At 40.0% G+C, this 288,358-nt stretch overlaps 3 protein-coding genes across 11 annotated transcripts; 1 reads left to right on the top strand and 2 right to left on the bottom strand.

Moving 5' to 3' along the window:
* Window positions 1-67,999: 67,999 nt before the first annotated feature.
* TMEM200A (transmembrane protein 200A) lies at window positions 68,000-125,016 on the bottom strand. The gene is made up of 2 exons (XM_049801490.1): window positions 123,979-125,016; window positions 68,000-71,131 (listed from the first exon to the last, which is right to left on the bottom strand). Exon 2 carries the CDS (start codon window positions 71,113-71,115, stop codon window positions 69,640-69,642), a length of 1,476 nt encoding a protein of 491 aa, XP_049657447.1. The 5' UTR covers window positions 71,116-71,131; window positions 123,979-125,016; the 3' UTR covers window positions 68,000-69,639.
* Window positions 125,017-162,441: 37,425 nt separating this feature from the next.
* SAMD3 (sterile alpha motif domain containing 3) lies at window positions 162,442-237,934 on the top strand. The gene is made up of 11 exons (XM_049801486.1): window positions 162,442-162,535; window positions 163,291-163,480; window positions 167,523-167,633; window positions 177,897-178,082; window positions 178,388-178,472; window positions 186,113-186,277; window positions 196,019-196,222; window positions 196,612-196,783; window positions 198,491-198,573; window positions 198,826-199,071; window positions 237,854-237,934. The coding sequence occupies exons 1-11, from the start codon at window positions 162,457-162,459 to the stop codon at window positions 237,872-237,874; spliced, it is 1,542 nt and encodes a 513-aa protein (XP_049657443.1). The 5' UTR covers window positions 162,442-162,456; the 3' UTR covers window positions 237,875-237,934.
* L3MBTL3 (L3MBTL histone methyl-lysine binding protein 3) lies at window positions 201,090-287,551 on the bottom strand. Of its 9 annotated transcripts, none has more exons than XM_049801472.1 (23): window positions 287,134-287,234; window positions 277,414-277,525; window positions 264,539-264,650; window positions 260,962-261,121; window positions 259,818-259,956; window positions 258,441-258,525; window positions 255,820-255,911; window positions 251,997-252,101; window positions 250,261-250,396; window positions 243,884-243,975; window positions 243,185-243,336; window positions 234,332-234,408; window positions 232,888-232,973; window positions 230,445-230,555; window positions 228,717-228,831; window positions 225,359-225,461; window positions 217,768-217,806; window positions 217,255-217,401; window positions 215,562-215,726; window positions 211,545-211,636; window positions 206,480-206,643; window positions 205,366-205,428; window positions 201,090-202,984 (listed from the first exon to the last, which is right to left on the bottom strand). In XM_049801472.1, the coding sequence occupies exons 2-23, from the start codon at window positions 277,513-277,515 to the stop codon at window positions 202,841-202,843; spliced, it is 2,481 nt and encodes an 826-aa protein (XP_049657429.1). In that variant the 5' UTR covers window positions 277,516-277,525; window positions 287,134-287,234; the 3' UTR covers window positions 201,090-202,840. The 9 variants fall into 9 exon arrangements, with proteins under 9 accessions (XP_049657429.1, XP_049657427.1, XP_049657428.1 ...); XM_049801470.1 differs by lacking the exon at window positions 287,134-287,234 and adding an exon at window positions 286,079-286,209; XM_049801471.1 differs by lacking the exon at window positions 287,134-287,234 and adding an exon at window positions 286,095-286,209.
* Window positions 287,552-288,358: the final 807 nt, after the last annotated feature.

Genomic DNA, 288,358 nt, shown 5'->3' with positions numbered 1-288,358 from the left:
CCTGAGTCCCCTACCCCTGATACCAGCCCATAATTTGTCAGGTGTGCACCCTGGGGACACCCGCAGATTCCTGTGGGGTGGTTTCTCCATTGCCCCCCACGCAGGAGTGTGCAGAGCCCAGCAGAATCTCTGGTGGCTGCATGATGCTCTCCTCTCTGCATGTCTGCAACCAGCAGCTGGTTGGAGCAGATCGGACCAGCTTCTGCCAGGTGGAGGTGGTGTTCATTTACCCACAGACACAGAGCAGGCAGAAAAGTGTTAAACACACATCTGCTCTTCTGCATCCTGCCTACCTTTCTTAGAGCTTAGATGGATGTCCAGCTGTCTCAAGGACACACAGCTCAGTCCCAATTTGCTCTCCATTCCTGCTGAAGGCACTACATATATGCCAGCTGGTTTTATGTATATATATATATTTATGTATATACTTATCTCTTCCTAAACTGCTGCTGCTTACTCACCTTCTTTTTTTCTTTTTTCAATATTATATTATTTTTTCAGTATGGCATTTCTCTGAACTTAGATTTGACCTCAGCTTGCATACCTCACAGCAAGCAAGTAGGTGTTTTCTGATAACTAGCTCTCTTCTTGCTCCCTGAAGGACCCTCACTCCTGTTGTTCATCCCTCTGACCCAAACCTGGCAGTCTCAGAGCAGGAACCATCGGGTACAGTGAACAGCCTTGCAAAAGTCACTGACTTCCTCCAGCCTGAGCAGACTTCATAATGCAGAGCAACTGCAGGTCTCAGCTTCTTTCCATAGTTACATCATCTACCCAAATTCTTTTGCAGTGAAAGCGTTACCATTTTGCGTCAGTATACTCAAGCTTTGGCCTTTGTCAACTTCAATTAACATTTTGAAGATGCCTTTTGAGGTTGTCATGCTGACGTAGGAGGACTTCAGAGATGAGTCCTGCTGCAACAAGCAGCTTTGGGAACTGTGCTGGCTAACTGCCCTGGGAAACTGATGGAAGAGAAGCTCTTCTAGAGCAAAAAAGGAAGAAGGGGCAAATAATTTTATATGTCCTTCCTGCATGCACATTGACGTTCTGTTTGCCACTGAGAGTGGAAGCTTGTAAATATGTAATTAACTTGTCTTTTTATGAATTTAATTTTCAAGCTGCCACAGCAAACAGAAAACAAGTGATAATCTGGTATCTGTAGCAGATACTTCAAATCAGCTCTTCCTTTGCTTGAAACACACTGGAACAAAGCTTCCAGAAGCAACATCAAGATATGAAGTCCATGCACCACAATCAGTGAGCTGACAGACTGATACCAACCCCTCCTGTCCTAGAGGAATTAATTAAAAGCATCACTTAACTGGTCAAAAAAAGTGGGGGGCGGGGGGAATCAAAGGAGTATTGTAGTTTGTGAAGTGTTCCACACTGGCTTTAAGATTTTTTTATATCACTAAGCCCAGATCTATGTTTTATATCAAACGTTTCAAACCATTTCTATCTGGATTACCTGCAGATTCTGAAACAGTAGCCAGAGCATGATGGCCATGTGATTCCTGTATTTGGTAAAAGAAGCTCATCTTCTTCATGTGGTAGAGTCCACAGTGTGTAAAAATGTCTAGTCTACCAAATTCACTGTAGCCTATGGCCTCAGGTGGAACTGGAAAAAATGGGCAGCTCAGTTTTGGATTTGCAGAAGATACTGAGAAATTATGCTTCAAAATTGAAAGAAAAGTGATAATGAAACATGTACAGCTCCAGCCCCCTCTTACTAAACCAGCCTTATACTTTTTATGTAGCACAACATGATGTTATGACATGATCAGCTGGCTTTTTAGCACTTAACATACTGTGTTCAGAGCATGGAGATGGGGAACTCTTTTTCATACTTTACCCAGTGTGCCATGTGCTCTGTCAGTACTGAAAGCTGAGAAGGCCAGGAGCAGCAACAACTTCGACATCGGTGTATAGAAATCACTGAGCACTGACAAAAATAAAGACTTCAACTTTATCATATCTGAAAGTATCTCATGGCATTAAAAAGTTGGCTTAACCACAGGAGATATGAGTAGATAGATAGCTACACGTATAATTTGAATTTTAAAGCTTCAGTAACTTTCTGAAATAATGCCTTGTTGTCTTTGTACTACTCGATTCTTCTAATTTCAGAAGTTTCTTCTTGTTCTCTTTATTCAGGTATATAGTCTTTCAAGGCTTCAGCAGGAGGCAAATATTTTTGGTTGTGAGACAGAGCCAAAATTGTTTCTTTGTTCTTTCAGGATAGTGGTGGCAAGTAGCATCTTTCAAGATCAACTCAGTTAAAGGAAGCTTTGGGTGTGATTTTTAATGTAAAAAATGCTCCAGAAGAACCTATAGGTAGGCAGTAGTGTTTTTCCTCACACTTTCTTCATGAATTAGGAGAGAGTTAATAAAGCTTTAAAGAGGCATATCTAATGATCTTTAACAACAGGTGGTAGAACTCACTTACACAGTTTACACGATGCTAGCTGTAACTGAGGGTGCCTCAGGAGACCCAGCCACAGAACGGCTCACTTCTTTTAATAATACCAACCTCTGTTTCTATGGAAACAGCACATCATGTTTGCTGCTTGCAAGACATGTGTTTAGCCCCTTTTAAAATAAACTGTGTTCTCTTTACATTGTTTTTAAGACTGAAAGAAGCACTGTTTCCAACACACCAAATTATTAATCCCTCTCCTTCACCTCTATTAAAAAAAAAAACCAGACATTGGATGTATAGTCTGTAATTGCTAACTGTTGTGAGAAGTAATGCCCTTTTTGTAGGTTACTGTTTCTAATGGCAGGGCATTGGAAATTTTGGAATTGTGGCTAAAAATGAATGCTATCCTGTGGTAAGCATATGGCTTCATTAAGCAGGTACTCCCATGCATGCTTTTCCATGTGTCAGAATTTGGTGATTTGCACCACTTTGAAAGTGCTTGCTTTTCATATTGCGAGATACTTAAAGATGCTAAAAGGCCATCTGTCAAATACCTAATGTGTCACATATGCATGCATGTACTTACCTGTGCTTGTACTGGGCCATCGTTTTTTTTAGCCTGAGTCACTACTGGAGTTAATGGAGTTTTCCTGCCAAATTGCCAATACAAAACAGCACTGGGTAATTATATTGCAAATAAAATAAGAGGTTTAAAGCTGCAATTTGTCTGTGTCATTGATGAGTGCTTAGATAGTACTGAAACAATTTTATAATCTGATGAGTTTACCATGGAATCTGTTTTTATAGCTTCCCATATCTTGGGCAGTGAAAATAGACTGGTCTGTTTCAAGCTGTGATGGAATGAAGATTTACAGAGCTTGGACAGTCAAAAGGATGGCATTATAGGGTTGTCAGAGTAACAGGCCTTGGGAATCTGCACTGTTTACGTTTAAAGGGAGAAGTCAGCTGGAGGCAGACATCTGAGGCATGTTGGATTGATTTGCAGCTTAAAAGCAGATTGTGTTTGGGGAGAGAAGAATGGAATTCTGGCTTGCATCTGTCTTTCAGATAATATAAAAAAAAAGAGGTTTTCTTGAAAAAATGGTATTAACGCAGCCCCACTTCAGCAACAGCACTTTCAAACACCTAGTGAAACACAGCCCCACCTTCACAGTAGGTCATTAAGAAAGAAAGTTCATGTCATGACTGAAATCAAAGCAAACGAGTCTAATCCAGTTAAAAATGAAAAAAAAAAAAAAAAAGGTAGAGTTATTCAAGGTTTAAAGAAAGATACATCAAGGGTATTTCATACACCACTTCATATGGTATTCGAATACCAATTTTTGAAGTATGGAAGAGATTTGGTCCTACATTTCTCACTCAGCAAGCTACCCTCATTGACTGGGGCTTTCTTCAATGATCATGAGCCAAGTATAAAAGAATAATTTGCATATTGAACTTAAAAACCAGCATTGTGATGAATATAGGTCTGGATAAGAGAAAAAAAAGCTCAGATGCTGTAGAGCATTGCCAAGATCAAATGAAGAATTTGTGAAATTTATGGATTAACTCTATTGATTCACAGTACAAATATGGCTGATGATAGAAAACTAAATGTCTCTGTCTTTCTCTTGTGGCAAACAGGAGTTTTACGGTGTTAGGAACCTTTTGATATTCCTGTTTCTCTGGTACTTCTCAGAGTTACTCTCTGTACTTCATTACTGCAAAGGAATTCCTTGCCTGTTAGTTAAATAATACTGCTCCTTAGCCAATTTGTGAAGATCTGCAATTTCCTGTCTGCTCCTATTGTGCTAAATTGTACTTTGTCTCTTATTACTGTAGCATTTTCAATTCTCTATTGATCAATATGCTGCACTGTCATTTAAAGAAGAATTTTTTCGCTGGAGTTAAAAAGGTTTTGTACCAGACACACAGTAATTTTCTCTTGAGGTGAGTTGTCTTTCCCTCTGCCTTGTTCTACGCTACTTCTCTGGGTCTTCCCTTTACAAAGAAAATTTTTAATGTGAGCCTTTAAAGACACAGAGGATCTGTCTCTACTACAGCTGAAACTGTTGATTAAATGGGTAGAGATATCACAAACTTTTCTAGTCAATTCCTCATACCTACTTTAACCCTCAATTCCACATAATCCAAGCTATTTCTAGAAGCAACTTTTTAGTCTATAATACTAGGGTCTTTAGGCCTCTCCATTTTTAGTTTCTGTTTGAATAAAAGTATTTTCTAGAATCATCGGAGCATTTCTATGTAATTCTGTACTGGAGGATACAGACCATCAGTGTGCCTTTTGATTTGCCCTGCTCTCTTCCTACTGTTTTTTTAGCTTTTCTTGTCCCAGAGTGCCAGGAAGGATTGTGGGATTTGTACAGCACATCTTCTACGGACCCTCTAACTATCTATTAAACAGATAAATGCAACAGGCAGGGACAGTGCTTTTAAGTTCAATGAGCAGAGCCTAAAACATTAGAGCAACGCATACGTACAATTTATATGTTGCAAGCAAAACAAAGGGCGCTGCAGGAGGGAGGAACCGCGCACACAGCGCGAGGTCTGTCCTCCCACAGGAGAGCACCCCACGACTGCCCCGCACCTCGGGTGTCCCTGCTGTCCCTCGCTGCAGCAGCTCCTCTCCCGGAGGCACGTCCCCTTCCCCCTTGGCCATGCATCCCTCTGGCAGAAGGGGCATTGGCAGACTGTATACCTTCTCTTCTAGCAAAGTGATAGCAGTCTAAATGTTGTGTCCAAACCGGTTGCTTAGTGAGCTGATGGTTTCTCTGCTGGTACCCAGGCTGTCAGAGAGCGCCCTCCTTCCCACTCCTTCCTCACAACATCTGTTTAAAAAGTCAGGACTGGATGCAGAAGGAGAAAGTACAGGTAAAAAACTGCTTTTCTCTCATCTGCCAGAGTAAAATACTTGGCTTCTGCTGTTGAAAAATGTAAGCTTTTGAATGAACTTTTTTCAATAAACAGAAGAGGAAATATGGTTTTGCAAAAGTCATGGAGAATTATTCTAGGCTGTAATTATTAAATTATTTCCTCCAGTTTGTTGATCCTCAGCAGATTTTGAAAGGCTAGCATGCAAGTTATGATACACATTCAAAAATATCATCTGAAGTTACACAGTCATCGCTTTTAATGACAGGAGGTACTATGATTATGTCGATCTCCCGTTTAAAGTAAACCAGGAAGATGCATCCAGTAAATACAAATTCATGCTAAAACCCATCAGGTCTGTCTATTTGACTTCTTCAGTCTTTCTTACATGATTAATGTCAATATTATTTGTTCCCTCTCAAGTAACAATTACAACTGCAAGGATTTCTTTTCATATTTAAAATACTCTTTATTTCCTTAAATTTCTATGATTTGTATGACATGATATGACAATGTTTGGTTATACTCAGCATTGTATGTTTTGTGCTACCTTTGCACCAGTAATTTTAGTAATTGCTGTTTGCCCTATCCATAGGCTGTGGCACAGCTGAGAAGCTGTAATGAGAGTTTAGAAACTGGACCCCTCAGTGATCAACTGTGGTTCCAATACAGAGTTCAGCAAGGAAAAGGAACACTTTTCTACACCCATGTTCACCAAATAAGAAGATGAGGAAAAAAAGGTCTTTTATTACTTGCAGCATTAAAATATGATAAATGTTGTACACCAACATATAAAGGACAACTTCAATTATAACAACCATTATCGCCTTTAATTTTCATTGGAGATAAGAACAGAAGAAGGGAGAAAGAACTGATGAAGCATTTAAATACAGATTTCTTTCATTTTAATATTTTTCTCTTTTCTTTTTCATTTGAGCTATGTGAACTATTGCATGGGATGATTTGCAATGACATCACCAGCTATTGCACTTCTTTGCAAATTATTCTGAAAGAGGAAAGCCTTTTAGCAGTCCTGCCATTTTCACGTTTAGCTTTTAGGTTGCTTTTCTGGCCACAACATCACAACACCGAGCCAAATAACATTGCTAGAAACCCTAGTATGAGAAGCAGAGTAGCCATGGGGAGCAATGGAGAGAAAGGTTGCTCCTTCCAGCCTTCCCTTCTTCTCCTATTTGGTGACCATCAGATAAACAACATTCAAGCACAACAGCATGATCTGGTTAAAATTAACTGTTTCAAATACAGTCTGGTGATTTCAGCCACAAGATTTCTCCCATTTCTAGAATCTTTCAGATTATGATTATTTTTCACATTCTTGAAGACCCTTCAACATAGCTCTTGTAACATAGGTGGTCCATTCTGTCCTCATTTGGGTTTTTAGACTGCCCTATATAAAACTGTTTCACAATCCCAAGTAGGCTTCTGCTATCTCAGGCAACTTAGAAAAAAAGTCCTAGTCCCTGAACCTCATTTGAACCATCAGATGCAGCTCAGCAGCAACTCCCACAGCTAAATGCCAAGGTGATGCTGTGATCAAGCTGTGGACTTGATGAAAAGAAGACCCAACAAAAGCTGCTTCCTATGTCCAGCAAATGCACCCAAGCAACTAGATCTGCAATTCTGTTCTTCAGTTCTTTTTCACTAACCAAAGCATTCCAGTGCAAGTTTTGTGGCACTACTTAGTATTTAGCCTAGCTAGGGATGGGTAGTGACTGAGCAGGCATTAGGATTTAAAGAAGGAGAAAACGGAAAGTATAATACAGAAACATTTCAAAAAGGCAATGAATTAATGAATATAGAATCATGACAGTGGTCAGTGATAGTACAGAAACATTAAAATGTCAGATAAAATAAAACTGACTTGAATGCTTCCATTCTCCCAGCAGAACCATAATGATTATCTTTGTTCTTCCTTGGTTGGAAGAGCAGAGCTTGACCCATACCAAAAATCAAAAACATTCATGTTCTTATCCTTTTTTCTACAGTCCCATGCACAGACTCAGGTGAGATAAAAGCGGGGAGTGTGAAAATGCCAGTTGAAAGGCTTTTCTCTTGAAGTTTTTGTGCCAATCCATAGGACTTACAGTTTGGATAATATACTGTAGTCCCAGAGGCACACCAGTTAAACCTAAACCAGCTGGATAATGAGTTGAAGTATGACAAGTTTAACCTTATGGACATTTTCTTTCCTTTCTTTCTCTTTAAAAATCTACATTCCATTAGCAACTTACAAACTCTTTTCTGCATTTTATAAAATACAAATAAAGGTCCTATGTTAGTGCATTTTGCTCACTCATCTCTTAATTTTTTTCAAAATCAGTGTTCTCCGTAAGTCTGTACATTTTTGTCTGTGAAATAGTACTGAAGAAGTGAGAGGAAATTCAGTATTTCTTTGCTGACCACTATGAATCCCATGCAAACTGGGGCATACTTTTGTGCATGTGTTTATGTGTGTTTGTGTGGGCCGATGTGTGTGTATGTACTAAACCTTCTTATCACAGGCTCTCACACCTTGAGCTTCCATTATCTGCATTCCAGCTTCCAGGATAGGCAGAGTGGAAACCAACAATGATGCCACAACATCACTGACATTCTAAATGTGAATCAATTTCTGGATCTAAATCCACAGGCAAAAAAATTGTAGAAGATGTGGGTTTGCTATCTATTCAAACAGACACTCATCATATGTGTTCTCTGATTTGTCTAGTTTATCTCTTTCAAATCTCTGTTTTCATGTTGACGTGATTTTAGAATTTATTTTCTTTTTCTACTAACCTGTGCAAACACCTGTAAAAGTACAGCGTCTCTAGAATGACGCTTCTGGCTGAACAGCCTCTTAATGAGAAACTGAAACAGACCATTCAGGTTTTGTTTTAAGCTATGTCATCAATGTCAGCAACCAGATCTCTCTTGCATCCCTAATTATTATTCTTTACCAATGGTCATCAGCATAATTGCATCAATCTTCCTTTCTTGATTTATGTAAAAACTGTAAAGGAAAATGAGAAGGAATATTTATTGTCCCTACATATCACAGACTTGCCAGAGACTAGAGTTTGCCATAAGGGATTGAGACTATGTTTATTACATGATTGCTAGGATAAATGGCCAGGATCTCTGCTTTTAAGGATAGGATACTCATATGCTTTTACCAGAGACTGGTAAATTCCAGAGATAAGCAAGGACCTGGCTACGCACCTCTGGTGCAGACAATATTGGTCTGCAGAGTTGGCTCTGCTGCTCCTTTTGCCATCCCAAAAGAACAGCAGGAAACAATCCTTTTACAGGGAGGATTTCAACCTTGTAGCTTTCTCTAAATGCATAATTTCAAAACGTTAGATTTATTTCAGAGTACATTTCCTGTGGGAATACAGAGCTGGAACAGGCCTCCCGATTCATCGAGGCCAGTCCTCTGCTTCGTCTGCAGTCTCAGGCAATCACATCACACACTCTTTCAGTAACTGTTTATGTGCCATCTTAAAGCTAGATGCACTTAGATATTTAATGCATTAGGAGACTCTCCCAAAATGGTTCTTGGGCTAAAACCTTTTAATTTCTTAGTCCGACAAACTAAGTAAAAGCATTGCAACGGGATATATGCTTTCATGACCCAATAGGCTGTAGACTTTATGGGCTCCCTGACTTAAAATCAGTCTTGTTTCCACCTCAGGCTGGGTCATTCCCATTCCCCTTATTCACTCTGCCTTTGGCCTGGTGTCCTGGTTTTCATACTGGTCCTTTCCCCTGTCCCATAAGCTCTCTCTCTCTGTTGTTAAATATTATTTTTTGAGATGGCTTAAGTACTTTGTGTAAATATTTCCCCTTTTTTGATGTGACTGAAGTTCCAGATGATAGGTCACGGTTGAATCTTTGACTACAAACATTTGCTTTCAAACCACTGAACACTCCAAGCTCCTTCACCAACTTTGGATTTACCACCACTGGTTTTGCCTCCATTCCACCCTCATGATTGCTTCCAGGATTTGTGATTCGGGAGGAAGCATTAAAAGTGTTTGAGCTCATCGGGGCATAAGGCCTGAAAGCATTAAGTAGGAAGTGGAATAAAAATGCCTGAGATGAGTCCAGAGCACTCTATCAGCGACAAGAAAAATAGAGAGTGGACCAGAAGATTTGGCCAGATTTGATCTCTCTGCATCCTCATGACTCAGCTTTTATGCCAGGGAGGAGGTTTGTTCCAGGGAAGGGAATAAGGTGGGCTGGCAAGAGGTCACACAAGAGTCTGCTCAGGACAGGACACAGTTGCTTGCAAAAGCAGAAATACTCTGACTAAGGTGATGGCAGCTGGTGAGGAAGAAGCTGAAAAATAGTAAAACATATAAATTCAAAATACATCAATCTGTAATCTAACACAAATTCTGAAATGTGCACACCTTCAGTCCCACAGTGCCCACAGGGTCTGGCACAGACTGCAGAGGTCCAGCACATAGTTTTTCACCACCTCCTCTTGTAGCCTCTTTCTTTCTGTTAACAACAGCAGCTACTATGTTCAGCATAAACTTGGAGCTATGTGAGACAATTCTGTAACTAAAGAATTGATTGAAAATATTTTTAACCTTCAAATAAACTGTGAAAAGACTGAGCTGTATAGTAGATGAATGAATACCAGGGAGGCTTTGCCTTTCTGCATACTTAATAGCATAGCAATCTGTGGGGGTCATGTTTTCTATCAGCTGAAGGAAATTGTATACATCTAACACATACCATCTAGCTGAAGGCATACTTACAACAGATGATCCTTCACAAGGTGTCTACGTATTCTTTAAATGTTTAATTATTTTGGGTGCTTATGGCAATTATACATCTCAGGCTCAGTACTATGAGATGAAATACACTTTAGTGCATGATTCAGTTTCTTAGATCATATTGGTCTAATATTTAAACATGGAGAAATGAGTTGCTGATTACTTTTCAGTCATTACTTTTTGATTTCTTGGTATTGTAGATTTAATTAGATCCCATTTATTTAAATAATCAACATTACCTTGTGATTTAAAATATCCAGCTCGTTATGCTGGTTAGTGTTTAATACAGTGAACAAATCACTGCTTTTTCATGTTACATTTTCTGTGATGTTTTATGTCATGGCTAATATAAATGACATAATTTTCCCTCAGAACTTTTCCTTGTAATGAGCTGTAAAGCTTTATCACAAGTATAACACTAATGTAGCTTTTTGTATCTCCTTCATTTTATAATAGTAAAATAACGTGAAATCTCTTGACACCATTCGAAGTTATGACTTTTCCAGTATATGCATATGTGAACTACTTTGTGTATAGAAAAATCTCCTTCATGCACTGCATGAGATCTGCTTAAATCTGTGGGAAAAAAATTCTTTTGTCATACCAGTCAATGTTTTATTCTTCCAACATTCCTTTTTCTTCCTTTAACCACTGTAGGAATGGCACTATAAGTAGAAAACATATGCCACCAGCACCATAGTATCTATATTATTTCAGTCCTAAAGTCAGTTAAACTTTAGAAATCTTCAGTTAGGCTCCTAAATTATTCTAAATGACTGTCCTGTTGAGGACTAACAATACAGATCCAAGTTTGAGGAATTCTTATATTATTTAGCATTCTATTCAAATGCAGTTATAGTAGCTCAAATTGGGACAGATTGCTTTTAAATTTTTATCATCTGTTTCTCTAAATGATGAAGAAAGTAGTTAACTCTGTGTGTGCCTTATTATGTTGTGCCATGTTTAAATTTTTTTTGCAGCTGACCACAGTAGAATCATCACTGGCAGGTAAGTCAGTTAATTAGATGGTCAAAAAAGAATCTACCTGAGGCATCCTGCCCCCATTCCTCCACACACAGCTGGCTCTGTCCTGAGGAACACAAATCACTGAGGATTTCATCCAGTTTCAGACTCAGAGGTTTTCTCTGCATAAAGAGTAAGTTCCTGTGTACTTGAGGATTCTGTACTCCACAGTAAACCTAGAAGACTTAATGCATGTGGCTGCAGGGAACTTAAGTTAATTCCCAAAGCACAGTCTGTTGAGCATTCACACTCTTTTCCCATGATGGTGCTTCTTCATCTTGAATGGGTAACTCAGGATGCCATTAAGGAATTGGCACACCAACAGAGAGGAAGAGGAGGTTCAGTGATGAAAGTGTATCTCGAAGCGTGTTAATGGCAGAGAACAAAACTCCTGTTCTGTGAGTGTTTGTATGCATTCACATTGTAAGTGTTTCCAAGCAGCAAAATCTCTTTTAGCTTATCTGGAGGAAGACTTAGAAGTCTTCAGGCTAAAAGCCACCACTACCAACACACGCTGCTACCAAAACTGTCATTGAACATAGGCAGTTCTGTTACCGTATAATGCACAGATCTCTGTGGCCACTGGAAAGATCAGGTGCCTGCAGCTTGTTGTGCCCACAAAAGCCTCTGCTTGCTACATAGCATGTAGGCATGCATAAGTTTTCTTTGTGTTTTTAAGAGGAAGGATGATGACTTAGTACTGGTGAGTCCCAGCCTCATGAAGACTGGGGAAAGACCCTGGTTTTAAATCACTGGAACTGGAACTAGAACAAACCAGTAGCACCACCAGTTAGCCTGGGGTCTTATGGAGGGCCCACATTTTGCTCAGTGGCAGTATGGGTGGTATCTAAAAAAAGGAGAAGCAGTAGGGAACTGTCTGCTTGCAGCCCATGGGAATGATCAAGCTTGCCTGAACTGAGGGAGTGGAACAGCAATTTCATTAAATGATTGTGTTTGCAATGTGCTTGTACTATATATGTTGCCCATTGATTACAAATGCCAGTCACTTCACAAAATGACTGGAATTACAGCATTAAAATATTTGACCATTCCATGCTGGAATCACATGACACCAAAGCATTTTGAGCATTGCATGTAATGACTACCATGTTATTGCTGTAATTCTGTTTTGAAGCCTGGTGCTGTGACATCCTACTGCATGAACAGCCTGCTAGGTGGACTCTTCTGCAGGAAACAAGACTCCCCAGCAAGTGATCGGTGAGAAGTTCATCACAGGTGTTTTTATCATGAGGCAAGCTAACCTCACCAATAAGCGGTCTGTGTCTCAAGATACTTTCCGACAGGAAACACTGTATTGTAGTCATTCCACAACACACAGGTGAGCAGTACAAGTGGCTGCTCAGATAGTGACATCTTCCAGCTCCAAGTGCCCCCAGGTGCTGGGGTACGGCAATGGGACTGAATCCAGCAAAACATAATCTGAGCCTAAAAGCTTTTGCTGCCTGTGCACTGTCCCATCCATTTGAAACCTGGACATCCTCACAGCCAGGAGACTTTCCAGTGGGGATATAAAGGTCGTACTTGCAGCACTACTAGCATCTCATAATTCAAAGGACTGCACAATCCATGGAAAACGCTACCCATTGACACACGATAACTCAAGCTCAGGTTAGACATCTGTTTAGGGTTCATCTCACTGTGAACTTACTGCAGCCTATGGACATCAATGACCGCCTACACAGGGAAGCTGTCCTGCTCTTCACACTCATTTCTTTCTCTATCACCTGCTGTCTCTCAGAAGGCAGTCCTGTCTCTGTGCCTGCAACTGCTCTAGATCACCATGCTTACATTAATATTACCGTTCTTGGCAAGGTTACACCATTTCCTTTTGGCGAGTCTCTGAACAGATGCACCAGGAAGTTCCCCACCTCCAGTGACCAGAGAGGCTCGTAGCTCATCCCTGTCGGGATCCCAGCTGCCTGGCAAGGCCCTCACAAGGAGCCCTCCTCCAGGAGACATCCACCTTTGCCAACAAAACACCACGGGGAAATTCGAGGGAGATGACACACCCCAAATTTCTGATAGAGAACATATGACAAAGTACAAGCAATGCAATGAACCTAGAAGAATGTGGTCTTCCCCGTTGCAAGGGCTAAAGAGGCAGCAGAGACCTGCGCTGCACAGCGGGCATCACCACAGACAGAGGTGGGCTTACCCTGTGAGAAAACGGGATTCTCCAGGAAATGCACAGAGGATCATTTGGCTTGTCAATATCTTCTGATGAGGAGACTATAAAGAGAAAGAAGCTTATGTCAACGCAAGAAGCTGTTCCCAGATATTCTGGCAGTAGAAGTTTTGAAAAATGTAGTTGAAACAGCCTGAGAAACCATGAAACAAGCAGATGCAAATGTTTCAAAGCAAAACAGAAGTGTAAAAGTTGATACCTCAAACAGGAAAATAAACTTCACTCTATGAAGAAGCATTTATCGCTGTAGGTTTAGAAGTAAATATAAGACTCGATGATTTTGTCCGTCAATACAATGGAAAAGTAATTTTTACATATCCTTTTGAAGTAGAAATTGACAGGAAATAGTTTTGTTTTGTTTTTCAAAATAATGCCTAGCTGTTTTTTCCTACCCCTTTCACAGATTAACTGATATTTTGAATCTTTTTGTGTGTGTGTGACCAGTTGCTCAGTGTGACTGTAAAGCATAAACACAGAAAGAAAAACTGAGCCTAGTTTGATTCAGAGTGCAAAGTAAATCCCAAAACTGAAGCTGTGAATTTATTACTACATACATATTGGGGAGCAGGCAGAACCCCATAAGCATGAAATCACTTTCTATGCACAGTCATAAATCATAAAAGCACTATTTTTAACAGCAAGAAAAATGTCATGACTCATTTTGACTTTGTGCATTTGTACATCATCTTGTTTTCTTTGTGGTTTTGTTTTTTTTTTTAACTCCCCTACATATATTCTCTTCAGTGGGTTAGAGCATTGTCTCTACCTATTTTTATTCTCTAAATGCCACCAAAACATATGAAATATTTAGAGGAAGAAATAAAGCCTTGTGCTTTGCATACACTAAGATAGGTCTGTTAGCTGGTCAGCTAGTGACAGGTCTTGACAGGATTCCCAGTAAAAAATCAAGATGCAGGAACAGATCAGGTAGGGAAACTCTGGGGGTTTAGCCAGGTAGGGAAACTCTGGGGGTTTAGCATAGGGATGCATAGTTTTACTCGTGCTGTGTAGCCCCTGCCCCACATACACACCCCAGTGTGGTATGGGAAAGGCTGCTGAGGAAAAATGGTGATGAGGAGCAAGATGTTACATCTGCCAGATTAATTCATCCTGCCTGAAGCTGAATGTCTCAAGGAAGCAGCCGGAAAGAGGACTGATGGGCCACATGATTAATTTTCTCAAGGGCTGGATTTGAATCATAGTCTGTGGGCTGAGTGCTCCTCATCTTGGAGTGCTGGTTTGACTTCACCACAGGCCGCCGAAGGTTGGATCAGTTTCAGCTTATAGGAAACAGGCCAAAACGGGTATTTATGAAGTCAAAAGCATTGGTGTTTTTTGCATGAGTCATCTGCTGTGTATTCACACTTGGTGGAGATGGCAAGGAGGAATTGGGTTTAGGAGTGCTTCCTCACCTGTGCAGAAGGTAGCTTGAAGCCAAGCTGGACACATCCCTTGTGGTCTGTTTATGTCTGTATTTTCAGTGCCTTTGCTATACCTGCTCTGAAGTCATATGCTCCATGTCTGTCTCCAAATCCTTCTCTGCAATTGTTTATCACTCAACATATCTGGCCTCCAACTGTTAATTTAATAGAAGACTAACAAATTAACACTTTTGATAAAGATCATACTTTTTTGGTTGTTGACCAATCCAAACACAAATCACATTTTATATTAAAGTGACAGATGAAGGAAGTGAACATGCCAGGGGTGGGCACTGCAATGGGCAATTCTAGTTGTGTTTTCTTGCTGTCGACGTTACATTTTTCTAATTCCATTCCCCAGGATCTTTGTTAATGTACAGATCACGATATAGAATGATTTAGATTGGAAAGGATCTCTGCAGGTATATTGTATTGTGTCTTCCTTGAGAAAAAAAATATAGTGACATTTTCAAATGTCATGAGAATAATTAGTGTTTGTTTTCCCTTCCTTCATCAGAACAAACTGTTTCTTAGCAATTGTACTTGGGGTGAATACACCAGATCACATGCTTACTAGGACCATCCCATTCATTCCTGGGACTGCTAGGCCAAATGTGAGTATCAGTTGCATCATACTTAGCTGCATTTGTAATGAGAATCTAGCTTTTTACTCTTTGAAAATTGGCTAAAAAAAATGAAGTGGAATTATAATTGGTAGTGGTCTATACAGTTCCACAAACTAGCAATAGGTGGTCTTTCTAAAGTAGTTCTTTGCCTTCTTGCAAAATGCTGTGAAATCTGCCACAGAAATAGTGTAAATATTTTGATTCACAGTATTTATACTTCAGAACTTGAAATACTAGTTTTAGTTCAAGGCTTCATCAAAGCCACAACGTTCTTCTGAAGGTATTGCCTTCACAACTCCCTAGCCCTCAAAACGCACACACCACCAACAGTTGTAGAGGAGAGAGAAGGAGACTTGTCCTCAAAGAGATGTCCTGGTGACTGCCTGGTTAGTGTATTTGCCTGCTAATGTGTCAAGAGAAGGTTCGTGTGATGTCTGCTGAAAGCTGGGGGTGTGCACATGATCACGGGTTTGCAGAATGCATGAACTGTCAATAGGCTCATGATACAGGGCACAGAGTTGTGCAGCCCACAAATGATGATGATGATGATGACATGTGCAGGTCACCAATGGTGCGATGGGCCCTGACACTTATCTTTCTCATAAGCGAGATGTAGGAAAGACCCTATCTATTTGACTGCTTGCATAAAATCTTATCGGAGAAACTTTTCCTCTGATTTTTCTAAAAAGTCTGTGGAAGAACATACAGCATATATGACATCGGAAAATAAGGTTCAGTATGACATTGGAAAATACGGTTTCAGCACAATACCCAGCCACTTAGCATGCGGCTATTGCTCAAATGAGAAAAAAACAAGTGTCATGAGCCAGCTGGACACATCTTTCCCCCATCTGTTCCGTATTTATTTATTTTTTTCAACATTTGATTTACTGTTTAATGTTTATATTTCTCATATTTGGTACTCAGTGGAGAACTACAAAAAGCCATCAACGCCTCCTTCCCTCCCAGCCACTCTGGAATTCCCAGAGTCAAAAATGGCTGCAAAACCAAGCACAAGCTTTGTAACCAAGCAGATTGGTGTTTTATTTATGTGCTTATAACACTTTCCAGCTATCTTCAGGCACTCATCACATCAGTAGCATAATATTCTCCAGGATAAAATAATGTCTAATTTGGTTTGGAAGTTTTCTTCTTTCCTTTCAAAGAATAAATGAATTTCTAATACATGAACAAATCATAATCCTAAATCTAGTACAGGAGCAATCCTAAATCCTCAAACCCTTTCTTCACTTCCCACCTTCAAAAGACAAGAAACAAAATGTGTTTATTCTTGGAAAATTTAACAGATATTCTTGGGGGAAGAACTAGAGGGAAATGAATCCTAAAGCTGAGTGTGTCTCATAGGATGTGCCTTTCAGTTCTGATTTAAGTCAGTCATTGCATCTTTGGGAATTGTCAAGGCTGCTAACCTGCTTTGGAAAGCAATTTCACAGATACAGTCTCAATAAATTAGTTTAGTTTTGTTCTTACAAGACTGTTTCTTTATACTTTTTAATAATTGTATTGTAGCTCTGCTGCTGGAGGGACACAAGAAAAGAGAACTGGGAGAAGAAAAGAGTTGCCAAGTGACCATAACCTTAATAAGCATTTAATGATACAAGAGATCCCCTAACAACCATCACTCCTGGCAGCACGGAGAGTTAGAGCCAGGTCAGGTTGTTCTTGCTTAGAACAGCTAAATGCTAAGCAGTCCCAAACACCACAGACCTAGCAAGTCTAGGAAGGCTACGTGCAGGAACTGCAGTTTTGAAGGAGCTGCAGACCACGATACATGGTCTGTGACTGGTTTTATTGCAGCTCAGCAGCGATAATCATCACAAGCACTCTAGCTTTTTTGCTGGGGCAGGAATACGATCTGAAGTTACCAGTTTTACCAGCACTGCAAGGAAATCTGATTTTCCGTGGAAGGACAACCTTGAAGTGTTATCCTGCACATCTAAGCTTGGCAATGTCTGACATTTTTTCATTAATCCATTTCACATGCCATTGTTTGGAAGACCACAGCTACTCAGCTCTTATCTGTTGCCTGAATTTCTCATCTTGTATCCAATATATGGGTAAGCAACTGCATCAGTAAGAAACAACACACTTTTTATCTGCAGTCCTACTGTCATGCTCATGACACCAGTTATGGATTTGCAGTTTCACTTGGGTTTGTAAATACTTGTTGGGGAACTGCAACAGTCATCCAGACAGGACAAGAAAGGAGGATGGAGTTTGCACCAACGACGAGGGCAGAGCAAGAGGTGGCCAGCACAGCAAGTGCTCCTGCTATTGCCATATGCTGCCCGAGTAGCATGAATTGATAACTACCAGTAGCATCTACTTCCTTTTAGATATTTTGGTATTTTGTGATTTAAAACATTGTTAGTGAAATCATAGTGTTCAGTTCATTTTGCTATGATGATGGTGGGCTACAGAACACTCCAAGTTTCCTGCTTATCATATTGTACAAATCAGATTGTACTATACTGTATTCCTGCTGTTCACCTGATTTCCAAAATTTTGATTTATGATTATTTTCAGTACCTGGGCTAAGTCTATATACAGTCTATATACACCTCTATATACAGTGGTCACAGTACAATGAATTTTGGATTGAGCACCTCTCATTTAAAAACATCTTTTTTCCCCCTGTGTCTCCTAAAGGTTTGAATGGTGTCTATTTAATTAAGCCTCTTCTGTTTAGTCCAGGTTTTTGGATTTCAGTGAGATAGATTTTTTCCAGAAAAAGTGGACACAGAGTGGAATTGCTTTGGAAAACAGTCAGGATGACAGTATTTTTAGTAACAAATCCAGTGCTCCTGAGCTGCATGGGAGCAGCAGTATATTTACCGCCAGGAGAACAGGCAGCCTGGAGAGCTCCAGAGGGACTGGGCTGCAGAGGTGGATATTCCAGAATCAAGAGGCTGAAAATGCTCATGTCACTCAAGTTAGCTGGCCAGGAGAAACAATTCCTAACCAAATTTGCTGCAGGGCCTGATGATAAATAGGTTAAGGCTGGAGGAGCTGAGCAGGACAAAAATAGTAGTCGGGCACATGTATACTCCTGGAGATCTTGAGAATGATCTGAAAAGATTTAGATATTTTTGGCAAATGTTTAGGGCAGCGTCAGACCCACTCTCACTTATGCCAGCTGCCTGACAATGGCACATGGCAATATGCAGGAGATGCATCCATCTGATTTCATGACACCAAGTCACAAGATATAGTCAAGGATCTGTTTGGGAAAAGAAAAATTATTTTTTGAAGTAAACTTCTTAAGCTCCGTTACTGGTACTGTGCCAAGATTAACTTTATTTGTGTATGTATAGGGCCCAAGAGTTAATAACATATTTAATCAGCAGAAAGCACTTTTGCATTTAACTTAATTTGGAACAGTATCTGGTTTTTTAATGATTTTACACGTCATTGGATTGATTGTTATATTGCTGTAGAAGGACCACAGCACTTTATGTATGATTACTATTGTTAAAGACAAAGCAGATTTAAAAGACTTACCACCTGCCATGGCTACTAGAGGTATCTAAGAGAAACTAGAAATAGCTGCAAAAATGAAAATCATAGAATCACAGAGTAGTTTAGGTTGGAAGGGACCTTTAAAGGTCATCTAGGCCCACCCCCTGCAATGACCAGGGACATCTTCAACTAGATCAGGTTGCTCAGAGCTCTGTCCAACCTGACCTTGAATGTTTCCAGGGATGGGGCATCTACCACCTCTCCGGGCAACCTGTTCCAGTGTTTTACCACTCTCATTGTAAAAAATTTCTTCCTTATATCTAGTCTGAATCTACCCTATTTTAGTTTAAGTCACTTCCTCTATACAGACCCCAACTTTCCTGCCAGTCTTCATGACCCTTGTCATGAACCCAAACATAATTGATTGGATTTGATGCAATTTGGTGTTTTCTTGTCTCTGTATAATATCCAGCACCAGCGCCATGGGATCAAAGAGAAATAGCAAAGCCCTTGCAAGGACTGGCAAGAAAAAAAGTTCCTCCAAACAAAGACTGTAGCTATGCTTCCCTTCTCAAATCTCCGTCATAGACCAGACTAGGCAAGGCGAGTACCAGCTGATGTGTAGTACTGGTGAGTCAGCATGGCTTGCCCCAAGCGCCATGCCTGAGTTCTAATTGGGTTTAATGTACCTGATGACAGCTAAATCTCCTGCACCCACTTTAGCCAACTCATGTGGGAGGTATGAACATAAGTACAGGGAGAAAAATGATCAGATATTATTCCATACATTGTTCTTCATATTGTTATGGGGGAAAAAAGTTCTACTGTGTGTTTTCTTACAACATATTCATTAAAGTACACAGACACACCCCTGGAAGAATGGAAACAGTTGTTAGAGAGGGTAAAATGACAGAACCACTGTAATTAAAAATGCCTAATTTATTAACACCTTTAAAAATATCCTAACCTCATAATAACCTCATAATAACTCATGTATAGGAGCATCTTTTTGGAGGCAGGGCCTGTGTCTATGCTATGTGAGTACAGAAATAACTAAGAGTCAGGCTGCCTCTGTGGGCAAACAGCAGTGTAATAGGATGTGGGGAAAAACTGGGAGCTTGGAGACGCTGTTGTCGGAGGGAGCCAAGCCCCTGTCTTATCCAGAAGGTGAGGATGCCACATCCCTGAGAAGAGAATAGCAGGTTGTGTGGTGGCTAGGAACTCCAGGACTTATCTTTCATGGCTCTTCTGCTTCCTTTTCTGTCTGCCAAGAGCTATTAGCCACACATATGCACAAACAAACCAGAATAGTTAGACATGCTTTTAAAAAGCTTGCACTTAAATTGCTGCTTTAAAAAAGCCTATTTATACAGTCAACAAAGCCAACAATATCCCCTCACCAGTTAGTTACACTCACTATTTCTTGTAAAATACACTCTAAATACTCCCCTACTCTCCCCAGTCAGCTCTTCTACACCACGATGGAGGACCACAGGTTGCAGCCTCCTGCCCTTGCACTCTGCATTTGACTCTGTTGAGGTGGCATTAGACACGCCATGCTCCATCTTGTCACTGGGTTGATCCTTCTGCAGGAGCATTGGCATTCCTCTTTCATGCAGCAAAAAGCAATGCTCAGTACTGGGAGAAGGGGAAAAGAAAGTTTCAGATCCAATAGTCTCCCATGTAAATCCACTCGCACAGCCAATGCAGTACAGCTTGCTGTGGCTGGATCCTGCAGAGTGTTTTGTGCAGAAGAGCATCCCTGTGGGGTCTACTATGCTCCTGAAACATCTGCTGCACTTTGATGTTTAAAATCTCTTACTAGGAAGTAATTGAAAAATAAAGAATTCATAGACAGGAAAACACTGTACAATTTGCAGGACACAAGAGAATCACAGCAGGAATTGACTGAAGGTTTGATTAGGCTCATTAGTCTATAGATGTTGAAACTCACTAATTAATACTGAGTGGTGTTATTGATTATTTAATTAGCAGTCTCCAATGCACTGCAGCTGCTGAATATTGTATTGTAGTTATTTCCAACAAAAGACCATTGCCCTTCTTTCTCATCTCTTAGAAACAGAGTTAAGAAAAATTAGAGTTTAGTGCAAGGTTCCAGAATAGCAATTCCAGGGAATCAAGTCTTCTAATTATCTAAAGCACTACAGTGCAAACTTTCCCAATTGCCATGACAATGTGTCTAACACTGCCATGGAGAAGCCCAGGACAAGGTGTTGAGTGGGTGTTTTGTACTCCTTGCTTATTAAAAATTTGGTCCCTGCTCAGACTTTCATAGGGGCTCCCAATTAGTGCCAATTGTGGTGATGGTTTTGACCATGTGGATGCTTTTCCTCCAGGAAAAGGAGTGAGGTCCCACTGCAGCTCTGAAACAAGGGTTGCTCACTAGGAAAACAAATCTAGGAGTTCCAAGAATAGCATCTCTGAATGCAGTTTAAATTATATATTTGCACTGTATTAAAATCCTTCAGGTATCAAGCTTATAAAAAATGTATTATGAGGAAAACGATGATAAATAATACCAAAATATATTCTGTTCTTTAAGATAGCAGTAGCAATTACTTTTCAGAAACCAGAGGAGAGCAGTGATAGGGAGCAGTTAATATTAGTGACAGGCTGCAAATGTGAGATAATTTTACACAAAGCCACTGCTATCACAAGATATTACTTAAATTATTTGTCTATGTTCTAAAAATCATTTGGACCAGCTATATCTGACTCTTAGTACCTATCAGTAGCTGTTATTATTAAAATAAATCAATTCTCCAAAGATATTGTTGAAAGAACATTTTGCATTTCAAAGAGGCTTTGAGCAGTATTACTTGGGTTACTTCTGAAATTAAGGCATGTAAGTGATGAGCATTTCTATAGACACAGAATGACTTGAGGTCAATGCAATTTTGTCTCCATCAAAATTCATTATACATGTTGGGAAATGTAACAATGAGAGACGACTGGGAATCTTCAGAGGATGTATAAAGGTTCAGAAGCTTTTGGCTTGGCATCATTAGTAGATTCTTACTCATGCAAATTGAATAGAAGGAAAACCAAGAAACAGAATGGAAGAAAACTCCTGCATACTAATGCATGCTAATACATGTGAACATGCAGAAAGCAGAAGTGGCAGCAGCAGAGGCACAGCCCAGAGAAAACCTGAATGGCCCGTAAGCAGTCCCCAACGTGTGAGAGAGACCAGATCACAGCAGATAGAAGTAAGTTTACTGCTGCTACTGAATTTCAGTGGCTTTGTTGCTTCTCCCTTGAAGTTTCAGTCCCGTAAGCATGGAGTGGGAGGTGGTATTCCTGGCAGACAAGGAGGGCATTTTGTTTTCTTAGGGCATCAGTAGCACATTATTAACCAACACCTGGCCAGAGGTTCTGAGAAAGGCAGCAGGAAGGTTCAGCTATGCAAGTACAAATTTCTTTAAAGATCATTCTCAAAACAAACTTACGCATCCCTGGATCTTCCTTGCCCTCTTAATCCAGAAGCTTGATAGCAAAATTTTTATTGTAAAATACAAATTTCATCCTAGTTGGAACTACTGTGATGAGTATGAATAGTCATCACTTGGACGTTTGGGTCAAAGGCAAAAGGCCTCCCTCTTTCCCACTTTAGTTTATTTCTTGAAAACAGAATGTCCTGTTTGTTGAACTAGTAGGAACATCAGTTGCAGCAGGAGGAAAATGGGAGGGAGAAATGCTAAACCTTTTTGACCCCATGTTAACTTTTTGTAACAGGAATTGCTCTGGAAACAGGATAGCTTAATGAAATTGTGTCTTCTCATGTTCGCACCGCACACTCGCTCTGCATTTGAACTACATTTGGCTCAGGTGATCATTCAGATTGTCTATGCAACTAGTCAGTAACAGCTGAAAGAGAAAGATGAGCAGACATTTGTTCTGGAATAGCTGTGCTGTGGAAAGATGATTCAAAGCCGCCTGCAATAATTTTTTTAAAGTATTGAAGGATACTAGATATTTTCAGCTTTTGAAACATTTTCATTCAGTGTCTTTCTGTTGGTTTAATGGATTGTTTGATTTTTCCTTACAGGCTGTTCTGAAAAAAAGTTATATGATTGGCTTTGCTTTAGAAAATCTAAAATCTGCCAGAGAAAAAGAAAACTGACATTTCCATACATCCATTAGATGAACTGGTCAAATAATTGGATTTATGCACTGCTAGCATAGAAATGGGAAGTTCTGTTTTCATTCATTGTATACAAACTTCTGCTCTACCAGGATGGCCAGTTATTAGCACAGAATCAGCTTTACAGTTCAGTCTGGGCCCGAGCGGAACATAAATTTGGTCTTTTGGGCAGAGAAATGTATGTTCAGACCTTTTCATATATTGTGCTAACCTCTTTGGATCAAACTACCAAGCAGACTTTGGTCATCTTATTTTTCTTCCAGATACAGCCAGCACAGTGGGAAAATTCTGTCACACATTGCACTCCTGGACTTCTGCTTACACTGGATGTTCACAAAAAGACATGCTCAAGCTATTACTCCTAATCAGAGATTTCTTCCCGTCTCATCCCACAGTGACCGCATCTGGTTATTTATGCTCTTGTCCCCACCAGACCACTTCGCTGATCTTCAGGCCCGGAGATCTGTTTTCAGATAAGCATGAGCAGCCAGAGCTGCTATTTGTCCTCTGCTGTAGATTTTGATGGAATGGAGTGAAGATCAGGATGTTTGGAAAAAGCTGGGAACTCACATTCATGCTAAGTTTAGGCCTAGTATCCCTCTACTAATTGGTAGACAGAGAAGCTTCTGAGCTGCTTTGAATTGCCCTTCTGTAGACTCTGTTTACTTAGCATATCTGGGTTTGTAGGGAACTAAACTGGGTTTCACATGTGACTGAAGAAGAGTATGGGACTGAAATACATTGACATCTACTAGACACAAAGACACCATCTCTGACTGGGCTGCAAAACGTCATGGCTGGGAGGTTGTCCTGGGGAAGTAACTTTACACATTTGCTCTATTTTTTGACTCTTCCTGAGGCATTTCCCGTCAATTACTTCTGTGAGTACTCTGCATTTACTTATAGCTACAGTGGGCAACAGCCTCAACCCAGAAAAGCTGAAAATCTTCACCTGCCCCAGAAGATAAATGATACACTGCAGTTCTGCTCTCCCAAGACACCAGAAATTTCCACAATAATGGTAAACCTTGCCTACTGAGCTTTTGAAGATCTGACTTGCAGAAACCTCTCCCTCTCTGTTGACCAGTCTGACCACCAAGCTTATGGCTATGAATTCCACCAGCTGTCTAGTTGCTGATGTACTTTAGTGTTGTCAGCGTTAAGACTGAAGATACAGCTTTGTCCTCATCTCAGAAGGGCAGATACCTGAAAAAGGGAGGTTGTACATACCTTGCCCATCGAAGTGTTAAATAAGCAGTGTGCAAGAAAAGAGTCTAGAGCTCTAAAAGTGAAAAGGATTTGCACTCTGGAGCATGCAAGGACTTGTGACATGTTACTATGTTTAGGACAAAGGATGTGCTAAGCATGTGTTTCAGGTACTTAATACACAGTAACAATCTATTTCAAGGAAAAATAATGTGGTTATTTTCTACACTAAGAAGCCAGTCAGAGTGCACTGAAGATAAAGAAAAAATGTTCATGAACTTTGGGGGGCTTTGGATCAGGCTCTTTTACAGGACAGCAAACATCAGAAAAACAGGTCATGTTGTGTTTTAGCTATGCCCAGTGCCGAGGACTACTTCCTTTTTTAAAACACTTCTTGGTATAATAAAGTCATAGAGAGCATCCTGGTAATTAATTTGCCCCTTTTCTAAAACCAGTCAGTCTACTATATAATGTAAATGACACTTTCAGAGTCTGTAATGGCTTACATACTTGGTTATAAATCAGTCACTGCCGAGATGCCAGGAAGGTTATAAAGAACTCTGCAGTGTCTCAAAGCCTTGAGGTGTGTTGATGCGTAGAGCAAACAAGAGCACAGTTGCAGTATTCCTTCCTGAATCAAAGCAGTATTTCATTTTCACATCTTGACCTACCTTAACTTCTCCACTGAGAGAGGAAGAATGGGAAATGCATAATTAAAATCTTCTGCCTTTACTATCACTGAAAACTAAGGGGAAAAGCCATTGAACAAATCTCTTTGTATGCCATCTGTATTTTTGTCAAGTTCCCTCATATCTGCAAAGCAACAATGTTCAGAAAAGTCCTAAGGCAACATCTCAGAAACATTTTACCTGAAGTTGCAATGGCTAATTGTGTTATAACATAAGTCTGAAAAGATTCTTCCCACACCAAGCAACATTTCATACCAGGTTTATGTAACCTTTATAGTATGTTCCCTCCACATACAGTTCATTGTCTGTCTGGAGACTATAAAAGTAAGCTTTATAGGGAATTCTGGTAACCGTATTAAATCAAGGAAGGGGAAGGTATGTTTTGTTGTAATGAATCTCATTTTGCTGTTTTAGGCCTGCCATATGCTCAGTTCCAGGAAATATGGTACTCCTTCATTGCAGTTGTACAAAGAGGAATTTTTAGGTTATTTAATGTTGAAGACTTTACAGACTAAATTCAAATACATTTTTTCTCCATTTTGACATAAATGCACACCCACATGTGAGAAAGTATATCCCACAGCAAGACACATTTATAGAAAAGCCAGCTATACATATTGTGCTGCATCAACAATGATATCAGTGGAAACAAAAAAAAAATCAAGTTCACGTCTAGGTTTTGCCTATGTCCAATTATTGCCTGAGTTGGACAGAATGATACTTTGTAGCATTTGCTAAAAACATACTTTGCTTGATGTCAAAAAGAATTGCCTTACGCAACACAAATAAGTTTCAAGAAATGCTTGACAGTGTTATTTAGGAACCAAAAAAGATTGTAAGCCTCTTGCATCCATCCTCACCCCGAAAACACAAAGCAGTAGCTGTTTATGATAATAGTCCCTAAAATAGAAAATTAAATATTAACTCAGAATAAATTGTGCCTGAAATGAAACAGCTACACTTGGAGCAAGCAGCTTAGATCTCAGCCTTGCTCCATAAGGTTTCAGATTTTGCTAGGCAACTGTATATGCACCTTTTACATTTTAAAGGCATTGCATCCATTGTCTGTGGGAGAGAAAAATAAATGTTTCACATCACTTGGCTACCTGGGAGAGGCTTTATGCTGAGAAATTAGCTAGCTATGTGTGGTCAGTTTATAGTAGCAAGAGAAAATGTAGAAAGAATTAAGTTGGGCATTTTCAGCAAATAAAAAACTTTAGACAAAACAGATTGGACAACCCAGTGTAAATTGAGAAAGACAGTTAATTTAGTATATAGCATAACAGAGTCTGCAGCACTTCTAGCCCAGTATTAGTGAAACATTTCTACTAGTTATGAAAAATAACACTTTCTAATTACAATTAATGTAAGTAAAAGGTACCCATATCACTTTGCAGAAGCTAAATAGCCTGGGTAAAATTCTGAAGAATTCTGATCAGAGATTGTTCTTAGTGTGATTCTGCTTATGAAGTCTTGGTTTACTAACTTAACTACATGAAGAACACGTTTGACTGGGAATTCCATAGTTTCTTCCCTGAACATGACATTGACACTGAAAGGTTTCACCTGATTAAAAAAAAAGTATGCAAAGTAGGACACAATTATATTACAAGACCTTGCACTCATTAAGTATATCTTTTCATCAGGCAGGAAAGGGAACAAGTCACTAAAGCTATGTTGTCCCATGAGAGACAGGACATGGTTTAACACAAGTAATGCAATGGATCATTTGAATTGCAAAGAAATAAAGTTTTAATCTCTATATTACATGCATATTGATAGTGATAGGATTAGATCTTCTTTCCAAAGATGTTGTTGGTGTTTGTTTTGTTGTTAACAGTATTAATATTAATATTTGGTTTTGCAGGTTCTTATTCAGGACTAGGGCTTTGTTATGTCAGATGCTATGGAGACGCACACAGCGATGGTGGTCCCTCATTGAAAGACCTTTCAAATCAGAGTTCTTCAACCATTTATTTATAATCACATTATTTTTCTTATGAGTCAGCCTGTTCCTCAAGCCAGAAACAATTTGATTTTTAGGAGGTCAGAGTTGAACCACTGTCGGAAGGTCTGTCATTAATAGTCTTCCTCATATTAATGCTGGTGAATATCTATTTGAGACCAGATATACCACACCATAATGTCCATTAATGAGAGTCTTTACTTCATGCTGGGTTAATGCCATAAATTGCTTAGCACTGGCTTATACTTAACATTTTTACTAACTATATTTCTTAGTTGTTTCAGTAGGTGAGTTACCAACTGAACTTCACCATTAGTTTTCATCATTCTTTCCTTGATTTCACACTGTCTATAGGAATAGGCCACTTAAATGTTAGAATAATACTACTGCTACTACAATTTTGGTTAGTAAGTTTGTTTAAAAGCAAGACCAAAGCATAGATGTTGCTGGGAAAGCAAATGTTTGTATTCCCAGAATAAACAGAGAACCTAAGACTGAAAAGTTTTATGTTGCTTTGAACCAAAACCAAGTATATTTCTTTCCATTCTGTTCCAACAAGCATGAATATTCTCACTCGCCCACCATGGCAAGTGCAGGAGTGCAGAAGTTGGCACTTGTAGCTGGAATACCTGCAGGCCTGAAGACATTGCTCTCAAAACAGGAGTTTCTTTTCCCAGATAGCCATGAGATGATATAGCAGATTCAATCCTGACACCCACTTCTGACTAACTCCCAGCATAATTGCATAATTAGAAAGCTTAGATTAAAGCCTTTCACTTCTAAAATGAAATGTCTGCAGGACCAAGCCCTAATAATTAAGTAATGGGAGGAATCAGGAATAGAGTGTTGAAAATGCAAATGCTACAGAAAGTGGCCTGCAGATACCTAAGTTATTTTGGCGTGCTTATTTTAATAACCGCTACAGCTGGGAGGAGGCTGCAGGCACTCAGGTCTGCCATAAGAGTTTTCTGAGTTTCCTGGAACCAGTCAGGTGGGTAAACAGGAGGAGGAACCTACAGAAGAGGCTGAGCTAGAAATCACACAGGAAGGCTGTATGTATCTGTCACCCTCTCGGATGCCCTTCAGAAGGGACTCAACGGGAGGCAGCTGCCTTCAAAGACTTGCAAACCATTTAGGAACAGTTCTCACTGGATCCCTGCTTCTCTCTTTGTGTACTTTCACTATGCTCAGCTGGAAAAGAAAATGCCTTCAAATAATGGTCTGGAATTGGCTAAAGCTCTAGCAAACATACTGGTAAAATCACACTGTGGTAGTTACTGCTGGGCAAATGTTTAAAAACAGAAGCATAAATAAGGAAATGCGCTGTAGTCAAGCATTACAAAATCCACTTAGTAAGTCAGTTATGGTAAGGCAAACTGATGTCTAAGAAGACAGAAATGAAAGCTGAAATTTGACATACAAACTAATTAGTCAACATGGGAGTAATGCATTTCAAAGTTTCTTAAACTTTCATCATGAACTAAGGGCTTAGACACACTTTGTTCTATTGTATGATCAACACAAGCGCAAGCACTGTTTCAGAAATCATGGTAGGGTTTAGTTACTTCGAATTCTCATTGTCAAAATTTCAAAAGGAACTAATTCTGCACTAACGAGCAAGCAACCTGAAAGGTTTGTTGTTTGTAAATTAGGTTTGGTTTAATCTGGAAGAGTTCAAAGAAAGCACCTATGACTACTGAGGATGTAGTGTAAAAATGGCTGTTTAAGGATTTCAGTAATAAAAACATCTGCTTACCTTCAGATCCATATTTTGGGAAACGTTACAGCAGCAACTCCCCACAACCATAACACAAAATGTCAAGGGCAGAATCTGCCTCCTCAGGCCATGTTAAACAAAGAGCTAACACAAATCACTTTAAGTGTAGGTGTCCTTCTGCAGTTCTCAGGAGCCCTTGTGAAGGACTGAAGATGGTCCCATTGTGTTATATGCTTTGCAAATACATAAAAATGACCATCCTTGCCGCATGACAACCACAACAACAGGCTTCAAGTATGGACGAGTATGCAGAACATATGAGAAAATATTTACCACAGAAGATAGTGATTTCAGTACACCAACAATCAAACCATTGTCAAGATTGGTTTGGAGTCATCATGGCAAAGGAGACCATAGGGAGGCTTTCATGGTGGTCATGTGGATCTTTGCTTTGCAGGCAGGAGGGTCAACCATGACAGTAACATGGCAAGGGAAACTGGTCTTGCAGAGCAGTTTAAACATGTAGGGTAAGGTGGCAATATGTAGGTGTAACCATCACAGTACTGAATGAGAACTGCAGTGTCCCACTCTGTTCAAGAAGATTTTTATAATATTTATTGAAAGCAAGTTCAGCAAGACATGGAAGCCAAATGGAGAGGTGGGAGGACTAAGACAGCAGCACACAGGACAGCCAAGGAGCTGACACATGAAAGTGAGAAGGGAAGAAGGGGCTGGAGGGGGAAGCGGACTCACTGGTCAATTTTAGGTAGGTAGTAAAGGGCAGCTGAAAATTACTTGTGCAAGTGAAGAAGAGCCAAGCAAAGGAAAGCAGCCAAGAAATCTCCATCTCTGTGTATGTCAGAAAAAGAGAGAAGAGAGTTGTAGCAGGGTAAGTCACCAAGAGGATTAGACAAGGGGAAGGACAAGTACTCTGTCAACTTTCTATTTGAGGAAAGCTACAAGATCCCATGCAGGAAGAGAAGTGGAGACAGAAGAGGAGGCTATAAAAGAAGTGACACAAACATAGTAGGAAAACATTAGACTACTACTAAACAAAGGTGTCCGGGACTGGGGCTGCCCCCAGCTCCCCCCATCCTGCCCTGCTCCCCAGCTGGGGGTGGCCAGGCAGGGCATTGGCACCAAGGACCATGCCACCACTCCATGCCCAGCTGACCTGGTCTCTAGACCCCCTTATTTTTGCCAGTCTGTCCAGGTGTGAGAAGGACCTAGAGGCTTCCTCAATGTTGTTCTCCTTCAAACTTCTGTGAAGTTTGAACTGTCTCTGGTGAGAAACGCAGTGACTCTGAGTCTCTCACCCATTGCCTTACATAGCAGGTTCACCCCATTGACCCTTCTGATGCCCATGAGGCCAAAGAATCCTGAGGCCAAACAAGGAAGGAATTACCAACTCCATGATTCGGAGTTGGGTGTCTCAATTCCATCAGCTTCCAGCTTTAGTGATCTAAGTACCTCAAAATAGAGCTGCTTAAGGCCCCAGATATCCCCCGAAATGGTAGCCTAAATTAGTTCAAGTGCATCAAATAATATCCCATTCCCTGGACACATTGTATCTTAGTCATCAGCCAAAAGTCTTATGCTACTAGTTATGAAAAATACAACTGACTTATTGTTATCAAGTAATTTAAATTGAACTTCAAAGCTATATTTGAAGTTTTAAAACGTGCCCTTTTATCAGAAATCAGGATCAGAGTATATGTTGATTTTAAAAGAGTAGGAAAAGAGTAATAAAGTGTGTTCTGGAAGTATGTTACACAGTTTGGAAGCAGAACAGACTAACTTATGGGGCAGTGTATTACCTTTCTACTCCCAGGATCATTATCATTTCATTATCGTCAGCAGCACATTTGTCATAGGATGTACATTATTTCTCCCAGGAAAGAGTGAGAAAAATTCCAGCACCCTTCCTTTAGGAAAAATGTAGTGCCCTCTACTACTCCTTGAGTAATCACTCCTTAGTCAAAGCCCTGCAGATAAAGACAACAGTTACAATGGGGTGAGTTGAGATAAATTTACACTCTACCCATTGCAGTTCTGAGGTGGGAGTGTATGGATAATATGAACCTGGACCAAGATTACCAATGTGGTTTACACTGTTGGTAATCCCTCAGGTAAATGTATTTCAAGTAGCTTTTGTCCAGAAAATATTTTAAATACAAACTCAACCCAATTCTTACCAGGTATTTTTTCTTAAACAGTTCTTAAAAGATCCAATTCTTTATGTTTCTAAGTGTCTCCTGTGAAGTACTGAGCACTGTCAGTTTTCACAGTCATCAATCATTTCTTCCAGCACAGAAATTCAGGACACTTTCCTCTCTAAGGACCATTAAGGTCAATGACCAGCAGGAGATGGGTGAAGAGAGAGACAAATGCATGCAGAACTGCCACTGCTGATCTGGGGAACCAGGTACAGGGAATAGGAATCTAACTACTAAAGCAGTCTTTGTTAAGAAACCTGCTGTAGTACCCCTTTCTTATACCATCAGTGTCACAATTTTGTGAAAATATACTGATTTCATTTGACACTCCTAACCCTGTGACTGCTGTGTAAAAAATTTAACCACGCTGTCTGTTAGAGCCTCCAAGGTTTCCACAGTCAGCTGAGGGCTTCAGCGCTTCCATTTGTAGTGTATGAATAATGCATATAGCTTTAACATCTCAGAAATCTTATTAGCCCTCCTGCAACAGGACTTCTTATTATCAGCACCAAAGTTTCCATGAGGTTTTACGTGTGATAAAAGTAACAATGCAGTGTGAAACACATACCTCCCTGCTAAAATCTGTAATCACTCAAATTTGTGCAAGTGAACTCTGTATATATAGAGGGAAAAGAATATGCTTGCCAGCTTATGAGAATGTCTTTCTTAACAGCTCTGTAACTGCAAAAAATGGCCATCATCCTTCATCTTCTCCCTTCTAAGTGTACTTTCACTCGTGTATTCGTCAGTCCATATGAGGATTATTGCACATCTAGTGCTGGGATGTGTTGCTAGTATAAGGAGCAAAGCCAAAAGTTGGTTACCACTATGTGTCTCCAGAAGGAATGAGTGATCAAAACCCTGGCCTGAAGCTAGAGTGTACATACATAGAAATGGATCACTAAGATACCTGGTGTATTTTTATTTACTGTCCTAGAACAGCAGTCAAATGTGAGCAAAGTGGGAAGCCAGAGAGAGGAGTACTGGGTTCTGCTTTCTGCCGTGGCACTGATTCACAGTGATTCACCAGATATGCTTGGCACCATGCACAGCCATTTCTTCTGCAAAACAGGTCTTTAATGCTTCACACATATGTTTATTGGTCTGTTCCTGGGTAGGCATTATAATTTTTTTTACTGGACTGTGGTTTCATGAAGATTAGTTAAATTTACATTTTAAGTTCAGTACTTGCAACATATGGACAAAAGATACCCCAGGAGAATAAAATATTATTTACATTTCAGTCAGTAGAATCCACATATATAATCAACTAATTACTTCTAGTCCTAATCAGCTCTATCAGAGAATAAGCAATCTTTGCTGTAGACAATATCAGGACACAAAAGAATGGAAAATACTGTGAGAAAATATTTTTTATCATGAAAAGAAAATATGAACAGATTCTTTTTATATCCAAGTGATCTGTTGATAAAAGGTCATCCTGTAGAAACCATGGTTTGAGCACTGGCATCTGCCTCAGTACAGCTTATCTTCAATAAAGTCAGTGAGGCTTCTCATGAGTGGACCTATTTGTGGCATCTATTTATACCCCCTTGAAAGCATCTGGGGACTGCTCTTTGGAGCATTCAAAGAATCAGCTCATGGTATTCTTGGAACAGAGAAGATTCATTCAACCATCATTTTTTGAATCATTCTTACATGGAAAAAGTTTATCAGCCTTTAGAATACATTTTCATATTGACATATGGTTGTATTTGTTTAAGCAATTATTTTTTCAAAATAATACATAGAATCTGACAAATTGCTTCCTGTTACATATTTGTCATTGATGTGATTTCTAGGATGGCATTAGGAAACACAGAATATTGCACAAGGTCTCCATTTATTATTAATATGCTACGTATCCATTTGTTATATAATTTGAATTACTACCAATATAGTATCATCGCATTACCCAGCAAGGGAGCTGTCAGGAACATATGAACAGACTACTGATTTTTTTCTATGGCATTTATGATATTTAGCATAATTATTCACAAAAATACTACAGAAGACAAGCAAATAGATTCAAGTCAGTTGGGGCAGAGAGAAACTAGAGAAAACATTTATCTAGTAATACATTAAAGTACACATATATTAACACAAGCCTTTGAAGAACTGACACTTTATATAAGCACTGACTTTCCAAAAATTGATCTCAGCATGCGACCAATTGCAGAGGGTCATGATAGGAATTTTGTTGATATAAGGTTTGGAGAACTCCAGTTTTGATCTGGTTTTGTCTCTGCCGATTAATGTATAAAATTATTTGTGTTTCAACTCTTTGCATGCCAAGTATGACCAAAATTTTGCTATTTATTGCTTTGACAAAGTGTGTCCTGTCACCACCAGACTCTTAGCCAAGCCAATGTTTGCTGTTCAGTAACTATTGAGAAGACCATAATTTGTACCAAGCTTAGAAATGTTTATGCATGTGCTTAATTTTCTGCCATGAGTGGCCCACCTGAAGCCAATGAAGCCATTCTCAGCAGCAAAGTTAAACATGCACAAAAATGGTAACAGGGATCCAGTCTGTGATTAGATTCAGATAAGAACTGAAGGGAGTTTGGGATGAGTTTAGGACACAGGTGTCGAAAGGTATCATGCTTTCTAGTCAGAAATAGTTTTGGAACTACATTTCTGACTTTCAGCTCTAAAAAGTTTTTGCAACAACACTGAGTGCTGCCTTTGTGTTCTCTGTATCTCCTCAGGAAAAACATTTAGCAAGACTGTTACGAAGATAAATGACATGATTTTCAAGAACACAGAGGGGAAAGGGAAAGGAGTGTTTTTTCCATCATACAAAAGGGAAGGAGGATTTCTAAAGTATTCTCTGTGCTGGAGGATGAAATGGTAAAAGCTTGATTTTGCAAGAAGATAGGCTTCCCCTGATTTTGAGGGGCTGGGGGAAAGATGCTTAGGCCTTCATAAAGCTAGGATATTTGTTACTTGTCCCAGTGGAAGCTGAAAGAAGAGTAGGCTCTTGTGTAGAATTTTTTGTCCTCTGACTCTATGCCTACAACAAGCCACTGCAGTGCATGCATGCCTTGGTGTGGGATCCTATCCATTTATTACATAGCTAAGAAAATGTGAGGCACTTGAAGAATAAATTGCAAGCCTCAAGGCATGCTTAGAGATCTTAAATTAGCAAAACCAAATTTAAATATAGCTCCAGATATGGAGCACACAGCTAGCTCATCATGTTAGCTTGCACTGGAGCAAATCCACTGAAATAAATGAGGTAAGACCAGTACACATAAAAAGGCAATCAGAAGTGATCTACCACCCCTTTCTCCCATGCCCAGCTACAAGATTAGATCAATGGTTGTATTAATGAAAAACATTTATATAGAAGCAATCTGTTAAAATTCATAATAACATGTAGACATTCATCAAAATATTCCGGATAGATACCCTATTCTCTTGACAAAATCTGATCTTCATTCTTGCCATAAAACACTTTATTAGTTGGAAATTTTGGCAGGAGCAGGGGTACCTGAGATAACAACCAAGTTTAAGAACTTAGAAGATTTTTAGTACAGGAAGAAGCCAGTCTTATTGTCCTCCAGAGAATCCAGCGTTTTGGATAGAATTAAATTTAAAAATTGATGGGCAGAAGAAAGACACAAGTCAGGGACCTACAGCCTTTCCTAAGATAAGTGTTTACTTACTCATTGGTGAGCTTTCCAATTTAGTGAAGAATGATATCCTCCAGTTCTTCTTGATCACATGAAACTACAGAAAAATAGAGGTGGAAAGGATTTTCAGAGACAGTGGCATCTGTCTCCCTGTTCTGTAGTAGAAACAGGTATACCAACATCATTCATGACAAAAATTGAGTATCCTTTTCTTAAAACTGCCATCTGCTGAAAACCTTCAGTGTCCCTTGGATACAGGGGCAGGGAGGAGAGGAGAGTGGGAGATTCATGAAAAAGTGTCAAGAAGACCACAAAGCAGTGAGCAGCAGCTTTTTTTCACCTGAAAGTGAGTATTGGTTGTGACCACTGGCTGTGACCATTCATGAGAAGCAGAGAGCTTATAACTAGCAATAAAGACAGGCATGTAGCAATTATTCCTGGGGAGGAAGGAACATTTTCAATGCAAGGCGTCACATGGGAGCAAATGATCCAGAAGGAACTCACACTTCCAAAAAGCTGGAGGAGCACTGGTTTTGAATTTCTATTTTCTATTTGAATTGCTAGCCATTCTTTTCCTCTTAATTATAATACAAATCTTTCTTGTTTCAATTTAAACCTATTGCCTTTTATTCCACCCATGCCTCCAGTCCTTCCTAATACGCATTCTTACTGCCTCGTTAATTTTAATTGTCTTCATGTCTCTTTGACCATGGATATGCAGTATGGACTTGCACCCAGTTTTTCATATGGCTGTCCATTAGTTTCAGTGAGAATAAATTTTCTTGGATGGGTTGTATGCACATGTAATGAAACAGTTTCAAAACATACAAAACATCTACTACTTTTCTCCCATTCACAAAGCATATTATCTTGTCCTAGAAGGACATTACAGCAGTCAGATACGATCTGTTCTTGAAACATCTTTTTCCTTCATTATCTGCTAATTCTCACCTATGCTTTGCTTATTTATTCCAGAATTTCAAAAGATAAAAGTTTACTTCACCAAAGCCAAGACTCTGGCTCTCCTTTTTCCTCTTTTTTAAGGATTACTACACCTAGACTTTTCCAGACTTTCACAAGCTTACCCATCATTCACAGTTTTTCAGCTCACCACTCTCTGTCCTGAAATAGCTTTTCTCTGTTCTCAGGCTAGAGTAATTCATCTAAGAACTACTAAACAATTTGAAAATATCTTAAAGAAACTAACCTGAGCACCTAAACTTTTCATCCAAAATCTAGCCTGGTTTTGTACTCTTTTTACTCTCACGTTATTTATAGAAGTTGACTGTTTATGGTTAGTCTTTCAAAAAGATATTAACCACTTCAGACTTCTTTCCTTCATCCATTAATATCATTCATCCATTGTTGAATAGCTAGCAAATATTTTGTCTTCCTCTTAAGACTTAACATATTTTTTAAATTAAATATTTTTAGCTTTTCTCAGCCTTTCTTTTTGCATACCCTTTCATATCCTCCCATTTTGCCTTTGTACACTACAGTTATTTATCCTTTAAATGTATCTTTCAAATCTGATGTTGTTTCTGCTTTATCTACGTTTTCTCTTTCTTCCTGTGAGGCCATTGCAGAGTTATTGGTATAGTTAGCTTAGTCTTCTAGTACCTTTCCATTGCTCCTCTCACTGGAACAGTTAGCATTCACAGTTCTGGTGTTGCTACTTTCTGGAACAATCAATTTCCCAGAATCTGGTCTATCTAGCATCTTCACTCATAAAGAATACAAGCTGAAAGTCATCATAGATATTCTGATATTTTAATATTTCTCCATCCTTTTTTCACTTGACACATTTAAGACAACATCCAGAGGTGGAGGAAAACCAAGGTTATTATACTTCTGATTCTGGATGGGGAAATGTTCTCTAATTGTACTCATGAACAGGGAGAAATATATTCATTCATTTCAGTTTTCTAAAAACAGGTAAGCATGGAAACATTTTCAACATTAAAAAAAGAATAAAATACATTGTGAATATTTACCTAGAACCACTGAAGCTGTTTCTTTTGCTCAGCACTGAAGAAAAGTTTATGTTATCTCAAACCAAATCAACTACTGGTGTCAACAGAATCATAGAATCACAGAATGGTTTGGGTTGGAAGGGACCTTAAAGACCACCTAGTTCCACCCCCCCTGCCATGGGCAGGGACACCTTCCACTAGACCAGGTTGCTCAAAGCCCCATCCAGCCCTGCCTTGAACACCTCCAGGGATGGGGCATCCACAACCTCTCTGGGCAACCTCTTCCAGTGCCTCACCACCCTCACAGTAAATAATTCCTTCCTAATATCTAATCTAAATCTACCCTCTTTCAGTTTAAAACCATTACCTCTCATCCTGTCACTACACTCCCTGTTACAGAGTCCCTCCCCATCTTTCTTGTAGGCCCCCTTTAGGTACTGGAAGGCTGCTGTAAGGTCTCTCCAGAGCCTTCTCTTCTCCAGGCTGAACAACACCAACTCTCAGCCTATCCTCACAGGAGAGTTGCTTCAGCTGCCTGATCATCCTCGTGGCCCTCCTCTGGACTTACTCCAACGTGTCTTTCTTATGCTGGGGGCCCCAGAGCTGAACACAGTACTCCAGATGGGGTCTCACGAGAGCAGAGTAGAGGGGGAGAATCACCTCCCTCGACCTGCTAGCCACATTTCTTTTGATGCAGCCCAGGGTATGGTTGGCTTTCTGGGCTGCAGGCACACATTGCTGGCTCATATTCAGCCTTTGATCCATTAATACCCTCAAGTCCTTCTCCACAGGGGTGTTCTCAATCCACTCATTGCCTAGCCTGTATTTGTGCAATAACAATGCTTTATGTAAGTATGAGATAAGAGCTCATTTTGGTAAACATGTCATATCTCTTCCAAGTCACTGTTAAATTTTAAACTTTTCATGCATCAGGAAAGTGCATGAAAAACTGATCCTGACCAACAAATTGAAAGAAAACTGAGTTTTATGCTAGTTCAATGATAATAGTAGAAGTTCTTCATACAGATCTAGCACTTTCAGGCAATTTCTGTGTTTTAGAAAAACACGTTAATGTACAAGACTTTTTATTCATGGAAAAACTGAGAGACTGAATGACACCACAAGTGTTAGAGTGGTGACTGAAGCACAGAGTGTTTTATTCATAGAATACCTAAATCCTCTGATGGTACTGCTAACAACATCTAAATTTTTTTAAAAAAAATGACAATTTTTTTTCACAGACTTTTGTGAAATTAACATTTTACTTTGGCTAAAACTGTAAAACCTTGGACTAGGATTCTGTTCATAGAGCTCCATTTTTGTAATGGATTGTAAAACCTCTCCTAGCACCAACTGATGTACTCTGATTAAATATGAAAACAGTCAATGGTTTGTTTTGCTCAGAGAACCATGGATATGTGCAATATATGCTTTTACAAGACTAAAAACAAACAAACAAAAACAAAACAAACAAAGAAGTTTCTAAATATTCCTAAATAGTCTTCAGCAGTGTGGCATGCATGACTCTGGGATGTGTGCTATACGGTTTTCTGTTTTCTCTTAATTGCAAAAAAAACCCCCAAATAAAAGAATAAACTTCTTGGACCACCATCAAGGGGTAGGAGGAAGAACTTGAGAAATATAGAGTTATTTTTTTTCCAAGATACTCAGCTACATTACACTGGGTCATAATTAAATCAGCAGAGAGTGATATCTCTGGAACACCCGTTGTAAGACAGACTGGTATTAATCATCTCCAAGGTGATCCCAGTTACTATGGGAACTATGATATTTGTTTGTGTTCTTAGCACGGGCTGGTCGCCCACTGTTTGGCAGCCTCCTTATAGTAATCCAGCAGATTAGAAATGTTAAGTCTCCGTCATGAATTTTTCATTACTGCTGTCAGTAAGAATCTGTCCTTTACAGAAATAATTACTAATTAATAAATCCTACTCCTTGTTCAGATGGGAAAGGTTGTCTATGCTAAACCTGCCCTTTTGTAACCAAGCTGTTTAAACCCTTTTGGATTTTGTCAAGCAAAGAAAGCATCGTTTTTTCACTCGCTAAGCTCTTCTTTCAAAAATGTGTAAACTCCTTGCCATTCCTTTTTTCCTGTGACTTTTAGAAATATTTACTGAAAAAAAGATGGATCATCTTGAATGGAGTCTTGACTCAGATAGGTCATTCCCTCTTGCTGAATTAATCTCTGTTCTCCAGCTGCTCCAGAGAATTTTTCTGGTTAATGAAACAGTGTCTGAAGGTACAAGTGAGTACTTGGACCAGGTCTAGTGCCCTTGTCCTCTCCCAGCCCAAATGAGACCTGGCTCAGCTGTCACCACCCACCTGGGGGAAGCACGAGCTGTCCTGCACCCCACACAGGTCTCCACCACCCCGGATACCCCAGCAGGGGCAATCCCCAGCAGTGCTCTGGGTGGTCCTGCTGACTCCAGGGGGGTTCATCACGCCTCAACCGTGGAGAAAGTGCCTGAGATTTGTTAGATCCCACCAAACCCAATGCAGAACAGCAAAAGAATAGAGCTACCTGTCCCAGGAGTGGGAAGGCAAGGGACAAAGAGGGGAGAAAAATCCTAAAATTCCCAGTAACCCCAAAAGTAGTTTATCATCCTGGAAAAAATCTTGGCATCCTTGACTCTGTGCTAAAAAAGATATTACACAAAAACCTGGGTGAATTTTCAAAAATGTAGTTGGAGGAGGGGAAAGGAAAACACATCTAGCTAGAGAGTATTTCATTTTCCTGCTTCAGTGGATATCTTTCATCTGTGTAGATGCCATGCTTTGCTTCCCTTTTTATTTTGACAGGAGGGAAGCGGACAGCCCTTATAAAGTCAGTTCCACTCAAACCATGCAGAAAATCTGATCTCACTTCACTATGAAGAACTATAAACTCTCAAAGACACCTTTATTGTAATGGCGAGGTATGGAGGTATCACAGTACCTGGTGTTCGTATACTTCCTTCTTTTCTACAAAGACATGCTTATCCTGAAAAAGTTGCAACCACCCTGCCCCTTCCCTTTTTTCTCTTCTTTCTTTTTTTCCCTTTAAAGGGCCTGTTTCAGCAGCCATATCTAAACCTTACTCCAGCCTTTCACTTGATCTAAGCCAAGAACAGAAGAAGGTCAGGGGGCTCACTATGAAGACTTTTTGCAGGAATGGGGCCTTAGTGATAATACTGGAGAGTAGTCCAGACCTCTGGCAGAATGACAAAAGAAATAAAAGAACAACATACAGGAGCTGGGGAGGACGAGCTAGGGGGGACATTCTGGGCTGCTCTAGAGGAGAGCACTTCTAGGCAAAGTGGAAATTTTCATCTGAACTCTGTTGCTGATGTTCTGTTTTAGCCAAACAAGTTCATTGGCAGCATTAATTTGTGCTGAGGAATTTGCATCTCCATTTTAAACAGTGCTGTCTTCCAAAATGTTATCTGAACGCAAGATGTGAGAATGCTAAGGAAGACTCAGTCAAGTGTTTAGAGCCAGCTGAAAGAAAATTTTGAAGTCTGAATGTCTGAAAACCTTTACTAGCAGGTTAATTAACCTAAACAACCTGTATCACCTAAAAAACCCCCCACCTATCCCAGAAATATGGTGTTAGAAAGTGTGGATGATTTATATTATGCTAGGAACACTTCAAAGTATGACTATTGCACCATATACTTTGAATACAACAATGGAAAAACCGTACTGCAACATAATTAAAATAGATATATACAATAAGAATGCAGACAAAGAATTTCATTCAAAAATGAGACCCCAAAATGAATCTATAAAAATAATCTTGTGAAAACTTGAGAATACTTCTATCATTATTCTGTAGAAATAATAAAACAGAAATTCAAAAGGAGGAATCTTCATCCAGAATAAACTTTTCAGGTTCTTAACAAAGGATAAATTTGTCAAAACATCTGAAATTGAAAATTTAGCACAAAAAGTCTCTCCATTCTGCCACACCTGTCTGAATATTTAATACTAAAATATGTGAAGTGACATTCAGTAAGAATCACTGCAGATTTTTACATCAACTTTGTAGCATCACAGAAAAAACATAATCATTTACAATTTCAGAGACACAAGGAAAATAAAGGGTGAATTAATTAACAAAAATATTGGCCATAGAAGTTTTTACATTATTTGAAAAGCCAATAAATACTATCAGAGTTCTGAGAACACTGTTTGTTTGCATATCACAGAGAACTAAAATAAATTATAATTTACACTTTTCCAATTATCTCTGCCATATATTATGGAGGTTGTTCTTTATTCCTATGAAATATTCATCAGGAAGTTTATTTTATATTGTCAAACATTCACAATTGTAATTTTCTTTTTTTTTCTTTTCTATTAAAACAGACTTTTATTAAAACAAGTTCAATTTAATTTGCCTTGTTCCTTGGAGAAGGAGCTTTCCAAAGATGAAAAAAGCAATAGCCACACAGGCAGTCACCTAATCCAAGGTTCCTGACCTAGTCCAATCATTAATCTAATGTTCTGGCATGCTGCACCTCACTTTAGATATAACAAATTAGAACTTTTGACATTTTTGATTTGGAAAAGCAAGGCATCCTCATAGTCACAACTCACTGAACTTTGTGCTACCAACAGCTCGGCGCTTAATTCCACATACCAAAGAAATGCCAGAGTTTTATACCAATGTATTCTCAACATCAGTACTTCAGCCCAGTTGTAGCTACTTTAAATTTAGATACAGTATGTGAGTCAGACATGTAGATATGATCAAGCTAGAATTAATTAAAATCCTTAGTCACACTGAGCATGCCATAAATCAAAGCAAAAGTTAAAAAGAAAAACAAACTAATTTTCAAGTTTCTCTGAGCAGATGCCACACAATACAAATTAGGAATTTGGGTTATTCTCTGCTCAGCCTACCATATTTTATGCATGTGTTCAGTAAAATACTCACAGAGATTCAAAACTCATTTAAGAGGATATCCTTCCTCATCAAAAATGAAAGAGCATATTACATGAATAACGATGAGACTGAAATTAGCTCTTGTTCCTCAGAGGAGCACCAGCTCTGTCTAGTTCAGAGGTAGCCATGGAAGAAAGGAGGGCCTGGTGTCACAACAGTTTTTTAAAAGTCACATTGCCCACAGGGTATGACCAGTCTCTGTGCATCACTCATGCAAGGCACCCTCATGAGCACCCTTTCCCTGGGACTTCTTCAGGGAAAGAATCTGCTGTGAAGGGGATGATAACTAAGCTGCTTAATCCTTTCATAATGAGTTTAATACTTGTGAAATGTATCAGATGAAAGGGTCTTCAGAACTGTCTACCCACATCATAGATATTGCCAAACTTCCCCACAGGGATCTGGCAGTCTTCCTTGCTTCTCAGAAAAAGCATCTTTAAGGATAACAGGGCAGTTCAGCCTCTGCATCCAGTGACACTTTCTTTCCTCTGCCATCTACAGAGGTAGTCAACTTGCCCTCCTGCAGCTCATGTAGGGGACACCACAGCTTCCAGTAGCATATCAATAGCAAAACTAGGACTGTGTGATAACTACAAAATTTAGTATAGACATTTGAAATCTGTTCTGGTGGCTAATGCAATGATACCAGGCAAATATTTGTAAAAACTAGGTTTTCATTGCATAAATGCATACATGTTTGGGAGTTACTGTTCTTCATAAATGCCAGTATCTCCACACACAGGAAAACTCTTGTGTGTGAACAAGATTATTCAGTATTTGCCTTTCATTGCTTTTCTGTTTAAAAAGGTTCTGTCATCTAGGCAGACAACAAAGGAAATACTATGAAATGTAGGGCTGCAGTTTCCAAAGGCATCTCAGCAGTTAACTGTTCGACTGACACAGGACTCTGCAAACTCTCAGGAGCTCTATTAAGAATAGCAGCTTAGGTGAGCATTCAAATGTCTCAGCTGTTGTATAATAACCAGTGACATAAAGAAAAGTCAGATTGCAAAAACCCCTTTGGGGCTACACACAAAGGTACAAACATAATTTAATTGGGAATAGCCTACTTTTAGGTTAGTAGTGGCTAACCAGGTGAACATCTGCCTGCCGTAAGTTTGAGTATTTCTCTAGGTATTTCTTTTCCAAATCAATACTTTATAATAAAATCATATTTTATGAAACAGCTAATATACCTCATTGCAAGAAGCAGATTTTAAAGATAAATGCTGAAAATTTGGGAAAAGAAAGTGGAATGCTATTTAAATCCTATCAGGAAGCCTGTAGTAAGTGTTTCTATGAGTACAGGGCTATTGGTGGGAGGGGAAGGAGGAGTTATGCTTTAGCATAGCTGTTCTTGACAGAAAATTAACATAAGATTTGCTTTTCCTATTGTATTTTTATCACCCAAGAACTAAAAAGATAGATGGGTATTTCATTTCAGCTCTGTAAGTGGAACTGTGCTGGAAAAAGTACCAAATGGAAAATTAACCCTACCATAAGCAACCATGCTAGAAATAAAAATAAAAACATTAAATGCTCTGCACATGCAGTAAGACAGCTCAGATATCAGTCTTTTATTCTGATTTCTTTCCTGCACAGGAATACAGCATTCACTGTTCTCAGCAAAGACCAGCATTGCATTACAATGAATGTCAATTTGATGAAGCAGAAAAATTAAACTGAAGATAGCCTGGTGAATTCAACTGCCTGCTTCATGTGATGCAAGGTGCTTCCCCTAGGACAACCCTAACAGGGCCCCAGCTCTTAGTGCAACCACCTCAACAGCAATGCCTGCACTCTCTGTAATGATATGAAGCTGCAGAAGATTGCAACCTATGAAGTACTTCCGCAGGTGAACAGGTCATGTTTTAACATCAGCAACTTTAAAGATTTAATTGACCTCAGGCAAAACATGAGGTTGTATCTATCATCTCCTTCATCCTTTCCTTTTGGAAGGAGAAGGGTTCTGGTCAAAATTTCTTGTGGAAAGTCTTGTGCAAGGTTTACCTTCCAGGACTAATTTTTAGAAGAGCAGTATGCTGCTGTTTGAGGAAAGAATGCAAAGAATTGGTCAAATAAATTAAAATTATCACAATTAATTTCATTATAGAATTTACTATATTGGTTTAAGGCCAATATTGGCCTTAGGTGTATTGGCTTATAACTTAAGGTTGTATCCTAATAATCAATTACATATAGCTAGCTTAATTTTGAACATTTTTTCAGTAAAGGTGTAACCAGGTGTAGCAATGGAAGAAGCCCGGTCACAGCTGAAGAAATCTGCTTCCACTGTCACTGTAGCAGTGTAGGTGACTCCAAATCCTAGTAAAAATGCAGTGCTATGACCTGTATACAGTATGTAACTCCACTTACAGATAGATAAATCCAATGTGATATTACTGTTAGATGGACAGAACTCTTGCCCCAGTGCTATCCTCAATGGTTAAACTATCACATATGCTGTGGCTTCTAGTAAATTTTAAACTCCTGCACTGCCTAATTAGGGAGAGTAATTCCCTGAGGTTCCCTTCCCAACCAGCAGAGAGAAATAACCTCCTCCAGGAGGTTACTGAGGTTTTAGATATGCTGGATCGCCTACTGTAGAGATTCTTTCTTTCATTTATTTATTAAATGTAAAGAAGGCATTGAGCAACTTAACCTCACTTTCAAGTTTCTTTCAAGTATAGCTGATACACGTGTATATGTTTACATTGAAGGGAAAGGAAAAGGTTTCAAGCTCCTTTGCGTAACTAAGTTACAATAGTTTTGTATGACAGTGTATGTTAACCAACTTCTGTAGCTATCAGTAGGAACTACTGAGTCAAGAGGAAATGACAAACTTATGAATGTTTGTCAAGAAAAGTAACCCTCAAATCTGTCTTTTCTAACCCCTGTGGATCATTTGCAAAAAGACGGACAGAATTATTGGTCAGTTGGGATCCAAGTCTTATTTTCATTATAATATAATTTATCCCCATATTTCAGCACTCATGACAGAGCTATGTTCAGGGACATTAGAATAAATAAAAGTCAGACTGAATGCTACTAATAAGGGAATGTTGTCAGAGGGATAACAATGCAGTAATGGCACAGATCATCCAGAGAAATGAATAACGTAATGGCTCACTTTTTCTTTTAATTGCTTTTCCTTTTACTGAAAGATTGAGGCTCTGCTTTCCATCCAAATCTTTTCACAAGTAATTAGTGGGTGCAAACTTCTGTCAGAAGTGAATATTTTTCCATAGTCCTCAAACCAAAGTAGGCAAAAGAACATTAGGTCTGGCATTTCTAATTACAACTTTAATTATATAAAACCTTTTTGCCCAAAACAGCAAGAAACAGTTCCTACTGCTTAATGGGAGTCAAGCTCTCACCAATCAACATTCTGGTACAGCATTCATCAATGTAAAAGTCAATTGCTGCATACTACCTACTGCCAACTGTTACCCACATGTAGCTTGAGCGGCAAAATCCATCCAGCAGTGTATAACCCTTCCAGCTTGCTTTAAAAATCTTCCTCATCATGGTGCTTTTCATTTTTTAATAAGTATGTTATCAACAATAAACTAATATCAGAAGCAATAGGAAATCTCTGCTGCAAGCCAACGAGTTCCAGTGTTCTTTATACTATCACATAGAATCATATAGGTTGGAAAAGACCTTCAAGATCATTAAGTCCAACTGTAAACCTGCCAAGTCCACCACTAAACCATGCCCCTAAGCACCACATCTGCATGTCTTTTAAATACCTCCAGGGATGGTGACTCAGCCACTTCCCTAAGCAGCCTGTTCCAATGCCTGACAACCTTTTTGGTGAAGAATTTTTTCCCAATATCCAGTCTAAACCTTCCTTGGTGCAGCTTGAGGCCATTTCCTCTTGTCCTATCATTTGTTGCTTGGGAGAAGAGACCAACCCCCACCTCACTACAACCTCCTTCAGGTAGTTATAGAGTGATAAGTTCTCCCCTCAGCCTCCTTTTCTCCAGACAAAAGAACCCCAGTTCTCTCAGCTGCTCCTCATAAGACTCGTGCTCTAGACCCTTCACCAGCTTCGTTGCTGTTCTGTGGACACGCTCCAGCACCTCAATGTCTTTCCTGCAGTGAGGGGCCCAAAACTGAACACAGGACTCAAGGTGCGGCCTCACCAGTGCTGAGTACAGGGGGACGATCACCTCCCTGCTCCTGCTGGCCACACTATTTCTGATGCAGGCCAGGGTGCTGTTGGCCTTCTTGGCCACCTGGGCACCCTGCTGGCTCACATTCAGCCGGCTGTCAACCAGCACCCCCAGGTCTTTCTCTGCTGGGCAGCTTTCCAGCCACTCTTCCCCAAGCCTGTAGCGCTGCATGGGGTTGTTGTGACCAAAGTGCGGGACCCGGCACTTGGCCTTGTTGAACCCCATACAATTGGCCTCGGCCCATCGATCCAGCCTGTCCAGATACCACTGTAGAGCCTTCTTCCTACCCTCAAGCATATCAACACTCCTGCCCAACTTGGTGTTGTCTGCAAACTTACTGAGGGTGCACTCGATCCCCTCATGCAGATCATTGATAAAGATATTAAACAGAACTGGACCCAGTACTGAGCCCTGGGGAACACCACCAATGCAACTTTCTCAGTTCTATATCACTTTATTATTATTTCTGCATCTTATAGCCTGAGAGGCCACTGGCAGCTGATACTGCTCACAGCTACATACTATATAGTGTTACTCACCAACACAAAATCCTTCACCCAGAAGAAAGAAAGAGGAATGGAACAAAACTAAATAAATACCCAGAACACAAAGTTAGGATGCCCTAAGAGGGAACAGCTTGCACTGTGTGTGCAGAAGGGGGAGCGGGGGAGGTGTCTCATGATGCGCTCTTCTCCACATTATATTTTGCCTCCTCTAACTACCTGAAGAAATACATAGCCCTACAGGACAGAAGGACATTGGCAAACAGCATCATAACCAGGATTTCCTCCACTTTTTATTTTTCTTTAATGAGATGTAAAAGATTTTTTGAGTTAATATGAGTAAAAGACAAAAAGAGAAGGCAAACATTTCCTCGGAAAAAAAACCAGCTTTCTGCCTTTGGGAAATGCCAAACAGCTAGCCAGAAAAGAAACATATCTTCCCAGCACAACAGACTCTGTAGCAACTAGCAAAGGCAGCTGACAATTTTATGTTCTTCATCCACAATGTTTGGATGTATGTGAATGGCATCAAGCTCTTGCTACCTCTGACGTGAGGAGAAAGACAGAAGACCATACTCTTCCCTAGATGGTTGCACCAGCCTGTAATATTGGTCAGGTATAGACCAAACAAATTCTTGCACAGGAGCAGAAGTGTCATTAATGCTCTCTTTACCATACACAGGCATCCCAGTTAAAGAGCCCAAAGAAATCTTCCTACCTGCTCTTGCAGAGCTTATGCTCAAATTCTGGAGCACAGTTTAAATAGCAAAATATGACCAAGAGCTAATTTTTTAAAGGTATTTACGTGCTTGTCTCCCACTGCTGCCTTAAAAAAAAATCTACAGTAAACAGTGTAAATTTGGCTTCACCCATATACAGGCAATTTTGCTTCCTGCGCTTGTATGACATCAGATTTGTGGGCACATTTCCAGTGGTATGTCTGTAATTTCCAGCTGTACTCCCAGAGGCTCAGTACTGTCAAAAGGCTTCTGATAAAAAAATGCTGATAAAATGGAAAAGATTCCATTGCAGTTGTGCTGTAGCACTTCCACATCAAACATCCTTCCATGGGCTAAGAGCAGATCTTCAGCCTCTGCTGGAAATAACAAAAGTATAGCCCCAAGTCTTTGTCTTACCAGCATAGATCTTTGTGTCTGAGCCACTAAAATTCTCATGTTCACAGAGGTTGCAGAAGTGGTACTTTGTTTGAGAAAACACAGAGAAAGACAGGAATAACACTTCTTTTCTTGTTGCTTGAGATTAATGGTTAGGATGCTATAGATGCTGCCTCATCATAGTTAGGAAAATTGGTAAATAGGGTCAGCAATTAAATAGCAGATCAGCACATACATCCAGCTAAGCTATAAGGTCACTGATGGAGAAGCACACACAAACACTGAAGAACAGCAGTGAGAGGGAGCCTTCAAGAAAGGAACCCAGCAGCTCCATTCCCAAAAGACAGAAAGGCAATTCACCATGGGAACAGCTGATCAATATGCTATCAGACAGCTAACCATATCGTTACCCAGATCTCAAATATGACCTTCTAAATAGACTTCTGCCTTGACTGACAGGCTGAAGCTGGTTTCTCCCCGGCAGTTTTTAGGATCTCACCAGAATTCGTCACTTGCTTTAGTCTTGAGAACAAGATGCCAAAGGCAGGCTTATGCCTAACAGAAAACAACTGTCCCTTTTAGCTGGTTAAAGCATTCTTCCTCTTCACCTTTTAATCTTCCATTCATTTAAAAAATAATAATTATGCTTTGCCTGCATTCTGATGACTTTTGCTTCTCCAGCCTGCAGGAGAATCAGCCCCAGGTAGGTGACTGCTTGCAGGGAACACTGCCTTGGCGGTGGGGGCATTGTGTCTGGGTCCTGCAGGAGCATACAAGCCACACAGGGCTCTGCCACGCAGGAAAGCAGCCCCCAGTCTGTGCCTCTCTTTGGGATGTGTTTGCTGTTACGCTCCCCAAATGATGACAGTAGACTCTGTAAACGGTGCTTTCTTGCATTCTGTATTTGCAGGGGAAATCAAAATAAAAATTCACTTATCCTGTAAGTTATGCTTCTTACATAAGAACCACCCTTTCCAATGTTGGTTGCCCCAGGAGCCAGCACATACATAATCCTCTCCACCCCAGGGTCTCTCAACTATTTTTACCATCTATGTGACGTCTCTTTGTGGTGTTGTTTTCCCTGTCCTTGGGTTGAAGTCTCTGTGGCAGCCTGCAAGGGGGGATGGCACTCTGTGTGGGTAACAATGTATATTTAGCCATCAAGCAGCAGTTGTTTAGGAGCCACTCTGTCTGTCAAGTGCAAAGGAGGGCCAGGTTTCAGGGCAGCGTAGATAGAAATGGCAGTGAATGCATCTATTTAAGGGTGCTTACTCCACTCACATCAGCCTCCAGGCACCAGCACCAGCTAAAGCAGACATTTGACTTGTGAGCTAGCAGAGCAGCAGAACAAAGCCCCTTGTTTCCTCAGGATGTGGCCCCTTTGCAGGCCGGCGTGCTTGTGTATATGGTGTGTGCATCCAGAATGCATTATGGCAGCCTCCAAGGGTCACACTTCTGGTCCCAGGCAGAATTTACCCCACAAAATGTTATAGGCATATGAGTCCATAGGGTCCCTGCAGGTTCCTGCATGCCAGGTGGTGTTAAACCAAATGCTAAGCCACCTTGTTTGAAAAATCTGGTGAGCCAAGCATCTGTAGATACTTAAATGTTTCTGCTGATCTTTGGAGTCATGCAGACAGACCTACACCTGGGAGGCGAATGCTCTTCCCTTTTCCTAACTCACAAGTCAAATGACCCCTTTACACATTGCTTTGTTACAAAAAGAGGTTCAATAAATAAGGGATCAAGAAGTAAAAGAAAGAGAATGAGAAAACCTTACACATCTAGGAAATTCTTAGCTTTCACCTTCTTCTGTTTACCAGCTCTGTGTTTTGATCTGGCACTCACTGTATTAAATGGTTCTTAGTGTAGGTCTCCTTTCCTGCCAAATCCTGTCATCAGTCACTTCAGAGTAAAGAACCAGATCATTCTGAAATCCAATCCTGAAATAAATATGGTGCTGTGAGAAACATAACTTTTTCTCCCTATCTCTACACAAAAGCACAGAAACTACATTTTGAAATGAGATTTCTCTTCTTTTCTGCTCTCTCTTCCATGTTCTCTTGTAAGGACACTGAAGAAAAAAAAGCAAGAACTGGGGAAAAAGTTATTATAGTAGGAATCTCTCCACATACACCTGCAGTTGTGGGGTTAATTCAGGTTGTATAAACTCATCTACCCAGTTAGACATTACGAATCCCACTTGTCAGCTCCGTGTGCAGTCACAAGACAGATTCAGACTCACTGCTGGGACACCTATAAACTTTCCCACATCAGATGAACATGTATGTTTTCTTTGGGTGCACGCAGCTCTGTAAGGAGTTTCCCATATCCACAAGCAGCTAACCTCCCAAAGCTGAGCTCTTATAGCTAGCCACAATTCTCTCCAGGCTCAGGTCTTCAAAACTGAACTAAGTCCAAAAAAATCAAGAGCCTCCCTTTAAAAAATTACAGAAATTTTACAAATCTATTCCTAAATTTACAAACGTAAGCTTTTTCCATCATTTTCTGACTTCTGAGTATGCAGAATATGCGCAAGCCACACCTCCAGGAGTTTTTGTAGGATGGAGGGTCAAGAATGGTTGTCTAGGGTTTGTTTTCCCCTCCAGTGAGAACACATATTGCCACAAACAGCAAGAAACTTAGTCTCCAAGTATTGCAAAATTTACAGTCAAACCATGACAATTAGCAATATGGTAAGACCAGTTACAGCAGACAGTTACTTGGCTCCACTGCTTTCCAAGACTCTTTCCAGTGGCACTCGAACCCCCCCATTTCCCAAAATACGCAATTTCCAACTCTTTACTGGGTCACTGTCTTCGGCAGGGCTCCTTTAGCTCTGTTCTGGGCCAGCTTGTACCGCTTCTGTGGAGAGCCACTCCTCTGACAGCTTTCTTGCTTTGCTCAGCAACCTGTCCAGTTTATTGTCACCAGACTCCTACCCAGTTCATAATCTAGGGCAGCCAAGACCTCAGGCACTTCTGCTGTCTCTAGGCTTGAAGTCATCTGCTGGCACTGATTTTTTCAGGCTAAGCTTCTGCAATAATCTGTTGTACCTTTGCTGATTCCCCAGGCTTACTGCCTGGGTGGGGGAACCATAGCTCTGCACCTCAGATTTAGGCTACAGAACCAAAACAACAGCACACAGAGCTTCAATCCTCTCGGGTTCAGGAAACATTGGACAAACTGAGTGGTGGGCAATTCCCTGTATGCAAGACTCTGAGGCAAACCAGACACTGATTCTTTGCAAAAATATGCCCATCAGGCACTCTTTCCTTAAAGCACATTTCTCGGTGTCCAAAGCATAGAGGCAGTTGTCATTGATGTGTGTCACTGAGCTTCTGGGATACAAGGGCCAGGAGGAGAATGACTATCTTACCTTCTTTTTTTTTTTTTTTTTCTCAGTTGCCTGTTTTCTTTCTTGAGAGATGTCACCTACCTTTAAGTGAAAAAAATGGACATTTTTCTCTGGTTGGTCAATCTGTTAGTTTTTCCATTGCTTCTGATCCTTTCTGGCAATTTTCCCTCCATTTTCCTTGGCACTCTCCCCACACGACAAGCTTCTTGCTCCTCAGTTGGCTGCCACAGCTCTTCATGGCCAGCTCCATTTGTCACCTGCTATGGCATTTATAGAAAAATGTGTTTTGAACTAAGCAAATATATTGGCTGAAGTGAAGAAGTGGATGTGAGAGACCAGAGGACTGCAGCTCCTGTGTCCCTTCAAAAAGGGAAAGAAAAGCAAAAAAATGCTAAGTATCCCTTTACTTAATATCTTTGTGTGGAACTAAAAGTAGAAATTCACCTCCATTCTTTTCTCTTTCAAAATTAGCATTTTGACAGAAACGTCTACTTTTCAGTTACTCCATTTGGAGATATTATCATTGATTTCCCTTATTTTCACTCTTATTCAATATTTTATTATTGTCTTATTTTCATCAAAGGAGGGAAGGAGAACAAACATATTGCATGCGGGGGATGCAAGGATGATTCCACCAAATGAGAAACCCACTATTGAAGGAACCAGCCTCCCTCTGTCTCCTGATGGGGGTATATTCAGAGCTGTGGTCACACTCCAAACAATCTGGTAAATTTTCTTTTTTATCCTGTTTGATCTTTGCTCTATTTATAATCAATACTTGATGATGAAATTGAGGTCAGATTGTGGCCCCTGCCCTGCACTGCCAGGACTCTCCATGGAGGACAGAAGACTGTTCTGTGGCCACCTTCCTCATGACTATTACTGAGTTTTGGGTTGGGTTTTTCTTTCAGGAAATCAGCCAATGACAGGCAGGTATCTGCAAGGAACCTAGACACTAAGCAAACTACTTTCCATCCCACACACAGCATTTAAACCAAGCAAAAGTAAAACAAGAGAAAAGGGACTGAAGGGACTTCTGTCTTTTTAATCCCAAATGCGAGCAATGCCCTGTCATTTGCACATAAGGTTTCTTTTTGTGGCTGCTTTCAAAATATTCCCAAGAACATCAGTTCTTGGTTTTATGAGCATTCACACCAATACAGTTCTGTGAACCCAACAGAAACTATTGGGTTTAACTTTCTAGACGTGCTACAAAGCCACATTTCTTCCTTTGCTCATTCGTCTAAGAGCAAAATGGACTTATATTTGGGATTCAACAAAGACATCTTTAACACAGACTAATGTGTTTTCCAGCATGCATTGTCTTTGGTGGCACCTTTGAGCTAAGGAAATATGTAGCCTGAGGCTTGCAATCGCACTGTTGTAAGGCGCAGGCTATGAAGGATAAGCAGAGATCCTGCAACAGAGGTAGAATGATGTAGAAAAAAATTATCTTAGCCTTCTTGCAATGGAAAGGCTGCAGGAAGGAAACAGTCTGCAGGGGTATGAAGAGGATAGCAAATATTAGAAGTAGGAAACTACTGTCTGCATGAAGTAATGCTGGGATGTGAAGTGCTCTGTATAACAGGAAGTAATGTTGGTTAAGGACACCGAACCTTCTTTTTCTACCCTTGTTTTGAGTCTGTATGTGGGTGAAATGAGGAAATTTTTAATGGCAAAATGTTTAATGGAGAAAACAGAGTGAAGTGGACATACACTCTTCACTGCATGAAGGAGCATGTCAGGCATGCTGCCGTGCCTGAGTTTTATGCCATGACCCTGATTTTGCTGCATTCCCTTAGAGTACCCAGTAAATCTTTTCTTCCCGTGAGCAACTAAGGATGCTGCTGTTCCTGCTGAAAACAGCTACAGTTTGGAAAGGTTTGACAAAGTCAGAAGAAAAAGTCAGTTAATTTAAGGGTAGAAATTGGAATGGCAAGTGGCTGAAATAGGAAGGATTTAGACAGTCTGCTGGGCAAAATGATTCCCTCTCATTTTCTTATCTGTTAAAGCCAACATTCACTGTGGCAGAAAATAGAGTGGTGACATGGCTAAGAGAAAAGGAAATACAAACCTCAATTCCTACCAATAGAAAATTGAATTTTTGTTACTATAACTAGTTAAATTTCTGCTATACCCAACCACATACATGCTGTGGATGTTCATATACTTTTCAATATGTTATTTATGTTCCTTGGAGAAAGCAAATGTTGTTTTCCTTTCAGATAATGTTATAGCAGTTATATATGTCCTTTGTCAGTATTACTTGTGTAGGAGAAAAAACAGATGGTTCCTTCATACTGAAAAAGGCAAGTACTACATTCCGAGCTTTAGGATGATGCCCGCAAGCTCGAGTAATGAAAGAATCCTGAAGGAAATTACTGTAAATTGAACTATGCTGATTCAAAAAGAGAAAGACAAGCTTAAGTGGAAACAATGATAATTTCAGGGTCTGGATCCTGCTAGTCCTGTTCTTGATCGCCTTTTCTGATAGCGTTCAGCTTTTCCCACGTTATTAGCTAGAAGTCCAGAAACTGACATTTTCATCAATTCTACTAGATGCTAAACATCATTTTAAAATAGCTGAATCATTTGTAGTATCAGCTACTGGATTTGCAGGATACATGGCTGACTACATGAAGACCTGTACCCAATACTGACGCAAACCCTATCCAAAAAACTGATATTGAATAGAAGCTTCTTTCACCTTGGCAAAGTTCCCAATGTACGTAATTTTCCTAAGACAATGAAATGTTATTACGCCTTACAGTTTAGCAGCATGTATGAAATAACTAAGGGGTCTTCAATCTGGTTTAGACTCTTTCTTATAACACTGTCATTATTGCTAACTTTAGTTATTAAGTTTTTTCCTACTATTAGAGAGGCATTAAAAAAAATAGAACACTTCAGTTGTCTTTATATTCTGGGGATACTTTCTTTTAAATAGAGCAGATGCCTATTGATGAACAGATACACAGAAGCCTACACTTTTATGAAGAGATACCGCCGCTTAAGTCTTCTGACCAGCTCCAAAAACCTAAAAAGAAATATATTTCAGGCAGTTTTATGCAGCAAAGAGTTGGCCAGGACACATTTCTTCAACAGCTTCTGTTCTATAAATATAAAAAGGAGAAAAATCCTTATTTCAAACTTGTCCATACAATTTATCCACTCTCTAAAATGGCATGCATCTAATTCTGTCAGCTGGTGATATTTATGTCTTTCCACTACACCCAATCTATTCAGAGTTCATTCAGGATTGTGGGTTTTGACAAGAGGCGAGAGTCTTTCAAAACCATTTTCATTCAATTTCTACAGGTTCTGTGACAGAGCTTCATCACAGAGAAGCTGGTTTTAAAAGTTATTTAATTTTTATTCCTGTATGACATCATTTGCTTCTACAAAAGCTAATTGAAATTTGCCTTGAAAAAGACAAAAGACTACACTAGCTTAAGGGGAGAAATGAGGAAAGGCAATGAAAACATGACCATGTTTGTCCTCTGAGTGTCTACAGTTTTAAATTGACTTATAACTTAACATTTTTATACTGGCAGACACTGTTACTCATTCAGGAAGAAAGCTATCTATAGACAACAAAAGCAAAGCACTTCACTGAACCGGGCCCAGGGCTGCTTAGGAGGACATTCAGGTAAACATTTTTGGAGGTTATAGCTGAGCTGAGCTTTCTGGACACCTAGAACTGATCTGTCATCCTTCTCACAGCACTCACTCAACCTGGATGATCTTAAGTAGCTGCAGAGAATCATCAACTTCAGCAGATTGAGTTTCCCCTTTCAAGGAAGCCAGTATCCTCTTCACAATCTCACTGTGGACAAGTTTTAAATAACACAAATCCTTTTGTCTCCCATTGCATGTGCTTGTTTGTGCTGAATCTGTATTTTAGGAAATACAAAAGCTTTTCTTAGATAGATAACATAAAGAAATCTAAACTGAATCAAAGGTCGTTCTTCTTTTCTGTAGATACTAATTTGAAAATTAAGGTCAGCTAGTCATGATCTATGTATGTGTTTGCCACAAGTACTCATGCACTGCTTATCCTGGCACCTGTGGTGAAAGGAATTTTAAGCATTGATATTATCAAAAGCAAATGTGACTAACATCCTTGCAAATAAGGTTAGCTATGAATAATTAATTATTTGTTCAGTTCAGTGAAAAGCACAGTCTTTCTTTCCCCAAACCAAGTTTGTAGCAGTGATTCAGGCTAGTATGTGGCATGTCATAGAGTTCTGCAAGCCACCTACTTGGCCTGTGTCAGGTGAAGCTTATAGCTCCTCCTTACCTGATACTTTTCATCTGCAGATCACATTTGAAAGCAAGGACTATGCCTGAGGCTTACATGGCTATTTCTTACATAAATTCCAATTTTTGTGTTGCAAATCTTTGTCCTATTACAATATGAGTGCATTTAAATGCCCTTCAAGCTGCCAAAGCCTGAATATGCTGGCAGAGACTGGTATCAGCATACCTGAAAAAACAGAGTTTCTTTACCATGATATGTATTTCTGATGTCAGGGAAGGGAAGAAGAGAAACTGGAAAGGGTGCGCGATTGCACAGAATTTACTGTTTATGTTAATAAGTATTAACTCTGCAAGGAGTCTCAGCTCCCAACCTTCTCAGAGACCTGCCTCCAAGAGGCTGCAAATGTGTGTTGTAGAGTCCAGTAGCCCTTACCCATTTTGAGTCAGCACACAAATTTCAGTTCCAGGATGTCAAAAGGAAAGAGTGATGGTTCCTTCCCTCATGGGGAATGTGGAAACATGTATCTTAATAATGCTTTATACCACATATTAAGGAGGACCTCCATAAGGTGGGGTTTTTTTGTTAATAGTGTGTGATAACAGCAGAAGTGTGTTTGTAATGGACTATCCAAGTCTGCTGCCAGCAACAGATCTCTTTCTGATGCAGTGCACTAACCTTTTATTTTTTCTGGGGTTCTTCAACAGTGATAAAACCAGAGACATCACCTTATTTTTTAAAAATCAGAGAATTTGATAATGTGGCAGCCTGAATCCTTCAAGACTCAATTTGGTGATATATTGGCCTGCATCCTCCCAGACTCTGGCTTGGGATGCTAGCCTCCTTTTTACCACTCTTTAATCTCATTGATAACTTTCTTAGTTTTCTAAGTCTTTGCTTTAATGATTTATATTGGACTTACTACCACTGAGGCAGGAATGGATCAGGGCACCCCAGCATTTTGGACACAGGCATCTTCCTCTCCCCACCCACTTAGCTTCATGCTGCTCATCTCTGCTGAACAACAAAAGCAGAATGCTCTGAAGTAGCATGCTCCAAAGTAGATCAGCTTCCAGATGCAATAAAAAATGTTGTGTGTGTATACATATATACATATGTGTGTAAAATCCATATGCACATATGATCTAGCACATGATTCAAATGAAATAATTTAATTTAAAAAATAAACTTTTCAATCTGTTCTGGAAATCAGTAAGACATAGAAGGGCTCAAGGGTACATTTTTTTCCCATCTGCCTTAGGTTCGGAAAGCTACTTATCAACTAATTAAGATCTACAGATCTCAGAGGAGAAAGTAACTATTATAAACACACAGTCATTAAGAAGCACCCATGCCTACTTTTAGCAACAGAACAGAAGCTGAATAAATGACTTCCCAATAATACATACCAAGTAAACTTTGTTCTCTTTCCTCTTTTCCGAAATGGATTTTGATTTCTGCAAATGGTGTGCTCATTCATAGACAATCACTAAGAAACTGGATGCTTGGAAGATGACAAGAGTAAATACAGACAGAAAAGCATAGACAAGTATTCCATAGATTCACGGGGATTCATTATCAGAACAGATATTAGAAACCACAGATAGTCCTTTATGTTTCTCTAGAAACCATTAGACTATAGTGCTGTCCAAAATCACAATTCCTCTCAGTCACTATGGTATTATGAAGAGAGGGTGTTGTTCACCATCAGCTGAAACCAATCTGCCGCCATGGCGGTCTGGCTCTTTCTCTGCACTTATACAGGTAAGTCTTGAAGCAGACCAGCTCTCTGATCCAGCTGAAATCTTGAAGCAGACCAGCTCTCTGATCCAGTGCCTGTTTGCTGCTATGAGGTGTTGCTGCTGTAGCTGGTTTTGCTGAGTTTTTTTCAGTTCCTGACCTAGTTGATCACAGCTGCTTAAGGATTAGGATCATGGAGGAAAGGGTGGGAAGAAGGAAGGGAGTGGGAGTAACTATGACTCTCTTAAGATGGGATCATAGTTACTAACTGGGCTGAGCTGCAGAGGTTACACCTCCTCGTGGTCCCGCTGGATGCCCTTCGGGGTAACCAAGTTAACCTCTGCCCCAGTGGGGGAAGTATAACTACTTCCTTCCTATCGTCTGGCCTCACCAACCATTCGATAGATTCGAACCGGTGATATAAACTCCTGGCAACGATTTTCAGTCGCTGCCCAAAGCCTCGCCTACGGGCACAGTTGGGCTCAGTCACACGGCACTTGAGGGTGTGCTGTTTGACTTATACTACTCCTCTATCTGGACTGGCAAAATGGGTCGGCCGATGCGAATTTCCTTCGTGTCGGTGGCCACACAAACAAGTCCTCTGGACTTGCGTGACAATGTGGTCTCCTCTTCCATCCAAGACCACAAAACTGGGGGATTGCTGGAGGCGAGGTTTGAAGTAAGGGGATTGGAGTTTGTGAACTCTGATCTGGAGGGTCTGACAAGCCAGCAATCTCCCACCCTGACTGACCTCCTGGCTGTGCTTCCTGAGGTGTATGAGGTACCTAACTCTTTAAGTCTCAGGGACAAGAACACCTGTCCGACCCCGGTGGAGGACGAGAACGAAGAGGAGGAGTCCTCACCTCTCGGAGCTGCGGCTGGGACCTCTCCATTGCCATCGACTCCGGTCTCACGGTCCCGTGAGGATCCCCCAGCGGAGAGCACTCCTATGGTGAAGATCCCGAACAAGAATCCATCATGTCCGTGTTGTGGTAATGTGACCGGTAAACTGTCGGGTTTAATTGAACATCTGAAAAGAGCACATGGGAAGAAAAAGATCTTATTCCAATGTGCTCGGTGTGGGAGAACTGATGTAAAACACCATAGTATTGCTTGTCATTTTCCTAAGTGTAAGGGGCCTGTGGAAGCCTCTCCCGAGAGGAGTTGGAAATGTGAGGTCTGTGAGAAAACATTTGAATCAAAAATCGGCCTGGGGCAGCATAAGCGCTTGGTCCACCCAGTCACAAGGAATATCGAGCGGATTACCGCTACTCGCCCTAAGACAGGTACAATGAGAGGGGCACATCGTCGGTGCTGGACCGAGGATGAGATTGAATTACTGAGAAAGTTGGATAAACAATATATGAGGGGCAGAAAAACATCAACAAGTTGATTGCGGAGCATCTTCCGACCAAGACAACGAAACAGATAAGTGATAAAAGACGGGACCTTCGTAAGAGCCCGGTGAAGAAGGGAAAAGACCAAGGTCAGATGAAACATCTAGAACTGGAAGGGGAACACCTTGTGGAGGGGGAACACCTCGTGTGCGTTGGGTCGGAGATGGAGGGGGGACTGAGGTCCCGTTATCGTGAGACGGTTTCTGAGTGGTTAACATCCGGAAAATTGTCCATTCTTCATGGAATGTTTGAGCAGGTGATCGAAGGAGAAAAAGACCCAGCAATAGTTGCTGAGAAGGCAATGAAAGACTGCCTCGCGTGCCTTGCCTCTAAGTCCCTGGAGTTAAAAGCCGGCCAGGGTCGACCGCGTCAGGTGGCCCGAACCGCTCGACCTTCGGAACCACCAAAGGGGTGGATGAAGAAGAGAGCTGTGAAACGGGGCCAGTTCCTACGGTTCCAGCGGCTGTTCTACCTGGATAGGGGGAAACTGGCCGGTATTATTCTGGACAACGTGGAATCCCTGAAGTGTGGTATCCCACAAGACGAGATACACGACGTGTTCAAGTCGAGGTGGGAGTCACCGGGAACATTCAAGGGCCTGGGGGCGTTCAGATCTAAGGGCCTGGCGGACAACTCGGCATTCGAAGCCATGATCACGGCAAAAGAAATCTCTAAAAACATCCAAGAGATGAATAAGAACAGCGCGCCAGGGCCAGACAGACTAAGTCTGCGGGATATCATTAAGATAGACCCTCATTGTGTCCACCTAATGGAAGTATTCAACCTATGGCTGGTGACTGGCAGCGTACCGGACGTGGTGAAAGAATGTCGGACTGTGCTAATATCAAAATCATCTCTGCCGGAACGCCAAATGGACATCAATAACTGGCGACCGATTACCATCGGATCGATTATCTTGAGGCTGTTCTCAAGGATCCTGACGGCGAGACTGGCAAAGGCATGCCCTATTAACCCACGACAAAAGGGCTTTATTAGATCAGCAGGATGCGCAGAGAACTTGAAACTGTTACAACTATTAATTAAGAATGCAAAGAAGGAACATCGACCCTTGGGCGTTGTCTTCATTGACCTGGCTAAAGCTTTCGACACAGTGAGTCACCACCATCTGATTGCAGTGCTGAAACAAAAGGGTGTGGACCATCACATTATCACCCTGATTACGAACATGTATCAAAACACTAGAACTCGCATCACCATGAAGAATGAGCAGTCGGATCCCATCGGGATTCAAATTGGTGTTAAACAGGGCGATCCAATGTCACCTTTATTGTTTAACTTATCTGTGGACCCCCTATTGTGTAAGTTAGAGGAAGAAGGGAGTGGATACCAGCATGACTCCAAGGGTGTAACATCCATGGCTTTTGCAGACGATTTGGTGTTGTTAAGTGGGTCGTGGGAAGGAATGCAAAGCAATATTAAAATCCTGGAGGCCTTTTGTGAACTGACCGGCCTCAGGACGCAGGGGGAGAAATGCCATGGCTTTTACATACAACCCACCAAGGACTCGTATACGATCAATGATTGTCCCCCATGGCAAATTAACGGCACCCCATTAACTATGATTGAACCAGGCAGTTCGGAGAAGTACTTGGGACTGAGAATAGACCCATGGACTGGAATATCGAAACCCGAACTCCTCATGAAAATAAGAGATTGGCTACAACGGATTGGAGAAGCACCACTGAAACCGTTTCAGAAAGTTGACATCTTGAAGGGCTATACTATCCCGCGACTGATCTACTTAGCAGACCAAGCTGAGGTAAAAGCAACGTCCCTAGAAGAACTTGACCTGACGATTCGAACTACGGTCAAGGAGTGGCTACATCTACCTCCTAGTACCTGCGATGCCATCCTGTATTCCAGTACACGTGATGGAGGACTAGGCATCACCAGACTCTCGGGCTTGATCCCCAGTATACAAGCTCGAAGACTGCACAGAATTGCGCAGTCTTCGGACGATGTGGTAAGATCAATAGTGAAACGAGAGGGGATCGAAAAAGACTTTGAAAAATTGTGGTTAACAGCTGGGGGTGATAGAAATAAAATACCATCTATTTGGGACCCGAGTGCGATTAGGGTAACATCTGAGGACCCGGGCGAGGATGAATTGGCTTCAGAATGGGAACTACCAACTCCCAAAACCATCTTTCCTAAACCTTGTGACTGGCGTAAACAGGAATTTATTAATTGGACCAAGTTACAGTCCCAGGGCCGTGGTATTGTCAACTTTGAGAAGGATAAAATCAGTAATAATTGGCTTGAACGCTATAGAGGCATTCCTCACTGAAAACTCCTCACGGCATTACAGTTGAGAGCTAACGTGTACCCCACTAGGGAATTCCTGGCAAGGGGGAGACAGGAGTCGCATATAAAATCTTGTCGACACTGTCAAGCGGAAAATGAATTGAGTGCTCATATCATTGGGTACTGCCCCGCGGTGCAAGACGCCAGAATTAAAAGACATAACCAATTGTGTGATTTATTGATAGCTGAAGTAAAAAAGAAGGATTGGATTGTATTCCAAGAGCCCATACTAAAAGATGAACAAAATGAGATCTACAAGCCTGATCTTGTATTCGTAAAAGGGGATCAGGCGATGGTGGTTGATGTAACAATTCGATATGAGAGTAAACCGTCATCACTGGCGGACGCGGCGGCAGAAAAAGTAAAGAAATATTGCCATCTTAAGAGTCAAATTCAAGAATTGACGAATGCTAAAAATATCAAATTTAAGGGATTCCCTGTGGGCGCACGAGGTAAATGGTATTCTGGCAATTACGAGGTGTTAAAAGCATTAGGAATCTCAACCTCCCGACAAGAAAGAATTGCGCGATGTATGTCAAGGAAAGCTTTATTTACTTCTGTCGATATCATACATATATTTGTGAGTCATTCGAGATCTCTTGTAAGGACGTAATTATTGTTATTGTTCTGGTTGTATTGTTTTTTGCTGTATTACTGTTGATTGTTCTTATTGTATCTATTGCTCTGTCTCCTATTGTTCTTGTTTTATTGTCATTTGTTGCCTTGCTGTTTGAATATTGATTTTTCAATAAAACTACCCCTGGTACTCCTGCTCTGTTACCCTGGCCCTGGAAAGGTTGGGAGAGTAAGCTGGAACTCGTATTCATGACGTGTCACATCAAGCCAAATTTTAAAGACAAAATATGAATTGGAATTGACAAATTTTACCAATTTGGACTACTTACTGGACTGGACACAGGTGGACGGGCCACCTTTACTTAACTCGGAAAAGAAACACATATACTTTTATGTGTTTGTTAAATAGCAGACAAGATTTAGTCATCTTACACCAATTATGAGACCAGAGACTAAAGCATTGCTGTAAAGGGATATAGGTGCAACTGTAAACATCAGAGAGTTCTTAATGACTTCCAGAAATGCCCTAACCTGTCCTACCTGCAAAAGGAAAATGCAGTGTAAAATGAAGCATTAAGGAAAGACATGAAAACTTTGCAAAACTGCCCGTCTAGATAACAGGGAGATAGGTATCAATGTTATAAAGATAAAAACATTCATTCAAAAAGTCAGCAGACAGGAAACAGGTCTTCCTTAGAAGAATGACCAGGACTGTTTTCTGTGACAATAAGCAAGAGTCCTCCATTTCAGTGTTATTTATAAGGCATACAGATTTATAGAGTATAGTTTAATGAGAGTCTGGGGTCCATTTTATTAATTCCTAACGCTTCCTAATCTATTATATTCACCTGACTCCTCTACACAAGAATCAAAGGGTACTGCCATTTAGTTAAGCTATAAGTATAATCCTCTTCCTAGTCCCCATAAAGAGATAAAGAACACTTGTTTGCTGGAGATAATACAATACGCTCACTTCATATATCAGAGTGCTTCCTGTCTGTTAAAATGATAAAGAATTCTCTACAGGTGCAAGATGAGTTTAACTGTATTATGTGATAGTAGCTGATCTTCTCCATACTCGTCATCCACACTTTTTTATCTGAATCCATTGAGACCCTTGAAAAACTAGTGACTGCAATAAGACAGTAATCACAACAAATTGGAGCAACTTTCCTTCGAGGTGCAATAGAACATGCCTAAATTGATAATTATTTCTGAAAAATGCTAAGAAATGCACCTTGGAAAGAGTTACATGAAGTGCTTCTGTATGGTGATCATTTCAAAACTGAACTTACACAGAGAAGCAAGCCACTTCCCAGTGAAGACAGATCAGTGGAAGTAGATATTCAACAGTTGGACTGAAAAATGAAATTTTGTGACTATACTAAGAAAACTATAGAGGTTAATACTGAAATTATTATATTCCCTTAAATCTATTCCATTAAGTCCACATAACAATGTTATATTCTCATCTTGGGTACTCGGTTTTGGCTCACTGCTTTCAGAATTATATTGCACAAATACTTAAGACCTCCAGACAGTCAAGATAAGTAGCTAGAAGGCACAGGAGTATTTTTCCCTGTCATGACTGAATTAAAAAGCAGAAGTATATTGATCACTGCTAACCAAGTGAAATATTGTCTTTACCTTGCATTTTTACCTTTGCCTTGTGGAAAACTGAATTTCCCGGAAAAAAAGACTGTGAACAAATGGTGGTTGTGAGAACTGAGCAGAGATATCCCGAGGCAGAAGAGCCGACAGATGTCTACCACAAACAATCGCTGTAGCAAACACCAACAGGCTTTTGTTAAGCACTGCGTGTGCTGTAGACAAGATGCTCCTAGAAACTCAAGTGCTCATGAGCTGATCCAATTAACTTTAAACAAAAAAGATAAACTACAGTGGGACTCCAAGTAAAGTGTTGATTTCAGCTGAACAAATTTTGATAATTTTCAGAAGAAAAGTAGTTACTGAAATCAGCCAGGCAGGAAGGCTGGTGATTTGTCCTTGAGGTAAGGCAGACCTTTTTTTAAACCAATAGCACACAAATGTGTAACTCGACTGTAGGAAGCTTCCGGAGATAATTCCAGACCCATCTGGATTAATGACAGCATCACCAAAATTGAAATAAAAAAACCCCAAACACATACAAGCAAGGAAAAATAGTGGGGAAGTGTATGTAACGGAGCAGACAGTGAGTGTGGGAACACACCGCAAAGCGTGAAGTGTCATGTTCAGCCACCCTTTAACTCATTTTCAAATTAAACAAACCCACCAAAACCACTAAAAGTGACAGGTTCGTTCCAGATTAAGCCTATATACTAAGTGAGTACTTTGCCTCATTTTTCAGCTAGGTTAACCATATTAAAAACAGAGGAAAGGTAAGGTGACTAGTAGGAAAAAAAGTCTGGAAATGGGAGATAGAGAAGCGTGGAAAATGGAAGAAAGAAAGTGTGAAAATGAAGCTGTGTAAATCCTCACCTATGAGAAAGCTAAATTTAAGCCCTGAATGCTCTCACGGTGTGGGGGCACATAATCTCCATTACAGTAGCCTGAAAAAATTGGCACGTGTAACACATCATAGCAAGGAATTTCAATACATCTACTGAGTTGACAGAGAGAGGGAAGGCAATGTGTATTAAAAGTAGTAATCCTTTAAACCTTATTTATGAAATGGCAGAAGGAAGGAAACGAGGAGTTATCTGTCCACTTGCAAACTTGTCAGTAAGATCTGGGTAGTATGGAAGGCTTCAGAAAAAAAAAATTTCAAGGCACTAAAGACAAGAATGAAAATGGAAAACAGGGTGAGATGCTGAGTAGATGTGCCAAAGACAGATCATACTACACTAAACTGATATGTCTTTTTAAAATAATAATTTTCTAGACAACATATGCAGTAGATCTTATCTGCTCTGACTTCAGCAAAGCATTTCATACAGTAGCACACGTTAAATTATTAGCTAAGCCGGAGAAGAGAATTAGGAGGAAAAATACGCTGAGTATTAACCATCAAATGTGAAAGCGACAAGTTGAGCTGGTAGGGAATGTGTAAGGCTTCAGAGAGGTAATTAGTGGAGTTTTTCAAGGATCTGACATGGAACTAATCTTTCCAAATGGCATCTATGATCAGATTTAAGAAAAATGTACATTTGGGCTGATGCAATTCTCAGAAGTCACTAAGGGTGTGGCTAAAAGCAGTCTTTTCCAGGTTGAAAGTGTTCCTTTGAAACAAATCACCAGGTTGGCCTTGTGTACCACACTTCAGTTCATGTCAAAGAGCAATCTTACTACTCCTATTGGGCTGCACTGACTGCCCGTATAGCCTGAGTGGGTAAGTATTATCAATATGAAAGAGATCAGAAGGAAAACTGAATTGTCTTAATGGGCTGGAATGAAATGGAATTTAATATTAAAAGTGAAAAAACATGTAATCAGAGGCCAAAATAAATACAGTATTGCCTACAAAGGAGGAACCTATTCTGAGAACAAAAAGATCTAAGTGCTAAACCAGTTGTACAGTGAATCACAGGATAACTCTGAGCAACTAGAGTGATTAATTGCTTCAAAATATGAAAAACAAACACCCAGAAACATCAATACATTTACAATAGATATCAGGTTATTCCTGGTACATTTTTTTAATAGGAGAGCAGTTGGCTGTTGCAATGAAATTAAAGTGCCGATAAGAATTTCCAGCTGATAAGGGAAATGTATTTATTGGCAAGTCATAATTAATCTGCAGTAGTTTTCAAAACCAATATTATTAGACCGAAGGGCTTAGTGGGATTCAGAAATGGATTAGATGTTTCTGTGAATGCCATCCTGAATAATTACACTAGCTGGAATAAAAACTGATAAGGGACAACAATGGTTTTATGATTCTTCCTATGGAAAATTCACAGTGATTGTAAATTACTCTCCTCTAAAGCATTATCTACCTGAATTAGGACCAAGACAACAGATTAGACACACAACTTTTTGTTTAATACAGTAGGTTCTTATATTTCAATTTCAACAAACTAGTCTAAAATAAAAGTATTGTAACTATCAGATTTCCATTCTTTACAAGGCTCAGGGTTGTAATTCTGGTAACTGTCAGACAAGTAATACCATTAAAAACTGGGCTTTACAGAATGAGTAAAATACTCCAGTGAGGTTAATTTGAAATATTGAGTCCTAGAATACAAAACAATTCAACATCACCATACATAGAACATTGATGAAAGAGCTAATAAATGTGATCTGAAAGTTAAACATGTGATAGGTGTGATAACTGCAATTAATTTGCCCCTGAGTTTAATTTGTAAAGGTTTAAACAAAGGGCATGAACTTGCCCTTGAGTAGCTAAATTGTACTAATTGGAGCACTCCTACATTTTAATAGACCATTTATTCCATTTGCATTCTCATATATACATGCACACAGTCTTGCTAAAAGATTTCCCCTTGCTCATCATAATGCCATATTTGGCAGGAAAATTAACAAAAAAAGGTAGTGCTGGGAAGATGAAGGCAGAAGTTCCTGGAAGGGTCAGAAAAAGACTCACAGAAAGAATAAACTTAGGAGCGTTAAGACTAAAGCTATCCAGGAACTCTACAAGCTGCCTGAAAAGCTTTTCAGAGAGAAAACTGCTGCTGTAGCCTAAAACTATTTCCCAAATTTCACTCAGCAGAAACTAAAGGACTAGTAATGCTCTGTTTTAAGGATAAGTAAAATCAGCTCTAGGTCTGAGAAAGGCACTCTGATACGGTTGCAAAAAAACTATTTAGCTGTCTAATATATGAAGTGGGACAGATGTAGATGCCTACCTCCAAAACTGGCAGCTTTGAAAATTCTGCTCAGTTACAATATTAAATTTCACTTCCTTTCAAACCCGGACTGGTGGTGCCAGCTCGCCTTTCCATCCTTTATACAGCCCAAGCTTTAGAGCAGCCATCAGGATGCATAACACCACGTCAACATCCTGCTGCTGCTGAGAAAACCCATGCCTTCCCATCCACCAAGCCCTGCGCAACTGAGCAGCTGGAGCATTTGCCAGTCCCTCCGGCTGAACTCCGCGCCGCTTTGCCTGGAAGGGTCAGGTTCATTGGTCACAGGCAGAGTAAACGGGGCTTCCTGGGGGAGCAGTTAAAATATCAACCTGGCAAGAATCCAGTCCCTGTTTCAATGATTTTATCCAGTGACCATTACGTGTAAAATGTAGAAGCAATCCTGGAAGAGACAATGTAACCCAGCATTTCTCCTCTGTCACAGCAGAGCCATTCTCTTTATTTCCTGATGAAACTTGCCCAGTAAATGAGTGGAGTGAAGCAGCTTTGCCCAAGAGGGAGGGACAGAACATCAGTCTAATCGATAGGCGGTGATTAAGATCCTTACCTGAGAGGTAGAAAATGTATTTTTTTAAATAGTCTTAGGCAGAGGAAGGAGCAAACTTATTGCTTGCACGATCTAAATTCTTTCTTTCTGGAGTTACTACATCCAAAGGATGCAGTACCATAATATTTCCTCTGGCTAGACACGAGGTTTAGGTTTTTATTCCATGAGAAGGCTTGTGGTGTAGTTATACAATTATTTTCTCTGAAGAGCAATTCATTGTGGGCTGCACACAGTATTGATAACAGAAATGGAATTAAAAAAAAAAAAAAAGTCTGTGAACAGGATCAACAACAGATTGAATATATTTATGCCCTAAAGATGCAATTCAAGACATGCTCTTGTCTTCACCAGTTCCTTGTCTGCCAACTGTACATGGCTCCCGTTTTGGCCACTGTAAGGTTCCTAACTCTTCCCACATATTGCAAAGCATACAGACATCTTTGCCCTACTGCAGTTTCTGACTTCTATATGTGAAGACTAGTGCTCAGGCCTTTTGAACATCTACAAGTCTTCCTAACTTGAGCTTGAGTTGGAACTACCAAAGGAGTATGGAAGGATGCAAGGTCCTACATTACCCTTGAGGGAGGGGATCCTTCCCTTCTGTAAGGCACTGGTGAGGCCACACCTGGAGTGCTGGGTCCAGTTCTGCGCTCCTCAGTGCAAGAGAGACATGGAAATACTGGAGGCAGTCCTGTGAAGGGCCACAACGGTGGTGGACTGGAGCATCTCTCCTATGATAAATGGCTGAGAGAGCTGGGACTGTTTAACCTAGAGAAGGCTCAGGTGGATCTTATTGATGTGTATAAATACCTGAAGGGAGGGTGCAAAAAAGAAGGAACCAGGCTCTGAAAAGAGGCCAGTGCCCAATGGCAGGACCAGAGGCAATGGGCACAAACTGAAACACAGGAGGTCCTGCCTGAACATCAGGTAACACTCTTTTACTGTGAGGGTGACCAAGTGCTGGCACAGGCTGCCCAGCGAGGTTGTGGAGTCTCCGTCCTTGGAGATATTCAGAAGCTGGCTGGACTCGGTCCTGGGCAACTGGCTCTAGGTGTCCCTGCTCGAGCAGGGGGGTTGGACCAAAGGACCTCTGGAGGTCCCTTTCCACCTCAACCGTCCCGTGATTATCTGAATGAAATATTCCATTTAGGGGTAATTCAGGAATATTTTTGTAGTTGGTCTGTCAACCACATTGTTTCTTTCTATGGTGCTATTTTGATTTCTTGCTTTAAGTCAGTAGCTTTACCTTGGTCTCCCAAGTGGGTAAATTTTTGCAAAGTGAGTACATTTTTCAGTACCAGGTATCTATGTTAAAATTAAAAGCTCATGCCCTGCTATACTTAGAAAAGGACCACTATTCCCACATATGATGGTACCCAAAAAAAGTCTTTTAAGCTATGATTTAATGTAGCTATTAAGGAAATAAAAGCTTACACCGTTCATGTCTTTAATAGTTTTTTCCATTTTTATAAGAATACTTACTGCCAAACTAAAAAGAACAGGATGTTCTTTTTATACAAAATTTCCTTATATCAAAACCACTTTGAATACATTTCACATTACATGGAAGAAAAAATATTCAGCCTTTACATGTGTAGGGATGTCGCTGAAATCAATTTGTCACAGCGAAATACCCAGTGGCAAGCTAATATTAATATATTAAGCGCAACTTTATATACAAAGTTATGATACCTAATTATACTTTGATATGGAAGATTTGAGATCATAAAGAAAAACAGATCTTACAATGGATATACGTAGATAGACATTTTATTTTATTTCAAAAAATAGCAAATGTCTTAAGAACACAAACCAGAAAGTTATTAAAAGCTTCATAGCAAAATATTTAGCCAACTCTGTTACAATATATAGGCTTGAGGTTCTAACAGTTAACACTATGCCTCAATTCACTGAGCAAGTAATGCTCCTGATACATAAACATCGCGCAGTTGAAATATGGAGCTGAATATTAAAAAAAAAAAAGCGGGTATTTTTATCTTTGATCTTTCATAATCAAAGTAATTGAAGAACAATGACATCTGAACAGGTTTGATTCTTTTTGGGAAAAACCATTAAAAATAATTCCTGAGTAATTAGGTTAAGTGAATATATCAAAACCGACCAATTAAGACCAACATCCTGTTAGATGAGCCTTGCAGCTTGAAGTGACATTCTCTAGCGTGGCTGTCATGGCAGGATCATGGCCTAAATACCTCAATGAAATATGTGAAAACCTGCTGGTATGCACATTCAAATTCTCATTTTCTTTAGCAATAGCCTACAACTGTCAACTGTGAAGCTTGCTTTGCTAAGAAAAACATTGTTTTAAATGTCACTTCCTTTTGCAAAATCTTGTAATGCAAACTGCCACAGCTAAGCCTCCACTGAACCATCACACCAATAATTACGTGAAATATATAAATCAAAATTTAGGCAAGGGGCTTTCATACTATGTTAGTATACATATTGTATTGTATGCTTTGTATCAGTATTTTGAACACAGAGATCTAGTTATTTAGCTTCTTGCTATTGTAATGAGAGGCAATATATTCATTTTCCATTATTCTCCTCAGATGCATGTCACAATATCATCTTATTATACACCATGTTTCTAAAATCCTGTTGGCATTCATCATGTTCCTAAGATTTTAATTGAATCTGTGTATTTTCATTTTAAAACTGCTGCCAATCAAAGTGGTTTAGAGAACTAATCCCAGAAGAATTTTCAGATTTCTTACTTTATATATGTTTTCCTAGAATTACAGGATTAAATAACAATGGATGTAGAAAGATTATTGTACAAAGCGTAGTTAATAATTCACAACACTGGTATTCAACTTGACCAATTACAATGAATTCACAAAAATGGTTTTAATTATACCCACTCTTTTCTATCCACCCACCCCAATATGTAAACGAGTTCCTCACAATGACAATGGCAAGACATCAGTTACCGAGATGTACTGTATGTGAAAGACAACACCTAGGATAAAGGCCTGGATTTGACAATTCCAGTATGTGCTCCTGCTCACTTCCCATTCTAGACCACAAGCACCATTTTTAGACTCTTGCAGTCATTAAATAAACAGAACTCACAGGTAAATGGAGCTTTTTTCCTAATGTAGGCTTCTGGACTCAAATTGATAAAAAGTAACATGCTTAAACGGAACAAAAGAAGTAATGACTTGGGAAAAATTGGAATCAGTCATACCAAAACTCTGAGCAATGATAATGTACAGTATTGCAGCTGTATGTTACTAAGACAAAAAACTCTCGGCATTACAAAGATGAAGATCTCTGTTCACACAAGCCAATTTTAATGGGCTATTAAGCGTTTGGTTAAAAACAGGCTTGTACTAGTCTCACTGAAAAGGAAACACTTGTCAAAATGTTGGGGTTTTTTTAAAAATACCATATGACATCTTCTAAATTGCAATTTAAATATTAAAATCTTGTTTCAGAAGTTCCTCGCTTCAGGTTGTTACTCAAAAACTCATCATGTTCAAAACTCAAATTATTATGAGATCTTGATATCATAAGAAGCTTTTCCTTATTAGTAAAGTCTTTCTTGACTGCTGCTTGTGGCACAAGTAACCTATCCATTGGGTCCTCTTTGTTTTCTAGTTTCATATACCCTTTACTGTTGCTCCGATCCAGTCTAGGCCAGCTGGGGTGTTTCCTTTGTTCAGTTTGGACAGTGAGTGTAGACGGACCCCTGTCCAAGTCCAGAGACTTTGAATGTGAAGACAGAAGATGCAAAGATGTGTTGGACCCAAACTGTTTCCTGGCAGTGCCAGGGGATAAAAGCTTTCCTGTGCTTGGTCCTAGAGTCATAGAAGATTTGAACTGATCAGATGGAGTGTCCACAAATGAATTGTGTCGCGGCAGCATGGTAGCAGTCGGTCTGTAGGATTCATTAGTATCAGTTAGTGGAATGGCCAGAGAATCCATTGACAGATTTCTAGACGGACTCCTAGTGATCTCCGAGTCCTCAGTTATGTTGTCTATACTGGGCTCATCAATAACACAGTTATTCAGTTTAATTACTGGCAGCGTGAAAGCACTAATGGAAGATGATACAATGGATTTTGTTTCACACTTCAAAGAGCTAGTGGTTTTGTCATCTGAAGCCTTGCTGGAGTGAGGGTAAAGTCCAAAGAGTGAACCAGATTGCTCAGTCAGCAGAGGTGGCAGGAGGCTACCAGCGGTCCTATCTTCATTTAGGGTAATCTCATCTTCTTCAGCAGAACTATCCATTCTAAAATTACTCTTGAAGCCAGAGAAAGGCGCAACTGTGTTCGCAGCCAGCCGCGATGCACACGAGCTCCCGCTGTGCCTGAGTTCTCCTTCCCCCAACAAGCCAGTGAAGGCACCACTCAGCTGCTTTTGTTCCTTAATCCTCAGGGTGTGGATGTCTATTACAGTGGAGTATATGTCTCTCATGTGTATGATTTTTGTTTCCTTGTCACGGTTTTCATGCAGAATGGCATTTGCACAAATAAAAATAAAGATTCCAATGCCCATAGTAAAAGGGCCCAGCATTTTCATCTTATCTGAGTGCACATGCTGTTCAAAGAAACGAAGTAAAATGCTTCCTTGGCTTCTCAGGACCTGGGTTTCATTTACAGATAGGTTATCTTCAGATCCTAAAAGCTGTTCCTTTTGGGGCCAGTATCCAAGGATGGCCATTGCAATTCCAAAGAACGCGATAAGCACTCCCAAAACAAGGAAGAATCCCGATGGAGAATAGAGACGGATTTTGCCCCTGACAATTACTACATCTGCCCTGGGCCGGCGTCTAACTGGTTTCTTCTCCTCAGAAGCTGGTGCTGTGGCAAGATTTACATGTTGCTGAGATCTGGCAGAGTCTTGCCTTTTTAAGGCAGCCAGTCCTGTTATGACTCCTCCAGTTGCTATCATAGTTCTATATTGTGTCCTGGAAAAACAAACAAACAAACAAACAAACAAACAAAAAAGAGCAGAAATATTGAGGCAAGCAAAGATTGTGTCTGCAAATATAAATAGCACTTTGGTATTCTGTAGGTATTTCTTGGTAATCAAAATATTCATGACTTTAAAAAAGCTACTATATCTTAATCCAGTTATGACAGAGTAGCAGTTTTGAGATTCACATAGCATCTTAAAAACATTTTTGATAAGTCTTTTATCACTGTAAACATAGGTAATAAATCTTCCATCAGTGATACAGACAGTAGCAGAAAGCTAGTGCTCTTAGTGGTGATATATCAGGATTAAAGATGAAAATATTCAGAAGTCTTACTAGATGATTTATCTCTGGACTGGTCTGCAGCAAAGTCACTAATGTATTATTACCTTGTATGCGTTTTAGATAATTTTAGTGCTTTAGCTAGTAGTTCTTTTAAAAACTTCTATGACACACAATGACTATGAATACATCTTTCCTTATAGATTTCAGCATATATTAATACATATTTATTCCATCATTTAAAGAAGCTTTTAAGCCTATTCAGATCACCCAAGTCTCAACTACAGAATAATTTTTGCCTTTCCTAATAAAGCTGATCCTCTTTTATGCATATCTAGATCTTTTTTCTCCCCTTCTTGGTTCCTCATTTACCAGATAAGAAATCTTCATAAATTTCAAGTTCATCAATTCAAAGCTTTATCATTTTATGAGGAATTTTTTTCATTTTAGACTTACTTTCATACCTGGCTGTCTATTACATGAGAAACATTAAGCAGCACGGGTTTAAAAAGAGAAAGCCATGTTTGATAGTTTTTTATGAGTAAAAGTAACAAATAAAACAACACAGTTCAGGATAATTGTATTTTATTTTACAATCCACCTTATAATAAGACTCAAAAATAGTTTCTGGGCTTAATTAATGAATATTAGAATGTATACCAGATAATATTATGGAGTAAAATTAAGATGCTCTAAGCCAGGTATGAAAAAATTATGTTCTCCTTGGTGGCCTTACTAGGCTCAGAGATAAAGAAAGACTGACAGTCTGTTGCAGAGGAAAGGGCTCCATGTCAAAGCTGGGGATGGTTTCACATGCAGACAAAGCTAAGTTGGACTGGGTGAATACTGTGAGAAGCTGAAAAGCAGAGGCAAAGCAAACTGGTGACTGCTTGCAATTTACAGGCAGTAATTCTCATCAGATCTCTTAAAATATTTATTTTAAAAAAAAAATCTTAGCAGTGCACTCATAAAAAAAAATATTAGATCCACCATGGTATGAGAAACAGACTCTATATTTGGACACTATCATAGCTTTCCACCACCACAAGCAGGTGTCACATAAGTATATCTACAAAAGAAATCGGTCCAACCCACCAATTATGAATTCGATTTTGAAATTAATAGGGAATTTGAGATAGGTGGTCAAGTGGAAGGACTAACTCAGAAAAAAAAAAGTATCCAGTGTTCATTATTATCTGTTCAGCAGCATTCAGGTGACAGACAGAAAGAGCAGCAACCTGAACTTCCTCCCTGCACCATCATTATTAAAGGACAGAGCACTTCCTCTCTTTCTGTGAGAAACCTTTTCTTTACGAAGGAAAGACCTGAAAAAAGGCCTAGGGGGCTAAGTACACAGCATTTTCCGAATTTCTGAAAGAGAAATTCATAGCATTACTCCAAAAATCTCAGAAATTTCACTTGTAGTGTCAGGTTTCATGTTCTTAATCTCTCTGGAAATTCTCACCCTTTGCAATTCACTTCCATTTTTATGCTATCTGGGCAATTTCAATAGTTCAATGCCAACTAAATTCTTGAATGCTTCATAAAAAGCTGGGGGTTTTAATGTAACAATTTAAAAATTCCAATGTAAAAACGATAACTTAAATTGTTAAAAAAATTATAATTTAAAAATCCAACAATTTAAAACTTGTAACATTTCAGGGGAACATGTTGCTCCTCTGTTCACTCTACCTGCATCAGAACTTGGGTGCAGGGGAGAGAAAGTCTGGCTGCAACAAGATACAAACATATTTTACACATAGAAAGAGTCTCTTTCCTATTTCTTAAGTTCACATCAATATTATTAAATCTTCTTTAATGGAAAAAATCACAACCAGGTTTGTAAATAACAATTTGTAATCAGCCACAGTGTTGGTAAGGCTTATAAGCTACTTAGTATTAACAGCAGAATTTTGATCTCTTCTACATCTAATAAAATCAATAGTATTAACAGACATATTGGTATGAGATAATTTCAATTCATGCTGACAGCTTTTCAGAAACCAATTACCATGAAGTACGTATTAAGATGGAAACCCTTTCTTAGAAAGTATTATATTTAGAATAAAGTGACATTGTAGATACATTCAATTTATTCTGCAAATCTGTTTAGTTTTACCACGTAACAGCCATAATGAGTGCCAGTTACAAATGCTGCTTCTCTTATTTAACTTAGTACAGCACTTACATTTAGTTTTACCCTGAAGTCTGCATTCAAACTTCTGAACATGCTAAGACTAAGAAGACTTTGACTCAGAGGTAAATAAAGATTACACTAAGAGCACAGACAGCATCTCTTTGGAAGCACTGTGAATGACACAGGCGGGCTCTAAAACAAATCAAATAATGGTAAAATGGATGTGGAATACAGAACAAAAAGAAAGGGACAGGCCTGTAACTGATTTTATAAAACACAACCATCTTGCTGACACAAAAGCACCACCGCTGCCAGGCTCCTTTTGAAGAACAAATGTTGAGTGACCCTCTAACCTTGTAGCTGCTCTGTTTGTTTCGCCTTCAGGGAGAACATCAGGTCCAAAGACCTGGACACCTTAGGGTTCCAGTCTTGAAAGAAGCAGTGGCCCAGATTTACCTGTACATTTACCTTTGGTTTGCACTGTGCTGTTACAGAATGGCCCTGACACCAGCCCTGTCAGCCACTCAAAGATCACCCCAGAAAAGCCTGTTGGTAGAGATCCTGTAAAGCAGCTCCTGCTCGCTCTCCCTCTTACTCTCCCTCTGCATTGTTTGCACAGAGGAGAATGACTTAGGCTCTTGATGCTTCAGTTCTCATCTCTTCAATGGCCATCAGCAAGATGTACTTCACCTTTCATCTAGGCTGTAGGCTAAGGCCAGTCCTCTGCATCTGGCAGGCTTACTAGGAGATGCCTTAAAAAACCCCAGCAGCAAATGGAGTAACAGGTTGTTATGTGACCTTTAGCACAAAGAAAGTACGGATCACTCAGCAGATACTACTGGTAGTTATCTCAGGTGACTATAGACTTGGTACGGCCTGCAGAGCGCCATGCGGCAAAGACAGAGAAATGGAGATGAAGGGAAAGACCTGGGTAACTGTGGTGGGATGCCAGGAGCCCACCAAAGCTGCTCTATCGCTCCCCTCCTCAGCTGGACAGGGGAGAGAAAATGCAACAAAGGGCTCATGGGTCGAGATAAGGACAGGGAGAGATCACTCACCAATTACTGTCACGGGCAAAACAGACTCAACTTGGGGAAATTAGTTTAATTTATTACCAATCAAATCAGAGTAGGATAATGACAAATAAACCCAAATCTTAAAACACCTTCCCCCCCACCCTACCCTTCATCCTGGGCTTAACCTTACTTCTGATTTTCTCTACTTTCCCCCGCCTCCCAGTGGTGCAGGAGGACGGGGAATGGGGGTTGGGGTCAGTTCATCACACATTGTCTCTGCCGCTCCTTCTTCCTCAGGGGCAGGACTCCTCACACTCTTCCCATGCTCCAGCGTGGGGTCCCTCCCATGGGAGACAGTTCGCCATGAACTTTGCCAGCGTGGGTCCTTCCCACAGGCTGCAGTTCTTCACACACTGCTCCAGCGTGGGTCCCCCATGGAGTCACAAGTCCTGCCAGAAAACCTGCTCCAGCATGGGCTCCTCTCTCCACAGATCCGCAGGTCCTGCCAGGAGCCTGCTCCAGCGTGGTCTTCCCACGGGGTCACAGCCTCCTTTGGGCATCCACCTGCTCCGGCGTGGGGTCCTCCACGTGCTGCAGGTGGATATCTGCTCCACCATGGACCTCCACGGGCTGCCAGGGGACAGCCTGCCTCACCGTGGTCTTCCCCATGGGCTGCAGGGGAATCTCTGCTCCGGTGCCTGGAGCATCTCCTCCCCCTCCTTCTTCACTGACCTGGGGGTCTGCAGGGTTGTTTCCCTCACACATTCTCACTCCTCTCCTCTGGCTGCACTTGCGCAGCAACTTTTTCCCCTTCTTAAGTATGTTCTCCCAGAGGCACTACCACCATCACTGATGGGCTTGGCCTTGGCCAGCAGTGAGTCCATCTTGGAGCGGGCTGGCACTGGCTCTATCTGACACAGGGGAAGCTTCTAGCAGCTTCTCACTGAAGCCACTCGTGTAGACCCCCTCCCTAGCTACCAAAACCTTGCCATGCAAACCCAATACAATAACACCTGCAAAAGTATGGGTGGGTAAGGAGCCATGAGAGGGACTGCAGCCCACCTAAAAAAACAATAGTAGAGCCAGAGGAATAAACTCATGCAAGAAATGTTTGCAGACATGATGCAAAATGGGTAACGATAAAAGAAGTGTCACCCTGGGATGTGGAGTGACATCTGCTTTTTCCTTACGTTACATTGGTTATGCAAGCCAAGGCTGCCAGAGAGGCTGGAAGGGATTCTCCTTTATCACCTTTCCGTATGGGGAAGGGTTGCTCAGATGCTCAAGGAAAGGCTGTCATAAATGAAACTTAAGAAAGAGGATAAAAACAGCTTTCATTAAACAGTTTGTTGTGATTAGACTTGCATTCGCCAAGCAAAGAATGAAGTATTCTCCTAACCAAGTCAGGTCAAACAACTCAAATCAACAAAGAAACAGTAGATTCACTCTGTGATACAAAGATAAGGCATAGGTGAATTACCACAGACAAACTGTTACTTAGCACAAGTGGACGAGGATCCCTCTTTTCTGCCAGTACATCAGGCTATCACTGATGATCAGAGAGATACACGGTGTATATATGCTGCTAGCATTACCCATACCTGACTTTGCCAGCCTAGAGTAAGGAAGGGAGGCAGGAGGCAGGGTGACCTGGGGACTAGAGCAGCTGCAGAGCACAGAGCAACTTGAACAGCCTGGACACCTCCACAGGGAGGTATGGCAGGTAAGAGGAGTGACTCAGACTCCTTCTGAAGCTAGGAACTGTCTACACAAGTAATACCCAGTTATCCTTTGGAAGCTAAGCAAATGACAAAATGGGTGGGATAGGATTTCATGGGATTTGAGCCCATTGACTCACTGATTGATTATCCCAGATACAAGAGATGTGTCAACTGCAAGAACCTATTACAGACTGCACATTTCTGTTTTAACAGCAACTGAGGCAAGAGCTGCTATTTAGATAATGGCTCTAATGCTAAGCAGCCTAAGAAAATCTGAAAGATGTGTGTGCACAGATTCAATGGAAGGAATTGACTTCATAGCACATTCTAGTGGCTCCAGCTAACCTCTTCTGGTTCCACAAACTATAAAAAAAATATTTATTTCTCTCTTTTACCTAAGGGGCCACCACCTTAATACCCCTCTTTCCTCCCTAATGACTAGCATCACCTTAACTGTACTGCTGGCAACTAAGTTTTTTTCAGAGATAGTCTAACTATTAAAAATCTAATTAATCTCTCAGCAATTGTTCTCAACTTGTAGTAAGCTTTAAAGCTTGGGGCTTCTGTTTTAGATGCCTGAAAGCTTATCTAATTTTTTCAACTATTTTGGTATTATAAAAATTATTACTTCTACCTACAACTTAGTCGTTTGAATAAATACATAGTAATTTAAATTATAATGAGATCTTACACTTAATTTTAAATATATACTAGCAGCAAAGATGGGAAGCAAACTAAAGAATACTAAAATAGTATTTCTTTAATATTATTTGTTTTATTCCAGATACATTTCAGTATCCCTTACCACTTATAATCTTTTTGTTTGCATAAATATTTCTCTTTTTCTCATTTACTATTTGAAAAATGATTGAAACTTAATTAAGTGAAATTATCAGAACATACTATTTCCCTGTAGTTTAACTTTACATAAAACTTTCTGAAAAGTACAGCTCTTATGTTTCGGCGAAGAACTAAACATCACTGCAGTAAGAGGTAGTGTGTGACAGAACCTGATTTATATTACCATTCATTTCCTATCTTACTGTTTCAGCTGATTAGGAAATTAATCTACCATTAGTACTTGATTCATTATGATTTAAGTGGCTCAATTTCAAATTTTAACAAGATGACAAATTTTATCATCAAGGAAGGTTTCTTTTACCTTTGATAAACCTAGAGTCCTAGAAATGAAGGACGTATGTGAGAAACTGTTTACTCATAAAATATTTCTGATAATCAAGAATGCAAATGATAAAGTAACAAGAGAACTGATAACATAACTGAGTAAACAAATCAATATTAAGCTGTATTTAACACATCTACACTTTCCTCCTGATGTACAATATGTACATATCAATGTTATCTATGCATAGAGGTTGTCAACTGGTACAATCTGTTCTATTTCAAAGGTAAAAATATGCAACTTTATAGGCCCAAAGGGATTAATCATTCTGGTAGAGATAATACAGCAACAGCCAAACAGAGGGTAGTTCCACAAGAAGCAGTGGAAATAATCTCAAATTACATTTTTGTTTAACAAGCAGCCCCCTCCAAGTGCCTAGCATACCAATGGGACTACCTTATGATGCATCTCTTTCCTTATAACGATACCTCAAAAAATGACCTGATTGAACAGGTTAAAAAAAAAAAAAAAAGCAAGCGAGCAAACCACATTTTTTGTATTAATGATTATGAGGTATTTTAAGTGTACTTTAATTGACAATAGGTGAGAAGAAAGCACACGAAATGCGGTATTAAAAATCTTCATAACCTCAGCTGGGATTTTAAAGTCATGCTAGCAAAAGCCAAGGATAGGAAATTGCATGCCTATCGAAAACATTAAAGCTTTGAAATTTCCAGCTGAAACAAGGGATAAGCTTAGGGACTAATCATGTCCTTTTAACCTTCTGGTTGCCAGTCAGATTACGGAAGCAGGCCAAATCATGCAAGCAGTTTCACAGCATAAAAAGGAAAAGGCAAGCTGCACATGGGTCAGGCCATGCAATAGTACCAGGGTGTCCAAGTGGTGTTCCCCAGGGCCCAGTATTGGGGCCAGCTCTGTTTAATATCTTTATCAATGATCTGCATGAGGGGATCGAGTGCACCCTCAGTAAGTTTGCAGACAACACCAAGTTGGGTGGCAGGGTTGATCTGTTCGAGGGTAGGAAGAAGGCTCTACAAGTGGTATCTGGACAGGCTGGATCGATGGGCCGAGGCCAATTGTATGGGGTTCAACAAGGCCAAGCGCCAGGTCCCGCACTTCGGTCACAACAGAGAAAGACCAGCAGAGAAAGACCTGGGGGTGCTGGTTGACAGCCGGCTGAATGTGAGCCAGCAGTGTGCCCAGGTGGCCAAGAAGGCCAGTGGCATCCTGGCCTGTATCAGAAATAGTGTGGCCAGCAGGAGCAGGGAGGTGATCGTCCCCCTCTACTCAGCACTGGTGAGGCTGCACGTCAAATACTGTGTTCAGTTTTGGGCCCCTCACTGCAGGAAAGACATTGAGGTGCTGGAGCGTGTCCACAGAACAGCAACGAAGCTGGTGAAGGGTCTAGAGCACAAGTCTTATGAGGAGCGGCTGAGAGAACTGGGGTTGTTTTGTCTGGAGAAAAGGAGGGTGAGCGGAGACCTTATCGCTCTCTACAACTGCCTGAAGGAGGTTGTAGTGAGGTGGGGGTTGGTCTCTTCTCCCAAGCAACAAATGATAGGACAAGAGGAAATGGCCTCAAGTTGTGCCAAGGAAGGTTTAGATTGGATATTAGGAAAAAATTCTTTACTGAAAGGGTTGTCGGGTATTGGAACAGGCTGTCCGGGGAAGTGGTTGAGTCACCATCCCTGGAGGTATTCAAAAAGCGAGTGGACGGGGTACTTCAGGACACGGTTTAGTGGGCATGGTTGATGGTTGGACTCGATGATCTTGAAGGTGTTTTCCAACCTAAATGATTCTATGATTCTAAGTGATTGCAATAAATAGACAGAAGGTCCACTGCAGAGATTAAAAGCTGAGGTTCCCTGCATATTCTTAGACCATGCAGCTGTATCAAATGGTCTGTATTTGCTTTACAATGGTACATGTTAGATAGTAAAATCTTTGCACTCATAATTGGAAAATAAAAGTTTGTTATTAAGGACACGTCAAAATCTGCTTGGAAGTTTGTAGTCCAACAGTGACCCATTTATTTAAAAAATCTAGATCTGGCAGCAGTTTTCAAATCTGCACTGTACTGGTCCAAGCAAGACCACAGGGGTCCAGCAGTCCAGGGGCCCTTTGCAGAATCTGTGAAAGATAACTAGGCGTGGCACATCGGAACTTTCTTAAAAAAAACTAAAATGTTTACTGCTTTAATGAATCCAGGGGGTCCACAAATTGTGAAGGACAGAAAAGCACTGGTTTGGAGTAGATCTAGAGGATGGACTGAAGACACATAGGGAACAAAAGAGAAGCAGCTCATTGTTCTACTATAAAAAGCTGGATACTGAAACAAACTAAGAAGAGAAAATGAATTTTTAAAAAACAAATCCAGGCTTCAATGAGAGTTATGAGATCTCATTTTTATACATATTTCTATAACTATACTGTGTAACACTCATTTGAAACATATGCAAAGAGGTACCTTTGCATTGTATAAAGCAGCACAGTTCCCTTTTATCAAAGTGACTTTGATGCAACTTTCAGGTGTGGCAAGTAGTTGAGGGAGCCACACTGAATATATCAAATCTCTGTTTGGACTCACATTCATCCTATTTCATTAGCAAGTCTGGGCCATGGCATTCCCTACCCTGACCTTTATGACTCTCCACTGTCTTGTGTTAAAGCAGGACTCTCACAGCTAGGAAAGTTCAGGTATGACTCTGAGTAACCCAACTTCCTAATCTAGCCTTCTTCTAGCTGTTACACTGACTACATAATGACTTCGTGGAAAGGTTATAAAAGTACCCCAATTCACAAAAATTACAATAAAAAATCTTTAACTCTCTACTACTATTTGGAGGGGGAAAAAGTAAAACGCCTGTCAAAAAAAAACCTCTGCCGAACTAGTCTGATAAATTATACTTCATTACTATTAAGTGAACCTCTCAACTGGACAAGGACTAGAACTTAGTTACAAAGATAAAACTGATCAATACCCAGACTTTCACAGCTAATCAGTTTGTGTCCGCAGTAATGCAAGCCTCTCCTTCATTTAGAAAGCACATGGAAGCGAGCTTGAAGAGTGTAATATTTTTTTTTCAAACGAAATTTTGGGACATACTGTCCAAGACAGCTGACTCAGCAGGTCAGAGCCCTAGTTCATATACAGAATGTGGATATGGAATCATACGATCATTGGATAATCCAATGCAGGAGCTCAGGAGGTCTCCAGCCCAACCTCCTGCTCACAACGGGGCCAGCTGCATGGTCAGACCAGCTTGCTCAGGGCTGTGTCCAGTCTGGTCTGGAAACACCCCCAGGACAGAGCCGGCAAGCTCCCTGGGCAGCCTGCCCCACTGCCCCATGGGGAGAGAGTTCCTCCCTATATCCAGTCTGAACCTCTCTTGGTGCAACTTGTGTCTGTTGTCCCATGTCCTAACACCATGTGGCACTGTGAAGAGCCTGGTTCTGTCTTCTCGGATCACCCCCCTGTAGGTACTGCGGGTCTGTTGTTAGGTCCTCCCAGAGCCATCTCTTCTCCAGGGCTGAACCAGCCCCGCTTGCTCAGTCTGTTCACAGGGCAAGAGCTTTAGCCCCCAACCTCCCTGGGTGCCCCACACTGAACTTGCTCCAGTCTGCAAATGTCTTGCTTCACATTTTATTAATGTGAAATTCCTTGTTTGAAATCACCTGGGATTTTATTTGGCTCGAAACTAACTTGAAATGATCAACTAATAACTACGGAATTTGAACTAAAAATTACAAACGCAGAGATACTGATAAATATAATTGTAAAGCTAAGTGAGGATGCCTGTTACCCCGATTCAGGGAATGCTGTAACTGCATTCTTTAAAACAAAACAAAATCCCTTTTGAATGCCTTCATCACTTATAGTATTTGCCATATACATTAATTATTTCAACTATTATGCCAAGGTTAAAAGTAAGGTGAACACCGAGCAATACAGCACAAAGATGAATGCCTGAACTGCTTATCCTCTTTGCTATTATTTCTTCTTCAGCCTGATCCTTTCAGGAGGTAATATATTGTAATTCTGTGCAAAATCAGCAACATTCAATATTGGCAGCATTACACAGAGCTCGTTAGACACTCACAAAAGCACAGAGCACACATCAAAGAGAGAAAGAAGGAACCTGAGTTTCTATATTTTGCTTTCAAGATGCTGCTCTATGACTTGGCCTAGATTTGGTCTATAAGCTTTTGCCTGGCCCAGTTGCACACACTTTTAAATTTCTTCCATCCTCAACTGCATCTCCTGGAATGCTGTGGTAAATCAGGTGTGAGTCTACAGAAGTTCATGGATTTTACCAAGGTAAAACTCATGTAACATGAGGTTGGCACCACGTCTTTTACGTCTAGAACAGCTTCCAAGTCATCATACACTGAACCAAACATGTTCTCAGGCCACAAAACACCTGGCTCATGCAGCGTAAACCCACCTGCCCCACCATCATCACGTGTGATGTCCCGAATTCCCAGCTGTCCTGCTCTCTGTAGCTGTACCAGCTTAGCTCAGGTCCCAGATGACAGACTGAAGAAACACAAGCTCTCAGGCACTGGAAGTATTTGTTTGTGGAATGCCTACTGTTATCTGTATTCACTGTATTAAATTGTCAATAAATTGAGAGCTGTAAATTGTTTTCAGAAGTGAGCACCGATAACTTCTTTACTTAAGCACAGAAATTTTCACTTCTTATGCACAGATATATCATGTCCTGTTCCAAAATACATTACAGAACTACAACAAAAACCAAGAGGGTGCTAAAAAAAGACTAGGGAAACAAAAATGGGAAGAAGCTTTATCAGATTTGAATCAAAGGTGTTTAAAAGGTGATTGACTAATAAAGTTTTTTCATTTTCTTCCCAGAAGAAAAAAAATAGAATATGCACACAGGAAAATAAAAGCTGGATATACTAGGCTTTACTTTTGCTTTTATTTGCTTGCATTCTCCAGTTTGTCTGTGTTTTTCTACCAAAAAAACCCTAGGGTTTTTTTAGCCTAAATTGAGTAAGGTGATAACTGTCCTTTATGACTAAAGTGACAAAATCTGTTTCTAAGCTATTTTAGTACTTTAGTTTGCATAAATCCATTTTCTAGTGAAAATCAGTACTACAAATGGAAGCAGATATTGGCTATTTAGCCAAATATTCATAATTATTTTAGATGCATTTGTCCATTCACATTACTAGTGGTCATATTCAGTAATTAGAAAAGATCCTGGGTTATCTATGCTTACAGGTGAAATAAGTAGACTATTTTAAATCTTTTATGCCATGCAATCTGCTTTCAGTATAAACAGGAAGTAAAGTTTTTTATTGAAAATAATCACTTTATGAGTACAGTCTAATTTAAAATGTGTAAAAGAAGCATGTGGATCTTTATGTATTTATTCCACTTTGCCTTTTTTTCAGTTTTCACCTTTTAGACATCACAAAGAATAAAAAGAAGGAGCTTCTTTTAGAAGTAAGAAAGTTAAAATTGTGAGATAATACTATAGCCCAGCAATCCTAGAACTGAAATCCAAAATGCACAGAACTAAGGGGAATTCTGAAGCAAGCTCACACAATGAAGATCAGAGTATTGATCAGCTATCAACCACAAGTCATTAAACAAATTTTATAAAGGTCTCTAGATGTTTCCAAAAGACTGAATGTGTAAAAGCAGAGTAAAGAGGTATGTTCTCTGTCATCTACTGCAAAGGAAAGGCACGACTAAACACTCCAGGGCTCAGTGTGCCAGATAAATTCAGTTTCCTAACAAAGAACAAACATGAACCAAGACTGAAAATGTTAGGAAAAATATTCATTTACAAGCACTAGTATTGCTGGTTCTTCAGTTCTTATGCACAAAATTTTGAATAAAACAGTGGCAGGCACTTGGTGTGGAGGTATATAAGCACAAACAATGCTCGAGTGCTTTGGCTACCGTTTACACTCACATCATCTAGCTTAACTAGCAATCTGTTACTTGATTTAGTCAGAGGCGAAATCTCCAGCCTAGACACACACTTAATGTAGGCAGTGACCAGCTGTCATGAGACCAAACAAATGTCCTTATCTGCACTACATGCTCAGTTAATCATGTTAATTAGCAGGTTCTAACAACTGTAATTTCCCACTGTATACAAGTCCGATGATTCTAAGATCAAATAGTATCAGGAACAAAATGAAGTAGGTATTTCAAAGAAGGCTTAAGTAATATACATATTAGATAGGAATCAAATCTATTTGTTCCACAACTAAGATGACTAAGCAAAGCTTTCCCTCTGACCTAGAAAATACTTCATCTATAAAATGAACAAACTCAAAGGAGTAGGAGTTAGCATTCTATTTACCATCAGAGACCTAGAACCAATTTTTCAAACACACTCAAATAATGCAAGAGCTGAACTCTGAAAGTACTTAAGTATCTACACTGTGTAGTTGTATTTGAAAGTCTCAGTGCATGACAGAGGACCTAAAAAGATGTTAAGTGCCCAACTTAGCAGAACTTAAGGACCTAGGACCAAAAAGAAACTGTGAAAGCCACAAACTTAACCCTGCTACCTGTCCATTAACCTTGGCAGCATAGTTTTAAATTAGTGGCCAGGACACTTGCCTGGACAGTGGGGTGTCCTGGGTGCCAGGCCCCTCCACCAGCCTGAGACTTTTTTCTGTGTCATTAGAAAAGTCCACACAAGGGGTCTTTGGAACAAGAACTGGAATTTGGGTTCCTTGAGTGTCCCAGCCACAAGGTGAGAGTGTTTATATGGCCAACAGGAACAGCTGCTTCAGCACAGCTGTGGCCCTATATTATCATTACACTCATCTGGTCTGTCATTGCCTTCTGAAATCTGCTTTGATGACTATGACCTAAGGAAGACTAAAAAAACATGGGTCAGCATTAGGACATCTTTTACACTGAAGACCTTTTTGCGAGTTAACCTACCCTGCCAAGAAGCAAGACAAATCAGCCCCTCCTAAGGTCTCTGTTGCTGTAACTAGCAAGGTCACAGTATCTGTCACATGTAATGACAGTTCCAGCATGTCTACCCTAACTTTCAGTGACTCAGGTAGACTCTCAGATAGTTAGAAAATAATTATATTCATCCACAGGGGCAAAAAAATCAAAGTGTATGAGGTTTAGGTCATTCTATGTTGGCAAACCAATTAGGCCATTGTTATATCATAGCTATTATTAGGACATTAATAATGGAATGAAAATTTTCTTGGATCTCAGGAATCCCACAAAATAAGTAAACTGGTTAGTGTGATGCTATTCTCAATATGTCAACAATAGTTTCAAATGCTAGATACAAAAAAAGGGATAGTCAAGCACTATTTCATAGAGAATGGAAGGCATAGTTCGAAAATACTTTTGGTATCCCACAGTCAAACTATTTTGCCCATTAATGGATGTCACAGAAATAAATTATTATTAAATTAACAGTAAAACTCAACCATCATCTTCAACTGCAGACTAGAATGATCTAGCCAGACATCCACATGGGGGCATCAGAAGAACCTATAAGCATCCACACTGCTACTCTGCTTGTTGACCAGTAAAGACAAGTTACAAAGTACACATAAAAGCAGCAGTTTCAAGACACAAATTAATATTTCACAGGTATAAAACAACAGAAATGTCAATATGAAGGCTTAAGATAACTCCCATTATGTAAATTATCCCTCAGAAACGATTTCTTCTGTACTTTTAATCAATTCCATTAGTACTTGTGTGATAATAACCACTCTCTTTGTGCTGTAGCACCCAAAACTAAGGATACTGCAAACAGAAAGAACCCACAGGGAGCCGAGTAACCTGTGAGTAGTGAGATGCTAAGAGAAAGACATGCTGAAATACTGTGGGTCACATTTACGGAATTGTATCTTAAGCTTTGGTAGCAGAATTCATATGTGCAGATACATGATTTGCTTAGTAAATCCCTTTTTCTTTTACCATGAACAATCTGTGAACAGCATTGGTAATTAAAACTAAACAATTCCTTGGAAGTACAGAAAGTAAGGCCAGTTAAATAGAGCAGAAGAACTGCTACCTCTTTGTTTCTACCTGGTTCCAGAATGCCCGGGTGCTGTTCACCCAGGAGCCTTCACATCTACCACAAAACTTTCTTTTGTGACCATTAAAAGGTCTGTCTCCCTCAGCTCAGATACCTACGCTCCATCCTGTTGCCCTATGTTTCAGATATACACAGCTTTTCCATGGGACCAAGGCCTCTGAAATATGGCAGAGTTGCTGTTACTTACTGCATTTTGCATCTATCAATCAGCATATGGCTTTCCTGCTGTTTTGCAGAAAACCAGCTCCATCCAGTTGTTCCAGTTAGACTGAGTCCCTAATAGAAAGTTTGTGGAACAGAAGGCTGCCAGGCCTGAGAAAAATGAGAATATTCCTAACACATGAGGAATGATAAATGGCACTGCTTTGAGTAGTGCCCTAGTTAAAGACCTATTAATGGATGCATTGCTGACAGCATGCTAGCTTACCTAGTGTACTGTGGAACTGCAATGCTCTCCATTCATAAAGTCTATACATATGTGTTTTAACATACTTGAGCTACCCTGTGTAATTTAAAACATGATCTCAGTTGACCCATATGATCAAGACAGATGTCAACACTGACTGATACTAGGTAACATTTTAAATTTAGCAGGAGATGTCAACTTTTACTAGCATGTATTATAGTTTGCAATTTATTCACAAATGACTTGCAGTAATATTTTTTTTAGCTCCTCAAGGTCCTCACATTGCTATCACTACACCATCTTATGCTATTAATATTTTACTTACTTTTCTTTAGCCTGGATATGGTCACTGTTAATTACAAAGACAAATATCAGTTTATTTTAAAGAATATCGTCCTTACTTACACAAAGCCAGCATAATGTTCAGAATCAAGCACTTATACGTAGGCACTTTTATACTAAAATGAATGCATGACCAAAGTTATTTGAGGCACCTTGTTAAAAAACTGTTGGTTGATCTGTGATGCAATGATAGACAGCATAAAGAACTAAGATGATTTCAATAACAAGTTAAAAGTCAAGAAGACAGAAAATATATAGTCAAGTTTTTCCAGTTAGTGTAAAATTTACATTTATGTCTTATGGCTTTAGGGTCTTCTCAGCGTATCACAGAGCGTTTGTAGGTAACAGTCAATCTGGTATGTCTAAATCTTTAGCCCTATTTCTGAATGCATTGCTGAGGAGAAAAGAAGTGAAGGTCAGTAAAACTCAGCAGACTACTGAGTACCAACAGATACAGTAAGGGTTAGGTTTTTTTTCTTTTAAGAAACTACTGCAAAATTACCCGTGTAAGAAAAGCAGGATGAAGAAACAGGGAGAGGGAGATGAGTTGAAAACATAGTTACAGATTGAGCTGCAGGAAGCTGCCAGCAGTCCACCATCAAGTTTTCAGTTCAGAGTGTAGGGGAAAGAGTGAAATACAGTGTCACCAGTTAATTATTTTTTCAGTAGAAGGCTAGCAATGTGTTACCAAATTACTTGAAATAGATTTATTTAGACAGCTAAAGCAACAAGCAAAAACAAAATTAAAATTATTGACACATAATTGAAGTTATTCACGAAAATTCATAGAAAATATACAGAATACTTTTTAACAAATGTTTATTTATGATTCCTCTTTTCTCACAGTTGTGTTTAAAGGTCACCATTCAATGCTTGTTCCTCCTAGTGGAAAGACAGCAGCAACGCCAATGTAAGTATGGAGTAAGAGGCAACTGACATTAAAATGCAACAGACATTTTGGAAGAGTTGGGACTATCCTGACTAGTGCAGTTAACACTAAGCAGAGCATGAGTGAAGTGTAACCAGTCTCTAGTTTTGTGAGATACTGGACTAACAGGTCAGTTCTGAAGACAGGTACTAAGTTAGCTCTTTCACTTCCTTGTGGAAGCCTTCAGGGCTTTGATTCTGCAGAAAAGGCTCTTCCTAGAAAACCATGGGTAAATGGTTAGACAGCTGGATTAGTGTATATATATATATATGAGTTCAAGTTCATTATGGGACTAAAATGTGAATAAAGTAATTACTACTTGTTCAAGGCAATGAAGGTACTGCAGCAATGCCACAGTAAGCCAGATACATGAGAAAGTAAAAGGACCACCCTTATTTTTTTCTAAAAATGTGCTCAAGAATTAGCAGAGCAAATATTAGAAGGAAAAAGTTCTGTACAACATGAACTGAGCTTGACATTTGAAATAGCGGCTGATAGAGCTGCAAACATTAAGGACCACCCAGAGTGAATAAAGAGGTAGAGGAGCACACAGAGAGATGAACCAGATCATGCAACTATGTGCAAACAGCCTGGAATGTCAGAGATAGAATGTAATTTAACCAAGGCAAATGCCAAAAAAATGAAGATAACAAATGAGAACACGCTAGGAGGCAAGGAAAAATCAAATCAACAAAGACCTACGCAAGCAATGAGAAAACATGACAGATGAGAATGAAACCAAAAGGGAAGGTAAAAGAAGCATCTGGTTATGAGAACTGTTTGATTTGTAGGAAATGTGTGGGGTCTGTGGGAGTTAACTAGTCAGATACACTTGCAGCTGCTGGCAGATTTGGAAGCTGATCTCATCCTCCAGGTTCAGCTGCAGGGTAAGATTTTACAGAGCAAGAACCTCCTTTTCCTTTCACATCACACTGCTGCTTTTCCTCTACAGGAAGATCAACCATCACCTGCCCAGAGGCTGAAATGACCACTTCACAGGTGCTTCATTTAGGTTTCTCATTCACTATTCAGTTTTCCTTATCCTAGAGCATCACTAAGATACCAACAAGAAACAAGAAAACTTGCTACAGTCCTCACAGAAGTCATGGACTGCTCTATGCTCATTCAGTATAGCCAGCTAGCATAGCCACCATCGGACAGAGAAGTACGCAGTACTCTGAGCGGTTCATAAGCCCCTAAGCCTTAGACACTTAACGCCAGCTGGCTCTCTTGGAAACGTGCCTGCATTGCCCTGGTACATGCGTGAGACTTCTCACGCTGCCTTGACATCCCAGGGTGTGGTTCTAAGCAAGGCACATCCCAACGGAAAGTGTTCCTAATACCAGCCGACTCTGATGCTTCTGCCTTTCAAATAGCTGTGAACTTGAGGTTTAACACAAGCCTTCTACAATTTTTCATGGCCAAGTTGCTGAGTGGGTAAAAGAACGGGTCAAGAACAAAGGGCAGTCGCAACATCTCTGCTGTAGCCCTTGAAAGCTAAATTCAGAAAAGAAAGATCCAAAGATAAGATGCCTACTCATTATTAGAAATATAATTTCTGTACTATCAAAAAATAGGATAGATCATGTTGGTATTTTTGTTGTTCTCGTTGGAAAATTTCTATTTGTTGTAATGTTTCATTCAGGATCTTTGAAGGACTTCTGGCCAGCTGCAGGTTGCAACCATGAATACCCCCAGCATTTCAGATGGGCTGAAAGCCGTGTTTAGATTTTTCACTTGACAGTCCATCCATACAGTTACAAGTCACATTTTCCAAGCCCATGGAGAGATGCTTGTATAGTAGATCTCTATTATATGCTTAGTGATAGCATGTGGCAGCCTTTCTGTGCCACTTACACAGAAGGAGCCTTCCATATACCTAGGAATAGTCAGTGACAATACTGAACCCGGTGGGTTCCTAAGGGCTGTTACTACATGCCTTTGTCATAACAGGAGCACAACATTCAGCTCATCACAGCCAGACATGCTGAAAGCAGGGACACAGTATTAGGATCTTAGGGCTCGATATTTGTCTGCTTTATTTAAGCTGACTTAAATCTCCAAACAGAAACCCAGCTGTGCACTCTTTTCGTTACTTTTCAGTTCATATGTAGATCCACAAATCTAGCCTGAAAACTCCACACCTGAGAAGCAAAAAAATGACCCATTTATTTTACAGGAAGCTTATGTGTGTACATTATAAGGAGCCAGGGCAGAACCACAGCAGACTGTGAAACAAGAAAAACCCAGATAAGTCAGTCTGCTTTGGGACCAGTGGGACAGATTCCTAAATAATCCCTAAATTAGCCTGGAAGGAATTATTGCTTCTCCAGCTCATAGGTCTTACTAAACAAGACTCTTTTGCATGCAGTCTACATGCAGAACCTTTCTTGATGAAATATTCTCACTTATACTAAAATCATTACAGAAATGTCAGTAAAGAGTGCTAGTGTTAATGACATCATCATCTCCTGATGCCATAAATATCATCCCATGTGATCCTGCTCACAGAGGATCAGCATGTGTAAGGATATGCTAATTTTCTTTCCATCTGAGGTATGACATAGATCATGTAATTCCTATAGCAGGACCATGATGTCACATAAACCGCTTTCAGAACTGCTCAGACATTCATGTCACTCTAAATGCCTCAAGTCCTGTGAGCTCCGAGAAGTGGCCAAAAATTGAGATACCAATATGCCATCTTTTTCTAGATTGGAAACTCGCAATCTGTGCATGATGCAGCACCCTACTCCTTCCCTGTTCCCTTCTACTTGTTTTACTCATGAATAAACATAGTGACACCTGTCCTTGGTGAGTGTCATACAGTCCTAATTGCATTACTCCACTGTGTAGTACTTGTTTGGAAAAAGCATTACTGAAGAACATTGATGAAGTGCAGTACAGCCAACAGAGTATTTCTATGAAACCTTCAATTTTCCAGCACTTCCTGATTATCTTCTGATTTGAGCTGTGTGACCCAGCTGAGCATTAACATTGATTTTTGAATTTAATTACAGACACTCTGGCTTGGAGAGCTGTGACATGCTGAAATTCAATTGAATTGGGCTTGCCCTGGCCTCCTCCTAATACACACTGTGCTGATTAATCCAGTCCTGTTCTGATTTTCTGCAGTGCAGGCTACATTTATCTGTTCCCATTACTTCACAACGAATGCTGTCCACCATTTGCATCCCTGATTCAGCGCTGATTAACCATATGCCCCACATCAGCTTCTTGTACTTCACTGAAACAGTTATCACAGCAACCTACCACTTAAAAAAGAACAGGGGTAGTAAGAACAAGACAAAGGAACAGCAGATAGGGACTCAGTAAGTGTTTTGGGGTGGGATTTACAGATTTTGATTTGTATAGGCTAAAATAGGCATATAGTATTCAGAACATCTTTATTCATCTACATTTTTATTCCTATCCTTTCCTTTTGACAGCACATGTGGTTGTATTACAGCTCAGTTTTTAAGAACCTTTATTTCACCGATAATGTAAGTAGATTACATCCACCCAGTGCCAACTCTTGAGGACCAATGTTAGCCGTGGGATAATGGCAAATACTTGTTTACTCTACTGGCTCACGGAAGGGGTAAGGAATGCTGTTCCGAGCTACGAAGTCCTGATTCATGCTTCTTACCTACAAAATCATAACCAGAACCCAGCATACTGGAACTTATTCTTAGTCAATATCATAATAAAGTCATGTTCCAGGATGTCCAGAACACAGCTATAAAAAATATGTCATCAGGAGATTATCACCAGTAGAATTTAAAACACTTTAAAAAGTGTAATATCCATTTCCTCTTCATGGAACAACTAATGCATAAAAAAGCTTAGGGCAAAATTTTAAAGAGTGATTCAGAACCTCTTTCAGAAGTTACCTGGGAATCTTAATTCAAAATAGAAATTGAGTTCCCAAGTTACTTAGAAGTTTTTGACACTTTTCCCCTTAGGGTCTGAACCTGCAATTACAAAAGGTTCATCTTTAAGTATTTGAGCATTAGAACTTCCCAGTTTCCATCTGTTAACTGGGCCATAGCTCTTTTGCTTTGACCCTACAACACCCTCTTCAAATTCCTATTTACTAATAACCAAGTAATTAAGTTATAACCATTCCCCTAGACAGCTATTCCTTCCTCATTTCTGCCTTATTCTCCACATATATCAACCTTATAATGAATTGGGTTTTAAGACTTTCAGGCAAGCTTTCAACTGATGGATTCACATCTTGCTGTTTGTAGCTCTGTAGGGCTTTATTGTCTAACAGTCTTTGTTAATGGGAAAAGGAGGAAAACCATTTCAAACAAGAATCCACAGGTCATATTGTTCACTTCTCTAATGTGCGTATAGGGTGATGTCTGTCATTTTTTTGGCACAAAATCTTTGCATTTTCCACTCTTTATTTCAGCAGTCCAGTCTGTTTGGGGTTTTGAGTTATACACAAAAAGCAGATTTAAAATATGTTAAATGATGCCCAAATTCAGCAATTCTTCCTTTAAATTACAGTAGGCTCTATATAGCAACAAAATATAGGATGTGTGTTTGTGTGTATAAAAAAAAACCCTGTCAATTCAGAAGACGTTAGCAAAGTTAGTATCAAAGATTTGCCAGTATTTTGCTGAAAGGATCTTTCTAATAAAGTCTCTTTCAGTTTTGCCTTTTGAAAACATGCCTCCTTGTAGTTCACAGCCCACCTGTAAACATTTGATAAGCTATCCTGTAGAAAATTACATGGGAGAGGGGAAAAGAATAATATATCATAAATGTACATAGAAAACATTATTTATTATAAAATATTACTATGACATATAGGCAGCAGCAATAGTTTCTTCAAAAGCTCTCTGTCAGTTGAGATTTTTAACCTGGGGACTTAGCATCAGTATTATTAACATGCTTAGTAACAAGAATGCTGAAATATATGTAAATTCAAAATCATGCATCTTTCTATTGTCATACAAGTGATTACACAAGGGCTACATTACTGAATATACCACACATTCAAAATGGGTTTACACAAACAGAAAATAAACATATTAACAGAATAAACAAATTATATAAGGCTTTTTTTCCCCTATACAGTCTGCCTTGCTGAAACATTGAAGATGGCCCCTAGACACAGTCTTCTTCATAGGGATTACTTCACATTTTACGTTTAATATTCAACTGCTCAGTAAACACTAGTTGTGTTCTTTCTCTACACAAAATTAAAAAGAAACCCATGCTTTGTACTGTGTCAACTAGAGCACTTCAACATTCAGAATAACTTCTAAAAATATAATCTCTTGCGAATTAGGTGAAAATGTTTCTTTGACTATTTTTTAAATACTCTCTCTTCAACGCTGCTCTTAAAGCCAAACTAAAATCTAGGGAGAAAAGAAATAGTTTAGTCCCTTTATCAATGGCAAAGATAGCACCAGATATTGTTTTAAAAATACAGGACTGGGAAAGATGTTTGGTTCATTACTTTACAATCAAATCCCGTTTATAATCTCTTTCAATAAATCCAGAGCCCCCATTTTAAAAGTGAAGTATTTGTTCCCACCCTCCTACCCCAATGTCTAGAAATACTCACTTCCAGCTCCATTTTATGTCTGGATTATGCTCATTTTATGTTTATTTGTTTTTGTGCCACATATTCTGAGATAGTTGAAGACAACTATGGTTTTTTAGTTAAGCTGCATCTCTGCTGTTGAAACAACCCATTGCTATTTCTCTCTCTAATGAAATAATTTGTTATGGTACCTTCAGAATTCCCAGTAGTATCAAGCAGGACAGATTCATCAGTTTTTACATTCTCAGAGCACTTGTTTGATCCACCAATACATTTAAATGTATGCTAAACTTTAAGAATATGAATATTGCAGCTGACCCTGGCAGCATTACAAGCATGCTTCACATTTTTTAAACTAAAATGTTCTATGCATTGATGGGTTGAAGCAATATGCTCCACAAGTTGAAGACTGAAGCCAAGGGAGCAGGAGATCAGGGTCGGAGGTAGCCAATACAAAGAACAGGCAGAAGAGCAGATGTGGGACAAGCTTGTGCATCAAGAAAGAATAAACTAGGGTAAAACATTCACAGGGGGCTGCTGTTCACTTTTAACACAGTAATTCTTACTTCTTTATGATCATACCTATTAACACTACTCTAACAATCTATACCATAATCACATATGATGAATTAGAAGTCAATAAAGAAAAAAGTACTCTAGCTGAAATCAGTGATTGAGGGATTCTTTTTGTAAACTAGCTAAAATGTTTCAAACCAAGCTATTTTTAGGCTTAAGTCTATTACAGGGAGTAAACGTAAAAATATTGTTTGTGAAACATCATCATATATTACAGACTGAAAAATGCCCTATTCTACAGTGCAGACCTTAAGTATTAAACACTATTTGTGCACTTGCGCAATACAAAGCAAATATTCAAGTATCATGCTACCTCTTCCTTCTCCTGCTTTCCCAGATTCTAAACCTAGGGTTCCCCCTTTCCGAAATAATCATAGTAATGTGAGCAAGAGGTGGGCTGTAGCCTCTGGTGCCATCAAGCACTGTGAGGAAACCTGGAAACTGAAGTTCTGACAAACAAACGCAGGATGAAACACCCAGTGTTGCAAGGTGGTGGATGTTGCCTAGTTGCACAAACTGGGGTTAGGTCCTAACTCCATCCTGTTCCTGCAGTTCTTTCCTGAGCTGTAATCCTACTCGAGTTTTTTTGTAAAAGACTCACACAGAGATGCCGAGGAGCTCACGTGAGGAAGTGCTGCTGGATCAGGGTGGTTCTCTCAAATGGACTGTAGGCTTAAAGATTTCTACAGGTTCAGCACTATTAGTCTTTTGACTTACTAGCTGTTTCAGAAGAATCTGCAGTTTACTTTTTTACTGATAGGTGACTTTAATCCATATAAAGACATTTAAGCAAACCCCTGTTACTGATCCTGCAACATACAGTTGAAAAAGGGCTACATTTTTCATACCTTCCCTTTGCTTGCTTCTGGGTTGAGGTTTTGAGTATTCATTTTTTCCCCATGCTGCTGTTTTCCTCATTGTCACCTCAATTGATTTTCTTGAACTCTTTAAAACTAACATGTTTGAGAACTGTGACTGCCATTCTAAATCCTGTTTCTCATAGTCTTCTATAGTCTTCTCGTAGCCTTCTGCTCCCTGCTGCCATCCAGCAGCATGAATGACAAGTAGCTGAAGAGGTACATGTTAGACTGTAAACTCTATGGGGCAGACATGATGAACGTGATTCTGTGTTGTCTTCCAAGCTGTGCAGCTGATCAGACCTACGCACAGCATGTTGTGTATATCACTCGAATGGTGCTGGGCATCCCTTCCTACTTTGCATTCCCTCAAGTCGACAGCAAAAAACTAAGTCAATTAAATTTGGAATAATTTTTAATTAACAGGTGATTTTTAAGTGTTTTCTGTTGCTAGAAACATTTTAGAAATTAAAGCAAATTACACTAATTAATGAAATCCTTTGAAAATATAGAAAACAAAACTTATGTTTCAGTTCTAGTCATTGGACAAAACTGGCCTCACTGGAACCAACCTGACGGACACTTGCAAAATTGTGAGATCAGAGTGTGTACTATACTGCTCAGGGGAACATTATTAAAACAAAGATAAACTTGCAGCTAGTGAGATTTAGATGGACTGTTTGTACTAAGCATAAACACAGATGTTTTCTTGAATCGCTGCCTGAATCCAGGCTCCCCAGATTAACAAAAATTAAATTCTCCTGTCATCATAGACAAAACACAGATAAAGAACCTACTGTGTACTCTCGTAAACCAAATATCATATACATAAGAGAATATCTGTTGCATAACTACAGTGAATTATTTTGTTTATCTGTGAACATTTATGCGAAGATCTATATCTTCACATTTGCATCTTGACATGACTAATGAAAGTACAATGTTTTGCCTGCAACTAATTCGTTTTCACTTAATACAGCAATGACTGATAAATTTCATTTTCTGGTGTGGAGGACATCCTGTAACACAGTCAATGTTACTTCAGAACCTTTGAACTTAATTATCTCCAAATAGAAGGCAGAGTAATAGATACGATTTTTCTCTCTCTTTTTCTCTTTATCTCTGAAATTACCTGCTGTGTATCAGAAGATTTTTCAAAGATTTATGGTTAAGCAAATGTTACTCTTATTGGTGCCCAATTCTCAACAGGAACTTTGCATTAGTAAGGCAAGTAAAATTTGATCTGGAAATGTCTTGTTAAGATTATGCTTATTATAATTTATTCAAGCTAAATTAGAAAAAAAATCCATCTACAATTAGAGGCCTGGTCCTACTTTTCTAAGTGCATATAAAATTATGATTGGTTTTCATGGAAGTTTTGAAAGTGCAAGGAATACAAAATGATATTAAAGGATATTAAGTTGCTCCTCTAACATGAAATAGGATTATGAATACCAAATAACTATGCTACGGTCAAAAGACACTGGTGATGAGTTCTCTTGAATTTTGAGAATACAAATTTACAAATGTGCCTTCCCAATGCAGAACAAAGTTAGGTATTTTAGTTCAATTTCCAATTGTTTTAAAAAGGATTCAGAGACTTCTCACATTGTTGCCACATTTCTGGAATGGAATCTTGAATTCTGAGATGTTATTGAAAAATAATAAAGCAGGTATGATGACTGAGTCACAAGAATCAAGACGGCCGTGACACTACTGGGTGAAATCTTAATTACTAAGATTAGTTGGAAAATTTGCATTGACTTAAACAAGGATAAACCTTCTCTCATGAATTAGAAGTTTATTTTGTGGATATCCTGAAGCATTCCTTTCACACACACTATCATAATTTGGAACTACACAAATGTGGGCAACACCACACAGGAAACGAAAAAAAAATAGCATGCAGGAATGACATTTTTCTAACAGTGCTAGTTTTTCCAAAACAAAATGTAATTATTTCTAGAGGATGTTCAGTAACATATGTACTAACTCAGCATTCTGAATTTTTAGTTGCCCGTACGCTGGGAAATCTTAGGCCCAGTACCCCTGCAGCGATCCTAAAAATGGAATTATATGGAAAATTGTTTGGATGTGAATATAAATAGCTTTTAGCTTTCTTAGCAAAATCTTAACCAAGAAAAACTAGTTATGGGTCAAGCAACAGTTTTTTCCTGTGTGTCATTACCAGTTTAAAAACAGTTATTTTTAGGGTGAATTTTGACTAAAAACATCCTTTTGAGAGGAAAAAAGAGGTTTCACCTTCAGAACACTCAAAAAATATTTTGGCTGCTTTAACTTTTGTTTTCAATTGTTATTATTTTAAGCCACAACCACCTGCTGAATGTAGTGTGGATGCCCATACAGGGTTTGGTTTTTTTAATCTATACTGCATTTTTGGCAAACAAATTTAATTAGCAAAAATGCTGTTCTGATATACATGTAGTGTATCCTCAATTTAGCTCCATCTTATTTCAAAGTTTTGACAATGATTAAATAAAAAAGATGATGAAAAGAAACTTTACAGCAGCTCTTCTTTCGTATTATTGTCAACACTGAGTCGGAGTGAAATGTTTCACATGTAAAAGTGATTTATTTTAACCAAAATATTGCATGTACAGAATGAGTCATACTATAAATCACACAATTTCTGTTGAAAGAAACACTTTGCATAGAACTGACATTCATCTGGTTAAAAAAATTATCTGTTTCTATGAAATGTGATTTTGATCTCCACAAATCATGCTGCTCATAAGAAACTTTTATACAATAAGCACACCACTTTCAGATTCATACATTACTAGCTGTCACAGACTGCAGCCAGGCTTGCCCCCTGAGGTTTTCCAAATTCTTGTCTTTGCTATGGAACATCCTACAGGCTTGCCAAGAGCTGAAAAGTTGCTGCCCAAATACAGTAGATTTATTAGAAGAGCAGAAGATGTTTATGGCAATGACCAGTTATTTTCCCTTAATGTATCCCATTGTTCTCTCACTGAAAGCTACTCTTGGTTGCCAAAATTTTTACATATTCCTGTGTGCTGGGTTTTATGAAGAGATGACTTCTAAACAGTAGCTGCAGAGCTACTTTAAACCAGGAAGTACCACCAAATAGATATTCTCTAAGGGCAATTAACTTTCTGAACTTTATTTTCACTACCATTTTTTGTCAGACAACATACTACTTATCCTAGATAGAAGCTCAGTCAGGAAAACTTCCTTGCAGGATATTAATCACATCCGTGGCAGCCCTGTTGCATCTTCCTCTCCACCAGCAAAAGACCACACGTATCCACAGAAGCTCCAATTGCGATGGGAACTTCAGAGCGGCGTTCATCAAACTTTCATTAAAGTGTCCCCTTTGTCCCCTTTTTTGGGCTCCCAGCCTTGTATCGTATGTGGGAAGATAAGCAGAGAAGTAGAATAGATGGTGGCAACAGATGCCGTCTCTCAACAGAGGTGAAAGGGTGTGGTTAAACTCACGATCCCACAACTCCCAACTTTTCCTCAGGCCCCCGCCCCTGCCACGTATTGTACAACTAACTACCCTTTGGCACTAGCAGCAGTCCTCTGTACCCATCCCAGCTGCAACTGCTAACTTCTGCGCAGGCCCACTTCCTAACTTTGAGACTGGTTACAATATTCAGCTTCATGATTAACCTCAGTGTTAAAATTATTTCTATTCAATTTGCATAAAATATCATGTGTGTAACTGCATATAGTTGTCATTGGATAAATAGTAACACATAAAATACCATTTAGAATTGAGGTATTATTCATTGGTAAGGCCCCTATATGACCTCCAACTAGCAAAATTACTATAACCTTCGGTGCAGGATCAGCCTATAAGTTGCCAGGAATCAATACTGCAAGGTATTGAGCACTCTGGCTTTAAGTGCTCTGAAATAAATTCTTAGCCTGAGACACATCATCAGGAGAGGAAGTTGGTTACACTGCATCCTCAGACCCACACAGGAATCTTCCAACTCAGAGCAAGACCAATGCCTTGATGAGGACTTGAGTCCATGCTTAAAATTTAAACATAGCTAATTAAAATAAAAACAAACTTTAAATATTTTCTACTGCTTGTTTTACTTGTTGCAGTAACAATTGAGAGCAACTAGAAAAAGGACACATTTTACTTTTTCTTAATTTTGTGTATTTGCCAAGATTTTTTGTACAGCAAGTTTCTCTTTCTTATGTAGTCATTTAGACTGTTACTTTTAAGAGGTTTTTACATGGCAATACAGAAAACAGAAAATAAAAAGCATTAACATTTTCAGGAGCACTCAGAAGTCTAGCATTTGAAACTTACATTAGGTACTGATTTCTAATGCATGTAGTCTCCTTTAATACAGAGATAATACATATTTAAGCTAGAAGCACTGCAAATATTATTTGCACTGGTCATAATACCCAGCCATAAAACTGGCAATGGAAAATAAAATGTGTATGTCTTCCAGGAAAAGACTTCAAGATAACTGCATGATGCCACCATCCAAAGGGGAAATACCAAATTCCAGTTTCCAGAGCCGAAGTGCCTAGGAAAGACTAAAAGCAAAGAAGAGGGCAAGCCTTACCATCTGTAATTCAGCTAGCAAAATATTCAATTCTAGTCAGTGATTTTCAAACTTCTGATGTTTGTAGACACCTAAAAAGTTTCCAGTGCAACCTCCTGTAGAATTAATATATGTGAACTTTTTTTCCTCAGTCATCTCCCATAAGTGTCTTAGAAGTTCACAGACCCACTCCCTTATACTCTCCATGGAGTCCAAAGATCACATACTAAAAGTCACAATCAGAAATTCAGCAGCCAAATGAATCACCTTTTAAAAATAAAAATAATTACAGTTTTAGAAAACAGGTTTATGAGGAAAAATTACAGGGAAAAAACCCAAACCAACCAAGACACATACATAAAATTTCTTTGTTGTATATTGTAGCAAAATTCTTAACTTTCTAACTTCTCAAGGCCAAATCCTATTGTCCTCATCCCACAGTACGTTCCGATCTCCAAATCTCTTAGGGCCTTAATGGACTGCTGCTGAAAGTCAATGGCCAAGTCTCATGTCGACTGACTTCCAGTTGGCAGAACTGGGGGAGAGATCAAGTCTCTCTCCATGCTGGTTATGCCTCCACCAAGTAACTCCTTAAATCATGGCAAACTGTTATTTTAACAGCCAGATGTCTTAAACAGGTACACTTGTGCTATGAAGCAGATCTTCCACACAGATGGGTCTGGGTCCTCCACGCTGACTCCAACTGAATCGTGTGCTCCCTATACTCCCTGATAGGAAACCCGTGGCAGTTTTTGAGATATCCAGTTTCCTTCAGGCAGAAGGTGTTTCATACACATGTAAATGTGGGGAGTGCTATGACAAATCAAGTAAGATCTCTGCAATGTAAGAATAAGTATACCTGATTGGAAGAAACTAAAAGAAGAAATTAGAAGAAATCAGAAGAAACAAAAAGCCTAGTATGCAGCTTTTACTCATAGGAAGAAAGCATCCATACATTAGCCTTGGATAGGCCCTAAAAAGTAGAAAAAAATGAGATAATATCTGTCTCTCAAAAAATTAGTTTTCCTGGTGTTCATGGAATTTTTGAAATATATAAATATACAGTTACTTTCGCACAAATGTTTACATTGGTCACTTATTATTCAATTCATCTGTGTTAGTCATTAAGCCATCATAACTGATTTATCATTTTCAATAGTCTCAGAATTCAACATTCCACTGCACAAATGCCAAATGGAAAAACACTTAGGCAAGAAAGTAGAAAGTCCTTGAATGATGTTTATCAAAGTAGTAACATCTGAAGATGAATTCAAATACAGAACATCTGCCGCCCTGTTGTCATAAAAATCCACAGCTGCATTACAGGCCACATACATTCTCTCAGGCTATCTGCTGAGACTGGGTAAAAGAACCCTAACCCAAAAAAGGAAGAGAGGCTAAAAAAAACTTCTCCCTGTAATAAAGATATTAATACAGACATAGCATCAACATAGAAGTGAAATTCAGCCATATTCTTGAACATAGCATAGAGATTTGCCGCCTATACTTGCAGCCATTTTTGCCACAATCAGTACTTCGCTGGCTGGGGCTAGATGCTGCTGTTGTGACTCATCTGGGATATCACCACGCTGCAGGAGAAATTCTGCTATGATCTACAGTCTGTTCAATGTAGGAGTATTACAGTAGCACACAGAAATTGTTCTGGGGCCCTTACGGATGCCAAGTAGTACCTTACTACTTCTATTACAAACAGTTCAAGTGGAACTGACTGGGGCTACTCATTTGAGTAAGATTTTATTTACTGTTGGTATAGATGCAAAAGCTGGCCCTTTAGATTTCTTAAGAAATGCATTTTCTAACACATAGTATAATACAAATTATAGAAAATCCTTGAGGAGGCTTAAGAACAGGTCATATAACTAGCACACTTTCAACATTTCCTTCGAATGTCTTTGGTGCTTCTGTAGAAGGAGTCGTCTCCTTACTCCACTCCCAAACCTAAACTTTCCTATGTGCCACTTTCTCATTAGGACCTGCCAACACCCCTCTCCTTCCTCAGGCAGTATCTGACTGTCTCTCACTTGGTTGCCAAAGATCCCTCAAATCATATTGCCAGGCTTCCTTGCTCTCCCTTGCAGGAAAGCTGGGGCTCTACACATCTCCCCTTTCCCCATAACTTTCTCTGTACTTGGGTCTGTGTGCCTCTAGCTCTTCTCCATCCTATCTGCACTACAGGCTTTCTTCATTCACTTTATTCAACCTTCCTCATTTTTTTCCTATTTAGGAGATGAACTGTTCAGGATGTCAATTTTACTGGAAGGACTGTAAGGTCTGAGATAGACATCTGTTATGCCAAAAATGCTAGGCGCTGGCATCAACCAGCTCTTTGACCTACTGTAATGTTTCCCGCACTCTGATCTGTGCATGACAGGGAAGTGGAGACCCAGGAAACAGAATAAAAACATTTAAAAAAACCCCTAAATCTAGCAAGATAAAACTTTAATGAAGATTAAGAAACACATAGATAGGGTATTTTCACAAGGCTACTAAAACAGTGACTGGAGCTCTTATCAATTAAGCGGGGACAGCTTCAGCTCAGCAAGGTTGGGTGGTGTTAGCAGGGGAAGTGCCCTGATGCACAAAGTCCAGTGGATTAAGTGCTTTGCCCTGCTGCATCCAACCCCAGAACTTCTCAGTTCAGGCTTGCAGTGCCCTTGCAGAACAGCAGAATCAGATGTGCCAGGGCCAAAGTTACTGCAAGTTGCAATGGAATATACAAACACTTTGTTAATCTTCAGTATAATTATTCATGTTTATATGCTAAAATATGAACTGTAGCAACTGAGTTGTCATGTGTTCACACTTGCTGCTCAGCCATGGAGGAAGCCTTTGATAACCACAATAATGGACAGTTGCAGGAGTAACATCTTAAACCACCACAGCTAAACCTGCCACTGAACTGGGGTCAGAGGCCAGAGCACTGTCTAGCCGGCCAGATGCCTCCACAGCCTTTGGGTAGGTTTGAGTACAGGTTACTGAGCTGAAGTTGTCACCTGTACCAACACCAAAGCCTGTTTGTGTAAGGGCATGTGGAAGGTGAGAGTATCTGCTTCATTAACTTTCACCAGTCAAGAACCTTTTCAATACAAAAGGGGATAATAAACAAAGAGGGAAGCAATAAGAAAAGCACAGAGACACAAACTGATAGGAAAGGGATAAACAGAGACAATGCCAAAGACCTCCACTTACTAATTGATGGGCCATTAAGCAACTAACAGGGCGTGCATGGGGTGTGCCTGTATATTCACTCACAATCCTCAAGTTGAACTAGTCAGTGAGTGGCAGGCTGGACCCATGGGGTGGGTACGGGGGTCTGGGATCTGGGCAGGGGTGCTGGGCAGAGAGAGGGTCCGCACCAGTGCTTGGGGGATCCACCAACACGCACACTAGTGAACATCAATCCTTACCAGCCAAACAGGAGGAAGGGGAGTTGGCTGTTATGTCACTCCTGGAAGCATTACATGTGGGTGCTGTTGAAGGAAGTGCCTTGCCTACGGCAGTCTGCGTAGCCAGCCATGCAGACGTCCTCTCTCTGTGGGTGTCTCTGGGGTACATGTTTAGCCTTGCTACTGGTTGAACCTGTAAATGGGAAAGCAGCAGCCGTGTCCATCAGTCTGGGGTGGAGACCTCTAGGTTGCAGAGCAGCCCAGGCTGGGCTCCAGCAACTGCACAGGAGGAACTGCCAGGCTCTGGAGCTGCTGGAGGCAAGGGCTGCTTATAACATCTCTTAACTGTTTGGTTAAAGCTGATGTATAGATGGCCTTCAATCCCACAGTCATATCAATGTTTCTTAAGTCACAGCAAGGTCTTTGTTACATGCCCCATACTACAACCTCCCATTAAAAAAAATGTAATCCATGCTGATAGGTCTTAGCTCACTGCTCCTGGAAGACTGCTGAGGATTTTGGAATAGAATACAAAAACAATCCATCTTATCCATCCCAGCAGAAAGACAGCGGTAAGTAAAGATATACCATAAAGATGAAAATAAGCCCACACTTTGTTTAGCCATCTAGTTATAGGACTGTTACATGCACTAATCTTTAGCCGAGAAAAAAGTTTAGTGAGGAAGAGGTATGGAAGCCAGAAAATTCTAGAGTTAACTTTCTTCTCCAAGTGTTCTGTCTATCCTTCATCTATATTTCCCCATGCTCTGCATAATTTTCAAGTCATTTGTCTTATCAATTAGATACCTGAATGCCCACATATGTGATCTGAAAGCACATTACAAGACAAAAGGTTAAATCTTAAGTTCAAATAACAGGAAGTGCCATCAGTTTAAATGGGATCAGAATGTTATATGCGATTCAGAATTATATTTTTTTTCCTTCTCAGTAATTCTTGATGTGTGCCTTGCTGCCTTTTCAAAATAATTGCTACTATGGTTTATTATTTATATGCTTAGGAGTCTTTGCAGGCTGTCCATCTCAAATCTTAAGAGATCCAGTCTTGTTATTCATTCTTAAACATTCATGCTTCAGCATTAAATTGGCTTATTAAACAATATGATGATAATTACTGTGGCACTTAAAAACGCTGATCTTTTCATAACCTAAAAAGTAAAAGACTCATTTTAATGTACCCACAGGAATTATGGGAACTTAAATTATTATTTCTAAAGTGACAAAAGTATGCTTTATGTTTACAAATTTAGCATAAACTTCCACAGAGAACCTGATCTGTAAACATCTGCTTACCTGCACTTTCTTCTTCACTTTAAGGTCACAAAACTTTTACAGTAAATTCTTCAGTTATTGCACCTTGTATGCAAAATAACATTATAATCTTACAAGTTGGATGTGGAATCTGTTCTGAAAGAAAATACCTTTAGTGCACCTAAATCCTGGAATTCCCTCCATTAAAATCAGTGTGATTTTTTATGCAACTAACAGCTGCTAGAACTGGCAAGGATTTGTAAAGCTGAGGCCAGAGTACTACAGCTTTTCACTTTGTTGTTTGGCAGGTGGGGAAAAATTATGTCATTCCATGGAAACTAGAAGATCTAATCATATGTGTAATTTCATATGGTTTTGCTTATCAACACAAGCTGTATGATTTTTCTATGCTTTTCTTTTAGTTTATTTTCAGGATTGACACTTTAACCAGTCAGAATGAATTAATAGGAGACACATGGCCAAAAAGCTGGAAAACTGTTTTTAAAAGTAGTCCTGCTGTGTAAAGTTTCTTCCATTTTTAACTTCTGAAAATAGTTCAGGTCTTAAATTATTAGCAGCAGGTCACACACAGTTGACCACAGCACCTACAAGCTCCTTCACCAACCAAGACCTTTCAGTACCACATGCTATAAAACACAGTAGTCCACATCTCAAAGAGCAGTATTTGTTTCTTACACCTTACATGCACTAATTTTCCTCACCTCTTTATAGTTTTTGTTTTCATATTATGTTCAATTTCAAAAAAAAAACAACACACCAACAAATAAACAACTATGACCTCCCCATTGCCTTTACCTCACCTAACTGGTGACTACAGAGAACAAGCCCCTTCCTTCCCTCCTGAAGGCACATCTGTGCATATGCTTCCACCAAATGTAGTATTCTTGTAGCTCCCCTGAACTCCCTCTAGATTTTCTCTATTACAGCACATCAACTATCCTGAGAAGTTCTTCCTCATACTAAAATTAATTGAAAGGTGCATTCAGTGGTATATTTTCATGCTTAGCCAGCTGACTGCAGTTAAGTATGGTATGACCATAGAGAAAAATATTTTCTCTGAATATCTTTTTAATCTAGGCTTGTCATATGCTTCTGTACACTAAAAGCCTTATTTTGGCTTGCTCCCAGCCTTCTCTTGAAACAAAGCCTGGTCTTTCTTTGGTAGATTATTTGTCAGTATGTTAGCATACATGTTCAGGTCCTGGAAATAGGGTTGGTTAGTTCCTCACTTCTATAGAGGAACCAGGAAAACTCATCTGCTAGTTTTTATCAAAGTCACTCTAAAATGCTGACTATTAGAAAGATACTCTGACATTTCTAGTGAACCATTGCCTCATCTTCCTTCAGAAACACTTTCTGTTTCAGAGTGACAGTAACGGCCTCACCCAAAGCAGCCTTAAGACAAAGCAACCACTGAAGTCCACTACATGTGTGCACTACAAAGTAGACCACAGGTAAAAAAATATGACCAAGTAAAAGGAGATTACATTACAGGGAGAACAAGGACTTAATGAAAATACTAGCTCACTTTGGATTCTCATTGCTCTCCTTAGCTCTCCCTGCTTCTCTTTTACTTCATGACTCACTCATTTGTCCCCAGACCTTAAGAGTTTCACTCAGTGCAGCACCGGACAGATTTTTTGGTAAGGATGAATCATAATCATTAGTACCTTTAAATCATAAAGAAGCCATACTGAATTAATGTATGCTATCAGTGTGCAGTGGTATAGCTTTTACAGAAGTGGAAATAAATAAAATGTACTTTAGTGTACCTATACTAATGTACGCTGTACACATGTACATTAGTACAAATGTACTAAAATTCAGTGAATGTGAAGATCTCAATAAATAAAAAATAGTGACTAAATTACTACTTTCAGATAAAATCAGAAGCTTTATCTGTAAAGCTAACATATATTACAAAATATTTGGTTTTACAACATAAATAGCATTTTTACAACAATCATTGGATACTCTTTGTTTTCCGGCCTTTGAATAGGGGTGCAAGATCTTTTGTGCAGACCATGAAGAGCCTTCTCCGCTTCCATTATCAGCCAGAATTGCAGCCGCTGGGCACACTTACACCGTGCAATGAAGTAAACTGAACTCTGAGCTACAGCTAACAAAATCCAAAACAAAGTACTGTGCAACTGTGCCAGCTTGGGCCTTGAAAGCAAAGAAGCAGATCCTACTGCCTTGGATGCAACATCACTTTTCCACTTCTTTCTGCAGAGGTGCTACTTTCTCCAGATGGCATGATGCTGGTTAAGCAGATAACAAAATTTCTGACATTGCAATGTGTACACACAACCAACTTTGTTTTGAACAGCTAGCTATTAGCTGAAGGGCTCATGAAAACTAATATCCCTGCCCTTCATGCAGGGGTATCAAGGTTTGCCATTTGTCTGAAGAAGCTGCATCCTAAAGAAAGAGCAAGAGAAAATTAGTGCTTATGCCTGTCCTCACATTTTGAGAGCCAGTGCTTCCTCTCCACATTCATCCAGAGGGAGCTGTCTTTCAGCACGGCTCTGTGTGATTGACAGAGACTAATTCCTTATAAACATATACGATCAAGTTGAATACGAAATGAACAGTTTTAGGGGAAGATCTTTATGCAAGGTCCACTGCAGGCCACTTACTATTTTGTAATGATTTGACATTAACTTAATTTTGGGAAAGTGTATTAGGTCAAAGTATCTGACTGCAAAACCTAGTAATTCACTAACAGATATATGAAGGACTAGAGTATGCAATTGTCAAAATATTTAAATTATGTGCATTATTCTTAGATTTTCAGGAAACCTACATAAAAGTAGACCTCAAATGTATATTTTTAAATTATTATGAAAAATTTGGAAGTCTCCATATTAAAGCTGTTTGATATCCTCTCTGTAAAATCTGCTGCTTTCCCTATCAGCATCTCAATTTAAAATATAACCATTGTTACTGATCACTAGTTAGATATACTCCAGTTGAAGGGCTTTTGCAGTTAAAGTCAAACTGAGCATGAAACCTCCATAGTTCACCAAAAAAGGTTATGAAAATCTGTCATTCTTTGGCAATTCTTGTCTTCTACCTGCTGACATTTTTCACCAAAGACATTGTGCTTCCTCAGTATTTTTCTTGTACTTCACACTGCACTGACACCTTTGGTTTGCAGGAAAGATGAAATTTAGAACCAACTAGGTAGCTGTAGGTCTAAATTATTTTCAAGTATTTTGCTTTAAAAGATAATCTAAGCCTGCAATTTATAACGGTTAGAACTGAACTGGTCTTTTAACTATGTGCTGGGTATGAAAATGAAATATGATGGCTTGACAGTATCTGGTCCAGCAGTTCCAGCTGATTCTGCCACAGACCACAAGAAATTATAAAATTACCATTCTCAATGGCTCTTCCTGTCTGACTTTGTGATACATTATATTTTGTATCATTGTGAAGGCAATGGTTTCCTTTTCCAAAGTCCAGCTAAAAATGCTGCCAAGTTAACCAGCTGTTCAGTTATTTTCTTTGTAAATTCTTGTTTGTAAGTTTGCCAGATTTTAATGGCTTAGGGCTTTTATTGGAACAGGGCAGTCCTGCATCTGATGTTTTTGTGAGTACTTCACTAAAACCTGTTTGCTTGACTTCTAAATGACATTGGGGAAGAATATATAGCAATGGTGATATTCATATTTTTAACTGGTTAATTGAAAACCTGCAACTCCTTACATACATACAAATTCTAAGCAGACTGTTGGTATAATATAACTGGGACATCAGTTTTGCAATGACAATTTTTGTTCAGACTCTGCAACAACATGAAAGAACAGGATAAACACACACAAAAAAAGAACAATGATCTGTTCTGCCCAAAATTGTAAAATACCATTTAAAGAAAAAACGATATCAAAACCTTTCTTTATACAGTACAGATTTTGCAGACTAACACCTACGTTCTCCATTATTAACCAACCCACCTAAATAAGAATGGGGATAATTTTGAATGTTTCACATAACATTCTGTCAATCCTTCTCATATAAATTATTTTTCTTCTAAAAGAAGATATGTCAGAAAAAGAACTGTTCAATCATATTGAGTTATGAATCTGAACAATAACAAAGTTTGCTCATGTTAAATCGTGAAAATCAGACTTCAGGCCCCGCTCTAGACTCTCTGCAAACACAAAGGCTTTGGTGAAGTCCCTGAGAGTTTTGGGTAGCAAGCGAGAATTTTAGAATGAACAAATCATTCATGCTATTTAAGTATGCATTTGAAATTCTGGTCCCACTGAAATTAACAGGCAAACTCTCAATGATTCTTTGAGACTACCACATCATGTGTTGCTTTGTGACATGAATGAATATGAAGTGAGAGATATTACCCACACTTTGCTCTAACCTTGCAAACATGCAAGCAACACAGTAATTCTCCTTCATAGTACTATCAGCAGCTGCAAACTTTTTCAACTGGTTAATTATCCCATAAACATGCCAAACCAATTTCTTCGCAAACACTGTGGCTTGTATTTTTTACATTCTTTGTTAAAATAGCCAAAGTGTAATTTTGCTTATGAAAGTATGTATTTCTCCTTAAGCTAAGTATTTATTTGAGATAGTATTTGCGTGAGATACTAGAGGGATTAAGTATGTTTAAAATTAATACTTCATTCACAGTTATCCAGACCACATTGTCATCTGTTTCTGTTTGGGAAAAACTGACATGTCTAACCTTCCTTCTCCCAAGTCTACCAACAGGAACAGTCCAATGCCTCATCAAGAACAACACATGAACGTCATAATGCCCTTCTTCCAAAAATATGATCCATCATCCATCATCGGTGCCTTGGACAGAATCTCCAAATCCCACACCTGAGGCTTACCAGGAGACAAAGCTAACTGCAACTCAGCCAACAGAAGCTGCCTCTAAGAAGCACAGGCAGGAGAAAGGCAGCCTCTTACAGTGACATTTCTTCCTTTGGGTGCCCTTCCAGGCACAGAGCTATCAGGGGTGCTAGCCAGCTCAGAGGGTAATTTCCCCCAGGAAGGAAAGAGCCTCCTCTGGGAAGGAAAGAGCCTCCTCTGGGAAGGAAAGAGCCTCCTCGCTGACTGGCCTGCATGTGGAATCCCCCCTCCAGGGCAAACTTCCCATCTAGCCCTATAGCAGACATGGCATCTCCCTGCCTCCCCAGTCAGACTCATCCCCAAAATTTCATGAAAGTACAGAACCTTGTCACTCAGAATCTCTGATGATACTGTGCTGATAAAACAAACTCTTAAATATTTCATCACAGATTTATTTCATTAAAAGCTAGCCTGGCAGTTAGTGATGGAATGGCCCCAGCACTAGTAACCAACTGTTTTTCTGACCAATACTCTTTTCAAAACAAGACAAGCAGTTAGCTATTGCCTCCTACTGGCAGATACCTCCTGCTAGTGAGAAGTCAAGCCAGCATATGGAATTAATACAAAGACCACACATGATGCTCCATCTGTCCACAATCTATTGGAAAGGTAGCCCTGGTGGACTTCTGGCAATATTAGGTAACACTGTGCATGAAAAAAAATCACATTCCACTAACAGGAGGTTTTAAGACACAAGAGGAGTACCCACCTTTGGGCTATTGTTCCTTCAATTCCCAGGAGAAGTAAGGCTCAGGCTTTCCTGGTGAACTGCTGAGCCAACACACCACCAGGAATTCAGGCAGGGCAAAAGTCATAACCTTCAGAGAAATATGATATGGACAGTGGACCTCATCTCCACAGCCAGTAGGGTGTCTACAGACTCCTCCACATCTGGAATGCCTCCAAGTATATATATCTGTCCCAGCTACTTGGCCCTGAAGTGTGCAGACTCATTCTTACACACATACAAAGCAAAACCACTTATTCTTAAATCACAGAACTATAGAATAATTTAGGCTGGAAGAGACCTCCACTGCTAACTCCAAAGTTAGATCAGTCTTTTGTCTTCCTTTGCAGTTTATTTTCCTATAAACTGCAAAGGAAGACAAAAGACTGTTTTTTCAACTTAGGAACAGTTCAGAAAGTGCTGAAATGATCTAGTCATGTGTGCCATATAAGACACATGATTTCAAGTCTTTGTTGAAGCCATCAAGAGTATTACCAAATTGCTTGTATGCAGTATTGTACATTAAACCTCGTTCCTTACAACTCGCAGTGTGACAACCGCTCCTGAATTCACACGTTTTGTGTAAATAACCCAGTCCTACATGGAGATATCTGGACCAGCTCATCTAGAGCACACATGTAACAGCCATCTCATGTCTGGTGCCCATATTAGCTCGGGCATCATCACAAGGTACTGAATTTTGCTAGGCAGGCTTACCAATACCAACCCTACTTTTGCCACACACAAATAATGCATTAAAGGCATGGTGTGTCTGCAGAATTTTACTCCTACTTAGACACGTTTGTTCTATTCACTACACCGAGCACGTGCAATCTAAACTTTATCGAAGGAGCTACATGCTGGAGTACCACATCCAATCTCTCTATTTATCAATACAGCTGGAGAGAGTTGCCTAAAATAAACATCTAGGCCATTATGTTTGTCTAAATAACGAGCTTACATTATACATTTTAAAGTAATAGCTTTGATGGAATTTAAATCCCTCTAGAGAAAAGCACTATTTAGCCAAAAACATATGACTGTTCCACCAAAAAAATATATATATGCATGGATATTTTAGGCCAGAAAAGATAGTTGTTGTCTGCATGCTGCATACATAACCCAGGAAACTGACTTCTGATTTCTCTATCAAGCCTGTAAGTCCTCGAGTTAGACATTTCAGAAAGATAGTGTTGATTTTGAGACAACTCAGCTCTTAGCAGATACTTTAAGAATTAATTTTTCTCACTGTTAGAAATGTTTCCAATTTCAATTGTTATTTTCAGTTTCAATATTTTAATTTCCAATACATTTTGGTGCATTAAGATGTCTTCTACCATTAATGATTCTGCTCAGGCACCAATATTCACAGAGCTCTTTTCACTCTGGGTATATAATACTGATTTGATTTTGCATAGCACCTTTCATTCAAATATCTCAAAAATTCCTCATGTGTATTTATGAGTGTTAAGCCACCTATAGAAATATCCCCATTTTGCAGATAGGCAAACTGAAGGAAGACACTAAAAATCATATTCTCCAAAGGGATAAAAATAACATGGGAACAAGGTGCCTATGCATTTCCAGGAAGGCAGGGTCAGGCAAGTTCTCCAAAGTCACAGACTACCTCTGGCAAAACCCTCATCATCAGATTCTTATGCCTGTGCTTCTACAGCAAGACCATTACCATTTGAATACATTATTTCTAGATACTGTTGTATAAACTTTAGGTGTACAACTCTGCATTTAAAACAGCTCAGAAATGCACTACAAATTTAATACTGATGTTTCAATTACATTAATGGTACAAACTGTCCAGCACAGGAATGCAACAGATTTTACACTGCTTAAGCAACTGGCTGTTCTTACAGCATTTCATATGAGACACTTTAAGCCTAATGAATCACAAGCACCAAAATTCGCAGCAAGCCCAAATTTGCCTTGGCAGCTGCTGAAACTCTGACCTATGGCAGAGACAATGAAGACCTCAGCCTGGCAGTTCAGTCCCCAGTGACTCTATGCCAATGGAAGCATGCACACTCAGCTGCTTCTTTTCACATCTGAACCTGGGAGGGAGGTTTTTTCTGGATCAATGAACACTACTGAGCAGATGAAAGAACTTAGTAAGTTTTCTCCAAAATGCAGCTAACAGCTATCAGAGTGTATTCTGAAAGGAGCCTTATTAGGCACAGACCTCTTACTCTCACAGCCTTATGTCATACAAAGCAGCAAGTCAGATCATAGTAAGAGGCAGAAAATACAGAGTTTCCCACCCCAGCAGATGGGACTGCAGAACCAGAAGAAAGTAAATTCTCAGCACATTTATATAACCTTTCCTACAATTCCAATCTTACTGCTCAAGCACGCTGGGACGTAAAGGTTACTGAGATTTTAATACTGTTTTTGCAGTGAGGGATATGGGCTTTCATGAATGGCCAGCTTTTTGCAGAATGAACATCTGACATCCTGAGATTTACTGGCCTCAGAAAGTCTTTCATATCTGTGTTAAGGCATTTCTAGAAGTTCTCTAAAAAGTGCATCTCCTGGACTGGCAGAGACATCTTCTCCATTATGTTTCCATGAAGAGTTTGAATATCACTAATAAGAAAACTGAACATCTACTCCATATCTTGATTAACTTAATTAACCTACCATATGCTTTCATAATATTCTATTATAATCAAAGAAATTAGATGGAAGAAAATCTCTTCTACTTTCAAAGTTCATTCTACTCAGGCATGTTAGAGATATCATTTAGAAATTTAGAAGACAGACATTTTAAAATCCAGCTGATAAAAGCATATGTTTAGGGATGTTAAAACAACAAAAATACCACCTTAACATGACTTAGATAAACTAGGAACCCTTCTTCACAGAAAACACATTCTGGAAGGCTTTGGGGATTTCCAGGATGGCAGCTTATTAGCTTAAACTGATTGTCATGGCTTTGAACTAAACCCCTTCCAGCTCCTGAGAGCTGTTTTGGCTTGCTTGTGTAATAAAGGCATGATTCACAGAAAACATCTTTGAGATTTTTGGGCTATGTAAGAACCAGCACTAGGTCCATGACTAGCTAACATATTGAATGAAATCCTAACCTTGTTGAAATACATAGGAATTCTGCCTTGATTTCGCATGGTGAGGATCTCACCACGCTACCAGAGCAACAGTAAGCAAACAAGAATAATTCGATCTTTTTACAGTGTTCTTGAGATCACAGCAGGAGATGACAATTTTTGACTTGCATCATCCCATTCTCAGTCTGTAACATCTAACACTCCACCAGTTTTGTGACTTGTATGAAAACATCCATTAAAATCAAGGATTTATATTGATGTGAAATGTGAGTAACGATAGCAGAATCCAAATTCTTACGTCTTTGCTGACCTGTGTAATTTATACAGCTCTAAAAATTAACTTTGTAGAAGTTGTTCAGTGGTCCCGTATGCAGTTCCTGGCTGTGTGTGCCCTAGATATAAGCAAATCTAAATACCATTTGCTTCCCAAAGCATTTCCTACATTCCTGATGTAGGAAAAAAAGCAAAAGGGGAGAAGTAAAGCAAAGCAGGAGAGGATGGATATCCTACAATACAAATAAAGAGAGGAGAGAGCATTGCAGAGACACAAAAAAACTGAAGGATTTAAAGTACTATTTCAGAGAGGAATGGAGTAAGTCAGCTGTTATCAAACCTTTCACATAACATCACGTCCACAAGATTCTTACATGTTGTACTACACTCTGGTATCTTGTCTGTATCTATGCAATACAGGGGTGGCTTGGGTTCACATCATAAAGCAGGGCTACATCATTAAGGTGCTTCTACTGCTGTTCTTTGAAGCACACAACAAAACTAGGACCTACAAGCCTCCATATGAGGCAAATCCACTACCTGATTTTATTTTTTTTCCACAAAAAGAAGGGAAATAGTTCCATAAACTCGCTACTCTCCTCCCAGGATTGTATTTATTTTTATATATATATATATATATATATATGGAAAAGATAGGTTTACTTGAGAAAAACAGAAATTACTGTCAGATCAGCCAAAAGATTCATAGTAGATTCAGATAAACATTCAAATAATGCAATACTAGCTTGGCAACATAGACTTGCTTTTTTCATGCTCCCTCTTCATGAACTATCCAGACAGAATGGAGAGAGTTGCTGTGCTATAAATACGCAGCAAAAACAAACAAAACCCATACTGAGAATGAGCAATAAAAAAATTTTACAATAGAGTATCCTGAAAACTAAAACACAAGCCAAATATAAAATGATTAACACAAGCCATTCATCAGCTTCAATTCTATCATTCTCTCAAAGCCATGACAAGAAGTCGTACAATCTTTTGGGTTTTGATAAAATCCAGGATGGTTTCTCTGGCTGTTTTTCAGATCTCTGCTGTGGCTCATATTTTCTGTTTTTACAGTTTGATCATTATGACTGATGGTTCTTCTGAAAAATCTGTGTAAAGCAAGTTATATTCAGCAACAGTCATCCTCTCGCTTTTGCACACAATGAGCTTGTTTAATCACAGCCACATGGTTTTACACATGATGTATGTGAAAGTGATTTTAAATGCTTTTTAAACCATTTCTATTTTTTTGACCAAATCTCAAATTCGTTTTTTTTTTTTTTTCCAGGAAAACCTCACTGCATATAAAACAGTAATCAAGTAGGATCTCTAGACATTTTCTGTCTCGTTCATCTCATTCATGTTCCCATTTGAGAAGATAATTTCCTATCAAGATGGGATTTTAGGCAAAGGAATTGTAGAAAACTGCCCAGCACCTTAACTTCAAGATCCATGTGTTTACATGCTCAAAACCTCAGCTTTTGAAAACAAACTGCCTGAAGATCTTGAAGAAGAATCTTGAAAACCTGAACTTAGTGCTCATCTCAACTACTGCTCTGAATACCCCTTCCTCCTCTGTCTACCTTCCATACTGTGAACCAGCATAGGTGGGCTGGAGCTCAGCTGGAACATACCCCCAGGACACACTACCCACAGCACATTGCCAAGTACATCACAGTCTAAAAGGCAGAAGTATGGTCAAAAGGCAGACAGGAAGCAGTACAAACATGCACATGACCATGCTAAGGGCAATCTTTCAGTGCAATGCAGTTGTTGCTAGAAAAGCTTTTAAGTTGAGTGTTTGCAAACAGTTCAAAAGCTACAAACTTCTGGAGAACAGGAGGCACAAAAGCAGATCAGACCCCTTTTCTAGGGCCCTTTTACTGCTGTATGTCAAAGTTTCTGCTGTCACTGCTGAAGACCTGAGTGTTAACCCTACAATATGTTTTCTCTTCTAAATTGCTAATCATGGCAAATGCCAAAGCCTGGTCTCATCATTCCTTGTGGATTTACTGAAAGACAAGAAGGAAAACAGTGTTATGGTATTAACACCACACGTACTTCTAGTCACATTACATGATAAGATCCACTTCTCATACTTCCAGTTATTCAGATTAAGAGTCTCCCTACTACTTGGCTAAGACATTATTTGCAAAAATACAGTCTTGCCCCTATAGAATAATCAATGTCTGTGGTTGCTGCTGTATTACTGAGCTATCTTCCTTTCTATCCACATTCTGCCTTCACAATATCATTATATACACAGTCCTGCAGTTATCAGGGAGTGAACTGTGCTTGCCTACAATTTTTTACGAAAGTGTAAACTGACAGTTTCCATGAGTTTTCTGTACAGCACAGAGCTGCTGAATATGTGCAACTGAATCAAATGCAGGCAGTTAGGCACAACACAAGAAGATTATTAATATAAAGCAATAACAGAATCCACGCAATAAACATTACCACACCTCCAAGCACCAGGTCTAACCTAAGAAGCCCCAAGCTCCTGAATATTAGAAGAGTTTTAGCCACATGCTCTTGGGAATACGGGTATTCCCAGACACAGTCTCACTGTTGAAAGGCAACATCCTCAACTAATTCCAGAGCAAATGACTCATCAGAAAAATCTTCCAATCCAAATTTCCATAAGATCAGCACCCTCTCCGTGGGCCATCTCTATTCCAGACTGGTTTAACCAGCCTCTCTCTCTCTCTCCCCCCCCACCCATGAATTCATAGCTTGCTGTAGTGGACCTTCTTTCTTTTCTTTTTCCTCCCCATTTCCCCCAGTAGATGCTTCTTCAACTGTAAAGCGAGAATAACTAGATTAGGAAGAAAAGCTTGGAACTGAATTCTAAAGTCCACCTCTTCAGCCACAAGGTTTAACAAAAGCATATTTAACCTGCGGGTGATGCTGATACTGGCTTCTCAAGTTTTAAGCCATGTGTTAGACCTATTTCCAAAGCACTCAATATTCTGGGCTGAAAATTACCTCCTAAACTCAAACCTGAAAACCACAGATGATAAGCCTTATTCAGAATGAAACTGTGTCTAGGAACAATTAGAATATTCTGTATAAGAGATAAAGAGTTTTGCCTGAGACTAGGTCTAGACTCTGGAAAGAAGGACTGCAGAAACTAAGGATCACACAGACCATTTTCTGCTCCAGGTTCTCCCTTTGGACGTTGCCTTCCCTAACACAGGGTAAATACCTAGTAACATGCACACTGACAAAAATGGTCATAAAACCAAAGATTAAGTATTCCCAAAATTCTTTGGAGAAAGTAGGAAAAGCAATTAACTTCACATGTCATGAAGTCATGTTACCAAGCACAATGATAATACTGCACTTGTATGCTGTGAAGGCAGAACAAGAATACATTGGTAAAATTATCTAGAAAGCATTATCAGAAAGCTGTATTACTTCATCTGGGCCCATCCTCTCATAGTCTAATTCTGACTCTGTGACAGCATTACCTCTTTTACAGTAATTGCATAATGTATACAATGCCATCGATGCATAATCTCCAAATTCCGGGGGGGGGGGGGGGTTGGGGATAAATCTAACTGAATGAAAAAATTCACAACATTAAGAACTACAATAAAAAAGAACCAGAGTCTCAGCTATAACCTGTTTTCCATTACCATTTCAACTATACAGCCAATAGGACAATGAAAAATGACAAACCGAAGTTCTGCAAAACACGACATTGCTTGTCCTTAACCAGTAAACGCTTCTGTGTGTAATTTCATTGGTATGCATATTGTTTGCAAGCTTGGACTGGAAAACAGTGACTTGTGTCCTTCTAATATAATATAGACTATTGAACTATATTCCAGCAACGTATGTAGGAGCTTGCAGATATTCCACCACCAGCACCAGTTAAGGAGGCCATGTTCTAGGAGAATAAAATTGAATTAGAAAAAGAATGGCAATAAATTCAGAATAGGCGTCTGCAAAGTAATTTGAAAAGAAATTTCTTCCTGGCAAACAGCAAAGCAAATACTTCACAGGGGTCATGAGAGGGGTTTGGGGAAAGCACTTTGGCAACGAATTAATGCAAAGTGATTCTACTGCTCTAAAGTCTATAAACTGTATTAATAGCCAAGCCATTACTTCCCAAGAAGAGTCCGTTCAAACTCTGGATGTTTATTATAAATATTTGCTAGCCATTTTTGTACCAGGCTATTATTACCAGGCCAATAATTGTGACATTAAGGAACTTCCAGCTAGAGATTTATTTCGTGTGCAACTTTGTGCTTGTTTGGTAAATCCCTTGTAATCCATTTGGGAGTACAGTGTCCCAGTATGTTCCACCAATTCCACATATTTTGTGTATCCAAACATCATGTTCCAAATTCCAGTTTCCATAATACCAAGGTTACTACTGTGACAGCAAACTGACAGCAGATTTCTTTTAATGTCATTAGCAGTCAGTGGCCTCCAAAGATAACTTTTAATATCTTACTCCTATTTCAAATCCATGTGTGTTAGGATTGTTGTTATAAGATTGTTTGGGATGAGATGGAAAAACAATTTAGCAAGTAATGGATCTATAGTACCCAGTACCAGCTGCTGTGCCCAGGCATGGGCCCAGGTGGTGGGACTCCACCATGTCTCTCACGCTACCAGAAGGATGCCAGGGGCATTTGTGGCCGAGGTCAGTTAGCACCCTCTCGGGCATTTAGCTAGTTCAGTCCAGAAGCTAATTCCAAGCAGGCAGTTTGGATGCAACCATCTCGAAGACGGTTTAACACCTGCACATAGCCAGACCACCCTGGCTGGCCTCATGGCCAGAGAACAGGTCTTTGCCTCATTAGTTTCCTAACACAAACATAGGGAAAACATATCAGAAAGAAAAATCTGTGCAAGTATGATAGCTAAGTATTCACTTGATAAATACCACTTAATTATCCACCACTTTGAAGGAAGTCCCCATTGCACTTATTATACTCACTAGTCTTCTGCGAGACAATGACAGATTACATAGATCTGCATGGGGCTAACTTTTGGGTTCAGAGCATTAGTCTGTTTGCAAAGGAAACAAGTTCACCTAACTTGCAAGTACTTAAAAATGCAGTTTTTATCTTCGTAAGCAAACTATAGGCCATAGCTCCCTTTCCTTTTATATGTCTGTTTGAACTGATTTGCTTACAGTGTATCTTGTGTAAGAAGTGTTTAACATCATTTTTGCAGAGCATTGTACTTTGATACACAACAAAGACAAATCATTTAAAATGCATCTCAGAGAGACAAGAATCAAGCTCTTCATTTTCCAGACCAAAAAAGATGAGAATGCTTCAAAAAAGAAATACCACCATATCTTTTGGTCTTACTATTCTATTCATTATTTGAGTTTATTTCTGTTTATAATACTGAATGTAGCATCATTCATCCTTAAAAATGCAACTTACTGTATCTCATCCTTTTTCTGCCTTGTTTTTTCTTTCTTCAATATTTCTCTTTTGTCACTTACTCTTTTTTCCACTTTCCTTTCTCCCCTGCTTTCTTCCTCATTCTTTTTTGTCTGTTAGCTGTCATTTAACTTCTCCTTCCTACAGAAATGTAGTCATACAAGGTGAAACAAGCCAACTGTTAAATACACAGTAATTTATAGTAAGAAGTACACACCTGCCAAGTCTCAGACACTGTATCAGGTTTATTCAGTTGACCTCCAACAACCCCACCATGACATCCATGTCTCCAGAACAGCATAGTTCCATGGTGCATCTCTTTTTTCGGAGTTCAGCAGGCTGCCTTATACCTTATGCATCAAGTCCATCTAGCACAAGATCATGCAAAAGAGAGAAGCTAAAGCAACTAAGTTATGTACACCTTGCGTGCTCCAAGGAATACTTCCTTAGGAAAGCTTGTCTGCTGCAGCAAAATGCTGCCCCAAGACATGATGCTGCTCTCATCCCTCTTCATGAAGGAATACATTAAATGTACATCTCATTACAATGTCAATACATGTCAAATTTCGTATTTGAGCAAGAGTGATAGACAGTGTCTGTGCAGAGAGAGGAATGTAACTAAAAATATAGGTAATGGGATCAAGTCAATTGCTAGGCTAGAATATGCTTCCTTGACAATCCTGCCAACTTGTATGAAGAAGGGCAAGCACTACCAATACAACATAATTCTTGATTATGAGTTTTCCAGTACAGAGAAAAATGGTTTAATATCCTAACAACTCGGAGCTAATCATTTATCTGTAGTTTCTCTCACACTGGATCCTAACAAATCATAAGTAGAAGCTTTTCAGTAATGGCAAACAAAAACTGAGTAAGTGGAACTTCTTTCAATTACAACATACCTTTTTTGTATATTTCCTGTGTATTTTAATATGTGATATACCTTTATTACTTTGAATTACACAAAGGAGAGAGAGAAAACTCCAGTGCTTTGAGCTGCAATTTTACATATGCAACTAGATGGATGGACAAGTAATGGCACTTTTTTTTCATTTAATACATAGCAAAATATAAGTGATAAAATTAATTAGATACACACTTGTTCTTCAATAGGCAACTGATTACAGATAAGCAGAGCCATTTATTCAGACACATTCAGATGGAGAATGTGAAAACAACAACAAAAAAAAAAAATCAAATTCTATTGTTGTTACCACTGTCACACCAAATTCATTATAGTAAGTGAAGTTTTTAACTGCCTCCTAATTAATCTGTTTTGATGGTGGTTTACATCAACAAAAATTAAAATTACTTTTGGAATTCCCCCCTTTATGGGAAGCAAGCAATGTGACTATCATTGGAAAGCTCTAAAAAGCTTTTTTTCATTACATATCCACTCTCTGAGCTAATGCTACAGGTCCCAGCATAGGTCACAGGCATCAAAGCACAAACCAACTGTCAGAACTCATAGGGTATTAGCACCCAATGGTATCAATGCTTCATTGAAAATGTCTTTCCCATTTTACAGCCAGAGTGAATTACAGAAGTATGCAGTTTTAACACATGTTCAAATTTTAGCAGTTTTTATTGATGGGTTTTAAAACCCTAGCACTGGGATACTCAGTCCAACTGTCTCTGTGAAACAGCAAAGAAAAAACAAATTCACATAAAAAGACAGTCTTCCTCTTTCTCTCTAGTTCTTTGTCTGTAAGTTAGTTGGTTTGAAAAGTAACCTATGCTGTATTTTACATCTCTTGTGATTTTTAAAATCTGTTTGGTTACTGTATGTATCTACAGCATATTTCATTGCAGCTACAAAATCCTAGTTTCTCCAATTCAGTAAGAGTTTCATCATTTAGCTCAGTGGGGTAGAATTAAAAAGCAATGTAGAAAAATGTCCTTTGTTTCTACATATTTTAATTGGAAGAAAATGGTCACACTTCCAACAAAAGCAACAATTGACTAAAATTCCAGTGGGATATAAATAATAACAAGATGTTGCTATAAATGGACACAAGAGAATAAAGTGACAACTGTCTTACAGTCTTCCTAAGACTTTTCAGAGTTTATACACAAAAAGGTAGATCATTGCTTCATTTTCCACAAGTCCGTTTTCCTGAAAATCTCTGCTACATCATTATATCTCACTAACAATGTTCCTCAGATGCCCAGTTTTGGTGAGGTAGCCCTGCACCTCCCTGTCACACTTTTTTAGCTACTGAAACATGGAGAAAAAAGAACAATAACTTTCCCCAACATGAAACAGAACAGAGGTGATGACTGAGGAAAAACATCCTTCTTTCTCAGGTCTTCCAGTTACTGAATCTTTTTTAAAAACAACCAAGCGCTCTTTGTAATATTTCTGTCACCAAAAGACCAAAATAAGAAAACTGAGTGATACAAACATGTTCTGTTACTGCTGCAGACAAAAAGGCTTCAAGTAGCTCTGTATTACAGGATATCCATCTCATTTGGCTAGCTGTGCAAAAAAAAAAAAAAAAAAAAAAAAAAAAAACACCACACCAACCCTTCTTTTTAAGAAAAATCACCTAGGCAAAATCATGAAGTTTAAAATCACTGATCCTGTAATAAAGTTCAGGAAGAAGAACGTATTTTCATTTATACTAAGTGACCAGTATAATCTGAATATTTCAGTAGTAAGTTCAGTCATCAGGTCCACTTGAGCTGCTCCTGACAAGATTCACCTACATGAAAAGCAGTTACATATATACACTCGGTACTGAATCATGTTATGTGGAAATGGTTAACAGTGGAATAGAGTAATGACTTCTTGCTGTACAGTTAGACCAAAGTCCCAATACGGAAGTTTAGAACAGCATTTATTCTCACAAACTCCACAAAAGGTGGACACCCAAGAGCTAGTAAAACTAGTGGGTAGGATAACAGCTGTGCTAAACATCTGTTCAGTAGCTTAATTCACTGATACTGTCAGCATTTCACCTTTCCATGCAATCAACTGTCCACTTATTAAGAACCTAACTACCCACAGATTGTGTAGGTTATGAGTTACCCAGTAAAGAAGAAAAACAAATTTTTCCTTACAATATTTTTATTTAAAGCTAAAGTACTAACTAAGACTAAAGCACTAACTCAAGCACTGTCTGCAGTTTCCTTTTATTTCTAGGGGGCTTTGAGAGTGTACCCAGGTCTGTGTTTCAAAATATGTATCAAACTTCTCTAAGATTTCTAATTCTTAAAACTATTGATGAGTATCTTTGAGTTACTCAAAGGCAGTCACCAGTTAGCAGTAATACAAAGATTCTGCTGGTAAACAGGCATCAAGAATGGACCTCCCTAAATTCTGATAGTAAGGTCATATTTGGGATGTCTTCCCACATCCATCATACTGCAGCATCAGAAATCTTAACGACAAGGTTTCGGAGAACAGATTCAAGTCCTCTTAAAGGCTTTTATGTAGAGCTGTAGTACAAACATTATCTAAAAGGATATTCTACCTGGTCTTCGGCTGCCTTTCTAGTGTTCAGGTTCTCCTTAGGGCCTGTTTGCCCCCCACCCCACCCCACCCCCCCCGCCCCATACAGAGGTCTGAAATACCTTAGTGCCTAAAGTGGCACAAGATACCTATGTTTTCACAAGTTAATCCTACTTTTAGTCTCTAATCTTGCACACTAGAAAATGATTCACAATTTCCCCTTTGTTCCCATATCACAAGATCAAACATGTAGACTAAAAGTAATTGATTTGTTTATAAAGCATAATGGCACCAAATCAAATGGAGGCATCATCGCTAGCTAGGATATCAAGTTCCTCTTATTTCCGCTACATTCTCTACCACTATCATAGACAAGACTGACAGCATTCTTCTGTATAAAAATAATAGGAAACTATTCATGACAGCAACCTTTAGTTTTCATATTTTTTTATATCATATCCTTGTCTGGTTTCAGTAATCTTAGTGGGAGTTTTCGCTGATTTTCAGCATTTCAGATTTTTGGCTCCTAAAATACACTGAACAAGGCACAAGTAGCAGCAGTCTCCCCCTGCTGTTCCATACACGTACCTTACTCCTTAACCAATTTTCACTTTCCATTTTCCCCTTTTGCCCGGGGAGAGGTACGAGTCAATCAACAACATACAACCCATGAGATGTGGCTGAGGTGAGCACCTGCTTATAGCACAGGTCTTTTGTGTCACATGCCCAGCATTCAAAGAAACAGAAGAAGAACACGTTAAAAGAGGGCTTGGTCCAGGAAAGGTCCAGCAACGCAGTTAAACCAGTGAACAGTTTCACTGAAGTTACTGGACCTATTGCTACGTGCAACGAGCTCGCACCCTAGGTCATCATTAGCAATGGAGGTCGGAACTACTTACCTGCTTGAAGGTCAGCATACATTTCAGTGCTTTGTCAAAGCAGGGGTTGCTTAGTCCATACTTCACAGGATTAAATTCAGACAGCCCACCTTTTATAATCTGATTACAGAGCTTCCATAAAAATGAAGCTCTGTTCCAATTCCAGCAAGGTTGTATTGGGCAAAACCATTTCTGTACATGGAATAAAATAATTATAGTATGCTGAACTCTTGCATCAGTACTCCAACTTTCACATGGATCATTGTTGCAATCCAAAAAAGGAGCAACACAAATAAAATATGTCTCTATGCCAATAAAATATAAATTATATATGATTTTGTTTTCCAAATTACTATTTAAGTACCGCATATCTTTTTCCATGAGGGTGTTCTTCTGTGCTCAGTACAAAAATCTAATTGTTACTCATGTTTCAAATTACTAAAAATTGTCTTATAATTATCTTCTAACAAGTATTTTGCTAGAGGTACATTTGCTGGCAACACAAGAGGTACATTAAATGTTCCAAACTTGAAAGACCCTTTGGCTTCATTATCAAGTAATTTAAGTTACATTCAATGGAAATATAATTTTCTGTTTTAAATGGGCTTTTCGCCCCCCACTGTCTGCAAAGCAGCACAGAAACAACTAAGAAAGAAACAGTCCATTTTTTCCTTATCTGGACACTTACTTCATTTCCATCACATGGATTGGAAGCACCATCTACTTACAGAAAAAGAATAGTTGCTAGTGTATTGATCTAGCACCAGGGTAAGCAACCTTTGCTGACAGAATTTTATTGAACAATATAGTCCTCGTGTCCTAAAAGCATTATGAAGCGGAAGTCCACTACCTTGCTACAGGTTATTTTGTAGTTCATGTTAAGACAGAAGGCTACAGTAAAGGACTACTTTTGCTGGGATACTTTTGCCTTTAAACAGTAAAACCCGTTTTATTTTTCATAACCACCGCACAAAATAAAATAGACTAGCAGTGGTTAATGACAATTAGTCTTAAGTGTCAAGTAGATACAGCTATCGCAATTCCAGATCTGCAGAACAGCTGCACGCGTATTGAATTCAAGCGCAAACACTAACAATGGTTACGTTAATGAGATATGAGGAGCATCTACCACGCACCCAAGCTGTTTGCGGTACTTTTGTTTCAAAGTCTGCCTCACTCGTAAGCTTACGTCTACCCGATCAGCGATTTATCGAGCAGTGAGTTACGTTTGCACGCAAGGGAGTAGGGCAACCCCCTTGTCTTCCCCATCTGCCTCTCATCCTTCCAGATCACCACCACACCACCATTTTTCCCTCAAACAAAGGTGAAGGAAAACCCAACTTCGGTGAAAATAAAGGCAAAGGGGAAACTTGCCGGGGAGGGAGCGGCGAGGGGGGCGAAGCCCGGGGGCAGCCGCTCGGCAGGGCAGGGCAGGGCAGGGCAGGGCTCCCGACCGGCGGGGCAGGCGATGGCAGCACGTGAAGTATTTCGGACCCGAGCGCAGACAAAAGAGGGTGTGTAGCAGCTGCACGGCGCGCGGCGGCCGCCGGCACGCCAGCCCGCTCCGCTCGGGAAGCGGAAAGTCCATTTCTGGCAGCGAAAAACCCACCTACCCGTCCCCGCTCCCACCCTGCCCCTCGCCGCCGAGGGCAAGGGCGCGTCTCCCCGTCCCCCCCCCCTCCCCCCGCCGCCGCCGCCGCCACCAGCAGGAACGGCCCCGGCCCGGCCCCGCCGCTCCCGGGGAGGGACAACGGCTGCGGGCGGGTTGAAGTTTGAGGGCGAAGGGGAGACCCCCGCCACACGCGCACCCGCCCCCCGCCCCCGGCCCGCCGCTTACCTGTGGGGAGGTGCGAGGCGTCCGCCGCCCTCACGGCGCAGCGAGCTGCGGGGCTGCGCGGCGCCCGGAGGACATGGGGCTTCTCCGGTGAGGCGGCGGCTGGCTCAGGGAGTGACAGGGCGGCGGCTCCCCTCGCCCTTCCCCGGCACCGTCCTCGGCGAGAGGCGGGCGGGGGGAGGCATGGCGAGCAGGCAGGGAGCGGGGCCGGGGCGGTCACTGCCCGCCGGAGGAGGACGCCCGCCGACCGGGGACTGCGCGCCCCCCCGCCGCCGCCGCTGCCGCCTCACGGCCAGCCGGAGGCAGCCTCCCCCTGCTCGCCCCGCGGCGACGGGCGGGTGCCATAGCAGCGGGCTCCGGGAGCCGCGGAGGGGGAACGGCCGTCAGGCAGCCGCCGGGGGAGGGGGGGGGGAAGCGTGGGCGCGCGGCGGCTCCGCGGCGCAAAACTTTGCCGGCTCCTCAGCGAGGTGCCCGGGCGCCGGTCGCCCCCGGCGCCGCCCCGAGCGGGACCCCCGCCCTCACGGCCGCCCCACCGGCTCCCCTCGGCGGCCCCCCGCACGGCCCCCGCCGCCCGCCCGCGGCAAAGTTTCACTCCGAAACCTCCCAGCTGCTGCCCCGTCTCCATGGAAACGACCCCCCCATTTCCCGCCGCTCCCCACGGGACGCGGCCGAGAACAGGCGGAGGAGGGCGGAGGGCGGGAGCCGGGGCGGCCCCCTCGCCCGCGGGGCGGCTGCGGGGGCGTCAGCCGGAGCCCTGAGGGGCGGCCGGGACGAGCCCGGCGGGGCTAGCTGGGCGGTAGGCAGATCTAGCCGCAGGCGGCGGCCGAGACGAGACGGGACGGGACGGGACAGGACAGGACAGGACGGCGGCCGGAGGAAGAGGACGCGGCTCCTCTACCTGCCGCCTGCCCGGGAAGTTTCCTGTCTCCCCGCCAGGACCAGCCGGTCTGAGGCGTCTCCTCCTCGGGGCCTCCCGGCGCCGCGTTGCCGCCGGCCCCGCCGGAGCGGCGGATTTGTAGGGCGCCCGGTTCCGCCCCGGCGGGCGGAGGGGCCGCGGCCGCGAGGGAGGAGTCACCGGCGGGGCGGCCGGTGGGAGTCGGCGAGGGAGGGAAGTGGAGCAGAGGACGGCCGTGCCGGGGTGCCGGTGGCGCGGCGTGGCCACGGGGGCCGGGGGGCGGCCTTTCCCCGCGGGGCAGGGGGCGGCGGAATGCGGGCCGGGGCGCGCCCTCCCTTCCCCCGTGTGAGAGCCGGGCGGGAGCCGTGGGAGCGCGGAGTGATTCATCGAAATGTGGGGTTTTTACCTCGGAGGCTATTACACTTCTATGATTCAGCTCTTTTTTTTTTTTTTTTTTTTTTTTTCCTTCTTGTTTGGGGGGGGGGCCGCCGCCCACCCCTCGTGTCCAGCCAGGGACGGCAGTGTTGAGCTCCCTGCTGCTCGCACCTTCCAGTCGGGAGGTGATGCAGCAGATGGGATTGGGAGAAGGGGAGACTCCAGCCTGCACGGGCACTTGAACGTACCTTTTTGGCGAAAAAAAAAAAATCTGCACTTGTTTTGAGGTGGTAGCTGGTTTTATTTCTTTTTCAAAAACTGACTGCACTTCAACGTTGCCGTTGCCTTTTATGTGGCTTACCATAATTCTGCCTAATGCATCTCCCAAAAGGAGAGAAAAATGCTGAACTTGGCATAAGCATATCTAAATTTATCTCAGGTAGTGCTCTCCTCAAGACAGGTAGCTTCCATCCACCTTACAATAGGACTTCAGTTCCTAAGTGCATACAGTTTCTTCGTGGTTGTACAGTGTGTTGTCAGTTCTCGGTGTACACTTTATAATGATTATACTCCTGCCTGATGGCTGCAGTGGCTTCCACATTAAATGTATCCCCTGTTATCTCCTTAGTCTAGCAAGGAGACACATATGGCAGCAGCTCTGGACTAGGAAAGAGAAGAGTAACATTCCTCAGTTTGAAACATTGCATTTCCAGCTGTTCAGCATGTTTTGATTCAAGGAGCGAAGAATCACTTTCAAGTGTCAGATTTCTGTCTGTTCACTCAGATATTACTAGAGCTGTAATTTGGTTTGTGCATGATGTCACATGTATTTGATGTCAGCTAGTGAGAGGACAGGTCTGCAGGCAGATGTGTATGTCAGAGACCTCAAATTCCGTAAGGCCCAGCTGTGCATCACAGAGGGAATGAATGAGAGGATTATTTACGCCCACCTGTCCTGGTTTCAGCTGGGATAGAGTTAATTGTCTTTCTAGTAGCTGGTATGGTGGTGTGTTTTGGGTTCAGTAGGAGAAGAATGTTGATAACACACTGATGTTTTGTGTCGTTGCTAAGTAGTGTTTAGACTAAGTTAAGGATTTTTCAGCTTCTGATGCCCAGCCAGCATGAAGGCTGGAGGGGCACAAGAAGTTGAGAGGGAGTACAGCCAGGACAGCTGACCCAAACTGGCCAAAGGGGTATTCCATACCATGTGATGTCATGCCCACTATATCAACTGGAGGAGTTGGCCTGGGGGGATTGCTGCTCGGGAACTAACTGGCCATCAGTCAGCAGGTGGTGAGCAATTGCATTGTGCATCACTTGTTTTGTATATTCCAATCCTGTTATTATTACTATTGTCATTTTATTATTGTTATTATTATCATTATTAGTTTCTTCCTTTCTGTTCTATTAAACTGTTCTTATCTCAACCCACAAGTTATACTTTTTTTTTTTTTTTTCCAATTCTCTCCCCCATCCCACTGGGTGAGAGGGGGAGTGAGTGAGCAGCTGCATGGTGCATAGTTACCAGCTGGGGTTAAACCATGACACTACCAAATCCCTTTTAGATGCATTGTCTCTACAAGTAAAAATTCAGAAATTTTCTCTAGAATTTATTGAAAATGTCAGTGTGGAAGAGATATGGAAACTTCACCCTCCTGTGCTGTCAGTAGATGATAAAATGTGAATCAAGAGTGTGATGTGAACCAGTGCTGGTTTTACCACTGCTCTTGTGCTCTCTCTCAAAGGCTTGGGCTTGTAAATCTACAAGGAAAATAATCTGTTCAGTTCTTGCTAGTGACCTCTGTTTTCCCTCCAACACTGGACCAGGTACAATATTGCCATATCTTTCTTCCCTATTCATATTTTCATGCCGTAAGATGCTTCTCGGATACCTTTTGTCCTTTTGGAGTGCTTGCATTTAAAATAAATACTCAGATGATTAATGCTCTCAAACAGCCACCCCCCAAAAAAAAGATCCTAGGCAGGTGACAGTAAGAGCCAGTGTGGTTTGGGGGACAGAGTAAATAGGTTAGAGGACTAATTTCAGCAGTGCTACTAGGTGAGAAGCATCTCTGGCATAGACTTCCTTTTGCATTACTGTATGTGCAAAACCCACGCTGCCACTAAACCACAGGATTGTTGTTTTTACACATGGCCCATAAGTTATATGTAGGAAAATGTGACAATCAATTTAAATGGTTGTGGGCAATGCATTTTTGTGGAAGATTGCTGTGGATTATAATACAACAAGAGCTGCCAATCCTAGTAACAGGGATTTGGGAGGCATGTCTTGCAAGCAGATGACATTCAGCTTTGCTTATTACCTGTGTTGCCTGGATTCTTCTAAAATTCTGTCAATGCATTCTTGAAGAGGGGTAGCGCCTGCTCCTTTTCCTATTTACAACAGTTCTATACTGATCTTGAGACCATTGATTTAAGGAATTTACTCCTGATTTTCAGCAGAAAAGAAAGGAGATAAAAAGGCCCTGAAGCTCTTCAAATCTCAGTCATCTGCACATCTCTGGAGAGTCAACTAATGTCAAGGCCAATATTCCAGGCTTTAAAAGTCAACACTGATATTGCTAATGCCCAGTAAAACAAACACTTTAATGCATTAGTTATGAAGGTGGTTGCTTCTGAGATTATAGCAAGAATCGCTAATTAGCCTTATGAGTGAGATCCTCTTAATTTATTTAAAAGCATAGAATACTTTTATTTGGAAGTTGGAATATTAGCAGTATTACACTAGTTTCCATTCCAACCTACACCTTTCAGTTCATACTATGAAAAGTCATTCATTTGCTGTAATAAGCAAGGCAGTGTGTGGATTAAACTGTATCTTCTGTAAATTTAATGCAATTAAGAAGAAGGCTGGCATATTTTAGTTCTCACCTTTGGACAGGAACTTTGTCTAAGATCCAGACTCATTTCTACTTCGACTTTGGGTAGAATTTGGGTAGAATTTGTGACACCTAACAGTCCTGTGCAATAGGGAGATAAGTATGAAATACCCTGAATTTGGAACATGAATGAAATTGAAGATTGAAAGGCTCCCCACTAAAGGTGAAGAGCTGTAGTCAAGTCGGGACCATTACAGTGAGAATAAACCATACTACAGATTTTTGGTTTTGCCAAGACTTAATGTGAATAGTACTGTGAGTCAGTTATCTTACTTAGCTTACTTTCCACATTGTATTAAACTAAAAAATTAGCCAAAAGTTGTTATCCCTTTAATTCTGATTAAGACATAAAATAAATATTCAGTCCGTCATTTGTTCATATTGATTTGTTCATACTCAGTTTTTTTACAGTGTAATCAGTGAGATTTGGTTTCCACAAGCAGTGAATAAGGGTATCAAGAGTTCCTTGGTGATAATAAATGATGTACATACATAATAAACATATAACTGCAAAATATGTCTCTGGCTTAGTGGCTGGTTTCTGCCCCTAAAAGTACAAAATCTAAGATCTTTAATCTGTACATGAGAAAGTGCTTATACAATCAAAGACCTAAATAGTGTCTAAATATTAAATCACAAGCCTGTTACATGTAATCAGGAGGGGTAAGCTGGTAACCAAAATTCAGTCATAAAAGATCTGAATCATCCCAATGTTTTCCAGCAGGGAATGGAGTTAACAGTGTAGATATTTCTATAATATACTTCTAGAGCACACAAAATGGCATTGTATGCTTTACTGTATTTTCCCTTGAACTGAGACAGTGAAATTATTATTGGAGAGGAATGACACCACAAAGGCTGTTGTTTTAACTTGTGGCGCTATCATTGCCTCCCACTGTCTGTCTCTTCAGACAAAAGTCCCTTTTCTTCACACTCAGAGGTCTAGAAGAGGTGTTTTTACCTCCTTTTCTTATCCCATGCTATACTGATACGTCAGCTCCTGGTCCCTTATGTCAGCATCCGTTAGACAACTGCCAAGATGTTTAACAAGCATTTATTTCTTTTTTTCTACGGTGCCTTGCACACTAGTCCTTCCACGAATTCATCATAAGTATCAGTAGAGCTACTTCACTGGTCTCCTTATAACACTGGTGTGAAACTCCTTTCTATATTGCCTTGAAAAAATGTTGAAAGTGGCTAGGCTGCTGCAATGCACAAACCACTGACTCTCAGGCTGACCAGTTCAATTCCCGATACTCATCTCTTGCACACCGTCTTTACTCAGCTGGGAGATTTTTATGGCAGATATTGCATCTTTTTGGTTTGCATCTGTACGCCACCGAGAGAAATCAGTGAGGTCCTGTTCAGCAGAATTATGGTGCAAATATTTGATAACAGCAATGTAAGCCAAGAAACACAGGGCCAAGAAAATGTCAGAATCACATAAAAGGGTCCTGGCATGTGTCACTGTTTATCTTCACAATAGTTAAACAGCATGGAATACTATGTAATTTACCATTTATTGGCTTGAGCTTTACCTTGAACAGTTTCTGAAGCTAGTGAGAACACAGATAGAAATGTCTGCTTCCAAATGATTTGTGAGCTGTCAACAATACTTAAAATGCTGATTTAACTTAATCCTTTTATACTTTCCTACAGTCTAACTTTTTAAAAAAGAATAGACACTCAGCTCTCACAAGTATGATGAAAATGTATGTATATTAAAAATAAAACTTTGAAAATCATGCGTTGGTAGTGTCTGTAAATAGAAAGTCAACTTTTTCTTTCTGCTCAGCATTGAGAGTACATATGGCTTTATGTATGTAAAGAATTTGCTGGAATATCTATTCTCTCATTAACAGCCAGAGTATGAAACAAGTGTTTTGAGTTTAGTAGGTTTTAATCTGTCTTGAAGTGGTTTAAGAAATCAGGCTTTCTTAAACGTGTTCCACTGGTGTCATAAAATTTTATTATGCCTTTATTTGAAATGTTTGTCTGAAGAAGTGTTATTATATATCATAACATTACAAATACCTGGATATGTTGGTATCTAATAAAAACCACAGAAATCCTCACCTAGAAAGAGAACCATTATTTATTATGCACATGTAGGTGAAGAGACTCTGAACAATACACTGAATAAAGTAAAGGAAGTTAAATACATATGAACTGGAATTCTTGTTTAATGCATAGGATAGTGAAGAAAAAAATCTTCCAGAAAGGTGTGTTTTTTTCTTTTCCGTTTGTTATTTAAGTCAGTGCAGTTTAAGAGCTTTGGCCTATGTGTGGGAGACTTTCTGGAGTTGGCATCTTTAAATAGCAGCACCATCTTGAAAGGTAGATGGAGAGTAATATGTAGCTTTTATGTCCATTATAGCAGAAGCCCTATAAAGCCCAATAAATAAAGTACCAGTGGAATAACTTTTTTGAAATTAACAAATGTATAGAAAATGTAATGTTTTCTCAGATTACCAAATTGTTTGCAGCAGACACTGCTTTGCATGTTACTTGTCCTCATACTCAATCATGAATCAAAAAACGCAGCTCTTCTGTTTGGGCTGTCTCAAGACAGGTAGGTGGGATGCTGGGACCACAGGTAGAGTATTTCCTTGTTTGCTTAAGGACTCATCTCTGCATTTTAAGTGCCAGTAGTAGTGCCAGCAAAAGAGAAGGTAGCTTGCAGAACTGCCATGTTTTCATCCTATATTTCCAGGATGATAACAAAAAGCAACATAACTGCATGATTTAACGTGCTAGTTTCGTAACTAGCTTCCCATGCAAGTCCCGTTGTGAGCAGCAGTTGTACTCCGTATAAAATTCCACTGGGGACTTACAGGAAGTTAGGAGCAAGTAAAGCAGAACTATCTTTGAGAAAAGTATTGTTGCTGTTTTGAATGAAAATCTAAATAATGAAGAATATATAATTTCTTCACAATTTTGAATGATGTCACTGAAGTATTTTATATGTCACATTGTAATTATCTGTGATCATTTCAGTTGTGGTGATAGTGAGTTCAGACTTCATGCCATACCATGCCATCTCTAATTCTTCCCACTATCATTGTGGGGAAAAAACTATGAAGCGCTAGGAAAAGTGAATAGATGACTTTCATTTGAATATGTGTATCCCTATCAACATGCATCATTCAGGAAGGTATTAATTATTCCTTCTGTTGCCTACTTACATACCAAAAAAATCCATGTCTATGTAATAAATTCAATCTTATTATGTAAAACATGTAATTAATTACCTACAAGTGCTACCAATGAGCTTCCTAAATATTATTGTTTCTAGACAAAAAAAGAAACTAGAACTTAATAATAGCTTACTTCATTAAGAAAGCATGAGGGTGTTCAAAGCCTCCTGTGACGTGACCAGATATGCATGTCTTGCTAAAGCACGAATTTTGCAAAGTGACAAGTGCCTCAGAGAAAGTGCACCTCTCCTGTAGTCATTAGCATTTTATCCACCATAATCATGTGCCATTACTGCCTACCCTTGATTAAAGAGCTAGATCTTAATACTTAAATTATAGGAAATATACTTTAGAAAAATATTGATGTTCCAGGGAAAATAGCTAAAACGTCTTCAGCATAGAAAACTGGCACAAAATCATCTTTATAGATTCCCATTATGTTTAAAAATTGTCAGGATGGGTTTTTAGGTTGCCACATAACAGTGGAGTGCTGGAACATATTGTAGAGGGAAAAAGTGCATTTGCATTAGTCTAGTCTGATGACATGAGGGTATTCCTGTGTGATGTCATTCTGCAAGTCCCTCGAATAACCAAGTCCCGCTGGGAGTCTCGACAGAAGTTGGCTTTTACTCAAATAGTTTAAGAAGGTGCACAAAATCTTAAGCATCAAATCTTCATGGAAACGTACTGTAAAATGTCAGTTGTCATTTCTGAGCTTTACGAAAAATAGACTGTGATTTGTGGTTGTATTATTTTTTATGACTGTTTCTGAAAGGCAAATGCTGAATAATTCTGTAACAAAGACTACCAAATGTGGCAATTAAAGCCTAAAGACTAATTGATGACATCAGGAAATTAACATTTACTATAAGAATAATTATGAAAATGGTATTTATGCCTAATCCAACATTTTGGTTCCAACACAACACAGTCTATGTTAGCTGGTAGTTCAAGGACTTAACCCTGTATAAATGATTAGTCCCTGTAGATTTTATCTCAGCAGTCCTCATCCAGTTTTAGCCACCGCTCGCTCTCTGTTTTTTTAATTCCAGTGAAGATTTAACAAGGGACTGACAGTTTACTGCTTAAATCCTGAGGTAGAGTTTTGGAGAAAAGGGATTGCTCTGGTTTTGGTTTTTACATTTCAGTGGCATTAGAAGCTAGAGTATGGAGTCAGAGAGCAATGTTCTTTGATTAAAACAGGGGGAATAAGGTTAAACTAAGAGTAAATACAGTCAAATTAAGGGAATGATCCCATTTCTGTTGAAATCAACAGCAATATTCCCTTTAAATTCAGCAGCCCAAATAATTCTCTTACTGAAGCATGGCTTGAGCCTCCTCAAGGTGCAGAGTATTCTGCCACTATAAGGTAAAACATTTCAAGACATATTTAACTTCAAACATGAATAATGCAACTGAAAAACCCATATATTGCTGTTGGACAGTGTTCTCAGTGTCCTGCTAAACTGACTCAGTGATGATTATGGGGTCTTTGTGCTACAAAAATAATAAGATTGGAGTCTTAATTCATATTAGAGTTCCACTAATATATGAGCATTAGATAAAAATTACTATTTTGTAATTTTCAGAGTTCAGTTTAGCTCAGCAGTAAGGTCTTCAGATATTCTGCTTGTCCTCCTCAGGAGGTGGGTGCTCTGAAACAGTAGAGAAATATCCTAAGCCCTGAGGGAAGACAGAGTGAATTCATGCCTTTTTCATTTCGATCTGCATGAAAGAGTTTTCTGTAATTATATGCCTCATCAACACATGCATGGTAATATGTTGCAATAACTTACTTTTTTTCCCCAGCTCCTTTGAAAATGTTTTGTTGTTTTTTCTGCTATGGAACTTGTACTTTTAAACAGTGGATTTTTAATACGTACATATAAACATACATACATACATATATAAATATTATAATTACTGCTTGGAAAAAAATGCACTACATTCAGGTTCCCCTCCTTCCACAGAAATTTTGCAATGCTTCGGGATTTAAGTTTTCCCATGAGAATCAAGTTAGACATACAAGGAGACACATTACTTTTAGAGGATTGTATACTAAAGCAAATCAAACTGAAAGATATGTCCTAGCTAAAAAAAACATTAAATGGAAAGAAACCATTGACATTTGTAGCCCATTTTAAAAGTGCATTCTGCTGTCTATCATTTTTGTAGTCATAAGTGAGAAGCCCGTAAACAACACTTTCATTTCTGAACCAGTAACCCAGAACACATCAGATTCTCAGCATAGTTTGTATCAGGAAATTGTCTTAGAAGAGACCGTGGAGGTAGCTACTATGCTAAAGTGTGAAAGAAAAAATTGGGGGATAGGGCAAGCCTCTATACAAAGATACCATTGAAGGACTTTATTTATGTTTTTAATGGTCTCTGTTCTGCTTAAAGAATTGTAAATGCCTGTTGGGGATGATTTAGATATGAACATATAATCTGTTGCCTATTTCCAGTTAATTATTGGCATAAGATGCTTAAGAGGGCAAGAAAAATAACAGTGGAGCCATTCATTAATGTTTTAAATTTCCATTATTAATAATTGTGTAACAATCATATCAATCTACCACTCAGCCTATTTTATCACAGTCTCAAATCTCATTTATGAATGGATTATAACTGAATAGTTATTTATGAATATTAGATTTGCTTAAATGGTAATTAACATAGAAGCTTGATAAAGTGGAGCCTGTTACTCATTATTTCCATACATCTCCCAGGATTTATTATATCAAAACCCTAAGTACAGCGGAATTATTTTCAGAGAAGTATTGATACCTTCACTGAAGCACTAAAGATGGAAGGGGATCATGTTTCAACATATTAACCTGATACTAGGAGAAAAATGCTTCAGAAGAACTTTCTTTTAAAGATACTTTTAAGCCATTTTCCAAGCGTGTTTAAATTAAAGGAGATACTCTGGAACAAAATGCTCTGCAGAATGAACTTGACTACCTTAGCATATTGCTAATTGCTTCAGCACATCTGCAGCCGAGTACACAGCAGGCTGGCTGGAGGCTCTGTTGATGAAATTTGCCAAAATATCAATTCATTCTTTGTCTTAAAATGAAGCACAAGGAACTTTGTCAGTATCTGTTTGTTTATTTTACTGTCTCTTCTGAAAATATCTTTTTTCTTCACAGCTTGACCAAAGCTGGAAATCATCTTCCTCAGGAGAGCAGTTCTGTTATGGTTATTTATACATAACCAGTTTGTTACATACCCATCTGCACTCAAATTCTCATTGACTTTAGTGTGAATTTAGTGTACCAGATGACAGAGGAAGGTATTGCCTAGTCCTTACTTTCCTTTTATCTGTCATTGAAAGCCATCATGTAAATGCACAGGGTAATGACATTCCCTTTCTGCTATTTTTTTCTATCCCAAGAAAACTACTGATATTAACCTTGGTCTCCCAGTTACATTTCAGCATGAATATTTACCTTTTTTTTATTATTATTTGAACTCTCTCTACAGCTTCCAGTTGTCACAGCACTCCTGTTCTCACCAGAGCTGTTAAATAGCATGGCTGTACACTGCTGACTGAAACATAAAAGCCTCCATTTTTCATTTAGTCATCAGCTGTGTTTCAGCTCTACAGTTTATTTACCATGGTATCTGAAGCATCCTATTATTCCCGTAGAGTTTCTTCCATTGAAGGAAGCTTAAATCCATATCTTTAGGAGAAAAAAAACACTTCTGATCTGAAATAAATTTAAAAACCACTTCTGTTACTAACTTTGCTGGTAAGCAGTTAATTCAACTAAAATCCCCTTAGCTGTGATGTGATGTCTTTAAAAGCACTTGACAACTCTGAGATCAATGCCAGGCATCCTGACCAGGCATGTTTCATATTGTTTCCTAACTCGCTATCTTTCCCTAAAAGGTTAGACCGTGATCCTCTGGAGTCAGGGACTGTCATGAATGGAAGAACACAGTAGAGTAGGATTTTATGAGTATGCTTTCATGTTCATTTTCAGGACCTTTGTCTCCTTACCTCAGGACATGCAGAGGAAGTGTTGAAGCATGCTGACTCAGGACCATGTGGAGTAATGAACTTTCATTATCAAAATGTAGGAGTTTGTTAGTCCAAGGGTAAGTTCTTCATACATACTATTAATTAGAGGGCTTTGGGTTGAAAATGAGTATTCTGGAATAAAAGACAGTGAATAGGCAATGCTTAAAAATGCAGGTATTAAACATAAAAACATTCCAATAGCAATGGCATCAGGTGCAGCAGAATGACATTTGCCCTCGGTGGTTCAGAGTAGCCATCTGTTGCACAACAGGGAACAACAAGGGTTGTTAGAAGTTTGCTGGTGTAGGAAATATCCCAATTTTATGAAGTGCTTTGACAGTGCATCAGAGTCAAAAATTACTATGTAAATATAGGAACTCATTTATTTAAGGGCAGTAAGCCTCCCATGGCATTCTCAGTTCAAATTTTAGATAAGAAATGGCTGTGTGGTGCAGAAAAGGGATTCATGGGAGCACAAGCTCCACAGAAGAGTAGCTCAGCAGTCTGCACAGCATAATGCCACAGACAACAAAAGCCTGATGTGCCACAACCCTCAGCCTTATTGAGTCTCCAACACCTATGCCATTCCGATTTGCACGTGCTCTTACAACCAATATTTCTGATAAAAAATTTATAAAAAATAACAAAGATATTCTTTACAGATGTCTTTTTCAGGGCCATGATGTGTTGAAAGGAGATGTTAGAAATACTGGCAAAGTACCTACCTAAAGGTACTAAAGTCCTGTAATGATGCATGTGAACTCTACAGTTCTGTGAATTCTGGAAATAGGAAAGCCTTTTGGTGACAGACATTCTGGAAGACATTTAAAACACTGGACTCTTTCAAACAGCTCTGGTTTGTTGGCCTGTGGGGAAATCTGAAGCCTTACCTCCATAACATGAAAATAACTCGCCAAGAATCCAGTCTCAGGGCACATGTGCATAGAAGAGCTGTGGTGAAACAAGGTAGGGCATGAATTTAAACTTCATTTGCTGTTTTGCAGACAGTCTCCACACAGATAAATTTATTTGGATTAGGACCTCTATAGCATTCACCTTAATCCTCTTCTAAAGGAAGGATATTCTGACTTCACTGTAGTGTGCCAACATGGAGAGCTACTGCAAAACATGTATTGATTGCAGTGTCCCTTTTCAGTGGTGCCGAGTGACAGGACCCTACTGAAACACATGAGGGTCCCTCTGAACATCAGGAAACACTTTTTTACCGTGAGGGTCACGGAGCACTGGCACAGGTTGCCCAGGGAGGTTGTGCAGTCTCCATCCTTGGAGATACTCAGAAGCCATTGTCTTGGGCAACTGGCTCTAGGTGGCCCTGCTTGAGCAGGGGGGTTGGACCAGAGGACCTCTGGAGGTCACTTCCAACCTCAACCTTTCTGTGATTCTATAGCTATGACTTTTAGTAAATTTTGGTTTACTCGTTGCAGGAGGATTTATCAGTTGGGGGAAGGGTAGAACTAAATTTTGTCCACATTACAGAGCAAGGCCGATCCTTTTCTTAAGTTGGATATTAGCTAATTCTTTTCATCTCAAGTTAGTAAGCCAGAGTTTATCCTTTGAAAAAGCTAGGGAAAAACACTGTAGGTAAATTAAACTTAATCTTGATCTGTTTTCCAACAGGCTGGCCTACACAGATTTTTATATCAAATTAAGTTAATTGCAAGTACTCAAAATGGATGCATGAAGTTTCCTAAGTGAACTTTATCAATATAATTAAGACAATTAACTCTATCCCAGCTGAAACCAGGACAATAATGCATTTATAACAACGCAGCTGCAGCCACCTTACTGATACACCCATTTGCCTTTCCATTGGTTTCTAAACCTAAATATCATATCCCTCTTTAGGTTAGATATTGGGAAAAATTTTTTTACTGAGAGGGTTGTCAAACATTGGAATGGGCTGCCCAGGGAAGTAGTTGAGTCACCATCCCTGGAGATATTCAAAAAGCGAGTGGACAGGGTACTTCAGGACCTGATTTAGCAGGCATGGTTAATGGTTGGACTCGATGGTCTTGAAGGTCTTTTCTAACCTAAATGATTCTATGATTCTATGATTCTTCTGCCCTTATTGTTTTCTCAGGTTCCTTCAAAACCTGTACACCACATTCACTAGGTGGTACCCAGGCTTATTGCAGATGTGCATACATAAGAGAGTTAAATAATAAGAAATAGTTAAATAATAATAAATACTCTCCAGCACTTTCCACATCACTGATGATTTTGCAGGAACTTCAACAGGAAAATTCTACATTCCATTAAATATACCTTACAAAGGTTTAAGTATAGCTTCCAATCCTAATGGCTTTGCATATCACAATACAGAACCTAACACATGATCGAATACCTTTATTTATACAAACAACTCCCTTGATTTCAGAAATATTACTTGAATTGGAACATGTTGCCAGGATCACAACCTTATGTTTGAAGTACACGTCAAATATTAACGTGTTTATACTGTTAAATGCCTCATTGATTTCCTATCCTGTCCAGTCTTTTCTAAAGAAACACCTGGTAGTTTCCTCATGTGACTGTTTGAATGAATTACTCTGTTTTTCCTAATCTTTGGGACTTCTGAATTACAGATTGATTCAAATCAAGCCTGTAATACTTTACCTATAACTGAGCATGTCATAAAATCAAGTCTTACTTCAAATACTCTTGTCCAGTGGATTGTTTTTCATTGGTCTCTAAATCATGTAAGTAGTTTAAACAAGGATTTGTCTTTCATTCACTTTTTGAGTTTAACTGCTTTCTAATGAAACTGAAAGTCTCCTGTATTTAACAGTAAAGCAGAATAACACATTTGCTAGCTCTCAGTACTTAGTAGCAGATTGTTGTTGGTTTTCAGTTTGTTTGTATTTTAAAATTCAGTGATTGTATGTAGAATTATTTGGAAAACTGTCAGCTTCTAGTCCAAGGAGAGAAAGCAAAGGGAATAACTTAATATCATTATTTATGGCTATTGTGCAGTGGTAATCGATGATGTATATTTCAATTAATAGGAAGATAAATGGATAAAGGAGACAGGAAAGTTAATAGCAGAAAAATAAGTTTCTTGTTTCCAAACAGATCTTTACCAAAAGAAAAATACCTTCTTTTCTTCAAATAGATGACATTTTGTAGAGCTACTGATTCAGAGCTTGAAAGCAGGTGTGAATGTGTTTACTGTGTCTTAATCCAAATTGTTTGTACATTTTCAGAGCTGTACCTTTTGGCAAGCCTTTTGGGTGGCATGCCATTATTCTGCTTTCACAACAGCTGATAGAGGAATCATGTTTCCTTGCTTCTCCCTTCTCCAAGGCAGAAGACCTCAGTATGGTTCCTGTCCGGTTTTCAGTGCGCTCTAGGTTCTGCTGCCTTGCAGCACGCTTGGGTTTGACGCCTGGCATGATGGGGAGTGGGCTGAATGCACCACTAGCCCTGTCCTGATCCCTGTTACCCTTGCTGGAAAGGAAACATCAGTTCTGTGGCTAAAATACTGACGTCTCAGAATATCGGCTTGTGACGTGCAGAAGACAAGGTGGTGTCTAAGTCCTGATGAATGAGAGGAGACTTGAAGAAGCTAAAGAAACTTCATGCTAGTGTGGTAGCAGTAGCAAGATTTTCATGGACTTCAGTGAGAGTATCATCAAGGCTTGAAACTTTGACAGCTGATCATCTAGTCCATGCTCAGGAAAAAACGTTGAAGATAGTATCAGTTTTTCTCAAGAAAACAGATTTGAACAAATGAATAGATGTTTATATATCATACACCAACACGTACAGTTTCTAAAAATAAATACACAGTTAAGTGTTATATTTTACCTTTGTTCTACTGGACTTCAGAAATTATGATTCTAGTTATGCGTAATTTGAATTAAAGTTGCTAGAGTTTCTCTGAATACAGTATTTTCCATTACTCCTATCCCCTGTAAAAATACAAAATCTATTCCATTTCATTATAAACAGCAACATCTACAACGTATTACGTGTAATTTCTGAGCCATAGGTCTTCTCTTTGCCAAAAGTCAAAAGTCTAAAAGCATGCATCAATCCTGATCGAACACAACTGTAATTTCATCAGGGGATGATGCTGAGATCCTAAACAGCAAGTGTACAGCTCAAGCAGTTTGTGAACGGTAGCCAATCCCTGTGATGAAATACCAGGACCAGAATTTAGCTCAGGACTGTGTCACTATCTGTCATCCACCACATCTATTCCTTTCCTAGGGGAAAGAGAGTTGTCAAAGGCACAAGAAAAAAACCAAAAAAACCCAGACTACACTGCAAAGTTGCCTCAGAGAAACTGGTAAGAAAAAAAGCCCGACTTAGCAGGGCAGAGATTAGTCCTAAAGGTTAGAATATAAAGTAACCGATCTCAGTCGTTAATGAGGGGAAAGTAGACAAAGAAAAGGTTGCCTAAGTACTGCATGGCTGGCAGTTTCCAGCAGTGCCGTTGCAAACATGCATTAGGCGTAACTGGCTGAAAGCAGCATTGCAGAAGAGAGATTATTGGATAATTATATTGATTTGTACCAGGAAAGTCCTTGCTTACAGAACATTTTAGTAAATCATCATTATCCATTCTGAATTTATGACTGTCAATTGTAAGGTGTGTACAGAGGTGAGAAGGGCCAATCAGCTCATCTGAACCTTTGAAGTTGAGAAGACTGAATTATTTCAGTCCATTTATCAATGTATTTTCATATCCAATTTCCTTGCTGAGAAGGTTTTAACCTAGTTTTTCATCTAAAGAGAAATAAAAAAATAGCTGTCATTTACAGTAAAAACATGAAATCAGAGAGGATCTTGCAACCAGAGAAGATCCATTTTCAGTCTCATACCCAACCAGGTGACTTCAGCTACAAGTTCACAGCATCAGTGTAGCTTGGAAAATGGTCAGCTGCAGAGGTAAGCTTCCTTCTCTGCTCACTTTGTTCTCCCATTTGGCACCATGCTGTTTGCCCTATACCTGGTTCTGGAGAGCACAGGCAGTGATTATATCTCCTGAAGTGCAATTTTGACTAAATGTCTCCCTTGGCTAGGGCCAACTCAGATTACCTCAGATTATTTCTAATACCTTTTAAGAGCGGAATATTACCTTTTTTTCCTTTTATTTTTTTACCATTCTGAAGCTGCAATTCAGATTTCATCTGCTACTGACTTGATTAAAAGCTATGGTTGAACTTTTTTTTAGGAATTTTATTTTTTCTGTTCTATTCTGGATCTTTACCACACCATAAAACATGTATGTCATTTATCTCAGATACAGAGTATAGCCTTAAATTAATGCATGTTCTGAAAGAATGATATATTACAATTATTTTATTTATTTTATTTACATTAGCTTTCTAAGAGGCTATTTTTCTACCTGTTTTCATATCCAGCTTGGCCAAAAAGTACCTAAAACATACATGAAATATGAGATTGATTTTTCAGAAAATTACTAACTATGCTGCCACCTAGTGAATCTGTACTGTGTCTGATAATACTTTTGTTCATAAAGAGATTTAACTCCTTTTTTTTTGAGGGCAGAAAAAGCTTTGTTGTAAGAACCATTTCAATAAAGTAAGAGGCTAGAAATATATAAAATGCATTACAACTTTCTTTAAAATTTGGTTTAAAATAGCCAAATACAACTATTGTAAAATGCTAGTGCTTTGAGCTTGGGCACTGTTGTTAATCATTTAATACCCTTTTCTTGTAGGATCATCCTACAGAATTCCAAAAAATCATAATCATAAAGTCTAAGGCCACTGTTCATGTAAGCATCTATTTTCAATCTTCGTGTTCTCTCTAATGGTTAAAATGTCACTGTTTTACCGACCATCCTGGGTTTGTTCCTACACAAAATCAATGCGCTTGCCATTTACTTTAATTGAACTGGTTTCTTCTGTAGCTGCAAGACTTAATCCATATGTTTGCCAAACTGTTTTTAATAGAAATCATCTGCCCAACAAGCATATCAGCCTCTGTTTGCAAACACTTTTTTAAGGAAGAGAGACTGCTTGGATATCATTTAAGAAAATCACACATTTGGTGGGCTTGAATTTTCGGGTTTTTTTGTCTGATGTGCATCTTAGTGCAGGAAAATGCTGAGTAAAATGATTATTACTGGGAAACAATAGCAGCTGATCCACAGTGAAATCAATCCTTGCTAACAGTAATTAGCATTCCATAAGGAAATCCATGGCATAACCCCTTGTCATCTAACATTTAGAGTCCTTCCCAGATAAGTGAATAATTACATAGCAGCTGTGCAATCTTAATGCCCTATTCAAATCCTAGAAATATGTCCTGAAACTCCTCATTCTATACACTTATTCTCCCTCTACCATATCAAAATAAGGCTAGAAAAATAAAGACAATTGGTTGATCACAGGACTGTATAATATACATTTGTTTCAGGGCCAATTTTCTTGTTTCCAGTCTGCAGTTAGGGTTGCCTCTTATTTGCTCTTTGTCTTCATAAAATTGTGTTCCACTTTTGCATAGGGGAGTGCGCTCTGGCCGTTGAAGCTGGAGCTGACTTGTCCTGCAAGTGCCTCACACCAGTCTGTTCCACAGTCTGGTAGTCCCACCACCCTCAGATTGAAGATAGTCTAAATCCAGGTCATCTGTTTCCGAGATGAGTAATTGCACACTGTCAATATGTGTTTTTCATTTAATAAAGGACAATCAGAATGAACAAGGAACAGGCTGAGGCAGGTCTAAAATGCTGGGAGGTTAATCCCAATTTGGATGTCATTGACCCATCTCAGAATCCTAGTACAGTTCATGTGTGTAGCTCCCCAGACCAAGTTTCATCAAAGCTTACATCAGCACAGACACATCTGTGGCTCACAAAAAAAAACATTTCACATTGGAGATATATATAAAATCTGTAAGTATTGTAAGGCTGACTTAAACATGTCTACAGTAAGTTAGCACTCAGGAGCAAGGGAGTGTAAGCCAGCCTGAAATTTAGCAGTGTGAAGCCTGGGTAAGATTGGAGTATATATGAAATTTAGATTGAGAGAAGCTGACCCAATACTTTTCAACTCCTGTGTTTTATTTCCTAAATAAATTGTCACCTTACTAATCTAAGTGTTTCTATGTAACTGGAGATGTTTGTTTAGTCTTAGGGCTGTGTTATACACAGGTAGCCCTACTGGACCCAACTCTGGTGCTTTAAACTTTCCTTTAGGGCCAGTGTTTTAGGGAAGCAGACTATTTTGGGTGCTGAAGTTTCTGGAATTTTTGGCTGGCAGCAGCGATAACAGGAGTTAGGCTAAATGGTCAGCCTTGCTTTGGGTTGATCATAGCAGCCGTGCAGCTCAGTGGCAAATGTCATCAGCTGCCAAAGCACATGTTCAGGGTTGCCAAATCGAGCAGCCCAACAGCGGCGAGGCTGCCACAGCTCCGTGCCCCCAGGCCTGATCAGTAGCATGTGTCCCCAGTAGGCACAGGCATACCCGTGTCCCCAGTAGGTGGACACACCTATACACAACATGTATATACATAAATACACTGCCTGCCACACAGCTTAACGCAGAAACCGCAGCACTCGCACAAGCACCAACAGCCTCATCCTGTCCTGCTCTCTGACTGATCTGGATGTTGGTCTGCTAGTGGGAAATACACATGCATAATGCGCAGTAGGGATCCCCCTGGTAGCTGGGCTTAGGCACAGTCCACCCAGTATCTGGCCTTGGGTCCTGAGTCTCCCCAGCTGCTGGCACCTGTGCGTGGGACCCCCTTACACACCCCAGCGCACGCACCACCCCCCGAGCACACACACACACTGTGGATGCCCCCAGTAAGTGAGCTTAGCTGGTGAGTCACGCACCCAGCCGTGCACCCATCGGATCATTGCTCTCCCTGTTTGCCTCACGCCCACAGACGCGCACACCCACACCCCACTCTGGCTCCCAAGCCACTTGCTGGGCTGTCACGCAGACCCACGGCCCTGTGACACATGGTCCTGATCCAGCTGCTGGCACTTAGACACCCCCACACACACCCCCACACGCTCACACAGACAAAAATAATTCTAAATGGAGCTGAATGAGAAGCCGGTTCACACTGCGCTGATGAGGCGCAGGGCACGGCCAGACAATGCACCTCTATCTCTCTGAGCCTGAAGAGCATTTGATTTTCTGGATCAGATGTAGAACGGAGATCTTGAGCACTTGTAGTGTTTAAAGTACTTTGCAGTTCATTCTTTGTAAAAGTTGTTACTAATCATTATATCCCAGAATTTATCCTAACAAAGGTATCAACTGGTAGAGTCATTTTTCATCTTATCTCTGTTAAAAAGTAGCTATAGTATTAAGAAATATTGAAGAAAGGCTTTTGTGAACAAAGCCTGCTTTTTTCTATTCAAGGTAGCTAAAAACAGGAATAGGAGAATGAGGAATTCTTACATAGTTTGTCAAACATTTGGGAACCTTCAGTACAAAATGTAAGCTCTTCTAGACCTGCCACTTTCCAACAGGCAATTATCTGCTTTTATTTCTGGTAAATCAGTAGCAGAATGTCGTATGTAATCCTAAATGCAGGATTATATGACATCCTGTGAACCAAAGACACGGTTTATAATAATCCTATACAGTATGACATTCATTTCCCACTTTAGAGAGACTTTAGAACTGCTTTTGTACTTCAAAAAGCTATTAATTAGCAGCAATAGCCAAGCAGAAAGCCTAAGCTACACCACATTCACTGATATCTCAATTGACTATGAGTTACTTCAGAATGCATGCACAGTAATGTTATTTTATTAACAGTGATGTCTTACACAGATATTTTCTCTGCAACACAGTTCTGCAGGTGCATAACTCCTAAGGATAATCCACAGTTGGCCACATGTTTCCTCAAAATACATATATAGTGATATATATAATGATCTTGCTCTAACAGTATCAAACCACATTGCTGCATAAAACTGGTGTCTTTTTTAATCTTCAAAAAATATGATCAAGAGCACCTCCAGAATCACCACCACCACTAGGACAACATTTGGCAGTCCAACAGCAGGAGGAGGTGACTGCTGGAGGTACTGCAAGTATAAAGTCCTGAAGGAAGATGAGTCTTCTCTGGGTGGATGTTTGGATTCGCAGTGGTAATGTTTCAGAGAGGATTGGATGGAGATTCTAGTACAGTAGTACAGCGATATGCTTGTCACCTTGAAGGTGACAGTTGTATAATTACCTAATGATGTAATTTAGGTGCTATTTCTGCAGATTCCTCTAAAAGAATGAAAAGAGAGAATGGTCAATCATGTGAGAGCACAGAATCGGTCAGACCTCACAGAATCCTTTCTACACTGAAAACGCACAGAGGAGGCTGAAGGGCAGTTAAACCAAGGCAGAGAGAAGGCTACTCCTTCTCTGGTGAAAGTGTGTAATCTGAATGCAAGCCATATTACTATTTCTAAATAGTCCTGCCAAGGTCCCCAAAAGCAACCTTTGCCCAGGGGTGCCTGGTAATGTCGGTCCAATGCTGCTACTCTGAGAGAAAGAAGAGGGAGAAGGTCTTTGGGCCATACAGGTCCAAGAGATATTATTGCAAGTTTTCTCCTGATTACACTTGAGAGATGGAAAGACATGGCAGGACTCAGCATTGGTATAGCAGCTCAGATGTGGCATTATCCAAGTGAAATTTCTGGGTAGGAGGATCCGTGGTTAGCAAAAATTATGAGTAAGAGGTGTTCAGTGCCACATCAGATGGAGCCACGTAAGGCAGGGGAGAGGTTTCAGAGGAAAAAATAGGGGAGCATTACATGTTTTCCAGAAGGTTCTCAGACTATTCACACTTTCTACAAATCACATTTCTTCATTCCCTAACAGTGAACCTTTCTGTCCAGTCTCTTTGGACATTGCACACTGCCAGCAACATGGTCATGGTGCCTCCCTGCTCTTCTCCTCAGCCTTAAGAATCCTCAGCACTTATTATCACAAAGGATGGGCAGTGAGGTGGAAGGGAGAAGCATTTAGCAGCTACGTTTTTACACCTCTGCAGGCAGTCCTTATGTCAGAAGAGACGTCACTGATGAAGAATCAGAGCAAATGCCTATTTCAAAAGGCCTAAAGGGAGCACAGCGAGGTACACACTGACATCATTCATCAGCACGGTCCCACCTGACATCCTTTGGGTTTGAAAAGCCAGAGCTACCTATTCTGAAACAAAAAACATAGTGACTCTCCTTCTGATGCTGGAGCTACAACAGAGTACTTTTATGCACAAAAGTTGCATTTTGTACCCCCTGCAGACATGCACAAAGTTTGCAGTGACATGAATGGAGTTACAACAACGTTTGAAATTATTAGGGGGTGCAGTGACCTAAGCCTGTCACCTTACCAGTGCCTTATTAGTTGTGCACGCCTAGACATTCAATAAGCAGAACAGAATTGCTGAGTTTTGTGTGAGACACCACCACTCCCCACACACACACAAAGCCATCCAGTTGTCCTGCTGAAATGCTACACTTTTGTGCTATGAAACTGAAAGGCCTCTCACCATACTATTCCACAGAGCTTTGTAATGTACTCTATAACTTTCTATGCAGTCTTAAAAGAGTGTTTACCAAGTTTTGAGATAAATACAGGAATTATCATAATTCAAAGTCTGCACTATGCATGGGGCAGGCAGGAAGAAGAGGTCACTGTTGTGAGTACAGAACAACCGTACCCCCAGCTCCCCATAAGCAAGAATAAGTGTAGAACAAGAAAGAAATGGTTTCTGTCTGGTGACCTGGTTAGGTACAGAAAATCTCTAAATGCACAGGCAAGAATGATCCCTCCCTGACATAAGCAATATTCTAGTTATGAGTAAAAAAGACACAATGTGTATCATAGAAAGTTAAACAAAATATTTATAACGAAAACCAAATCTGACCAGATTCCCATCCCGAAAAGATGGGGTCCCATCCAGAAATCTGGCAGACCAAGGAGTCTTGTCTGTAATCTTCTCAGAGAGCTTTGCATGACAAGGAGGCTCTGGTATTTAAGTGACCGTTACCAGACTCCATGCTGATCCTGGCATCATCTCCATACTGCAGTATCTCAGTACCCTTTTCCAAGCCACAGGCAGGCAGAAGTGTCTGGCAAATAAAGCCTAGTCCAGCCCCACATAATAATAAACAAAGAACAACTAGTACCGGAGGGCCGCTTTTTTTCTTTTCATTCTTGGGAGACTGTTAGTTTTTTTCCTGTGGTCCCACATTGCAGGGCAGACACAACTTTGCTAAGCAAACACTGTAGTGACAGCTTTGTAAAGACCATTGCTATGACATTTGTACAAAAGAAAAAATCATCACCTCTTCCCAAAAGACAAGGAGACTAGTGGTGTATTGCTCTATATAAGGCACATAGAGGTGCCTTATATACACACATGAAGGCGATGTACCCTCAAATTCAGAATGCTTTCAACTGCACAGAAGGCTTTCCAGCAGGAGATGGTATCTAGTCAGCCCCAGGACAGTAAAGGCCACATGGATAAACGAACCAGCCAGACACGTGAGGATGCAAGGCTGCCAAAACAGCAGGCACTGCAGATGAACGTAAGTGCAGATGAACTTAATGTGCTGTGAAGTTTGTATCCCTTCAGACAAAGGTCATGAAGGTCTGTACTTCCTTACCAGATGCTCAGAAATGGGTCATACGAGCAGTGAGCAGAAACAGCGCTCAGTGCAAGCAGGGAGACCGTTCCAGACCTGTTTAAACTGATCTGACCCCAGACCACCATGGTCCTCCCTTCCCTGCATCAGTGCTACCAGCTGGGGCAACAGGAAGAAAAACATCCACGCCGTGATCAGTTAAGGCTACCGTAGAGCCCATAGCTTGAAGTCTCACATGAATGTGGCCTGCAAAGAAAGTTGTAGGTTCTATGTATTGCTTTTTTTCTCCATAATGTATTCATTTGGACAGTTTTATTTTGTGCAAGCTGCTTGCAGCTATAGTCTGGTAATGGTACAGTGTACTTAAGACAGGATTATGATCACTGCTGCTAGTCCTCACAAATTGGTCAAGTTCAAGTTGGAAGAGGTGTCCTTAAACATCATCACCACACTTTAAAAGCTGTTTAAACTTAACAGTGCCACAGAATTAGCAAGTTCAAATTATCAAGACGATTTTTAAGGGCATACTGATCAGAAAGTTTATAAGCACTGGATCCGGTAGCTTGCTTGGGTTTTGTGTTTTAACAAACAGATTTTTTTCTTGGTATGTGTTATGATTTTCATTGCTCCTCCTGTCATATCCAGTTGTAAAGTTGATTGTACTCTATGAGATCAAGTCTACAGCACTAACTTCTGCTCTGCCCAGAAGAATTTAACTTCATGAGTTAAAGCACATTTAAACCATGAAAACTGATTTAAAAAAAAAAAAATCAAAGCCTTAGATTCAAATGATCTTTCCTCATCTATTTTGCTAAAAAAGATGTCATAGCTGATATGTTAAATAGCAGAAATTACTTCCAAGATGTAAGACTAGAGGACATATTTCACTGGTTAATATTTTGTAACTGTTTTTGAGAGTTTGAACAAGAGTTTGGTAATAAATGCAGACAGCAAAACCTGATAATAAAGCTTAGAAGAATGATAAATTGTGTACGAAAACAAGTGGTAAATTTAGAAACGTCTTTGTAACAAAATGTCTGTACAACTGGCATAGTTACAGTTGTCACCAGCAAAATAAAGTGTTTTACAAAGAGAAAGAAAAGAAGGTAGGTGCTTTTCATTTAAGCACCTACGCTTCTAATGTCTCCATACCAGCTGGGTTTGGCTTGAAAGAGTACACTATAAGCAAACTGAAACATCAAGGCTTGAAACAACTAATCACGTCACTATTGTTGCCTTAAATTCAGTAACGAATTCCTTAATATGCCTGTGTTGAGAGGACTAAAACCAACACTAACTACATCACCAGCAGGGGGAAAAAAAAAAAAAAAAAAGTAGATTTTTGTAGGCAATTTATAACTTTGCCAACATAGGCATTTTGTTATCGAGACGGAGAAGGCATATCTGAAATTCCAAGACTACCATCCTGCCAAATTTCAGATCATCTCTTTTACTGTCTACTTTTTTGCAAGCACTGAAATAAGCCCCCCAGGGAAGCAGTCAGGGCCCCAGGCTTTCGGTGTCCAAGAAGCATTTGGACAACATCATCAGTTATATGGTTTAACTTTTAGATTGCCCTGTGTGGAGTCAGGAATTGGACTTGATGATCCTCATGGGTCCCCTCCAACTCAGGATATTCTGTGATTCTATGATTCAAGTTTATTTTCTGAAGTAATCATCAGGGTTTTACAAAGTTCAGGTTTTGGGGGTTTTTTTTTACTTGAAATAAAATTAATCCCTCAGCTGACTTTAACATAAGGAATATTTGGGGGTAGAGATTACACATGTACAACTTTTTCCAGATAAACTGGAAAAGGTTTGTGAAATGTTAATTAAATATGCTATCCTTGGGCTGAAAGTGAATCACAATTTCTGATACACTCAAAGTTGTAAAAACCGAGGAGCATTAGGAAGTCTGAGCTAGTAACAAATTGTTTTGACTGCAGTTGATTTCTTAGTACGCATTTAAATAAATAATAGCAGCCCAGTGAGATTATAGCAAAAACAATTAATGCATAATTTTGCATGGAATTAGGAAAATGTCAGTCATAGAAAGGGTAACTGGCAAGTGTCCTGCATCAAAGCTCTAGTAAGTTGACAGATGGCTTAGTTCACATTTTCTTTTACCAGTCTACTGAACCAGTTCCCATGACCCCCATGTATGTTAAGAATAAGACACAGTTTATGCCACTGGAATATTAGATTTTCTCTGATGCAGATTATTTTAGTTTGGGTTGAACTTTTCAAACAAAAGTAAGGAGAAAATCTATCCCCACGGAAACACTGTTATCAACTGCCATGATTTCACATGGTGAACCAATTCACTACCACTTCAAGGTGTTACACATTTAACTCCTAGACAAATTATAGTGCCATAAAATCCCTAGTTCTGAGAGACATATCCAGGTTCCCTATGCAGTGAACAAACCATGTTGGGTATCAAGTGAGAGGATCTCCATAGACTGCTGTCAGCAAATTAAAACCAGCAGCTTCATACTGCTCATGGCCAACCTGGCCTAGTCTGACCAGAACATCCCTTCAAGCAGTTTATCTGTTCCTGGCCCTGGGAACTGCCCCAGTCTGTCTTGTAGCAGAGTTTTCCTTTCTCTTCTCTTCCTCAGTGGCATCTAAACGTACTTCTTTAGAGGTGTCCTGGGGTCCTAGGTAAGCATCTGCAAGGCAGAAACCACCAATTTTGCCTAGCAACCACCAGCATCAGAGCCACAGGCAAGATGCATTGACAGCACGATTGCAAGTACAGGCAAGACTGATGCCATTTTATTCCTCATCAGCTACAATGTGCAATCGCTACTGGCTCAGACCAAGCAGCAGAAACCAGCCTGGCCCTTTCTGAGCAGGCACTGAGCCTGCAGTCAAGCTACGGGAACCCGTAGTCCAGGAACGGTGAGGAGCCAGACCGGAGTGATGGGAATACAGAATCGTTCCACGTGGTGCATGAGGCACGGTCACAGGGACGGTCACAGGGACTTGCTTAACACAGCAATGTAGACATAGTCTTATCTGTGCCATGGAGTCTACATGGTTTACTTCAGTGTTGCCACACCAGAGTCCAAAGTCTCAGCTGTAATCAAAAATAGCCCACGACAGTAGTATTTTATTAAGTAAGAACTGTTTGCTACATGCAGTACAGGGGCTAGCATGGCGCTTCCAGTCCTTTGCTCTCTTCTCTAACACAGCTTTGTCTGAAACCAGCATAGCAGAGCGTGGCTTCATCGCCTGCTTCAACAAGAGCAGAATGTGAAACATTTTTGCTAATTGACAGTGGCGGTAACATGGGAAATTTCACCAGAGCAATTACACATTGTATTTTAAACAATATTTATAAAATAAGGCATGGTTTTTGCCAGTAGAGGATCCAGAAGGCACGTACAAGAAGACAGTTTATTTTTTTCTTGGAACTCCATGGAACCCAGAATTTTGTTATTGCTGTCATTTTCAAAAGACATAATGGTGCCCTTCAACCATACAATATCAGTACTGGTGGAAAATAGCTAGCAAGAATTCACTGTCAAAAAAAAATACAATAAAACCCCTGTTTTGTTACCACCTGCTTACACTGAATAAGGCTGTTAGCTCCAACAGTGTTCTATGATACTTTTTACTATGTTGAAATTCTATAAAATATGATCACTGTTTGGTCAAAACCAAAAATACATGTAAAATTTGCTTGGCACAAAGGCGCGTGTTAACATTCTTGGCTGCAAACTTTTAAAACCAGTTTTGTTCTGCATTGTTCTTGTAGTTTTTGAACATTTGGAGTTGTTCCTTTCATTCCTGTTGTCCCCAGCCACAAGCGTTTGTGCTATTTCAGCTCATGTACTGCAGTCAAAGGTCACATTCTCAGTCACCCAAAATTTCCTTTTACTTCAATTCTTTTACTTTATCCTTCCTAATAGGGAACAATAGCCAGTTATTTCCAAAAACTGTTACTGTAAATAAGATTGTGTTAGAATATTACATACACACACACACAAACACAGGCAGCTGGGGGACTTTCAGGGGTCTCTTCTGAAATTTGCTATCTGTACAGCAAAGAAAGTCGAGGAGGTTGTGAAGCAGTTCTTAAACTAACCCAGTTTATAGCTCAGTATTTTAAAGTAATGCAGAATTACCTGTGACTTGCCTTCATAATTCACTACTCTAGCAGGGACATGCATTATAGAAATACTGATGAAAAGCTATTAATCTCTTTGGAGCAGTTTGATGTAATTCTTCAGTGTTAAGAGATCCTAGGAGTCAAAACTGGGAATGTAGCTAATTATTTCCTCTCAGTAAAACTGGATTTGCAGACAGCTTTGCAAAACATAATTAATAATATACCTTGTATCTTTACAAGCATTTATAAAAATGATAGAATAAGTGTGATAGCAGTATTGCTGTATGGTAGCATTCAAAACTTCATTTAGCAGTCACTGTGCTACCCTTTGATTGCCTTAATTACATTTTTAATTACATAAGTAATAACAATCAGCATTATATTTAGCCCTTCAAGATATAGCTGAGTTTTAGGTACTTCGTAAACTTTAAGGCTGTAAAGATACATTCAACCATCTAATCTTAACATCTGTATAACACTGGCAATTAAGAACACAGACAACCCTGACGTAGGACAAGGCAATGCAAAGGGCAAAGCAATCCTGAGGTTGCCAGAATTTTCAATGACAGAAAAAGAAGACACAAATAATGGTCAGGACCCGTTTCGAGGCTGCTTGTGCAGCTGTGCTTTCCCCACCATCTCCCTGCTCTGCGCCAGGCAGCGGGACGAAAGCACTGCTGAACTCTCCCCAGGTTCACCCAGGACCCCAGAGCACGGGCTGGAGGGTGAACCATGGTGTCCGTGGGTTGGACTGAATGAAGAGCAACCCACCTCCATATTCTGCAGAGGCGCGAACACCCTTTTTACAGCCACGGAGAACCTGTCCTGTGCTATGCGATGTTCTAGACACAGCCTTGCACAGTGCTGCACTGGCATGAGTTACGGTAGGACGTCTGAGCTCCAGCGCTACAACACCCAGACCTCACGCTGTGGCAGGAGAAGGACTCAAGATTTTGAGGATGTTATTAAAGATCCTAAATTCCCAACTACACTTAGGCAAGAAGATATGAAAAAAGAAACATCTGTCTGCACTTGTAAGCAATACAAGATCTGCAAGTATAATGTGAGAAATTCCAAATACCAGCAGTCTTAAATCATTCAGGTTGCCTAGTAATGCTGATTTCCTGTTTCACCCCTCATCTATTGCTAAGGACTATCTCATCCACATCAATGTGGTAATGAAACCTGTCTGCCCACTGGAGTCCAACAACTTAAGTTAAACTAACAAAGAGGATTTAAGCCCCGACTTTATATTAAATTGTCCATGAATGCATTCTCTTCCCTTGGCTGTTTGAGACCAGAGAGTAACGAGCTGCCAAGCAGCAGTAAGACACAGCCAGAGCACTGACTCCCTGAGTGACTGGCCCAGCCATTTCTGCTGCCAACATGTAAATGAAACCCCACAGACTCACATCAAGCCCAAAGACTGAATCTGTTCTGCACTGAATTTGGATCTGATGAACACTCAGTTTGCAGAAGACTGAGCCTGAGTGAACAGCAGCAGCAATGTCACCCTCAGAAAAAGAGAAACCACAGTACCAGCCATTTCCCAGGACTCCGGGAGCAAGAAGGCATGGATGAGATGAAGTGCCTGGAGGTTCCCAGAGGCAAGCCAGCCCCTAACCTGAGGGAAGTCCTACTTTCCCTCATTTACGCCCTACCAGACATTCCTACCCACACGATTTGTAAGAACTGCTGCAAATATGGATATCAGTGTGACTCTAAAGATGATAAAGACTCACCCACTTGCCATCTGAAGTTTTGGTCAGACTCATTGTGAAAAAACAGCTGTGGTGATTTAAGGTATCACGCCTACTGTGCCAGTGATTACCTACTGCATAGCTAAACTGGCATACAGGAGTACCCAGACAGCTTGGTTTCAACAGCTTTCCAACCGAGAAACAATAAGCAGCTGAAGGTAATGCTTCACATGAAGGCAGCTTTTTCCAAAATGACTGTTTGTCTACATCCTTATTTAAATCAGGCACTAGTTCAATAGATATTTTAAGCCAACACTGTTACCAAAATGAAGAAGTCTTCCCCCATAGACCCCTGGTAGCTCATTGTCATCCTTGCACCACCACCTCCCTTTCATCAGCACAAGTATTCTTATGGCTGTACGATGAACCAGATGGGGGACCAGATGTGACAGAAAACTCTCCATCTTCTCAGTTTTCAGTGGTGTTGTTCCCCTGATCTGGCTGGTATGGGCAGAAAGCATTTGTGCTGGCAGCAGGGATGGGTGCAGCATGGCTGGGAAAATGCAGAGACAGAAGAGAGGGACATGGACATCTTCTTTCAGTGGCAGTGGCTTGTTTCTCAACAGGACTCCCAGTGCTTACATCAGTTGAGCCACAGAGCATCCAGAAGGCAGCTGCCAGGCACAGGGACTGTGTAGGGCTTTTACTTTAATCAAACAAAGAAAAAAGGGAAGATAATGTTTTATTCTTTAATGACATGAATTAGCATAAAGTTTTGGACCAAAAAACACATTCATCTCTGAAAGTTTTTTGATTCTATACTAAGCATGGTTTCCACATCACAGTGTCTCTCATAAATGCCCAGTTTTAAGTATTCACCTAGGCTGTGTTTGACAGCTACTTTATTAACATCTTACAATATATCCCTGAATGGTAGTATACCTAGTAACAGATATGGTGAAACATAGGAGTACCAAATTCCAAGAAGTTTACTTGCTTACATAAAGTTAATACTGTATTTTTAATTAGATCATGGGTGTTTGGGGAAATGGTTATTCTGGTCTTCCATTCAAAAAGGAAAACAAAGTAATTTTAATAGGTTTTCTTGCATTCTGATCACAAATGACATGATTTTATGGTGTCCATAAATACTTATTTGTGTGCGCATGCCTATCTTTATACTACTGCATCCATAAAAGCTTACTAATATATCTGTGTGTAAGTGTATATATACCGGCTGTGTGTCAGTAAGCTGTCTGTGCTTTCTTTTGGTATGATCCCGAGGATGATGCAACTGAGAAAACAATGGCTGGGAATATCAATACAACAATATTGTGATGTATTTATAGAAGGAAAAATTATTTCAGAATAGAATTTTCCTGGTATTTGTCAGAGAAAGTTGAAATGCAGAATACAGCAACATTGACTACCTGCCACAGAAGCACCCCTGTGCCATTTGCTGGGTAGAAAAGTGCCAGAAATCCTGGTTTTGTTAAAGCCAGCCAATGTGACTTTGGTGGGGGTGGGGGAAAAGATCTTGGTATACTGCTTATCCTTGACTGCTGAACCATATATACCAAAGTATGTTTTAGTGTCTTTGGCCAGTGTGTATAACTAAATACAAATAACTTGCAATGTGTGTCACTGTTTGAGATATGGATTTGCTTAAATTTATTAGCATTTTAACAGTGAAATGATGTTTTGACATTAACACTCTACTTAAGACACATGCAGAAGAATTTCACACCTCTTTTGGTGTTGTATTGCTTCAGTCTGACTGTCTGCAATGCAAAAAAGACCTACAGTCAGAAAAGATTTATTTATAAAATGCATAGGTTTTGGAGCCACAAAATGAGTGAAACAAAGCTAAATCAGTGAACCCTTACATTTTCCCACATACATTGTAACTGCCTGAGACTAAATCACAAAGCTGATTTCTTCTAGCTATTTTGGAAAACAAGTTTAACTTCAGTAGCGCACCGTACAAGCATAACACGAGCATTATGTGGCTGTTTTGAATACACTATATCTACCTATCTTTAGCCTGGAGCAAGGGGTTTACTTTCCCTTGCGATCCGCACTCCTGGCCCCTCTCCTGGAGAAGGTATTGAAGCTGAGGTCAGGCCTTTTCTGCCATACTTTCCCCTCCAAACCGCTGTCCCACCCCATTCGATAACGTTGACAGCCTGCAGGTGTAAGGTATATTCCCAAATCCCTGCTCAACCTAATCTGAAGCAGGGATTTAAGAGCAGTTTTCATGGATCCTGTGTGCTAACCAAGAGGCTGTGGGGCAACCTGCAGTGAGTCTTTGAAACTGAGGGGTTCCTCTTTACAGAAATAATTCAGAAGTCCTAAAAAGTGCAGATTACAGCAATCAGCTGGACTGTGGGCTTGCTAATTGATAGACTGCCTAAGGATACAATCTTAGTAGATCCTTAGACTGGGAAATTTACACTCTTGTCACTAGAACAAATGGTTATACCTATATAGGTCCTTATATGTTTGGGGTGGGATTTTCTCCAAGTCATCATAAATTAGCATAGCTGAAAAAAAGGGCAAAAAGCAGGATGAAACAGTCCTCTGAAGTGGGCTTGTGAATTCTTTTACTTATGTCATGATTACGCTATCACAATAAAATAGGAGTTTACAGATTTTCCAACTTTCCAGTTCCCTATCTCCATCGTGCAGATAGAGATTCCTGATTATCTTTCCATTGGTGTTTTCAGCTAACATTCTTGTATCAGTTGTGGAGTGTCTACATGTCTTCTTCATCTGAATATGACAAGGAGACAGTAACACACAGGCAGTGGGCAGTAATGACCAGTGTGGTGTGGTAATATTGTAAGAAATGAGCTGTGTATGCCCTAAACAACAGTGAACTAAATAAATGCAATCAGCCTGTGGGGACACTTATTTTGGATCAATACTGCATTATTTAATTCACCCTTTAGAACACCTTTTACATAAAGAGTTTGCACCAATGGATGCATAAAGAGTTTAACCAATTAGTTAAACCACTGCTTCTAGTGTATAAAACAGGCCTATGAGACAGCCTGTTTTGTTTTTTACCATCTAGCTCAATCATACCCACCTCACCTGGCTTCATATGCCAACACAATTCCTTAAAACAAAAATCCATGACTGACTGGATCCGTCATTATGAATTAAGAGTACAAAACAAAAAATGTGCATCATGAAATGTGTTAAAACTTAATTATTCATCATTGTCTCCGTATCCGCGTGATGGACAAACTGGAGGAGGAGTGCTGTCAGTGGTTAGTAACCATATAACTCAGCAATCCTCAATCACGCTAAAATAGCAATCCAGAAGTGCTAGGCGGCATGCACTGCTTAGCAGTGGTGCTCCGCTCTTTGACTCAGTGATCCCCAAAAGAAATCAGTATCTCTTACCCAGGAGGTGTGTGGTGGTGACTCCTGCCCAGGGGTGTCCTGCCCAGCTCACCGGGGAAGGAAAGAAGGGCTAGTGCAGGAGAGACCAGCCGTGCCCCTAGCCACCCCACAGCTGTCTGTCTTCAGCACCAGCTGAACAAAATCCAGAGATTTCTTCACCTGAGCTAATCAGACCTGGTTCCTGTGCTTCAAGCACATTCACTTGTTTTACTCTTTCAAAGTGCTGATGAGCTGCCAGCATCCTACTATTCATAAGGTGTAGCGGGCTCTAGTTTTCCCAGTTATGCAGTGACCAGCTGAAAAGGGACCTCTGGACTGGTTGGTCAAAACTTGACTGCGTGCAGTCACCTGTCTTGACCAATGAGGGCAGTTTTTTCAGTTTCAGGGTTTCCTTGTATGTCTTCCCGGTAACTCTCACTCCTCTGCCTGGCTGATTCATCCAACTGATCAAATGCCAGGAGAATTCAAAAACTTTGTTGAGGTTCTTGTTTCTTTGCTGCCTGGTAAACATTTCTGGATCTAGCTAGTAGCTCTTTTTGAGGTTGGGCTATCTCAGACACGTGGCCATGCCTGATGATGCTACATTACACAGAGAGTAGCGAAGACCCTTCTCAGTGAGAAGTCAAATCCTGACTTTGGGCACAACTGAGTCACTGCTTGACAAAATCTTGCATTGATGCAAGACTTGTTTTAAAGAGATGTGCAATTGTTTATTGCAGTCCCTGTGAATCTGGAAGGACAGTGCAAGTATGGAGTTGAGGTATAAATCCTCCTACATATTTTTTCCACTTTAAAATGTATTCCAACTGTACTGGCGTGTTGCTTCACTGTTTGAACATGGCTGAAAAATCTTACTTTGAGTGCAGGGTATAATACAGAATAAAAACAATTTAAGAACGTGAACAAAATTCAAGTGATATGTTTTATAACACCTCTTGTGTATCAAAGGTGTAAGTGCTGTGTAGATCACTTGCTGGGGAAACCATGTAAATGTCGTGTATCCATGTGGTTGCACATGGGAGCCCCAACTTCTGTCATAGTTCAGCTATACAGACTCACTTAAGGATTTGCAGCATTTTCTAGATGTTACCCAGGCTAAAAAAGGTTTCTGTATCCATCCCTTAGGAACAACAGAGAGCAGCTTTGTCAAACATTAGCACCTTCGAGGATCTGCCAACTGAACCACTTATAAATTGCCACCAAGCCTTTTTCATCAGAATAGACTTGGTAAGCTGTTATTTTCAGTTAACCTTAACCATTTTTTTGGTAAGGTCTTTATGACTGACTGCTGGTTCAGCTCTCTGAACTGGTTTATGATTCTAAATCAGATGTGGAGCAAGCAAATAACAAATAATAGAACCTTGCACCAATCCTCAGTAATTAATGGATTAGCCTCATTATTATGAGTATTGCACATTTTATTAGTCTTATTCACCAGGAAAGCTTGAATGGGCTTCGAGTGGGAGCAAGAGTAATCTTGCAAAAAGCAGAGCCAGTATAATTTGAGCAAAATGACTTGAGGGAAATGAGATGCATACATTTCCCAATATTTTTTTTTGGAGGTGGAATAGTTGTTACTCATAGTTTGGGTTTCCGGCCTAACTTTACAAATCAATGCGCCATTAAGATAGAAATCTTCATTGTTATAATGCATTGTAACAATGATCAATATTATGCCTCGATGAATCTAGGGATATGGTTCAACCATCTTTTTTCACCCAATTGGCCAGGGAGTTGGTTAAAGGCACTGATCCATCCAAAACTCACCATACCACAAAATAATGTTTTCAGCTTAGCCCGCACTGCTGATTGCATGATCATACAGATGGCTGCAAAGAAAAGGGCTGGATTACTACTGCTGTGATTTAGGCTACTGTGGAATCACACTGCAGGGTTTTAGTGTCAGAGGTCTCTGCACTGCACGGTGACAGGAGCTGGAGTCCTTTGCTGAGCCAGCAAACAGTAACATGATCAACAGTACTGATGGTCCTGATGAGAAATTTGTACTTCTGGGAGGAAAGTCAGTGTGATATCACTTACAAGAAGAAATTACTTTTTTCTTGAGTTTTCTGAAGCAGTCCTTGTGTTGTAATGAAGATCTTCAGTCTGATTGCCTTCTTTATGGTATATCAGATCTCATTTTTGTGATTCATGAATTTTTAACCTTTACTTGACTTTTTTCCTGCTCTCCATATCCAGTAACTTTGTTTTTTTAATTTGACACAGTTTTCTTAAAGTTAAATATAAAATGGTCTGATTTTAGAGGGGCTTAATTTTCAGAAGTTGTGTTCTTAAAAAAAATAAAGACATTTTCTTCTACAGCTAAACGTATTATTTCACGGCTTGTGTACGGTTGCCAGTGATACCAAGGAGAGAGTCTCATCTGCATGACTATTAAATCACTTTAAAACACAGTCAAATTAACTTTGTTTTCTTCCTTCCAAATTACAAAATAACTTGTACAGCTGTAACAGGAAGGACAACTTGGTTCTTCAGTTCAATCTTGTTGCTGAAGTGGGACAGCTCATTTTTCCAGTAATACTGTAGATAGTACAGACGAAAATATTTTTAAAGTTCATATAGTAAAAACTTGGATACTAGAAATAGCATATTTAATCAGAAGCGCATGTATTAAGGAAAGAGTTGATTTTTTATAATATTCTTTGGAGTTAATTCCTGCAGCTGAGGAATTTGTCTGCTTGATAAGCTCAACAGACAGGCATGTGCAGAACCCTTGATACTCCCCTTAACTCTGATCAAGGTTTAGAAGGGCTGTCTGGCTTGTTCCCATTTATTGACAGCTGAGGAATGGGTTTGCATGTTTCCTTCCTAGAGCTTCTCATTTAGCCTTACTCTTAGGTGATATGGGTTTTCTCTTGCATCTGCTGTAGGTTTGTTTGTCTCCTGATCTTGCAGCTCCATGTGTCTTACTCTACAATAGCACAGAAATAAGAACTGGAATATCCACTTTAAGATTTGGTCCTACATTGGTATACAAATTTTCTTTCCCTCCCCTCACATTGCTGCTTTCAGCCATCTGTGTGAGCGTGTCCCTGACAAATATCGGCAGTAAGTTGTCGGCATTTTCTTCAGGGGCTGGGGAGGGTTACAGAAGTGCTCTCTTGGACTATTTCCCTAGATGTTATTGAAAAGAGTTGTGGACAACTGATGTTCTTTTCATGATAACTCAGCACTGGATCCAACATGACATATTCTGCCTTGTATAAAGTTGCTTGAATCTATTTTTAATTATTTTTAAAATAGCTTGGTAGTAACTAGAAAGAAAATAATAAAGTCTCTGTAATGCATACATAGATAAAACCAAATTAGGGGAGCATCAAAAAAATGCACAAGGGATACTTTGCTTCTATCTTTGGTATGCACCAATTCCTACTTATCACGCTTGCAACTTTGAGACCTGGCCCTGTACAAAATGTGCCACATAGCTGTGATGCATAGATGTGCACACATCACATTCCTCACTCTTGTACTAAAATGTACTAAAATTAACCTTAATTCTGACCTCAGTGACATCCATGTAGAGACCTGTTAGAGGCTGCTGTATTTGTAGTCTGTTATGCCATAGAGTCTCTCACAAGTCAACATGTAAAGTAGATATAACAACTCACTTTTCCCGTCTAAAATGTTTTGACATATAGGTTTATTCATTTAGAAGTGTCACTTCGAGTTGATGGTAGCTCATTATATCTTCTCGTAAAACAAGCTGCACGGTAAATTAGTGCTTGCACAGTATGGATCTGCCAGCACAGGCGTGCCGGTCAGAAACCTCATCTCTTGCTATTGCGTAACCAACTACATCAGCAGAAATCTGATGTACCATAGATAGGTCTTTAGCTTGATCTGATTAAAACCCAAGATTTTCATCTGTCAGTCTTGAAGGATTTTACAGTAAAAGTGTTGTGCTGACTCATCCTAGGGAAAATTAATTTTCATTAATTTCATTAACCAGGGCTGATTAAGTCCTCACGATAGACACACACTCTAGGTGTTTGAAGAAATGGGTCCCAGTGATTGACTGTATTTATTAACAGACAGGGATCACTCGCACTTAGAACTGTTCTGAATCTGACTTAAAGTTATGCTATAAATTGCTAAAATACAGTCTGTCTTTAAAATGCTGCCATTGTTGGTTTTTTGTTGTTCTGACTTCTAAGAGTTGATTGAAGAATATAAATATTCATGTGTTTTACCACACTGAGCACAGGCAACCCTTCACTTGATAGTCTTTTGATGCTACTGTAATAAATAGAATCATTAACGAAGACAAGTGTCAGTGTCCATGTGCAGTCTTTCTCATTGCTTCCATAACGCTGCTAGAAGACTGGCGTGCTCTTTGCCTGGCTCCTTTATCTCTAGGATACGCAAGTAAGTGAAATCACATTTGAGAAGCATTTCAAAGTATTTTTGTGTAGTGACCCTTAATACATATAATCTGACTTTTTACAAACAGCCTTTAAATTGTTATCCCTTTTGCTGTAGAGTTAGCCCCAGAGGGCTAAATGTGCATACTTGTTGTGCATGGCTGTAGTTCACTTGACACTTTTTGAAACATTGGTATCTGCCCGTCTGCTTTAGCAGGACTATTCTAGGATGCTGGTCTTCCTATGGGATGAAGCAGAGAACCTTTCCACCACCTTTATATCTCTCTCCACTTTTACACGGCTTGGTTGACAAGGCAAGTATCTTTCTGCTTTGCATTCAGTTTTATCTTTCAAGTTTTTTGAGACTTCCCCCCCCCCCCCCCGCCCCCTACTCCTTGCAAGGAAGTAAGAAGTGTGACAGGAAGGTGTGATTTTTCATTTACACCACAGTTCTCAACAAATAATGACTTTTCACACCCTGTTATTGCTGCTTAGCCTGGGGGAGGGGTTGCACGGCTACTGTTGTCATATCAAATAAATCCACTCATGTAATTCAAAAAGACGTTCCTCTTAAACTTAACCCTTTTAAGTTGCTGAAGTCTACTGGCACAAGAGCATAAACTGAAGGGCATCTATTTTGGGGGTCTCCGCTGCTGAAGGATGAAAACGGAAATGTTTTTATTCAAGGATGGTGCTCATTTTTCTTATAGCGCACTAGACCAGATCCTGATGAGGTTCGTGTGGGTGAATCCTCATGTTAGCTTAGAGTTCACTGCAGGCTCTGGGTATGTGCGTGGATGTATTTTAAGATTGGAAACGTTTGGCCAATGATGCCAGACACTCGTGTTCTCATTTGAAAAACCTGCTCGAGTAATTTCCTCTAATGGTGTTAGCTGTGGATTGCAAGCATGCTCCTGGAGCCCTTGGTGCTCCTTTATGTAGCAGAGCTAAAACACATTAATAAGGAAATCACCCTCGGAAGGAGTTTTCTGCTGCCAAGGAGCTGGCAGAGGAGGACAAGCCTTGCCTTTGTAAGTGACCCTCTCCTGAGGAGGCTGCTGTTGATTTTGGCAGGCGGTCGAACCGCCGCCCCCCCCCCCTCCCCATTCAGGCCAGTCGGGGCGGGGGCACACACGTTACCTGCTGGACTGATGCGCCCAGGGCTGGGGGTCGGGGTCCGCTCCGCTCCGCTCCCCGCCGGCTCCCGGGGACCGGCTCCTGGCGCTCCTCCTGCCCAGGGCGGCCGCTGCAGCTTCCCCGGCACGGCAGGAGCCTGAGGGATGTCACTAGCAAAAACCAGGGGGACTAGTCCCCTCCCCCCCCCCCCCCCCTTTTCCAGGAGCTTTATTGCGCCTAACTGGTGGTAATTGAGGGTTGAGTATTTGCTCGAGTACCTGCTTGGCGGCGCAGAGAGGGTTAAGGTGCTTGATTTACCATAAACGTGTATGTGACAGACTTTTATCTGATGGTGGGTTGGTTGTTTTGAGTGGTTTGGTTTGTTTTTTTTTTCTTTTCTGTAAAATGTCAGACATTTCCTGATGAGCGTGGTGGTGGTGAATTTCACACCTTTTTTCTTCTCTCTGTGGAAACCTGGGTGTTAATGGTACTGGAGCAGGTCGTGTTTTATAAGGAATGAGGCTGTCTCTTAGAGCAGGGGGAAAGCAGGAAAGGGAGAGGAGGTGAAGAAGGGGAGCCAAGGAAACTGCCACTTGCAACAGGCATTAGTCGGATAATTTTGCACTGTTTTTATTCAGAGCATGTAAATGTAGCATTATTTGCCGAGTGTGGTTTTTTCCTATGAAATGTTGGAGTTCAGTATGAAAATAAGCCTCTCTTTTCATTTCACAGCAGAACTTAGCATTGCAACACCTAAGGATGGAAAGTTGGTCTGTTGATCAAGTCTGCAACTGGTTGAGACAGAGAAATTTAGGAGAGCTAGTTCCTAAGTTTCGTGGTAAGCATTTTTGTTGTTTGGGAGGGGGGTGGTGGTGTGTGGTGTTGTTTGGTGTTTCTTTCTGTGCCTTTCATTGGCACTGCCTACCTTGTTTTGGGGACATGTATATTTATGCAAACTTCAGACTTTTATAGAAATTTATTAGGGTGAAAACTGACATAGATCTAATAAATCAGAATAAGTGCGCAGATTTATTACGAAGTCTCTGAGAAATGCTGGCAAGTGAGTTTAAGCCTGTATATAAATAGATACACCTTCTCAAATCAGAGCTGGCAGTTTAACAGGCTTGTCAGGGCCTATTTTATATTGTATAAATCTTTTTAAATAATGCAACTGTAGTGTGTAAATGTTTTGTGCCTGAGTATATAAACACTCCACAAAAGAGTGCATGAGGAACTGTTAAGTGAACAGGCTATTTGTTGCGTGCTCACTTAAAAAGCTTGCTTTCCTTCATTAACTAACAGTCTAAGCAAAGCCTGATTTAAAGCATTAAAATAGTCAGCTCACTGCTTCTGGATGTTTCAGGCTTGGCTTTTTGACAGGGGAAGGTATGTGGCCAGTGACTAGAACTTCTGGCACTGCTTGGGAAAGAACAGTAGATAAAACATCATCTTTTTAGCAGATGAAGACTGTCAGCAGTAGAAAGCATCCTTGCCTTTGACCTGTCCTCCATCATCACGTTTTTAGGCATATAGAATGTTACTGTAACTATTAAGTTATTTTACAGTAATTCTTTAAACCCCTTCAATCTGCAGAAGAAGAAGTAAGTGGAGCAGCTCTTCTGGCTCTTAATGATCGTATGGTGCAGCAGCTGGTGAAGAAGATTGGGCACCAGGCCGTGCTGATGGACCTGATTAGTAAATACCAGCAACAAAAAAGTGGGCTAGAATCCCTTACATACTGCTGTGAAACAGCTTCTCCAAAATTTCCAGAAGTAATCAGTGGGTAAGTTTGTGCATGGCACAGAAAATATCAGTCTGGGTATAGCTCTATTCTTTTCATAGCATTGTAAAACTGGCGTTTATTAGCTCTATAGCGGTAAGCTGTAACTGTTTTTTAAACTTCAGATATCTCTAACAACATGTCAAATGCAAAATAAGGTTATTACCTCATGGTTTTAAGCAGGGCATCAACATTCCTGAACACCACCATTAATTAATTGAAGCTGCTCTTCATTTCCAGTTCTAGGACCTAGTTTTCATTTGGATGAAGCATCATCAAACCTTCACTGTAGCTAAAATTTTCTGTATTTGTGGTCTTCAGCTTTTGAAGCATGCACTTTCAAATGTTTGCAAGTCTTGGAGTAAAATCATGATTTAGCCAAAGATAGTGTTTGTGTCACAGGTATATTTAAATTCAGTCTCTCAAAGGAAGCTCTGAATTTGAGCTAGGTGTAAGCATATAATAATCCCACTGTGTGGAACTAGATGTATTTTTAAAAAACTAATTCCACAAATATTGTCTTCACCGAGCAGTTTCTGGCTCTTTGTTGAGCAGGTTTTCTTTTCTTGTTTGTTTGCTTGGTGTTTCTTTCAGTGGGGGTGGGGTGGAAGCAGGGCAGAGGTTGCTTGTTTGTGGGTTTTTTTGGTCAGGTGTTTTGGTGTGGGTTGGTTGGGGGGTTTGGTGTTGGTTGGTTTGGTTTGGTCCCCCCCCATCCCTCCCCTCCATTCTGATCTATTGTAAATCTTGCAGGATTATTTTTTGTGCATGTCTTGACTGAGGAGAGACACCCTGAGCTCTCAGAGTGGTCTCTTCTAAGCCCAAGAATCCTGGCAGTAGAGAATGGCTTGCCATGGATGCAAAATGCTCTTTTTTGAAGGAAAAGTCTCTAGCACTAAGCCTGCGTTGGCACACAGTAGCAGCAAACTGTAGAACATTCTTTGTAGCATTTGCCTTCATCTAAAAGGAGTCCAGGTTGTGCACTCTGAGATGACTTCACAGTGCAAACCAAAGCATGGTAAATGGTGATGATTGGGTTATTTCCAACCAAATTGCACTCATGAGCAGAACTAAACTGCTCATGTAGACACATCCTCTTGTCCTTGTAGAAGTGTTTATGAAACCCCTTGGGTTTCATCACTGGAGGCAAGGGAGGTGGAGGAAGAAGACAATGTCACCACACATACGGTTTGTCATAGACCTGAAGTATGTGCTCACAGCTAGTCTTGGTTCTCTGCACCAGGGTCCTGCCTCACCTGATTTATAGGAAGCTCACTCTTTGGAGGCAGAGCAGGTGTCTGCTGCGACGAAGACTACTGTATTGGGCCCTGTACTTCATCCAAAGTGTGGAAGATGCTCAGGGGATTTCAGGAGAAGAAAACCTGTTCTTAGGTTTAGGGCAGTTTGCATGTTGCTTTGGATATTTAGATTTCATCCTTGACTTTGTCAGGGATGTTTGGCTGGACTGCGTCTCAGATGTGACTGTTCCCTGTGTACTTCTCAAGTCCTGCAAGTCAGGCCTTATGGTCTCACAAAGAGCATGCAGTTGCAGTAGTGTGAGGGTGCAGCTTTTCTGTGAAGTACTGCAGACTCTAAAAAAATCAAATGCTGAAAATCTCAAATATTAGTAAATATAATTTACCTTAAAATCTTTCCCTACCTAGTCATCTTGCCTGGATAATAAGATTCTGGTATTCCTCAATTTACAGGGAAGTTAGGTAAATAAGCTACCATTTCTGAAACATTTTGTGTGTCAGGGTCAAGGACCACAGAATAGAACTCAAGCATATTTAAGAAATGCATTTAGTCATGTATTTTAGGATGAGTAAAAAATCAAGGTATTCTGTACAGTTTGGGTTGCAGAATGATGAAAAGCTCCTGCAGTAAAAATAGTATTTTTTTATAACACTAAAAGCTGTATGCTCTTATTCAGGTAGCTGTAACTGTTACTTCTTAACTCTGGAGTGCTTTGTGATGTAGTTGGAAATTATTTTTTCTGTTCGGTACATCTTGAACAAAGTCCTCTAAGAATAGAAAGATCTAATTCAGGGACTCTGGACTAGAATAAAGTGTATGAGACACTCTTTTGAAGTAATGTAATAAAGTTATTTTCTTGGTAAGCTACTTTGACACAGAGGAACAGAGTATGTGACAAAACCAAAAATTCAAAGATCCACAATATATGTGAAGTGAACTCACATTTTCTCTTTTGCTCAGCGATGTTAGGCTGAACTGCAGTCTTGTTCACATGAGCAAAGTCACCGCACTGAGGTTCACTGTTAGTAGCATCTGTAGCTGAGTCTATGGTCCCACAGCGGCAGGGGACAACTGTGAAAACTGAATCTACATGTTCCTAGCCATTCTCCTGCGGTGCTTGAGCCCAGGTGAAAACCAACCACCTTTTCAGTTTTGCAGAATAATTTCTCAGTCAGGCCAGTTTCCAGAACCAGCTCACCTTGCGAGTACCAGGGCCAGGGTGGAGAAGGCATCGCTCAGCCACAGGGCAGGGGAGAAAGCAGTACTATAGCGATCTCCTGGGTCAGCTGAAACCGCTGTGGAGCTTCCAAGAGCCGTCAGCAGTATTTCTCTGTTGTATTTCTCCCATGAATGCTATCCCCAGTGCTTGTTGGTGCACTCCTGGCTGGCCACCTCTTTATCCTGGTGCCCTCAGGACACCTTCTAACCGCGTGTGATTTGTGCTCTGTTCACCTCTCTGCTAGGAACAGATAATAAAGTGGTTGGACATGGAGTTCTGAGTATGGTAGGTGAACACATTCTGTGTGGAAGTAATGGACTTGTGAAAGGACACCACATGTGACTGACTTACAATTTGGATTGGGACGCGGAAATAGCATCTTGTGTCTGTTGCTGGTAAGGTGGAAGCGCTCTGGGCCATGCAGTAGAAACTGTGTTTACATGCATATGAGGAGTTACCAGGTAAACATCAAGATGCTTTACAATTCCAAAAGAGATTGTTTCTAGGAGCCACATAGAGAACATACTGGATTTTTTTCTGGTGTTAACTGGATGCCTGAAAAAGATGTGTTGATTCATGGAAAAGGGGAAACTCCCCTTATAAATATGGCAAATGTTAACATCACTTCTAATAATAACCTTTCATGTGCGAGTGCAGCTGAGGCTTGAACAGTTTATAAAGAACCTTTGGAGTTCAGAGGTTCTGAAGAGATGAGGTACAGGAAGGAATCTAACACCCCTCCCACCCCCCCCCCCCCCCCGCAAAAAAAAAAAAAAAAAGTTGTTGATGACTTCCATGACTTTTTGGCAGCGTAACAGTAGCCCTTGTCTTAACTCTGCCTTTCCCCAGTGCAGGGTAAAACTGTTGATGTTGGCTTCTACCAACAAAAGGAGAAGGAGAAACAACAGGGAAATGAGGAGGGAGAGAGGTGGACACAAAGGTTAAATGGAAAGCAGTGGTCTGGAGTAGCACATAGACAGTGAGGTGGGTATCTAGAGTTTTTGGCTGTAGTGACAGGTTAGAGTTGGAGCAAATAACCAGGAACAGTGCGATGTGAGACCAGGTGGCATTTGGGGATCTTCTAGAGTGGTTGGAGTAATGCAAAGCTGACTTGAAGGTTCAAGATGTACTTAACCTTTAGAAAAAAACAAGTGTTCAGGGTTCTAGTGGAATAGAAACTGCCTTACGATTCTGTGTAAGTCATTCTTTCACACCACCCCTTGCATACTGTAATGGTTAATTATTCCCAGTGATAAGGAGATGCCAGGCTATGAAGACGGCAGTTATCCTGCAACCCCAAGAGGGTTTATTTTCTTGGGTTTTGTAACTGCGTAGTAATTAGACTATCACTAGACAGTGTTATTTACAGTTTTCCTTTTAACTTGTCAGAGTTTGATAATTGAACTGAGAGATTGATTAAGAGACATCAGCAACACATAAAATTATGACTATTCAATATGTTAATTTTTCTTCTTCTCTATTTCTGCCACTGGTATACCTCTTTTCTATAAGCTGCACAAAGCCTGATGGTGATTTTTTTTTTTTTAAATTTTTTTTTCCCTCTCCTTTCAGGGCTACTAGTAGACAGATCTTAAATTCTTCTGGTCCTGTGGAGCAGAAAAAATATCTGTGCTCAACTGAAAATGAAGAAGGACTAATTGATCACAGAGTGCGAAAGCAAAAGTGAGTTATAATGTATTAACTAAATTTTTCTTACCTTTTGAAAATGACATAAACACTTCTTTTTGCTTTGTTAAGACTAAACTTTCTAAATAGATACTTTCTAAAAAGAGATCCTAATTATTGAAGGCCTGGTTCAGGTATATCCAGGTATATTTAGAAAACAGCAGGAGCAGAAATTTATTAGGAATTTGACTGAATGCAATAGTCTAATGGTGTTTTTTCTGACCTCCATCCTCAGTCCTTGCTCACTGTCTCGTATGTTGCCTTATGCAGAGGGCAAGGTACAGGTTTGTCTTTTAGTAGCTTTTAAAAATCCTTTTTTTACAGATGTGTTTTCAATAGCAATCTGGTGAATTAATCATTACAGCATGGAATATGCCTATAAAAAAATTGTGTGCTTGAGGCACCTTAAATATAGTACTTGGAAAGGTAGGCATGCTGATTCCATTTGCATGCTCATTTTCTTTGGGTGTCAAAATAAGTCTCCCTAAAAACTGGAGGCAAGACATATGTGTCTTTTTTTCTTTTTTCTTTTTTTTTTTTTTCTTATGCATGCTTTTCTACTTTTGGGATGGGCAGCGAGTGTTGGAAGAGTCCTGCTCCTCTCTCAAGGCAATTGTTTTCTTGTTTGTGAAACTTTGTCCGTTCATTATCCCCCTTTATTCCCACCTGCTATAATTACCACCATTCTCCCCCATAGATGTGACTGATGGCTTCACCGTTCTGAGATAAGGGGGACATCTTCCTACAAAAATATCTATTTTTATCACTTTAAAAAAAATAAGGAGGAGTTAGGGATAAAGCTGTCTGGGAACACGGTAGAGGGCTTAGCGAATCACACAGTTAATGTTTTTAAAATAAAGTCCTGCTACAAACTTCAAATGAACAAAAAACCCACAAACCCAAAGATCCTGTCAGCATTGTTACCAATGAAACAAACCCAAATCACTGAAACCCTCAGAGTAAAGCATTAAAATGATTTTGCAATGAGGTATTTTAGCCTGTACTTCTAAAGGATACTTATTTTTAATTAATGATGAGTAATTTGCCTTGTGCTGTATGAAGAGTTTTAAATGGGTTGTGTGAATCAGTGTAACCCATAATAGGCTGGCTTTAGGAAATGTTCTCGGCAAATGTTGTCAGTAGTAGCTTTCAAAGGCCCATAATGGCGTGTTAAGGGAAAGGGACTGCAAAAGTGCAGTTCATCTTGGGGCAAAGAAGCAGAAGAGGAGGGAAATCTGCTGCTCTAAATGGAAGTGCCCCTTCTCAGTGAAGTAGTAGGTGCCCTAAAAGCCAGTGGAGCTGTGATGATTTGTAGTCTTGAAGACCTGAGTAAATTTTATGAGGGCTTCTCTTTAAAGGTCAGATGAGAACCTGGCAAATGTCTTTCTCAGAAACAGCTGTTTTAACTGACTGAGACAGAGGATGGGACTGAACAGCCCTGCACCCATCAGCTGCTGCATGGGGTTCATCCCAAGCTAAATATTATCTTCAGAGGTGAATGCTGTTGTTTAGATAGGTCTATGGCATGGCCCACAGTTCTAAGTGTGGTATTATAGAGGTTAGGTTTGAATTAATTTTTTTTTCTTCTTCTTCCCGCCTTCTCTTCCTACAGTACTCATTGCATTTTCAACAACGATAGAAAATGTTAATGTTTTATATGCTTGAGGGGATTATGCCAGCTATAAGCAGGTTGTGAAGGGTTGAACAAGGCATTTGTTTTAGAAATTTGATTATGGGAACAGAAAAAGTTGCTTTGACTACAATGTAATGATAGATTCTTAGCCTAGAGTATAAAAGTAATCCCCTGTTTATTTTGCTAATATACTTACTTTGAAAGCTGGGTTGGTCAGTTTGTGTGTGTGTTTCTCATTCAAGTTCCAGTCTATGGATTTATGTGCCATGGTGCAAACTAGTTTTTCACATCAGGTTAATGGTGGCTGGTTTTTTTTTCATTTTGACATAATGTTAATAGACATTTCTGTTAGATTGACTAGTGGGGTTTTTTTCCATTGCTTTGAATTGAGAACGTGTAAAGTCTGTGCATTTGTTTCTCTCCCCTAGTCTCTCATCTTAACTGATGGGGAAAGGGCAGCTGTAGTAATATAGGGACGTGATTCTGCAAATAAAACACTCTGGACTGTCTTATTGTGAGTAAGAAGGAGGGTAGGTACCCATTTCTCAGTAGCCAGTCCAGATGTGGAAGAGCAGCTAAGAACAACCATGGCTTCCACTCTTCTGAAGTGGGTGTTCCCACCTCACCCACTTATTTGGCGGCAGAGCAGTTCATGTAAGCGCTTCTAGAGTCAGTTCTGCCGCAGGTTAGTTTAATTCAGTGGAGTTGGTTTAAATGTACAGTTCAATTGATCAATATTTGGCCAGGCTGATGCTTGTGAGCTCTGTCCCCTCATTCATTTCATCCAAACTGAAAAAGAACTTAAAATTTTGTGGGTTGGGTTTGGGGGAGTTTTTTGGTTTTCCCCCAAAAGACTCATACAACTATAGGTTCAATAACCGTCATGGTTTTGCTTGAAATTAATTTGTGGGTGCTTTTATGGTTTATTAGTGCTGGTGAATTGGTTCAGAGTTTCTTTGTATGTTTCCTGCATAGACAGTCCTAACAACTGTGTTAAATACACTCTTCTGTATTACTAAATATTTTAAAAAATCAAAGAAGGTTGTTTAAACGCAAAAGTAAAGAGTAAGTGGATGCAGCAATTGTATAATTTTATTTTTCTTGCATTGAAATTGTGCATACCTACAACCAGATGAGGTTTGCAGGTTACCTCAGTGGAATAATTCTTTGCTAGCAACTACAGAAGTAAAAAGAGCCATCTTTTTAGTAATATCCCAAGAAGATTGATCTTGAAGCAGTGCTCTTCTGTGAAGACAATAAGATAGCTACAGAGGATGATTCAATAAACATATTTCCCCTATACCTGGTTTTCTGTATTGGAGTATTAGCAGTTTGACGGCTCCTCCAGCCTGGTGTTTATCTTGATGGTAAGACAGAAGCTGTCGTTACTTGTAAATAGCTGATACTGCTGTGAAGAACCAACCTTTTTTTGGTTGGTTTATACGTTCTGTCTGCCTTTCATCAAGGTGTTTGTTTATCAGATGGCATCCCTAACGTATCCCTCTTTCACTGTTTCCAATATGGTAGTCCAGCTGTTTTCCTTCAAGAGCGATGTCCTGACACAGGTTTATTTGTACATTTATTCTTTCTATTAAAAAAGCGTTCTGTAGCCCTTGCGTCGTGTAACAGATTTACTGTCTGAACACTGTGAAGTAATTTGCTCAGAGCAGGCTTCTGTACGCAAGCAGGATAACAGATCTTCTGGCCAGCCTTGAACTTCTCTATTTGCTGCAAATTTGGAAGATGTGGTCGGTGCTCAACCAAACCTAGGCCTGCTATGCGTTCATATACCAATAAAGCCATTGCCAGCATTGACAGTATATTGGTGCTGGTGCCTGTGTAAATTTGGGCTTATAGCAAGGACAATGAATTGGAAGGTTTATTTGAAAATAAACTTGGCTCCTGTCTCCAAGATGGCTGTGCTGGCCTGCATGGTTGCAAAACTCCCTTCATTCATTTCCTCCACGGAGATGGCTTGCCTGCTACAAGCCCTCTTGAGGTTGGGCACCAACCAGTGTGCACCAGTGCAATGTTTGCACTAGTAATATCCTGCTGATAGGGACTGGAGGTGAGCAGGGCAGGGAGCCGTGTTAGCGATGCTGTACAGCTCCTTAGCTAGGGTAGTCTTGTGTCTAGTTTGGTGGGGCCGCAGGCAACTTCACTGACTACTGGGTAGCTGCATCAGAAGCGTGTTTTAGTTTTGACACATTGTTCTGCTAATGATCTTTATAGAGCTCCTTCCTTTGCTTCCCCGTTACACATACAGCAGAATTGTTCGTCTGTGTTTAATGTGTTCTATCAGAAACACACTTATGCTTGTGCCTTAAAAAGAGGGGGGGGGGGGGGGGGGGGGAAGAGAGAGTAGCTGGCCTGAAAAATTGTTGCTTAGTCAATTGTTTCAGATTATTTTTCTCCCTTTACACAAGGGGGCAAATATTACTTTTATATGCGTGTGTACATACACATATGCAGCTATAGTCCTACAAAGAAAACCTCAGCTGGACTGTGCCTTTTTATAAATAACTTAAGAGTTTCTTAGTTTCTATGCAGAAACCTTATTGTTGATATAATCAGAATTGTTTCTAGTAGATGCGATGACATTTTTTCAGTTAGTTCACATGGACATGAATAGCAGCCATAAAAAAAAAAGTTAATTTTTTAACAATGGTCAATAAATAGTAGATGAAAAGAAGTAGTGTCTGTCTTTTTGTTCAGAAGTACAGACATTAGATGCTTCCTTGCATTATACCTTTTCAACAACTAATGTTTAGCGATTCTAAACCCATAAATTGCATCTAGCCCATTAATTTTAACAGTGATTGATTGAATCTTTCTTCTAAGAATTTGTCTCAATATTTCTGAAGCTATTTATTGTTTCAGTAGTAGATTCCCCTGTTTGAATGATGTATCGTGACAGAAAAACAATTTCTTTTTTATGGTGATGATTCCTGACAATTTAACTTCAGTTGCTATTCCATCCTCATACAACCTGTTACATCTGTGGGTTTTGGCTTGGTTTGTGTAGGGTTTGGGGGAGATTCTTTAAATTTAGGTTTTCAATTTATGAGGTTGAGAGAATCTCTGCCACTTTTTTTTTAAGTCAGCATTTCATGTCTCTGTCATTGCAGCAGAAAGCTTAAGAATACTAACTTAAAAAAAACTAGAAGACTCACAATAATATCTTCTCTGTGCTTGTTGCCTCAATGTTTTGGAAGCAAAGGCAACTGGACTCATGGTTTTGGAGCGCTTGAGGTCAGCAGAGCTGAATTTACTGATGTGGTGCTGTGAGTCTTCCACAAAAGTTTGCAGGACCCCCCCCCATATCTCCTTTCTTCCACATCAGAAATAAGCCAAGTCTTAAAAATGTCTTGCAGGAGACACTAACTGCATTGCCTTGTTAAGGTCTAGCAAAGTCATAAAAACAACAACAACAAAAAAGCCCCAAAGACATAAAATTCTTTGGAGACAGTATAACACATCTTACACGGGTGAATGCAAAAAACACCATTTCTTTAAAATGGCCTGATTTAGCTGGCAGTTCTGTCAGTCAGATTCCCCAAGGAGCGTTTTCTCTCCCCCTGTGTGTAACCTACAGCTGCTGCCCTCACGTGTGATCGAAGTACAGAGCCTTCACTTACATGACACAGCTCCTCAGAATGGAAACTGTCAAAAAATCTTGACTCCCTCTAGAAGAAGGTTGTGTCTGCATCTCACAAAATTTTTTAAAGATGATTAATTTTGTCTGTAACTTGATGACCCTAATGCTGCTGCGGGTAGCTTCTTGTTCAGTCTAAGGATACCCGCCCCTACGTTTAGCAGGAACTAAAAAGTGAAAGACATCATCAAGCGCTAGGTAGACTGCAAATCCCAGGCTCTAGGGAATAACTGGGAAACTGTTAATTTGTGCTGGAAAGTAGGAAATGGCAGTGAAGCACATGAAGGGAAAAGCATGAGAATCCTTCAGGCACAGATCTTGGAACTGTGAGTAGAAAGGGAGCCCTATTTTATCCTATTATTGAGAGGGCAAGAAGAGTTTCTTTTGATATTTAATCACCTGTCACCATTTCTTCCTTTTGATGGAAACAACCTTTACAACATTAACTTTTGTCATAGAGTTGAAAGTATATTATATGTGTGTTAGGGAAGAGGAACATTTTCTACAGCTGCAGACTTTTCCTTCCTTCACATCTGCAAGTTCCAGGGGTTTTTTTCTCTTCTTTTTCTTCCTTGCCTTTGTAGATGTGGACTTTCTTCCAGCCTACAAGTCTCCAGGCAGGACACATGAAAGGCTAGACCTTCACCTGCGAAAAATGGGAATCTGTTGAGGCTCCACCCATGGGCTGGGTTCTGTCTGGACATGCTGAACCTGGAAACCTGTTGATGTCAGCAAGGTTCTGCCCAACTGAGATGTCCTGAGTTACTGGGACCTGAGCTGGTGCAAGATGTAGCAATGGGTACCACAGACTCGTTGACTTTAGCAAAGTAGACAATAAGAAAAGCATTTGGCACACAGCTTGTTTATGCGTGTGCTCAGTTGACCTTTAAGTCACTTTTTTTTTTCCTAAATAAACTAAACAGATGCAGGAAACTGATCCTTCTTACCACTACACTCAGAAGCTTAAAAATGACAAAATCATATGATCTAGTATTTGAACCTGTTTCTAGGTATCTACTGCACTTTGCACAGCTATCTTGACTGAGCTGTCTGTACTGATGTCAAGATTGTTTTCACTGCCTTGTTACAGCTAATTCAGTCAGCTCTGTCTCTGCATGAGGTTGCACAGGACACTGAACTTGGAGACCGTGATGCTGCGTTCACTCACCACTCTTCACTCTAGTGCAGTCTAAAACCTTCATCAAATGATCTTGGTAATGCTGCAAGCATGTAAAATCTTTGTCTGTTTGGCAGTAAAACAAGATATTCCCTGGGATTAGGGATCCCAGGGGTTATATAATTTAAATAGGTGGGGGTTTGGAGGGTTGGGGGTTTTTTGTTTTTTTGTTGGTTGGTTGGTTCGTTGTTTTTTGCCAGCTGAAGGAGACAAATGGCTCCTCCAAAAATGGCGTTGTTTTATTTTATAGTTGTGTCTCAGTAAATGTGCTGTACATGAGCAGTGTAAGGCTGTAACGGAGCCAAAGAAATAGCTGTGTGAAACAATGCTATGGCTTAGTACAGTACATAATATGGTCATCTATAAAAGCAGAGTGGTCAAAAGCTCTGTGATTAGTTGTGTTCTTGCTGAGGAGATGCTTCTTGGGATTCAGTTCCATATTGCAGCTAAACATAGAGACAAGCTTGCTTCATCTGCGCTGGTATTTGTCTCACCTCATGGGGAGCCATTCTGGGGACCTGAACAGTGAGAAAACTAAACCAAGAAGAAAAATGAAAAAATTTCATTCCTGTAGCTCCTTGAAGTAACTTGCTGCAGGGTTAGAGGCTTCCCAGTACCTGTAAAAAAGGGGTAGAGACATTTGAGAGCAAGGGGGAGAGGGAGACTGACATTTGGTAGCAGCTAGCCATTGGATTGATTTAGCTGCAGCATCAAATGCCTTAAGAACTGAGAGAGAAGAAAAGATGTAGGAATTTGTACTCTGGGATCTTGATCTTATCTCTGTGGCTCAGGTTAACTAGAAGACCAGAGAAGGATGGTTAGAAACAGGCTATATTTGCGTGTACCTGACTTAGTTGCGTGTATATTGTCCTTAGTTGCTGGCTGGGTTTAAACCACGGCAGTACCTAAATAACTGTAATGCTGTTCTCCACAATCAAGGAAGGTCTTGGCTATATGTGTAAATCCCAGTGCACATACAGCTTAACTGAACTGTTCTTTTAGTTAAACAAGTTTGCATGCGAGCCTTTCTGGGTATAAAGTTTAGTGTGGAGTTGTGTCTCTTTTTTCAAACAAACCTGCATTTCATTGTAAAATATTACTGCACATATTAAACATGACTGCCTAACAGCAATGATTTCAGCAAAAGCTAGTAAAATATTTAATCTGTTGCACCATGGAGACTAAAAGAATTCTTGGATCCTGTTTGGACAGCAAGGAAGTGTTTTCTGTGTTGGATGAGGCTGAAGAGAAATGGAATTTGGAGTATTTTTGCTGTACTGGCAAATGTGAAAGGACTGGTGGAGGGGAGAGTTACCATGCCTTCATGGCTATTAGCTATCCCAACTGCAAGAAAACACTATTTTCTTCCAGGAAATGAGTACAGTTCAGTTTGCCTGAACTGAACCTGCTAAACTATTCCACTTTTCAAAATGGCAATTCTGCGTAACTGGTATTAGCAACAAGAGTATCACTGCTGCTCAGCTACAAATTACTGCACGTTTTAAACTTCAGTACATTTTTGAACTATTTTAAATGATAGAATGTTGAAAATAGTATGAAGTAACTTGCAGCCTGTCTGCTACATGACATTCATCAGTAAAGTCAGTAGAAGTACAGGATTCAAACTTATGGGCTCCTCATTGATGCTACATTGAACTTCTGCACTTTATTTGTATAGAAGGGATTTCCATGTGATTTCAGAATCTGGGTTGGGATTTGTTTTCCTATTTGTGTATTAATTTGTCACCAAATAAGGACATGAATGTGTCTGTGTGGATATGTTTGTCACCTTTCACACAGCTTTTCCTTCTTTTGAGATTGTGAAGTACTAACAGAAGTTTACTACAGTTTGCATCTACTGTTAACCATCTGTGTCTCATAAAATCTGGTGAGGTTGAAGAGATGGCAGCCCTGGCCATTTTGTACCCATTTTGCACAGGGCAATGGTAGTGCTGTGAGTATACTGCTACTACTGTAAATATATCTATGAAACCATATAACAGTAACCGAAATACTATTTTTTTTTCAGCACTGCATCATAATTTGCAGTAGTGCTGGGGTTGGTAAAGTTATATCATGGCCATAGAGCTTTTACTAGCCTGCAAGCTACCAGCCTATGTTAAAAGATGCCAGGATGGTATGGCAGCATAACCAGGTCAACAAGGTTATGAGAGTTATAAGCTAACCTGCTCAAGAAGGTATTGAGGCTGTAACTAGTGCTATAGGGGCCCAAAATAATCTGCCTCCCAGATATATATAGTAATCTTTCAAAGTGGTATAAAGTAAGCTATTGCAAATGCTCATCCATTGGTATTGCAGTTGATTTTTGCCAGCCTAAGGATACTGGTTACCATGGGGGTTGTTTTACATCCTTATCTGAAAGAGGCTGGATAGCAAAACCTCCCAATGAAGACCCTGCTAAAACTCTTCACAGCTCTTATTTATATACCTAGCTCTTGTTTATAGGCTACCGTAGAGACCTTTCGGAGTGAAAACTTGTGTGTTTCCTTCCATAACTTTCATAGACTCAAAAGCTAGTGCAGCTTGGAAGGGACACCAGAGCATGCCGAGTCCAGCCACATGTCTTTGTGTCGGAGCTTTCACCTGCCAAATGTGGGCTTCCTAACTTGAGACATACAGTATAGATTTCAACAACTGGGGTAACTATCTTAATTTTCTTCATAAATAACAGAGAACTAGATGAGAGAGAATATCAGGTCTGATTTAGATGTCTTCTGGTTGTTCTGTCATCCTTCACTGGTGCTTATGTCTCCTCAGTGAATATAAAGGGAGTGCAGATAATTACTTCAGATATAGATATCTGTATATTTATACCATGTAAGCATCTGCATTTGTCATCTATAATGATAGCTTCTTTTTTTTTTTTTTATATTCTTTTAGAAGCCTGGTAGTTGCTCTCTGCAATTTGGGAACAATTTAATTTAAAAGGGAACATAAATTGCAGTGATACCACATACATAACAGGACTCTTTAGATGCCTTTGGCACCTCTCATTTGAAATTTCTTTATTGGGTCTGGACTACTGTGATTAGGAAGCTGTCTAAGGCTGCCAGAACCACTCTACCTTTTAGGTGGCTATTGATTGACTTCCACGTCAATTTATCTCTACTTTTCCCTGTGTTCCTTCAGAATTAGGGTTTGGCAGGCTCTCAGGAGGTGGGAAGCACTTGAGTTAGCTGTGGTGATACCCTGCATCGGGCTCAGCCCAGCTGGGCTGTGACATCTGTAAATAGTGCTGATGGCTGTCTTGGGACTGGAGCTGTGGGCACTGATGGGCTGTGTCTGCTTTGTTTCCAGCCATTGTGCTGACAATAACTGCCTTCATCCCTTCACTGCTTGCCCCTTTGGGAGGGCAGTCTTAACTAACGGCGGGTATAGTATTTTATTCAATTGAGCTGTTCAGCTTGCTTTCACGATTAAATTAGCAGAACTGGTAGGAAACAGATTATAAATGATGACAGATAAAGATATTTTGCAACAGTAGCAAGTCCCCAGTGGCTTCCTCCGCTTTGCCTTCTGCTTTCAGTTAGTGACCACCTTCTAGCGTCCGCCGATTAAAACATTTCACAACTGACATCTGGTTTTAACCCCATATGTTTTGATTGCAGCTTTTGTGGGTATTCCTTATGTAGAAACCAAGAGAGCAAGCCTCGAATTTCTATAGCAATAACTTCCCTTTGTGTTGAATTTTTGCTTGTATTTTTTCTTTCCTTCTTGCTTGCGTTCCCATAGAAGAAGGATGCGATCATGATGAGGCAATCTTTTCTTTTACAGAAAAAATCTGAAATCATTTTTTGCAAGATATAAGACATTGCAGTGGACAAGTTCTTATGCTTTGCCAGACTTCCCTTACGATGTCAAGTGTGTATTGGCAGAAAGAAAATGCCCTGATCACAGTATGAGAATACGGATTATCGAATTTTTACAAGCAGACATGACAAAATACCTAGAAGGATCACTGTGAGTAAACATTGTTAAATTTATTTGGGGACATTACCAATTGGCTGCAGAAATAAATTTTCAAATTAATGTAAAGCCATTCTCTTAATATGCTTGCTTAAATACAGCAGGCTAAGGGCCTGAAACCGTTGAAGCCAACAGGAAGACTTTGTGCCAACCTTAAAGCTGTTCCCTTTGTTATTTGGAGGGGAATCAATAGTCTTGGAAATAGTCAGTTTCACGTATATCAGCATAGACTCCAGACAGTGTCTAATACTGTCTAGAATACCAAGTATTTCTTTTACATCTCCATCTTGTTTGCACAGGTATCCGAACAGTCAGCAATATAACGTTGTTGTCAATGCTCTGCTGCAGGCGTACCCATTCCTTGATGAAAATGGGAATGGCTTTGTAAGTATCGTAAAGAGTACTCCGTCTTGAAAAATACAGGTTGTTTGTTTGTTTGTTTTTCACAGAATCAATCACAAGAAAATAACTTGGTTCAGAGGAAATCAATATCGATTTCTTATATACTGGCTCTATTCAGAGCTGTGAGCTTCACTTTGGCATGTTCGACAAATCACGTTCTTATTTCATTATATTAATTAAAGATTAATCCAGTTATAGCCATTCCTCAAAGCCACTGTGAGATCATGCAGACCTGTACATGAAGTCCTTGGTTGCTTGCTGGGTACAGTTTCTTTCTGCATTGATTTCTTCCAAATGACAAATTTAAGTAAATGTGACTTATTTTTGTGTTTAAAAACAAAGAAGCCAAGCCTTTAGAAAATTGTCTGTACGAGGACTAATATATGACTGATGCTCTTGCAATGCACTGTGATCACTTGTGTGCGAGATATCTAGCATGCAGTAATACTACTGGTTTAAGTATGTTGGGAATCTAGGCCTAATTAAAAAAAAAAAATCATTATTTAAAAACACTGGTTGTGATCTCAATGGGGTCATAACAGAAAGCAGTGGAAGGAGGTGACTTAAATTTGAACTACATTTTTTTTCACTCTTGTGACCCAGAATACATATCTGTGGTCTCAGAGGACAGTGTTCACCTTTTGCCTTCACATCATTGCTTTGCCATGTGATACTTTTATAGCATCTTGTAAAAGCTTGTGAGACTCAGTGGGGATTGTTAGCTTTAAACATATCTATTTATATATCTCGTGTGCAGTTACTGCAGAAAAACAAAATAATTCTAAGAAGAAAAAAAAAAAAAGTGAGGATTAAGGGGTGGCTAATTCCAGTTCTCCCCTGAGCCCAGGCATTGTAGAAGGGAAGGGACTAAAGAAAAAAAATGCATCTCAGAGAGGAGTGAGGGAGCAGAAGGATCAGACAACAACAGTCCACCCTTATTTTCAATCAGGATATCTCTCTGAATACCTCAGTGGGGCTCCCCAGCTGGGGTCCTGGGTAATGCTATGGCTTCATCTGGCTCCCTTTGTGAAGGGGAGCTGGAATGACATTCAGGTCTGGTGTGAAGACCTTTTTACAGCCTTTAACTTTTAAAAACTGTTTTCAAACAGAGATTCTTAAGTTAGGTTTTCAAAGGGCTTGAATTGCAGCAGGACCATAGACTGAGTGAAACTACTTATAACTCCATTCTTTGGGAAATGGCTCGTGGCTTCCCAGATCGATCCCAGAATTGGTGCTGGCAGAAGTTACGTGATGGGGCAGAGACTTCAGAGTTGTTGCTCTTTATCTTTTGATATTTCTCTCATGCTTCCTAGAAAGCATATCTGGCAGAAACCATGGTAAGCAAGCAAGGACGCTGGAATTAACAGTTTGCAATATTGCTAGTCTAATGCTTCTGAGCCAGCCCCTCTCTGTTGCTGGGCTTGAGGCAGGAACAAATGCACTAAAGGTGTATGTCTGTATGCTTAAGGTGGGAGGAGGGGGTGAGAATGGATTACTATTTTTATTGGCCCTACTGTTAGACATTCTGTTCTTCCCTCACCATCATAGAGGCTATAAATACTTCTTTTTTTTCTTGATCTAAGATAGTTGTGCGTTACAAGAGCAACAGCTTAAAACAAACCCTACAACATATGCACAAAAAACTGAATTCATAAACCTTTAAGAAACACATGAACAACAACAACAAAAAATTGTCTAATCACCATTCTTTCATCTTTTCTTAGAAAAAGTGTCTTCAGCTCAAAACAGTGAAGTTTTTGTAGGCCTTTCTTTTAAAATTGCTCAGGCTAGCATGGGACTGTAAGAATTGCTACTTGCTGTTCCTGGTGACAGTACTGAATCACAGGTCTTGTAAGACATAAAATATTACCTACTGAGAGGTTTTGAGTACCTTAAACTTGTTTATCTATAATAATTAGACAGTTGTTACTGCCATTTTTGAATAGTACATTGAAAGTATTTAAGAAGGCTATCATCAATAAAATAATTCAGAGGGAAAGCAGAAAGCTCTTTATTTGGTGACTGATGGCTTAATGTAGAAAAGGAAAACTGTAATGAGAGAAGTATTTTAAGCAAAAATTAAATAACGTGTATGTAAACTTCTGGAGATGCAGTTCATATAATTTGGTTTTGGTGTCTACATTGGGAAGAGAGGAATAGCACTATGGAAGTTCTTGTTTCTTTCTGTGGACTCCGAAGGGAGCCCTGGGTGAGTGGCTGTGCACAGGTGTCTGTGTCTGATAGGTAACCCCCTCCTTTTGGTGTGTTGTAAGGCTGGAGAAAGGGACACGCAGAACATGGCAGTTGAGCTGGGCAGGCCTCTGAGAATAACGTGTTCCAGGACTGGTAGATTAATAAAGTTATCCGAGTTTATTTAGAATACCAACAAACATGCTTTCAAGTATTTGGACTTTTAACATCCTGCCAAAGTTACAGGAAAAAAGCAATAGTTGCACGCACTTCAAAAACCAACAGGCCGGATGTAGTGTGGTGTACGAAGCCTGGCGTTCCCTCTGGCGTGCTGGAGCTCGCCTCTGCCGGCCAGTGTCTTCCCTTCTGCTGTGCAAAGTGCTCTATCCCTATCTGTATTCTGTAGCTAGCTATCTGTGTCGTTAATGATGTTAATTTATTGCTGTGCTATGTCTTGCCTCCTAGATTCAGTTAAACTCTAAATTCATGCTTAAAAGTAAAGCAATTGCTTATCCTTTGGGGTGGAGGAGCAGCCACAGAATCTGCTGGGGGCTGCAGAAGTTCTTACGGAGATCCCCTGAGAAGGTCTGTCAGTGGTGTGATTTTATTTTTAACTCGTGAGTCTTATGGTTTGGAGCCCTTCACCAGAAATGGATGTGTCTTGGCCGCTGGAAGGATGCGGTGACAACTGTTCTGGGTTCTTCCATGGCAAGTATGCACGCTCACTCGTGGCGTGGGTGGGCAGGGCAGCCCGTGGGGCATTCTGGCTGAGGAAAGGGAAAGCTCATCCCGTGGGAGACCTTGACATTCCAGAATTAGCTTTTTCTTCTGACCAAGAACAGAAAATCAGAATGTAAAGAACTTGATGTAATGAAAAACTTGGAGAAACTATGAATTGGAAATGTCAGCACTTTTGTCGCAACATTTTCATGGAAATTAAATGGCTTGGAAAATCAGAAAGGGGAAAGATCTGCTGGAAAACATAGAGGAACAACAACAAACTTAAGAGCATCTAAATGCACACCAGTATTTTCATGACAGGAAAAAATCTTACTTGCAAAACTTTGAACATTCCTTTTTCTTTCTTTTTTGATGGGTTTTGGTTGGTTGGTTGGTTTGGGGTTTTTTGTTTGGTTTGGTGTTTGGTTTTTGGTTTTTTTTTTTTTGGGGGGGGGGGGGGGTATGTTGTTTCTTTTGTTTGGTTGTTTTTTTCCCCAAAATACTGGACACTTTTTGTTTACAACTCAAAACTTTTTTAAACAAGTAATTCAAACAATGTGTGCATTATGTAGAAATGTAGTCTAATATTTTCAATCTCATACTGTTGCGATGAGAGGTCATTAAAGATTAGTGTGTAGATTATCCATAATTCTATTTTCTTGGTTAAAAAGTTTCCTATTTAATTTTGCAGTAGAGAAAAATATGCTTCTGTGCCATTGGCCCTTGAAAAGGATATCTAATGGAATATAGTCTGAATGATGCTAATGATCCTAAATGAATAAGTTTAAAAATAAGGTTATGAATAAGCTACTTGTATACTATGAATTTAAAAGGTTATGTACTATGTCACTGTAGAAGCAGGAATTAAGAAAGAATTATCTGAAATCCTAAATAATAGTAAAAAAAAAAATTATACTAAAAGCAAAACTCATTTAAGAGGTCTGTGGAGCACTTGGAATGAAATTATTTTCCCCACGCTGTTCTGAGATTAGCTTTGGGTCAAAAGTACTTTAAGGTGTTTACCTAAGGATTTTTTCCTATGATGTTTTTCTCTACTTAAAGAACAATGTTATTCTAAAGTTACACATACAACATTTTTAAAAAATAATCTCAATTTAATTATGAAATGCACTATTAGATTTCTGATCTGTAATGTAACCAATGCAACATTTGTAAGTAGTTACAGACAAATAAGTTGTATAGAAAAAGCCAACATCACAGTTGCAGCAGTCGAAAGAAAATTGGCATGACACTGTTTCTTGACCACTCCCAAGATACTATTCTATTTGTATTTATTCCTTTTACAAGGATTACAACCAACCATTTGGAAAGAGTCACTGCCCTTATTTCATTTCGGCCAACAGTTGAAAATTGTATGATTTCAAGACAACCATACATGAAGAAGGAAAGCAAAGGGCACTCTCATCCACACCGCTTGCCAGTGGGCTTTGCGTAAGCAGCTCCCTCGAGCTCAGGGCTGCCGAGCGGTGCTGTGATGCTGGCCAAACCCAGGATCCCAGCGCTGACATGCCCGATTTATGTAACCACTGCGTACAAAATGATTATTCGCTAGTAAATTACTGCTTTTAATCTGCGTGTAATCCTTTCCCTCCTATGTCAGATAGACACAGACTAATCCTTCTGCTCCCTTGCAAGCATTGTAAACCTTCCAGGGGTGGTTTGGGTTGTTCGGGGTTTGGGGTTTTTGGGGGGGTTGGGGCAGCAGAATTAATAGAAAATGAAGTTAGCAGCTCAGAAATGGTAACAAAATTATTTTTTTTAGAGGATGCATTACCTGCTAGGGAAACCACGCAAATGTATATGCTTGCAGTCTCATTCATGAAATACGTATGTGAGAAGGGACTTGGCTAAGCTTACGAGAATCCTATTACAGAAATAGATTTAGTTAAAACTCTCAATTTATCTGAGGACAGGAGGATGAAACAGCTGAATGTTTTGAACTTTGAGGGATATTTAAAGCTCTGTATAGGTGTCAGCATATTCTTTCTTGTGGAAGAATAAGCGAAAAAGTCTTCTAGCCAAACAAAGGTTTTCAAAAGAAGGAAACTGTGCAAAACTCAACTAAGGGGATATTTAAATTGTCAGCTGCTAATATATTCTGGGATGATCATGTTTTAAAATATTTTAATGTCTGTTGAACATTTCAGAGAATCGTTAAGCTAAGGTTTTTGTTTGCTTGTTTTGTAACAGCCTTTAAATAACAATGTTTCAAATAAATTTTGCTAGGCATGTAGGGGGATATTTGCATCAAAATGTAAATGCATAGGGCCAGAACTGTAAACATATTTAGGAATCTTAATGGTTCAGGCAGATACCAAATGAGATTTTCAAGGCATGCGGTCACGTTACTGCTTTAGAAAACAGTGCTGGAGTGTAATACTCAAATTGGGGCTGTAAACATGCCGTGTGAGAAGACTGGATGAGCAGTTGTGCTCTATTTCAGATTGTCATGTTTACGCTGGTGATGACGTGACCCCTGTTCTGGCAGAATCCGAATTCTGAAGTTTACATACTAGAAATGCAGATGGGTTTGTTTTCTTTCCAGTTCTCGGATGTTCACGTGTGACTGGCAGTGAGAGGACGCTTCTGCAAGATCCTGTAGGTGGGTGGCAGAAATGGTCGCCCCAGGAAGGGCACACCTGCCCTGGCTGGCCCAGGTCTGCCCAAGAAGAGCTGAGGTCGACGCCCTAGGGGCTGTATTCTTGTAGCTCTTCTGCTCTTATTTTGCACCATTTGTGGAGCTCTTGCTTTCAGGATTGAGGACCTGTAAGTCAGCTAGTACCCTAGGCAGGTCAGAGCAGTATTTGCAGCAGGAGAAAGGCAAGGTCACACTGCTTCCACCAACAACTTTTAAGAGACCCTCCCATCTGTATCCCGTGGATGGGAAAGGCAGGCACATCAGACTTGCTGCAAAGAAAGATACTGTACTACTTAGTGTACTTTTACTGAATTCTGGTTTACACCAAAGTTAACCCTTAAAGTCATATTGTTGTCCTAAAAGTGGATTCATTAGCTGGTATGCAATAGACCAATATCACACGCTCAGGAGAGATTGCTTTTTATTCAGGCCTGGGTGCTCGGTGGACTTTCCACAAACCAAGCACACCAGATTCATCAGGAGTGTCTCTTTTATACAGTAACAATTGCATCTAATTTATTAAACTACTCCTACCTAGTACATATTCAGACTAGCTAATGCATATGCATAGGATTATATAACCATGACACATCAAATGCCTTCTCTGCATGCGTGGGAGTCTCGAGTGGTCTTCGGTGGTCGTTTGGGGAGGTATCCCCTCCTCACTTTGACCACTAAGTCGCTCTGTGCTGGGTCAATGGTTCGTTTTCCTGCCAAGAGGGATGTATCATCAATCAGGAAAGAATAGAAAGGGTCAGAGTAACCTTGGCTACTTCTCTAGGTATTATTGAATTTGTTTGAAGTTGAAAATTATTAAGTAACACTTCAAAGCAGGATTTTCTAATTCAAAACAGGATTTTCTATATCTGACATCAATATTACCTTGACTAATAAAGAACACCATTTTGGTAAGAAATTTGCGGTAATCATTCTTCTGTTTATATTGTGGTTTAGTATGTCAGTGACTACAAGCTTGAGTACAGTATTGGAGTCAGTTTTAGAAAATGCGGTAACAGCTACTTGAATCTCTCTTGCCACGTCCTGTCCTTTACAGTCACTTTTCTGACTAATTTTTGTTCCCTCAATTTTTGTTTCTCTGTTGAAAACCCTCGATAACTGAAACAAGTAGTTGCTTTTGAGGATCTGACAAAACATTTTCAACATGCATAACTGCAGGGTTTACTGCAGACACGTTTAGCAGCCTTGGCTTAGTAATTGCTTCCCTGTGTGTTGGTAGTTAGCACAACTGGGTCCTGCCATGGGACGCCCAGCCAGGGATGCAGGTAAACAGCCATCTGTCTGTAAGGATGCATGAGGAAGTTTGGCTGTCAGGGAGTGATGAGTGGCTCCATTAAACAGGGACTGCATCCACCTGCAATGCAGAACTGCCTTTAAGTTGCAATTTACATGCCTTGAGGAGTCTCACAAATGCTAGGACCTACTTAAATGATCCTTCTGATTCAGCAATTTTGAGTTCAGTTTAATAACATACTTGATCCAGTGTAACGGTAGGCTTCCTGCAAAAGGGAGCATCCCACCGTGTCTTTCCTGCTCCCTTGTGTTAGATATGATAATCGTACAACTACACAACCAGTCAGAGGCAGGGAGAAAATAGTCCAATCAAAAAAGCCCCATTAGTTTGCCTCATTAGTGGCATGAGTGAGCTGATCTGATTCACTGTGTAGTTTCATGACCTGATGTCATCAATGGAGCATCCAAAAGTAGAGCTGAGAAAAGGGAAGCAAACTGCGGTTTCACTGACAAGCCCTGGTTATACAGGCTAAATCTAACCCTTAGGTTCTATTACTGTCATCCTTAACCAACCTGCTGCCAGTAGCCAGTGCCAGTGGCCCCGCTGTTTCGTTGCCATAAAGTCATATACCACAGGTGCTTGTGTTTCCTTCAGTCCTGATGCCACCCTGTGAGTGTTTTTCTGCTTAGTGGTAAACACTTTTTTATAGAGCTAGATAAAACAAAGTGATCTGCTTTAGGAATGGGGCAAATTCTTGAAAGATACTAGTAATGACAGATATTCCCTCCCCCCCCCATGCAGTTGCTATGGAAACGGGCCCTTAAGGATCGTTTCAATTATGTGCGGAGACCCATTGAAGATGATGAGCAAGTCCTGAGGAACAAATGCAAGTTTGGCCACAGGCGAGGACAGACCAGGAAATCTTTTGCTGAAAACAAACCTGATGATGTCCAGGTGCAGGTAGAGGTAAGACTTTTGGTGCTTAACTGTGTTTTGTGTCTTTCAGCTAGCTCCTCTGCTGACAGTAAGGCCAGCAGCCAGTAAAGGGGAGAATGAAGTAATCTCATCCCATTTAAACTCATTTTGTATAGAGTTTGTCCTATAGCTAGACCGTTGACTTTTTTTCCTTTCTGGAGGACTAAGTATCAACAGTGGAGCTGAAAACAATACTGGCTGCCTTGCACATTTGTTGTCATTTAGAGTTGTTGCCAGTTGGACGTAAAATTCTTTTTTTTTTTTTTTTTTTTTTAAATGAAGTATTCCCATTCTGCTTTAGGTTATACATCTCCAGTTAGAGTGAAAACAACAGAGGCTTATGTCTAAGAGCTGAAACCTCTGTACAAATAAGAATGCAAGGTGGTATTTGAGCTGGTCGCAAATGGCCACATCCTACTGTCACATTGCACTTTGTTATATAAAAGCTGTTTGTGTTGATGTGTAATATACTTAGGGGCGCTTATGAATGTAGGCATGCACTTGCTGTATTTCCCTTTAGTTAGAGAATTCAGAGAGCTATCACTGTCCAGTAAGTGTTTGAAGCATACTAATTAATTTATACACTTTCATAAATACATTAATGTTCCATTTATGCTTTCTTAATGCTCCTTAACTTCCTTCAGTGCCGCAATTAAAATGCAGTAAAATTTGAACAATTGTAAGACTGTGGTAAAGAAGATACATAAGCAGATATTTGACTTTAGTTTACATATGTCCATCCTGCTGTTTACCAGACACGTCTTTAGGGCAGCAAGAGTGGCTTGCTGGATGCATTTCTGCATAAATCACCCTTGTGTTTGAAGGTAGCTGTAGTTTTCTACCCAAAAAGCAGATATATGGGTTTGGGTTTGTGGTTGGTTTGTTTGGGGTTTTTTAAGAAGCTTCAGTAATTTCTGTTTATCCCCTTTAGATTAATGTATGCGGGAATAAACACTTCCCTCTTTTCACCTGCTTTAGGTAAAATGTTTGCAGAATGTGTGAAGTAAGAAACCTTTAATTTGGGTGCAAAACAATGAACAGTCTTGCATGCGCTAAAGGAGAAATGACAGACCTCTGGTTTTGTGCATTCATTAAGAGTTAGCCATTCTTTATCCGCTGATGCTTGGAAAGGGCAAATGTGGGTCTTTGTCACATCAGCTAGTTGAGAAGGGCTTTGCAGTGATCCTGTAGGGACTGACTGCGTGCTCGACTTCATTTTTCTGTAGAGAAGGTGTAACTGCACTGGGCTGGGTGCCTGTAAATTAGGAATCACTGCTCTTCAACTGCATTGCCCAAGGCCATCACTGGTCATTCCTTATTTGCTTTAGAAATTGAAGAAGGAAGTATGTTCCACCTCTTCTAAAGTCTTAGGCATTTTCTGCAAGCCTTAATGTTGTAAGCAAATAAGAGTTAAACTGGAAGGAGGTGAAAGGATGCTGAGTCTCCCTGAACAACTTTTACTTACTTTCTCTTATTTTTCTTGTATCCTAAACAGCAGGGAGATATAAATGCAAGAATTAACACTTGTGGAGCCTATTAAGGCTTAAGAATGAGTCCCACAAAATTGAGGGAATCATACCTTTCTTAGTTTTAAACGTATCTCTACATTGAAACTAGGTATGTCTGGCTCTGAGATCCTAAATTATGTCATTATAAACTGCAGCTGAACAAGATGTTTGGTTATTATTCTTTTAAACCAATGCTGTGGGGGCTTTTGAATTTTGTATATTTAGGAACACACATAAAGGCACCTTTCTACTAATCCTTGGTGCTAACTACTTTGTGATAAATTTAAACTACTCAACAAAGAGTCTTAGCCTCAAAAAAAAGAAAAAAGATCTAGAAGCCAATACCATAGGCAAAACCAAATTATTTTCAAATTACCATTAGCTAGATCCCCTTGTCTTCTTCCCTTTTCCAAGTCTGGAAGAACAGATCGGCCCTGTGTGGACAAGAAGCCAACACATTAGGCTTATTTAAGGTAAAATGGTAGGAAATGAGTTCCAGGTTAAGGAGACCTTTGGAGAATAATCAGTGATGGATTCCTAGCCCCTTTGTGTCTCTACACTCTCCCTTAGATAGGCAGAGTAGGACATTTAGGGCATTATATGTACAAGCCAACTGGCAAGCAGTGCAGATGAAAGAGCACATCTGTTCCTAGCAGATGACCTACTTACCAGCCACACAGCTGACTTCTATATTGAGGTTTAGTTTCTGAACAGTTGTAAGATGTAACTCTGTCCAGTGTGCTTTGTGTCAGTACAATCTTGGATTGTTAATGGTATGAAACTGATAAAAAGATTATTTACTAATAGGAAATGCCTCACTGGTATACTTGGCATTTGTTTTTATATAAAAAGAGTAATAAAGCTATTACTACTAATAAAATCCTTAACCACTCTTTCTATTTCATCATGTGAAAAAAGTTGCTTGCCAGGACAAGCTTCCTGTGATGCTTTGGGATGTGCTCAGAGCCACAGGTAATGTCTGCCCCTTGGTCTGTCCAAGCCCCGTTACCTGCCAGCAGGCATTCCTCCTCCAAACATAGCAGGTGTGTTACTTGGCCTCCCATGCAGGGCATTGCTTCCAGATGCAGCATCTGGCTTCCTCCTCCAATTTCTTTAAAACATCTGCTGATGTGTTCCTCATTACAGAGAATTACATTTGAGGAAGACTGAAGAGTATACTCATTTTAGAGTGGTTAGCATCACAGGAAAGGTCTTGAGCAAGTGCACTGTTCAGGGCTGTAAAATCATGGTTAGTAAGCACATAAACCCATGCTGGAGGTGTCTGTCACTGAAGGAGGTTTTGCTTAAAATGATGCTCCTTACAAATATTCATCAGGTTGAGCCACCAGTGGAAAGAAGTTTGGACTGTGCCTGACACAGACGTTAATATAAGCCTCCATGTCTGAGGGATATTCAGAACTTGATCAGGAAAGCCTCCTTAATTAACACGTTTTCTGGCTATGGAGTGAGAATCCTCCTCAGTCATTTTCCACAGTTGGGCACATATCCTGGAGCTGCAGTAATCCAGAGGAGAGTGCTTTGTAATGATAATGACCTTCATCTGCTGCAAATGGAAGGTACTTTTCATGAGAGGGGTGATCACACCATGAAAATAAATACGAAAGGCAAGCCAGTCTCCCCTCTGCAGCCAGGGTGGGGTTGGTGCTAAAGCAGCCATACAGTGGCTTGTTCTGATTCATCTCCTTACTCTTCTTTTAGCATCAAAATGGCACCGTAAGACCCTTCCTCTGCCCTAAGGAATTATTGGGCTTATGGTCTTCAGCCTATGAGAGAAACCACCTCCTGACAGTTATTACAGGAGGGGCCCTAGATTTGGGGGAGCCAGAAGGAATAGAAAGATAGGATGCTCTTGGTGTGCATCTTTGGCCAGAGAATTAGCAAAAGGCAAAGGGTGATGGAGAGGGAAGTGCAGTTAGAGCTGGTGACTGGCTTCCATATGATGGAAGCATGTGGTTCAAACGCTAGCTTAGTCATCACAGGGCTGGTGACCAAAGAGTAAACTGTCTCTTTCAGAACTTCAGGTTTTGAAATCTGTCTTGAACAGTGCTGTCCATGGCAAGTGTGACTTTGCTATCAATTCAATTAGCTGAAGACGGACATAAAAATGCCCACAGATATCTTGCATGGCTCCACCTGCCAATCCAGAAGGGCATGGGTCTCCTGTAAGTCCTGTGTCATATTCTGCTGCTTCCAGAGATTTCTGGGATACCCTTATGACCTCTCAAATGCCACTAAATAGCTATATCTATGCAACAGAATCAAGTTCCTTCAATCCATCCCAGCCCCTGCATGAGAAAACCTGTCAGCAAAGGAACTATCCAAGGATATCTTAAGTTAACTGAATTTTAAGGGAATGTAACAGGCTAGAAGACTGCTAGTAGTTCATGATCTTAAACAGAAGTGGAGAGAGAGTTGAGTCCCTCTTCTAATGCCTCCGATTTCTTACATCCTATGACAGCCTGTTTGTGAGGTCATCAGGCCTTCTCTGAAGCTGTCACACAAGTAAATTTGGAGTTAGATGTGAAAAGGAGAAATAGGCTCTGGCAAGACGTCAGTTAAGATAGCGGTAGATGTTTGCAGATAACTTCTTGCCGTAAGGCTGAGGCTTCCCCTTAACTAATGAGGCTTAGAAATTGAGCTTGTCTCAGAGAGGATGGATGGGCCTCCTGTCTTTAAACAGAGGAGGGCTGTTGAAAAGCTGTGTGACGGGCTTACTGTGTTTGGCCAAATCCACATTAAGATCTCCTTGGGTGCCCAGAGCCAGATTTAATGACAAGGCCTGGAAGGCTTAACCTGCACAAAGTACCTGGTTCAGGGCAGATGTAGAAGACAGTCCCTGAATGAGCCAGCGCGAGGGGGCTAACTGTTGAAGGAAGCCAGCCATTTAATGGGGTGAAGCAGACGATCTATGCTGTCTTCTGCCTTTATCTCTTCCTCAGCCTGCGCAACCTTTTCCCAAAGTCAGACTGAATCTGGGAGTCTGCTTGAAGCCTCTGGGGGTGGTCTTAGGGCTCATTGTAAGGAGAAAAATGGTCATGGAAAAGTTGCTGCTTTTGGGTGCTTCACAGAAGTTTACCCCATTGGCTTTATGCTCATCATGATCTGGAAACTGTCTTTTCTCATGAAAGAAGGAATCAGGACTGAGTGATGTCTACCCTGTGAGCTGGAGTTTCTTCTACCTTGAATAGGTAAATTAAGCAAGTTAGACATTTCCTAGGGATATGCTTTTCTTTGAGGTGATCACTAACATCATGTTTGTCAATGAGATTATGCCACTGCAGGTGTTAGAACCTTGAAACAAGGTTTCAAGGAGTGTGGAAAGAATAGGATTTTGGAGGCTATGGCTGGAGAAAAAGGGAGGAATGAGGAGGAAAAAAAAGGCATCGGCAAGAGAAAAAGGAAACCAAAGGAATCAAGTATCTAAAACTCTCAAACAATGAACAGCTTGTGCATGAGACACAGAAACTCTCTTGGCTCAGTCTTGTGGTTGAGGGGCAGTATTGGCAGGTACAGCACTAGGTGTCATCTGTAGTGTGAATGCTGTACACAGGTGAAGCCCCGGTGATAGCCCCTTTTCCTCTAAGATTAAAAGTCTCCAAATCAAGCGCTTGAATGTTTGCACAACCACAATATGCGTGTGCATATGCGAATGATCATTCAACGGCTGTACTGTTGTCATGTGATTTTTCCACTAAAACCCTGGTGTGCATGCATAGTGTGTGGTGTTGCTTAGCTAATATTTTAAAATGCTTTTAGAGTCAAAGCAAAAGCTTTAAACACAAATTCCTGGTGTATATCTTACGTTTCACCTTCTTTCTTATGTCATTCAGTATCTCCGTTTCCCTATGAGTTCACATAAAGTGTGAAATACAGGTTGTCCCTTGGTAGAGGAAAACATTTCACCCATTTTGCTTATATTGTGTGTTTCGCAGCTTACAAGTTAGAAAGCAGTTGTGGTCAGAAATAAACTGCCTTATGCAGCTTTCGAAGTTTGCAGTTAGCAATGGCATGTAAGTCTAGCTCAAAAGGGTAATTATGTGTAATTAAAGCAGACCCTGCTTTAATTAAACATCTCATTTGAGTACAAGTCAGTGTGGATCCTACTGCAGTAGGTTACATGCTTATTTTGCATGAAAGCAGTCTGCCCATGCTGTTTTCACCTGTCTTTGTGTTTAGCGTTTGGACATGAGAACTGGTGCAACTGCGATGCCTCCTCAGTTCTCTCCCACCCTCTGGGGCAAGAAGATGGGTCCTGAGCGATGTCCAGCTTACTGCCTGCCTTTCAGATCCACACTTGTTCCAGATCAGTCTGGGCTGTTTGGGTTTTTTTTTGAGCAAATCTTCACTTTCTAATGGTTATAACCCGGTTTGAGCATTCCTCCTGATACAAAAAGCCCCAGTGTTCAGCATACTAAATGTCATTATGATGAACGTGGAAGTCACCACAGGAAAAAGGGCTGTCTCTTATAATAGTGGTATTACAAACTGTTCTGTACATTGTGTTTTTATGATGCCTTGTGCCTGTATGTACTCCAGACAAAATAGCAAGACCCACTTTTCAGTGTTCAAAAATCAAGACACAAGATTCATACTAATTCGTTACACTTTAGTAGAAAAAAACCCGCAAATTTGCAAAATAGGAAGAAGGGCTGAAGATAATGGAAATTGAGTTATAAAGCAAGTTACACACAGAACATGTTCTGCTACAAGCATGGTATTTTGTAATTTTTTTAATAAAAGCAAAAACTTCTTTTGATGCTAGAATCTAATAAATCCTGAGCTCAGAAATAATTTGTGTAAAATTCAAGTGTTGCCAAACTTTCCTGCTCTATCAAAAACCTTCATATTTTGAGTGAAACTATGCTTAGAAATAATGAATAACATAAATCAGAATGCTTTTGCCCTTTAGATTTTCAGCTGAAAACAGCTACTCAACCACGAACATCTAAATTTACTCTTCTCTAATTCCACACTGGTTCTGCTAAAGACAGTCACTGCCATTTGACTTAAGGTGCCAGTGAGGTCCCATTGCTCTGTTCTGTTCCTGACTGATAAATGTGCACCACTTGCGTTAAATCAGTTGGAATTAGAAATATGCAATGATGCAGTGAATCTATCCTCCCAAATATTAGCTAATCTATATTTACATAACACTATATACTATAGTATAGTGTATGTATTCCCTAGTAGGCGTGGAAGTGTCCAGAGACAAAATGAAGTGATTGGACATAAAAGGTACAAACCTGCCACTGTATATAGACAAGGAATCCCCAAAATCCTCGCAACTCTGGTCACTAATGCCAACCCTAGAACTCGGCATTCACTTGCTCTTTCATTGCAAGCAGCATAGTTTTACAACAGCCCAAGTGTTTTATACATCATACTTACCATTGCCCATCCTCAAGATACTTTATGTTACGTTTCCACTGCACTTTAATAAATGAGAAGTAAATTCTGAAACAGCAGTGGCTACTAAGGCCAGTAGAAAATGGTCATTAATTTCTCTCATGAAACACGATACTAGAAAATTGGAAGTAGCTCATTTGGTGCCAGTTTCCAGTTTCAGGAGAGAGCTAGGGAACATACTGACCAAGAAACCTGCTGTATTAACTGGTTAAAGTGCAAGAACTGTAATGCAGACCCAAGAGATGAACACATTGAGAAGAAATCAACGAAGTTTCTGTAAACTGAAGTAATTCTTCATAAATTCATTATTTCTTTGAAGTATTCTACAACCCTGAGGACACAGGAAATCCAGCTGATATAGTTCACTTTAACTTCAGAAGAGATTTTGCCACATGCTTTTCAAAGGCTCTTAGAAGATACAATCTGAGGGGATAAGCAGGAAGATGCTTGCAAGGATAAACAGTTAAAAGAGAACAAAGTCTGTCCCGTCCCCCCCCCCGTCCCCCCCACAACCTTGCCACGCAGACCCAATACAGCTAGGCAGAAATAGTTGGGGTTTACAGCACAAAAGACTATTAATGCTTAGTTTATGCAGGTCAATGTATTTCTAAATTATGTGGAAAAAGGAGAATAGTTGGCTGGCCACATTTGGTGATGCTACTAAGGGTGCTAAAGACAAAGACTGAATGAAGACTTGCAGGAGGACCCCATGCTACTGAGTGACAGGGCAAAAAACCAGCAGATAAAATTTAATAGTGATAGATGAAAAATAAGGCACAAGGAGAAAAGCCAGTCCTAACAAGGCTCTGAGCTTCTTAGTACCATTCGCAAATGATATTTTTATATTATGCCAAAGAAAATTTGGCACAATGCTAAGCAACAGTCCAAAAAAGTATATTGAATGCTCAGAATTATTTAAGAAAGAAACAAAAGGGAGTGCATTATTCCACTGTATGCACCTGTGGTGTCCCAGCATCTCAACTAGTATTTTAAGTTTTACTGCGCCCATTTCATAAAGGCTGTAGTGAAATTAGAAAATATGCAAAGACAGTAGCAAGGATAATTCAAAGTATGGACCAGCTTTTATATGTGGAATGATTAAATAGCTTAGGACAGTCTCAGCTGGAAAGGAGGCAGCTGAGGACAGAATATGACATCTCTATAAACCTACAGTGGCAAGGAGATGAGGAATAGGTTTTGAATCCAGTACGATAATTAGAAGGCAGAAGCAGCAGAAAAAACAAACAATAGAATGCATTTCTTCTGACAGTGCATAGTTAAACTGCCAAATTTAACATGAGATGTTGTGGAAGATTTTATGAGTGACTGGGAGAAATAATGGAAGGAAAAAATCTACTGAAGGGTATTAAATATAATAATATAATCCTTGGGCGTCCACGAATGTCAGTTCAGGCCAGTCTTGACAGAACTCAGGTAAAGTACCACTACACTCTTATCCTTATTTCATACTTCTTCCCAGCACCCTTCTCAGCCAGGTAGAGGAGGGTATGGGACTAAATGATCTGATCCAGCCCCGCTGTTCCTGTGCAGTGAGGAAGAGGACAAGAATGCGTACTTCAAGCTGGTCACAAACAAACATTACTGTTGTAATACAATTAAGTCTAAAATCCTCTATTAGAAAGAGTGCGGACTGTGCTGATACAGCATCTAGCAAGGGCTGGGGGAGTACCTGCAGGGGTTACGGTAGGTACCTGTCCTGCATGTGGGGCTTATTTTCTTCTATGATCCCAATGGCTGTTGAAATCCATGGACTTGTACTAGGAGGGAAGCAGTTTTTCAGTTGTGTACCTTGTGCAACCATTTTTGGAATACAACATGCACAATTTAAAAAAGGCTGTTAATTAGACTGGAAAGTTTAATTGCACATACAGAGCACTGCAAAGCAGGTTTGGTTGTTCTATGTTTCGCAGCTCTGTGTCTTAAATGTTCTGGGGAACAGGATGAAGTGTCCCAACTCCCTCTGGTGTTGACCCACAGGCCACCACTGGTACAGTCAACAGCTGCATCAGTGACAATACATATCAGAAAAGTCAGTGTAAATGCAACCTGAAACTAACAGTGCATCTGTATGACGTATCAGCTTGTTTCAATGAGCAAATTCACTGCATCCTCTGATAGAAACTAAATAGCCCCAGGCTACTGTCATGGATGTACTGATTTGGATAGCCACTCCTCTTAGCAATTACTGGGTTTAGAATTCCAGCAGGGACAATAATAAAAATTTTGAGGAAGATTTTTAACTATCTTCAAGTACAAAATAACTTTTTGAAAACACTAACAGTCAAACTGCTCAAATAATGCTTTCCATTAAGAGTTTTCTTAGTTCAGCTGGTCTCCTTGGGGCTAAATACTTTAGTTGCATAAATGTGAAAGTTAGTTGTCCTGCTTTTAGGACCTGCAAGACTACGAAGATGTTATTTCTTTTGGTAATACAGAGCTAATACTACTAAACACTGAGTCATCGTTAGAACTGCCTACTGATTTCCAATAAACCACAATTAGGCAAACCAGACACAGGCATAGGAATTTCATTAATATCCTCAAATATGTAATTTGACCTTGGGAGACTTGGTGGATAGCTATAGTATTATATGAAAACAGATCTTAATATAACTATTGGAATATGAGGGTGAGTTCACAGAGCTGGTACTGAAACCACACTACAGGTACTTTCTGCTCAGCTTGACTACACTTTGACTACACTCAAATCACACAAGCCACATCAGATAAAAAGGCTAGCTGATTTGTTACAATTCTGTCCTTCATTCCTTGATAGGAAGAACCTGTTCATCTTGAAGGCAGTGCAATGGATGTACATATTAAGTGGCTTAAGCAAGAATATATGAAAATTCAAAGGAACTGGAAAGAAGTGGATAACAGAATGAATGTGACAATAGAAATACGGAGAAAGATGATCAGTGATAAGGCACCTTTAAAAGACATTCTTAGACTATTTCCTTTCTTAAGATGCCCTTATCAGGTAACAGAGCTATTTTTAATAATGACATTGAACTCTGTGTTATAGATGTGATACAACCGTGGGCATGTATTCTACAGGATGTTTCCAGTGAAGTATCCATCAACATTGTTCTCTTTAATCTAACTCATATTTTTGCTGCTAACCCCACTCTGAAAGATTCACCAGTCCTGTGTTAAACATGCTACACACACCAGTGGGTTATTTGAAGTATTTTGGTGTTACTTGGTGTATTTCTTCCCTGCTTTGAAAAGAAATGAAACCATCCCCTCCAGTTTATAATCTTATTTTACTGAGCTAGTTTTATCCTGTCTTCAAAGTGTGCACCTCGTGTTGTTTTCAGTTTTGGTTTTGAGGATTGCAATAATACCAAATATTTGTTTTTCTTTTAGCTTTTTAGGGAGTTCCAGCTCCTCACACACACGGACATTTATAAGAAAACAGTTGAGATTTTGGAGATTTATTCAGAAAATATATTATCTTTGTATGTGGTGAGGAATAATCCAATTAACATTATGCTGCAAGAAAATCTGAAGCGGCACACAGAGGAAGACATTCTGAAATGTCAGTACAAATCATCAATTCTCTGAACATCAGAGTTTTGTTGTAGCTAATTGTTCCTACTTATGTAACTAAACTAGCTCCAATTTTACTGCAAAAACATTTTTTATATGTCACAGTTGCTTGAAAAATATATAGCGATGGGGAAGCATTAAGAATGAAAGCTGATAAATTACTAGGAAAATTAAGTCAGTCAGGTATTGAAACTTTTTTTTTCTATTGCATAAAAGACTGCAGGTTTGATAAAAGTAACTGCCTTAAAATAAGTATTGCTAGATGAGCAGAATTACGTATTTCTAGATATATAAAAAAGTGCTTATTATCTTTTAAAAATACACACAGAAAACTAATTTTCTGGTTTAGAAACAGTCCTATCAAAAAGACACAATTCCTTTTAGAAAGAGAGGTACTGTTTCTATGGTTAAAGTCTTCATCCCAGTGAAATCAAAGAAGTAGTTATGACTAACTGTGTTTCAAGTACCTCGTCTCTGAAGAGACACACTTCAGGAGTAAGTGCACAAAATGGTACCTCTGGCGAGCAGGTACCACAGTCATGCAAAGAGGTCCACGTACCTTGACATGTTTGGCTCACTGGCTGCAAGGGAGCAAGCACCTGCTGCCACTCAACTTCCTTCAGTCTGAGAAGTCTGGGGAGTGCGGTTCTGCAGGGACAAAACCTTTGAAGCACTAACTCGGAATCATTATTCTTCCCAAAGTGCAGCTGTAGGTGCCTATGCCTGAGCTTAGCTCTGTGAGAAGTGCTCCTAAAAGTGTCATTTTCTATCGAATGGGCATAATGCCAGGATGTCAAATCAAAGGTGACACAGGATGAACACAGGCATTTCCTATAGCAGTTTCACTCCTTCTATTACCAGGCCATTTCTTAAAAAAGCGAGCAGAGTGGGTTAAAATACTGGGGTTTTCTTTCTTGAAGCTTAAAAACATGAGTACTGAATAGCTCATGATAGATTAAAAAGTGTCAACGGACAGCTCAATCCAGAAAGCCTTTATGGACTTTCTACTCAGACCTTTGGCCTTAGAGAGCTACGGTCATTGTAAGTCATTTCCCCTCTTCTAATACAATATGCCCACAAAGATTTTAACTCATGCCTTAGTAAAATCTCAAGGCCTTTACTTTCCTGTTTTTCTCTTACAAACAACTTGACCTGGCACCTAGAGCATAAGTGCCTGACAAGATAGGTCCAGTGGAACACATGACACCAAAAGCCTGAACTGCAAAAAAGGTGTTACAGTCAGTAATAGCTCAACCAGAGGGTTAGCAGGTACCACATCCCAGGAGGTCCTGCAGCACCAGCTTGTACCGCAGCCTTCAAAGTGGAGTCCTCTGGCAACAGGACTCCCCAGAGATATCTGATTTACAGGGAAGAGAGGAGTTTGGGGACGGGTGGTGAGGGCAGGAGGGCTACTCAGCTCACAAACCAAAGCAACCCAAAGGTCTACTTATTGTGAGAGAAATTTAATCATAATACTGAGTAGCAGAGTGTCATGAATGGTTTGAATACTGATGTCCACTGCCAGCTAAGGTACCTAAACCTTCACAGCAGTACAAACTGCTCTTCAACATGGACTGAACAACAGTTCTACTGCTGAGTTAACTATTACATAGGCTGCAGTCTGTTTTTCCAGGACGATACTGCAGTGCCAGAATGTTTTCATTTTCAACTTAGTAGAAATCCTTGCCTTTGACAGATATGAAAATGACTGCTGCATGTTTACTCCTGCCAGATGTCTTTGGAGATGATTCCAGTCTGTTTGCTGCAGTGAACGAGGAGGTAGGAGACAGAGCACCAGCAGTCTTGGTCTCTCTTCCTTGTTATCAGCTGCCTGGGCACATCACCTGGCCTTTTGGTGCCTCAGCTTAGCTCCTGGAATGGGATGACAATAGCCTGCCTTTTGGGTAGAACGCAAATATTCATAGAAATACTAACTAAGTTCAAAGCAGTGTTATTAGGCTTACTTAATTCTCTGACTGTTCACCAAAGCGATGCTGTGGCATCACTTGAAATATCCTTTTTTTAATTTAGGTAAAGGCAGCGGCGACACCAGTGTTGGAAGTAAAAAATCCATTCAATATGAATTCATGCGAGTTTGCCCTGTATGTAGGAAGAGAAGAGCTAACCCAGCTCGATGACTGCACCATGGCCCTGGCAGCACTGTTGGCTGCATTTCATGTGTTCAATATTCCATGCCCAAAGAGAATCCACAGGACGCTGAACTTCCTGGAGTCCCTGGTCTTTGAAGTGAGGACCCCAGCATCCCTGCCCACCCAGGTAAAGAGAGGGCTGGAGGCACCCAAGTACCCCAGTATCTGATGGTGTACACAGCGCTCGTCTCGTGAGCATTCGACATTTTGTCAAAATAAATCCCTTTGTTGAGAAGATAAATCAGTACCATTCTTTCTGGTGAAAGTGTATATATAACAGTTATGTTTAATAATGCCCTTTTTAAATTGTACTGGCTACTTTTTTAAAAATATAAAACCTAAGCATTTTCATATTTTAAATGGAAATTCGAGATCAGTCTAGAGGCACTAGAGATAATAAAATTTTCTAGATTACTGCATGTGTATTATTTTTCTATATGGAACATTTAACAAATTCAGGTAATATTTTGACTGTCAGAATTTAAAAAACACATTGTGAGCTAATGTGAGCACTTCACTGCTTCAGATGCTAATACAGTTAAAGTTTTAAAGTGGCACAAATTAAAGATTTACTTGTTACCATAATAATTTCATTATATTATCATCACTGAAAGCCTGCTAGAGTAATCTTTGTATCTTAAAATGGTGGGCCTGATTTTTAATTTGCAGGATAATGAGTTTTCACTATTTTCTCCATGCATGAAACATTCTTCTTTTTTTTTAACGTTAATCGTGAATTTGCTAAATAGGGATTCTGAGATGAACTCTCAAAGCAGCAAGAATGACTTATCTGGGATGCTTCCACGTGCATTTGTAACCACAACTTTGGCACTGGGGAGAGAATGCCTCATTTTCTTTCTGAATTTCTTCCCCAGAACAAATCAGCCTTCTCCACGTGGTGACTCTCCTATCTGCCCATGCAGAGCAGAGGCCCTCTCCTCTCCTCTTCCACAGCCTCCTCTTCTCCCTAACATGCTCAACTCCTGCATGTCTGGAAATCCTAGGGGTTACTGCCTGACAGTGCACAGCTTCAGACAAGTGCCTAGTAATGGACAGTAGCAGCAGCCCGCAAACATGACCCATTGCATTAATTACAAATTAAAATGGCTGTTTATTAAAGCACTGCATTCTATTAAAGAGATCAATCTCCCACCAGTTCTAAAAATGTCTGTGTAGGCAAAGCAACATTTGTGGTCACAATTCTTTTAACACTCAGACACACAGCTTGGAAGACCACAGAAGTCTTGTTAAAGCCTGGCTGTGCAGAGGTGACTCCAATGCAGAGATTACAGTGGCAGACCCTGTGGAATGAGGGGAAATTGCTGCATTTAATGGCCACACTCTTGCTAAAGTCTTAGGATTTTTCAAGTGGCTCGCATGGAAATCAGGGGACAACCTTTACCTGTGTTATAGCTGGGCTACCTCCAACACAACATATGAAACAATACCAACTGCCATTTTAAAGATTCATTAGGTCTCCTGAGTGTTTTTAGTTTCCAAGTGAATTTGTGGTGTGTAGTTTTCGTAGCAGAGGTGGCTACACCCTGCTACCTCATCACATGAGATACAGAAGTAAGGATTATACATGTCCTCACTGTTGTGATAGCTGTTTGAATAAAAAGCTGGGCTCTTATAATTTCAGTGAGCTTCATTCTACATCTTGTAAACAGTATTAACTCAAACCCATTTCTTAAACCACAGTACTTTGTAAGTAGGTATATAAAAATTCAGGGAGCTGCTAACATCCCCAGGCAATCTCTGTTGAGAAGCAAATCTCTTCATTGGTTCTCAATCCAGGCTACAGAGCTGGCACACGAGAGAGACACAGAGGGTGAGGAAAAATAAACTACATGGAAGGACAGAAGGAAGGAAAACAAGAATTTGGCATTTTACTGATCTCTGTGGGCAACTTCAGCTTCTGCCAGTGACAAAATCCGGGTCCATAAATGGGATTCTGATTGTGACAGCAAGTGGCCTGTGAGCGTTAGGAGTTAAGTGTTTAAGGAGAGGGCAGACAGCAGTAGCCAAGTTGCTCTTTTAAACTCATGGCCACACTGAGCTACAGTGCGGAATTATTCGACACCACCCTCGGGAACAGCCGGCTTCATCTGAGAATCCTGGGCACACACAAATGTAACAGACAGCTCCAGTTCAGGTTTTATTTGTATTGTAGTACAGTAAGAGTGCAATTTGAATGTACAAATATTGAACAAAATGTAAAAATACTATTTATGCAATGTTATGGAAGGAAATTAACAGAGCAATGCAACTTACTTTATACTGACCCTGTTTCACCTCATACTATGGCAGGTACTAGTCACCTACATGATCTGGAAGGGGCACAGGGAGTTCTTGAAATCTTAAGGAACTCCACCCAAAGAACAGCCTAGCAAAACCTGTGGGAAGATGTAAAATTCTCCCAGCTCTGTGCAACAGAAATGCTCTGTTTGTTCTCAACTCTAAAGGCTGAACAACTGCCCAAAGCAGTGCTAAGAAGAGGGCTGCCAAAAATCTTGATCCAACTCTTCTCTCTCTTCTTGCAAAACTAACATTCTGGAACAGTCCTCAATATACAGGTAGCTAGGCATTCTCTTATTTAAAGTGCATCTGGTTTACATCTTGCGTATATATACCAAGTGCAACCACTTTCCCTGACAAATCATTATAATAATCCTCCAAGAAAGAAGGCTGCCTCTCCTAAGTACCTGCTGGTGGCATCTGCAGCCTGCTAATGACGCAGTGAAACGCACCTAGGACATGCTGATACACCAATATGCATTTAAGTATCCTTTTCCTCCATGCTTTGTCTTTCCCCCTATGCCTTACTCATTTAGAAATCAGACTTTCCAACTAGGAAGTGGTGGGTGAAAGAATTCTCCCACCATTGGGAAAACAAACCTATGTTGAATATGAAGCCAGAGTAGCAGTCTTATCTTTAGCACACTCTTTTTCTCCACTGTTGTGGTAACTATACTGGAGACCAGCATGTGCAGACATGAATGAATATATTTTCTTTTTTGCTAATGTCCTTACCTCAAAATACATGTATTTTCCTTCATGTGCTGAAGGACTGTACCAGGCTCCCATGTAAAATGCTGGGACTCTATTGTGCAGCATAAACAAAAAGTCTTCTATGAAGTCAAACTTTATTTTTCAGTTGCAGCCTTCTCTATACTGATCTTTTGGTAAAATACATTAAAGATGCTGGTGGAAAAACTCACATAACATTTTTGTAATCGTGCAAAAGTAAAAACATTCAGTTATCAAAAAAGCATTATAATTTCAACCCCAACAAGGTTTGTTTTGTTTTGTTACAAGCAGACAGACAGTTTTATAATCTGTAAAGTTATATGCTGTAGCATAAAGTGTCACGTATGTAACATTAAGTGTTTCATTTTTAAACTATGGCACAAATACGTATCAGCCATAACAGTCTCATCCGGCTACCTGTAGCCTAATTTTTGGCTAATCAGTTTTTGATAGTATGAAGTAAAAGCTTCTGAAAAGTAAAATGGATACATGAAGTAGAATTCAAGAATTCTTAGAAAATATTAATGTTCCCTTATATAATACAGCATAAATAATTAATGAATGTTTTCTTGATGTCCAGAGAAAGTTAGGGATCCTAACCATCCATGGAGAATTAGCGCCATTAGTTTGGTAAATAAGACTAGGTGACTCGGCTGTTACATAGTACCTTCTCAAAAGCTTGAACACTTCCCAGAAGGATTCAGATGTGTACTGGCTCTAGGAGAATACAAATAGTCCACCAGTGCTGAAGTTACGTTTCTTCCTTTCTGAGAGTCCTTACTCAACAGTTCTAGCGAGTCTTTGTGCTTTGAATAAAACATGAGCTCCAGTGGTGAAAGCTGGCTCGTACACATTTTCCATTATCTTCAAAGTTCATTGTGTGAGTTTTTCTCTGCAGCTTTGAACATCAGAATGGAATTAAAGATTTTTAGAGCTGGTCCCAGTTTAATGCTCATTATTTTGACTATGTCTGATTGGGTCATTAGCAGAAATGCTTCTCCATCAATTTGCTTTAAAAGAAAAAACACACAAAGCTATTAATAGGTCTGACAGTGCAGCAGTATAGATGTTTCAGAAAACATGAAAAGAAAATTCCCAGCAATTTCAGACAGTGTAAAGGAATGGCTGAATACAAACACTTTCAAATGCTTTAATGATAGCTTTGATTTCAACCTTTTAGACAAATCAGCTAGTCCAAAAGAACAGGATGATGATCTTCTTTCTGCTTGAAAACAACTGTCTGGCTAATTTTTAGCTAACCAGTTCTTATTTTCATACTGAGTATAAAGTATAAGCTATTGAAAAGCAAAATGGGTAAATGAAGTAGAATTCAACTGTACTGCAGCACACTAATGCTTTTTAACATCTTAGCTACTCTTTTTATGCAAGCGTCCATACAAAAGCTTCTGGATTTCACTCCCAGCTACAGAACTGGAACCCTCTTCAGGCTACCCCTTTCTGTTCGTTGAATAGCAAATTAAAACAAATTTGGTCCCCGACGTAAACAGGGGCCAGGCTACATAAAACTGCCTCTTTGACACAAACACGACTTTTCAAAACACTGAATATTTTTTCAGCCAGCTTTGTAGTGTTGCTATTTTAATAAACATTACAAGTGAATATTCGCCTGTAGGCAAATTGTTCTGTCAGCAGGAGTGCTAAATCTGAACATGAAGAGCCACAAGGCCCTTACTTCCAAGGACTTCAAGGGGCCAATGCTTCTTGTGTAAACTTCAGGTCACTTAGGTATCTATAGAAAGTTTTCAGTGAAACATAACCAGGATAGCTAGGCCTAAAAGCCAACTGTCGTAAAATCGTGAGCACTGCTTAGGCTTAAAGATACTGATTTGAGATAAAAACTGTAATTAAGTTTCCGTTGGACTAGAAGAAAAGCTTTCTTAATCAGACACACTGCAAAGGAAGCCTGCAAGGTACCTCCCAGCACTGCAAGTTGTGGAACACTGCAGTGAGAATAGCATCATGCAGTTACCACAATTTCTACTCATTTCATGCACAAAGCCAGCCAGACTGGGTGGGCTCAGAACCAGAAGTGGGCTAATGTGGGGGTGCCCAGCTTTCTGCAGCACCTTAATATATGCAGGATAAGGGTTCACTTCCACAGAAATTTGAACCAGCACCTTCTACCTACTGAAAGACTTAGTGATGCCAGCCAGTCCATGCTGGTTGGTCTCACTGGGAGCAGTTTAATTTACTACTCACAGACAAAGCCTGAGAGGCTGAATCCTAAGGAGGGTAAGTATTTTCTTACACCTCTGAGAATGAAAGTGTTTAGGATTCATCCATCTCTGTGGCACTTCCCACTCACTGACTTGATTAGCAGTATGCCAGCTTTTATTGATCTTAAATTCATTGGTGAGATGCCCTAAGTGATATATGGGATGATCTAGGCTTGCATACCTGCTGCAACTGTAAGATGCCTAACATCTAAGCAAGGGCAAAACGCCCAAAGATGCAGCTTGTCAGTTCTTTGATATGTAACTGTAATAGTCATTACAATCTACAGCACAGCCTGAAAACTTTTGTTGCAGGAGATGAGCAGGGCCATCTGTATGCATCTTCCTCAGGAGGTGCCTTCTCAAGTCTAAGTACCACAATTATTCTTCACTTGAAAGGCTGGCTGACTTGGGATATTACAGTATCAGATTCTGCCCATACAGGTGGCCTCACTGGGATAATCACCTGAACTATTCACTCCGGCAATTTGTAACAAAACAGCCTTCTTGAAACTAAGCATTAAGAGGAGTAACAAACCTCAGAGGAAAAGAAAAAGCCGACCTAGTTTATAAAGGCCTATTGTACCTAAAAGCCCTATCACTTCCTAATGACAACTTTGGCACAACAATCTTCTCAGACACCAGAAGGGCATACTCTTCTGAACCTCATCATAAGCCTTCAGATCTTCTCACTTCCCGCACACTCAAATCATATTCGCAAACTGGCTGTATCAGGAGGAAGAGCATCAAGAGCTAAGTGGTGGTTATCTTGAACCATTGCTCTGCTCTATTTTACTTATTAACATCCTGCAGAACTAAAATAACATACTTACAAATTTCCTCAAACCAGATTAAGAGAGAACAGTAGTAAATCACGAAGTTCCTCATCTTCTACCATTAGTTCTAAGTAATTTCAGTTGCAGTAACAAAGCTAAAGGAGCATGAGAGACCTGGCTGACACTTGGCTAGTTTTATCTTCTTTACTTCCTCCCCACTCCATGACCTGCACACCAACCTAATCTTCCATACATTTGCATCTGACTTTAAACATGTATCTCATCCTACTTTATATGTATTTTTATTTTTAGTGATGACATAAAATTAATCTTTCCACCAAGCTCTGTACTTAGTGTCTTTTTGAAACAAAATTCACCCACCTCGTCTTTAAACACCTTGCCATGTTCTTCACATCCTGGTAAACTCCGTATAAATTCAGAGACCTGCCACCAAAGTATACAACAAAAGATTTAGTAAGACCAGTGTTTTCTCAAAATAGTCTTAAAGGTTGACAAGCATTAAAGTTTTTTAGCTGTTGTTTTTACAGCCTCATATTAGGTGTCCCACCTTCCTCTGTAAGTGCATGGAGTCACGCAGCTGGGTGTTTAAGGAGAGGATTCACAAAATCTACAAACTAAAAGAGCACGTGCCACTTTTGTCCACAGGACATCAAAGAGTGGGATATGGCTGCTCCCTCAAAATTACTTAGGTTATTCTATCCATGCAGATGCAGAACCATGAACCTTTTCTTTGTGAATCACTTCTCACAAACCAAAATGGTTGCTGCCTTCCTCTTCTTTTTGTTTTACAGCACAGAGATTAGCAAATCCTTTTTCAAAGTTCATGCTTCTTTTTTCTCTGTTTAGAGCATATCCAACTGTCCCAGGTGCAGAAACTGCCTTAGCCATAGGTATTTCTGAAAGTAAAGCAGGGACTAGACCCTGTCTGTCCAAGCATTATTACATACTTTAACAGTGACAGGGCTTTAATCTTGAAATCAGGTGTCATGGCCTGACTATATTCATACTGTTCCTCTCTGCACTATATTCTCATCCTCCAAAACAGTGTGCCACATCCGAACTATGCACCAGGAACAACTCCTTGGTCCATGCTGACCTCTAAACCATTCCTCCAGAATGTTTGTGTGGGTGCTAGATGTTACTAGTGTAGACCTTGATCACCTGGTCTGCTGGGACATACATTCAGAACTTTTCTTTCCCTTTTTAACCCCAGTGAATATTTATATACACACACACATACATATTTATCTATATCTATACCTGTCTATACACATTATGAATTAATACTTGCTGCTTCCAAGGCTGGGTAGCACCTGAATGGGCATTTTAGGGATCTGTTACATTAGGTCTGGGTGACTCTAATCCTCTGAGTACTAATGCATTATTGTTAATCTATGGGGCTAATCTAAAGCTCTGAATCAACCAAGACTTCAAGGGCAGTGGCAGTGAGATAGAAGATACAGGGGAAACCTACCTCATCTGTACTCCACTTAGAAACTTTACTGGCTGGGATCCCAGCTACACTTGGAAGGAGCTTGCTCTGCTGTTCCCAGCGCAAGGGTAGGCCAGGGATTTGCAACTTGGAAGACACAATAACTGGTTGAGAAAGAAGCCTCTGTGTGTTGGGTTCTTCAGTATCTTCAACAACAGGAAGCAACAAACAAGCATTAAATACCTCCGTCAGTGATGAGATCAGTCACAGTAAAAGCACATTCATTTCCATTGCTATATATGGGCCTCCCTACACTAGCTGTACAGTTTTGCTTACACCAGAATTAGAGGAATACCATGACTGTTCTTCCACTAGTATGTCTGTGATTATATTGTCTCTATATAAATGTAACTACTCTTACACGGAAAAAGTCTCTTCCAACACAACACAATCCTATGCCAATGCAACTGTTGACGTACCATAGGCCAAATAATTTTAAATATTTTGATACAATAAATCACACCCACATTTAATAGTTGTACAGTAGTACAATAGCTAACTTAATTCTAGGGTTGAGCTGTTATAACTTCATCAAAAGCAGCACTGCACTGACACAAAATTCCAAGTGAATCAGTTGTACAGTTCCAGCCCACACAACATTTATGCCTCATCCACAACAAAATGTTTTTCAGTTCTGAGGAAAACCCACAAATGTCTGCAAATTCCCCATTCCCACTCTAACAGAATGTTTTATTTGGAGAATAACATTTAACTCCTCTATGCTGCTATGGGATTCTTTACAAGGTCATTTCCCTTTTTATCTCACTTATCCATAATGGAAGGAATGAGCTCCCATCCCACCGGCCTCAAAGATAATGTACTGGTGCAAGGGTGGCTTCAGCCACATGCCACTGTTGCTGCTGCTTTCTGCAGAGCAGCAGCAGTTGCAGATGTGTGTAGGAGGAAAGAGGAAAAAGGCATTCCTCAAATGATGTCAAACTGCGCAAGAGATCTACGTTCATTTAGGTCCATTGCAAATGCAAAAGCAACATGCCTGCTATGAACTCAGCCCTGAATGCTTCCCAGTTGCTGAATGAAAATGTGGAAAACCTCTGGAATTCATTTCTGAATGAAAAAGCCAACAAAGAACCTATGCTTAATATTCCTTACTAACATGGCTTCATGCAATCACTCACAAATCCCTGTGCTATTTTTGTTTGTATCACTCACTTCTATTACAGCTCCATTCTATTTCCATTTTTGGGAAGCTGCTATTATTCACAGTACTCCCCTCTCCTTACTGTTCTAGTTTTCATACATTTGTGCCCAGCAACTAGGGTACAAATTCCTATTACAGATTTTTGCCAGCACAGTGGGACTGGTCTAGAATATATAATGTGGCCAATATAGGATATGATTACATTTGCTAGTGTTGTTCTGCTCCTCTAGCTTAAATTTTTGTTACTTTCAAGACTTACCTTCATTTTATATCAATGTCCATTATTTAGAAGTTGACTCTTAAGCCATTTAGTCAGTATTGTCAGCCCACTGATTAAATTTTTAAATAGATTCCTTAATTTTTTCCTAGCATCATACTCATACTCTTGGAATTGAGTTCCCTAAATGTCTGTTTACACTTCACTGTTGTTCTTCAAATGTTCCTTAGAGTTTCTACTACTACTACAAATCTCAGTGAGAAAGAAAAGAGTCTTGTAAGGCAGCAAGCATGCTGAATATAAACCCTATTTTACCAAATAGTATCTTTCTCATTGTTCCCTTGAATCCCCTCCCCATCCTTAACCCCTGATTTATTCTTTCTAAAAAAGGTCTCTTAAGAGTTGAAAATACAAGTATTCAGCTATTTTTTTTTGTTTTCCATTCACAAAACATGTAATACATTGATATTGTAACATAAACAGCAGAAGAAATACTGCGTGAACAAAATTCCAAGCAAATTGCACTCTGTTTTTGCACATGTTTAAACATATGCATACATAAAAGCATATAGGTACATGCATACTGAGTAGCAGCAATGACAGCTAAGGTTACCTGTCTATCCCATATATCTCTATTTTCAATAGTTTACAGCTGTGTCAAAGCCTAACAGTTCCAGATGAAAAATCTATGGTGGGCATCTGTTCATGCTGCGTTTTTTTTGAAAACTTCAAGCAAAGACAGGTCAGCTGGTTATCAATGAGGTTAGCAGAAAATAAGTTCACTAACGTGACACTACATGATGCTAAACTGTGTACTCCATCTATTCACATTCAAGAGCTCTATTTGCTGACATGGAAAGGAATGCAGTGCCTAATGCCTTTGAGGATGTGGGCAAAAACGCCTCTGCCTCTGAGCCTGCATCTTATCTGCCTCACAGGTAAGATGAACAGCACAAAAGGAGCATGTAAAGTGCCAATTTACCCAACCAGATGGAGGGAAAGAAAAACAAAAAGTCCCCAACCCTGCATGAGGCATAACCACATCCCTGACAAAAGGAAGTTTAGGTTTAGTGTGGGTAACTTCTTGCAAAAGACAGTGCAAAGCACAGTATTTAGGCTACAAACTATGGCTGTAATACCAGACATCTAAAAGTTCTCCCTACTGTCATGCTCCGGTATTCCTTGCTCTGCAAGCCCTGTTTCCCATACAGAGGAATCTGTGTTTGTGGGCCAGAGAAAGCAGGTGATGTATTCCAATTTCTGTCTCAATTTGCACATTTAGGAGAACAGTAACTTGAGGTGCAACACGGGTTAGCCAGTTTTATCACAGAGCCACAAAGAGCTCCTTGAACCACGTGAGGAAACAAAATCTGCTTGCCAGCTCTGTGCGAGATAGCAGAGCCAGCTGCAGTAAGTTCACACTTTTAACTCTGACCACTGTTGTCCTCTGCTGACATTTTGCTTCAGCATCAGCCCACCTGCCTCTACATTCCTCTTCATACTTAATGTCACCTTGTTATCCCTGCACAACTGCAATTATTTTAGCTTGAGCTTTCCTTGACTATGATAGCAAATGATCCATTTTCATCTTAACGATTAAGTATTATGGCACATTTAAACAAATAATGGCACAAAATTAAGTGCATAAAAAGGAGGTATAAAAGGATAACTTTGTTAAACAATAACCTAAGAAAGTGTTCTCGTTTTATAAACCTAATTATGCAAGACCCTACACCAAAATGTATCTTAGCAAGTAGAGCTTCTTGGTGAAACTTTATCCTAATAGTCAATTCTGCCAAACTCAAAATGCTTCACAAAATCAGGCGAGTTTTCTTAGAATAAAAAAAGAACTGCAGACAATTTAAAATGCTCCAAACTATTTGATTTTAAATTTTTTGTGCTGTGTTATACAATGCAAAGTCAACATCAAAACAGTATGTTCCCATTCTGCTGAAACAAAATACTTCAAATGACCAAACCCTCTTTCTTTCATCTGCTTTAGAGAGATTCTTCTTTTAATGCTTCATTTTCTCCAGAATTCTGAACTACATCATGTTTAAGAACACCATAGGAACCTGGATTTTTTTTACACCTTTTGCACAGCTCTTGTAATAGAGGGAACCTTTCATAGTTCACACACTCTTCAGAGTGTCTCTTAGATCTATCTGAAAAGTGCTGGCAGACAAATGATGCTTTAAGATAAAATGAAATGTATCAGAGGTTAATAATTGAAAATAAAACACTACCCTAATTTTATCTTTACACAATGGTCTAATAGTCTCCAAGAATTTCCTGGGTTTTGCAAGGATGAGCTCACTTAAGAAATGTAGCTCCAGTCTCAAGAATTTTGATGAAAGCCTTACAAATTTTGTGTTGTGCAACAAATTACTGAAGAAAAAAATCTAAAAATTTAAGGAATTAAATTATGAAATCAAGACATTTAGCTTCTCATTGAACTTGCATGAGTTAATAAAATTATTGCAGCAAAAGCTGCACTGAAACAATGCACTGACTCAGTCCAATAACTAGCCTGACATACTAAGTTTCACACATGCAAAATAATTGTCAAATATAACACTATGACATTCTGGATTTGCGCTGTAGTCTTTCTAAACGATGAGGATAAAAATTAATAATGAACAGCTCCCTCAACCTGTCCAGCTGGATCAGTGAACAGCCAAGAGTTTTGACACAGCAGTACACACAACCGTACAGAATCACTGAACCAAAGAAAAGTCCATGTTGGAAGGGACCTTTGGAGACTGTATGATGCAACCTTCTGTTAAGAGCAGGGCATTAGACTAAGTTACCCAGGGCTCTGTCAAGCCAAATCCTAAATACTTCCAGCAAGAGAGATTCCACCTCTTTTCTGGCCAGCCTATTCCAATTGTTCTCACGGTGAGAAGCTTCTTCATTATATTCAGACAGAATTTCCCCTGAAGCAACTTGTGTCAATTCCCTTTTTTCCCCACCACTGTGCGTCTTGGAGGAGAGGGTACCTCCATCTTCTCTGTAACTACCTTTTAGTTACTGGAGGACTGTAGCTAGGTTCCTCCAAGCCTTCCCTTCCCAAATTCCTTCAACCTTTCTTTGTATGTCAAGTCCTTCAACCACCTAATCATCTTGGTGGCCCTCCACTGGACTATCTCCAGTTTTTCAGTGAAGTAAAAATTTTAGCCATCCCTCTGTAAAACTCATGAAAAAGAAAGGGCCCATTCTGTGTATGGGCTGCTGTATCAGACTGCACAACAGACTGAGGTTGGGTTGAGTAAGTCAGCTTAACTGTGCATTATGCCTGTAATATGTAAATGCTTTAACTTTCTTTCAAGACACTTTTGAAGCAATAAGCAAACGTTATACCTTTACAACTCAGACTGGTTTAATTACCTATTTTTAAAAGTCAGTGGAAAAAATATTCTTGAAATGAAACTTTTTATACCAGTATACATTTTGCATTCATCTTTACAACTGCAATGAAGTTCTTGGCAAAGCCTTTGATGATTACAAGATAAAGAAACACAGTGTTAAAAGTGCTGCTGTCAAATTTTTGGACACAAATAGTGAATGTGGAAGATAAGTTTTAATGTAGTTTCATGAAGAATTTCAAAGAGTATCACGTTTTTTAGTTCTGCAGGTTTTAATATGAAACAAATGAAATACTGCCAATTTACCTTTAAACTCATTTGAAATGAGCAGCTTATTTTCTGTCTCCTCTTCTTCACACTCTTTGTTCTTTATGGAGTCCTTTGTTTGTAGTACTCCACTGAGGAAAATAAGATGTTCATTTTTTATTAACACATCATAAAAATCACTAAGCATGATGACTTCTCTTGCTAACAATGCTATTAACACACCAGGATTCGCACACAAAGGATGTTGTAGCATCATAAAATAAAGAGGACCTAACTTCTGACTTACGCAGATGCCATGGCTACTGACATGAATTTTGCAATGAAGTCTCAAGAGTAGTGTAAACTAAGTTACATAAATCACATCAACACACTTCACTTCATAACTGAAACTGGAAAACGTACAAATGAAGGCAGTGGATGTGTCCACAGCAGAAGATGGGAAGAGTGAAGAACACATATATAGCTTCATCTCCTACAAAGCCTTACTGGTTATCCAGGCCATTTTCAGGAGCTGTCTGAAACAACACTTACTCCTTTTTCTCTGCCCAACCTTCATCTTCACCCCACACCAACTCCGGTACTATATGGACACACTGTTGTGCAGCTGTTAATGATCCTACTGAATATATCTGTATTCTTTTGTAAATGTTTTTGCATTACTTCTCATCCAGCTAAAAGAGGTGGCCACTAGTTGCCTGCTGCCTGTGGCTGCTCCCTCAGCTCTGCCAGCCCAAACATTTGCAAAGAGGGAATGACTTCCCCCTATTGAGAAAAATGGGGCAAGAGAGGTGGAAACAAGTGAACTCCTCAAAGAGGGGTGGGTGTATTTGCATCTTAAAAGTCAGCCCCTGGGAAGATCCTTTTCAAACTCTGCCTGCAGAAGGTATTTCAAGTCTGCTTTCTTACAGAAATGAAGCTTATATGAACTTGCTGACATTATCTGTGTATTTATTTCCTTCCGCTTTTAAGAACTTGACAACACTTTGGCCAGTTCTCACTAAACCATCACAGATGGTGAGCTCTAAGAGATTCTGAGCATCTAATGAACATTTTCTAAAAATAGGCACCAGACAATGATCTTAAAGTCAAGACTACAAGAAAGCCCACTACACAAACTCATGCTTCACTATCTACCAGAGAAGCAGACAACAAGAACCCCTTTACAAATGTCCCAAACACAGACAAAAAGCCAAACTAGAGCTAACACCTTGTTAGACATCAAGATTAGCTAACCTCAAAACACAAATCCACAGAAAAAACAGACCTGTTTAATTCCATTGTTTACATTTATACTATTATATACAATTTATAGTATTAAATACAAGTAAGCATTTGGGAATAAATCAGCTAGGAGCTGCAAGGTCACTGACATCAACAGAAATATGTTCAACACACTACTAATGGTGCAAAACGAACACAACAAACCAGAAAATCCAGCCTTTGTAGTATGGTAGGGCACAAATAGTAATGGTATAACAAGCAAGGCCAGTGGAATGCATACAGCAGGCCTGCCTTCTTGTGCTGTAAAGAACTTCTCCACAATATCTTCCTCAGAAATATCACCTGCATTTATTTAATTTAAAATTATCTTCCTAACCTCCACAAACACAGAAAACTTCTAAAGTAAGATGCTACAAAGTAGTGCAATTAATTCCAAAGCCAAAGTAAATGATTACTGTAATTCAGCATAAGGAAGAGAGATCACCAAAACCTGTCAGGAAACATGTATCTTCCTGTTTTCTTGAGGACAGTTTTCATAGCAACATACATCCAGAAATTTTATCTCACTAGTTAAATACAAGATAGTATCATGAATTGAAGGTTTTGGGGATGGGGTTGGAAGATAAATTGAATTTTCTTTTAAGAGGTAGTACTATTTGATTCCCAAGCCTTCCTTCCTTCATTTCCAGAATTGACTTCCTATTACAGTGAAATTCTTTTGCTACTCTGAAGATAGTATAAAGATACCTTTAAATTAAAATTGAATATGCTGTAGGCATGTAATTTTTATCTTGATTTTTAATCTCAGGAACATTCCAGAGGGACAGATTGCAGTTTTTACACACATATTTTTGCAAACCAAAATTTTCTACTATAATGGTTTGTATGCACAGATACCTCTTACTAGTTAAAAAAAAAAAAGGAAGATAAGGGGTAAGTGGAACCGGAGATTAGCTGAGTACCACTTAGATTTAACACAACAAAATAAATCTCATGGTTGGCTTCATATGAGGTTGGCTCCTCAATCAAGGGCTTCTATGAAGCAAAAGATTACCTGGAATATGAAGGTATACACAACTGTACTGAAGACAAACATAATTAAATCCACACTACAAGCACTGCAGCTAAAGAGCACACAAGTATACATATCTATGTCTTCAATTATGCATGTGTACTTTAACTACACATCTAAAAAGATCCACTGGGTATTGCAATAACCAGATGCTCAATATTTTATAGCTATAGCAGTTCATATATACCAAATGTGAATACTATTTTTCATACCTTTTTCAAAGGACGTTTATTCATCTAAAAGTTCTGACTATCATGGATACATAAAGAATGTGGAAAGCTAGATGATAAAATGCAGATAGTCATTGGTGTATTCAAACAGTTCAAATACAAACTGCAAAGCCCCTGGGTAGTTCAAAGTTGGCACAAGGCTATTATTCTCTTAATGAAAATGACTCAATACAGTAAACAGACAGCACCTGTATTGGTTATTTTAGGTCTTCATAAAGATAACACCCTATAAAAAATGAAAGAAAAAGATTGTTCTTCAATTAATTTTAAGAGATAGTCTGTAAAGTCAAAGTTTATTTCTAAAAAAAGATGAATTTACTACAGCTGCGGTTAAAGTGATGAATGACAACTATTATTTAACACAGGTTATTTCAAAACTACACACAAAACTGTCTTCTGTCTTTTTTTGCTGTTTAAATTCACTTAGTGACTAGTGAATACTATTTATTTGTGGTATAGAAATTATATCAACACTGCCTGATGCTCCTACTAGATCTTTTTCAATACAATTTGACCAATATCACCCGACTGAAATAACATGAGAGTGTTCTAAAGAAAAGCTGACCAGTTTTAAAAGATGCAAAAAACTACACATTAAATTTTGTTTTGTTTTTTTGATTAGTACAGGTTTTTGGAATAAAGGAAACAATTAGTCCAGAAAAGAAGAAAAAAAAAATCTAGTGGAAAAAGGAAGGGAAATCAAAAAACACTGCCAGATCTGGTTAACCCAATTTGAAATTTTTTTTTTAAAAAAAAATCTTGCAGAGGAGTTTAAGAGGATTTAATTGATTCTTAATAAAACAGTTAAGTTTCAATCATCAGCTTTACTGTGAGGTATTTACCGTATAATACTAACTCTCCGAAGTCTCTCAAGACATTATTATTGCTAACACTTACATTTCATGTATTATGAACATATGATAATGTAGCTGATGTAAATATATAACAAATGACACTTCTGGTTCCAGGGTGTCTTCTATTTCTGTACAAAAATAGCCAATAAAATAATGCACTGATACTCTAACTAATTAAAAATGTAGGGAACTCTATTGCCTCACATATTCCCATGAAAACACTGAATTGTATCTTCGTAGTTTCAAAGATGGCCTTTTTATACCATAAATATTATTTTCCAGTGCAAGCTTGGAAACTACCTCATGACATTTTTTGTCGAAAAGATACTGCAAATCCTGAAAGTTAAAGAATTACTTCTCATTTTTAAATGTATGTACATATTTATACATGTACAATAACATATTTGTACAAAGAGGCAGGGAAGAAGGATCTCAACTTTCAAACATTTCTCTGTCTTGTAGTATTTTTCCTCTCCTCTCTGATATGCATTTCTTAAACACATTGTGACACTCCCTTCCCCCCTATTTCTAATATAATGACAGCTGCAGAACTTCCATGTTCTTCCCCACTGCTTACAAGAGTTCCACGGACAAATCACTGTACTGCATTGCCTAGTAAGTTGTATTTTAAATGGACCGACTCCAAACAACGTGTACTTTGAAAGGAACTTATAGTTACCCAGGTGCTTTCTTTTCTTTTACATCACATAACAGGGGCTTCTTGCTAGGAGATTTACTTTCTGCATCTTCCTGCTTAGTTGTTTCTGGTCCAGTTTTCCCAGATGATCGATTGTGAGCTGAAGATTTCATACCTACATGACCAGGGCTGGGGCATTTTCTGTCACTGTTTAAAACAAATTAACAAAATGTTTAAAACTGAAAGCAGCTGAGCTGTTGTTCAACTTATTTTCTCTATGGGTAAAGAGTCCTTAGATTGAAGATAGACAAGGGTTTTGTTTGTTTTAAGAAACACAGAAGTTTTTTGTCACCAGCAAAACTGCATACCTGGGATTTTCAGAAATCACAATACAGAAATCACTCTCTTCCCCATGAAATCAAAGGTAAAATGTTTAGGCAATTCAACAGGAACAGAATTTGCCTAATGTTATTTTTGATAATAAGCTATCCACTTCAAATATTTGTAAAACACAAGAAAACTCTGAAGTATCATTTTCCTCCTATCCCTTCTCTCCCTTCCATGATATACCGCTGTGCAGCCAGGACCCTTTAAAAAAGTTATGCAGTCTCTTAATTGGGACAATGAAGAAAGTAGCACTTGACACAGTCCCTGCCACAGAGAACACTGCTCAAACTGCTGCAGGCTTCACTGGAATGGTATCCATGCTACCTGTCAGAGGGTAATTAAGTCACTTCAGATTTCTACAACTCTACATTTATAAGAACAATCAAACCAGGCAGCGCTCTTTGGCAGCTGAATATTTTGGTTTTTAAAGCATGAAGCTGAAACTGTCACTGAGAAAGTAAAGGTGCAGGTCTTGGTAGTAGTAGCAAATATTCAAAAGAGAGCTTTGAAGGCCGAAGTGGAACAGGGTTCCATGTGAACAGCAGTTGAACATGGGTCAGTCGGTCCTAAGCAACAGGCGAGCGCCTTGAATATACCATCTATTGAAAATACGTGTTCATTACAGTGGGAACTGGAAATCTTTACTAAGAACATTCCCATTTTCACATTTACATTAACGTAGCCCTTGAAAAGAGTGGAAAGCCTCTCTTCTTCTCCTTTCCTTCTTAAATTCTCTATGTATCTCCACAGCCCAAAATAAGCACAAGAGTGAGTGTCCACAATTTCTGATAGAAAAATCATCATCTGAAAATCATAATCTTGGTATCACATCCCTTTGGTTTTTCCCAGTGCTCCTGCTAGAAGTTTCAGCTACAGACTTTAGCATTGTTTTTGCAAAACCCGCTCCCAGTAATTTGATTCCCCACTCCCACAATAATGACAGAATTTATAGTGAGTGTTCTTCAAAGAGCAACCTTAATTTACAGTCACGTCAATAAGGCCACCCCAGCAAACAAAAGAAAACACAAATAAATAATTTTCTTACGTGAAACCAACTGGCAAACATTCCATATTAAATTCCACTTAACCACTTAGTAGTCTAGATAGTTACATTGAAAATGAAATTGAACTATTGTTAAATCATACACAGTAAAATCAGTATCAGTCTTTGACAGCTTGGTGACCTTCTTTTTAAGCACTGATGAAACCATTTCTTTCCTGTACCTGACAATGCAGATAAATAGGCCCTTCTGAAACCATTCAGCCATTACACAACTACAAATTACGTTGCAGAACACTGAAATAAAGTACTGCTGTTAGTCACAGACGTTGCTTCAATCATAATTACTTGATTACAGGAGAGGTGGATCTTTCACTTGCTTCCACTTTTCTGTTTCTGGGGACAGGACTGGCTGCAGGCATCTCCCCACTCAACCGGTCAGGTAAGAGGCTTTCTTTGTTCAAGTTCATCTCTGAATACGGGCAGCTGACTGCACTAGAAGTTGAAGAAGAGAAATGCCTCCTTATTCTCAGACACTTTACTGACTTCACTTAGTACAAATGAAATGACATCAGAGATCAGTTTTTTAGAACCAGATGCAACCAATTAATATAAAGATTAGAAAAAAATGCACTAAGTAGTTATACTTTAAAATGTTAATAAATCCGTTGATTAAAACCTTAACCTGAATGTTTTCCACATTTCCTTTTGACAACTATCTATGTAACACAAAAGTATTAATTTATATTATAGCATACATTGTGGAAAATTGCTTGATGGAATGTTTAATCTGCTCTCTCATACCTTTAATGGTATTTTATACGTAATACACAGGCAATAAATGCCTTTGACTATACCCACCTCTCTCCAAACAAAATCATATTCCCATGGTTATTTTTCCTGCAAAGGAGAGCATTTCTATTATGTAATGTCCACACAGAACCTGCATTGCAAGGGCACAGTACGAGGAATGTCATACATCCTCTTACTGCAGCAAATGCCCCATCCTTGCAAATGACATTTTGTGATATTCCATTAAAAGACTGTGATATTTTCAGTCTTTCCTGTCATTCAACACTCCCTATTTCACTACACTCCAACTAGAGAAAGAGAGAATTTGACACTGTGCTTTGATAATGACTTGTAAATACTACTCTAACAAATACGAAAGTCCTACCTCCCACAAGAGGTAGGAAAGGGAAGAACAGCAACACAAATCACACTGGTCTGAACTAGGATTTTGCCTTTAGAAGAATGCAGTGCAATGGTCAACTGATTAGTCAGGCTACATACTCACACTTCAAAGATAATATCCCAAATTCTGAATGGTATATATATATGCCACAACAGTGAATAACACCATGCTCAGTTTTCAAATCTCTATTTATGATCTAGGAGAGGCTCTATACATAATGCTCTATTTGTGGTTCATGAGCCATGACACTAACTGCAATCTAAAATTATGCCTTCCTCCTCACCTGTATTATTACAAGGACCTCTACAATGGTAAAACGTAAAAACCCCATGTCCTGGGATCTTGTTTATTTTCTTTTCAAGAATATAACTATCTGCCTTTCCATAAAGTACTGCAATGTTGTATTTGCTTCATTGATTGTTACATGCATGATTTCCAAACAGAACTGTCTAATATAAACAAGTCTACCTTGCGAGCCATATGCCCTGCCACCTCCAAATTACAAAAACTACATAGAAAACCAACAGATTCCATTATCATGTTCATTTTACAAAGCACAGAATAAAAAAAGGCCTTTTATTCAAAATATGCCATACATTCTCCTTCTCCTTTATGGATGAAGCTTTGGATTCACAGTGTGTATGAATCAACTCCTATCACCAGATTGGACCAATATTAGTAATCTAATTTTGGTCTTGGCAACATAAACAAAAAGTTGATGGAAATTCACATTTCTCTCAGCATTAGCGTAAAAGGCTGCACAGGCCAAGTCAGTCAATACTTTCTGGAGTTACCGAGACAGGAGTCCAATTTTGTCTGATTCTGTCAGTTGGTTCATCTGAAAACAAGACATTATCAACTTTTTTTTTTTTTTTAATCCTTCTATAGCTGTGTTGAACTTGAATTATGGAAGAAAAACATACCAGCAGAATATGATTTCTGCTTTTCTAATCAAGATGAGATCCCCGTTTAAGGCCATTCGAAGCAGACGGTGTTCTATAACAGCCTGTACAGTGTTTTCAAGGGACATACAGCCAGCCACTCCTAGAGGATCGACACAGGACAGTTACCTCTGCCTTCTTCCAAGGAACTGTGTGGTAGCTCCAGCACCTCCTCTGAGATACAGGCACTGAAGTTTTTTGCCATGAGAACCTTCATACCAGAACTTTACATAGCAGAGTAAGATATAGCCAAATGGGTAGCTGGACACTGAAGCACTACACGTGAAATAGGGTATTATTTGTTAATGAAAATGTTTTAAAGACATGGAACAAAATACACAAAGAAAAACTTAACTTGGAGCACTTTTATTTCTAATTTCTCTTAAGCAGAATTTGGCATTTTATTTTAGATTTATTTATATACCTCTACTTACATTTATTTTTCAACCTACTGGTTTTGTCTGTCTTAGGACTAGCCTCTGTCTGACATCTTAAAGAACAAAAAACCATGAACTGAAAGATGGGGAAGAAAAGAGAAACACTAGGAAAGAGGAGAAGTTGTTTTATATTCTCAATTCTTTATATTGCTGCACCTATCACAATGATGTCTTTTTACCCTTTCAAATGAAATACAAGATGAAAGATACAGGCTTCTATTAGAAAAAGGTTTTAAGGAGCCAATGCTTGTGGGATTTATGTTCTTGCTGTGACAAAGTCATACCGCTGTGATGAAATAGAGTCATCAGAAACTCAGGAATATGCTGGTTAATCTCAGTTCTGCCACTGCTATAAGGCAAAGCATGTAATCTTCTTTTGGCATCCCAGGTTCACAGGGCTGTTTTGAGGCCTAGTGTTTTTAAGAAGTAAGTGGGTTGTCTCAAGGGAACACTAAACACCACCAGTGTGGTATTTAACTTCAGTTGTGTATTATTAAACAAGACTTACACCTTACACCACAAAGAAATCTGAGAATGTAATTTCATCTCCAGCAGGTCTTCGGTTTACCAACACCATTAAGATGTTTTAAATCAAAAAACAAGAAAAAGCCTCTAAAGTCAGCCCTTCATTAGAACTTGCCTGTTTATATACTGCCTTTTCCTTTAGTGTTTTCTGGAAAAACAGAAGTTGAATGACAATTTCAGTCAACAATACTTATAATATTAACGATGCTTTAGAACACAAGATTCAGATGAGTTTTTCTTTGTCATTAATCATTCCAGTTGCTGTATCATTTTTTAAAAACTCCTTGATAGTCCTTTGATGTTACTATTACTTGGGGCAACAAAAAGTACCCTCAAGGTTTCCACTGGTAGCTTTGTTTCAACAAAACATGAATGAACCTGTATTTGAGTTACATGGCTTCAGATCAGTCAGTAAATACTCCTGAATCTCAATGCCTCCAGCCTTCAGTTCAGTTTAACTTATCTACTAAAAAGACTAAAAAATTAATCTTGTTATTCCTACATAATAGAAGTAATTGATTTATATAGGACTGTAAGTTTCAGAGACAACTCATCTCAAGGGCTCAGAAGTCTTGATTTTTAGGTTATTTAATATTATATTAGGATTTTTAACTCTTCTGTCAACTTAAACCTGGATTTCTGCTCCAGCTAGCAGTTTGCCTTAGCACACTATTTTGAAAACAGCACAAGTTCAAAACCCAGTTTCCAAAATGATCAGATGTCCTTGACTTGGGGGTACCAAGGTCTGCCAGAGGCATAGGGAGCATGGCAATAAGTGGAAGCAGCAGCAGGTACCCAATTTGAAACCTCCACTATACATCTGACAGGGCTGTACATCCTCCAGCGCTGCTTCACGACTTTGAAGCCAGTCCAGCACAAAGATACTCGATCATCATCTGAGCTGCTTCAGTAGGCTCAACCCATGTTTCAGTAAACAAATATTCACAATAACACCACCACCCCCCCACCACCCCCCACAGGAGAGTAATCAGCCATCTCTAAATGTTGAAGGATCAACACAGCACAGCAATTAGCTATCTGCTGTACACTTTACATCCTACTGAAATGGCAGCAGAGTGGCTGGCAAGACACATGTCCATAACACAGTTTTCTGAGGAAAGAGAGCCACTGTTTCCAGAGTCTTGCATAGTCTGAGTAAAAACTGAGCACTAAAATAAGCTTCTGTTTTTATTGAATGAGGAAAGATCATTAAAGGAAAAACCCAATGCTCCAATTACTACTTCTTGTACACCATTCTGAAGAATTTCCAGGATCACAGGCCTGGGATTTTCAGGTCAACAGAGGTTTTACATAATCAGCCCTTTCCAGAACTGTCCAATGGAACAGAAGTATCAAGATAGCATATCCCATTTGTGGTTATTTTGCAGCTGCTCTTCTATCTCTCTCATGATCTCTCTCTAGGTAGGTTTACACACATATCTTTTTTCTCTAAAGTTCAACAGTAGTAAGATGAACTGGGCTACTGATGGGTGGGCATGGCCCTTAGTCTTCTCCAGACATCTGGAGATGCTCCTGTCTTCTAGTAGTATGCAGTTTCTGAAGCACAGGGTCCAACTGGATTACTCAGCCTCAGCTACACCTAACATCAGAAGGGTGCATAAGCCAGGATTCTCTCCTAACCTGAAGAAAGAGTAAGGTGGTACTCTGTTTGGTTAAAGAAAGTTAATACTAAGGTATTTTTTAAGATAGATTATTAATCTGTACGACTGCTTGGGATATTTTGCAAACCTATGTGAAGCCACAGGCAAGTGTCCTGGTTTAGCTGTACTGTTTGGAAATGTTACCAACCCCAGCTCCTCATTGCCCTTCAGGTGCAGGTTATTGCCAAGCACTGCCAGGGGATGAGGTTGTATGGCAGCTCCAGGAAAGTTCACCCGGATTTGCTCAAACTACCTGCCTTGATAGGTTGAACAAATAGATTGGTCTAACTAATGGATTAGACTTTATCTAGAGCAGCCTATGTCCAGATGACCACACCTGCTGGTAGTGATACGCAATTAGTAAGCAACCTCCAGCAAAAAGGTCCTGACAACATCTGGGGGATGTATTCTTTTTTTCTGCCAGATTTTTGTTAAGTGATGTCTTTACTTCAGTTGACTTTATGAAAACATTTTTAACTACTCTGGAAACAAGTGATACAAATGTTCTCTTTCACAATTTGCAACATGTGTTTATCATCAAAGCATTCTTTTTTAGGAGAAACCTGCTTCAACAGTCTAAACCTGACTCCAGTAGCTTATAACAGATTTTGCTGGGGCCAATGACCTTACATAAAAGATAGAACGAAACTTGAGACTGGCATCAAAATCAGACGAGAATTACGTCAGCAGACACTGAATGAATAGATGTGACATCCTGCTGAGCTGAGGTTTCCTACGTTTCTGCACTGCAGTTCTCTTACAACACAGCCTCCACCACAGCACATTCAGATCATTTCAACTTACACCATAACGCATGTAAAGTTTCTGGTAAAAATCTTTATTCATGTAGAGTTGACCCAAAACACTAATTACCTGTTTACAACTGACCACTTTGCATTCCTGCTTGAACTTGAAAATTATTGCATGCATTAAGCATCAGAGAGCACACAATTCACAATCATAAATATGCAGGTGATCTGCATAATGCTACCAATCTGCCCATCCGTCTCAGTTTCAACTGCACAGCAGAAACCCCTAGATCAACTGGTGACAGATACCAAGTCCTTCTTAACATCAACTTTTCCAAAAAGTAAATGCTTTAACCCCACTAATTAATCACTGAGGCTTTCATCTGGTTCCTAAGGAACAAGCTTTCAAAATTACTTCAGAACTACTTAGCATTTTAAATTATCATCTTTTCTGCACACAGGCATTTATGCTGTAGATGGATGTTGTACCTCATCATGAAAAAAAAAAGATAAGTATGGTTAAATACATTTCAAGGTTGCCAAGATAAAAGAGCCAAGGGACTGCTACCTGACATGCATAATTATACCAATTTCAAAATGTCTTTGTTAATTCAGGAAAAAAGTGATGGTACAACATTAGTACTTTTGTGGTGACCTGGACCCTCAAGTCTGTAGACTCCATGATAACTAGCAAATCTCATTATTTTCCTCAGAAATGCTCACAAAAAACCACCAACAATACCAGCACAGAGGGCAAACCAATATAGTTAGTAAGATACTTAACAGTGTTAATTTATTTGCTATGAAACAGTAAATACCTGTCTTATGATCAACAAAATCTCTTTTGTTATATTTTTACCCCTAGAACTACCTGTTAAAATGCAAATAATAGATTGCTAAGACTGTAGTAAAAATAAAACATAATAGAGTGCCATGAGTTTCTTTCTTTTCTTAATATTCAGGATGAGTAAGTGTAACAACTTTAAATACCATGGAAAATCTAGTTATAAAAGCAAAGACTACATGAACTAACTAGACATACAGCTCTTACTCATCCCTTCCCTGTGAAACATTAGCAGTTTTAGTGCCAATATTTAGAGAGATCATAAATTAAAAACTTTTCTGACACTCACTTAGGTTGTTTTTTTTGTTTGTCTGTTTAAGTTTCAGCCTTGGGCTAAGAAAGGGTATATTCAACTGATTCTAAGCAACTGAGATAGCACATGGTAAGGAAGATAATACTCTGAATTAGAAGTGATTGCCTTACAGACCAGGTGCATTAATAAATCATACAAGACTCAGGTTTACTGGAATATGAAATAAAACAGGTTTCAGCTAAGCAGCCAGGAAGCTTTTTAGGCAAGCCTAGTTTACTTCACATTTCCAGTGGACTAAGAACATGAATGCAGTAGATTACCACATGCTAACTCAAGGATGGTAATCTCTTTAAGTACTAACTTGACTGTTTAAGGAGTTATCCTGCTGATTGAGTGCTACAAAGCTTCTCAAAAGGTAAGGTAGAAAAACTGAAAAAAATAAACCAAAGAAAAAGAACATGGACAGAATAAGACAAAAGGAAAAGGCTGAGAATAATCTGAAAGACAGCAGTGCAGCATACTGTGTCATGACGACACTACCACCACAGTTCATACTGCAACAGGCTTTGTCACTGGAGCTAATCTAGCCATGTCCCTTCCCAGAGGTAAAGCTTGCACTAGTATCAGGAGTTCTTCTGCCTCCTAACAACATAAATGCAATGCCTCTGCTGTAGATCGAAAAGAACTTCTTCCAGCAAAAGCTGCCTTTTGCACAGTAAACATGTAATAACAGTGACTTTTGCTGGCAGGTATCTTTGTTAGGGATGAGTCAGGACTTTAACTAGTGCTGATACACCATCAAAACCCTGTAGCTTAATTCTAGCCAACAGGATGTAATTCTCCCACCAAAAACATTAAAAGATTGTAGAGCTAACTCTTGGACCACAGTAGTTTGATAATATACTTAAAAAACATGAATAGACAAATAACCAAAGAGCAGTCCTCTAACCATATGAGAGCAGAAAGCACAAAGTGATATGACATTCGAGGACTGTGTGACTGTGTAATGGAAAAATTCCAAGAAAAATTCTGAAGCGCTCATTTGCAAAAAGGTAATGGGATATTTATGATACATAATTCTCAACTTAATGTTATATTAACTGTATATTCCTTACTGAAATACTCAGGATTCACCCTCATACTGTAAATATTTTAAAAATAATGAAAATTTGACTTGGTAAATGTTTCCCATTTACTCTGTCATTGTCTCTCTGTCCCCCATTCTGTTCTCCCATTCTACGGCTCTCCCTATGCCAACTCTCCTCTAGGACAGCTTGGGATGTCCACATTTCTGTATTATATTTTTGAAGGTGTTCAACAAAAGCATCTGTAGAAACACTAGGTACAAACAGCAAGTTGTTCAGGCTGTCATTTGGGAATACGTCAACAGGAATTTCCTTTTTAGCATTTTTCCAAGCCAACTAGCAAACCCTCACCCCTGCAAACCAAGCAGAACAAAAACATCCAAGCCATAATAAAATTAGTGGCCTCATATTTCAGAAGGTTCAAAAGTTATTTCTTTATACATATCTCTCTGTAACATTTTGCAATCCAGCCAGCGAGCTGCGGAATCCTCATAGGACCAAGATACAGAGTAGCTGAATCTATCAATTGTGAAAAAAAATGATGTTCGACAAATCTTATCTCTGGTGAAATGAAGTTGCAGATTGCTAATGTTTATTTCAGCATGCTCACCATGGCAACTGAAATCATTGCATATTTAGGTTTACATGATTTTATTTTTTTTTTTCAAGCTTGGATCTGTTTTCTTGTGAACAACAATTAAAAAAAACATTGGCACACATCACTCAATTGAAAGAGTAAAATTACAGTTTCATAGCACATACCTATGATGGCCGATATGTCTTGCTCTTTTAATGTGCCCAACTCCTTTACATCCTGCTGTGGGACACCCTCCATGCTCTAAAGCTTCCACCAATTCCAAAGGACCTGCATGTCAGGGGAAATTACATATGAGATTAAAAAAAAGTATCTAATCTTTAAAAGTTACATAAATATGCAGGAATACCAGAGTATCATAGTAAACATGGAGAAGAAATAAGCAAACAAAACCTAATTTTAAAGTACTTTAAAAATGCATTCTGGAAAGGCATGATGGAGATTCAAACAACCTAATCCACCAGAGAAATAATTTCATTCTGTGAGTAAATCTCTACAGGAGATCTACATCTATGTAAAGAATGCAAATCTCAGAGGAACTCTATGACTTCAAATTTCTCTCCTATTAACTACCTGTAGCTGGAACCTGGTTGTTTTGCAAGAACACAGACGCTTTAAAGTAAGTTACACTGCTATTCCCAAAGATAGGGATCTGTTTGTAATAGGTATTGACCTTCTCCATTTTTAGCTCGAGTTTTCCAGTGAACAGGACATGAAAACAAAGGATGAAAATACTACTAAAAAGAACAAGCCATAAGGAGGTTTTTTGACATTTTTATTTATCTGAATTTGTAAGTCTATCTGGTTCTCATCAACCTGTAACAATGATGCCTGCAGAGACATTAAAGCATGTAGCTGTCAAAACTAGTTTTGATGTTCAAGCAAACATAGTGTATAACCCATAGCTTCACAGCAAGTGAGAGACAGACCTACTCCAGTATATGAAACTGAGAACACCTCCTGCACATCTGCACACATGCACTGCCTCTCTAGTACTGGTTTTACTGGAAAAGTACATGGACTTGTATCTCCCTCTACAGATAACAATACTGACATAAAAAGGTCTACCTAAATAAATTCTCCTAGATGAAACATAGGTTCTTGCTTGCAGGTGGATAATGAAAGATGGAGAATTATTATGTATAATTAGGACAGTCCAAAAGCATTTTTTAACAAATGTTCCACCTATGCTAATGTTACAATACTATGACTACACTTAAGTTCAAAGACTTCTATAGGCTTTAAAATGGTGTAACGGATGAGAGAACAGAGAATTTTATCTTTTCTACCTTTATGCAAAATTGATGCCTATAACGTAACGAGTTGGTGGACTTGGAGGGAGACTTAACCTAATAGGGATGCTTTTGAAAGGGAAGTCCTGCCTCACTGATACTCTGGTTTTGCAAAAACTAGCTCCCTACAAATTGTCTCTCTTCACTTAAATTCAAACTCTCTAAAAATGTAATTTAAAAGAGCTACAACTGGCTGTCGATATTTATGCAAGAAGCTGCTACTTACGTCACTGTGAAACAATATTAAAATCAACACCAATACATGGCTCTTCATTCTCTAACTGCTATCAGAAAGTTCATAATCCATCATGATGGCTTCACTACATCTTAAGAGAAAACACTATGAATATATAAATACTGGGAGAATAAGACCATTATGATAACTGCTCTAGACTAATATTGCTAACATCGTGCAGTGTTCACACAAAGCTTCCAGACTATCTTACTGACTGAGGAAAAAATATTGTGCCTTGCAAAATATTTTCCTCCCTCCTTCTGAAACCTTTTCACGAAACCTGAAATGCACTTTAACTGACTTGGAAACAATATTAGCATTTTTATAATATTCTATATTCTATACTATATTCTACAGGAATAATACAAAGTCATATTGTTGGAAGAATGTAATATTCAGCAAACATCCTATTTTAACAGTATTTGTGCAGTTAATTATTCTTTTTCTATTTAATGGATGTCTACTTTCCCTCCTGTCACATTGTCCATATTTGGTTTTGTAGCTTAACTAGTATCAAAAAGTCACTTCCACCAGTCACATGCTGAAAGAGATGAACAATGCCTCCTATGTCATCGCCTAGAGGAGATGATGTGTTGTATGTGACGGGCATCTGCATTTTGTTTCTTTTAATGTCTCCAACAAAATGAATGTATGTGTGTTATACTCCCACCTAGGCTAAGATTTTTTTTTTTTTTTTCAATTTTAGGTAATAGAAATGTCGCAACCTTATTCAGCTCTTTTGCCATATGATACAATTTTTATTTATGTGGCTACCAACAAGTTTTTCCCACTGGACTGTTCCTTCATTCAGTACACAGGATTCACATCTCAGATTAAGAAGATATCCACCATCCTATCTTCTCCTCATTATTCACTCTGTGCTTTGGCACTTATGGCACTCTATTCAGACTCTCCTTTGAAGGCAGAATGATTAACTTCCTAACAGGCAGTCATCACTGTACCACTGGAGTGCTCAGAAAACTTATGAATATATTCTGATCATGCTCTTGATAGGAAACATTTCTTCTTGACATTTTAGAGACGCTGAATTGAGGTACAGAAATTTTCAGGTAATACGTTCACACAATCTGTGTGTGCCTTATCCCAGTTATTTTACATTTAATTTTTTCCGAGTACTTGGCATTGCTCAGCATTTCTTGTTTTCCAAGCACAGCTCCTTCTGATCTCAGTTACAGCTGTGAACACTTGGCACTTGTGCAAACCATACCTCAGAGTCACAATATAAAACAATCCCAGAGAAGAGCACTCAATTAGAAAACACCTCTTCAAAGTTTGGCTAAAGTGATTTCACTACCATTATCCAGAAACACAATGGCATAGGCAGGGATATGCTTACCACTAAAGTCTCTTCTCCCTGCAACCTTCGGTCATTTGTGACAGACCTCCCACTTCTTCAACAAGTAAAACAAAATCCCCAGAGAGAGCAAACTGGTAAATACAGTATTATTGGTAACATGCCTCTGTTAGATTTATCTTCAATGTGGGCACCATTAAACCCTCTTTGCTCAGCTGAAGAAAAAAAGAAGTTAGCTGGTTTTGAGGATTTGCCACAGCATTTGAAAGGAGTGCCTTCTCAGTTCAGTCTGGACTCCTTTGGGCTAAAAAGCATACTAACCTTCAAGAGGACATGGACAGAAGATTTTAAGAGTAATACCCTATCCAAACTGAGTGCCACAGCAGTTTCATTACTGGCTTTGAGAGGGCTGGGATTTTATGCAACAGATCTTTATCACTACTTCCAGTTTTGACTGTGGTTCTTACGCATACAGAGAAACACTTTATTTCCATTACAGTAAGGGTCAATAAAGCTATCTACTAAAAAGTCATTAATTACTGTTGACTTTGCACTAAATGTCACATTTACATTGTTTTGCATATCCTAGTTGCTACTCTTCGTTGGATGGAACTGGCAGAGAAGGAGATAGCACAGTCCATGTGCCTTTTAACATCATTACATTATAATGTGATTTCTCTTACTAAGTGGGGGCTGAAGAGGGTGTCCGGTTTTTGTACACCAGCCTGCAGGATGGATATCAGGGCTATCTACATCAGTCCAATAATCATAAATACCATCCCAGCCATCAAAATGGACCTAAAATCAAAAAGGAGAACAATACATTTTAGATCAGAAAAATTCTCTATAAAATCTGTTTCCCTAAGTAATCTCTAGAAATGACATGTCCATTACAGTAGTCACTTTAAGACAACTATCGATGTTACACAGAAAATACACGTACATTAGATTCTGGACCCAGACATACTCTCACTGAAGTAAAGACAGAGGTGTCATCTGGTTGTTTACTATGTCTTGCATCATCAGGCTCAAATCCCAGGAATAAAGCAGGTAAGTTTAGCTCTCACATTAATACTTAAATTAAGCATGAATTTCTGCCTTTTCTCTCTCAAAAAAAAACCCCCAAATTCAAACATATTTTAATGTCCTGTTTGACCAGGATTTAATAATAGCAGAGCAGTAAGCAAAGGCCTAAAAAAATGGCATTTATCCATAAAAAAACAAACAAAAAAACCCCCAACACACAAGTAACAATTTTACTAAAATTAGACCATACAGGATAAGGAGTTGAAACTGAAGAGAAAATGAAGTATGTGACTTCCAAGAAAACCACCAGTATGGGCTATACATGCGGTTTTTTCAGGTAAAAGCTAAATATCTTCAAATCTTACTTGACCTCTCCACTAGTAAATAGCTGAGATCTCTCATGCACGCAGGTGGATGCATGTACACACAGATACATACAGAGCTCTTTCAACATATGCTACAGAGTCAAATTACCACCCTAGAAACTACAAATCCTGTCATTTTAATAAATTAGGCTGAGGAGGGTTTTTTTTGTTTGTTTTGGTTTTGGTTTTTGCATGACCAAATTAAAAGTTTAGGTAGAAAATGTGTAGGTGTGAAGATATTAGTTCTGATGATTCCCTACCACCAGTTAATTCAGATTCAAAATGAAATGTCAGCTGCATTTCTGCTGCAATACCATGTATGCCTAATAAATCTGTACAAACTGCAAACACAAATATCCTTCATATCCATCTAACTGGATATCTGGAATATGCTAGCCCTTTTAATGGTTAAGGACTTCAGAGAGTAAAATGGTTTTGTACAATAAAAGAAAAATAATTCAAGTATACAACTTCCAGAAAACTGCAATTTCTTTAAAATACATTATCTGTGATTAATCCAATCTAAAGTCAATAATTAATATAAACTTCAGAACTGCAGAAGTCACTGACAAGACACAAGAGATCAGGGTTCTTTTTTTATATCTCCCTTATATCTCTCTCCTTTCCCTGGAAGTTTATAGAGACAGGTTCAATTAACCTAGGCCAAATAATTTATGGGCCCTAAAACAAATATCACAGCAGCCCTTTGACACTTGATATTAAATGATCACATTTCTTGATAGAATAGACAACTGTTTTATATCAACTATTCCCAAAGCAATTTTTGAACACATTCAACTCTGCTCTCTAACTACCTATGTCAGCAAATATAACTAAGAGGATAATAGAACAATCCGTTCCAAAGGAATTATATGCATATTAATCAGTGAAAAGCTTAGCAGGACACAGCAATGTGATTCGTTTCCTCCTGTGCTTAATTTTACAACTATAGGATTTTGTTTTTATAAAGTAGTCATCAGTCACTCAAGCAGGATAGTACAGTAAGACAGAAAAACTTACTTTTATTCTATAGTCATCAGTATCTACAATAGTTGCTACTCTGATAAATACTGGATTTCTCTTGTCAACCACTTCAAGTTTCATGTTTTTCTGAAAGCCATGAGAAGGTTTCTAGAAAAGAACAGTATTACGAGAAACAGAAGAAAACCTCAAAAATTTCACAAAACTGTAAAGTATATAAAATACATAGCAAACTTTCTGCTTTCATTTTCTCAAATCTGCTCTCCCCTCCAACAAATTCAAGCATAAAAAGATCATTCAAACCAGTGTTACTAAACTAGAGAAATAAACTACTTTGGGATTCCAGGTTCTCCATTCAAGCCCTCCAAGCAAGTAAGTAGGAAACTTTATTTTACATCAGTTGAGATTTTTCCTAAATTCTCTAGAAAAGTTTTCCCAAGATTTTGGCCAACACTTTCAATGCAGTGTTGAATGAAGTATTACATATCAGCAGCCTGAAATGTCTATGAAATTTTCTACAGGACATACATTTGTGGTTTTCAGTATGTATTTTCACTTTGTGGATCAAACACTCTTTTTTGGTCTCGTACTGAAAACATAACTAATCCACGGTATAACAGCAAATACTGACTCAGAACCAAACAGGACCAAATACCTGGTTTATAATACTGTTTTGGCAAAAAAGGTGTCTCTGTTAGGAGTATCAGATTTTATCTTTGCCATCTAGCTATGAAATCTAAAGCAAAAATTATTTCCATTTTAAAGGAACATATGTACAAGACATGTTATGTTTTTTATGTTAGATTTCTAGGAAAATAACGTATCTGTCTCTCTAAGACTTTCTAGAACATCAGTGTTTTTTCCTCAGCTGCAGCTTGAGAACTCTTATTTTCTCCCATAATACAATATAATATACTGTGGCTGTCTCAGGAAGCCTTCACCCAAACTCCAACACAATCAGCGGTTTATTCCCATTAAATATTTCTTATTGTTTAATCACAATTAGCATGAATATGGTTACCATTATATTAGTACAGAAAGCAGGGAGGGGATTTTCTCTGGCTGTGAAACCAAAAGGCAGAGCACAGCTGACTCCATGCAGTCAAGCTCTCCTTCCCTTCCATCCTCAAAGGCAGATGACCTTGTCTATGCGACCTTTTGGGACCTACACCATCCCTAGCCGCTCTCTGCTAGCATGGTTTCTGGAACAGTGTTGAGCCATGACAGCTAGTGCTCCCTCAGTTTAATGCTGTCAATGCCTGCGCTCTTGTGGCATGTCCTTTTCAGTTTCCCAGCGCAGACACAGCCAGCCAGACCCTGTGGGCCACTGGTGGGGTGTTCCAAGTGCCGAGCCCTGTGGCGTGGCTATTCCCTGAATGCCAGGGGGAGAAATTAAAACATGGATGCTCTGAGAGATGAAGAAAATGTTTGCTTTTAGCTTGATGCAGTCAAGGTCACAGCCCTCCACTGTTTTGCCAAGGACTATACCTCCCAGATATAACCCAATACCTTTCTAATCCTTGCTCTGAGTCTTCTTGCTGCGAACGTAATGCTGAGACCCATTATTAAGCCAGACACATTTTGGAGTGATAAACTGCAGGTCAGTAATAAACTCTGGTGATCTACTGACCCCAGGAACTGCTATGAGCACCACATTTCTGCTTTCATTAATCTAGCTCTTAGCAAAGTGTTATTCAGAATTAGTGACCCTAATCTGAAAAGCCAAGGCAAACCAGCTTCAGCGCGCTGTGAGACAAGGGGCTGGGAGCTAGCAGCCATCTGACGCGGGCTCCTAACAGCAATCCTTTCTGCGTTAACTGACCAGTCCGCTTTCCTCACCGAAATCCTAAGAGCTCAAGAAAGATGGGTGTCACTGAAAGAAACTAGCAAGTACGAAGCTAAAAGAAAAGAATGTTGCCCACAAACACCATAGTTAAACTGGGGAGCTACCTGTAGATGCTGCCCATGTACCCTAGACACAAGCTCACAGAAGAAAAAGTCTACTGAAGGGTATTAAATACAAACCCTCTCTCTTGGCTACTGCCAGGACAATGGACTAGATGGGCAACGAGACTGAACTCCTACAATAACTTTTACATTCTCACTGTATTTATTGCACCATTTAAAATGTACAGATAGAAATACATAGGTTCAAAATATGTAATGATGACTCAGTAGCTATCTCATTATTTCTAATAACTAGGCAGTCATTTCCCATAGTAAATTACATTCATTAGTAGTATTTCATAGCACTTAATCCCATTTATAATTATTAAAATAATAAAGTAACAGTGATTTATAATAATAATTATCTGATTTCTGACAGTGAACTGCAAACTTGCATAAAAAATAAACCACCTATTATGCAACTAATTAACTGGATACATTTGGAAACATAAGAACACCATATATGTATTCTCTTCTTAAACTAATTAATTATATACACTTAAAAGCATGAAAAAAAATAGAAACATTTTCTCACCACTTTAAAAGCCCTTGCAGGTGCAGGTAATGAACTGGTTTCTTCCAAATACTTCTCCCAAGAAAAATGCTTAGCATGTGGATAATCTGGCACAGAAGAAATATGAGCAGAATTAAACATAGCAGTGCAAAAAATAAAATTGGTATCTAATTTACAGAATGCCTAAACCTTTTTATTCTAAATTGTCTCTGAAACATTCACCATGTAGGTTAAAAAACCCAACAGTCTTCTCATACACAATGCTGAGTAGCTAGCAGAAAAAGTCACAATTGCTTTGGATATGAGAATATAAATAATATGGACTGGAAAAATCTGTCCACTTAATTCAAGATATTAATTCAAGTATTATAAGCCTAATCCTGTATTTTATAAACAGTAATTTACTATCAAACACAATCTAATCAGTTAGCTTTGTACCACAGTACAGCACACCCGATTGCTTTCTATTCTTTTAGCAAATTTGTTTAAAGTAAATTTCTAAAAAAATAGCCTGGACATTTACTGTAAAACTATTTACAGACACCATGAAAGAAGATGTTGCCTTTCTCAGAAAGTGTCATGTTTACAAACACTTTATGCAAGAAAAAAAAAGACAGCTTTGCTTTTAAAGAAAAAGCAGTGCCTGTCCTTTGCCTTTACTCTGCACTAGAAGTTTAACTTGAAGTTTAACCATTATGATTCACAATCTAGAACAGAATGAAACCAATTATGATTTGTTTTAAAAGGGATTTCACTTAATAATAGGCTGTAATTAACCTCCTGACAGACAGATTGCTTTTCAAAATTGCTGGCTATTAGAATTTCTGTCAAAGTTGGTTTTAACCAATTAAAATTTTCCACGTTCTCAGACCAAAGATAGCAGTTTCTGCAACAGGGCATTTAGATCATCCAGCTATACACAACAGTCCTGAAAAACAGTGGTGGTCTTATATTTCGTACTAACGAATGCACTTTCATTCTTCTGTATAGTCTCTCTCATTGTGTTTTCCTCCCTTCCAAAGAGCCCTTATAAGTTTGATTCTCTGACCACATAACACAATCTTCTCATTAACCCCATTATCTTGCACGTTTAGTTCATGTGAAGATGTTTTTCTTAAGCAACAATCTCACACACCTGGAATTTGTTTTATCAGCATTTTCACAATACGACTCAGCGTAAGTGAATACATTCAGCCAAAAATACAAACTTGTTCAGATTCCGAGGGGTATCTTCCGTGGATAGATGTCTCTCTACTGAAGCAGCATACATACGCATACTTAATACCTACTATCTGTTTTACTTCTACTGTCAATATATTGTGTCCTGTAAAAAAATATCTGTAACTCCCCAAATACCAATTCTTAATTACAGAAAGAAAAATTCAGGAGAAGTAACAATAAGCTTATTGTAAGTTTTAATGCTGCTAGCTGACTATAACCTCCTTAAATATCTCAGATTACAAACCTGGTGGGGTGATGAGAGTTCTTTTATGTTCTTTACACCATCCAACAGGATGAATATGTGGGCTAGCTGCCTCACACCTGGAGGTGGGGGAGAAAAAAGGGGACTGATAATGCAGTTCTTCAGACATCCTATTATGCTTAGAAAACAAGACATACAAAAAAGATTTAACAAATTCCTAATAACCTACAACACCTTCAACTTACACTTAAACTGCAAACATAACCTGAAGATATGAACACATTTAACCCAGACTTAGTATCACCTAAAGAAGCATAAGGCTTTATTTACAATTTCACTGGAAGATCAAAAAAGTCAAGTCCTTGAATTCAGTGGTAGATCCCCATTGAGAAGCTATAATGCTGGACCTGAAAAATTCACACATAGAGACTCTTAGTAGAAACGTGTTGGCTGGTTGCAAGAACGCAGTAATCCCATTAAAGACAGATGGGGTTTCGCAATGCCAGGACTGAAACTTTAAACCAAAAGCTTAAAGACCTTGATTAACCATCCAAGTTGCACCTGGAGGCAGATTAGAGAATCATGCATAACTGCAATGCACTGTCAATAACAAGTAAAAATTCAAGACCTGATTCTGAGTGGTTTGAATGGAGCTATAAACACTTCATTACAACCCAGCAGCACATAAGCGAAGTATGCCTAAGAAAAACTGTCAGCAAAAAAGAATAAAATAGCATTCTAGGCCCCAAACTGCCTGAAAGAATCCAGAACTAATCAGTGATCCAAGACTGCAAATTGATCTAAAAAAGCTGATCAAACTCTCTTACTCAAGGGACTAACAACTTCCCATATTTTCTCTCACGTGCATCAAATTTTACACTAATGCTGTTGCTTGTGGCATGCCAAAAGAACCACAGAAGACTAGCAGAGGCAGGGTGAGCTACACTTGATATGTGCTGGCATCTGTCTGAAGCAAGGAGAGATCGCTCTCACTGTGCTCACTAGTTCAGTTACATCATGCTTAGAAGAAAGCAGCAGTGGGTGCTCACTATCAAATTCTGTTAGCAATAAAAAAAAACAACACCCACACATTCTGCAAAAACTTAATTGATATAAAAGCAGATGAGAGAAAAAACTGTTTAACACTCAGTATTATTATTATATATAGAACCATATAATTTTATTACATATTGTTATATTATTACTTTGGAACATAATACATTATGTACAATATAACATATAATGTATACAATATTTAAAGTATATACTACATACTATAATTATATTATTACTCAATATTATTAGGAAAGGCAAAAAGTAAGACTGATCTACAGGAAAAGTAAAAAGCCATCAGACTCTGCTATGAAACATGCACCATCCCTATGTCTGCATCAATACTTAATGATTGGTTTTGAGTTGGCTGAACAATTAACAGTGTTTTTTAAAGAAGTAGATAGTACTTACGTAGTCAGGGTGACTAAGGAACATCATGCTGACACAAAAAGCTAGCATTACTCTGCATGGCACTGCGCTACGTCATGCGAACATACCTTTTGCCTCTATTTAGCTGAAAACTCATATATAACCATGTAATTCCCATGTAGATCTGTCCTTAGGGACCTTGCTTCTCTTAGGAGCCTGTCCAACCTATTTCCTTCTTTAGTTAGATAAATCCAATATTACAGTGCACTAGCTCTCGCTTCCACTATTTCCTAACCCAAAAGGTGCTTCAGTAGCTGACATCAAACACTCCCAGCTACATGCCCTCTCTCTTCTGGAGAACCCTATCAGCATTTCCATCTCTCCAGTAACCACGAGCCCAGTGCCTTACTCGCTCCAAGGACCCACCAAGGCCAACAAACTGCAGCTTAAGTTGAAGCTGATAAGGGCTTCATTCCCTATTCCCCATGGAGAGATCAAGAAACCAAGCTTAAGTAGCTAAGTGGTATTCTAGATAGAAACACCCTCTCTCCCTCCTGCTGAAGGAATGCTGCTTTCTAAACACTCCTCAAATATTTAATGAGAAAAGGAGACAAGCAGAGAGCACCCATGCATGAAAACATGGACTTCATATACAATAATAATTGCATAAAATACTGAAACACTCATTTGTGATCCAGTTTGTATTTAATCCCTTTCTGAAGTCAGTGTCTCAACCGTTAGGCTGGAGAGTAACATGTATTCTCGCCCTTTACTGTCAGCCCAAGGGGTACTAATGCAAAATACCTGAACACCTGAACAGTGGGTTTGCTCTCCCTGATTGTTAAAATAATCATTATCTGTATCTACCCAGAAAGTATTAGCATGCTGGAAGTTCATATTAATTAAGTTCCCCTAATTAGTAGTACTAATTTATATATTTTTTAAAATATCACGTTGATTATCTGTAATACCTAAGAGGGTGCAATGAACTGTGCATGACACAAAAAAGTTTAAGGTAAATTAGCAGACACCCTAACACCTTAAGGCTCAGATCAAAATGCTAGGTCTGCAGATCTTGAACACAAATATGTTTTAAGGATTGCAAAAGGAAAACAGCACAGAAAAGACTGTAAACTGAACCCTGGGGTACTACCACATTGCAGTTTTGAACGTGTGCTGCATAAAAGAAAAACGAAGGAGCACATCGTATTTAGAATACACAGAATAACACTGGTATGTTTTTTTAAATCTGAAAAGTAATTTTACATGATGTCTAAAATTCAGTGTGGATGTACTTTAACAACAGAAATGCAGGTTTGGTGTCTCAGAAGCATTGTCTCACAAGCAGCACTCCTCTAGCCTTCTACCTAAAGAGAGTCAAACACTAATGATGAAAAATATTGGCCAACTTGCTACAATTACCTTGTGGCTTTATGTATGAAACAGCTCTGCTAGTATCTCTTTGTAATGATGCCAAATAGATCAATTTCTAGCAGATAAAACCTATCTTTGATAGACTCTGTAATGGCTCTGACAATAGCCAAGGATTCAACTGACTTCAAGAATACCAACCTGTTGTCCTACTACAATATATAAAGCTATATTTTATGTATTTAGTATTTATAGTATCACACCAGGTACTCTCTAAATCACTGAAGCTGCCATTAATAAAAGGAAACAAAAGGGCTTATGTGACAATTTTGCACTGTTAAAACTCAGCATCTAACTCCTATAAATGCTTTGCCCCAAACAAATCAGAGAAAAGGTGAATGCTTCATGCTCCCTCTGTCCTCTTCCTTTCTCATTACAGTAACTGTGAGGAGAAGCTAATGAGCAAGGGGGGTGGGGGGGAAGTAGCACTTTTCTACCCCTCTTAAGCTGGAGTTTTAAATGGAAGAATTTTACATGGATGAGGTATCCTTCTGCACTAGAAGGACATACTCTCTTACTTCCTGAAATGTTTTGGAGTAAAGTCCACAAACTATTTTCAAAAGTCTCCTGAGTTAAATTTGGGTACATACTCATGAGTCTCTACGGTATCATCAGTATTATACTTAAAATAATGAGGTAGACGTGTAAAAACACTTACCAGGACAATGCACTTCTAAATGCACTTGTTCTGTTTTGCTTTTTCAAGCACAGTTTGAACATACATTTTTATAAAATTCTGAAAAGTAAATGCCATTGCACACACACTTCTTGCCTTGAAGATTCAAGAAGCAGCAAGTGACCAAGGTATGTCACAATGAAAGATGCAGTCCTGGAAGATGCTCTGACATTACAGCAATGGGAGTGAACACGGAACAAGTGCTACACACCACAGCACTGCAAGACAGCACTATAAAACATCCACAATATTTTCATTTGGTTTAAAAGAAAACTCTAGTCACTACAGATGAGCCTATAAGAAACTTCTGTAACCATGGTGGCCTCAGGAAAAAAAAAAATCATCCCTGTTCCAGCAAAACCAGGTCATACAGTCCATCTTTACCTACTGATTTCACACAGCCTTTTAGCTTCAAACAGTCCATTTAACAATAAAAAGTAGAGATCAGCAAAAGTCACACACAATTTAAAGTAAAACTATTATGCTTTAATGTGTGTTATTTCACGGACATATTATCTAGTTTGGAAGAACAATAATAGTCTATCAGACTAAGCCCAAGACTTGTCAGCTAGAATGCCAAAGGCTACCCTGACTTTTCACAACCAATTTGCTGCGTCCCACAGCTTTTTAACTCCTTTGTTCCAAAACAGAAGGCAGATCACCCGGCTCATGCTCTTCATAAAACACGATGATCCATGAATTGTGAGGATGCTTGCTAGACCAAAAAAGGTTACCACCACTAGCAGGAGCTGAAGAATTTTGTACCTCCAAACCTACCTACCCCTGGACCGCAGCAGAGCACCACCACCTTCCACCAAGCAGTGCAGTGGTGACACACGTAAACTCAACTAATCAAGCAAGATTATACCATCCACACAATTCATGCCTTTTGTGAGCCATTCTTTCTGTCATGTGAGAACATGCAGACAGAAAAAGACATCTATTTTCCATACTGGACACTAAAGCTAATCCAGGAAGCTGAAGCAGAGCCAAAAGCAGCAGAGCACACCAGCTGAACCTGTACAGAGAGACAGACCAAACAGCAGCTCTGCTAAGTTACAGACAGCTTAACTGCATCAAAGCAGGCAAGAGCTACGTGATGTAAAAGGCCAGGAGGAAATTCTGCAATAAGGAAAGCCAAGGGCAGCTGGCAATGTGAGCCTCTGGAGCGTGCGTCACTCTGTGTGAAATGAACACGTATGCAGTTCAACAATCCTTAACTCACGGCAGGAAAGCATGTCCTAACAGGAGACTCGGATATGGAAGAAGACTTAGTATTTTTCTATTGGTCACTTTCAGCTGTCCTGTTAATTTTTCCCCAAAATCTGTTTCATATATACAGCTCATTCAATTCAGATTAAGAGAGATGGATGATAATGCTCGCTGTTAAAAAAAAAAAAAAAAAAAAAAAAGAGTATTCGCTTTGTTTAGAAAAACATTTTCCCACTGGGTTTCCACCTGAAGATCTGGACAGAGTTTTTATTTATTCATCAGCACTTTCTTTAAAACAAGCTGTATGTGTTATAGTCGTTTTCTGTTTTGAAATAATTTCTGATTTTCCCTTTTGGGAAAACAAACCTTTTGGTATTTTGATTTTCTCTTTATAAAATGTAGATACAATCTGTAATGAAAATGTTATCTATAAAAAAACCCTACTCATACACACATTATACACATAGATAATAATAAGCCCTCAAGAATGCTACTTATATGACTTCTTGACTGTGAGGTGCCAGTCATCTAACTGTGCGTAAAAAAAGGAGAGGGGAAAAAAAAGAAAAGGAAGAAAAACATAGAAACCATCCTGCAGCCCCATCTAGTGCATAAGTGAGAATACTTCATCATTGGCAAGTGTAAAGCTGGTATTAATTTAGGTCAGGACTTCCCAAAACATGGTCCATGAGGTTATGGTATGTGTCCAGAGGTGGCATAGCAAGACACATTAACATATTTTCTATTTAAAGTCTGATAAGACAGCTGCATGGTGATTTGCATGAAATTTTAGAGCTTTAGGGTCAAATACTGGTCCATTATTTATTTAAATAGTTAAAAGTATGCACCGTGACTCATGGTTCTTTAAGATTGTTTTATCTTCTTTTTGGCATAATATAACCCCTTCAAAAAGACTTGTTTCTTTCAAAGAGAGTGGAGCAAAGTTATTTATCTCAAAAATGAAACAAGCAAAGCACAACTTTTAAAGACTTGGCTGTTAGCAAAGTAGCAGATGCTGGTGGAGAGCAGAACTGGCCTCTTATTTAGTCTCACACCAAAATTCAGACTATTCCAAAACTCATACAGATCAGAAAATGGTTCAGTAAAATCAAAAGCTGATTTGTCTTCATAAGGCACTTTAGAATCATTTTTGCTATGCAAGGCAGACAGCTGAGTGTAGCATGGGACACTGTATTTTCTCACACTCCTGGTAAGCTGATCCCAAAAGCTGCCTGTAGGACCTTCTCTGCAGGAGAAGTTCAGACCAAGACATGGATGAGGGCACCCAGAAGCCTCTGACCCAGTGAGTTTGGGCTACAGCATGTTCAGCACTGCCATCACTCCATCTCTCATTTGGGCAAACAGCAATATGCAAGCACAGCCTCATCCCCTGCCAAGAGCTATCTGTGTTTGGGTTTGGTCACAAAAAAATTTGGAAGCTGAGGTGCAAGCAGAACAGATGCAAGAGAATGGAGAACTGAAAGCCAGCATGGACTTGTAGTTAATTCATAGTTCAGACATTCCCAAAGATTCCCAAATGCTATTTCCAGATTCAGTCAATCTTAAGAAAATTTGGAAATTCCACTCAGAGGGTATGTCTTTGGCTCTCAAAGTAGTATTAGTTGTTTCATCAAAAAAGATGGGACAGATGGAAAGGACCTGATGGCTTGTGCAGTATAGGTCAAAATTCTTCTTCCTGAAGGAAAGTCTTAAATTTGTCAATTTTCTTCACTCTTCTTCCCTCTAAAAGCCACTGCCAAAAAACAATTTAATGGGATTTATAATACACTGAAAGTATCACCACCATGCATTAAAGAGCTGTAGTAATGACTAATTCTAGCCAGGGTACTTATTTTCAACCATTAATGTATTTTCTAACACTCAGGAAAAAGGCAGGAAGAGTATCTTCAGGCTGAAAGCCTGAAGCCTAAAAAAGCTGAGGTGATGGTAACAGATTTCTGTTGCCTGAAGTCCAGTAAAATCAGTCAACTGTCTTTTAGTTATCCAAGAAGAGGAAAGAACTTTTAACCTGATTGAAAAAGTTCAATCTACTCAAACTCACTAAATCACAAAAGGTATAAAGAAAAAAAAGGTCCTTGTTTGAAAATAATCAACTACATACACTAAATACATCATTCCTCCATTGTAATTCTGAGATTGAAACTTATATGCAGGTAAAGAGAAACTGTGAGGCTCGGCTCTGGGTAATCCCAACAGAACTTCTCATTTTTAATTACAGACACCAGTTGGTAGATGTGCAACTTATGCACCTAAAATATTTTAAGGCCCCTACAAACCTCATATCTAAAATTAAAAATGTAAGTGGGATGCATTCAGGATGCATTTTGAGGCTCTCTTTTGGTCAGACATTCCACTGCTATTTTCATTTGCTGTTCTTTTCTCCCATTTTCTTGCCTTCCTCCTCTATTCACTCCCATTCTCAATCACAGCAATGCAGAGAGGTAGGCCACGCTGCTCAGAATTTAATTTCCATGCACAGTATTTCCAGCAGCATCTATTTGCTTCTTCCAGAAAGGTACTTCGCGATTTCATGAAATGAACAAATCTTCAGCTTGGCTTCAGTGTAAACACAGCTCCAGTGACTTCTAACACCTAAACATTTTCCACTTCAATTTTCCTTCATCCTTGAAGAAGGTATTATTTCATGTATTCTACATATGAAATTCAGAAAACCCACTTCAGAATACTGTGACTGCAGAAATGTAAAGCCTGGTTATGTACTTAAAAACTGCTTTTCCCTCTTCTGAGCAGATTGGTGGACAAAATTCCTGTTGACATGGTAATATTAATAAGCCTGAAATTCAGTGTATGTCTGCCATACACAGTGCAATGTTTTGAAGAGATACCTGTGATACCTCTGACAAACTACAGGTTGTATTGCACTGTTCAGCCTAAAAGCCTTGCCTAACTGCTGTGTTCATTATTAATTAATGGCATAACTGTTATTAAAAAGCATTCAAATATCAGGAAATTCAGAATACCTTTTCCCGGTCCCCAGCTTCCTGCTGCTTCGTAGAGGAAATGTATGTTCTGTGTTACTTCTTCATGAAAATAATCACTAACCTTTCTGGTCTTTGACTCATATGGTCCATTATCTTGATATTCAGTACCTGACTTCACTGAAACGCCTGTTCACTGCTGCTTCAATAATTTAGTTCTCCTACACCTTGTCATGTTGCCCATACAATTATTATTTCAAGAGATGGACTCCAGAAGTTTTGAAGTTACATAATAGTCTCACATTCTCATTAACGTAGTGCCTAAGCAGTCATCAAATACAGACGAAGAAAACTTTCTTAATTTATTTTTACAGGCTCAGCTACACAATTAAGTTGCCACTGCTGAACCCAAGACGTAGCTTACAATGCTCCACCTGTTCTGCAGTAACTTACTCTGCAAAGAACGTAAGGTATACCACGTTGCTCTAAATTATCTGCCAAAACAAGACCCAAGTGCAAATACACACACTTGCACTGTGACAGCCAAAGCCTGAATTTCCTTCAGTACCTTTATGCTTGTAGCATGTCCTGCTCCATCCACTGACTTTTCTATAGAGATACCCAAAGCCCCTCCACCATGCAACATGCAGAAAGGTCATCTCTGACACAGGTCTGGATAGCAGGATCCCAATTTCCCGAGGAATGCAGAACACAAAAGACTAAAACCAGGTTTTGCCACAATCCTGATGCCTTTACAGAAGATGGCTAAGGTTCAGTCTGAATAGCGTAAGAGGATCAAGAACCTTATGAAAAAATGCAGCCTTTCTTCCATATATGTAAACCTAATTCCAGGTTCAATCAGCCACATTATCATGGTGTATATTCTTCACTAAAGATATCAACCTCAGAGACACTATGTAATTGAAATGAGAAATTAATCCACAACTCCAGATGTAGCAGCACACCTGAACACTCATTTAGCACAATCTTGAAATTTTTTATGTGCAACTTGACATGGGAAATCTGATTCCTCCAGTCTGCCACTGAGACATACTTTGGTGGCCATGATTACAAATCCAGCAAAATTTGGTATGGTAACTGTATCAACAGTCTGGAAAGTATCACAGAAAATAATGCTTAAAGCTAACACATTTCTGATACATCTCACTAGGATATAAAACAAAAACATCATACCAGTAGTCGTAACTCTCATCCCAGTTGTCAAAATGAACCAGAAAACGATTGTCCACCATGTCTGTTACCGTAGCAACACAAATGAAAGTCGGGTTCTTCTTGTCTACAGCTTCCAGCTTCATCCCGACTCGAAATCCGGACGGAATCACTGTCTACATAGAGAAAGACACTTAATTGAAGATAAATACTATAAATCCAGAAATCTCCCTAGTGTCTGCAATCAATATATTCATGTCATTTCTAAGTTTCCCAATTAGCTGCCCCAACAGAGTGGCAGCAGCCTAATTAGCTGACATAAGAAAGGCTCAAACAGAGACTAGTGGTTTATGAAATAAAAAAGCCCTAAACAGGCTGCTAAAATTAAATGTGTTGGTTTTAACTCTGTCTTCGATAGTCCCTCTGAAAGACTGTGCTAGTTCTACAACATTATGGTGTGAGACACAGTACTAATAACAAGTCTTAAATTTCATTTAATACACCTTTTCTGAATATGCCAGGTCAGATGTTTAAACAGATTAGTAAAAAATTAATGGATTAGAATTGCAGAGGTGAACTGAAGTAGAGATTGTTCTTGAATCTGTTGTAAACATTTTTATCTTAAATTTCAGGTCTCAAGTCTGCAATCACTGAAATGTGCTGTACCACACACATGAGCATACAAGCAACTTTCCACACCATTAGTAACAAGTGAGTACTTACTGCATTCTGGTTTTCAAAAAGCGATTTAGGAGCAGCTTGAGCCTTGCATGCCTTTAGGTATGAGGGCCAGCTAAAATCTTCTTCCTTATATCCTAAATGAGGGTCATAAAAAAAGTGCAAGAAATGATAGGCATGAGACACAACATGTATGCAGGTGATTTGATCATAACTGATTAAATTATTTCTTCCGTCCTGTTCTGAACTGTTTCTTACAACTTCAGAACTGAAAAGATTATGCACTGTTAACCATTTATTCTAATTTTATATAAACTACACTGGGAAAATTTACTTTAAAAGTACTTATCCATTCTACCCCAATATGAACTCAACGAGTCTCTCAGGGAGCACCGGTTTGGATTATTAGAAATTTTAGCAGGACACCCTTTAGAGGAGCTTACAGAGTTCAAAAGAAAGTTGATGAAGCTTTTCTATTTTTATTAGGGCATCTGGTATTACAAAGAGGAATCATGTTCTTTATTTAGGGATGGCTGAGCTTCCTTACCAAAATGTCAAGCTTTCTTTACCCTAACTGAGCAAAATGCTCTGCTTTCTTGAGCTGTACATTATTTGTTTCTTATAATTGGCTAGGACTGACATTTGAACTGTTCCTAATCTTCATCTGGGAGGAAGAATAGTCATATAAATAAAGTGCTAGGCAAGAACTTGGGAGATTTCAGCTCAGCTTCAATTTCACCTTCAAAACAAGCTGAGAAGCATTTCTCACAAAATCACTGCTCTCTATCCCTGATCTCTGACCTTGCAGTCCTGGCCATCAAGCAAACTGAAGGTCCTCAAGGGGCAGAATCTAGAGGGAGCTTAGAAACTAAAATGTGCAATTCTACCAGTTATCAAAAATCAGTCTCAGTAAGGTATCAGTTTTACACTATAATGTCCCTCCCTTCGAACAAATCTTTCCAAGCAGCACAGGCTACAAGTCACCTGTCTGTCTCTCCCCAAGAAAACTGCACCTTACCACCTCTCTGCCTCGCAGGTACCAGCTAACTTCCCTTTGGTGGTCTGACTGACACTCACACAACCAACAAGCTCAGAGCAAGTGCTCTCCAGCTTCTTTTCAGTCTGTTGCTTCTATTTCAGAAACAGCAAATGGCCTACAGGGCCCAAAGCTCTTCCCAATATGCCAGTCAGTCTAAAAAAAAAAAAGTTCCTTCCTCCTACAGACGTTACTATGTCCTCAGGCTATCACTAACACAGCATGACTACTACGAGCTTTAAAATAAACTCCCTGTGTTATATCAATTGCTTACACCATCAATGCCCCAGGACCCTTTATGCATTCACAGTGCAAGCTGAATGAACCTTCTGCATTTTTTAGTCTATGCATATAGCACTTGGAAAGAAACCTAAATGTCTGTTGATAGTTTGCCTCTTCTAGTTTCTTAGAGAAAAAATAAAATAATTCATAATATATTAAACTGCATAAAATAATTCACAACAAAACATTTGTACTTCCAATCTATAAAACAATGCTAAGAGTTGCAAGCAAATAGTCTTTTTCCTTTATTTGGTTGTTAAATAATAAATATAGGAAAATCTATTGTAGTTCATACATTATAATTCAGTAAAACAAGACCAAAACTACTACCAATTTCAGTGAGTGATTGCCTTAACTACTGAAATGTGTCACCTCTTGACTATTTGAAGTGTTACTCAAATATGCCACAGACCACAGCTCTTTTTAACTTTCTGAGAATTTCATATTTTCCAAGGAACTGCAAGTAAAGAATCCTTTAACTTCACCTTCTCTGCATCCACCTTTCTCAGTTTTCATTTTAAATATCAGCTAACATAAATTAACCTCCAAGTCCAAGCAATGATACTTTTCTTCATACTCCATACACTACTATAGCTGTAGACCAGTTGAAATAATTTTTACAGGAATGTGATATCGAGGCTTTAATTTTCCCTTTGTAATTCTAGAGGATACTCAAACCTAGCTCAAAGCTCACAGCTGACAACACAAAACTCCCACCTACTACATGTGTGATGGCATGAGGTACTGGTACTGGGACAAAGTCCATGGAAAAAAATTGGTTCAGTAGATTGTGAAACAGTTTCTGGACAGCATGGGTCTTCAGTCACCAAATGAGAAAGGAAGATCTCTTGCTCCTATCTCATCTCCCAAAAAAGGACCAAAGGTGAATTTGATTTAGTCACTGTAGATATAGAACAGTATTCACAAACTTTATTCTAGATATAGAACAGTATTCACAAAGGCTTTATTAACTTCCAGTCAATTTAAAAACATAATGTGAAGGCTAACTGGAATTATGTAATTTTTTAAGCAGAATAGACTATTTCAGTTGGAAGGCATCTACAATGATCATCTAGTCCAACTGCCTGACCAATTCAGGGCTGGCCAAAAGTTAGAGCATGTTATTAGGGGCATTGTCCAAATGCCTCTTAAACACTGACAGGGCTGAGGCATCAACCACCTCTCTAGGAAGCCTGTTCCAGTGTTTGACCACCCTCTCTGTAAAGAAATGCTTCCTAATATCTAGCTGGAACCTCCCCTGGTGCAGCTTTGAACCATTCCCATGTGTCCTATCTCTGGATCCCATGGAGAAGAGATCAGCACCTCCCTCTCCACATCCCCTCCTCAGGAAGCTGTAGAGAGCAATGAGGTCGCCTCTCAGCCTCTTTTCTCTAAATGAGACAAACTCAGAGACCTCAGCTGTTCCTCATAGGATGTTCCTTCCAGCCCTTGCACCAGCTTTGTTGCCCTCCTCTGGACGCATTCAAGGACCTTCACAACCTTAAATTGTGGGGCCCAGAACTGCACGCAGTATTCAAGGTGAGGCTGCCCCAGCGCTGAATGCAGTGGGATAATCACCTCTTTTGACCAGCTGGTTAGGCTGTGTTTGATGCACCCCTAGACGGGGTTTGCCCTCTCGGCTCCAGGGCACACTGCTGACTCCTATTGAGCCTGCTGCTGACCAGCACCCCCAGATCCCTTTTTGAAGAGCTGCTCTCCAGATAAGAGTAGATAAGAGTCTTGGGTTTTTTTTATAATATAGCAATACATTTTCATCTTCTGTAAATCTGAATATTCTTCTCACTTTGATCTTTCTTTCTTCTTAGGACTATATGGGCTCCTGGAGTAGAACTTCCAACATACAGGTCATGCCTCACATTTCCCACTAATGCCTGTTTTTGATGGTGATAGGATCGTAAGTCTTAGTTTTAACATTCACTTTTTGTTTGTTCACATGCTTTCATCTATGTTGATTTGCTAACACCTGTTTTTGTTTAAAAAGAAACACTACAGAGCTGTATTAATTTTCCCAGAAAAGGTCAATGCAATTTTTACTTTGGGACCTTCAGTGACAGGGAGTTTTCAAAGCTCTCCCCTTCTCTGCTGACTGCAGAGCAACTCCTCTGAAGTGGTTTCAGAAGACCAGGCAGCCTCTGCTGCACCAACTTGTCCCTTTGGTATCCAAACGATTCTTGGCTTAATCCAGGCAAAAGCCCAGCAGTATTACCATGGCAGAGCCCATGATAATTCTGGGAACACATGCACATCCATCCCCCCTCTGCAGGTTTCACCTCTGTGAGACAGGAAAGTGACCTCCTTTGCACACAGAATGAACAGCATCCTGGAACACCATCTTTCTTCTTCCCGTGAAGCCCAGTTTGGTTTTGCAGCTCTGCTCCCCTGCGCCCGCTGGAAACCCAGCACAGCTGCCTGTCACCTCTGCTGCCATGGGGATGGCACACACCCTGCCACAAGGCCTGTCCTGCCCAGAGGCACCGAGAATTACCTGCTCCTTCTGTTTTAATAAACAAGGAAACAAGTATGTGTCAGAAAACATCTATAATAATATTCTTCCTTTCTCATGTCCCCCACAGTCCTCTTCCATCACAATAAATAATCTCCCATCCCTCACAAGGAAAGATGGGACTTTGGCCTTTTGGGAAAGTTACCCATTTTCAACCCTTTCAGAAAACAAGGAGTGAGTCACTAGGCCCCAAAATCCCCCTGGAGCATACCCTCCTTACAACCCCGTCCTGTGAAGCAGGACACTTCTGCCCAAGCTTGCGGGAGTGATTAACTGCAGCTGCACTACACAAAGACTGGAGGAGTGTCTGCTCCTTTCTCAGGCCACCGGGTTCCAAATAGTTTATGGTTTACACCAGGAAGGTCGTAAGTTTGCATTGTATCTGGAAAATGAATGGCTACTAATGAAAACCTTTGAGTTCTTCTGCGAGGTGGTATTTTATAGAAGATACCGTGCCCTATGTCATTAGTGGTATCAGCTTTAGTGTCCGTATGATTTGCAGTGGGCACTAAAAAGAAATCATTATTAAAACATCATACCACAGGAAAACATAAGTATTCTGTCCAACCCAATAAAAACGCACAAAAAGCCCCCACAACCTGATTGGGATCTTTTCCCTCCCCTCAGAATAACAGAACTCCACAAATATCCGTAAAACAAAGGTAGTGAAAGCCCTCCTGCTGAAAAACTAGAAAAAATATGTTTTAACTGATGAATGGCTGTTTGCCCTCAGCTTCCTTCCAATGCATGAGTCTACCATATTGCTTGTTCTTCCCTGTTCCTCTTCCATCCCACACGCAAGCTAGGCTTGCACTGGGACAACAGAAGAAGTCCCATGAGTACATGAGCAGGTTCCAGCAATCACACCATACCTTATCAATGATGAAATGGTTTACTGCTGAGGTGAAGTGACAGAGCCAAGCCATGCAAAGGGCAGAGCACTTTGCAGATCTTGGATAAAAATACCAGAGAACAGCCTTGCTATTCAAAATCAATAATATGTCTTGGGGATGACAGGAGTACATAGCTGTGCAGGATGACAACCAGAACCCTGAGAATTACCATAACATATCCTCCTAACTTGTCTCCCTCAACACCTCTGATAGGGTCCATGACTTTCCTAAGAAAAAGACCTATCCACTGCTTTAGTATGGTGAAAAAAAAATAAACACAAAAGAACAATCTTAAAACCAGAGAAGAAACTGAAGACACTTTTCAGTAAACTGACTCAGAGACAGACAGCAACTTTCCTCCAGCAGTGATAATTCATTGGTAACAAAAGCTTAAGCTTTCTAAACCAGGCATTTAAGATGGAAAAGATGACAAACCTTCATGACATATAAAACTTACTAAGCATGCTGTAATAACATCAGTAACTCTGTATCTGGGGAACAGTCATTTGCTACACGTAACTTACTACTTCAGTGGAGGCCAACCTTCTGAGAAATTCTGATTTATGTTCAAGAAATGGCTATTTCTGCAGAACTACACCCAATGAAAACTCCCGTACTGGAGCAGCAGCACGGAGCACTCCTTCCTGTAGCCAGAGTGGAGCTTGCAGAATGCTCAGAAGAGCAGCACATGCTCCTTCATACTCCTCCAAGGCTCAGCTGCAGAAAGGCCACCCTCTCCCACACTGGCAGGCCCTCTGCCTGTACACTTTCAGTAGCTTTACTCTCACCTTCCACGCCCCAGCAGTTACACCCACAGTTTTAGAATTCTCCATAATGCATCCTCTTGACTCTGTACACTCATCATTTTGCAGCCTTTTGAAACCATGTTATCCTACCCTCAACTCTGTATGTCAGAACACACATTCATTTATTTCTCACTCTCCTGCCTTCAGGATTTGCTCCCTTCATCCCCACATATTCTCTTCCTACCCCAAAAGGAAGCCCATTTATTCACGGCACAGTTCAGTGCAGATATACTACATCTGCCAAAACAAAGGAGTTGCATAATCTGAACTAGAATAATTAAGCAAGCAAATTACACATATTCCAACACGTGTATACCATTTACATAAGCTATGTACAAATTATGCTTTCGGGCTTGTAATCTTACCCTTTTTTCTCCCCCATTATTCATTCGTTCCTCTTTTGCCTCTATTTCAAGCTTACTCTTTGTGGCAAGAGCACAATCTTTATTAGTCTTTGCCAACACATGTACAATAATGGTGATCAATATCTAGTAATGAAAATATTCTAAGGCCTTCCAGTAAAGGATTCTCAGCTGCCTGCAAGACCTCAGTTTAAGCATACATGTCACCAGTATGCTGCCATTTTACTTGCAATAAGCATTCATTTGGGGTCTAGGTTTGTTGCTTAACTTTCTTTCCTAATACCTTACAAATTACTCTTACGGTTCATTTTGTTTTCTTGTTTTCTCTGAATTTCCACTGAATAAAAAAGTTAGGATTTGAACCTCCAGATTTTAGTAAGACTTCAAGTAGAGTTTAATTTGCCATGTTCAAATACTCTGACTAGATGAACAAAAAAATTTCTGTCAAAAAAATAATGATAGCATTACACAGATAGTCTTGAGCTATGGAAAACACTCACATTTCAAACTAAACAATACCTTTAGGTGGATGAAGCTTGTGACCTGTTTTCTCACACCATCCAACAGGATGAATGTCTGAAGAATCAGCGTTCACCCAGAAATCGTAACAATCTGGGTATCCATCAAAATGGAGCCGTATTCTGTAGCCACAAACCTAAAAGCAAGAATATACAACATACAACACTATGTTTTAAGATATTTTCCCTACACATAACAGCTTCTGTTCAGTAGTATGTATAACAACAGTGTGTTTTCAGTCAGCCTTTTACTTCTGCTCAAGCCAACACTGGATGAACAAATTCATTTGATAAAAAGGCAAGAATAAAAAAGCAAAGCTATTCTCAGTCTGAGTGCCTCCTCTTCTGGTGAAAAGAGTTAACTAAAAGCTGGATATTGCCATTACTGTTCAAGAACTTGAGAACTGTTCAACCCAACATCAGAATAAAACAGAAACCTTACAGAACAGCATGAATACATCTGATACAATCATGGTCAAACTGCAGATAATGATGCTCTCAAGCTATCCCAATTAATCAATATGCAAGAGAGCACTCAACAATACCTATGTTCAACAGGCTCTCCAGAGACATCCTGAGAACTGTCACTAAAGAAGGGAAATCAGTGGAGTATCCCCCAGAACTTTATTATTCCATGAAGTAGTAATTTAACCACCGAGAGGAAAACAGGACACAATCCCTCACTCTGTACAAAAGTTCTCCACATCTTCCTGAGTGCCAAATACCATAACTTTCCTGCAGTCATCAATGAAAATCTCTTGACATCAAGGTCACCCTATTTTATACTTAATTTATACTCTGTCATAACTTTCAGTCTGCCATCTCAGAATTCTGTGGAATTCAAGACATCCTGCAGTAAAACATGATCCATCACTTAGTGCCAAGCACAAGGCACACAGGAAATACCCAACCACTGACACACCATCCCCAAGAAAATGGAAGAGATATCCACAGAAATGGGATATGACTATGGGCCATGAAGAGATCCAGAAATAGGAACATAAAAGCGTAATATAAACTGCAAAATTACAGCTGCCTAGAATACCAATGATACAGAGCAGAGTACCTACCTATTCCTGTTTCCCCATTTTAATTCACAAAACAAAACCAAAAAAAGATCCTTGGTAAAAGTATGTAAAAACTAATGCAAGGTATGTTTGAAAGACATACAAAACGTAACTGAGAAATGGGTTCTCATTTATGCTATTAAAAGCAAAGAAGCTACTCATCAGAAAAATTATTTCATCAACTGCAGCAAAAAGACAAACTGAGTTTATATTGTATACTAACTTGTAGAATTTGCCAATACAGGCAATTTCTGAGGCCATCAGCCCCCAAAAATTGTAGCACAACTGCAACACAAAAAAGTATTAGGTATTTGTATCAGTGAATGGGACAACTGCTATACATCAGTTGTCAGAGTTTTTCTACTTATTTTCTCTTTTAAATATAAACTACAGGATTACAGAAAAAACACACATCATCCAACTAGTGTAATACTGTTTTCAATAGGTGCATATGTTAAATATATGTAAATAGTCACTGCTGCATGGCACTGGATATAGTCTTTACATGTCTGTCAGGTAGATTTAATACAGCATTATCGATTTAAAAGCCATCTTCCTACATAGAGTTTCTGTCTGCTTGTCAGGGAAGAGCAAGCACTTTCAGCTGTTGCTGTTTTGGTTCAGTCTCTCCTGTAATCCTGCACCACGGCTGCTTGCAGCCTTTACTTACCTCAGCCACTGTGAGAACACAGTATATCGACTGGTGCTCGGGATCCACACCCTCCAGCTTCATCCCGACTTTGAATCCATTTTTGTTGTACGGGAAAGACTGATACTGCAATGGAGAACAACAGTTTCAATACTTCTGAAAGTATACCAGAGAAAGACAGAATATCTTTATGAGGAAAAGAACAACGATTATTTATTATTCATGTTTCTGTAAGAACTAATAAATCACTTTAAGTTTCTCATTTTTAAAAACAGACAGCGGAAAAGAAGAATTGATGATTGTTCAAAGAACACATTGATACTAGAATGACTTAAAACTTCAAAGTATGTAAAAAAATTATAAAGAATTAGCAAAAAAGTTTTAATCAAAGGAAAGAAGATGACATGATTTGCCCTCAACTTTTTTCACTAATTGTCAATAAAACATTCTAACAATGTAATTATTTAGTTTTCAGCCTGTACAGTGACACTTTGACACCTTCTTGGTGGTCATCATTCCTATAATAATCACAACAATGATGCCCTATTTTTGCCTTTTCATTTCCACATCTCAGGCCATCAAAGATGAACTATAAGGCAGAAATATGAAACATTGTTTGTATATAGGGATAGCCTCTTTGATGTTATTTTCTCCTTTATATGTTGAGTCCAGATCAACTAGTATTCCAGGAATATTTTTACATCACAGGAACATGACTACCCTTGTATCACACTAAAACGAACCCGAAGAACATCTTTCAAAAAACAGATAGTGAAAACAAGACGAAACAGAATGGATGTTTTCAACCAGAAGGCATCAGCGTCCCATGCATCATGCTTCCTGCCCTCTGTTAAAGAAGGAAGCAAGCTACCAGATATTAAGGATAAATTGGAGGGATCATCAGAAAAATAACTGACTAAAACTGAAGAGGGTTTTCCACGGGTTAACAAATTCACAGCCAGACAGTTTTTATGTCCCAAATGGTTACAGACAAAACACAGGAGAAGCATCTTATGTACTCCCCCTTCCTTCTGTTCCTATCTAAAAGCTACACATGCTCCCTAGCCATCTGCAGTACCTTTGCAGTCAATGGAAAGAGAAGGGTACCAAGGGAGGTACTCAGAGGTATCACCTACTTGGAAGGAAGGGAATCCTCTCCTTGTTGGCTTTGGCTGCAACTGGTATAACTGAATAATAAACCCAGGAGAAAAAAAAAGCAGTGCATGGCACTAGAGCAGGAATATGCAGTCAAGGGGAAGGGAAATGGAGAACAAGACCAGTTTAAATCAGCCTAAAGTGGCCAGCTAATAGTGCCACAGCTCTAAGTCCCTATCTAAAAGTAGCTTAGCTCACTTTGTAGACCTCAGTTAAAAGATCAGAGTATCCGAATGCAGTACATGCATTTGAAAAGTTATTTCATCCTAACATCACCACACTTAATATCTTTATTATCAATGAAAGTTTAATGAAGTTACACTATGCATAATTCTAGATACTTCCTCAAGAGGAACATAAAAGCAGAGCATTTTTTTTTTTAAATCAATAAACTGAAATTTTAAAATTTCATCCTGGTGCACAGACTTGCAGTTAATGCCATCTATATCATAAATACCTTACAGATAAAAAAATCTCAGTGGGAAACTGACATACTAGAAATAATGACACATTGAGGATTGGTCACCAAAAATGTAACTGAGATTTTGCAAAAGCAAGCACAAATAAAATTACAAAGAAAGGAAACAATTAAAAAGTCACAGATCTGTTTATTCTTTCATTATTGTAATAAACATTACTGTACAAACAGTACAAAATTTTACAAACAATACACTAAAAATGAAGCAATTATCACACAGGTTATTTCCTGAAATTTAAGACATGAATTATCCACTATTCTTCCCAATGTCAAATCTAAAACTTCTAAGGCAACACAATCTTTAGTTTGGTTTCTGTTACAGCAAAGTAACAGGCAACTTTTAGAAGACTAGTAACTTCAATACTATTCAGCAGATTTCAATTTTGTGTATTATTCTCAATACATCACCCAAGGTAAAGCTAAGACAAACTTAGTAATCACATATTATCTTTACAACAAACGTTTAAAGATACTTTGTTAAGGACAGATACAAGAACAAAATAAGAGTAAGGGTAAAAGGAGTCAGCAGAGGAGCAGATGGCAGACCGAGGATTAGAAACATTTATGTATGGTACAAGAACATACACAAAACCCAACAGATTACATCAGGGGAGATGGAGATTGGAAAAAACAACACTCAAGGCTCAATAATTTTGTTTTACTGGAACAGTAAGTGCTTGTCAGTCACAGCCTAGAAATTACTCTAAGGTTTAAGTACCAGGAAGTAGCAAGGACTCTCCATTATCCTGACCATTCCTAACTAAGAGTATGAAAAAACACCATTAAGAGAAAAAAAGAGTAATTCTCACAATCCAAACAGAAATCAAAGATTCAAAATTGCTGGTCATGTTTGGGCTTTCTTTTTTTTAATTTTACTGTTCCTGTGGCTTGCTTGTCCATCTGTAAAATTGAGAAATACTATCTGGCCACCTCCGAGTGTTATTAAGAATTCTCTCTCCACTACAGGTTTTAAGTACTGCATACTAAATAAAACCCTGGAGTTACCCAGAGGCTAAAGACTTTAAAAGAAAACATTATGTAAGATGCACTGAATGAGAAAGGTGCGCTGTGGAGAAAAAATAAAGGAAACCATACACCATCACATAACTCCAGACTTTACCACCATGTGCAGTGCCCAGAAAGGCTGGTATATGCCTGTGTGCCACAAGAGTATTTCACGGAACTTCAGAAAGGCAGAGCAATGATTTGTAAATCTACATTCCACATGCAGACACTACTTATCCAGACTTTTTTTCTTGTTAGTTTTTCAAGCACAGAGGGATATAACTAAGGATGGTCAGGTAACTGTTGTTCTTGCACCTACAAATTTATGGATTAGGTACATTGCAATCCTAGTTCTTTACTTTTGTACCTCAGTAATGTCTAAAAGCACCAATTAAAGTTCTGCATCACATGCACATGTAAGCTGAAAAGCTAATTCCTGCACAAAAGATTTAATAGTTGAAGTATAAAGAAAACAGAAGGAAATAGATGCAAGAAACAGACTACAAGTAAGAACAGAATTAGCAAGAAATAATACCAGATATACACAGAAGTACAGCAGCTGAGACACATTCACATGTTTCGCCAGGTTTTGCAAGAGAACAGAACAGCATGGAAGCTTTGTGGATTTGCATACAGAGCTCTCTTCCAAGCAAGAGAGACAGCACTAGTGAAAGCACTGAGATGACAAATGACAGAGTACTGTAGCAAAGTACAAGCAAGAGATGATTATGTGACATCCAATCAGATGACAGGCAAAATCGCAACAAGCCAAACTAGTATCTGACGTAGTAACAGAATATAACGTCAGCAGGAGCTGCCAGACGGGTAATATAATCAAAGCAACAAGCCAAAAGATGATCTTTCTACCACCTTTCTGAACATATTTAAAGAGAATGATAAGGCATGAAAAAATGAGGGTATGTATCAGATTTTTAGCTTCAGAGATTAGAAGAAAAGGCTAGAACTTGCAGATTTTGGAAAAGCATCTGCTTTCTGTAGTCTCAGTTGACAGCATTCATCTACAACTACAGAATTCTCTGAAAAAGCAGAGAAAGATAACTAATTTCACATGTCCCAACTATCTTGACAATTGCTGATGGATAGCATTGTTTTAATCATGTAGGTTTTCCCCCAGAGAAGTGTAAAATCTTCAAATTATTTCATGATCTTAGGTGGTTGACTGATTTAAACTTTAAAAGGTCATACCTCTTTAAAAAGCTTAGTAGGTACTGCAACAGCCTTTTCTTCCTCTAGATAGGATGCCCAACACCATGCTTCCCTTCCTTTAGAGGGTACAGCTGTAAAGAAGCACACAATAGCAAAGGAATTCTATAACTTATCTTCTCAAGAAAAAAACCAAAACAATACTTTGAAGTTTATAATATACCTATCTCAAATCTATATTTTATTAAATGCATTCATGGTGTTTCTCAGGACTTATTTCAGGAAAAGTAGCTCTGTAGGTTTAATGGTACCAGGAACATAAAGGTTGTTCATTTTTCAAGCAGGGGGATATAACCAAAGATGGTCAGGTAACTGTTGTTCTTGCACCCACGAATCTATGGATTCTGTACATTGCAGTCCTAGTTCTTTACTTTTGTACCTCAGTAACATCTAAAAGCACCAATTAAAGGTCAGCATCACGCACACATGTAAGCCAAAAAGTTAATTTCTAAACCAGGAACATGAAGGCTCCTGGTTTGTATAGAAAGGTTTCTAGCAGTTAAAATCTTGATCAGTAACAAGAAAAAACTCTTTCAGGTGACAAGAACAAGTTACAAAGTCTTGCCCCCTGTCCCTTTTCCCTTATTGCTCATAAGAAGCATTAAGACATGCAATTTGCAGATATGTAGAAAGATCAGTTCAAATCACAAAGTAGGTCAATATTTTAATTTTTTTCTTCCAGAGAATTTCTTTTCCTGGTAAGCATTTTCAACTGGATAGCATTTGTAACATGTTTCTTTAATTACAGTTGAAACACTTTATTCTTTAACAGTATTCAGAACGTTTCTAACCAACTCCAACACTTGGTAGTTTGACGGGTTTGGGTGGAGAGACAGTGATTTAACAATAATTTCTCCAAGCATTCAAAACGGTCACCAGTGCTTTTTTCCCCCCCCATCATGTTATTAGCTTATAACAGAAACCTCCAGTTACACGTTTGTTCACATAGTATGAGCACTCACATGCACTTGCATAGTAATTGTAACATTGGCTACAGTCCATCTTAATACTGGCTGCAGTCACATCAGTGAGTAACAGTTTTTAGGCCTTGAAAATAAGGCACTAACTGCACTAGCAAAAGCCAGGAACTTCAAAAACAGATGGCTTGTGAGGCTGGCCATGTACATTATCTACTTTCATACACCTCCACTCTGCTCTACTGATCTTCACCTAAAATGCCTCCTCACTTAGCATTTCAGACCATAAACTCATGCTGCCAGGAGGATTCCTCACAGTCCACAGTATGACTCTGGCCTGGTCCTGATTGTGGGCTACTCACAAGAGAACTAAGTCCCTTAAGTAACAGTCTGGCTAAGCATTTTTATGATTAAAACATGAACCATAACAATAGCGATGCCAAACTCCCCTGAAGAAAGCTGATAATGTAACCAAAAGATAACGAATTTCAGAATGTCAGCAATCGCTCAACACTATTAAAGCACATCCATTTTATTTGTGATTTACCCCGTTTTTATCTATTCCACTTAAGAGATGTGTTGCTCAGCACAATCATACACAGTCATGTGCTTGGTTATAAATTGGTCTTTTATACCATATCTCTTGTGCTGAACTGGCATTTTCCCAAATAAAAAAAAAACAGACAAAATCTGTACAGATCATTCTGCACTGGACAGCAGGGATTTCCATAGAGCATTGGCTTTGTGCTCATATCTCACACTTCTTATCACCTCAGCTTTGGAAACAACTGTAGAAATAATATATATACTTCAGGAGAAATTCTATCTTGGGAGGGGGATCTTCCATAACTTTTATATGTTGCATCTTCGATCAATATTTGATCTGCCTAGCATGCAGCTGAGCTACTTGAAGCTCTGTGCTAATTAGCAGCCTGGCAACTTCTGGTAATGGCTCCCAGTCTACCAGAAGAAACACTTTGGAGGGCAAGATGTAAGTTTGTGCTTGGTTGCACCACTGAGGTATGATAGCTGCTGATTCTCCAATTCTTCCTAGAAGTACCTATCATACAAATAGCTTGAAAAAAACAGCACTCATTTAAAATATGTTTTATTATGCTGCTTGATGTGTTGTATGTCCCTTTGGACCGACTATAGCAACTATTCCTGAACAGTTCCATAAATGTGTCTATTTCAAGCACATACTATAGATACAAAATTGACCCCCAAGGAAACAAAAGTAAACTTTCATGTCTGCCTAGTACATGTCTTTCAACATCTGGGAACTCACTGGGCTTGATTCCCTTTAATACTGGCACTCTTTAGAGGGATGGAAAAAAAAAACCCCACCCAAAAAACAACCACCCTAAAATGTGCATCAATTACATTTGCACTCCCTATATCCTGCTCCACACTGCCAGAGGTATATAAACTGGCTCTCTGTAAAAGATAATCAATCTCCACATGATGGGTCTTTTCTCCCAGTTTTCACTTGGCTCTCTCAGTCCTTCAATCCTCAAAACTTAATTGCCGTAAATAAGACTGGCACTCTCTTTTTACAGAACTGAAAAAAAAAGTATCCAATAAAGGAATACAAACTCAGTGAAACAATGCTGACAATTCACAATAAGAGATGGATATGACCTAAAGAATTGATAGTTGATATTTTTGTTTCATAATCTAACTTACTTTGTTTCAAAACTGTTATTTCTACTTTTCTTTTTCTCCTGGCTCTCTGTGAGACTCTCAAGATCCTTCCTTCAGGTTTGTCCTCCTAAATAAAAAAAATAAAAAATAAAAAGTACAGTAACCTCATTAGTTCAGAAGTCTAGTACAGTAAAATGGAGACACCCAAGGTTTAACTGTGACTTCATTTAAATGGCTACTGACATAGCTCTCTGTCATCTCAAACAAACTTGCAGACGTCCAGTAAAAATATAGCAAGCCATCAGTGACAAATCACAGCAAACACAGTGAAAATGACAGACAGAAGGACTCTCAACATCCAGCACTCAGGCAGCCAGCCTTGTCTTAGCCAGGGACAGATCACGAAGCCTTCACCAGGCCTCACTGAGCCGGAGATGAATAGCAGTATCTTTGATATGTTCATGCTTCCAAAATAATTTAAAGGAAAACCTCTCACAGCTTTAGTCTGCTTTTTTCAAATGTACAACTGCTTTACTAAATATGAAATGGTACTGATCCTTTTTATTTATTTCATTGTTTGTGTATTAACAGTTTCGTTAGCACCTGAAGAGATGAACAGAGTTCAGTACTCATTTGGGAGGGCAGATGCATGGAGGCAAAGAAGGTATCCCCCGACTTCTGCCTAAGATACTGCTATGCAGTGAGCTATGAATTCCCTTCCGACAACTCTAGTGTCTTCAGCGTTTTGACAATTCAGCAGTTGCAGAGCTCTCCCCTTCTCCCTCAAAACTGCTCCTCCCGGCAGTGTCACAGCTATTGGGAAGAAAACAAATATTGCAGGAAAACAAACATTATGGGAAGGCACTGTGATAAGTTTACTTTAAAATGAAGAATAAATCCGAAAGGAAAAAACCAAAAGGTGCCCCAGAGCACATTACACTGCAACACAAACCAAAACCAAACCTTTAGCTATGATTTTCCAAGACAAATTACACTAAGAAAATCACAAGTATTATCTTAACTATAATGTAGCATTCTTTGTAAATAAATTTTACAATTTGTCATTTATTCATGTGCAGAGTTACAAAGTAACAGGTGTTGGGAAATATGCATTCCTATTTTTCTATGCTGAAGACATAGCAAGGCTAGGTTAGTATCACTTTTCCTTTAAATTCTTTTTGTTCTGTTCTTAAAAAAGGAGGGAAGAGGAAAAAACCAGTTCTTGTAAGTTCATTGTCAATAATTACAATTTACTGATGAGGCATAACTAAATTGGTAAGTGAACCAACTACTTATTGTGACTCTGATAGAGTGATGCCGTCACTTCTCTGTGTAGACTGATGAAGTTACTGACATCACAGTATAAGGCAAAACTCCCACTGAAATACTCGCAGGAATGGGTGTATGATGCATACTAACAGTTTCATCCGGATTCTCTTTCTTCTCCCCATTATCACTGGACTCTTCTTTGAGAGGTAACTTTGCTTTTCTTTTCCGAATGCCTTTGGAATCATCTTCCCCATTGCATTCCACGCTGGGCTTTTCCTCCTTTGGTTCTCTATTACAAGAGTAACACAATGACACAAAGCCAATATTATTTCACTTCTCATATTCATAAAACAAGTAAAAAGCAAGTAAATCTGAAGGTCAAGCATTTGTAGGTCCCAGGGTATTATACAAAATATATTCTTAGAAATACTACTGAAAATTACATCTGTCAAGAGAATTAATCTGGAAGACACACAATAGCAACTACAAAAGGAAAGCTGTCAGCTTAACGCTGAACAAGTTCTGCATGTTTTAAACACTGTGTCTTTTCCCATGTAGCATCAAATCTCAGAGAAGCAAACTGTGAAATGTTTAGGACTACAGGGCAGTTTACAGAAAGGAAAGCAAAGGTAACTGTTAGGACTGACAAATCCAATTGGAGAAAGCTGGTATGTGACTGTACAAATTGCTAAACAAGCAATCAGAACAGAAAACTTAGAAGCAATTAGCTAAAAATGAAGGAGAATGCACAAAATCATAGATGTTAAAAACTGCCATAATGCACTAATATGCAATACAGAACGGACATACTAACACAAACCTTATTTTATGATGAGATGAACTGCACTAGCTGAAAGAAAAGGAACTAAGAAACTACAGCATGCTTGTTACCACTCACTGTCATCTGTAACACAGTTCTTGCACTTAATTATAATTAGCTTACCACACCAACCATCTCGTTACTGATTATCTTAATTCCAATGATTATGAAACAGGGTGGGAGTCCGATACCAATCCATACAACCCATAGACTATTTTACCACTCGCATCTTAGAGCAGAACACGGCACACTGAACAAAGACGACTGTCTTCAACATCAGTGTTAGACAAAACCAAATGTTAACACACTTACATGAAAAACAGTGAAAGAACATTATAAACTGACGGAGGCTCACCAAAACATGGCTGCTTAATATCTCCCTTTGCCCCACCATTAACATTTTACCCCACCACTTTTATCTCATGCCACATTTATGCCAAATTCTTTGTTTCTATGCTTTATAATAGCACCTACTTGTTTTTCACTTGCTGGGCACATTTCTGGCTGCAAAATTTCCCTTCAGGAACAAATTCTTCTATGGTACCATAGCGGTAACAGTTTTCACAGAAAACAAGTCCATCCATTTTTGCAGTTTCCTTCAACCTTGTGGGGATCCCTGTCTTTTCTGAAAAGGCTGCACAATGAAAAAAGTAACTTCACTTAAGGTAGAGGTGATACATTTCCAACCACCCTCAGCAGGCCTTGCCAAGCAAACAGAAAAATGGAAGTCACATCACCCTTGTTAGAATGAAGAACTGGGAGTTACGTGTCTCTATGGGGTCCATATTCCTGACAAGCAAGCTAGATTTTGATATTGCAACATGAGAGAGAAGAATCCACTAATTTCATGCTTCTGTCATCAGTGGCACATCGACACTGCTTGATGTGGCTAGTCATGGAAGGAGACAATTTTGTGACAGGCACTGGACTGACTGCCCACAAAGTCATCACTGCAAGGAGTCCATCACCTCATCTCCTGCTGACATGCCTCATTTTTGACCTATATATAGGGTCATTTGGGAAAAAGGCTGGGGGGGGGGGTGTGTTATCTTTTCATAGGTGAACTTATTTCTGGAAGTAAATCACTGACTACATTCTACAGTCTCTCACAGCAGTAGTTCTTGCTCAACCTGCCCGAGGTCTACCAGAAGTAAAAATAAAATCACTAATTTGTAACAAAGAAATTTTCAAATACTAAGTTACTCACTCATCCTAAGCTACAATTTCCCCACACGAGGCCTGTAGCCTAGGAGAGGATGCCGTTTCTTTCACTCATAGACAAGTATGAAGCACTGTCAAGTTCTCCAGGTTCTAGAGCAGGTCGTTGACTTTGCACTCCCCCAAAAGGCAAATTTCAAGTCACAAACTATTCCTTTTGCTTGAGCACTGTACTGTCTGTGAAAGCGGAGTCAAATGAACTCTTGTGTGCAGACCATCTCCACCAGAAGAATATGTAATTTATGTGCTGTATTTACACTCCAGTCTCAGTAGTGGTTCAAAACAACCATTTCTTCTCATGATGGAAAATTTTAGCAATATTTTTATTTGAGGGGAGCATTAAATTAATCAAGGACAGTGTAAGGTAGTAGTAGGATGATTATTTGGTATGTTTATGTGTCCATAAGCACACTTTAATTCAGTAGCAACAGTGGTTTTTTTTCAGGTTTACCAGACCATAGTGGGTGAAGTTGTATGCTTTACTGTAGATAACTCTGATCTCTCAGTCTAAGGAGAGAACCTGTTGCGCTACTATGCTATCACACTGTTGCCACCGTCATCACAGATACGAATCTTTAATAACTATCATTGCCTTGGAGACAGACATACAGAAAAGAGTACCTGTGATCTGAGGCTTCAGACCTCATAGCTGAAGCTCAAACTACTTTCCCACTGGTGTAAATGTTTCATCTATTCACAAAAGTCACATGACAATTAAGACTTAATGGTGGGGGAGGAGCAAAGGAAAACTTTCATTGACTTTGCTTATCATGCTTAAACTGATGATTATTAAACCAAAATTTTGAAGTCTGCTTTTTGAAGGACTTACAGGATGCATATTTTAAAAGGAAATTGATAAAATGTAGTATCAACAAGGAAAAAAACCTAGGCAGTTGTAAGTAATCACAAAACCAGTTGTGATATTCTCTTTCATGCTACTCCATCACTGCCGGAGTCAGTGTATCAGGATTTTCAGAACTTATGACCATATAAACCCCAATTTTCTTGAACAAAAAGAAAGGTGTTTCCTTATATCAGCATTTTAAATCCAGGAAACACCTTATTTGGTAGGAAGACACTACAAATATTAGAATTTTATCATTCAAGATAAACATAAATGGTTACTACACACTCATTTTACTACTGTAAAAAAACATAGTCAGCAGGAGCAAGGCAACAGTGCAGACATACATCAACATTGGTGGTAGCAGCTGAGCAGCAGCCAGTATCATGTGAAAGTGGATTACAGTTGTATTGGCTTTGTGTGGCAAGGTTTTTGGTAGCGGTGGGCGGTTACAGGGGTGGTTTCTGTAAGAAGCTGATCAAAGCTTCCCCTGCGTTCAAGAGAGAGCCTATACCAGCCGGCTCTAAGACGGACCCGCTGCCGGCCAAGGCTGAGCCAATCAGCGACAGTGGTAACGCCTCTGTGATAACATTTTTAAGAAGGAAAAAGAAGTTGCAGTGGGCACAGAAACAGCAGCCGGAGAGAGAATGAGAACATGTAAGAGAAACAACTCTGCAGACACCAGGGTCAGTGAAGAAGGAGGGGGAGGAGATGCTCCAGGCGCCGGAGCAGAGATTCCCCTGCAGCCCATGGTGAAGACCGTGGCTGAGGCAGGCTCTCCCCCTGCAGCCCATGGAGGTCCACGGTGGAGCAGATATCCACCTGCAGCCCGGGGAGGACCCTACGCCAGAGCAGGTGGGTGCCCGAAGGAGGCTGTGACCCCGTGGGAAGCCTGTGCTGGAGCAGGGTCCTTGTAGGACCTATGGCCCCATGGAGAGAGAAGCCCACGGAGCAGGTTTTCTGACAGGACTTGTGAGCCTGTGGGGGACACACGCTGGAGCAGTGTGCTCCTGAAGGACTGCAGCCTGTGGAAGGGACTGCTGGAGCAGTTCGTCAAGAACTGCAGCCCATGGGAAGGAACCACACTGGAGAAGTTTGTGGAGGACTGTCTCCCATGGGAGGGATCCCACGCTGGAGCAGAGGAAGGGTGTGAGGAGTCCTGCCTCTGAGGAGGATGAAGCAGCAGAAATAACGTGTGATGAACTGACTGTAAACCCCATTCCCGGTCCCCCTGTGCCACTGAGGGCGGGGGGGGGGGGGGCGGGAGTTGGGGGTTGGTAGAGAATCCGGGAGTGAAGCTGTGCCTGGGAAGAAGGGAGGGGTGGAGGGAAGGTGTTTTGAGATGTGGTTTTATTTCTCATTACCCTACTCTGGTTGATTGGTAATAAATTCAGTTAATTTTCCCCAAGCTGAGTCTCTTTTGCCTGTGACAGTAATTGGTGAGTGATCTCTCCTGTCCTTATCTCAACCCACAAGCCCTTTGTTATATTTTCTCTCCCCTATCCAGCTGAGGAGGGGGAGTGATAGAACAGCTTTCGTGGGCACCTGGCGTCACATACAGCCAGGGTCACAACAGTATGCAGTACTTCAGTCACAAATGAACTGCAGGCAGGTAGTAAAGTCTGTGGACAGTCTGTAGAACCAGCTGAACAGAAATAACATCTAAAAAAATCTCAATAATTTTCAAGTAAGAAATTAAATAGAGCGAAAATACTGATTCTAAACTTAGAAAAAATTACTATTAGAAAAAATTGTGTCTGTAATTGAACTTCAGATGTTTAACAGTGGAATTATTTCCTTTTACCTTCAAATGCATTTATTTTCATACTTACTCACACCCCAAGAAACAGGTAACGTCATCAGAGATACTCTGTGCATTAAAGCAAGTAAGTTTTGGTTTTTTATTTTGGGGGGCAATCTTTAAGAAAAACTGATATGTTAAACAAAATACAGTCTACCACAGAAAATGTTTATTGCCTCTTAACTGACCTTCTTGAGCAGTTGGAACCATCCAGGTTGTGGTAGCCGTTGCCTTTTTAACACTTTCCATCTCAGTTTCATCTGTAATCACTTCCAGGGCCCCAAATTCATTCACTCTAAACTGTAAGACAAAACAAATAGCACGGAGTATAGTAAAAATTTATTAATACTCTCTTATGGCATCGTCTTCTATTCACCAAGATAGTTTTTACATGGTGTCCTCACCATATTATCTATTTTCTGTGTGTTTCTGCTTATCCCCAAGGAACACGAAACAAGCCTTTCTTGTCTCTATCAAGCAAAATGCAAACTTAGTTATCTAAAAATATTAATTTGCATAGATATTGATATAGATGCCTCCACATGCAGATCAATATCTAACCTACACACAAGAATCAAAAGTCATTAAACAGAAATTCATGGAAAAATCTCCTAACCGTATGCTTGTCTTTGCCAGCAAAATAATGCACTCAGTCACTGAGTGTTTTTGTTGAGGAAAAGGGAACTGAACATTGAATACAAATGCTTCACAGAGTACAGAAATTTCAGCATCCTCCAAAAACACAGTACTTCTCTGCTGTGAAGTGCACATAAACAAACATCTCAAGGCAGTTTATGAGCTGTTTAATTACACGCTGAACGTGATATTACTGTCAGCCAGAAGCAAGGCTCAACAATACCCCACCTGCTGTGCTTACACAGGAGCACCGCGAGTTATACCATCCTGCTGCCAGCAGAAAAGTGTCTTCCAAAGGCTATAATGATTACAGCACTACTTCAGCTTCCCAGTCACTACTTGGTTTGCAGGCCCAGCTGGTTACACAAGTTGAACTCAAGACTGTCTGTGATGGTCTGCTCTGAGCAGCGAAGGGGTGTAGCTCTCTGAGCTTTGCCACAGAGGACAGGTCTGGAGTAGTGAGGGGCCCTCACCAACTGAGATCAACAGGAAAAAATTACGCCTGACAGAGTCTTTCAAAGCTCTCCAGCACCCACCTGAGAGAATATTCCTTCAGGGCAGTGCATGAGGCCTATTTCTTTTTCTCTGGTCAGGCAACTTTACCTTGGGAAAATGAGAAGGTGAACAATTACCTGGCACTACATTGATCTTCTCTGCGCCTCTGGAGGCTGCAGGATGAATCACCCCCACTCACTTTGGAACCTGCTATGGTACAGTACTGAAAATAAGACATCCCGACTGAAAGCAAAGGTCAGTCCCATGACATACATACCACAACAGCATGCTTTCATTAGTACGGTTCTCCCAGCCTCAGCATTTGCAAAGAGCCACCAAGTCCTAAGGAATGTGAGCAGCTCAGAAATATTAAGCTGAGGGGTGGAAGGGGAAGAAGAGGAAAACCTCACACAGTCGTATGACTTTTGGAGCCAAGATTTTTACTTGAGGTTACTTATGCTCACAACAGACACGCAGTGTAGACAAACTCTTGATAAATCCATCCTGACTGAAAGTCCAGGAGTTCAGCTTTGAAAGGCAACCAAATGCAGTAACATCCCATGCTCATACTCCAGTTTGTGGACAGACATTCACGCTGTTCCACCCAAAGAAAAGCACTGGAGTTACCATTCAGAAGAGGATCCTTGTGTCTTACGGCCGACTTACGCAGCCAGCCGGATCCCTATTTTGGTTGAGCTCATTTTTGTTATTTGTGCTTTGCTGCCTCTGCAATAGGTGGATGCCAGAGGGAAAACCTTGCTTGCTTCCAGGAGCTCTAACATCTGCAGCAGCTGGCTCAGCAAGCAGGCTGTGAGCACAGACTACAACACGGTGCTACAGCCCGCCAACCTACAGGTCACAGGGAGGTTACTAACCAACTTCTGGAAACACTCTCCTGCACCTTCATACAATATCAGCCGGAACATCTGTACACCAAAGTTATTTCTGAACGGTCCAATTAATACCTGGGATATTTCGGCAGGATCCGATTGATGTTCAGCCCTGACACTATACATAAGCTCCTCCTCCACCGGGGCCTCCTGTGGGACACAAGACATCACCCTAGCCAGCGCAGCGGCCTGCCAGCCCTTCTGGCTTCAGAGGGCTGACTGACAGACATCAAGTGATGAAAGACAGGTGACTGCAGGGAAGGCTGCTCCCCGTTACCCTTTCACTGGAGGCTGTTCACGGCAGCAAGAACCGAACCATTAAGGGAGCAACTCTTCAACAGTCGGGCCACCATGCGAAGAGGGGCTCGGTGACGGAGAGTAACCACTTGCTATTGCCTCAGCAGGCAGGAGGGCACAACGCTACTAGGCCGCTGCCCCATCTGACCTCTGCATCTCCTGGTTTTGCAGGCAGCCTCCCCTGTATCAGTGTCAGAGGCCTCCAGCTCCTGTTCAGACACAAACTTGAAGCAGATACGTCTGCTTTTGGTCACTGCTTCCCCAGCCACAGCTTCAGCATTACTGTGCACGCTGAGCTTTCCGTAGCTGACCAGAAAAATGCCTCAGACCTGGGGACTCATACTCTGGCTTTAGCTGGGGAGGAAAAGCAACAAAAAAATTTGTGACAGAGGTTAATTGCTTAAGAACAGGATAAACAGATGTACAGAGCAGCATGCTGCACGAAGTCATCACAGGATAAGAGCTGCCAGAGCTATGTGCCAACTAGTGTCTACTGTTGGAAGCACGACAGAAAAGGATCTCGATTAATGTTGGTTTATGTGTCTATGAAAAGATTCAATGTTTTCGTAAGCCTCTTCTACTTAGAAAGCAGGCAACAAAAAAAATTAAAGATAGAGGTCCTGTCATAATATTTCCTCTACTTTTGGTGCTCCAAGCTAAAATATAGTAAGAGCAGTCCTCCCATATACTTTCCCAGGTGTCTTGACAGCCTGGAAGTTCACAGCAGGTGATACAGAGGGAAGGAAACAGTGTCATTGAGCTAACTTCCGAGGACAGATCCACAGCTTCCTGAGAAGTAAAACTTTGGTTTTAAGTCACAACAGTTCTTAAGTAAATAAATAAATTTGCATTGGATGAAGGGATTTTCCTTAAACCTGCCTTCATTAAAGCAAACAGTAAAATTCCCATTGACAGAAACAAAGTCAGGCCATTATCAAGTACTTTTTATATAATCTCACAAAGAAGCCCGATTTTGGTCACTTCAATGTTTAAAAGAGAATAAATTATAGAGCTTGTTGGGTATGAATTTAATCCACTTGACTTTTGTCAAATGCCTGTTTGCAAATTTTAAGTTACCTCTTATGAAGATAGTTCTCTATCCCACCCAATGGAGCCAATGGTCTTAAAACATCAGAAGGCAAAGAAGAAGAGGAGAAAGAAACCTCAACAGCTTTCACGAGTGAACCCACAGAAAGATAAACAGGAATAAATATAACATTTGGATAAAAAATTTCACTTTCAAAGTTTCACGTACAGGTGAGCAACAAGGGCAAAAGTACACATTTTCAAGTTAATGCAGTTCTTTTAACACAAATATATCATAAACTGAGTTTGCTGGATGAGTCCAACTGCTAGTGGGTAAATATACAACACACAACTTATTTAGCTGCCTTGTTTAGCAGTTTCCACAAGGATCAAAGGGGAATTAAACAGCAGCTTCCATCTAAATATCATTAGATTCCTTCCACTCAGAGTTGAGATACATTTTCACATTCTCAGGAAACGATGCCCAGATATACTAGACTTCAGCTTATATGGCTGTTAATTTAATCCCCAGGAACATTTTAATATTCATTCAATAAATAAAGAACACATTGAGGGAAATCAAGGCTTAAATAAATAATAATCAAACATTATAAATACTTTCTGAACCATTTCTGTCTGTCCACATGTTAAGTTCTTCTACAGGGATCAAAATTACTATCAATAAACATTTTTTAAAAAATTAAAATTGCATTAAAATTTACAAAGGACTGGAACAAGTATCATAAGTCACTGAGATGAAGCCTTTGTATATTGCAGGCAATAGTATCACACAAAGTATTTCATAAATGTTTCAGCTGCAATGGAGAAGCAGGCAGATTTTCTGCTACTAGTGCCTCTACTTAAAGTCCATTCCTGAATTTCTTTCTCGAAAAACCTTCTTCTAACATTTCATTTACATCTATTCATAGTCAGTTTATACCCATTTGTTCCTAACCCATTATTACCCTATGGATTACATAACTCTAGTACCCTAGTGCTTACTCTCAGCATATACATTTGAAGCAAGGAATTATGTACCTCCAAACTTGGTTTTATTAGGCTATGCGTAAGCTCCTTCTGTTCTTATGAAAATGTTGCTCCACCTTCTTGGCCAGCCCATTGTCATTCATTGCCCACCAAGTGCTGGGCTCAACCATGGAAATTCACTTTTCTTAGTGAACATGACTAAGCATAACACTGCAGGTGGACTTCTGCTGTCCCTCCTCCAGTGGCTTTAGGACCTTTCCATTCCTAATGGAACTTCTTTGCCTTATCATGCAGGCTGGAAGGTACTCTGTAGTTTTATGTAGGGAGAATTATATGTTAAAAGGGCTTTCAGTTCTCTTTCTCCACATTTCATAAAAATACTCTGTGTATTTGCCACTATGTGGGATAAAAATAAATTTGCAAACAATGCAAAATGTCTACCATATGGCAGATTAATTCTTAGAAACTCAAAGCTATTGGGAAGAAATACATACAATCTAGTTTCAAATTAAGTCCCTGCTGTTGCATGTGTCCAATTCAGAGCAACAAAGATCAGACTATCTCTATTTGCCGTTACTTGTGCCCTTTTAAGAGTGTACAAGATCTCATCAGTACCCACAGAGATCTTGTCAGAATAAAGGCTGCTATTGTTTTATATGAGGTAAAAAAATTATTTGGGAGAACAAGCAGAATTAAAAAGGAAGAAAAAGGAAGAACAACTGAAGTGCAAAGGATGAAAAAGAAGAAAAAATCCCACACATCTTAATGCACAGCTTTAAAATAAATTAGAAAAAACAGCCAACACTACCATCTACTGGGCAAGATAAGGACAGAGAGTTCATTGCAATAGAGACAACTGTTGCATTCTGACAGTAACTTCAGGAACAAAACTTATCTTGACCCCGCAACAGTGTGACTGTGGACTATCTCAGAAGAAACCTGCAAAATTTATATTACCCAAAACAAAAGTAAACTGAATAAATGCTCTTCATGCCTACAAAGTAACTAAACTTAAAGTAGCAGAGTTATACAGCAGTCTGTCAAGAGGACCGACACCTGGGACTCCAGTGGTACAAGCCAAAGAACTACACTCAGATCTCTGATTAGGAAACAGTTGCCATCATTCTTGCTTTTAATCACCATTTAATCACAGTGATTTCAGTGGGAATGCTCAGATAAATCAGAGCCTTTCTGGCATCTTACAGCTCCTCCTCTCTTTAAAGTGAAAGAATTGCCTATAGACATTGTATTGTCCAACAGCATCCTGCCACATGCCAACATACTTTTTACATATTATTTAAGTTGAATAAGTTAGCAAATGCTGGAACTTGTCCATTCAACCATTCTCCTCTTCTGTGTGTGTGTGATACACTCTTTACATGCACAATCACATGCTATTTTTTCCACAGAACCCCTGCCCCAGGCAGGGGCTGGATAGCATTCAGAAAATGAGGCAGCTGTTGGGTATTTTTATACACTTTCTTCAAGCAGTAAAGCCAGTCTTATTTACTCTACACAGTTGAAAGTAGAACGACTGTTTATTTTCTTTAAAAAAAAACAACACTGAAATAACAAAGAGCATGTATCTAAAAAAGCTTTAGGCACTCCAGCAATTACTGTTACAAGTAATTCCTGAAACAAAACCTCTGTTCTCAGCCACTTACAAAAGAAAATAAAAATATCTCTTCCTAGCGCTTCATTCTTCTGACTACTCTACTCCTAGCTTATTTCAAAGCAATCTGTAAGCACGTGACCCCTGACGCCTACCTGGTCACAAAATTTTGACTCTTTCAGGGATACAAAAGGTTAGGTGAACATGTCCCTGCACCTGACTATTCCCTTTCTTTAATGATAAGAAGCAATCCTGCCTTCACACTCCTGCTCTGCAACAAACAACTTAAGTAGGATCCCAGGCTATTTAGGGCTCCCTAAATCATAATCAGCAGATTAAATTTCACACCATGACCAAGGGACAGGGCCAGACCCCTTCTCACTGGAATGATGCTGTCAGCAAGAAAGTCAAGCACTTCAAGCAATCTTCGGTTAATTTTAAGATGTTTCAGTAACACTGGAATAGGCTCTTCCTAAAGTAACGAAGAGAGAACAATTTGCGTCCAAAAGGGAAGGTTTTTTCCTATCTGGGAGGCACAAGCAGGAAAGGATTACTATCAAATTACAACCTTCCAAAAAAAAAAAAAAAAAAAAAAAAAAAAAAAAAGGAACATCCTCTCATTGCTTCTGAACTGAAAGCTTAGGTACCATCAGAATACATATACCTTTAGCCAGAGAGACTGACATTTCTCCAGCAAACCACCAGTACCTCAGTCTTGTCTGCAGTAATGTTTATCTACTTTATTCTTAGACACTCTTCCAATCCCCCACCACCACCCCAAGTGCTCAAGAATTACCTTAGTACCAGAGGGCTTCTCAATTATTTCTCTCCACTGCAAACTCAGTCTGCCTTATTATCTCCACTTGAGTAGGAAACTGCAGCTAAACAGACTTTCTTAAGGCAACACGTAAATCAGTGAGAGAGCTGGAAGTCAAGGCCTGCCAAAATGATGCTTATTGATCCAAAGTTGACCCACAAAGCAACTGTGGCTCCGAATTACTTTGGCCAAAATATTTCTAAATACCAAATGCTAATATCTCATGGGGAACCCAAGCAAGTGACAAATAAAAAATGAATGGCTACCAGCCAAAGTTTTGGTACCAGTGAGTTGTTCAGCACCACACAGGAAGGTTGTGGTAGAAGCAAGCGCAGCGCTAAGCTTTCCTGTGTGGGATCTACCTACATTAATCGCAAAACTTCCTTTTCCTTCCTGAAATCCTCTGCGCAATTATTTACAAATCTAACAGCATCTGCAGCAAATGACACAGTAGATTTTGTGGTAAAAATAGCATGTGATCACTTAAATGAAGACTCTACCATGACTACACATGAGGAAGCCCAATTAAAGATCCAAAGGCAAACCTAATTCCAGCATTTCTTGGCTTTGGAGTTTTTGATAGTGAAACCTCCTTTTTGGTCTTTCTTTTTCTAAATAAGGTAAAATCATTTTACGACAATGCAAAGTTTTAGCCAGAAATCTATGGCGATGAAGCACAGCATGAGCTAATTAGTTACGTTAGATTGCAACAGAAGAAAGTTACTGCCATGTGGAAAAGACCAGGCCACTAGTTATGCCTGCTGGGGCTCACATGTGGTCAGAGAAAGTCTATTCTGCCTTGCTTTCTCCTGCCTGTACTACCTCTTACCAGCTTCCCTGCAGGGAATCTATCTTCTCCCTGGTATAACACCCTCCTGGTGGAGGCAGGGATTTAACCAATTCCCAGTCGCTGACGTTTCCCACGGACACTCTCAAGGACTCTCCCCCAAGAGAGAAGTGCCTCCCCGGATTCAAAGTGCAGCACATGCCACTGTGTGAGGACAGAAATAGCTTTGCACTAAAAAAGCACTGTACTTAGTTATTGCCTGAGACACTACCAGTACTTCTGACATATAATCATGTGAGAAAAAGAATAAGTTATTTTCAAAATGTTAATTATCTCAAACAAGCTTGAACGCAATTTCAGAACAGGCAGGTGGAAGTATATACTTTACTGCCTTGAGTTGCTGCACTGATGCATTCAAAAAATACAACACTGAAACACTGTTACCTTCTTTACAGCAGGGCTGGCAATACCCAGCTCCACTGACCATTATTCCACCATTCATGTTTCACTACTATAGTTAGTTTTCTACAATATTAGCTGCCCAACTTTATTTACAGGTTAATTTCTTCTTCACCAAATTTATTTATTTATTTATTTCCATTCAAGTACAATTTGCAAGCTGGAAATAATGACCAAAACTCTGTCCATGCAGTATGTAACAGCTCACTTTCCAAACACAAACACTAGAAAACTCATTACGGCATACTTCATAAACTTCTGTCACTGCAGTAGGAAGTAACTGTAAATTATTACAGCTCTTCCAATTTAATGAGTACATTTAAATCTTGGAGTGATGGTGTTACTGCCTGCACTCAGCACAGAGATTAAAAAAAAAAAAAAAAAAAAAAAAAAAGAAGAGTATTTCACATTTACATTCACACCATGCAGAGTAACTGGTAAGCACTGATGTTTTTCAGATGAGCATACATTACTTAGCCTGCCACATGAAGACATTCTGTAATTTGTAAACTATTTTAAACTCTACTGGAATTCAAGTTTTCTGTTTTATTTAAACATCTTGAAAGAACTAATATACAATGCTAAAATTTTTGTTCTCGGTCACCGGTGCATCATACTGAACAATTTTTAATTCTCCCTACCCCCTGCATAATTTGAAATTCTAGCATTTTCCACAACCACTGACTATTTATCTGTCACACAGCATGCTCAAAGCAGCATTCAGTAAGTATTAACTATTTTATGACTATTTTTGCTGAAGAGTTTTAACAAAATCTGTGTGAGAATGTATTTCCACAGCTTTCTCCAACTACGAGTGACAAAAATGTAACAATTAACGCTGCCCAAAATCACAGGAAAAGAACATGTTCGGCATTTTACCAACATGGAAACAGATGAAGACGTAAGAGACCATGGCATGGCTGAGAACAGAGGCTTGGTATCTGACTGGGCTCCCTTGTTTTGACTAGACTGGGAAGTGACTGCCCCCTCGTGCAGCCTATCTCAGTAAAGTCTGGCAGGCATGAAACTGCCCATAGAACTTCGTAACAAAAAGAAATAATGCAATTTCCTATTTCTGATTTACTTGTTGTTCTGTATCATAAGAAAAGTTAAACTTAAGCATTTATAAGAAAATATTGAGAAAAGTTATTTTGAAATGTTTCAAGCATTTTACACTACTTAAAATAGTTGTTTACCAGCTTTTACTCATAGAGGAACTTATATTCACAAAAATGAAGCGTTTCTTAAAAAGAATCGTTGCTCAGATATACTTGCCTGATAATCTGAGGAGGATGGATATTAATATAGCACACAAGAAAAGGGATTTCTTAAAAAGTGCCTATATAAAGATAAGCATGAAACTTCATCATGCAAGCAGTAAAGACAAGCAAATGCCATATGACTTGCATAACTAAAAATAAGGACTTCAAGTAGGTAACTCCCCAAAACTTCTGTATTAGAAAGCAGCATTTCAACATTTTCATATACGTTTAACTTAAAACACACTCATACAATACAGTTCACCAAATCTGAATGTTCAAAGACAATTTTCCCCAACATTTGTATGAACAGAAAAAACTAAATGTGCGAAGGTAAGCAATACATTCTCTGCAGTGAATAGTTCAGCTATTGCTTATTATTTATTACAAAAAATCCAGGCACTCTAATCTATTACCAAGTTGTACAAATAGAATCTTTGGATTTGTGCATCTTGTTACTACAGTGTTTTCACCGATTTTTTCAATTGCATTTCAATGTAAATACATGGCAATGGTTTGGTATCTTTAGTGGAACAAATCTATTATAATCTTTGAAAGACACGTGCAAGCTTACAAGAAGTAACTGCTATGTAAGGCCATTTTTCTTTAGGTTCAAGACACAGTATTAAAATACTCTGTTATCAGGACAGTTCAGGTAAATCATCCACATTAACGCTATTCTGAGAATTCTGCAAAGAGCATAACGTATCTTCCACGATCACATTTGCAGTTTCAAGGGATTAGTCACCCTTTTAGCCATCGGTATTTAGAAACAGCCCTGAAAAACGAGTTGTTACAATTATCTTGAAAGCTTAAAAATCCTTGCTTTTCTAACAGCTCGAATTGTTTTGGTATCTATATAAAGGCCTAGTCTTTCACAGAGTCTTGATGCTCCCTGGTCCAGTGATCTCCTCAGGCTAATTCTGCATTGTTAGAAAATGTTCTTCCTTCAGTGTTAGAATGGTTTCAGTGTTTTCATTTCATCCAGTAACCCCTGGCTTTTGTATTAAAAATAACAAAAACAAAACCAAAAAAACACCAGAATGAGCTGCCAGAATGAATGATACAATTCTCTCTGTATCTTTCATCACTCTGGGTACATTACTATCGCACTTCTGACTGCATCTTCCCAAATGCCTGGACCAAAGAAAGAATCTCTGTCCAAAAATCAAATACCTGTTTGTTTCCAAATACAAATAAAGAAATCAGGAAAGCAACCTTAAAATGAAGCTCATGCTTTCCCGAACAGGACATAGTTAAGAATCTTCTTACATGATTTCTTGAAGTTACCCTCAGCTACACCTCCCAGTCCCTTCCCTCACTTTGTACAGAAGCTTTCCCATTCCTCTAATTAACGACCCAAGCTTTGCTTTGGTTTTGTTTCTTTTGACATCAGGTAACCAGAACTGAACAAAGCACGTACCAATGATTTATATGAGACTATTATATTTTCCTGCATTGCTCCCTTTTGTATTCCTCAAACATTTCAATATTACATTTGGCTTTCACACAATGTTGCTTATTAAAATAGAAAGGAATTTTAAAAGCCTGGACTTTTTTAAAAAATACAGAACTGGTCAGGGATGTGGAGGCTGATGATAGCCTTGGCAGCGGCCACTATGAGATGGTGAAGTCTGAAATCCTGAAAGAAACGAGCAAGACAAATACTGAAGCAGCAGCACTGGACTTCAGGAGAGGCAGATTTTGGCTTGTTCAGAGATCTGCTTGGCAGGATCATACAGAAGACTGCTTTAAGGAGTAAAAAGGCCCACGAAATCTGGATATCTCTCCAGGGACTTCACACCAGGAGAATGATGCAAGCCAGTGTGCAAGAAGTTAAATGAATGTGGATAACGGCCAACATCAATGAACTAGGGACTCCTGACTTAGTTCAAATGGAAAAGGAAGTAAGCAGGTGGTGAAACAAGGGAAACGCTAGGAAACCCAAAGCTCAGTTGGAGAAGAAACTAGCAAAGGCAACAAGAAAGGCTTCTGTATGTGTACAGGCAGCATAAAGCAAATTACCAAATTAGAGGGAGTGGCTGATAAACTGAAGGGCAGGCTTGCTATTCGGAAAGACCTCAACACACTGAAGAAATGGGCTAACAAGATCTCGTGAAGGTCTACAAAAGCACACGCAAGGCCCTGCACCTGGGATAGAAGAGCTGTGTGCCCTAGCACAGCCCCGGGGCCGACTACGTGAAAGCAGCTCTGCAGAAGACAACCTACGAGTCGAACGGGAGTCAGCAATGTGCCCTGGCAGCAAAGGCTGACCCGAGCATCCAGGGCTGCTCCCCAGACCCAGCAAGAGGGTCGAGAGAATTGATTATACCCCTCTCTTTAATACTGATGAGACCATATGCAGACTACTGTGTCCAGTACAAGAAAGACACTGACATACCGGGGCAAGTCAAGCGGATGCCCGCCAAAACAAGTAAGATCTGTAGCAGATGACATGCAAGGAGAAGCTGAGCAAACTTGTTTGCTTGGTCTTACGACCAGAAGGAGAGATTTTACTGCTGCCTTCCAGTAGTTAATGGGAGGATATAGAGGGGTTGGAGCCAGGTTCTTCGCAGATGTGCAGAGTAAAAGGACGAGAGGCAACAGGCACAAACTGCAAAAGGTGACATTCCAACAAAGTATCCTTAAAAGGAAAAAAATCACTCTGAGGGTGGTCAAATGCTGGAACAGGTTGCCCAGAGAGACTGTGGTATCTCCAACCCTGGAGATAACAGGACAAGTACAGGACAAGGCCCTGGGCAACCTGACCTAAGCCGGCCTGAGGTCTGGGGTGCTCAGAGGTGGTGCCCTGAGGTCCCTTCCAAAGAAAATTATTCTGTGATTCTATTCTATGATTTTGTGATTTTTTTTAAAAAAAAAATTAAAAAAAAAAATAAAAAAAACCAACAACCACACACGCTCTCAATATGTACGTCCTGAATTTCAAACATTTTTTGACTCTTCACTTCAACAACAGAAATTGTATCAGGCACCAAGAGATATTAAAAAAACACACATTTTCTTCTGAGATTCCTTTTAAAAAATAAACTATGAGAAAACCTGATCAATGTTAGTCTAAATGGAATGATAGGAAAATATTTACTACAATCAACAGGAAATAGCTACAATAAAAGTTTAATATCGAAACTGTATTTTTAGCTAACGCAGCAGAGGACATCTTCTGATAACACAGTAAAAAGTATCAGATAAATTAAAAAAATACATAAAATACTTTGAAAACAAAATAAAATTATAACAATTTATTTCAGTAAATACAACCAGTGTGAAAAATGTTATTAACAGTACTATTCCAGTATCATTCAAATTTCTCAACTATGCCAAGCTCAGAAGCACTCGCTTTATTCATTTTTCTAGGCACCCACATGACTAAAGCACAGCAAAAATATTTTTAGAAATAAAAAGATCTAAGACCATGAGATCATGAGAGTCAATGACAGTATAAAGATTCTTAGTGATACAGTAATACAATGCTCTAAGTGGACTGAATTTTCACACTGAACTTCTGAGATTTCTTTTGGATTTTGTGCACTTGATTACTTCTGTCTATAGCAGTGCTAATTTATGTGCTCCTACGGGGATGACGGCTGTCGGTGCCAGCATCAGAAACTGAATCAAGAAACTCCAGAGCTAAAAGCTAACAGGCTACAATCTCTTAACTCAGAGCTGCAGATTCATGTTTTATTCATAAAAGCAGATACCTACGCACCAGCTTGTGAAATGCATTATTTTGGCATTTAACATTTTTATTTCACTTAATAAAAAAATTACATATCTTACCTTTAGATCACTTCCTGGCAGAGTACCTATGCCATCCTTCCAATCCATAGCACTAAATACATCAAACTCTTGACCATTTCCACTAGAGGCAGATTCATTCATGATGCATGTACTAAAAAAACAATAAAATAAAAATTAAAAAATAAAAATATTTTATCTGAAAACGCTGCAAGTGGTTTAATGCTTATATCACCAGACATTTCTTTAAATGCACTCCATAGATTAGTATCAAATGCTTCCCTCAGCACACTGGCAATGAGGACAACTAATGACAATGCTGATAATACACACTAATGTAATAAAAGCATGGTGAAATCTTTTTAAAACCTTAAAAAATAACACCTGTTTCATACACTAGGAAGCTATTATTGAGGCTGTATTGGAGAGAAATGAAAAATTTCAAACTGCAAATAAACTGACATAGGGAAAACATACCTCAAGTACACCTAAGAAAAACATTTGTTCTGGGAAAGGCAAGACATGAGTGCATGCCTATAATAAATACATTAAGCACTGATTAATGGAACTGTTTCTCCTTAATACTGGATAACATGCTGATGTGAATGCTTCAGCAAGTTCAAATTAGAATTTCAAAATTAATTTGAAACTGTCCTTCATTTTCACTGTCTGACTCAGGACACCCAAATACTCCTTGACTGTTTCCATACAGTTTCACTACATTCTAATTTGCATTTGTGAAATTTATTCACATGTAGAGAAGCACATATACACCAGAGAAAAATACTGCTTCGCAGGACTTTATTTTACTGGATCCCTCTGTTTCAGAACAGTGAAAGGAGAGGAGAGAATATTTATCTTCAGAAATAGTGGATTTGGACATCCTCCTCTGCGGTAAGAGTTTATCCCTAATAATTTCCACAAGCAACAGAGGTATATAACACTTGTCACTGACCCCTGGCTTTGGCACACCCCTTGTCACTGCCACAAAGACAGCGTCAGTTGCACTGAACTGCAAATGTTCCTAGCAGCCAGTTGTGACTACCACCACCTTCTTCCCTCCCACTTCTTACAAACCCAGCAATCTTTAAATCTCTGGCCTGGCACCTAACTTATTATTTGTTCAATGTGAAATCTGACACATTTATTTTCTTTCTGAAAAACTTCTGCACTATGCCCAGCAGCTGAAATAATCTGCAGCAAAATTAGCTCTGTCTTTGATTAGTGAACTATTAGCAAAAAGATCACCCCTTTTCAAATTTACACTTTCTGAACTTTTTAACAACCACTTTGTAAGCCTCATACTCTGTCTGCAGACTGCAAACTTTTGCTGCAAGTATTAGTATTTGAAATTCAAATAGGTAGAAAGCTTCCAAAGTGCTTGACCTTGTTTTCTAAAATCTGATTTCAAACTTAGGTCCCACTCCCAAAATCTGCAAATATCTATTAATACTGTCTGGAAATCTGGAATTTCCACAAAAAAAAAGACTAAGTGGTATTTGTTACTCGCAGATAACAAGAAAAGATGCAAACCAAGCAGAAGTAAACTCAGGTCATCTAGAAGCTTTTTCTGAAAGTTTGAGGAGAAAAATGCTTAGCTCGTTAACTCTGTTATGGAAAAATAATCAAATTTACATTTTTTTTCATTAGAAAAATTATGCCAAACACTGTAACACCAACACTACAGATACTACTCTGGTTTTGGGCCTGCAATGTGGACTCCCTTTGTATTTCTCCTTGGTTTCCTCCTCATTTCTAGCAGAATTCTTTAAAACCCTGAGCAACACCTTACTCCACAAGTACTTTTTTTTAAACTACAGCCACTACTCAAAATCAACAGGATAACAGGAGCTGGACCTCAGTCAGTAACCACTACTTAGGGTGAAAGCTTCTGCATTCCCCTTCATTTTATATGATAGGTAGGGTTCACAGAAGGCTCTCTGAGAAAACTTCACATACTTCACGTAACAAGTTTGAAGTAAGAAGAATCACGTGACTCAACGTGTCTTCTCCATCTCTAATTTCAGTAATCCTCTATGAGAAAGTATTGAAAACCATACCACCAATGCACAAAAAAAAAAATTTAAAAAACGCCAATAAATCTAAACAAATTTAGTGCAAACTGAAAAATTCCCCAAAGCCATAGACCTTATCTTTTAAAATCACTCCCAGGCAAAATCCACCACTCTACCTCAGGGCAGCTCCTGCAGTACAACTTGGACGACACCTGTTTGACGCGAGAACATGGTGCAACCACCAAGCATCCAGCCTTCCACACCACAGCAGACCAATTCAGGCAGGCTTCCACCAAACTGAACTGCAGCACGATGGCAGAGGTGCAGGCGTTCTCTCAAGAACACAAAACCCAAGCTGCTAAGGAGTGGCTGAAAAATTGGATCTATCCAGAAACCCGTGAAATTTTGAGGACATGAAACATGCTGGTTTAAGCACATTGGTGTAAGGAGCTCTCTGTGATTAGCCTGGCTAAGCAAACACAAAGCTGTGTTCTGTATTAACTGAAGTTTCTAAGTAATCTTAAATTACCACCCTATTTAGAGGACACTTCACTCAACCCTCCTGTGGTTTATTTATTACAGAAAACACGTTCCAATGGTTTCTGCAGAAGGCATGACCGAAGATGGCAAGAGACTTGGGAGGCTGTGGGGAAACACCTCCTCGCAGTGGCCGCTGTCCCAGGGAGTGAGGAGCAGCAGACAGCTACTCCATCAGATGCTGGTGTCTCCCAATAGTGCCACTATAGACACACTTTGTAACAGAAACAGTTGGGAAAAAAATCACATGAGAAAAAAAAAATAAAATCTTAGAGCCTAGCCTACTTAGGCAGGATGTAAACTGTGAAAGTAAAAAAACCCCAAAACTTTGGTAACAGAAATGTTCAGGGCATACTTCTCTCAAGAAAACATACAGATTTTAACTTACATTACACCTAACAAAGTTTCCTCACATAACAATCAGCAGTAACGATATATTCTATTGGTTGATAAGGTATTTGTTATTGTTTTCCTTTTAAAATTAACTCAACATCAAAGGCACAATCTGTACTTTTGCATTCTGCAGCCTTCAGAAGTGTTCTTGGTGGGGATGAAAAGGTCACAGGGCAATGCAGATAGAAATTAATTTACCAAAAGGAATTAGATTTAACAAAATACCTGTTTCCAGCTTTGCTGAGTTTGAACAGATGAAAGATAGGGCTATATCCCTCTACTAATGATAATAAGGAGGGAGATAGAGACCAATTAAATTGTTACAGCAATGAGGTACTAAAAAACTATGAAATCATTGCAATGTATACATCTAAAGCACAGAACAAAGAAAACTACAGAACGTTCTCTGAACTAGTATAACTCCTTCCATAATGATTTCATCTGCTATCATTTCTGTTGCCACATTTCCAGAAAAGTAGTAAAAATACTAGATGAATAAGGGGTAAAGTAACTACAGTACTGTCCCGATGCCTGTCACTGAATGCCATCTGATGTGAAGGAAAGGATATAATAGTAAGAACTTGAACAGCCATCTTCCAAAAGCATCTCCAAAATCCACTATTAGGAATGTAACTGTATCTCAGCCTTCACAGCCATAAGCTATAGCATTTATAGAGCATGGTGCATGTTCATATTTCAACATTAACTTTGGTTTAGACATAGGTAATAAATTCATTAAAATAAGCAAGCATATACAATAAGATTAGACACATCCTTTAGAAAAACCTTGATTTTCAACAACTGGTTCAACAATAAGTGAGTTACAGAGGAGATACTTAATGAGAATAACAGCACTAAAAATGAGATAGTTTCATCCAGTGAAAGACTCTCTGAAGACGTAAAGCAAGAAACAGGAGAGAGTATGCCAATTAAACTTACAAGTAGTTTTTGAAATAATTATAAGGTTATGTACTGAATACGTCGAAAAGTAGTAACAGGATTCTTTCTTTTAGTGCTTTAAAAAACTACCTGACACCTACCTGAATTTTGTAAATCTAAGATGCCACCTGTGAAATGTCCGTCTGATTTCTAACCAGTGGAGCCAACTCAATACCAGGTCACCGGGCAGCAGACAGAAGAGATTTCAGCAGTAAAGCCACTAGTCAGAACTGCCAGATTGGCATAACCTGCCTGCAATAGTGTGTCTTTTCTTTTTATGCATCCCTGTCTATTTTTATTTTTACTTTTGAGGATTTCTGTAGCCACCGTGACAGAACAGCCTGGCAGATTTGCCCCATGCTGGTCCTCTCCCCAGCCGACAGCTTCTGTAAGGAGGCAAAACTGGGCATGAGGAACCAGAGGAGGTCTCAGCAAGTGGCACCAAGGATGAGGTCCAAGGGACAGAGGTCCCAAGGGAGGTGATGTCCTTATGGAGCCAAGCCACGGTCCCTCTTCCCCACAGGGCTGCGTAACACCAGTGCTCATGGATATTCAGGAACAAAGGTGACAGGTGAGTTTTTTGTCCTAATATCACAGATGGTTATTTTGGGCACCTCCACGGAGGAGGCTGCTTGATGTAGCACCCATGGGCTAAAGGGACACATTTTCCATACACAATAAATCAGGAAAATGAAGTGGATCAGAAGGGGACAACTCAGTGTACCAAAGCTGCAAATCCACTAACTTCTAGACACCAGGGGACAAGTGGATACTCAGCTTCAGCTTTATTTAACGCGTAAGAATGTGAATACTACCAGGGCTGACTTGTTACACTGCCGAAGCTGAATTACCCCTTGCAATGTAAGCTCCCTCTATTTCAGACAGACTTTGTGTTAAGCTGACTTCACAATGACAGCAAAAGCAAAGCCAACCAACTTTAAACCCACCGGGGTGAGCCCTGCTTTTCTCCTCACAATCCTCTCTTTTAGCTGGGTGCACGCCACACTTGTCTCTTGCTCACCCTTCATCTATTTGCACCTGACTCTTCACTTACAGAAAAACAACCACAACAGGAACAGGGCAGGAAATGGTAGAATGCTTTGAGGCTATCCACCACGTTTTATTATATGCTTTGCTTTGTACCTGTTTAATGGTTCAATTATTTCAATGTTTCATTAAAAGAAGTATCTGCAGGTTACACATTTCCTTCAAAATCTTTTTTGTTGTTGTTTAGGAACTACTTTACTAGTTCTGCCATGTTTCTATTCTGTGTGTTGAAGAGCTGTTTGAGTAAATTTCACTATTTTGCCTGTTGCTCATGAAGTTTATTACAAGTAAGTTATTTTACAGATAGATAGCTTATATATGTATTCACAAAGCGACCACAGCTTAAAATTCTTTGCCATTCTTATCACTTGTAAGAGAAAGCGGATCAGATTTCCTCTTATTTTATCTGTTGCTATTCTTCTGCCTGCTAGATTCTCCAGAAGTACTGCGTATGTTTGTTCCTGCTCCCCAATACTTCTGCTTCAAACCTTTTTCCTCACAGAAAGAATCTGGCCACAGATGCATTACAACATGCTGTGAAGCCCGAGTCTGCACCAGTGCTGAAGGAGGTTCATACTGTCCTCACCTGAGTCTGGTCTCTGTCAGCAAGCTAACATAGGTGTTGCCGTACCACTGCTAGAAACTGGGTAACACAGCCTTCATCTACTACCTCATTTTCAAATATCCACAGAACACTATAATAACAATAGTTACCCAATACCAAAGCTATCCCATCACTTAACGAAACTTAACACTGATAAGTTTTATCTTGTTTATAAAGAACCTGTACCTCACACCAAAAACTACTTCCTCTGCAGCGCTTTCATGACTCCTTTATTTCTGTTATTGTCTGTGCAGTTCTGAGTGGAAGTTTAACCTATTCAGATAGTAAGACTTGAGTACAACAGCTCTGAAATCCTATGCCTTGTCTTAATTCCTTGAAGCAGGCACAGGAAGTTACAGAAAACTTCTGCCTTTGTTTATGTGTGCCTCCTTGAGAAGAACTGTGGCGCACCAAATCTTCACACTGAGTATCACCTGACCTATTTCAGATTGTTATTTCTCACCCCAAGCTAATTCGATATACCTCTGAACGCTCCCTTTGTCTGACGCATGCCCTCCTCTTCTGCTGGTTCTTCGCAGCTTCCATGAGCTCTGCTGTCCTTGAACAATTAATTGACCTTTTTCTAGCTCCTAAATACACTCAGCAGGTTACTGCATTTATAGACTTTCCCTTCTCTTCAATTCATAAAGAGCTCCTATCTTCCTCCCATTGTGGTGAGCGGTCCTACTACTGGAGCACTAATAAGCTACGACTACACACATGCTGTAATTTTTTCAGTAAGGCCCATGCCAGATAATCACTGGTTCCTCACACCCATCGCTCACAATCCATCACCCTACTTACCAGCAGTATTAAAAAACCCAAAGAGTAAATGGAATAGCCCACAAAAAGTCATCCATCTCTCTTCACAGAATACGTGATGCCCAATAAAACTGAACAGATCAGAGGAAAAGGACTCATCATAATCATTTTCTTATTAGAACTTCTAAAAGCAACAGTCTAGAAAAACTCATTGAACTGAAGGTGAAATATACACCACAACGAACAAAACCAGAGTTCACTGCAATTGCCCAACTGACAACAAAAAACATCCAAGAAGATGATTGCTTCAGCCACCTTCATCAGAGCACCAGTTCACGAGAAGACCAACTGGACCACAGTCAAAGCCGCTGGAGTCACACCAGGAAAAAAGGAGTACCTGGCACCACCCAGATTTAAGAGGAGTGCTTTACTGCCTTCAGCCGCTAGTTTCAGGCAGTTTCTCTCTCACAGATGTTCATCATATAAACTTCTGGGAATGGGATAACTTCCTCGGTAAAAAGCACTGGTTTCCTGAACGGCTTTTAAATTTGCATTAAGATCACTGTGCTGTGATTGTGAACATAGACTATTTCCTAAAAGGACACACCCTGAAGTTCTTGTACCACCAGTTTTATTTACGGCCACCACCTGATTTTTAGCACCCACGACCGAGCATCCATCCACGAGTAGAAACAAACAGCAAAAGCGGTCAGTCCGACGCCACTCAACTATACAAGGGAAATTAAAAAGAAAATAGAACAAACCTGAAAACATAACTCCCGCTACCTTCCACCGTAAAGCTTACACCCGCCATGCTGTTAAGCGCAGGTAATTGGAAGAGGCTGGGACCCTCGCCACCCGGCGAGGCTGGCCGCTGCATGTCCAGGGGCCTCCCTCCCAAGACGCCTTACTCACTGGGGCTTCAGACCGCGCTCTCTGGCGGGACAAGTGACAGGGCCGCGGGGCGCGCCCCCCCGGCAGGCCCCGGGCCCGCGGCGCGGCGCCTGGGAGCCGGCGGGCCGCCGCAGCGGCCGCCCCGGAACCGGCCGGCCCTCCCTCCTTCCCGCCCGGCGCGGCGCGGCGCGGAGGAGCGGCAGCCGGAACGCGGCGGCGAGGCCCGGCGGGCGCGGCCGCCGCTCCCCGGCGCCGGCAGCCGGCGGCCTACCACCAGAGGTCCCTCCTTGGCCAGTTTTGCGGCGTGTTTTTTGCTGCACTTGAAACTTTCTGGAGAAAACCCGGGCTCAGGTCCGCGTCTTCCCCAGCCTCGGGCAGAACCAGCGAGACAAAAGCGCCCGCCCGTCCCGGCCGGCTCCTCGGGGGAAGCGCTCGGGGAAAGCGGTTCTCAAGTTGTTCCCTTTCTCCCCTGAATTTGCCTTTTTTTTTCCCCCCTTCCCCCCCCCCCCGGGCAATTAAATCGAGCGGGGAAAGAGTGCCCCCCCTGCCCCGGCGCGGGGGCGAGCGCGGTGCGGGCGGCGGTGGGAGAGGAACTGGGTGTTGAGTGTTCCTGAGGAAGTTGCACAACGAGAGAGGGACTCTGCTTGTTTACCGGGTCCTCTGCTATTTTTTTTTTTTTCTCCTCCCACCCCCCTCCACCCGCCGAGACCGAGATCCGGGAAAAGGAGGCTGTCTCCGAGTGGAAAGAAAAAAAAAAATCTAAAAAAAAAAAAGAAATGTTACCTTCTCCTCCCTCCTCCCCTCCCCCAGCGCGAAGGAGGAGGAGGGGGGCGAGCTCTTTTTTTTTTTTTTTTTTTTTTTTTTTTTTTTTTTTTTTACGGGAGTGCGGGGCTTTGCTCCCGCAGCCGATCTCCGGGCTACCCTCGGCGGAGAAGTCACCCCTTCCCGCGGGAGGGGCCGGCACACGCCGCCTCCCCGGAGGGCTCGGGCTCGCCCCCGCCCGGCCCCGCCGCCGCCAGCGCCCGGCCCCGCGCTCCAACTTTTTCTCTCACGCTCTCGTGTGCGCCCGCTCCGACGGGGAAGGGGGGGGGGGGAAACATGGGGGTGGGGAGCGGGCACCGCTGCGGCCCCGACACGGCGCCCCCCCCGCCCCAGGCGCTGCCGCCCCGCCGGCCTCTCCCCAGCCCCGGCCGGGGGCGGGCGGCCGCTCCGCGGGAGCGCCTTCCCGTCGTCCGCCGCTACCCACCCACTTCCCCCCCCCCCAAAAAATCGCTTTTGCCGTCCCCCCACCGAAAAAAACACCGCCTCACACACACGTTGGCGAGAACAAGTGTGCCTATATCCTGTTGTTATATGCACCGGCTGCGGAGCCGGGGAGAGAGAGACGGGCGTGTGCGCGGGGGCCGCTCCCCCACCCCGGCCGCACTTCAGGCGAGAGCGCGCAACTTAACAGAAAAGCCGTGTCCTATTCCCTCCCCCCCCCGCCCCCCCCCTCCTCAGCAAAATACCCACTCACGTGTATGTGCACTCACATACACCGCCGGCACCCCGGGGCCGGCCTCCGGGAGCCCCCCGAGGCCAGCCCGCGGAGCCGGCAGCGCTGACAAGCACCGGCCCCCGCCGCCGCACGCAGCCCGGAGCGGGCAGGGGCCGTTCCCCCGCCGCCTCACATGTCTGCCGCAGCGAGCGCGGCGCACGCACCGCACAGAGGCAGGAACTGAGCACTCGAGCAAAAGACTTTTTTTTTTTTTCGCCTCTTTAAAAAAAAAATTTGCTAGGAGCTGCTTTTTTTTTTTTTTTGGTATGTGTATGTGTGTGCAAACTTTCCCCAAAATGGCGGAAATTGGGAGATGATTATATTTTAAAGATCTCTCGCACACAATCACACAAAGTGCAGGAGCGACGGAAAATACAAACTCTCTCCGCTGCGCCCTGAAGAGGCCTTCGCACATGGGGACCCACGGCACATTCAACCGGTATATCCCGGCAGCCGCCACCTCTCGCCGCTTCCGACCAAAAAACCCGGGGCTTTTTCACACCCCTCTCCGCTGCGCATTGCCCCCTCGCAGCCCGCACTTCTCCCCGTCCTTCAGCCTGTGTGAACAAAGAGCCGGGGCTGGGGAGGGGGGGGCTCGGGTGGCAGCGAGCCCCCTCCCTCCGCTCCCCTCCGCTCCGCTCCCTCCCCGCCCGGCGCTCACACACGCACACCCGTGCACCACCACCCCACCACCCCCCCTCGCTGCACCCGCATCACATTGTTCCCAACGGCGCGGCGGTGCCCCGTAAGTGTCATTAAATGGAGCCAACTGACAAGCTCATTGGTGGGGCAAGTCTGCAAAATGTCTCTCCCCTTCCCTTCCCCCTCCCTTCGGAACCCCCTCCCCCCCCCCCCCCAAAAAAAGGCCCCCCCAAACACGTTTCCACAGCTCCCTCCCCCGTCTATGTGTATATATATATGTACATACACATACGTGCGTGCGTGCCTGTGTATGTATATAAATATATAGCGCATATATATATACATGTACTCCCTTCATGTGTTTGGGAAGAGAAAAAAGAAATACCAGGCACCTCTCTCTTTCTTTTGTTCCTCTTTCACACTCGTACACTTATGATTTAGTGAGATCCCCGGTGCCCCAGCCGCTCCCCAGCCACTTGCGAGTCACTTGCCCACTTTCCCCGGCATTAACTTCCATCCTTTCTGCTCGAGGTGGTGGGGGAGAAGCCCCCCTCCCCTTCCCCAGATACGTTTCGTAAGGGAGGGAGAGGAGGTGCGCCTCTCCCTTTATCTCTCGCGCTCTCCCTAACTTTCATCCTCGCCTAGGGGGGAAAATTAAAACCCATCACCAGCCTTTGCCATCGCAGCTCCCTAAACGGCTTGCGGATCAGATCGGAACCCGCCGCTCCTTACCCCCCCAAATTCTCTCTCTTTCTCCGTCTCTCGAGTAGTCCTGACAAATATGGTCCAGGGCTGCGGGCACCAGTGAGCATGCGCCCGCCGAGCCAGGGCTGGGGAAAGGGGAAACTGCCGCCGCCGCCGCCGCCGCCGCCGCCGCTCTTCCTCCCTCGCCCGCGCTGCCGCTGCGCCCCAGCCGCCGGCAACCGGCAGCCGGCGGCAGTCATCGCCCTCGCCGAAAACACAGCCACCAGCGACGGCCGCGGCCGAGGCGCACCGTCTCCCCTCGCGTACCGCCGACGCCGGAGGAATAATAAAGGAGACTCGTGCGGCAGCCGCGCCGCTATTCTGGGCGCTCTCAAAAATCATGCCTTGCACTTTTCGGGGGGGGGGGGGGGGTGTGTCTGCTCCTCCAGCGGTCCCGCCAGGTGCTGGTGAGGCCGGGCGGTGGGCGCCGGGAGGCCGGGGGGCGCCTGCCTGCGGCTCTTGGCCCCCATCCTCTGCGTAAACCCGACCTGAGGCAGAGCGCGGAGAGTTAGGCACCGGCAATGGAAGTGCGGGTCCTGCGCGGGGGGGGGGGGGACGACGGACGACACACAGGACAGCCCGCGCAGCTGCCGGTGAGGGGGGTTACCCGTGGGGTGAAAGGTCCGAGGCCGGGCAGCGCCGCGCCGCGCTCCTCCCGCCCTACCAGAAATACCGGGGCTCCTTCAGCACGGAAACGTTCCTTGCAATGGGCCTCCCCTCATTTAAAACCTAGCCAGCTCGCAAATTAAAAGTAGTTTCAAACGTGCCACCTGCCCGAATTCTCTCCGCCGTTGCCCCGTGTTGCCAAAGAAAAATACTGTCCTCGGCATTTATTTGCCGTCACTTGTTGTTGTTCAGAAAACGGTGAACACT

Source organism: Accipiter gentilis, chromosome 5 (genome assembly GCF_929443795.1).
Source record: "Accipiter gentilis chromosome 5, bAccGen1.1, whole genome shotgun sequence".
NCBI lineage: Eukaryota > Metazoa > Chordata > Aves > Accipitriformes > Accipitridae > Astur > Astur gentilis.
Note: the sequence above shows the minus strand (reverse complement) of the source record. Positions and strands in the feature narration are given on the sequence as shown.

Bases quoted from the DNA above. Each gene is read 5' to 3' on its own strand.
- TMEM200A (XM_049801490.1), bottom strand. From the start codon at position 71,115: ATGATAGCAACTGGAGGAGTCATAACAGGACTGGCTGCCTTAAAAAGG.
- SAMD3 (XM_049801486.1), top strand. From the start codon at position 162,457: ATGGAAAGTTGGTCTGTTGATCAAGTCTGCAACTGGTTGAGACAGAGA. The intron at 162,536-163,290 runs GTAAGCATTTTT...TTCAATCTGCAG, and splicing joins GCTAGTTCCTAAGTTTCGTG to AAGAAGAAGTAAGTGGAGCA. The intron at 196,784-198,490 runs GTCAGTACAAAT...TGCCTTTGACAG, and splicing joins AGAGGAAGACATTCTGAAAT to ATATGAAAATGACTGCTGCA.
- L3MBTL3 (XM_049801472.1), bottom strand. From the start codon at position 277,515: ATGAATGAATCTGCCTCTAGTGGAAATGGTCAAGAGTTTGATGTATTT. The intron at 232,974-234,331 runs GTTTGTAATCTG...CTTCTGTGCCAG, and splicing joins AACTCTCATCACCCCACCAG to ATTATCCACATGCTAAGCAT. The intron at 202,985-205,365 runs GTGGGTGAATTT...TTTCTTTTAAAG, and splicing joins GCAAGGTGTTTAAAGACGAG to CAAATTGATGGAGAAGCATT.